At 42.9% G+C, this 260,643-nt stretch overlaps 3 protein-coding genes and 3 long non-coding RNA genes across 17 annotated transcripts; 2 read left to right on the top strand and 4 right to left on the bottom strand.

Annotated features, from left to right (window-relative positions):
• Positions 1-23,667: 23,667 nt before the first annotated feature.
• Positions 23,668-143,071, bottom strand: LOC102944150 (interferon regulatory factor 4). 6 transcript variants are annotated; one of them, XM_043540182.1, is made up of 15 exons: positions 142,514-142,936; positions 135,040-135,073; positions 123,303-123,385; positions 107,112-107,161; positions 93,992-94,066; positions 92,179-92,350; positions 65,225-65,287; positions 42,631-42,867; positions 41,730-41,916; positions 40,657-40,745; positions 39,908-40,049; positions 37,336-37,443; positions 35,524-35,877; positions 30,049-30,161; positions 23,668-27,530 (listed from the first exon to the last, which is right to left on the bottom strand). In XM_043540182.1, exons 1-15 carry the CDS (start codon positions 142,532-142,534, stop codon positions 27,387-27,389), a joined length of 1,872 nt encoding a protein of 623 aa, XP_043396117.1. In that variant the 5' UTR covers positions 142,535-142,936; the 3' UTR covers positions 23,668-27,386. The 6 variants fall into 6 exon arrangements, with proteins under 6 accessions (XP_043396117.1, XP_037749160.1, XP_037749168.1 ...); XM_037893232.2 differs by lacking the exon at positions 65,225-65,287 and having other exon boundaries at positions 142,514-142,934; XM_037893240.2 differs by lacking the exons at positions 65,225-65,287; positions 92,179-92,350; positions 93,992-94,066; ... (2 more) ...; positions 135,040-135,073; positions 142,514-142,936 and adding an exon at positions 83,747-83,769.
• Positions 103,000-104,681, bottom strand: LOC122464563. Its single transcript, XR_006288727.1, has 2 exons — positions 104,552-104,681; positions 103,000-103,103 (listed from the first exon to the last, which is right to left on the bottom strand). It is a non-coding gene; the product is annotated as an uncharacterized LOC122464563 (long non-coding RNA).
• Positions 143,036-212,374, top strand: NQO2 (N-ribosyldihydronicotinamide:quinone reductase 2). 6 transcript variants are annotated; one of them, XM_037893225.2, is made up of 8 exons: positions 143,061-143,095; positions 147,013-147,080; positions 156,927-157,054; positions 200,134-200,298; positions 203,141-203,271; positions 204,582-204,695; positions 208,404-208,505; positions 209,527-212,374. In XM_037893225.2, the coding sequence occupies exons 3-8, from the start codon at positions 156,934-156,936 to the stop codon at positions 209,698-209,700; spliced, it is 807 nt and encodes a 268-aa protein (XP_037749153.1). In that variant the 5' UTR covers positions 143,061-143,095; positions 147,013-147,080; positions 156,927-156,933; the 3' UTR covers positions 209,701-212,374. The 6 variants fall into 6 exon arrangements, with proteins under 6 accessions (XP_037749155.1, XP_037749153.1, XP_037749154.1 ...); XM_037893226.2 differs by having other exon boundaries at positions 143,077-143,095; positions 147,016-147,080; XM_037893227.2 differs by lacking the exon at positions 147,013-147,080 and having other exon boundaries at positions 143,036-143,095.
• On the bottom strand, positions 147,989-156,969 carry LOC122464562. The gene is made up of 3 exons (XR_006288726.1): positions 156,869-156,969; positions 153,767-153,877; positions 147,989-152,986 (listed from the first exon to the last, which is right to left on the bottom strand). It is a non-coding gene; the product is annotated as an uncharacterized LOC122464562 (long non-coding RNA).
• A 5,174-nt stretch (positions 212,375-217,548) lies between the features above and the next one.
• Positions 217,549-254,141, top strand: RIPK1 (receptor interacting serine/threonine kinase 1). Its single transcript, XM_037893224.2, has 12 exons — positions 217,549-217,932; positions 226,156-226,358; positions 229,786-229,939; positions 231,080-231,217; positions 233,650-233,890; positions 236,410-236,559; positions 237,823-237,899; positions 240,678-240,774; positions 245,479-246,087; positions 249,029-249,106; positions 251,119-251,271; positions 253,146-254,141. The coding sequence occupies exons 2-12, from the start codon at positions 226,207-226,209 to the stop codon at positions 253,430-253,432; spliced, it is 2,136 nt and encodes a 711-aa protein (XP_037749152.1). The 5' UTR covers positions 217,549-217,932; positions 226,156-226,206; the 3' UTR covers positions 253,433-254,141.
• LOC122464561 lies at positions 231,214-242,614 on the bottom strand. 2 transcript variants are annotated; one of them, XR_006288725.1, is made up of 4 exons: positions 242,433-242,614; positions 241,461-241,728; positions 232,999-234,998; positions 231,214-232,680 (listed from the first exon to the last, which is right to left on the bottom strand). It is a non-coding gene; the product is annotated as an uncharacterized LOC122464561 (long non-coding RNA). The 2 variants fall into 2 exon arrangements; XR_006288724.1 differs by lacking the exons at positions 231,214-232,680; positions 232,999-234,998 and adding an exon at positions 236,553-238,386 and having other exon boundaries at positions 238,794-241,728.
• Positions 254,142-260,643: the final 6,502 nt, after the last annotated feature.

Below are 260,643 nucleotides of genomic sequence, written 5' to 3'. Positions count from 1 at the left end.
GGGAGAGTGAGGCAGTTCAACTACAGTCCCGAACTAACTGAACTTCCTTGCTGTTAAACGTTAGACTGGTTGGAATACCAACCTTCAGGTCTCGTTTCCTGGCTTCTTTCAGCGTTGAGGTTTGCTTTGGTTTTCTTTTAATAAGCTTGCACCTTTCTCAAGCCGTGAGTCTGATTTGGGTTTTTTGGCCATGCCAGTGTTTTTTATCAAACCCTTTAATGCGCTAATCACTGATACAAGATTTCAACCTCGACTCCAGCTTCACAAAGGTTTTGTTCATTTTGTCACAGCCTGGAAAGGTAACATGGTGTAAAAGAATAGGGCAGAAAGGGGAAAGTCACTTTATGTTTGGGAGCCAAATTGTGCCATTTGGACCCCAGCCTGGGTTGGGGTAAAGTTCGGCTTGCCCCACCACAGTCAAGGCTCAGGGAAGCATTGCCCCTCCAGGAAGCACAATTGCATGCAAGCTCTACTGTCCTTGAAAGAGGTGCAGCCTGCTCCTGCCCTGCAACCAGTCCACTCCAAGGATAATGGGGGAGCGCAGGACCATGGTCCCACCTGCTCCTCACAGCATTTGAGGCGATGTGCATCCCCAGGACTGCATTGTGGTAGTTTCTGTGTTGTGCTGGAGCAGAGAAAGCACGCAAGTGCCCACACCCTGTATGGGGCAGGAGGAGAGAGTGTTGGATGAATAATTTTATAGATAGTAGTTGGTGATTGGCTTGTGCCCTGAAGCATGCGGGTTTACATTAGTTGCCCATTTTTATCCGATCTAACTGTGGATATTCTCATTATCCATATAAATGTCTAGACCATTTTTATTCTACTAAACTGTTGGCCTCAATAATACCTTGTGGCATTGAGTTGCACAGGTTAATATAAACAACTGTTTCCTTTTAGCATTGTCTTCCTTTATGTATGTATACCATATAGCCTGTTTTGAGTACTACCACAAGATCCATGAAGAATAACCATAATTATTATTAATAATTTATCATTAATAAACATGTTGTGTACTTTGAGGCAGAGTCCTGATGGTCCATAGATGATCTAGGCAGCACTAGATAATCTAATTTCTCTTTTCCAATTTAGGCCAAATCCTCAGGTGGTGTAAATCAGCTAGACTGATTTAAAGCAATTGAGGATCTGGCCCAAAGTCTCCAATGAGTGCCTGGAATGCTTCTAAGTGACTGTGACCTCCAGGTACCCGTTTGACTTGTGGATCTTATAAAATGGGAAGTATTTTTGAACGCTCCTGTGCTGTCTGTTCCAATGGGAAAAAAATCTCTGTAGCTTTTCCCTACTATTCTCTAGACATCTCACCTCTGCCACAGGCAACAGAGGAAGAGAACGAAAACAGAGGCTTGGCCACAGAGAGATGTCATCAAAGGAGAGAGAGCGAGAAGACCCAGAGAGAAGAGCAAGCATGCAGCTTCTGGGAGTGTGCTGCTGGGGAGAGAAATCCTACAAGTAGGAAAGAAAATTAATGACAAAGAGCATCAGCAATAAGCAATCCTGGGAGATCGTCTCAGCCAAGGGGTTGTAAGGCTTGTGATGTGATAGTCATTTACACCCAGATCCTCAAAGGTATTTAGGTGCTGGACTCTGGTCCATAGGCCCTGATCTAACCACATGGAGCTTGTGTGGACTGGTGTGCCCATTCAGAGTCGCACTGAAACTGGTGCCCCCTGTGACTGCAGTGGGTCTCCCTACTTATTGCAGAATGCGGGCTTTACGCCTTTTAAAATTTTATTTTCGTTAAGCAGCCAATGAAAAGTACAAAAAGACAAATGACAGCTTGTGCCTGTTTCCAAATAATGCACGCTTCACAGAATGGCTGCAGAATTATGGAATTAAGCAGTTTTACAACTTGACAAAGCTACTCAAAGAATGCCAGACCTCCATACCACCTAACCCCGCCTCTTTTTCCTTCTCCCACCCCTCCTCTCCCTATTCATGCATGTCTTTTCTTGTTTTATTACTGTTACCTCCCACCTTAAGTCTATCTAGCATGATCTGGGTTTGTATTGTCTGGTCTTGCAGTTTTGACGCTTCTTTTAGATCCACAAAATGTCCCATACAGGGATTGCTGTTAATTTGGAGAGAGGAAAGAAATGCTGGGGAAGAGGGGAGCCATTCAAATGTTTTCAGTTGTTTCCTTATAACCACCTAGAACTTCTTGACAAGTTTTAGAAAGTACTTGAAACTCAGATCTTTTTGCTACTAAACCCAAAGACCAATGACTCACTTGCCAAGCTGATTTGGACAGTCTCTTGTTCCTCCATAACAATCTCAGTGATAAGAGTAAGACGTTCTCATGCACATTTCATGGAAGCCAGCTCAGAATAAAAGCCGGCTCTTCATTTCAGGAAACCTCATTGTTCATTTGTAAAATGGAGCAGTAGACACTTCCATTCAGTCAAAAAAAAGTTTGGTTTTTATTTTTTGTTGTTTTTTTTTTAAGAAAGAGGGTTAGTTCTTCACTGTCATGGCAAATAAACTGCAGACAGTAGCTTTCATGCTTTGAAAATGTAAAGACTGTATTATAGCCAGAGCTGATTGCAATGCCTATTATTCTGATTGCACTACCTATTATTAAGGTTGCCTGACACTTCCCATTATAAGACCCTGTTTTCAGTTGATTATAACTTGCTAGAAATTAATTGTTAGGCCTGAAATTTTCCATCCTGATTGTCTGTCTCACGCTGATTTTTTTTTTTTCCCTTCAAGATATCGGCCAAAATCATTCAGCTGCTGTCAAGAATGTAGCGAAGAAAAAATACTTGTTTGCATGTTAAAAAGTTCTGGTGACCGTCCCTTGGCATCAGTAACTTGAAATTTGATGGGGGAGAAGGGGTGATCTTTGGGTCAGGGATGTGTGTGTGTGTGTTTATTGCAGTGAAAATCTGCCCAAATTTGTCCAAATTATAAGCCTTTGAAAAATCAGGGTTCCACATGCTCAGTGGAGATTAGCTAGAGCTTAACAACTGAAGTTTTCAAAGATTCTGTCATCACTGGCCATGCTCTGTCTCCCCTCACAGCTCTTGCGTGCGGCCAGGCTGTGCATACACCATCCCCCCAGAGCAACTGTGCAGGTGGCACCCAGCTGAAGCCTGCAGGTGTAAAGCTGGATTTTCCCTGTAATAGCTGCTGTCAGCTGTTCCAGGCTGGGGTGAGACCAGGCACTGGAACTAAGAGTGGGAAGCCTGTCCCTGCAGTGCTCTGCGTGTGCGCACGCACACACACACCCCCTCCCTCCCAGGCTCTCACACCCACATACGCATACCACTGCCACCCAAGCAGTGTGGAGGAGGAAGCCGTCTGATCTGAATGCGTAAGGGACAAGAGCCTAACCAGGGAGAGGGACAGGAGTAAATCAGCTCAGAGTCTGGTTCGAGTGGGATTGGAAGGGAGAAGAGATGCTGACTGAGAATGGGGGGCAAGGAGACTGGGACTGTAAACCATGTGATGTGGAGACTGGGAGCTGGTGAGGGAAGCTGGGGATGTGGGCGGGGGACACTAAGATTAGACAAGGTGCTGGGGAGAAATAGGAAGAGGGGGAGTGGCTGGACAATGAGACTGGAGACAGAAGGGAGGGCAAGGATCCAGGGAGGGGGTGGGAAGGACTGAGATTATCTGAGGAGCCGAGGGAGGGAGATCACAACTGGGAGCTAGACGTGGGAGAGGGGAGAAACTGATTGGATAAGGGGCTGGGGAGGGGGAACTGGGATTAGCTGGGCAAGGAGACTCAAACTCAATGGGAGAAGGGGGAGATTGGGACTCGGACAGTGAGCACAGAGAACTGGCTGGGCATGGAGCCTGAGACTGGGGTGAGGATCCTGATGATTGGAGTGGCAGGGATCCAGGCATGGAAAGGAGACAAGACAGGTTGGAGAAGACATCACGATTGTGGGAGAATGGGCAGAAGAATCTGTGCCCACTAGAGCACTCTTCTCTCCCGAGCCTGGAATGGAACTCAAGATGCCTGACTCTCATCATTCCTCTGCTGTCAGCAAATAGTGTTGAAACAAATTGGGGTCTCATCCCCAGCAAATGCTGGATAATATAGGGGATGACAACCCGCTACTGCTACCAGTCACTCTGTTAGCTCAAGTGACGGAGGTCTGTGCAGTGGATCTAAAGGTTCCATCCCTGCTGCTGATCAATGTGTGTGTCAATATGATGCTACCTGAGGGAATTTCAGATTTTTTAGATTGCTTTTTTAAAAAAACTAGGAAATTATGGACATGCACGCACAATGAGGCAACTTTAATTCTGGCATTTCCTAACTTCTGAGCAATTGAATTTGCAACCTTCATATTGCTCTTTAAATATCATTTTCATGTGTAATACCATGTATAAAGTAAGAGGGGAAAAAAGCAAATAAGAGATCTGAAACTTGTGTGATTAGAGACTTCCTATGAGAGTTCAAGTTATTGCACTAACTTTTCAGCAACAAAGTAGGTTTGTAAATAAGGGTTGGTTTGTTTATCAGAAGGACTGAACACCCATGTGTTCAATCAATTGCTGGTACAGGTGCTCAGTGCCTCTGAAAATCAGGCCCTAATTCTCTGGGTAACATCTGAAACCTCTTGCTCACTGGTATCGCATCCCTGCCACTCGTTCCTAATTAAGCACGGCAGAGTTTCATGCACTTGTGCCTGAATTTCTCCTCACCCCCTCCCCTCAGCTGCATCTGTTGATTTAATCTGTCTCTTTAGTATTTCTTAGACCAGGGCTTCCCACACTTTTGGGGCGACTGTGCTCATTCTTCAGGCTAAGGTTCTGATGCTGCACTAGTTTTAAGCAAGTAGGCTTCTCCACCTGTGCAGATTCCTGACTGCAGTCAATGAGGTTCCCTGTGTCTGCCTGGCGCTTACTGTAAGAAGCTTGGCATAGATCCTTAAAGGTAGACAGATGCCTAACTCCCATGTTAGGTACCTAAATACCTTGGAAGATCTGGGCCCTATCTTAAGGCACTGGATTGGGATTCAGGAAACGGGGGCTTTATTTACAGCTCTGCTCCAGGTTCCCTGTATGGCCTTTGGCTAGTCACATGGGGCTAAATCCCCAAAGGAGCTTAAGCGTTGCATTGCCTAACCCCCTCAAGGCCAGGTTGATAGGGGGTACTTAAGATGAGCATTGCAGTAGCTAACTGCTAGGCAGCCTGCCCTCAGGTGGAAATCACAGCTCCGACTTAGGCGCCCAGGCCCCCTATACAATGGGAAGAGATAGGTACCCACAAAAGGAAGAATCAGAAGCCAGCAAGCTAAGCTAACCAACAGGAAATGCTGAGGAGAGGAGTGTGGCCTAAGCCCCCACCTCTCGAAGGAAGATAAACACCAAGGCCTGGCTCCACTTTTAGGCACATGGAAAAATCTTTGAAATCCACAAAGCCTGAGTAGGCACCTGGTTTCCCAGCACAATGCACAGGGAGAAGTGGGCATGGGATCCACAAAAGCTAGCATGCTTGGTGGGGAGCTGCCTAAGCTAGCCAATGAGAGATGTGTAGCTTCAGCCCCACCCTTAAGTCCAGGTTGGAGGGAGATACCTCTCTCTGCCAGCACTCTACAGCTGAGAATAGTCTCCTGGAGTCAGCCAGCTTAGGGGCCTAAGCTGTTCTTGCAAGAGAACAGAGGACATGATGCTTCCTCCCTGCTCACTTTGATCCTATTTAGGGCACTCAGCTCGGCTGCGGGAGAGCCAGGTTCAAGTTCCCATTATCCGCCTGACGGGGAGAAAGGCGTTGAATAGGGGCCCTATTCTCAGAAGAGTGCTGTAACTACAGAACTATGGGGTATGTTGGTGGGGGGTCACCTCATCCTCTCCTATTGAGGCTGTTCCACTTTGTGTTAATAATGACAGAGGGATTGGAGCAGGATGACCGGACCCTGGGGCTCCCACCTGCATCCTCTCACCACTGGACTAGAATCATTTTTTGTCCTCACCAATGGCTATTTGTCCAAAGTGGAACAGCTTCAGTAGGAGAGAGTGAGGGACCCCTACCTCAGACTAGCCCATGGCTCAGTGATTAGTGCACTGTCCTAAGAGATGGTCAATCCCTATTCAAATCCTTTTCCCCATCAAGCAGAGAAGGGATTCGTTGGTTGCCGTTATATCTGCTTTGTACCATTGTGACAGGCAGACAGGTGGCTTCACCAGACCAGGAAGCCCCCGGGAGCATTTGCAAGCTCAAGTTGTGCAGCATTGGTCTGGCCATCTCTAACTCAAGCCGCAATGAGGCATGTCAGGAAAAGGGGTGTGGCTGGAATACTGCAACAGAGTGGAGTTGGTGGCAGATAAGATCACCTTAGCTGCTCTAAATTTGCCCCCCCTCCAAGTCAAGGGGTATAAGCCTGTCTGCGAGCCATCATTGCCCTGCCCCTGCTTACACCTGCAACTGTGTAAAGCTTGCCTAGCAGTGAGGACTGGGCCCAATGATGTCATCATAAAATGGTGATGGTGTACTCCTAGCCCTGTGACAAAAGCCTGGCATCAAACAGCTCAGAACCTCAGGACAGGCCGGACTTCAGTTTTTGCAGCTTGAGTGCGTCGCTGAAAAGCAGGAAGGCACACAATAATGAAAATGATAGCGCTACGGTCCCTGAGAGAATGGAGCTGTTGAAACCAAGCTAATTTCAATGGTTTAATGGGTGCAGGTTAGTCTTTGAACTGTAACCACTGAAAAAGGGACCTCCCCAAGCATCACCACCCCACTGCCATTAGCGTCATTTTACCAAATGAACACACATTCATCCCCCCGCTCTTGGCTTCAATTCATACAGTAACTACATAAGTAAAATAAGTACACCTCAGGGACTAAAGGGGCTGGAGCAAATGGAAGTGTCTCCTCCTGGTCCATATCAGACTCAGTGTTCAGTTTTTAGAATAATGGGGACATGCATAAAAACACTTACCTGTATCTAGACCCTCCTCGTGCTACTTTCCACAAGCCTTTCAGAACCAGCAAAGGTGGAGGGGAGGTGGGGGGCCTGCAGCATGTGATTTTTTTGTTTTTTTTCCCCCTGCCCCAGACATTGTACAGATGGCAGAATTGTTCACGTGCTCCACGCTATTACAGTTGATCTACTGAACAGTTAAAACCGAACTCTTCCTGAATAATGTAACATAAACATTGGGGCCCAACAGCCGCACTCAGAGGTGCACAGTTCAAGTCAAACATAGAGCAGAGCCCCTTGCGCTGAGTAATACGGGTATTCACAAAGGGTTTTACACCTGCTCGGAGAATAGAAATGCACTAACAGTGCGCTGTGCCCGAACACTGTACTAGAACTGGAAGAGGGGCTACAAGTCAAGCCCATGTTGCATCAGCAAACCCATGAACCCTCTTGCTGGTGGAGGGGGACAGCCATGCCATTTGCTGGGGACAGGTCTGTGTGCTTTAGTAGCACTTCATGCTTTCATTTGTGCCTCAGTCTCAACCTGGTCCACTCTGTCTGCTCATCTGCCCACAGCTCATTGTCCCTCCTTAGCAGCATAGGGGTGAATTGCTTTGGCCTGGCCCATGCCTGGTGCTCAGCTTACTCTGCCCACACTAGCTATCCATGCTGAGCTAAGTGTCCTGCCACCAATGTTGGCTTGGCTGTGGAGTCCGTCCATCCCCCCTCTCAGTGCAGCTAGTGCCTCTGCCTGTTACATGGCACCTGCACAGAGAACGGCGATGAATGACAGCCCATCACCACACGATTGGGTGAACAATAGCGCCCAGGGACAGCAGGCTGGAAGAGTGGGGCTCCCTTGGGAGCTAAGCCAGAAGAGGTGCAGCCAGACCCATGACGGCAATGGAAAAAGCTGTCCCTCCCACAACATCCAGTAAGGACTGGATGCACCCAGATTCCCATGATGCTGCTGTTGAAGATGAAAACAGGCTGAGACCACAGGTTGTAAGCGTCGGACTCATCCCACCTATTTGTAATTTAAGAACCCAGCTGAACAAACCACAGACAAGTCGCTGACGGGCAACTGTGGGTGGTGCTGAGTTTCAAAACCTTCCCCCCCCACCCCACCCCCCCCCCAAAAAAAAATCTGGCACGTACAACACAAATATTAGGCTTGAAAGTTTTGTTTCACTTGCTAATGCCCACTGAGTAGAGCAGTGATTGTCCTTACAGTGCCTGCTGTTACCATGTCAGCAACCCGCAATTCAGAGCAAAAGGGTGGAAAAAGCTGTAACAGGCAATTAACAGTATTTTTTTTTCTTTATCCGCCCCCTTTATGACCTAGGAAACAGGCACTAGAATGCAGTGGTCTCATGCTGGCTTGGCGCTCGGTGTCGTAGTTCTGTGCAGCCGAATGTAAATGTCACACTCTGGATCAGTCACTGCAGCACCATCCCACTCAGCAACTTGGCTAGCAGCCCTAGGCAGGAGCTTTTCCGAGGCTGGGGTACGAAACCTAACTGTACGTGTTGGTGCAGCGCTAAGGCTTTTCAGCATTGGTGGCTAGCCTTTCTACTCCAGCAAAAGAGGTGCCGCTGTGACTGGCTCTGGGGCAGAGCCTTTAGCTGGACTGACACCTTGCTTTCCCCCAACCCCCCTATTTAATAGACTACTCTGGGGGCTTTTCGCAGCATCCCAATAGCTTATGCAGCTGCAACAAACACTCCAGTGCGAGCCCAGATCCTCAAAGGGTTTTAGGCTCCTAACGCCCACTGAAATGAATGGCAGTTAGACACTTAAAGCCCAGAGCAGGCTGCTATCATGCTGCATATAGGAAGGGCCTGGATCTCCCCCACCTCGCACCTTGTGCAGTCATTTACGCCCCCACACACATTCCACCAGATCAGAATCCTAGCATTGTACACCCACTTTGCTCAGGTGTAAATGTGAAGTGGCGACTCAAGCCAGACGTGGTTGGTGAATACCTGGAAAGTTTTGCTTGTCAGTGGCCCACTTTGGGGAGAAGGCTGGTTTATCAGTGCCAGTTCCTGACAGCTGAAAGCATGAGATGACATCCTTAAGCACATCTTTGCACCGATTTTTTTCCTCTCACTTACAGTGCTGTAAAGCAGGAGCAATTCCTTTGCTGTCAATGGAGTTACATTACCATAAGCTCAGATCAGAACCATGCCCATGATCTTCTGCAGCTCAGACCATGTGTTTAATGCCATTTTTAACTATCTACCTTGGGCAAGTACTATTAATCCCATTTCATAGATGAGGCACAGTGAGCCTATGGGTGACAGGACACGAGGGTGACAGCTACATTTGAGCTGAGAGGTGTGATGCCCAGCTTCTGCAGCTGTACCCACGCTTGCGCTGCTTAAGCTACCAGCTAAAATAGTAATGCAGCCAGAGTACCATGTGTGCCAGCTCTGGCTAGCTAGCGCAGTACAAGCCGCCCCAGCCCCTCCCTGGGTGCATCCTACCCATGCTATACTGCTATTTTTAGGCACCAGCTGGAGCAAAGCTAGCCCAGGTATGGCTTCACGAACTGGGAATCACACCCGCAGCGTAAGTGTAGCCAGGCCCTGGGGGTGACTTTCAGTGAGACTAGGGCTATGTCTGCACCTGGAATGGGGGGTGGTGGCGGAGGGAGTCCTGGCTTAACCCAACAAACTCGCGCTAGTTCTAATTGAGCTAGAGTGCTAAAAATAGAATGTAGCGCGAGTAATGGACACAACTAGCCCCCCCAACTACTTACCTAGTGTCCCTGATGGGCATGAACCCAGGCTGGCTGGCCCTTCATGCCGCTTTTGCTCCCATGGCTACACTCTTTTTTTTGGTGCACTAGCTCAATGAGAGCTGGCTTACGTCTGTCGCCTGAAGCTGGAAACCAGCTCAGCGAGGAGACATATCCTAAGGGACGGGATTGTAGCCAGCGTAGACATACCCGCGCTAGCTTTACTGTACTAGCAGTGAAAGCTTGGCAGCATGGGCTTCGGAGAGGATTAGCCATCTAAATAATTACCCAGGGTCCCAGACAGGCTCGTACAGCCCACTCAGAAGCCCCTTCTGCAGCTTCACTGCTCTGGTAGCTGGATTACCGCTAGCTTGGGTCAAGGGCAGCAGAGCCTTCCCAAAAGTTGGGGGGGCAGGGGCCCCCACCCCTTCCTCTTCCCCATGAGGCCCCTGCCAAGCCAGAAGCCAGAGCCCACCCTTCCCCAGCCCAGGGGCCAAAAGCAGCTCCCTGCCCATGTCCCCACCCCACAGATCCCCCCTCTCCTCTCGAGCAGGTGGAGGGACCCAGGCTCCCCATAGCTGCTCACGCAGCACAGCTCTTGCCCCGACCCAGCTCTGGCCGGGGGGGGCAGGGCCTCAGAGCCGCAGCCCGGCCACAGTAAGAGCCGTGTGGGCAGCTGTGGGAAGTAGGGTCGCCAAGCCTCCAGTGGGTAGCTGTGGCCCATAGCTCAGTGGATAGGTACTCACCTGGGATGTAGGAGGCAAATTTTCCTCTGCCTGAATTGGGCCAGGGACTTGAACCCAGGTGGCTGCCCTAACCACTGGTTTTTCAGGAGAAAGGGCTGCCCTGGCTTAGGTGCCTAACTCCAGGAGACAGTTTAGGGTTGGGAATCACTAGCTGAGGGAGGTGCCTGCCTCTGGCCTGGAGCTAGGTGCTTAACTACCTGTGAGGGGTAAGACCTAATCCCCACCCTTGTTCTCAGCATTTCCTAATGGCTGCCGTGAATCCCTTTCTTAGGCTCCTAACACTCCCTATACAATGCATGGGGTGTCTTGCTCAGGGCTGTGAATTCCACCGTGTGGCAGGCAGGGCTGCCCAGAGGATTCAGGGGTCCTGGGGTCTTTGGCGGCGGGGGTCCTTCCACTCTGGGTCTTTGGGGCACTTCACCAGAGACATGGAGTGGAAGGACGCCCCGCCGCCGAATTGTCGCGGCGGGTCTTCGGGTCTTCAGTGGCAGGGCCTTCAATCCGGATGTGTTCAGCGGCACTGAAGGACCCGCTCCCCAAAGTGCCGCCGAAAACTCTCGTGGGGGCCCCTTCGGGACCGGGGCCTTGGGCAAATTGCCCCACTTGCCCCCCCCTTGGCGGCCCTGGTGACAGGGTGCCAAAAAGTTTGGCATTGCAATACTTAAGTCCCCTCGTGACTGTAGCCCTTACGCACATTTGAAAATGGTTCCCTCACTGTTGTCTAAGGTCACCCAGAACAGGGATTTGAGCACCAGGTGCCTTGAGTTCCAGGATTGTGAGTCGTGGACCATCTCCCTCCCTAGCTGAAAGGAAGGCTCTCTTTCCAGGGCCATAAGAGCACTGTTTAAAGTTACAGGGGAAATGTAAAAACATCCTCTATTTTCCCTTTCCTCTTAAAAGTCAACCATCACCTACCCAGCTAAGCTAATGACACTGCAAATATGCAACTAATGCAAACCATCTAACTCCCCTCAGCAAACATTTTTGCATATCAAAGAGCCAAAACAGTAAGTGGAGGAGAAGCGAGGGTGAGGAAGCTAGTTAATTCAAACACAATAAAACAGAAAATCACTAGCGTGGAGTTCCTGATGCCAACCGCAGGAGAAAAGGCACTCGTGTTTACATAAGTAAATGTGGTCAAGCATGGTGCTGTTTTTCTGTGTAATAGAGAAATGCATGACATTTTTACCTTGAGTACAAAGTATAAAGTAATCCTTTCTGATCGTATTACAAAGCATTCACGGATGCCGCATTCCACAGACTGCATGTCCCAGATACACAGAGAACATCGTTATAAAGAAATCAATGACTTGATATGAAACCAGTAGTAGTAGCAGCATCTAACAAAACCAGTAACAGTTGTTCATTGTCTGTGGTTTTACAGACAGGCTGAGTGCAACGATTTGTATTAAATAAAGATTGACCTGAAGCTTACCCTACAGCTTCACACCAACAAACCCTTGCTTGAAAAGGTTTGGCTCACTTCTTTTGCTGTTCAGTTTTGCTTGCAAATGCACCAGAGCTGAGATTTTGAAAGCTGCCAAAGGGATTTAGATGTCCAATTAATTTTAATGGGAATAGGGCACCCAAATCACCTCGGTAACTTTGAAAACTCTCAGCCCACCTGTTTTCTGAAATGTCCTTTTGGACCAAAGAATGAGCAGGTTACTTTGGGAAGCTTCAGTGAGATGTAGCTTTCAGGAGAGTAATAGGACAATGGGGATGGTGCTTTCAATATACTCTGGTGCTTTTGTGATAGATGGTTTCCAGCCGATCACTCTGTAAGCGTGTTTCCTTTCTGAATGTGTTTGTTATACATGCCCTGCCTTCTCCATTTACTGTTATTATTCTTTGACTGTACTATGGTAACCCAGTCAGGATCAGAGCCCCATGGTGGTAGGTACAGCACAAACACATATGCCTCAAAGAGTTTACAAAATTTGAAATGTGACTTAACAAGCAAGTGTAACAAACCCTAGAAGACAGGGTGGGGAGAGAGGCAAGACAGGAATAACCACAATAAGATTCTGTGCTTATGCAAATTAATGGTTCCCTTGATGGTTCCAAATAATCTGAAAGGTTCTGTTAGAATTAACTAATCAAAGAAATAAAATAATGTCTCTCCAACTACTGCTTAGCCTAAGTAGCGCCAATGGACTGATTCCTTGTTGGCATAACAGCCAAAGTGGTTCTTGAGGGAGGAAATGATAGTAGCCTTGATTGTAAATGCAGCTGCAAAAAATGCTCTTTGGCCCTCTTAAAACCAGTGCAGTTTTTCAGATTTACAATGCTGCAATTGGCCTATATTTGGCTGATTGGGTACAATGGGAACACTGAGATAAATTCAAGACTTCTGACCTCTGATGACATTTCCAGAATAATATTTCTAGGGATTCTGTGCTGTCAGTTTATTCCTACTGTTATGAATACAGAATGTCTTGGACTCCCAAGGATTGACACTCTTTGATGGCCTGTGTTCAAACAAGCAGTGATGGTTTTAGGACTGTGCTAAGGGCCACAGTTGGCTACTTAAGAAGTCACATATGAGGAGGAGCTACTGTGCTACTATTAGATCCATTCTGGTTACTCAGCAACAGGCTATTCACCGTTGAGGCCAATCCAGTTCTTCTCTGATAGGAAGTTTCTGGCCAAATAATCCACTCTAAAGAGATGTCCTTGATTCTCCTCAGTTGTGTGTAGCAGGCACCTTTGGGCCTCAGATATGTCCCAGATTCCTTTGCTCTGTTTTCCACAGCATCTCTCTTTAAACCCCACAGCAGGTGGTACAGAGGATTCTGGCATACGTTTATTTAACTTCAGACTCATACATCATGACTCACAATAGCTCTCCACACGCAGAATTTAAAACACAAGCAATAATCTAACTGAGATTGTGACAAAAGGAAATTAAAAGGAATCTACCTAAAAGGAGCCCTCAATTTTAAAACAAATAACTGTCTTCTCTATAGCCCCATCAACCCTGAAAGAAACTAGAAAAACATAAATATTGCAGCATTCCCAAAAGGTCACCAAATACATCTTCCAGCAGATCAAGATGAGCTGGGATGAAACACGCATCGTTAAGAATGCTCTGCCACTTGCCCCTCCACCTTTTAAAACAGTGGGACTGTAAGCCTGAGCAGCTCTGTCGATTACAACTGCAGTGGTATCAGACGGGAATTGATACAGCTCTTCAAGCAGCTAGGCCCCAAAGCTTTTGGGAAAGAAAACTTCTCCATAATGCACACCTGAGGAAGGACAGGGACTGACTTCCTTGGGGACTACAGAGTGGATGAGCTGGGTGGGTTTGTAGGATGAAGTGATCCGGGAGTGACTGAAGTGAAGAGAGGAATGTGATAATTTTTAGATGACCCCTCCTCTCTTGCCCAAGTAAACTATGACAGGAGCCCTTAGTCTTACAGCAAATCCATCAACTCTCCTTCCAATACAGTGCCTAATTCCCCCCCACCTCCACAGTAGCTCATTAATCCCTCATCACGGACCCTCAAAGTAATTGCATCAATCTCCTAATAAAGTCCCTCAGGGAACACATATACAACCATCCCCACTCCACCCACTTCTAGCTCTCCCCAGCTCCTAAGAGGGGAGATGCCAAACTCCTCACTCACCTATGATGATAATGCACCTGTGGGCACCTCTGATGATGTGGCAGACAGTTCTCTTAAAGTTGCTAGTTATAGCAGTCATTGTCATTCTCAGTCTTTCACCAGACACTGACTGAAAAAGATTAACTCACTGAAAATACTGAAATTAGGTGTCTACAGCCAACTTTCTTTTAAAGTTCATTGTTTTAGTGTCCTTTGGGCAGAGTCATCCATTGACTTGGCAATGTGGTCAGAAGGAGAACTAGGGAATTAACACCCTCCACGCCCTGCAATCAGCTCACAATTACCATAAGGAGGAATGGTCTCTAGACACAAGGCAAAAATTATATAGGCGTACATGCAGGATTATAAACTGTTGGGTTATGTGTCGAATAAGCATTCACATAGCGAGTAATGGGACTGATTCACCTCTGGTTTACTTCAGTTTTATGCCAGGATAGTGCTATGGAAATCAGTGGAGTTACACTAGTGTGAAACTTGTGGGGAATCTGCCCCATTGCTTGTCATTCTGCTTTTAGCTATAACCACAGAGCAGTTCGCTAGTGTACTATGGCTCACAGACCTTCAGTATTCCCGACAGATGCATTAGCATCACCAGTACCCTGTGTATTTGAGCATTTTGTCTTTTTTCTTTCTGTTTCACCCACAAGCACCTACAACACAAACACATTTGGACTGGCTGTCAACAAGAGCAAGGCACTCAGAATAGTTCCAGTGGAGGCTGCTTGGCTTTTCTTGTAAAAGGAGAGATTCAAGTAAGTTCTGACGCTTACATTCCCACCTTTGCTTGACAAACAGAATAGGGAAATGCCATCAACACGCAAGCTGTTCCTCAAACCACCTTGTTTTTAACTAGTCGTACTTCGCTGCCAGTCACAATGGAAACACACCACTTCCTCCCACATGCTCTGAAGTGCCTAGACTGTTGCTCTTCTCTTCAATTAAACCAATCAATTGCTTGTCTGTTATCCTAACCAAGTGCTTATGTCCTAGTGACTGCAAATACCCTGCTGCAGTGACTAAATCAGACAGTGAGATAATTATTTCCATGGCAAAAAAACCCCTGATCCTGCAAATACTTTCACTTTACTCCCATTGACTTCAATGGGAGCACTCACTCTAATAAAGTGAAACACAGATGTAACTTGTTTGCAGGATTGGGGCCATATGTGATATTATGTTGCTCCACAGACAATTATGTCTTCCCAACCTGTCCTGGGCACATCTTAAAATCCCATTTACTCTTGCTTATAAACACTAGCTTGAAGTAGCTAATGAATATTTCATTTGGACAAATTTATAAAACGACTTGATTCAAATCTATTTAGAATCATGATTAAATCAACAGCCCTGTACCTAGCTAGCACAGAGCAATGTGAGTTGAGGAAGGATGGTCTTGTGGTTAACATGCTGGATTGGGATGCCTGAAATTAGGAAATCTGGGTTTCATTCCTGGGTCTGCCACAGACTTTCTGTGTGACCCTGGGAAAATCTCTCCATCTCTCTGCGTCTTAGTTTCTCTCCCATCTTGTGTAGCTAGACTGTAAGCTCTTATTACATGCTTAGAGTGCCCAGCAACGTAGGGCCCTGCTCTCAGCCAGTGTTTCTAGGTGATACTGGCATTCTACTAACAAGTCATTCACGTTTTAAAGTACTGTGTAGAATTCCACCACCACTGGGATTTTTTCTGTCTGCCAACTTTAGCAAATCACAGGGCAACCTGTGAAGCAGCTGGAAGGAGACAAGGCAAAAGAGGCAGCTGCTCAGCATACAGGTCGAGTCACTACATATGAAAAGGGAAGGAGCAAGGATACTGGAAATGGCTGATTCAAAACAATACTGTACATTCTGGGCTCAGTCATGCACTTCCTTTGCTCGCAAAACCGGCTTTGACTTCAGCAAAGTAAATTAGTCTTTTTTGCTAGTTAAATGGGTTGCGACTTTTACACTTGTGTAGCTTCCCAGCAAAATCATTGCAGGACCAAATATAATTTGAAATAAAATCAGGCATGGCGCAAGGGGCCAGAGGGGACAAAGAGCAGGAATTCCACTAGAGGAGACCGGGCCACATCCCTAACTGGCTTATACTGCCAGAGTTCCACTGAAGTCAGCAGAGCTACATCAGTTTAAAGCAGCTGGGGATCAGACCCAGGAGCTTTAGTTTTCACTAGTCACTGAGATTCCTGCTGGTGGAGGGAGCGGGAGGGATGTTCTCTCCTCTGCCCAAACCAGGATCTATATCCCTGGCCACCGGGGGGGCGGGGGCAGCGCTGGCTCCCTGAAGAATCTCTTTGTCAGAAGAAGTTGCAGTCTCTTTCAGCCACGGCAACATACCCCATCCCCTCCGGGACCTGAGGGGAATTTAACCCAGTGTTCCTCTTGATCTGAAACCTCTTTTAAAAATATTTCTGACACAGAAGTTGCTTCACAGGCATTTTCTTTCTCCTGAATTGTTGCAATCAATTGACAAACTTGTATTTTTGGGACATGAGCCTGATTTCACTCATTCTGATGTCAGCAATTTTACATCTAGACAGTTAAAGTCCCTTCTGATTCGAAGTAGAACCCAAAGGGTATTTGGTAAAAATTGCTGCCATAAATTAAAAAGACATTCAGATGTCGTAGATGCAGATGGCTGTGTCTGCATAGTGTGTATGAATGTGAGTGTGGTTGTGAGCCATTCTTACATGAAGCCCAGGGAAGCTTTGCTCAGCTTTGGTGAGGAACTGAGGAATTATTCAACATCCCAGTTTCACTAGGGCTTCACCACATGAAGACCACTTGGTAACTTTCACTCTCCTTTAAAAAGTTCTCAGTCTAAACGTTGCTTCTTATCTGATCTCTGGTATCTCAGTTCCCTCTCTCTCACCATCTTCTCATCTCCCTTCACACCACCCTTATGCCTCTCCACCCGGCCCTTTCATGACCTCTGTATCTTCATTGTCCATGATTTCTCTTCTGTTCTCTCTACCGGACTCTGCTATTGAATTCATTCACTCCATTCGCTCTTCCAATTTTGGCTGTCTTTCTGCTGTCTCAGGCACAACGTCCACCTCCCTAAACTGAATCCTGGTGCAACCCCAACATCGGATTCCTCCACTCCTCCCCAATGCCTTCTGGCAAAAGTCCTGAGTACACAGAGACTTTCTCTGGCAGTAATTAATTCTCTCTCCTTGTTTACTTCTGTCATATTCCTTGCCACCCACATTATTGTCCCTCCTTTATTAATTCCCATGCATGTAACCCCATTGCTCATTTATGACCATCAACTCCCACCTAAAACCTCTCTTCTGACCTGAGGCATCCTTTTCTTCACAGGACCTGCCATTGCAACCTCATCACTTCCTGCCTCCTGTCTCTCCTTGTCCCAACATTTCCCCCTCCCACGCCTCCTCCTTATTCTCTCACTCTCCTCTAGCTCTTTCCCCTCACAGTAGAAGTATGGCCCAGTCTGTCATCTTCAAAAAGCTCTCCTTGGACTTCCACTTACCTCTTCATCTAGCATCCCATTGCCCTTCACCGCTACATTCATAGGCTGTGCCATTGATAACCATTGTCTCCCAGTTCTCTCCTGCATCTCCATCTTGGATCACCTTTCATTTCGCTTCTTCCCCCTTCACTCCACATCACTTGCTCACCAAGGGACCAAATGTTCCGGAGCCAGTCTCAGGACCTCTACTCCAGTCTACTCAGGACCTACTGTAATTAGGCTGCAAGCTCTTTGGGGAAGGGGCTATTTCTCCTGCAAACATGCTGAGTGTAATTTTGGACATTGTAATAATGAATAAAATAAAAATAATGAAACTAACTTTTTCTTCTTGTGATAAGGATTCTTGCAAAGTTCAAAATCAGCAGAACAGAACTCAGCACAAAGAGAGCTCCCCGGGCAGTCAACTGGAAGGAGCATTGGCACCACCAATCCTATGTGCACACATGTCCACCTTCATGAATGAACCCAGTCCTCTGGATTTGTTGCCAGCCTGTGAGCTGTGGATCTTACCAATCTGATTTTAGAGGCTGAGTAAACTATGTCTTCCAGAAGGTGAACTTTGCAATGAGAATACAGCTAAAAACCAGAGATCCTTGCTGAATGTCACCATTGGCCAGGGGAAAGAAGGCATTCATCACTGATGAGATCCCTGAACAGAGATAAATTCCAGATGATTCATTGCAGTGGTCTGTGAGTCAGGGGTTGTCATTGATTATGCGCTTAATGAACCTAGCATAATGAGGCCCACCCTGGTTGTGGGGTTGAGGGACTACTGCCATAGAAATGTGAAATAATCATAACAATAGCATTTGTGGTGTCACAGTGGGAGGGATCAGGCACAGGGGTGGGGGGAATAAATATTTTAACATTTGCAAGGGTTGTTACACTTTTCTTTGCTCATTGTTCCCACATTAGATGTATTCATCACTAAAAGGGTGCAAATTGGCATGCTCTCAGGTTGGCTAGGATAATGTTCCTTTAACAAGAGTCAACCAATCAAAGTTTTGGGGTGGTCTTTTCAAAGTTCTGAGGTCATCACTACTTAAGCTTCCCTTTTGTGGTTCATGTCACCTGAGCAACTTGATATATTCATTTCCTTGTAATTTACAGATAGAGATCAATGTATTCTAAATTTAAACCCTGCGGATAAGGTATTTGGGTAAGCCTTTCTTGTAGTGTAATGGCTGTAAACAAGGCAAAAATTCAGCCAAACCACTGAGACTATCACTCTCCTGTGTAGTGGCTATTAAACGATACCCACTTCCATCTCAGACAAACTTTAAATAAATAACCAGCTTAATTATTGCATACAAACCTCCTAATGGCAAAGGGCCAGCTCAGGGTTTCTGCTGCAGAGAGTTCAAACAGAAAATAATTCAAGGAAGTCCTATGGCCTGCATGCTGGTGGTCAGACTAGATCAGTGACGCTCAGACCTCAGTGGTTCAGGAGCCAAATTAGTGACCAACATTACCCAAAAAAGCTACAATAGTGGGAATTCATTGTTTCATATATATATATAATTCTTACAGCAAAATGACTGACCAAGTATTATTTTTATCAACTACAATTGATTAATAACATAGTAAAATCATCCTGATTGGTTAATAACTTTGGTTAATAATTATAATCACACAGGTTTTTAATATCATGTGCTACAAAGAGCCACAGGAGTCACATTATAGAGCCCCTTGCGGCTCGCGAGCCTCGCTGAGTATCACTGGACTAGATGATCACAGTGGTCTTTCCTGACCTTACAATGTAGGAAAGCACCTCTCTCAGCTTTGCTCCACGGAACTGTGGGACTGATTTGCCTCTCTCTTATACTGGTGTAAATCAGGAATAATGCTATTGCTAAACTGGTATGAGGTGAGAAACAGGATCTTAGATGCCATCCCCCCTTTCAGATGGGCTTAAGCCCAAATGCACAAGACGGGAATGGAAACATGCACAGCCTGGCTTAGCACGTCCACTGCCTGCTCCTCCTACTTGTGAGCTCACAGAAATTCCTCTGCAGGGCTACCGCAATGTTGGGGAGCTGCAGCTGGATGATTAGGAGGGGAGCAGCCACCTTACACATGTTTCCTTGGGACACAGCGAACCTCTGTGACAGAGCTCGTCAAAAACATTCAGTCAGAACAGGCCCTCATTTGGAAAGTATTTGGTGGGTTTTGTTTTTTTAAGCTAACAAACAAAAAGAAAACCTGTAAAAATCTGTCTTTTCTTTTACAGTTTTTCCACAGCCAGCTCAATTCTGGCAACAAGCTATTGAGCTTTGTGTTTCTCGTGCAACCATTACTGTCCCCATACAACCACCACCACCGTAGTGATTCCTCACAGTGGGGTAGCCAAGGAGCCATCTGGAGGGGAAGCCTTTGGCAGAGAACGTCAACAATTCTGCAGGTTTGGTTGAAATTCTCAGGGTTTCACAAAGTAGCCGTGACCTTTCACAGATCTAGAAGGCTACCATCCCCGCGTTGAACAGGGGATGATGCAACAGCCATGCTGCATTTAGAAATGCACCATATTTTTGAAGTCTCTCTCTCTAGCTCACTCTCTATCCCTCCCATGGGTTTTTCCATGAGAGGGGACAATCATGGAGAGTGATGAAGCTCTTGGTCATGCATGAAAAGAAGAAATGAAAATGACTTATTGGAGGTGCAGCTAGTCCTGACCCAAAACTTTGGTTTCTGAAGATACAAAGCCCTGAGCTGTAAGAAAAGCTGAAACTAAAGTAAAGTGAGGGAGACAGAGAAATTTGATCTTATCTCATTCTATCTACACTATCATTAGAAACTGGAAATGCTCATCCTCCACTTGTGGAGGAAAGAATTGATTCAGTTATCTCATTGAGAAAAAACAATCAGTGTGTTAGAGAAGCCTGAAATACGTGGCATATTTGGTTTCTGTGGCAATTCCAAGCATGGATGGTTTGGAAGGCCCTGCTGAGCATTTTTATGGGTTAGAAAATGAGAATTATAACCAGCAGGCCCCAAGAAATTATTAATAATAATTATTGGTATTCTGGTAGTACCTAGAGGCCCCTATCAAAATCTGTGCCCTACTGCGCTAAGCCTGTACAATTACATAGTAAAAAACAACCTCTACCCTGGAAAGCTTACAATCTAAATAGACAACACAGAAATTGGATGGGAGACGAACACACAGAGAGGTGACATGGCTTGCCCAGTTTCACACAGCAGGTCAGTGGCTAAGTTAAGACTAGAATGCAGGTCTCCTGAGTCACTCACCACTGCCTTAACTGCTGGAACACTCTGCCTCTTCTTGCAGATCCTGAATGGAGGAATAGTGCTAGGCCATCTGATGGGAGATGGAGGGCATAAATACCAGAAGGAACTGAGATCTAGAGTAAAGGTTGGCTTCTGCTTAGATGACTTGAGATGCCAGGGGACATTTTCAAAAACAGGAGCAGAGGACGGAGCAATACACAAAACTGCCCAGTCCCCATTAATATGGGTAGGAGTTGAGCATGGAGACTAAAGATAGCATATAACCCAAGTTCCAACCTGGGTTCCTAAACAAGTGGCCTGCATTCAGAAGCACAGAGCACCCACAATTCTAGTAGAAGTTAATGGAAGATGTTGAAGTTTGGCATCTCTGACATTCAGGCCTTTCCTTTAGCTGTTTCATTTTAGGCACCCAGATTTGAAAAGTTGGCCACAATTAATAAAGTGCAAAGGAGCAATGTTTTGTGAGCAGTGATGTTTTCCGTCATTGCTTATGGTAAAGACAGCCATGAAATACATGTGTGAACAATGTAAGTGTTGCATATGAAAGTCTCCATAGAAAGGGTTAAACAGAGGGAGTTTTACCCAAAGGACTCCCCTAAGGATTTGCTGCAGCAATCACACCTGGACTGTCAGGGGACTGCAGAACAGAGACACCAATGGTCAGAAAGGAAGTTGTTTCCCAGCTACAGGATGGGACACAGATGTAAAATCTGGGGTTTCTGCAAATGAAATTGTCTTGGTATTTTTGTCATCTCTGCTCAAGGGACAGGATTTGTGCAGATTTTGTGAATAAAGATAGAAGAAGAAATGATACTGTGAGTTGTGAAACTAACTTCAGCTAACCTACTGCAAAGCTCCAAATTCTGCTATCACTTGGCAAACAGACAACATCATAAAAGAGCCGGCAGGAGTTTTCTCTTGACATGACTAGGCACATAGGCTAGTCATGTTGTGCAATCAATGATAGAGAATAAAAATGTATTTGCAAAAAGATGCTCTGTGTTTCATCACAATTCTGTCCAGCTACATAATCTAAGCATATAAACCACCAGAGTAAGTGACAAGGACTCAGACCCTCAGCTGTGGCTGAAGTGTGCACAGCACATGGGATTTGCGCAAAGTTGGCTTTTTTACTCCTCCAATCCCAAGCCATCTGTGTGTTGGGCTGATCCCCTACCCTATCTCAGAGCAACCTGAAAGCTGCTCTCAGTTACACCAGCTTCCAATTGGCTTACGGGGCCTACATAGTAGCCAGTAACAGTAGGGTTCATAAGATCCAGGGACATAAGGAAAACCTGGCCAAGTCTCTTTTCACCTGGCCAAACCCCATATGCTCTATGGCACTGGAAGATTCCTCCAGCACTGGGGTGATCCTCCCATGATTGCCTACAGGGGTGCTGGAACGAAGTGGCTTGAAGTGGTTTCCATCATATACAAGGTTTACAGTTTGGTTCAATGGCTCTCAGCAGCCCCACTATGCAAATTGTTCCAACACTCCTGGAACCTACACCAGCTTTACGATCACAAACTGCCAGAAGTGAAGTGAAAAGCAGTGGCACCACAAACAGGATCAGAGCCCAGATTTCTTACCTGTTTCTGGACTCATATATGATCTGTCTACTTGATTATCAAAAACAGGTGCCAATTCACCATGTAATCATTTAAATCCTACACCAGAGTGTTTTTCAGATTTTCAGATGTTTAGCCCAGGGGGCACATCAAGGAATTGCTATTTTAAGATACTATGTTACTTCCTTCTTGAATGTCACTTCAGAAAACCTAAGCCTCCAGTTTTCTGTATTTGCACACTTGGGGCCAATTTCTACCCTTTCTTACATGCATGTGTAAATGATATATTCATCCCTTTGTAATTTAAAGGTATTTTAACCTTCAGTCTGAACCCCTTTAAAATCTAAATCTCTTTTAGCTTGTTACTATGCTGCCTGATAATTCCCCAACAGCCAGCATATAAAAAAGGGTATTTAAACTAATTTTTTCTTGGATCCAATCTATCTAAATGCCACTGACCACAACAGCATCTAAAATTAAACAAACAACCTCTTTTAGAAGTTAGTCCTTAATAAACATGAAATGGAAATCTGCTATAAATTTAATAAGAAGGAGATAAGATATTTAATTCTTCTGAAAATACCATAGTGATCACAAATCCCACGCCAAGCCCAGGTAAAATTGACACAAATGGCACACAATTGTTTCTGAGAAAGGACAAATCAATTTAAAAGAAAAAAAAAAGGTTATTCTTATTAAAAAGGAACCACATTATTTATGGTATCTCTAGGGTCTAGAAGGAGACAATGATCTACAGCAGCATGACTGAATGCTTTACTTTTTCCTCAAAGCTCTCTGATCAGAATGGTGTTTCCCCACCTCCACTTTGCTGACAAATGCTGATGTAAACAGCATACGTACAAAGCATGGGGGTTTTCACGTGAATCCTGTGTTTTTTCCACAAAGCCTCTTACGCTGTACTTCGCTTAAATATATCTTCTCATTTCTGGTTAACCTACATCCCCGCAAGTGTTAATGAGCTTTTAACAGTAGACTGAACCACTTAAAGTGAGACAAAGCCAATTTTTCAAGAAAGCAAATAGTTTCTGGGATTTGGATATGAAGCTCTTACAAAAGATCAAAGACAGTTGTAGCAACGTTTATATATTAAAATGAGATTACAATATTGACAAATTACAATGGACTCCATTTAAAACACGGATCAATCTTTGTCATCAGTCTTGCTAGAAGTAAAACATTTGAGATATAATACCACTGAAATCCTACCAGGAAGGAAGTAGACTTCAGAAGCTATAAACAGAATTTAACAGAAGTAGGAAGTAATTCAAATGCTTTCACATTAGTGACGGGGTAAAAACATTTAAATCAGAGAAAATGTTTTGGGTGTTTTTTCCCCACTTTATTTATCCATTGGTTATTTGGAACAATAGCATGTTGTCACATAAGTCAAACACAGTCTTTAAAAATCAATTTACAATGTAATTCACGGTACCATTCTAGATATTCATTGCTCTTTTTCAAAAATAGATGTTTCTGGCTTTTTGTTTGTGTTAAATACATTTTCACCTGGAGGCTTTCCTACACTACAAATAGGGTACTCATAATTAGTTCAGAATTTACAGACAGTCCTACTGGATATCACATGCAACTTCTTATTGGATGCTTTTCTTTCTTTTTTTTTTTTTTTAAATCCCTTCTTCTTCTTCAACAGCTGCTAACTTTACTGTACTGTGCTCCTGAGGGGAGTATAGTTAAAAGCTCCTTCCAAAGCCAAGCTTAATGTACCTCTGACTTTGGATGGCAGAAGATGCAACACAAACAGATGGATAGTTTCCCCTTCCTAAAAGACTTCATAGATCTCTTGCACAGTTTGCAGACTCTCCTCTTGCTTTGGGTTACTGAGTACAATGGCATATGCTGTTGCTACTCCACTAGGACAGTTCCTATTGTTTAATTTGATCACCTCCCTTTGGTCCTATCACAACTCCTCTCCTCTCTCTCAAACACACACCCCAGTACCTCAATCTTTAGGCCCCAATTCAGGAAAGCACTAGAATTCGGCATGCACGTACATGCTTTGCTGAGTAGGAATGGACTTAAGCACATGCTCAAACTAAGAGCTTACGTGCTTAGCTGAATCGGGGCAGTACCATAACAGCAATGCTAGGTTGTCTACAGCGAACCTGTGAAATTCTGGCCATCATTATCAAGGCATTGATAAAATCAGTGTAAGTTTGGAAAGTTCTTCTCTCCAGGGCTATAATGGGTAAAACCTGGAACACATTTTGAGAAGCTGCCTCATTCTACACTTGCAATTCGCTGCTTTCCTGGAAGGTACCACATTCAAACAACAAGTAGTTCAATACAATCAGCTTTTAGACTTACATGACACTAACCTATCCTAAAATATCTACCAGCAAAAAATAAATGTAATTTGTAAATGAATCTACAAACGTTCAGTGTTTCTGTAGCCTTTATTCTAAAACATAGAAGCTTATGAAGCTGTGATCTTTATACCCTTGATGGAACAATCTGAAACTCCCCTCACATTCCAGAAGGATTAAAACTGATCACTTAACAGTAAGTGCCATTCTTTGCTCCCATAAGGCATCATCTGGTTCTCACTAAAGGTCAATGGGACTTTCACTATTGATTTCCATGGGAGCGGGGTCAAAGGCCAACATAACTAACTTACAACCTCTTGTATTTTCCCGAAGGAATTTAGTAATATCATCCTGAAAATAGCATATTCCAAGTCAAACTTGATGAATTGGACAAATAGTTCAATATTTCCAATGTGCAGTGATACTGAAAACAGATACCACTATGCCTCAACTTTAAGAATCAGGATTTCACATAAGCCATAGAAGACATCAAGGTCCAAATTCTGAAGTTGATGGGAGCTCCAGGCATCCAATAGCAGAATCTGGCCCTCAGTGATTTTTATTCCCTGCAACGTCTACAATTCAGCAAAGGAAAAAATACATCTTTTTCAAAGTGAACTAACACTGAATGTTTTCATATTTCAGACTTCCTTTCTTGTGGTCTGTTCCTGCAATCTTTACATAAACAAACCTCCCACTGACTTAACTGAGTCTCTTGCCGGAGATGGCAATGCAGGATTAGGCCCTTAAGAACTAACCCCACCTCAGAAAACAACACATCTGATCTACAAAGCTGAACTGGTGGGGTCCAGGACTAGATTCTGAGATGTGTGCGGAGACGCTCAACAAGAGAAGCAATGACTATTAGGAAAAGTTAAAACCACATCCAATACTGTATATCAGTTCATTTCTTCAGTCCTGCACATAAAAGTCCCATTGATTTCAACTGAAGTTCTGCATGCTTCACTGGACTAAAATATACATAGAAATGTGCAAATTAAAAAGGGTTGGAGGCTGACTAATGCAGAGATTTGAATGTCTGTGAGATAGAGTATTCCCCTAAGAACACGTAAGTCAGGAAAGATATTTCAAGTAAGGAAGAACATTGAAACATAATGAACTGATAAACTGGCCTTATGGGAGGGGAGAAAAGGGGGGATATTATATCCCAAAATAGTATGCATCTTTAAGATGTATAAAGTTCCCTAGAATGTGAGTCTGCTGTCAGACCATATACAATTTTGTTCTAGCTAGAAATTCAAACAAAGTATATTTCTAACCGTGGAGAGGATCTTTCTGGCATGAGAAATATAAATTCACAGATTTTTAAGGCCAGAACAGACCATTATGACCATCTAGTCTGACCTCCTGCATAACATAGACTGTAGAATTTCACACACACATCCCAGTATTGACAGATCTCTCTCTCTCTCTGTCATACAAAGGAGTTCCAAGTTCATTTGCATATGCAAGCAAATAATCAACACCCCAGCATTAAGAGTTGTAAATTTCCTGAAATTATACTTTTTTTTTTTTTTTTTTTTTTTACTTTTTAAAACAAAAAGTTAGGATAGATATTCCCAGCTCTACTAATACTATGGGCCAAAGTCTGCTCTTCTTTGGACACTTGGCTCCCACTGACTTCCATACACAAGGAAGGGAGCTGTAGGTGCACAGCCAAAAGCAGAACTTGACCTTGTGTAAGTCAATGACTCTTTTTGTGAATATTTACCATATCTATACAAATGTACCTTGGAAATCTATTTCATGTTACATATATGTGCCAGTGAGAATGACCACCAAAATATAATCATATATGAAAGAATAATTATCAAAGATTACAGTCATTTTCTCAAAAACCTGTTTTATTCTATGGTCTAGAATTCAAATCAATGATCCCACCTGCCACACAGACAGCAAAAACTCCCAGATCTAGAGATTGTTAGAGAGAAGCATCAGTTGCTTGCTGACTCTCCAACATTAAATGGCCACCCTTCACAATGTGCCACCCCAAATACGCCATCTAGACAACTCTTCTAAGTGCTTTTATGGGTATCAATCTACTAACAGCAGTGATAATAACAAAATTCACTGTGAAGAGAAATGTCAGGCATAAAAATATATCTCTCATTAGGATTGGATTTTTTAAAAAAAATACACACTGAAACTTTCATAGAAGAATATAGGCATAAAAAGTTTACCACGCTTAACAATCTAAATTCTTAACCACTTACATATGTAGCTATTCACAACAAAACATTTATGGATGCCTAGGCCACTTGTGTGCCATCTTTCCCACAGTAGCTACAGCTTCATGCTGGGAATACTGCCAATATATTTCCCCGCCCTGAGATTTGTAATCACAAATAAATAGCTCTGCAAATATCATAACATTGTAAACTCTGAATTTAAGTCTTCAGCAAGAAGTCATCCTCAAACCATGGAGAATGTTTAAACAATGTAAACATATCAAACATTTTGTCAGTTTTCACAGTTATCCCCAGCAACCGCGGAATCTATGTGAGATGTACCATCCAAATCTTGAAGCCCCATAGTTTCTATTGTACGATATTGTTGTTCTGGTTCATTTTCCAATCTCTGAGACTTTGTTTTCCTGAATAAATCCAGCTGTGATTTGGATCCCCAAGATGTGATCCAGCTCTGTTCTTCCAATATGCATCATCTTTACAAAGCCTTAAACACACTCCTTCTGAGGAGATTATTCTTGAATGGAGGAATGGCGAATAGATCTGTGGTAATCCTCTGGACTAGTGACATGTTCTGGTAAATCATAGCCTCTCAGAAAATGTCCACTGTTTTGTTGAGCAAAGTAATACAGCTGCCTTGCAAACATTGGCTCAACCTTAACAACAGATAAAAATGTTATTGAAGCGTGATAGCATGATTCCATATTGTTCGTATTAGCTATTTACTCAACAATAAAAAGATGTTTAAAACAAGCCAAAATAAAACAGTTCCACATACCAAAATGGAAAGAAAATGCACTCTGTTCTCATTGAGCTCTGCCTTTACTTCAACTCCAGATTCTTAGAGCTAGCTGCAGTTTTTGCTGACAAATACCCATTGCATAAAGCATGCGTTTGCAAATGTCCCCTGTCAGCTAGTCCATATGTACATGCGACGCCTGATTTGTGTGTGCCCATATTTCTATGGCTAAATTAGGCACGGCCAAATGCGGGCCCAGTTTCACATGCTTAACTTTAAAAATCAGTCCCTTATTCTGAGTCCAAGTCTAACGTTTCTAAATTTAAATGTTATTGTATGTGCATTCATCCCTAACTGTATCTGTTCAGCACTGCACTGGTCTAATAGGGCCAAGCTTTTGTGAAGTGTTTGAGCGGCTCTACTCATTTTGCTTGTCTCACTAGCCCCAAGAGGCCCCAGCTTTGCACAGTGCCTTAGTTAAATACTTAACTTTGACTCCTAGGATATAAAAACTTGAGACTTATAAATGGGGAACAAATATTTTCTGAGAAAAGATCCGAGATCCTCTAAACATTTAGACGCAGCCCTGCATGGACATCACTTTATGGAGGAAAGGTGTGTGGGTGGCAGGGGGAAGAACATGTCCTCCCTAGCTTTCAGCCGACATCAGCAGTGGAGGAAGGGACAGGAGTTTGAGGCTGATGCTTACTGTAGCAATTCAGCAATCTCTCGCCACTTCCCCTCATCAGCTGTTGGACTGGTCAGCTGGACAGGAAGGAAGCAACTGCAGGTGTAACCGCCTGCTGCGAGGGGCTGTTCTGGGCCTCTGCTGGGCAGGCATGCAACTGAATGCTCTATGAAGCCTGCTCAGTTCCCGCCCTCCCCATCCCCCATCAGTTCCAAGTGCAGAACAGGGGGACCCAAGGCAGGGGCTGAGCCAATTCCAGAGAAGAGATTAAGCTGCCAGCCAGCATAACCAGGGTCAGATATGAGGCAGAGCGCTGGAGGAGAGACCAAACTCACTGAGTTATGGGGGCGGGAAGGTGGGGGGGGGCAGTGGGCACAGGCTCAGAGGAGAGTCTTTGTGGGCGGAGGGAGAGAATATGTTTGAGAAGAGGAGGGCTGTGGGGAAAGGGTACTTTGAAGGGGGGCCAGAAATTTGGAAAGCAGATGGGAGGAGAGAGGGAGTGGCTGGGAAGTGGGAGGTGTTATGGATGGTGGAGATGTAGGAGAGAATTTGTACTGTTGGGGGCCTAAGCAGGGAATGAGGAGGCTTGAGGTCCAATGATATCTCTGATCTTTGCTCAAATAATTACGCCATTGTATTCCTGGCTCGATACTCCCCAGCAATCTAAAGATGCAGGACTGATGTCTGGGTTGGGGGGGCATGTGTTAGAGTTAGAGGATCTCTGAAAGGAAGAAAAAGCTAACCTGACCATGGGAACATTCATTCCAACAGAGGATGTCTGGGGAGGACAGCAAACTGAACTTGGAAGCTGTAATCCTCTACCCAGGGGAACCACAGGGCAATGCGTTGCAGGCAGATAGTGGTAAGGAAGTTACATAATTTGTAAAGGGAAGGTAATTATTTTATTACAAAAATCTCTGGCCCATCACCTTAGCATCTGGATGACTTATAAAATTAAACACCAATATTCTCCCACTTCGAAGAGAATGGCAATAAACTAAACCCTGCCTCTAGCGTGGACAGGGAGACCATGGGTACATCTCCTTTGTGGAGCTCGGGTTTTGGAAAGCAGCTGATCCCAGCCTCCACTATTGCTTACACTGGTGCAGCTGCACTGCTGCAGGGAAATGAATGTAAAAGTATGCAGTATAGTCAAGGCCCAGGGTTACGAAGATAGCCGCCAAGAGGTGAAGCAAGAATAACCCAAGCAATAAAGCCTGCCTCAGTCTGCTATGGCATTTTGCGGTGCAGACACCTGAGGCTAGGAGGGGCGAAAGGGGAGGGGGTATCTCTGAGAAAGCTTAGATGCTGCAGCATACTTATGTGGCAATTTTAAAAGAATCCACAGTTATGCGCCAGCTTTGGCAGTCATGCAATAATATTCTAGGCAAGGCCCTGCTTACTAGTGTCACATGGCTGACACTAGTCAAACTGTTCCATTTAGCTAATAGTCGTAATCGCGCCTCTCAAGTGCTTTCATCAGTAGATCGCAAAGCGCTTTACAAAGGAGGTCAGTCTTCTTATCTCCATTTTTTACAGATGGGGAAACTAAGGCACAGGGCGGGATATGACTTGCCAGCGGGCTAATGGCAGAGCAGGGAACTGAACCTAGGTCTCCCAGTCCAGTGCCCTAGCCACTAGACTATACTGCCTCCCTCACAGCTTACTGATGAGAGGAAGAGAAGGCTGCCTGTCAGATTCACATACTCTTCATTTTAAACTAAGAAATGAAATAAATCATACTTACGTGGGCTGTAATTAGCTTCCTCTGCCTTTGTGGGTCTGGAAATTCCTCTCCAAAACACAGAGCAACCTGGAATCTAGGCAATGGACGTCCATGGTGGGCAAAAGCTTGCAATTCTGAAGACAGAAAAGATATGTTCAGAAAATCCTCACCATCAATGGCTGAGTTCCAGAGTTAGCAGTGAAGCAGAACAGAGCAGACTACAGGAGCAGAACAGCAGACTACAGGAGCAATGAAGAGGTTCTATTGGACAACTGGCAAAAGTGATGACAGGGTCTAGCAAAGGGAAAGCGAGTCTGGGAGAAAGGAGAGATACCAGCATCAAGGATCTTGGAGATTTTGCCACAGATCAGGGAGAGAACACAGATAAATACCAGCAAGGGACAAATAGCTGAAAACTTTGTCTCCCTCCAAGAGCTAAGAGACTCCAATTATTCTATTTGTATTGCATTTTGAGTAATTTCATATAAACAGCAATTGGGATTTCCTCAGATTCATGCTTGTGTCTGGCTCAACAACAGAAACTTCTGAAACATTCTTCAGGACTTTTGAACTTTGCCGGTTTAAGTTTCTCCCATCCACATATACATTTCAGAAGGATCATGCTATGTAAGTCACATTGCACGACTTCTTTCAAAAACAATGGTGCTGAGATGTTGCAGGAAAGCCTGTCACCCTTAAGAGTAGAACTGAGAGCAATTTAAGTAACAAAAGTGTTTACACTGACTTCAGACTATACTTCTGTGCCCACTGCTTGTGATGACTGAACCTCAGAGGATGGATTGTTCATTAGAAAGTAGATGGCAAATCTCAGGACTAGCTTGCAATGCAGCTAGTACACCTTTGTAAGGGCCTGATCTTACTCCCACTTAAGACAATGGCTTCAGTGGGAGCAGGAGCAGGCCCAGACAGAACCATGTTAGTGTCTGTATACTGTCCATCCCGCCCCCCGCCAGGTCATGAATCCACAGGAATGTAATTAGTTCAGATCACATATTTTCTGGATGGTTTGCTTTTCGCTTCTACTACAGGAGCCAGGGTCCCAGAGATCTCATGTGAGCTCTCTCTATAGGTATGTCTACACAGCAATCAGAGGTGTGATTACAGCGCAGGTAGACATATTCGCACTAGCAGAGCTAAAAATAGCAGTCTGAATGAGGCCGCATGGACTCGCAATGCACATAAGTCCCCAGGGTCCCCAGCATGCTTGTATAATCCACACTGGAGCCCACGTTACCACATCAACGTTGTTATTTTTAGGCATTTTAGCATAGGGAAAGCCAGTGTGGGTCTGACTACCCAAGCTGCAATCACATCTCAGATTGCAGTGTGGACAGACCCTTTGAAAAGGGCCAGGCTCAAACACAGTGACATCTGTGGCCTTTCATTGCCCCCCTCATCCTCCTTTCCCCTCTCTGCTGCTGTCACTTGTTGGGTCATGTCTATTTTTATACTGCAAACTCTGTAGAGGAGGCACTTTGGGTGAAATCCTGGCCCCACTGAAGTCAGTGAGAGTCTTACCATTGTCTTCAATAGGGCCAGGATTCCATCCCTGCTATTGCTCTGTAAAGCACTGAGATTTCTTTAGGCACAACAAAACATCATCAAAAATGTTAGTTTATAATACAATACCACGAAAATCTCAAAAGGCTGCAATTTGCAAAGTGCAAATTTGGTTATAGTCATCCTTTGATTCTAATAAACAATAACAACACCATATAGGTCTTATACAGCACATTTAACCCGCAGAGCTCCAAGCGCTTTACCAAGGACATCAGCATCATTAGCCCCATTTCACAGATGGGGATACTGAGGCACAGAGAGGGGAAGTAACCTGTACAAAGTCACTCAGCAGGACAGTGGCACAGTCAGGAAAAGAACCCAGGTCTCCTGAATTCCAGTCCAGTGCTCTAGTCACTAGGCAATACTGCCTCTCAAATATATAAATATTTATATTATTTATATTAATAGGCAATGTGTGGGGGAGATGTTTACAAGAGGGCTCCACTTGGGTTAAAATACATTGGCCACTGGCATCGTAAAATTAACAGTATTTAATTGAATTTAAAAAAAAGAAAACCACATCTTTATTTCAACATCCGTAGGACCTTTTGCTTTACATGAGGTCTTTTTTATGTCATTGACTTATAAAGAGCTAATAATGCTCTGTAATGTGGTTCATGTCTTTTGGGAAACCTTGCAAAAGGAAATCAATCATAAAATATTTTAAAATTAACACAATATTGGGATGGGGGACAGCACCTTGCAGAGAGAAAGCCTGGGCTTGTGATTAAGGTATTATACTGGGATTCAAGAGATGTGGGCTCAGTTCCCGTGAAACCTTGGACAAGTCACAAAATCTCTCCATGACGGACTTCCCCCATCCGTAAAATGGGCATAACAACACTTCCTTTCTTCCACAATTTGCCTGTCTTCTCTATTCCGATTGAATGCTCTTTGGGGCAGGGACTGTTTCTTACTCTGTGTAAGTGCAGTGCCCAGCACAACGGGGCTCTAGTCTCAGTTGAGGCCTCTACGTTCAACTGAATAATAAATTATAATGATGAATAATAAATTAATAATTAATGACAAATAGAGTACAGTTCTCTTTGAACAAAAAAGTAGGTAATGTTCTCTCTCTATTTCCAACAAGCCCTAAAAATGCTCACAACCTGCTAGGAGCAGAGGGGTAGATTTTCAGTTCTTTGGTATGATCATCCAACGCTGCACTCACTTAGGTGTCATAAGAGGGGGCAAGGAGGAGTCTGGGGTCGGTGCAATTCCCGATTAATAAGTCCCAGTGTTACTACTGGGGAAAGAACCCCATCCCTACCTCTCCTCTCTCACAGAATTTTACTCAGGCCTTGTCTACGCTACAGGGGGAGATCGATCTAAGTTACGCAACTTCAGCTATGTGAATAATGTAGCTGAAGTCGACGTACTTAGATCTACTTATCGCGGGGTCCACACAAGGCGATGTTGACGGGAGACGCTCTCCCATCGACTCCCCTTGCGTTTCTCATTCAGATGGAGTACAGGAGTCAATGGGAGCACAATCTGCGGTCAATTTAGCAGGTCTTCACTAGACCCGCTAAATCGACCACCGACGCATCGTGCTTCAATTCCCCAGTAAGTGTAGACAAGCCCTCAGCCTCAGTGATTCTCAAAGTATTGCAGCATAATAGCCCTGGGAAAGGATGGGATAGAGAAGGGAGTTGGCCCATGAAGAGTTTCAGAAATGATCTTCAATATGAAAGAGAATCAGAGAATCCCAGCTGTTCCAAATGCATGAAAGCATGTACTTGAGGTCCTCTCACTGCTCTGAGCATGTCACTTTGCTCTTCAAACAGCTCCACTGGCTCCCTCTCATCTCCTGGGTCAAATTCAGACTTCAACTGCCAGGTTTTCACATGCCTCCGCAAATCAGGTCTCATTTCCTTCTATTCTAGCTCCAGCTGCCTACTTTCCACTCATGCAAGCCTCCTTAACGCCCCTTGATACCCTTCTCCAATTCCAGTCTTTGAGCCTTCTCCAAATTCTCTCTCTCTCCTGGTTTGCTAAAGTCATCACTCAGATCTCTCCATAAATAACCCAGATGTTAGAATGTGGTCACCCCTGTACTATAGGCCAGAATCACAAAGCCCAATCTTTCAGTGAGTCCCGTATGGACATATCCCCGCACCAATACACAGCCGTATCAATTAAAGGCCACAGCCCAGGCTCTGCATCTTCCTTCTGTGAATTCTTTGGGACATGCATCTCTTACTAGAAGTCTGGAGTGTTTCCATCCCCTAAGGGTCTGATTTTCTGACTGTCCGCACCCAAATGTACACTTGATTTGGGAGCTCACTAACCAAATTTAATGTGTAGCTATGGTATGTGCATGGCAAAATAGTCACTTAAGAAGTTACCTGGCTAGCTGCACGTTACACCCCAATTTGCACACACTGTTGTGATAACTGCACACAAATTAAGCATGCAATCGTCCACGTGTTTGCACACGCATTTGCAAACACATAACTTAGAAAACTGTGCTTAAGTTAACCTTTGGGAATAGGCTTCTAAACAGATACTGCCACATATCCTGTGAATGGTTTGGAAGAGCCAGATTTAATTTAAAGTGGCATCTGAAAAAGGAAAAGGGACTTCCAGGCACATGATTGCAGGCATAACGATACATCTTACAATTAGCATACAATAGAAGTTGTAACCCCATAAATTCAGCTCAAATTCCCCTTTTTAACTGTCAATTTTCATATCCTCTTCAGATGTATATTTAAATGTATATGATGCTTGATAATTCTGCTAGGATGACACATCAAAGTCTGGAAAATGAAATATTATAAAGGCAGCGGCTCATTTGGGGTATTTTTTTAAAGCATTGCATTATTTTTCTACGAAACTGTAACTTATACCAATATATAGGTCTGAAAGGCAGTAAGGTGTTCTGCACAGGAGGAGAGACTCTAAAACTGCCACTCTAAAACTTAACAGCTCAACTGTAGCTCTGCCACAAGCCCTAGTAAGGGGCAGCATATAATTGTGCCGCCCTGTTTCTCCCCTTACTCTAGGGGAGGGGAAGTAATCTGCGTCCACCCCTTTCCCTGGAGCAGGTTGCTCATCTCTCTGTGCTAGCTCAGAAGTGCTGGTCAGCATCTTGGAAATTGCAGCCAAGACTCCATCCACTCCCTTCCCAGAGCAGGAGTATGCCTGTGGGGCTGTTTTCCCCTCCATTCTGCTACCCACAATCCAAATAACCAGTGCAGAGGGTTGAGGGCGTGTCTTCAAAACATCTTACTCACTTTTGCAGGTGTGTTGGGCAAGTTACAATCTTGCCCTATGCCATTAGTTAATAGGATGATTGTTGAAAATCAGAGTCTATAAATTCACCCCACAAATATTTTCCAGAATATTTGTTTAAATATAGACACACGCACACACCAAAACACAGATTTAAAAAATATCTGTTGGGATTAATACTTGCTCATGTTTAAATACTCTGGGTCAGATTTCAGACTCACACCAGCATAAGTCTGGAGTAAATCAACTGAAGACAATGGAGTTACTCAAGATTTACACCAGTGGATCCAAAATCAGAATGTGGTCCCATCTACTATCCAATCTTACGAAGGACTATTTTGTTGGGCTCCTCCCACTCAGTATAAAGTGACACAGGCCTTCCCTTGTCCTCAGCTGAGCATGAGTGGTTCCTATCACTTTCAATGGGAGCCACATAAGTGCATCAAAAGCAGAACTAACCATGGTAATATACAAATAAAACAGTATTCCTAAGCTGTGCTCTTCTAACACCTACATATACGGCCACATCCAGAGAGCAGCTGAGCATCTGCGTCTCCCAACCACTTCGGTGGGAGTAATTTAGTACAAAGAGCGCTTTAATAGTGCCCATCTGGAACCACAATGACAATGATTTGGTGACATTTATATAGACAACATGTAACCTAAATTGAAAATTACCTGCTAAAAATTGCTGAGTATCAAAAAGTTTGCAGGTCTGCTCCCTTTCCAGTTTATTTGGCCTGTCACTGCATAAAGCCAGAGGTCCATCCCAGTAGATCCTGCTTTGACAAAGTCTCTTAGCATAAAGCCCATCAGGTGCCATCCAGAGTATTACTCCTCGTTCCAAGTGGCTCAGTAATTTTTCTATGTTTTTCCTCTGGCCATTATCTTCTGGATACGGGAAGATAACTTGATCCAAGCTGCTGACCTCATAATTTTGGGCATGAGATATTCTACAGCCTTCAGGACTTGAAGTCGTCATCTCTTTCACCAGTATTTCACGGTAATATAGACAGATGTGTAGTCGACAGTCTGTAAGTATATTTTGGAAAAAAATTACTGCTGTTCAATATTGTGAGTATTTTACATTACATCACAGTACTATTAAGGCCAATGGGCCAGATCTTGCAAGGTGCTATGCACCTATCATTTCTAATACTCAGCATCTCTCAGAATTTAGCCCTGATTTAGGGAAAAACATAGATTGAATTGAAATAATGAAATACGGAAGCACAGACTCCAACACCATCTTCTACCAATAGAGGCCCCTTGAGTGGGAATTGCATAGCCTGTGATGCAGAGAGCAGAAAATATGCTAGACATTAATGCCTGGCAAGCTGCATATTTTCATTAATGGGGAAAAAAGTGTTTGTACTTCACAGGTTTAATTGGAATTAATGCTCAGTCTCAGGATGTTCTCCTAGATAAATCAGAAAATAGCTATGCTTCTCTCAAGATGTCGTATAGAACCATGTTAAGCAACTACCCACAAGACTTGCAAAAATGCAATCAGTTGCCTAGTAGAAGTGGTCTTTGGCTGGAACACAGACAAAATTATATTTGAAATCTTAGGCAGAGTTTTAAAGTGGTCACTCGACACAGGAGAGTGATTGTTAAGGGATTGATCCTGCACAGCACTGGTGCAGGGCTGTGCAAATAGACCCCTTCGGGACAGCAGCCCTGCTCAGGAAGGGCACTTAGGCATGTGTTTAACTCTGCCTGCCATTTGCCAGCCAAGTCTCTCTCCTTAACATTGCATTGTCAGTTTCTCCAGATAATTTCCATTGTTAGTTTAAAAACCAAACTAGCTCCTACATTTTCACATAAGGAATAAAATAAAAAAGCCATCCTTGAGTCTGAACAACTGCAAACTGGCTGAACAGATTTATTTTCAGAGAGTGAAAGTGTCATTACCAATGTACCAAGAGGTTTTATTTTATCAAGAATAAATAAATGATGCAAATCCTGATGCAGTCAATAGAGAAGACAGAAAAAAGTATCCATAGGACAAAATGTTGAACAAACAAATAGAATTTTTCAGAAAGGATACAGTCCAGGTTAAAAAAAAAAAACAAACCACTAGACCTCTGAATCCAAAAGCAATATGGCTGTGTGGTGAGCTAAAGAAGAATCTGCTTCACCTGTCAGCAGTTGTCCTATCTGATGACTCACTGAGGAGCACCCAAGAATTTGCTTGAAAGAGCAAAGTATTTAAGCGTGTGTAACTTTAAGCACATGAATGGTCCCATTGATCTCAACCTGAGTTACAGATTTCAGTGAGGACTACTCAAGTGCTTAAAGTTCCACATGTGCTTAAAAATCTTGCTGAATTGAGGCCTAAGTGTATATGCACAGAAGTCATTTGGAAAGGAAATGTCACTTGCACTCACAAAAGAAGTCCCTATAAACAGTGAGAAAACATTTACTTGGAAAGTTATAAGGAAAGCCTCCTGGATGGTTCACCATGAAAGCCTGGTGTTATAGACTTACCTGATAGTGCAAGAGCTTCACCAGACCTTATGCTTGGCTCTATTGGGATCCCAGGAGTCTGTGACTCAGATGGTGCACAAGCATAAAAGGTTCCAGTCACCTGACAACCTGTTTTCACAAAAAAAAGTCAAATGATATCTAGCTATCTAAAATCCAAGAGCAAAGTTAGAGTTCACAGCTATGCATGTGAGAGTTTCTGAGCTTCAGCTCTATAAAAAAAAAACTTCCCCTTGACCGAAATATTTTATCCACTCAAGATGTTATCTAGATTTTTCTTATTTGGATCTTTTAAGTGTTGTTCTTTTACCTAACAATATCAGTGCATATTATTCTCCCATAGAAATAATCTGCATTTTAACTAGATAATGGTGTTCTTGAAGGCTGATGAAAAATAATCCATTCATTCTCACAGGTCTTAAGGAGTTTTATCAAAGGCAACTCAAATATTCAGTCACTGTGTCTTTAATGGTGTTAAAGAGAGAAGACAATTGTAGGGAAAAGAGATTCTCCTGCAGTAGAGTATTAGAGTTTTAATATTACAGCCAACATTAGTCCTTTCCCGAGCTATCCCTTCCTGTGAGTGAGATAATATTGAGGCAAACTGAAATGTGATAACACCTGTCCAAAGTCCCTTGAAGTCAACAGGAATCTTAGCATTGATTTCAAAGGGCTTTATATCATAAACACAATATTTATGATGCAGGTAAGCTACACTACTCTTTCCCAGAGACAGATTTGACTCTTTGCAAAGCTAGTTCACTTTTTAACCTGTGCCAAGGGCATACCTGAGTGACTGTTGACAAACAATACAATCCAGTGAGTAAACCACTATTTCCCAATTCTCTGATACAAGCTTAATGCAGCACTTAGACCCTGAGACAGGAAAACACTTGACAATTTGTTTACATCCATCCCTATACAAGAAAACACTTAAGCATGTGTTTAAGCATATGTTGACATCCCATTGGCCCATTAAGCATGGGTTTAAATGCTTTGCTGCATTGGGGATTGACTCATTTTCTTTTAAGCCACAAAGATAGAAGGCCCTATATTTCTTGTGTCTTCAGAATGCCCGCTGACCCGGGATACAATGCGGGGAAAATGATGCTTTGGAGCAGTGACTTTTAAAGAACAGCTGTAATGATAAGCATAAGACTGGGGGATGAAGGAATGAAATTGAAACCAGGAAAAGCAATATTATTACTAAAGCTTGACATAATGTTCATGGTTACTAACAAAAAAAAAAATCACTGATATTTTTGCTTTTGTTTTAAATTTGTATATGCTAAGATTCTATCAGGTAATCAACAGATAAATTTTCCAGAGAAAAATTATAGTTATGGTCTTCTTTCTAGTATTAGAAAATGCCGTGTTTCTTTTATTCTCTATCTTAGCATTTTCTAGAGCAGTCTTTACCATAGTATCTAAGAGTTTATGACACTGTTCACTTCAAAATTAGTGTTTCTATTCAGCATAGGTTCAATAGATCATAAGGACCAAACCCTACATTCACTACCCCATTGAAGTAACTGTTGCATGGGGTGTAAATCAGGGCAGAATTTTATAAAATTTCAACTAAATAGCTCACTTGTCTAAATGTAGAGTGTTCAGCTGACAATAGACAAATGTAAACAGAAGTTTATTTCATTGCACTTGAACCATTAAAGGACTATATTTTGTAGTTCTAATACCCTGTGCGCTTTAAGTATTCCTTCCTTATCTCATCTTGGACTAAGGATTTCTACTTTTTGCAAGATTATTCTCATATGGATATGTGGGGAGCTGTACTTATGGAGCAAATCCCTGCATACTGAAATGAGCATATATCCCTTGAGAGTCTGAGCCTGCAGCCATACACGGCACAATGGATGGTCATGTGAATAAGGCATTAGACTGCAACACAGGAAATCCAGGCTCAATTTCCAGCTCTTCTACAGACCTCCTGTGTCACCATGGAACAAGTCACTTAATCTCTGTGTACCTCAGTTCCCCACATAAGGTAAAGACTTCCCTACTTTGCAGGTTTTTCAGGTGCTCAGATTCGGTGCTGCCAACTCTATCAATACTTAGTACAGTTCACAAAGCCTCAGATCCTGGAATGCTATGACTATGTGAGAATATCAGCTTTCATTTAAGAGGGGGAAAGTACGTTTCTAACCTATGTGATGATGAAGAAAAACGTGAAAAATGTGAACCATAAAGACTCAAAAATCAGAAGACAAATAAAAAAATTATCTATACATATTCATTTATAAATCATTTGTGGGGGGGTGACTCAATTTTTGAACGCTTGGGGTTGGCAATATGAGATACTATGGTGATGACTAAGGCTCCTAAGCACTACAGTAAAACAAATTAAAGAATAAAATAAAATAAGTGTCAATATAGATGACCGGTGCTGATCACCTGCAGCTGTCATTGAAGGATGCTCAGAACTTCTGAAAATCAAGCCATCCATACCAATGCCACTGAAGCCATGAATAATAAATATGAAATCTGTAGTCCTTCTATGGTGGTCACATATTGTCTCTTTAGATTAGCGAGCAATTGACATCCAGGGAGATGTTCTTACCGTTTTCACAAGCAGGACCTTGCCAATGGTGACTGCGAGCTGCAAAAGGAACACTTTGGCATTGGTAGGGGATGTCAGGGTGTGGCTGCTCTGGGGCAAAATCTCTCCAGTTACGTTCATGAGGTACCATGTAGTTTGACACCTGTTCAATTTAATGAGACATTATTTTATTTGGCTGTAATCAGAATTGATGCCGCCTTTCACATAATCTCCCATATTAGAAAGTTTCCTTAGTTCTGCAGGAGACCTTTTGTTATTTGTTCTCCCATATCTCTTGTAGATCAAAGCATCACACAGACCACCTGGATGATATTTTGCCAAAAGGAGAAGGCTTTCAAATGAGCTGCATGTCACCATTAGTGTAAACTATAAACATGACAAAATTATAATAGGCAACTGGAGCATGTTGCAAAACATTACTGTAGAATAACTGTTTCATCATATGTTTAATTTCTGGCACCAGAAGTACTAGGGCAATACATCCATTTTTACAAAAAAAAATCTAACAAAACAGAGCTGTAATTCACATTTTAAAAAATCCCAGATGGATCAGCTGCCCTGTGGTTTCACGTGATAAAAACATTGCTTCCAGATTTCTCAGTTTCTTATAAAAAAAAGTCTTTTTCCAAGCAGAACTAAATGGTGGTAGACCAGAATAGAAAGACTTGTAGTATAATATGGTCTTGCAAAAATTAGCTCAATCGACACCCAACAAACAAGCTAAAAAATAACACATGACTGATCTGTACCTGAGCCTGTAGTGAAGTGTAAGGAGAAGTCATTGTGTATGGATGGTTCATCATTATCTGTTGATCTTCTAGGCTGAGTTGTTTTGCTCCTACATACATGATAAGGATTAAAACAAAGTTACTAAATAAACCTGAAATAATCTTAAATAAACCTGAAAATGATCTACTGCAGAGAAACCTGTACAAAAGACCATCCTTAATAAGCAATCTCCTCTCTTAAGAGACCATCCTACACCACCCCCAAACACGGGGCTTGATTGTGCTTCATAGATACTGGCCTACAGAGGGAGTGGAGCAGAGGGACCTTTGGGAGGAATTCTGTCTCCCAGAGCTTCCCAGTGCATGAAGGAAGAGCACCTGCTGCTCACATCCCTTCAAGGGGTGCAGCATAGTTCCTTTATGTGCCCATCCAGCTCTGATGGCCAGTGCATAGGAGGGACGACTGCCTGCTGTGTGCCCTTTTTGGGGTATCTTGAGGGTCTGGGGCTTCTAGGAAAATAGGAGCACAGGGGAGTGCCAGGACTGTGACCGTACTTGACTGCTATGCAGACGCAAAGAGGGCTAGGGAGGATAATGCACTCCGCTAACCTTGCTCACCCCTGAAGTAGTCCGGCACAATCTGGCTCTTAATGAGTTCAGGTCTGCTCCACCTTTATTTGAAGTCCATTAAGCAAACGTATTTTTGCCTGTCTCTTGAGTGGTTGCTTAAGACAGGCATCACTTTATTTAAAACTGAAATAGAGGCTGTACAGCCAAGATTAATCCCTCCAGTAATCTACATACTGCATGCCTGTACCTCCAACAAAGGGGTATTTTTTCAAATGCTACGATTCAGACTCCCACCGTTCTTTTTCAGGCAAAACCTCCAATGTAAGTCAAAGGGAAATTTATCCAAATAAGACGTCCTTGAGTACTGCACATCTTGTTTATTGTATTGATTGCTACCAAGTCTGACATGAGTGACTGTATGATTATACATCACATGAGTGACTTACAGCACATTGGCCATCTCTTCAGTTTTTGCACACTGGAAAATGAGACTTTAAATGGATATAAAACCTAAGATGGCCTACCTTTTTTAGCTCCTTCTGGAACTATTCGGTACACTTTATATGGATCAGAAATATCCAGCTGGCTTCTCTCAACCAGTTCTTCAAAGTCATTGCTCTTGTTCAAAGCACACCGCAGCCTTGTCTTCCAAGTTGGGGGATCTGGTTTATCAATGCCCTCTCTGAACTTTCCTTTAAAAAGAGCCCAAGCCTGAAAACATTTCAAATGTTCAAAAAGAAAGAGAGAAAAAAATCAAGCTATAGGTAGACAATCACAAAAGCTGAAATTGCAATCGAGTGGGGAATTTATTCCCTATGGGTTTATGCTAAAGTATATGCGAGGTGGTTTCTTGATAAGGTAATAAAAACAGTATCAAAGGCAAGATAAACTAGTAAGAGAAAGAAGAAAAGTGACTGGGTGAATGCAGAAATAACTGTTCTCCAACCATACAAAGGTTTATGATTACAGCTGGAGAAGGAAGGAGGGGGGAAGTGTTCCATATGGACGCGGGCAACCCTCTCGTTAAAATAAAACAAAACCAAAACCGAGAGGGCTTGCTGAGGAAAGCAATTAACTGCATTAATTCTGGGAGAAACTGCACAGCCTCGCTCCGGGCAACAACCAGCAACCAACGCGCTTGAAAAAGACAGACCTGCGCCTGCTGAAGTCAAGGGCAAAACTCCCATTGGCTTCAACGGTGCGGGATGGGGCCTCGGTGGGTCCTGGCTGGCTGGAGAGCAGGACCCCCAGCGGCTCGGCTCGGGTTGTTGTTCAGGGCCTCGTCCTGCCAAGGGGAGATCCTGCCCCCCCACCCCTTGCTAAGGACTCGATCCCTCCTGTCTCCCGCCGCCCAGGGGGTCGGGGCTGCAGGACGGCAAGAGACACGCCCAGAGGGCGGGTGAGTGGCCCTTGGCCGCCCCCTACCTTGAAGAGGGCGGCATCCTCCTCGCGGTTGTAGTCCTGCTTGCCGGCGTGCTTCCAGGGGATGCGGAAGATGCTCTTCTCGTCGTTCTCCCACACCAGGCCCGGGTACTTGCCGCTGTCGATCTGGTCAATCAGCCACTGGCGGAGCTTCCCGTTGCCGCAGCTCACCGAGCTCATCCCGCACTCGCTGCTCTCCAGGTTCATGCCACGCACTCGCTGCACACGCCCGGGCACCAGCTTACGGAGGGGAAGGGGGCCGGGGGCAGAGGAGAGGAGAGGAGAGAGACGCCCGCTATTAAACGCCACCCCGCTAGCTGCAGCCTCAGGCGTGGGCCGGCCCGGGCTGCTTAACTTTGCGACGGGGCCCGAGCCTGGGAGGGGAACGGGAGAAAGTTCCTCTGCCCGATGCACAGCAGCAAGGGGGCCCAGCGAGAGCCTCTTCCCGGCGGGGTGAGTCGGCCAGGCCCTGGCCCTGAGAGCTACTGCGCCCTGGCTGCATGGATGGGCTGCTCCTGGGCACGGGGAGAGACAGCGACTCCACGTGCCTCGACAGACACTGTATTTATCTCTACCTGCTCCTCCCGCGCCTGTGTGTGTGTGTGTTTATGAAACAGATACTGAGAGTATAGCTGGGCATGTGTTCGTGTATACACCTGTGTTCGTATGTAAATACTAACCCCCCCCCCGCACTGCTTTGAAAACCTCAACCACAAACAGTTATAAATAGCGCCTATGATCTCTAAGAGTGCGTGTGTGTATACATATATTGTCCTCATAAATACACGCACACGGTGTGTGCATACATATGATGCTAATTCATGAGTCCGCACAAGAAGGTACGTTTCAAAACCATACATGGAGGACGTAATATATTCGACATGCCTGTATCTATAATATTCACAAGCAATACAAGACTATACCTATACCTAAAAGTTGGTACAGACCGAGCAGGCACTAAGCTTATCCCTCATACAAGTAAGCTGCTGTACTTTAAGGGTGTGTAATAATCTGCATAGACACAAATGCAAGACGCCTGTACACAGACGCATGTACCGAACAGATCTAGAACTGGATATCGACTGGAAAGATCCTAAATGAAGGAAATTCACACAAGCTCTGAGTCGACCGGGAAAATGTAGGTGTGATGCATTTTGACACACAAAGACGCACACAGACACCATGTGTAGCTGTAAGTGTGTGTGGCGCTCCCTAGCTTTGCAGTTTCCCTTCTGACTTCTTCGCGGTGGCCGAGTGTTTGGTAATTGCACCCACCCACTAGCGCACGGCTGCTGCCGAGCCTGGGACTTTTCCATCACTAAATTGTTCTAGTGAACATCATTTCCACGCAGCTGGTGGGGGTGGGTCTGACCGACCCACCCTGGGACAGAGAGCGGAAAAGGTCAGCCTGATCTCAGCGCTAGAGCCTATTTCAGCCCTCGGAGAGATCGCCGAGCAGAGCACGGACCGGTTCCACCTGCGCTTCCCCGTTGGTGACCCAGCAGTAAAAGCCTTATAGTAACATTTACGAAAAGAGAGCGAATTGGGTTCCGTCCGGAGCCCGGGGTTAAGGGACAGGAATCATGCCCTCCCCCCCCCCCCCCCACCCCCACCTCCGGCTCCCACTGAAGCCAGCCAGGCCCTGCAATGCCAGCAGGCTCCCGGCACAGCCTGGGACTCCCAGTAGCAGTGAGGACAGGTGTGTTACAGAGTCTGAAAGGCAGCAGCACGCTCACCAGCCTCCTATTAGACCACGGCGTGAGGCCAGGCGCGTGTTTTAACCCAGAGCTGCCCAGCTGGCGTGGTTTAGACATTAACTAAAAATAATTTTTAAAAGCCAGGAAGGGAAAGAGAATGACAGGGAAAAAATGTAACTTAATAGAATCCTCCCCACACTTTTATTTTTCCTCCCTTTCCAAAATAATAGCACAGTCAGAAAAATCTGTGTCTTGCAAGGCTCGAGGGCTGCTGCTGGAAAGCAGACAAGGAGGGTAGGGGCCGGAGATCGAAATGTGTGATCTCCTACCAGGTTCTAGCCAGGGCCAGGGTTACGTTAATTTAAGGATTGAAAAATATTATTTTTACTACACACACACACACTTTTTTCAATAGAGAGAGAGAGAAACAAATGAATATGTAAATTTGCTTAATTACAAGTGCTGGAGTAACCCTTGTTCTCCTATAATCACAGAAATTAGAGAAGGAGGGAGGGGGGAGGACAAGGCTAGTCTATCTCCCACCCCACCCCCAAAGAGCAAATGTAGGATCATTCACTCCAGCCAGGCTTTTAGAATGTATCATTTTAAAAACAAGAAATTCTGTAACTTTGTTTTCAACAGCAAGCCCCCCGCCCGCCCCGCATCCGACCTGTTGCAACTGAATTCATTTTATGCAACATTCTCACTAAATGCCCATGATCAACTGTAATGCTAGCTTAATACATCCTCTGGCAGGCACTCTATCCTGTCTGAGGGACAGCTCTACTAAGTTATGTCCATTTCTAACTTCTGAGATCCCAGACAGCAATCGCTCTGGGGCTAAAGGGGTGAGCATATGGGTTGAAGAGTTTTCTCTTGAGAAAGCTACCGTGTAAAGCAAAGTGAGGGGGAGAATTTGGCAGATAATGCTCATTCAATGGGCTACACTCCCAGAACAGGATCAGATCACTACCAGCTTAAATAAGCAAAGAAATGCCCAGGTCCCCCGCCCAATTATCATTGGGGATGATCGGTCTCTTACCTCTTTCACCCAGCCGCTCAGTGCAGGAGGCAGCCTGTTTTCTCAAATGGTTAAAAAAGATATGAAACAACCAAACTGAGCGAAAGCAGGAACTTATAGGACTGAAGAGCTGTCAGATGGGGCGGGGGGGGGCGGAGTCTTACAGAGGTTGGAGGGACTGAGGGATACAGACGAGCGCGGGGGCTGCATTGAAGCGGCGCGGGCCACTGGGGGTTTACCTAGACACAGTGACACGTGGGAAAAAGTACAGCGCCGAATCGTTTTTATATACAGATATACATATAAATAGAACGGGAAATCCCTGCCTGATCACCTGCTTTACAGCCAGCTTTATTTTACTGTAAACGACCCGTAGATCACACCTTATGGTGGTGGAAGGCTTACAGTTTGTGGCAAAAAAGTCCTTGCCCGAGAGCACTGTTTGTCCGTGCCCTCGGGGCAGCAGATTTAACCGAGGGCCAGGAAGAGAATGGGGTTAGGAGAAGGGTAGGCGCTGCTGTACACATGGGCTGACATTCCAGAGTCATAAGCGGTCACACGTGGGCTACACAGGACTAGCTCCCCTTCCCCAACGCATGACCAGACTCACACGCCACTCCCCCCCTGTCACTTGGGCTTTTTAAAAAAGTGTATTCAAAGCCAAACGGTATATAAGGTGAATAAACTGCAGCAGCCCCAAAAGTCATTTGTACCAGACCTGGGGGGGGGGGGGGGGGAGAGAGGGAGGGAGGAGGGATCAGATTCCGCTTGTTACAATTCAAGTCTGCGGTAATTTATTTCTAATCAAACCACCCCTCTAAAGCCATACAGATTTTAGAACCGTGCTAATCTGTATATTATTGGGTGACTCTTCCGACTTTCCTTTCTCCCATCGATGGATTACACGTCAGTGAATTGGATTCTGAAACGGATACATTTGTAATGCTAAAAGAACAGACGGTATGGGACAGCCGATGCGTTCATACACAGATCATGCACATACCATTCATAGCGTCAGAACAACATGTATGCAAACAGGAACGATCAAACTACAGCGAAAATTTTCTACGGAGCAAATCAAATCTCTCCCAGGAAGGCCCCTTTTAAACCGTGCAGCGACTGAACTCATGATATGCAAAGAGAGCACTGGTTGTAAATGACTTGTTAATATCTTTGTTTAAAAACAAACAAACAAACAATCAACTGAGAGACAGAGTAACTGTTCACCAGACTCTCCTAAACTAAGCGCGGGGAGGAAGCTCGAGGTTTGGACTAGCAAAAAGTCGTTTAGTACCTTTCAGGTTTCACACACGTTTCATGTAGCAGCGCCCCCTCTCCCCCCCCCCACCCGCACCCGTTTTTAACATTGTTAACATTCACATCCTCTGTTCTTAAATACCACATTCAAAACAGTCATCGCACATTGATTTTTTTGGCTGTCTATGTATAGGATTCATACAGTGTTTAGAATATTAATTGCTAATCTTCAACGCCATCTTCTGAAATTTAAATGTAATTAAAGTCAAGGGTTTTTTTTAAGCACTTTTAGGTTTTAGTTTATAATACAACTCAAAGCCATGTCTAAAATAAAATTTTAGTGCGAATCGAAGGCACTCACATTCCAAGAACTCCGTAATAATCAACAATTAAATATACTGTTCACATCTGCAGCTATCACAGTCATAGACGCCTAAAACATCAAAGCAAGATAAGTTCACAGCTTTAGCCATGGTTAAACATAGCCATCTAAAGTATCACTAATATTTCCCAGAAAAGGCCTGATTTGGATATTGTTCATTAGAAGCAAGGATGATAACGATGGTACAAAGAACTAAGGCAGAAGTTTCATTGGATATATAAAAGTGTTGCATATTGATTTAGTTTAATTATAAATGGCAACTTTCCCCAGTCGGAAAGAAAGAGCGCCGTCTCAACGTGAAAAAAGTCAGAACAAAAGCCCTTCAGGATAGAACTAGATCCTTTCCCCAATTTGGAGTAATGTTGTTGGTTTTTTATCTTACTTTTCAGCTGAAGTTAAAATAATTATTAGAAAAAGCCTTAACCGGTAAGAGAAAAAAACAGCAGAACTTGCAAAAAAAATATTTTATGAAGACAGTACAGATGACCAACAATGTTTGGTTGTCTTTTATCAACTTTGCCAAAAGCATTCAATGGGGGATTAGCCCCAGCTGCCAGAAAGTTCAGACCTGGATGCCTAAAACTAGACTCCTAAAGGCATATTTAGTAGAAGTGCCCTGATTTTCAGATGCACTGAGCATCTGCAGTTCATATCAATAGGAATGTGAGTTGCCAAGGGTTTCAGAAAATGAAGCCATTTAGGTGGATAATCAAAAGTTTAGGGGACTAATTTTAGGCATCCAGGTTGGAAAACTGTGTCCAATAATTAAACTATGTTATTTTAATTAACTATTGCAGACTGGTGACCTATATAATGTGCATATTGTATAGGCTGGAAATCCTAATCATCCACTGGCCTTTATTATGTTTTGAACAATACAGGAACCTTGCAGCATAATCTCCCTTTCTAGTGATCTAAATATTAATAAAATGTCCAGCAGACCTGACACAAAACTCAGATTTAGCTTCAATGGAATTTTCCTGTACGAATACAAAGTTTGCAGGCCTGCTGTCAGAAAGCTTGTATTGCTTTATAACCCCTATATTAACCACACTTCTAAGGTCACTGACTAAACTATCTAAATGTTTGCCAGGAAAAGTGGCTGTTTCTTCTAAACAGTCATTCACAAGTATTTCATGCACAGGGGGCTGATTCAGCTTTCACATGCACACATGAAGTCCCTGCTGACTTCAGAGGGAATTGCACCCTTGTATCCATGGAAAAAAATTAGGCCCATAATGTTTAAACATGGATGTGTGAAATGGTGCATTAGTCAGGGTCTAATAAGGTTGAGAGGATACTTGCATTAGAAAGTCCTGTTTTCAGAGGTTTCTAACTCATCCAAAAAAATTCCTTCCAAACTCCTTGGGCCCCATGTTTCCCTAGGCAAGTTATTTCCACGTAAGTCAGTGTAAAGTCACATTTCAACTGGCAGAGTTTCCCTGGAATTCTTCTAGTATAAGGGTGAGGTTTGTCTCCTGGAGAAGCAGCTGTGAGCTCTAGCGCCTAAATCAGAAAGTTATAGGGGAAATGTGCCAGCAGCAAAGCTTTAGTCTTACTGAGGTCCCTTGGCTCCACTGTTGCCAGAGGCCCCTGTACAGTGCCATTCATTCAGGTGTTCCCCCAACTGTGACTACCCTGAAATCCCCTTAGGGGGTGGTTAGAGGAGAAGGGGAGTTCCAAGCTGCATCAGGGGAACCTGTGTAAATTACTGCAGACTATCGGCCATGCTCACTAATACATTACTCCAGTTTACACCAGTGTAACACCATTGGTTTCAATGGAGATGCACCAACATAAAATGGGAGTTATTACTATTAATCATGTTTATTGCAGTAGTGCCTAGGGACCAGTCAAGATCAGGGCCCCATTGTGTTAGACACTGTAACAGAGGGCAGTAGCTAGTCCCTGTCCAAAGACCTTACAATCTAAACAAGTAAGTAGGTAAGGATGAATGCAATGGTGATTCAGGCTCTGTGTAGGCATTAAAGGCCCAATCCTGTACCATTTGAGTCAATACAAGTTTAGCCATTGACTTCAGCTTGAGTAGGATCAGGCCCCTAACTTCTCCCCTTCCTGTGAGTAGGTGTGGATCCCTTAAGAGGTGACGTTGATTTGTTCCTTCCCTCCACCAAATCCCATGGTGCAGAGGGAAGGGAACAGGAGGCTCAGATCTGGTTTATATGAGCTTTGCCTAGTACTGAATAGCTCTGCCAAATTTGAAAGAAAATTAAACTGGTGCAGCCATTTTTGATTTATAGCAACAAAAACACTACCACTTACGTCTAGGGCCCTACCAAATTCATGGCCATGAAAATTTACACGTCACGGACCATGACATCTGCCTCTCACCTTGAAATCTGGTCTTTTGAGTGCTTTTACCCAATACTATGCAGATTTCATGGGGGAGACCAGCATTTCCCAAATTGGTGGTCCTGAACCAAAAGGGAGATCGCAAGGTTATTTTAGGGGGAGGCGGTATTGCCACCCTTACTTCTGCACTGCTGCCTTCTGAACTGGGTGGCCAGAGAGCGCTGGCTGCTGACTAAGGACCCAGCTCTGCAGGCAGCAGCACAGAAGTAAGGGTGGCCATACCCTACCATGCCATCCTTACTTCCGCACTGCTGCTGATGGCGGCTCTGCCTTCAGCACTGGGCTCCTGGCCAGCAGCCACCGCTCTCCAGCTGCCCAGCTCTGAACGCAGCACCGCCGCCAACAGCAGTGCGGAAGTAAGGGCAGCAGTACCGCAACCCCACCCACTAGCCTTGCGACCCTCCCCCCCCCCCCACAATGCCTTTTTAGCTCAGGACCCCCACAATTACAACCCCATGAAATTTCAGATTTAAATAGCTGAAATAATTAAATTTATAATTTTTAAAATCCTATGACCCTGAAATTGACCAAAATGGACCGTGAATTTGGTAAGGCGGCACTTATGTCACCACAGTTGGAGCTTCAGTGTCAGTGTTCTTTAAGAATTCAGTTAGCTATGTTTCAAAACACCAACTATTTGGTAAATGATTTAGAGTACATTTTTAAAACTGCCCAAGTGACTTAGGAGCCTACATGCCATTTTCAAAAGTGACTTAAGCACATAAAAGGATAAATCCCACTGACTTTCAATGCTTTTGAAAATGTTATCCTTAGGGCTTATCTGCATGAACATTTAGTCCGAGGCAAGCTGAAGCGTGAATCTGCTCTCACGAGTCTGCCTCACTCTGTAGGTTCTTGTGGACCCTGCTGACATGCATTAAGTTTGTTAGTAGACTTTGATCTACCCTGCTTTGAAACAAGAGTAGATTAAAGCACACTAGCAAACTGTTAGTGAGAGTCAGCAGGATCCACCAAAACAGTTAGTATGCAGCAGGCTAGTGGGGGTTAGATTCACACCCTAGCTTGCCACAAACTAAATGTTCATATAGACAAGCCCTTAGTCCTTAATGCACACAAATTCCCAGGACCAATCACAGGCTATAACTATTTTAAAATAAACTTTGAATAGTTTGTCCTAGGGCAATAATCCATTTTAACAATTTTTGAAAGGTCTTGTTGAAAGAAACCGTATAAAGTTATTATGGAGGGCTACTTTTATCTGCAAGCATAAAGAACTTCCAAAATTTATATAAGATCTTTCTACATTTCTAGGAGTGTCTAAGTTTGATTGATTACAAATTAAAAAGAACAAAATATGTCACCACACCATGCTAGCTACATTTCTAACCAATAGTACAATCCTTGGGTGCAATTCTGCAAACACGTCAGCAACGAAGCAACTTGGTGTCATAGTTCCAGGGCTGCTGCACCTGTATTCCCGGTCCACGGTTTCTCGCAGGCATCCACTCTAGGCTCAGGCTCTTGAGCCATCACTTATCTTGGGCAGAGACCCATGTCTCTCCCTGCTGACAGGGTTTTTTCCAGATTGCACAGTTCCCTGCTTATACAGTGATATCCCCAGCAAGTCAGACTGCCTAAACAGGCCAGAATTTGATTTTTGCTTTCTCTTCAAAGGCTCTGAACAGCTGTACTTTCCAGCAGTTACAAGTTATCATGCAACCCTTTATAAGCAAGCACATTTATTCTTAAGGCCAAAGCATTACAAAGAAAATATATACAATCAATAAAAGAACCTGCACTCATGCTAAAAGCTTACCAGACTTACAGGCTCTTAAAAGGTCAACTCCTTCCATAAGTATGCAGCAGGATTGGGCCCTGCCTTGGCTTGAACAGAAGGTTCTGTCTGTTTGCTGGATTAAAGAGAAGGCCCTGAGTCAACAAACTCAGGCTATTTATCCAAAGGTCCTTTTTTTGTCGGTCTTTGGAGAATCCAGTTTGAACTAGTATATGAGGGCCTCCCTAAGAGACAGTACCTCTATGGGGAGATTACAACCTGGGTGATTTGTCTTCACCACCACCCATTGTTTTTAGTTCCTGGAGGATCTGTGGCAGCCCTCCCTTCTGGAGGGAAACACAGCCATACATATACCATTCATGTAAAACAATGGACTCCAAGGGGTTGCAATCTTTGTCCCATCTTCCCCATGAAGAAGTTATATACAATTAGAGCCCACAATAATACATATACTTAATACCATAGGGTCTTTCAAAGATATCACAAGAAATTGCCATATCTGTCACACTTGGGGTCAGATTTTCAAAGATAATTAGGCATCTAGTGGGATTTTCAAAAGTTCCTATACGAGTTAGATATCCATCTCGCAGTGAAAGTCAATGCCAATGAAACTCCCCTATGGCACGTCTAAAAATTCAACTAGGCACCTATTGACATCTTTAGACACATAAATATGTTTATAAATCTGGCTCTTGTTGCCTAAGGCTAGAATTTTCCAGAGGCTTAAGAGTAGTTTCATTAGCCTTGACTTTCATTGAGAGCTGGGAGCCTAACTCTCTGTGGTCTCTTCAAAAATCCCAGCCTATGTGTTTGCAAGATGAAGTCCTGTAGGCTAAAACAAGGTTCAGCCATAAAAACATATTTACATAGCAAGATGGACTCTCACTTTAACTATGTTCAAGACTGTGGTACTGAAACCACGTCACAAGTCCTAGTTGTTTTTACAATGTAGAAAGACCCTAAAAGTTGTCAACACAATTCAAGAGTTTAGAGCAAGAACCTCACAAACTCAGTTTCACACCAGAGCAGAATCTGGTGGCGTTTTGATGAACTAACTTCCACAGTAAAGAACATCTGGATCCTAAACATTCTCCATTTTTTTTTTTTTTTTTTTTTTTTTTTTTGCCATGAGCACTGGTGATGTCTTATTTAGACATAGCTTCTACAGCTGCTCTTCCTGATTTTGTGACCTACTGTGCTCGCCTTTCATAAAATCCCCATATCATATTACTAATTATGTAATCATTTAAAAGCAAAATACCACAGAAGTAAATGTAACTAAATATCTGCATGACTAAGTAGAAAAAACCACGCGCAATTTTATATTTTCTTACAACTACTTTTGTCCAAATTTGTTTACATTCTTTCCTTTTATTTCCCTTTTGCTTTGTAATCTAATGATCTAGAATGTTTCTCAAGACTTCATATTCCCCTAAATTAATGCGTGTTCTAAAAAGAGTTCTCTCAGATGTAGTTACATCTGAAAGAGTAGTTGTAACCTTTCTTTAAAAAGAAAAGTTAAGTAGATTTTCTTCCGAGGGTTGTTACTCTTTGCCACATAGGGTGAAGTCCTCTCCTAAACTTCAGAAATGGTACATCACTGGCTGTGGAAGTTTCACTGTACTGTTGAACTAACATATCTCCCTCCTCAACTCACAAGGGGAAAAAAGGACAGTTCGTCCTCCATGTCTATAGAATCCGGCAGTGAAATCTGTTGAGAGTCAAAGGGTGGATATTAGTTCCAGTTGGAATGGTGCTATTTTATAATATGGATACCTGTCCACCAGGAATTGGACTGAGACCATAACCCTTTTCACATATGGTAGGATACCAAATGGCCATCCTCAGCTGGTAACAAGGAGAGTTGGATGAACTAAGTACATATTGTATTTTAGTTATCAAATACAGCTCTTTCTGCTGCTTGTGAATTGTCTGCAGACAGATCACATTTTCCATAAATATATTCATTGCTCAAAATTATTCAAAGATTGTACTATGCAAATATTTCAGCCTGTGCAATGCTTGCAAACTGTTCACTTTGCACATTGCTTTCAGTATTTGATATTTGAAATTGGGAATTTGAGCTGTTTTAACCAAACACGCAGATTACATGGTACATTTTGTTCCCCTGATGAATGAGTTTAACTCTTGGAATAAGATTTCTGGCATGAATACTCAGGATTATAAGTAAAAAATTCACTTTCTATATTTTGTAATGTTTGCGTACATTTTGCTGGTTAGTAAATATTCATGTTGGTAAATTTGTTCTTAGAACATTTGTAAAAAGTTCACAAAAGGGGTGTGAACACAGGTGAAGCAAGCTCCTTGAAAAATGGGAATGCTTACAAATAATCCTGCATTGTGTGCCCAGCTCTAATAATTACATTTGGCTACTACCAAACTATATCTGATTATTTGAACCAATCCCATAGAGGTAAAAAGCTGCATATTCATAACCCTTTTCCACTGATGGACTATCATGAATTCCAGTGTGAGTAGATTTTCAAAACCTCTCCGGTCCCATTTAGGCATCTTGTCTACACTAGAATTTTCTTCGGTATAATTTATGTTGCTCAGGAGTCTGAATAACCCACACACCTGATGACGTAAATTACACAGACTAAAGGACTGGTGTAGACAGCGCTATGTCAGCTGGAGAGCTTCTCCCACCAACATAGCTACTGCTTCTCATGGGAGATGGAGTAATTAAGCCCACAGGAGAGCTCTCTCCTGCCAGCTTAATGCAGCTGCGCCGCTGCAGCACTTCTAGTGCAGATGCAACTTAAATGAAATGGCCACATTGAGAAACGTGGTCAGCACCCAGGGACTTACACTGAAAAGAGCTGAGAACAATGGAAGTTGCTGAGGCTGAGCATTTTTGGAAATCTTGCCATATAATTTTGCTACTGAGAAAGCCAATAAAATCAATTAGTCAATTTTAGCTGTTTGTTTCTCAACATTGACGTACCTTTTATGAAAGTTATACTAGCTACAAAAGTATCTCACATCCCACCTCTATTTTCTAGTTATTTAGTTTATACTTTCTTCAACATTTTAAACATTGCTGGTCACTATATCAGTTCCCCATCTGAAAAAATTGGGATAAGCGCTATTCTACACCATAGGGAAGTTGTGGTGATAAATATCTTAAAGATTGTAGAACATTTTGAGATCTACTGATGAAAAGCACAATGTACAAGCTAGACATTATTATATGGTTATAAAATCTTCCCCCATTTCCACATCATGAAGATGGTCCTGTTCTCAAACTGCTGTCTGGAGCAGCATACTGTAAGGCAGCCAACGATGAAAAGCATCTATAGCTGGATATGAATTCTTTCTGGGGAATTGGGGTGGATGAATATATTGGCAATGATTGGAAATATTGCCAGAATTCTGACTTGTTTAGTCTACAGCTTGTAGTTAATTGTCCAAATGTAGAACTGGGAATTTTTTGGCTTTTTTTTTTTTTTATTTTATTTTTTTTTAGGATGAGGAGGGCAGGGGCAGGATCAGTGACACCATAATGAATTTTCAAAATATTTTAGTTTCATCAAATTGTTTCAGTAAAAATTAAAAAAAACAAAAATGAAATGAAACATTTCAATTTTTTTGGTTCATAATTTTTCATTCCAAAAATTCCTTTGATTTAAAAGTTTAAGATAGTCAAAAATCAAAACAAAATGGTTCACTTTTGTCAAACCAAATAGTTTGTTTGATCCAAAGTGAAATTCTCTTTGCGTTTTTGATTCACAAAAAAAAATTTTTTTTTTAATTTAAAAATTGGTTTTGGTTCAACCTGAAAGTTATTTTATTGTTCAAAATTGCCTGCAAACCATAGCTCCTTTCAAATTTGCTACCAAAGTGTATGAGTCCTTTAGAATGTATATATGTTATATATGTTTCCCAGTGTATTGCCTTGCTTCCTATCAAAGCATATCTGTCCATAACAGCAAATCTAAAAAGCAAATTCAGCCTGACTGGAATGCAATTTGGGATAATGGTTTTCATCAGGCCTGAATTTAGCTCTAAAGTGTTTAGACTTACAGTAAATTTAGATTCAAGCCAGCAGGAGTCTTTCTACTGACTTTAAGGAGAGTTGGATCTGGGATGTATTTTGTATAAATTATATATGCCTAACCATATTTACCATATACAGTGTCTTATTGGATTCATATTTTTATTTTGCCTATGTACTTTTACAAGGTAATTATCTAATTTGCTGTAGGTATCTCCATGTCTAGTTCTATTGAAGGAATACCCACTAATTATCACTGGGAACATCTGCAATACAGCTACTATCCTGCCACTATTCCAGATGAGATTAATGTATGTATTATGTCAAGGGGAAAAAAATCTGTTGTGGGATAGCTCATGTGCTGTGCTGAGTAATGTGTATCTCAACCTGAGCATGACATATATGCCACATATCTCAGACCCCCCTTTCTCATGATTATATTTCTAAGAATCTAATTATTTTTGTTTTGAGAATATTATTGTTTTTGACTTGTGCAAAACATTGTCTTGTCTTCAGGCTGACTTGTATCTAGACATTTTTCCATTTAGGAGTTTGTTCTATCCTCATCCCTGCAGTAATCTGCAATTGCAGATTACTATTAAAGAATTATCCTTCATTAAAAAAAAGAAAAGGAACTATATGAAAAAAATTACCTGTATTTGGAGCACAGATATTAGCTTACATTTTCCTTTCACAATCAGTTTAGCTCTCTAACGTTAGGCTCTGACTTCTGCACATGTAATTTATCTCACATGAGTAGTTCTACTGAAGTCAATGGGACTATTTAGGTAGGTGGAGTGAAATGTGTACATAAGGCTATGTCTACATGTGCTATGTCTGTCTACATGCGCTCTGCCATCAGCATAATTAAATCACCCACACAGAGCAGCAGTAGTTATGTCGGCAGGAGAGCTGTCCACACTGGCACTTCTGTCGGAGAAACTTATGTCAGTTAAATGGGTGGTTTTTAGATATAGTGTAGATATAGCCTAGTGTAGACACAGCAGAGTGTTTTCAGGATCTGGGCCTGTGTAAACTCCCAACTACTTGAATTCTCATATGAAACAGCGCACTAATTCCTTTTGACACTCCTTTTCCCATGTCAAGGTACTTAATATGTATCATTTGCACGCGTCACCTGCATATCCACGCTCATCTTAAAAAATTAATGTCTTTTTTCTTAATATGATTCTTGTGAAAAAAGAAAAGCAGGATTTTTGTATATCAGGTTATTCTATATTTTTTCCTATACGTTCAATTCACTGACATGCCCCATGAGTGCTATTACATTTTTTTTCCCACTCTCAGGAATATTTTACTGGTGTTTCGTCTGCTCGTCACATTTAATGCAACTGTTATCATGGCATGTTATCAAAGTAGTAAACAGAGCTGGTGGAACCTGTCATTATGAACAACATTCTTTTGTTCTGATTTTTGACTATCTTAAACTGTTTTAAATCAAATTAAAGGAATTTTTGGACTGAGAAGTTATGAGCTAAAAAAAATTATTTTTTTGGATAGCAACTTGTTCACAAATCTATCCTGATTTCCATGAATATATTCATTATGAATAAGTATTTGCCAAATCATTTTCAAGTTATAGCTAGTTTGTGAACTCTTCATTTTCATTGATATTACAGACCAAAACAACTACTATAATAATCTATTCTTGCGGTCTGCATAATACATCCTATAGAATTCCTTCTGACTATTCTTGTAGCGGACAGAATTCTTCCCTAGTACATCAATAAATATTATTGAGCCAATCACTGTGGCTGAACTAAAGCCTATCTTTTAGAAAGACATTTTGATAAAAAGACTCCAAGTGATGTGCTAAAAATTCATGGACGCTTCATGGATTAACATTCTTGAACACTCATACGTCATGTGACTGCTCATTAGTAACTAATAATAGGGCCCAAGCCAGCCGTAAACTAAACTAAAAGATTTTATTCACGAACATGTTTGCAAATCATGTTTGTCTTATGAAAATAGAGAGAGAGAGGAAAAGTATCACCAGGAATGGTTTCTTCTTTCAGTAATGGCCCTCATGACTGCAAGTTGTATTCATAACAAACATAATCCTCCTGTTTTGTGATCTGGGTCGCATGACAGATTACAATTTTGCACAATTCAAGATTTCATTTATTTAAAACATTATGGTTAGGAAGAAAATGTCTCCACACTGAACTTCTCAGAGCTCTTACAATCTGTCTGCAGGCTCACACTGCAGAAGGGGGATCTGCCCCCTTCATTGCAACAGGTTATTAACCCTAATCATACCAATTTGTGTATCAACATGGTCAGCCATTTTCAGCTAATCATTTTATCAGAAATACCCAGCTAATATGATGATCGTTATTGTCCACAATATCCACTCTTGTTGCACGCAATGACAGATACCTTATGAGGGGCAGGAAAATGCACAAGTCTGAGCAACAAGTAATCCTATTGTGCATCTTATCAATTTCCAAACGCCATCTCATATTCTAAGCACACCATGTGAACAAACCCTTCCTCAACAGCGAAGGAGAAAAATAAGTTACCTCTTGTTGAGTTTCTCCAGCCCCTACCAACACAGGACACCAGACAATTGAAACAATACACTTCTGGTAGGCTTTTTTGCTCCCTACTCATGGGCTGTATTCTACGCTCACTCTCTCGGTAAATCTCACTGATACCTACCCTCTTCACAGAATAGCTTTAACACACATGCTCTAGTACTTTTTGTCCTCATAGAAGTGCTGCAAAGCGGCTGCCAAGTAGGAGATGATAGGCAGGCTTTAAGAGGGAGTGTTCACGCTGGATGTGTGACTGATGTTCTTGGTGGGGTGGGGCTTTCTTTTCAGTGCAGTTGGAGGGTGGGGTTTGACACATTTGTTAGGGTTGTTGTTCATACAAGGGGATTTTGGTACCACTGGGCTGTGGCGTTACTCTGCCACTATTACAATCAAAATTGGGCCTTCAGTGAGAAATTCTGAGGCTATGTCTACACTAGAGACCTTAAAGTGGCACAGCCATGGGTGGCAAGTGAAGCTTCCCCATGGGGAGGCCAGCCCCATGCCCACCTCCTCCGGCTGAGGCCCCACCCCCACTCACTGCTCTCAGCCCCTCCCATGGCTCCGGCCGGGCGGGGGAGGGGGTGGCTGAAAGCTTGGTTGGGGCCACGGCGGGGGTGGGGGGGCTGAGATCTTGGCCCCGGCTGGGACTGCGGCAGAGCTCTCACCCCGGCCTGGAGCGCCAAGTTCAGAGCCCCTCCCCCGTTCCGCCCGCAGCCCCACCCATCGCCCCATTCTCCCATACAATCATGATGGGCAGGCAGGACAATGGGATGGCAAGATTGCAACTGGGTCAGTGTTGACAGGGCTCACCTAGCACAGTGGCTGTTATTTTAGCAGCATAACCATTATTTTGGAGAGCTGATTAAAAAAAAAACCACAATAAAACAAATCGGGACTCAAGTAATTTAACATACATAATGTGTTTAATATAGGTCAGTTGTTAAGGTGGGAATGTGTAAATCAGGTTAGAGAGACTCAGGCCATGTCTACACTACCACTTATGCCCACGTAACTTATGTCACTTAGTGGTGTGTTTTTTCATGATGGTACATATAAGTGGAAATAGTCACATTCAAGGTGCAGAGGGTCAGCTAAACCTTTGGTATGTATCCATATTTTGTCTTCATTCTAATAAGAAACAGGCAATTGCATTCTCCACACAAGATGATTACTTTTTTCATCTTTCTCCTTGTAATTTTCCATTTGTGTATAATCATAAATGTTTAAAAAGAGTAAATATACAAATATCACAAGTTATAAAAATATAGCCTAACTCTGGAATATGAAGAGACAGGAGAACAATGTGCTCTCATTTTGAGACAACCCTTTGGATATGTAAGTGAGCTGCACAGTGGTTAAGGTGGTAGTTTCCATTCTCAGAACGTGGCTCCACGTTCTAGAAAAAACAGTGAACTCCTGCAGGCAAACAGTATTTTGTTCTTTCTTTCTGGGTTGACATAATCTATTTCACTTTATATTTGGGCCTTAAACAGAGGAACACACATGGAAAGCAGGCAGCTGCATGCTTATCTACTACAACTTGCCTACAGTGGGCTGCACTAAAAGTGGAGTTGGTATCTCTGAGGTATGAGAGGAGAGATTGTAGCTGAAGTATTTTTATCGATAATTCTAAAATGGATACATAATATTACATGATAGTGGAAGAAGCAATAGTCTTAATTTTCTTCTAACACCACACATAATTTTTCAGTGAACAGAAGCTTTGCACCATGACTGAAATGATAAAATTGTGACCTGATTGAGTCATTTTATCATTCAGATGCTGACTGTGAGAGGTTCCGAAACCATCAGTTCCTACTGACCCCCATAAGAGTTGAAGGTGCCCATGCCCTGACAACACTGTTGATCTTACTTGCATGAAGATCATGGGGGGAATCCTCGGATGGTGTAAACTGTTAGCCCCATTGAAATCAATAGAGCTATATGACAATTTACATCAACTGAGGATCAGTCTCCATGTTTGAGCATCATGAGCATTCATGAACATCTCATGGGTAGTTCTTTGAATGGCTTCTGTATATCACTGTATGCTGATCTGCTTGCTAGAAGTGCTGAGTAGAGCTAGGCAATTTTTTTTTTTTTGGCAAATAGTAAACTTGCCAAAAAATGCAGTTTGGGGGGCCACCAAAACTATTCATAAATTTGGGTCAAATTCAGTGAATGATTTTGACTGTTTGGTTTTAAAAAAAAGAAAAAAAAATCAAACCTTTCAGCATTTTCAAATCAACATTTCATTCAGAAAAAGTCATTTCAAATCAACATCTGAAATTTTTCATTTGAACCACATGATTTTTTTTTTTCTTCAGTTTTTTGTTTTGGTGCGGGGGGGGTCATTTTTTTGTGGAGGGAGGTGTTGATTTTTCAGTTCAGCCACTCACCTGAAAAATCAATTATTGGCTGAGCTCTAGTAATGAGTCTCCACTGTTCCTCTCATTGATTCTAATGGGAGCCGTGGATGCTCAGCATCCCTGAAAGTCAGGTGACCCCTATTCCAACAAACCATTTGTGCATATCCCCTGTAATCCTTACTGAGTGTATAAAAAAATGTCAGGAATTTCTCCTGGGGATGGGGGTGGGGGGCGGGGAAATAAGGAAGGGTGGTCGTCTGGATGAAATATTTCATGTACCAGTTCCAGGCGACTTTGGCCATTTTCTGAGAGTTTCAATGAGGAATGTTTTTGCTTAGGGTTTTTCAGAGATCATACAAACATTTTTAAAGGAATATGGTATAGCTTGAATATATAATGGTTGACAGTGGACTTCTATGTTTATCCAGACTGCTGGTGGGCATGGTGGGGCATGGTTTTATGACGCCTTTATCCTAAAGAGTGGATTGTTAGGCTACAGTAATTCACCCCCATTCCCACCATTTATTTTGTTTGGTTTTTGTTAACTGCACAGGATGTTCTTGTGCGCGGAAATTTCAAAGAGATTATTACACACTGACTTACTGTTGGTTTCTCACAACCCAGAAAGTAACATCAAACATTAGATCTACTGCCTTAGCTAGTAAACGAATGCACTATGTTTTTTCAAAACCTTTAAAATCAATGTATGGGGTATTATGGTTCATTCAGCATAATATTTTATAGTTATGTAACAGCTGAGGATCCCAAAGCACTTTAGGAACACTCAGATACAACTTCACAACACCTCTCTGTAATAACATTCATTTTTAGAGTTGGGCTAATAATTGACAAATAATTCATACAACAAATGTAGCGTGTCTTTTATTTTGTGATTTGTGCATGAACAGACTAGTTTGCTTGCATTTGTTATTAAAAATTTGCCAGATAAGGGCATGTATACACGGGGAAACTGACCAGAATAGCTAATGCAGAATAAAATATTCTGGAGTAGCTCATTGTGTAGACACTCTTATTCCGGAATAGCTTTTAAATTCATACCCTACCTGGATTAACTTGGTCATGCAGACGAGCCCTAATTCTTGGACTAGGTCATTTACAAACAGTTCACTGTATTTTCATTCATAAAGTGAGGTGTTTTGATTAGACACACAAGTCACACACTATATTTCTGTTCATTCATTTTTGAGTGTAAATTCATTAGATTCAGGGTTTTGGTGCAAATACAGTTTCAATTTTGATATTTGTTTTCTGCAAAAATTCTGTAATATTCATAGTTGAAAATCTAAATGAAAATTAGTAGATTATTTTTGCAATATTCACCCCATCCTAATCATATGATTGATATACGTAAACAGTGATGCAGAGAAGGCTAATGACTTACCCATGGGTACACAGAGAGTCTTCGAAAAGGCCTTCCCACTATAAAAATGATGCTGGCAATACTGACACTCTCTTCTACACACAAACACAAAATCAACCTCTCCATCCCCCCCAAAATTAAATTAATAAAACAAAAATCAGAAACAAAACCCACACACCAAAGTTCTTACCCTCAAAAGGGGGATGAGCCAGAGACTCCATAAAATCCACAAGGGACTTTGCTACTGCTATTGATTTTATGTGGTAGGCGCTAGATAGTACAGTGATAGGCGCCAGCATAAAACCTTAACATAGTCAGTATGAACCTGGACTAGATCCCTGGTATTCCAACTCCCATTTCTTTTCACTACACCAGTAGGAAACACTTTCTCCTTTTCAAAAGCTGAAATATTTTACCTATTTATCTATTATTCAGCAACTGATTTTTCCTTTATTAAAAACAATGGGGGAGGGAGGGAAATCTCACCAAAAGGAAAATTTTCTTCAAAAAATGATCATTCTGGTCAAAAACCATCTTTGTCAAAACATCTTTCAATGCACAAATTTCAACCAACAGAACACCTGATAATCAAAGAGGAGATGCATTACTGCTGACCCAATTACAGGAAAAAACTGGAGACTGGCAAAAAGATTTTAAAAGTCTGATATTTTACTAACCACAAATTAAAGTGCATACTACAATTTTAAAACAGGGAAAACACTTGTGCTAAAGCATCATATGACAATACATTTATAAATGCAATTAACACGGTCCCATCCTCATTGAAGAAAGCTTTTAGAAACACAGTAACATCAAAGCAATCTCTCTTTATGTCTCAGATATAAATAAACTAAAAGAAGTCATGCATGAAATGTGACTAGCCTGAGGAACACAGGGGCAAGAAAAAAAAAAATCACAAAAATAGCAAGCTGCCAAACAAAGTATAATTTCTAATTAGTAAAAGTCAAGATAAAAAAATAAACATTTTTCTTTTTTGTACTGGTAACAGTAAATATTTCCTTCTACTAATTTTTACACATAAGAGTGGTATAGTATTGTTATCTATTACATTAGGGGGATCTTACGCTGTGATTTGGGACCTTCTGGGATCTGAACAATCTCCCAGGAGCAAACCTGGATTAACCAATGTGCACTCTGTACATTTGCAGAGGGACCCTGATCTCTGCGGGTCCCACAACCATGTTTAGGCCTAGGTTTAGGGCCTGGCTGGTTTTTAGCTGGCCTGGCCAGCTTTTCTCCAGCATTGCCAGTTGCAATATGCCTGGGTTTTTTTTCCCCCCACTTGTAACTAGGAAGGGGCCCCTAGGTGGGGAGGCTTCTTGGGCTGAGGCTCCTGAGAGGGGGTGGGTATAGACGCTCACGGGTCAGGAGAGTTGGAGGGTGATGATAGGGATGCCTGGGAAAGGAAGAGAAGGATCAAGCTGGTGGTAGTGCATGGGAAGGGAAGAAGAGGGTCAGGCTGGTGGGTGCGGCATCTGGGAAGGAAAGAGTGGCTCATTTTTCTGCCTCTCAGAGATGGCAGCCCTATTTGGGCCCTGACCAGGTTTGGCCCAGCTGCCTCCTCCTGGGTCATGACTCCAATGGGGCAGGGGGAGGCAGGCCAAACTTCAGAGAGTGGTGTAATCCGGCCCAGGTATGGTGAACCAGCACCATTCAGGTATGGTACTGTAGGCAGCTGGGTCTCTTCTCTGTCTAGTTTAAGGAAGATGATGCGGGGGGGGGGGGGGATTTTCCCTAGTTCACAAGGCCCCAAAATTCTTTAATCTGGCACTGCCCTGGGGGACTGCAGCACTATAGCTGCCCAATTTCTCCTCAGTGAAGGAAAAAACAAATCCCAAAATGTTCCCCACTGGGATTTCCTCCCCCCACCCCACACACAAAGGGAGGAGGTGTGTAAAGGAGGCAGGAATCTCTCTGCCCCCTTCAGCGTGGGGCAAGGGGAGGATTGAGGGAGTCAGGCTGTGCCAGAGCAAACTGTCACTGGGAATTAGGAAATAAGCCTAGGTCAGAAGGCTGCTGCTTTTTGACACATTGGACTTATTCTCCCTCTTTGTTAGGGCCCTGAGGCTTGTGTCCTGGGAGAAAGGTGAGTCAGAGCCCCCATCTCCTTCCACTATTAGCAGACTGAGGCAGCTCGGTTCAGGCAAAAATGCCAGAAAGCGAACATTGAGAACATTATGCTCAGCAGGGATTTAATTTTAGTAAACAACACTGCTGAGATTCTGAAGACCAAGCGCATAGTCTCAGAGAGGTGCCGGTTCGACGTACGGGCATGTACTGGCTATTTGTGAGCCCTGTCTGTTGGTGTAATGAGCACACCCATTTTTGAGAACCCGCTCTATCTTAGTCCTCCTGTTTGCTGCCACTGCTGGGCACCCTGGCTCACTCCCATGGAAGGTGACAGAGAGGGGAAGTTGGGGGGGAGCAAAGTGATAGCCAGAGATAGCCTAGAGCAGCTTGACGGGGCGGGCTGGTTGTCAGGTGTGTGGGTAGGTGGTGCCAATTCAGATAGTTCTTGCAGGTGGGCAAATTCTCATCCTCCCCCTCCCTAGCAGGGGGGTCCCTGCTCATTCCCCTTCCCTCACGGACCCCAGGTCTCCCTTGGCAGGGGACTGTGGGTCAAATTTCATTGGTGCTGCAACCACGCAGTCAGAGGGATGCTCCAGACCTCTCTGGCAGCAGCCGTACTGCTTTAATATGGGACTACTGCTTAAAAGTGGCCAGGGAAGGGGCCCCCCGGTCCATGGAACTTCCAGCAAGTGCAAAAACCTAGACGGCAGCAGCAGTGTTCCCCTCCCCCGCCTCACTCCTCCTAATTGGCACTACTGGGTAGCATGTAGTGGGAGGTGGTTGATGAAGAGGGGTTAGGAGTTTCCTTGTAGACACCTTCTTCAGCCCCTGTCCTCTTCGGTACCTAGGGTTGCCAGCACTGCATTTTAAAAATAAGGGTCTGTTTTCTTAGCACTCCCACCCACCTCCCCTCCTGATATCATCATTATTATTCATAATAATTAAGCAGCAGTACTCACCTACATTCGTCAGGGGTATTTCTTGCTGCTTTTTGCAGCATTCAGCAACTCCTGATCTTGTGGTACAGAGATGAAAAACATAAGGGATTGTCCATTGTAATCAGGGACTGTTGGCAACCCAAGATTTGTATCCCCCCTTCAGCCCAGGCCCTATTCTGCTCTGATCCTGTCCCACTCCTTTAAATCCCTGTCATCTATCACATGCACCATTCTCTCCCCTGCCTTTCTGGCCTCTTTATCTTCCTTACTGCTGTGGGGAGGTTAGGAGAGGGAAGAGTTGGAGTAGAGGAGAGCTTTGTTCGCTCTCTGCTCCCTGGGTTGGGTGAGCAGCACTCCCATACAGCTCCACCTCCTTTGTTGGTGTGGTTAGAGCTTTCCTCTGTTTCAGACTTCACTGGGACAGCCAGGCACAACTCCTTTTCCCAGTTCCTTCATTTTGATTTGGATCCAGCAGGGGGAGCAGTAAGAGAGGAAAGCTTTGGCTGCCTTAAATTCCTCTCCAAGAGCTCAAAGAGAAGCTTTGGAGAAGGGATTCACCAAGGGTGCAGGCCTAAGATTCCAAAAGGGGCAGTGGAGAGGTATAACAACTATATGAACATCACACCAGATGCCTGAAACTTGGCAGCCACCTCTGTGTTCCCAGGATTAAGCTCAGAGAAGTTCCAGAAGCCTCTTATTATGACCACCTGCTTGTTACAGGGAGGGGGAAAGAGGCCAGTTACCAGCACTTACATGCTGCCTTGCTCCACACTGGGAAGTGCTCTCCGGATCCCAATTCTTCCTCCTTCCTTTCCACTAGAAGGCAAGAAAAAGGGGAGGTGGGACTTAACCTATAGTAATTTTCCAAGACTAGGAGCTGGCAGCCATGGTTATAGACTTCCTATGCAACAATGAACTCTAGGAGCACTCCTTGTTTCTTTGAGGAAGCCAGGTCTAGTGGCCTGGACTGCTACAGGCCAGAGGTTGGAGGATACCATATCTGATGTGGATCTGTGGACTTTAATGGGAATTATTAGTGCTCAGTATCTCAGAAAATCAGGCCGGTTATCTGGGTGCTTAACTTTAGGAATCCAGGTTTGAATATTCTTACCCTAACCAATTTGTGCCTCCATTCACCCAGGTATAAAATGGGCATAATACTTAGATGGATGAACTAATTGTGCCTAATTTCAAACCCTCACAGACATTATGGGTTCAGAAGATCAGTTACATTTTGAAAGCTTCTGGGTAAGCGCTACCTTTCAGAGAGACTCAAAGTAAAGAGTAGAGAAAAACAAAAATTAACTGGGAGCAAGAGAGAGAGAGATTAGAGTTATATATATATAGGGTTTTTTTCTTTTTACGCCACACCCCTTAGACTCTCTCTCACACTTTATTTTTATTTTATATATATAAATAAATTTAAAAAGTGAGGGGGAAAAACCAATCCCAAAACATTCCCCATTGGGATTTCCTCCTTCCACCCCACACATAAAGGGAGGAGATTTGCAAAGGAGGCAGGTCTCTATCTCCCTGCCGCTTTCAGCAGGGCAAGGAGCTAGATCCTAAGGTACTTGCGGTTGTTTAGCTTTTGTGGGTGTTAGGGAATGGTCTTCTACCCTTATACATAGCACAAGCAGCTCTTAACTAGAAAATAAAGCATCTGGGGTTTTTTGTCCTTCTGTTTTTGTTTTTAATCAAGACATCCTTGGGGTTTACATTACAGAAAAAAGGTTCATGAATGCAAATTTGTTTTGCAATCCCTAAGTACAGCTGGAAGGTTCACAACATCCCAAATGTCATGAAGTTCCCCAGCCCTGATGATAATACTTATTTGCCTCAGGGAAGTTGTGAAGCATAATACGTGTTCATAAAGTACGTGGAGATCCACAGATATATGGCGTGCATCTGAACATTCTATCATTACAAAGTGACTGCATGATCAGAGGTTTTAGAAAGTGAAAAATCATAGTGAAGGCACTATGTGCCTCATACAATTCAAGATATTAGTGTATTGTTTTGTCCTAACTGGATTGATGAGGCGCAAAGCCTCAACCCTGGGCCTGTTCAGCAACTGTTACTAGTGTGGTCAAGTGCTCCCTCTCCCAAAGCTTGTAAAACCTTCTGAAAAGAAGAACTGCACCACCCAGAAAGAAAGACTGACCACTGAAGTACACAATCAGGGACAAAATCTAAATTCTTCAAAGGAAAATCCCAGTGATTCATTATAATGCTTTAGGCAGCCGAATAAATACATCTTTTTCTGTAGAACATTGGTCTGATTCTGTCTTCAGTTACATCACTACAACATGGTAGTAAAGTAAAGTGAGAGAGAGATCTATATGAATGTACACTGGCAAGTGCATTTCACTTTGAAAAAAGTCGGTGCAGCCCCAAAAGATGTGCAGAAGAATGATTTAAACAGAAATATCTGTAGCCAAGGACTTAATGGGGCTGCATGGTGTCTAAGTCCAGTCAGAATTTGTCCCACTGTCAGCGATCAGTCTGCTCAATATAGAAGCCAGAAAATATTTCCATCTCATTCTCAAAAATAGATAACTCCCTCGCCCCTTGATACATGATGCAATCATACTTCAACTTACATCAAATATCCAAATGTTTTTTAAAGAAACATTTGTTTCACTTCTATAACATGTGGACCTGATCAAGCTGCATTGTGATTTGACAAGTGGGTAAATGCTGCTAGAAACAAAAGTGCAGGCAGTAGGTTGATTTTCTAAATGCCCTGTATCACTGGTTCCCAACCTTTCCCATACTGCCTCCCCCACCCATTGCAGCTAGCAGGGACATAGCTGGGATTCTTCCTCCCTTTTAGCAATATGGGATGGGCAGGGTAGTCACAACTTCCTGATACCGGTCTGCAGCCCCCTAGATTGAGAACCCCATCTGATCGGATAGTTACCTAGATTCTGAATATTATTGAACATGATGGAATTACAAGGTTGGCTGCGAACTCTATAGGGTTGACACCATATCTTGTTCTGGACAGTGCTGATCACATTCTTGTGACTCAACAAATAGTGCTAAATTGTGCCTTTAAGGCATGGTGCACATTAAGGGGCACTGTAGAGATGCCCCACCCAAAGGGAAGCTCCTTGAGGCATTGTATCTCAGCCAATGAACCTCCTGAACCACAGTGAGACTGCGGTATTCCTTAGTGGGATAAAGTGCATGCTTATCCTGCCTAGGACAAGTTCCAGGGCGTGGAGGGGGACTCTTCCCCGCCCTATATATTCTGGGAAGTCTATTAATGCTAGATTCCTGGGGCCTAATTTTCAGAGGTTCCAAGAACCTGCTGCTTCCCCTGACTTCAATGGTTGTGTGGGTGCTCAGCATCTCTGAAGATCAGGGTCATTGCATGCAGGAGGATACACAGCTACAGGTGATAAACTGAGCTGAGTCCTTGCTCTGAGATAAGGGGCTGTGTGACATCTTAAAATGCCATGGGCAGGGGGTGTGGGGGGGAAGGAGAATTATTTAAAAAGGAATCACGAAGACGTTCAGTTAGAATCACAGCAGTTTGATGTCTCTGTGCTGGAGGGATGCACTCTTTACAATAGTGAAGATGAAGTTTAACAGAAAAAAAAATGGGGGGTGGGGGTGGTGGTAGCAAAGCCTATTATTAAGTTTGCCCAACACATCCCATTATAAGATCCTATTTTCAGTTGCTTATAACTTTGCCAAACTTTAACCATTTGGCCTAAAATTTTCCACGTCAGGGGTTTGCCTCAGGCTATGTGTTTTGGTAACATTTCAGCTGCAACAGTTGGGCCATTTCTGAAAACAAGAGTAGGGGAAGCAACAGTGTTTTTCAATGTTAAATACATTTTGGTAACCTTGTTTTTGAAAGCCCTCATACTTTGAAGATGGGACTTGAAATATTGCAGATGGTGGACTGTCAGATGTGCCATTGATCTTCCCTTTGAAAATCTGTGCAAATCTGACCAAGTTTTAAGCCTCTGAAAAATTGTAGTTCACACATGCTCAGTAGAGACTTACTACAGCTTGGCAGCTAAAATCCTTAAAAGTTCCATCCTCAGAGAGCTTCTTACAGTTTCTAGAGTTCTGACCAGACCGTGCATGTGTCTTCCCCATGGAGCAACTCAACATATTCTAGCTCCAGGCTACAGGGAGAAAGTTGGATTCTCCCTATAATGCCTGCTCCAGGCTGGGGTGGGACTGAGCACTAGGACTGACAACAGGTAACCTATCTTCAGCTCTGGGAAAGGTAATCAGAGTGTCCCAGCTAAATACAAGATCGATACAGATAAGTAATTAGCACATATTCTAGGATCATTCAAGGGAAAGTGACCCCATAACAGTCCCTTAGTTTAGCGTAAGTAGTTAGCATATATGTTATCTTCTCAATCTTATATTTATCTGGGACACTCTGAGTACCTTTCCCAGACTCGAAAAGCAACTCTGAGTAGCTTGAAAGCTTGTGTCTCACCAACAGAAGTTGGTCCAATAAAATATATTACCTCACCCGCCTTGTCTCTCTAATATCCTGGGACTGACACAGCTACAACACCATTGCATACAGCAGGGAACCCTCTCTCCTTTGCTATCAGCGACCCTCCTGCTGGCCTCCAGGCGGTGTGGAGGAGGAAACCATCTGATTCAAGTGAAGAAAGGACAAGAGAGTGAGACCTACGGTGTTATGGGAGAAAGCTGGATAAGTAGATTTGGACAAGGACTCCTGGGGTATGGAGACTGGTACTTGAGGCTAGTAGTGGGGCACAGACTAACTTGGCAAGGAAACTATGCCTGGGAGCTGAGGAGCAAAAGCAGTGGGGAAAGAGACTGGGAGTCAGTGAGTGAGGGAAATTGGGTCAGCAAGGCAAGGAGACTGGGGACAAGAAGCGTGAAGTAGAGTGCGGGAGGGGACGGGGACTAAGGGTTAGGGCAAGATTGGGATGGGTTGTCTGGAGGGGTGTGACGTTTGTGGCACAACCTTAATTTGGCCCCTTTGTGCTTATGCATTATGATACAGTCTTTAATTACATGACCACATTTTTTCTGCAGTACCCCTGCCTCTAAGTTCACAGAATGGACAGTGCTCACTTAATGAACAAGCTATTCGATATTTCATTTTCTCCTTGTTGTTCAATGTGTGGCCCCAGGCCTTAAGTACTACATGCTGTTCCAACCCTGCTTTGAAGATAGAATTAATAATTCCCTCAAGAGATTTTATATGATGGCTATGACTAATATCTGAGTGCTTCACAAACATTACTGAACATATTTTCAGCCTGGCTGTGAGAGAAGAGGATATCATCATCCCCATTTTACAGGTCGAGAACTGATGAAGAGAGAGGTCAAAATACCCATTAATTTTGGGTGCTCAACTTACGATGACCTGATTTTTCAGAGTCCTTCACTTCATATGTTCAAAATACAGCTCCCATTGACTTCAGTTGCAGCAGTGGGTGCCCAGCACTTGTGCATATCAGACACCCAGGTCTCAAGTAAAGCACCCAAAAAATGAGAGAAACACAATTAGTGACCACCTATGAAAAGCTGGGTGTAAGTGACTTGCCCAGCAACACATAGGAACAATGGCAGGAATAGAATCTAATTCCCCAGGGCAGCAATTAATTATCTTAACTGTGAAACTGTCTTGTCTCTTCCTGCTATTCCCTGCCTCATTCATTACAGCTCTTCCAGCTTCTGAAAATAAATGAAACAGGGGTCCTAAAGACAGTCTCCTTCACTACACAACCCTGATTCATTCCAAGAGCTGGTCCATCCAGTGCACTGAATGAGGTAGGGGGCCAGTGGAAAAAATATAATTTGATCATGTACCAAAGATTGTACCATAATGCCTACACACAAGAGGGCTGTATTAAAGTTGCACCTGGTGTTGGCCACTGTTGACAGACAGGATACTGGACTGGATGGGCCATTGGTCTGACCCCGTATGGCCGTTCTTATGTTCTTAACTGTTGCACAGACCACCTTAATTCTGGCACTTCCTAACTTTTGAGGGTTTCACTTTGCAATCGCGTTAATATTCTTTTTACACAGATTACACATGCACACGTGGACATAAAACCTCTCAAGATAGCTGGTGCCTTATTGTGCAATTTTAAAAACCTGTTGAATAGGCAGAACACAGAAGACATGTCTGTATTAATGTATGGGGAGGAAGGTTTCATGTACATAATGTGTGTTTTTAGAACTACTTACCCCACAGTAGCTGGTTGAAGCAAGGTACTTTGGACAGTAAAAGGGAGATTTTCAAAGGCAAAAAGAGGAAATCAACTTTCAGTGGCAGTTGGATGCCTAACTTTTTTTGCGCCTTCAAAAAATCTCCCACTTAGCCATTTAGAAACAAATGAGTTCTCCACCTTGATATTTCTATTTAACTTAAGGATATACAGGAGTTCTGTGATTTTCATCTGACAGTTGATGTTGGCCCACAATATTTTTGACAAACAGCCAGCTGCAGTGACTGTTGACAGCTGATCTAATCGGGATGGTCTATTTCATGAGCTCTGGCAACTTCTGTTCTTTTCTTCTGGTGGAAAAAAAAAAAAGTCTCTGCCTGCATGGTTACTCTTGGTTAACACGAGCAGGAAGGACGTGCTGAAGGGGGAGTTCTTAGCATGGGCAAATGCTTCTCTTCTGAAGCAAAATAAATCTTTGCACATTACTAATGAGGCAAATTTAGCCATGCACGATATGTTTAAGTAAAGCAGGATAGAAAACACCAAGAATTTCCCTCACCCACTCAATAGTACTCTGTTTATTGCATAACTGTTTGTTTTTTGGGCGGGTGGGGTGGGGGTCTGGATTAGATTTAAAAATCACCTCTGTTCAAATAAATTCTAGCTCCTGTTTTTCATTTATGGTAAATGTGATTATACACATCACATAAAGGGAGGTAGCATCGTCTAGTGGTTAAAACAATGATCTAGATGTCAGGCAACCTGCCACTGCTTTGTTGGGACACAATGGGCAAGTCACATGACACTCCATACCTCAGTTTGCCCAACTGTAACTTGAGGATGCTCATACCTAGCAGTCTTCACAGAGCGCTTTGAGATCCTCATCAGGCGTTATGTAAGTGACAGATGTTTTTATACTCCATGTACAGTAATAACTGCTAAAGTTGGTTTAAAGACTGCTTATTTTATAGTAAAAATCTATTAAGTTTTAAGATCTTTATAACACCAATTTGCTTTCAGAGGCATGTATTCCTTTACTCCAACACACAAGAACTGTTTTTGCTGTGACGGGGTCTGGTATGTAGAGGAAGAAACTGACTTGTTTAAAAAATTATATTTATACACACACACCACAGAATTCTTACAATATAAAGATTATTATAAATTCTTTTAATGGTATATTAGTGTTTACTGACAGCTCTCACTCTGTTCTCTTTTCTATAACACTGCTAGTGAGAGTGTTGAAAGAAAGAACTAAATGACCACATACAGCGAGTGTCCTTAACAAGCTTTGGGCCTGGGAAACTTAAAGATCGGTCGTGTTCTCATTGTGGTCAATAGGAGTTTAGCCATTGATTTCAATGAGAACAGGATCCTGGTTTCTTGTCAGTTACAGAAGTTGTGGACTGCAAGAGAGGAAGATGGTGCACTGAACAGATTGTTTCTGATCTACCTAGGTCCTAATACGTCTTCCATCAACACGGAATCTGAGAGTCAAATACATGGGAGAGATTTCCACGCCAACTGCGGGCAACTAGTTTTTTTAAGTATCTAGCAAAAAGATGGGAAGTGATACTTAAAAGGACACACAAGAAAAATCCTCACCAGTATAACTGTTCTCAGGTAAAAGTAAATGTCCTGTGAAAAACTGGAGCAACAAGTTGGGTGAGGGAATCATCTCTCTAATATCCTGAGAGCAACACAGCTACAACAGTGCCCACTGTGAAAAATTGTTCACTTATACATTTGTTACCCTGTGTTTGACTGAACTGAGAAATTAATTTGGATTAAGGGTGTGAATTTAAAGCAGACTATCTATTCCTGATTAACTCCCTGCATGGATGCTCTTATTACAGAAGAGAAGAGCCTTATTCCAAATGAGCTCAATCCAAGTGGATGGGTGAGATACCGCAGCTATATCTCATGCACTAAAACAGCACCAACAAGGGAGCTCAAGTTTACCTTTAAAAAAAAAAAAAACTCCAAGAACTACTCTCCCAGTCTACCCACAACTCACTGTGCACTTCAGCCAAGCTTCTCTGAGCACAAGATGCTGCAGAATCCCAATCTCCTATGCAATGGGAGGATGGAAATTCCACTGCATTTGGGGTCTTTTGTGGCCCCTCTGCATGCAGGCAGAACTTTTCCTCTAACATATGAAATATTAGCATGAAGAGTCAAAGTTAGGGCTAGCATGAGGATGCCTATTAAAATGTCAAGATCAGCACCTGCACAGTAGGCTTTTCAGTCTTATATTTGCTTAACTAATCAGTTTTCTCAGTCTACATGATTATGGCCCTCTTTTGGCCAATTTAAAAAAAATCACTGTCTGCCTGGTGCTTGTTCCTGAAGAAATGCCTTCTTCATTTTGGTTTGCCTCTTTCCATCTGATAGCTGTAAAAACCCTGTTGTTGGTCCTCTTTCAAGAAACACATATTGCTCCTAAAAGCTGCCCTGGATCTCATATCTCCAGTTGCCACCATCCCCTATTTGTTTGATTATAAAGCCCCCACAGTTTGATAAAGCCACAGGAGCCTAATAAGCCAAAAATCAGAGCCCAGCCTAGCTCACATTTGAATGTGTTCCTATGTTTTCTTACCTTTAGTGACCAAATGCGCCAGTCCACTGTGACACTGGTTTAGTTCTCATTATCCATTATGATTTTCAGCCATCACACAATCTAAGCAGCTGTCCACTGCAGGGCAACACCACCAACTGTGATAGAAGCTGAGAGGTGGCTCATTGCTGTCATCCCTTGGGAGGGAGAATGAGTGTGGGGAATTTCATTATAGGACTGAAATAGATGATGACTCTGTGATCTTTCTTTTTCCATCATGTTCGGTAAATTACTTTCAAAGATGACAATCATTATCATCTGCATATCTCAAATGAAAGACTGTCCTGACTCCCATTCGAGTCATCAAGTGCTATGATGCTTTAAGACACACCACCTTACTGGAAATCCCTTCAAAATCTCAAACCAGCCTATATTCCATTTGCAATCTTGTAAAGATTACATGAAACCCATCTGAGATAAAAAGTCTGCATGAAATGTTACTACACACCAATGTCTGATAGGGAGGCCTTGCTGCCAAATGAAAGAGGGCTGTTGTGATTTCACACCCTCTGATGGATTTCACACACTCTCCGGGTGCTGCTAAACTAACCTCTGCCAGGGATAGCTTTTATCCTTAGGGCTCACAAATATGCATCTGGAGAACAAGGCCCACATTTTCCAAAGTGACCAATGATTTCAAGTGCCTCGACTTTTGAGTGCCCAACTTGAGACACCAGGACTGGGCCTGATTTTCAGAAAGCATTCAGCACCCATCCTCTTCAAAGGGGGCTAATTTTCAGCTTCTCAGACTGAGCACCCAAAATAAATTTGTTAGATGTTAGATGAAAAAATGCTCAGATAAATTTGTTAGTCTCTAAGGTGCCACAAGTCCTTCTTTTCTTTTTGCGAATACAGACTAACATGGCTGTTACTCTGAAACCAAAATCACTAGTCACTTCGGAAAAGTCTTTTTCTTTGGAATGCTCCAAATGCCTGCAACTCCTGCTGAAGATTTGCATTCCATTCTCCTCCATGATCTGCTGCTTTCAATTCACAAATAGGAAACCTCCTACAATATCAATATACTCAGTATGTCTTTCAGGAAGCAGCCAGTGCGTGCACTTAATATAAACTTATTTGCCAAGTGGTGAAGCCTCCTTCGAGTACAATTTTGAGTTTCTATTTAAATGGGAAAACAAATGATTAGATTTCTCCAGTCCCTTGCCCAAGCTCACATACCCCATGCTTTATCTCCATTAAAGGATTTTTTTTTTTTTAAATTGTAGCCCCTTATTAAAAGATTGGAAGCACATCACTGTCCCCATATATATTTGTGTAGCTCACAGGTTTTAAAAACTTAATGGAACATTACTATCTAAACCATACTGTATTCTAGTCAATAACTAATTGTTTTCCTTTGTGGCTCATAGTGTTCCTGGTTTGAACAAAAGCCATGAAGAGATATTTTTAAATGAACAGAGCGGACTGATTCATGGATTGCTGCCTCCTCCCCTAAAACTTTCCCATAGTAATTGGGCAAATTAAAAAGAACCTGTTCCCTTGCCCCACAGTTGAACTGTTTTCAAAACCCAAGTCCCCATATTATTTGGGGGGTGTATGTACATAATGTGCGTATCAGTATCCAAACAGTCTATTGTACACAATTAAAATAATCAGTTAAAGCATCATATTGATTCAAGTTATTTAATGAACTCAGAGTTGAGTTGCCTTCCTCCTTCAACCCTGGAGTAAAAGGGGTCATTTGGCACCAGATTGTGAGTCTGAATCATAATCTGTTTTCTTAGCTGCTCCTGGGCCAGTATAACTATGCACTGCCCCTTGCTCAATGCCTGTAGCAAAGCCCCAATTCAGACCTAAGGACCAAATAAAAGCAAGGCTTTCTTGATCAGTACCAATATAAAGAATTCCAGCTCTTTGGCTGCAAGCTAGTACTTGCGCATGGGTGTTATATGCTCTGTCCGAGAAAAACTGCTCAGAAGAGGGGCAGCCACATTCGGCAATGGCTGAAGTTGCCAAATATTTTTTGGGGAAAAAAGGCGTTGCTACTTTAAATCAAATCCAGGCTCGACAGCAGCCCAGAAGCACCACCACTAGGACAATGGTCTGGCCCAATCAGCACTATTTTATGACCTGGTGAGTCACTTTGCCATACATTGTAACAGATTTCATTAAAATGTACTAGCTAGCCACATGTTTTTCCCTATAATGAGCCCATCTTTAACCACGGAGACTGGGGGCATCACTTCTTTTTAGTATTCTATTCATATGTCCAAAATACTGGCGGGACGGAGATTCTCTCTCATTTCTATAGCGAATGAATTCTCGATCGTCTGGAATACCCTTTGGCATGTCTTACAGTGCTCACAATATTTTGGTCAATGCTAATTTCTGATACCTTTGTATTCTCGGTATGCCATTTTACTTCTGTGGTTTCACTGCTCTGAATAATACTATGGAGGGGTGTTGTTGCATGACAATTACGGCTCACTAGATCCTGTATATGGAAAGCATGTTCAGTGCTTTCCTTAGTTTAAGGCAAAATGCAGCAATTTGTAGCCAAGGTTTACCACCATGATTTGCCTCCACTAGGGTCAAAACTCGGCAAGCAAGCATGCTCGGTACGCAGCTACCAGAATGCACTCCACCTACCAATGGGAGTATTGATTTGCATATTCTCTTGCACCGAGGATTAACAAAATTCAAAAAGGAAATGTAATAAATTTTCTCCTATAGATGCTCAGAATTTAATAATAAATACTTAACTCTTATGTAGTGCATTTCACCAACATATCTCAAAGTGCTTTACCAAGGAAGTTAGCATCATTTATCCCCATTTTACAGATTAGAAACTGAAGTAGAGAAGTGAAGTGACTTGCCCAAAGTTTCACAACAGATCAGCAGCAGAGGTGGGAACAAAATCCAAACCTCCAGACTCTGTCTAGTGCCTTGTACACTTGTATGCTGCCTCCCTGATGGCTGATGGAAATAAATTGTGCCAATCATTCAACGTTTCCTTTAAAGTTGAATCTTGACCTTTTGTTGACCTCTGCAAAGGACAGTGGACAATTTAGGATCAAATCTCAGTCTTACTTACAGCATTTAAACTGTTCACCTGACATTTTGAACCAGTCTTGAAATTTGGTGCACTTTTAATGGACCGCTAATTAGAGGGGAGCACAAGTTTGACATTTTTAACGTAGATAATCAAAAGATCTGTTAAACAATTTGCAAAAATTGAATTATTTTCCCCCTATCATGGTCATGTTTGGTATGAAGCATCCAATCTGGGGAAATTAAGGTCAGCTCTATTTACTGAATTTTAACCAAGAAAATTATTGAAGGTGAGTGCACTGCAGATGCTGAAAGTGATAGCAGTCTGTCCCTTGTGTGGACTCGGCTGCAACTAATATATTAATAGAATTATTACTGATTGTGGCTGAGTCATTGTGAAACAGCCAAAAAACATATTACTAATGATACAAATAACAAATGACACTGATAGGGGCTGAGAAAGGCCCAGGAAATCCTTGTGTGATCCCTAAGGTTTCTAGAATTACAAACATTATTCAGTATTTTTCCACCCAAAAGAGCATCTTATTTCCAGAGCAGAAGGCAGCATTACTTCTTAAGGAACTTAAAATGTAGGGCTGCCAATCAATCACATTTAACTCACGCGATTAACTCAAAAAAATTAATCACGATTAATCGCAGTTTTAATCGCACTGTTAAACAATAGAATACCAATTGAAATTTAATATTTTTCATGTTTTCTATATTTTATATATATTTTAATCTGTTATAATTGAAATCAAAGTGTATATTTTTATTACAAATATTTACATTGTAAAAATGATAAACAAAAAATAGGATTTTTCAATTCACCTCATACAAGTACTATAGTGGAATCTTTGTTGTGAAAGTGCAACTTACAAACGTAGATTTTTTTGTGACAACTTCACTCAAAAACAAAATGTAAAACTTTAGAGCCTACAAGTCCACTCAGTCCTACTTCTTGTTCAGCGAGTCACTAAGACAAACAAGTTTGTTTACATTTACAGGAGATAATGCTGCCCTCTTCTTATTTAAAATGTCACCAGAAATCGAGAACAGGCGTTTGCATGGCACTTTTGTAGCCAGCATTGCAAGGTATTTACATGCCAGATATGCTAAACATTCGTATGCCCCTTCACCCTTCGGCCACCATTCCAGAGGACATGCTTCCATGCTGATGACGCTCGTTAAAAAAATAATGCATTAATTAAATTTGTGACTGAAGTCCTTAGGGGAGAATTGTATGTCCCCTGCTGTTTTACCCGCATTCTGCCATATATTTCATGTTATAGCAGTTTTGGATGATGACCCAGCACATGTTGATTTTAAGAACACTTTCACTGCAGATTTCACAAAACGCAAAGAAGGTACCAATGTTAGATTTCTAAAGATAGCTACAGCACTTGACTCAAGGTTTAAGAATCTGAAGTGCCTTCCAAAATCTGAGAGGGACGAGGTGTGGAGCATGCTTTCAGAAGTCTTAAAAAGAGCAACACTCCGATGTGGAGACTACATAACCGGAACCACCAAAAAAGAAAATCAACCTTTTGCTGGTGGTATCTGACTCAGATAATGAAAATGAATAGGCATCGGTCTGCACTGCTTTGGATCGTTATCGAGCAGAACCCATCATCAGGATGGACGCATGTCCCCTATAATGGTGGTTGAAGCGTGAAGGGACATGTGAATCTTTAATGCATCTGGTACATAAATACCTTGCAACACTGGCTATAACAGTGCCATGTGAACGCCTGTTCTCACTTTCAGGTAACATTATAAACAAGAAGCAGGCAGCAGTATCTCCTGCAAATGTAAACAAACTTGTTTGTCTGAGTGATTGGCTGAACAAGAAGTAGGACTGAGTGGACTTGCAGGCTCTAAAATTTTATATTCTTTTATTTTTGAATGCAGTTATTTTTGTATATCATTGTATATTTGTAAGTTCAACTTTCATGATGAAGACATTACACTACACTACTTGTATTAGGTGATTTGAAAAAATATTTCTTTTGTTTTTTTACAGTGCAAATAGTTGTAACCAAAAATATAAAGTTAGCACTGTACACTTTGTATTCTGTGTTGTAATTGAAATCTATGTATATTTGAAAAAAGTAGAAAACATCCAAAAATATTTAAATAAATGATATTCTATTATTGTTTAACAGTGTGATTGCACAATTTTTTTTAATCGCTTGACAGCCCTATTAAAATGGAAAGTCGACATGCCCAAGGCTTTAGCTCAGTGGTACAACATTGCTCCAAACATGGTTAGGACCCGTAAACATTAGAAATTGCAGCCATATTGTAAATGGGTCAGCCAGGTCCCGTGAGTTGGTGACCTTTGTAAAGAGGGTGGGACTTTAGACAGGAGGCAACAGCTGGCCAACCACTGCATGAGACAGAAGATGTCCCCAAATGTGGGGGCGGGGGCCTAATCCAATGCCCACTGAATTCAATTGAAGCCTTTCTATTGATTTTAATGGGTATTAAATCAGGCCCATGGGAAAGATACTACTAAAACTGAACTAAATAATCATCATTAAAGGGTCAAATTAAAGAGCCACTGCAATAGATCAAAGGCTTTACGGCAACAGACAAAGTTGGTCTCACATCTTTTTGAGGACACACAGGGATTGCAGAAGGGCTGTTACTTATTTATGAATGGTGAAAGGAGGCACCCTCTGTGACGATACATGTTCCACAGGCAAAAGAATGGCTATATCAAGGTAATCTCTGCATTTGCTCAGAATATGGTGCACCACTCTGTATTGGTCACAAGCAGGATGCAAAACAGAAAGAATTAGGTAAGTTCATGGAGGACAGATCCATCAATGGCTATTAGCCAAGATGGTCAGGGACGGAACCCCATGCTCCAGGGGTCCCTGAACCCCCAACTGGCAGAAGCTGGGACTAGAAGACAGGGAATGGATCACTCAATAATTGCCCTGTTCTGTTCATTCCCTCTGAAGCATCTGGCACTGACCCTTGTCAGAAGACAGGATTACTGGGCTAGAAGGACCACTGGTCTGACCCGGTATGGTCATTCTTGTGTTCTTAAGCTGGGTCTATGAGAGCGCCACTGCATAACTCTCTATAGCATATATGGACAATCAATAAGCTGATCACAACAGAGTGAAATGCTATTTAAAATCATTATGTAATCTAGAACCAACTTTTGGGTGGGTCATTCAAACAAAATCTCTCCGACATCTCAGGGAGAAGTTCAGGATCCTATGGCTCTTTTTCAAAACAGGTCAGGGACAACCTCAGCAATGTTGTGGGTCAACATGCCCTCTTAAGAACAAACTAACATCCAGTGTTGTGAGAGCCATTACTGGGCACATGACTGTTGTAAATAAGGTCCACAGACGTCACAGGACTGTCTGTACACAGAGCAACAGCACACAAAGTTTGCAAGATGCTCCATGGCAAATGTATTCAGTTGTATTAAATGTTAGTGATACTGTAAAGGGAGCACTCACCTCTTGAGTGCTTCCTAGCGACTGGGTGTAGTACCTCCGTCCTTTTCTCACCCCTCATGCCCATTGCAGGCTGCCAGCCAACCTTGGTGAATCTTCCCTGGCTTGGTGTCACAGTCCAAATGAACCCCTTCTGGGGTAGTAAAGAGTTCAATAAATGAACAGTCCCGTTGCCCTTGTGAGTGTCTTCCACTCCAGCTCTAGGCCCTTTAAATTCACCCCTTTCTTTGGGCTCTCAAATAAGACCTGTGCCCTCTTGGGGTTTATGCCACTGTGGCTGGTAGACAGGCCCACCCACTGCTCCAGGTTCCAACCCAGGGACCCTATAAACAGCAGCTATGCCCTGCTTGACTTCAGTTTGTTGCTGCTGCTTCCCTGGGCCTCCTCCATACCTGGCCCCTTTTAGCTCCACCCTTACCTCAGGGTTAAGGTTCTTAAGTCCTCGCGCCCTGCAAACCCAGATCAAGCAAATGCAGCCAGAAAAACTTTCATTATCCATCAAGCTCCTTTGGCCAGAGAGGAGCACCCTTCCTTGCCCAGCCAGGAACTCACCTGCTAAGGCCCTGCAGCTCCGTTTATCTGAGCCTTCTGGGCTCCAACTGGCTGCATCCATGAGACCTCTAGGCAGGCCTTTGCTGCTCTTTTCCTGTCATTTTGGTGCTTCCTGGGGAAAGGTGTAGCAGAAGCAAGGGGGCTCCTGTAGGAAGCCGCAAAGGCCAGATATATCCCATCACAGACACAAATAAGAGATCTTGCAAAACTGTATAGTATGCTGGCATTTGCATTAGTTAACCTATCTCAGGGGTCCTGGGATAAACATCAGAATTTAAAAAAATATATATTTAAATTAACAAGGAAAAAGTTACTTAGAATTCACTTATTAAAAAGGTAGTCATAGCAAAGATCCTGTTCCTTGTGTCTGAATAGGCAAAACAAACATCACTGCCTTTTAATGCAACCTAGGCACAGATTTTCAAACAGGACCTCCAGTAAATGCATGTGCACAAAACTTAGGCTATATTTTTGCACCCTTGATTATCTGTTGGCCCAAGCAGCAGACATATTGAACTACATGTTTGAACCTGAAGCCAAGTAGTTCAGAGGTCAATCTCAAAATATTTTATCAGTTTACACCAAGCTCTTCTTCAGGTCTGGAAAACGTACTCAGAGCGTCGCAGCTAAATACAAGATGGAACAGATTATGCTAAACAATTCATCCCACCTTGTATTTAGCTGCGACACTGAGTAAGTCTTCCAGACCTGAAGAAGAGCTCTGTGTAAGCTCAAAACCTTGTCTCTCATCAACAGAAGTTGGTCCAATAAAAGATATTACCACATGTACCTTGTCTCTCTAATATCCTGTGACTAACAGCTACAAATACACTACAACATTTTATTCATAATTCGTTGGAGATGCAAACTGGAGGATACAATTTATGTATGAGAATTGCACCTGGAATAGAAGCTGGGATAAAACCATCTGAAAAAATCTATATTAGCAACCCAATTCTGCCTTAATTTGATGAAGTTGGACCGGGTTTATCTCAGGAAGACTTTGACCTTTCATTAGGATTATGAGCTCTGCTGTATTTCCATGGTAATAATGCACCTGCTTATACTGTTAGACGACAACTCCTAATAATTGTACTAGAAACTACACGAAAGCTACAGTATGTAATCTTGCAACTTGTGAGTGATTAACTCTTTGTAAACTGCAGTTTGCATAATTAGCTACAGCAAATGCAAACCTAAACTTGCAGATGTTCAGACAAGAATTTGCCCACTTGTCAAAGGATAAGAGAAAAATATTGGAGAGCTACAAAGTTTAGTCACAGATCGTTTAATTTAAATGAGCTCGGCCCATGTGGTAAAGCAAGAACCATATTTAAAGTTCTGCTGAGAATATAATTTATAAATAACTAACTTTGTAACAGTCGCATATTTACATCTCCAGGGGATTCTATAAAAATATCATCAATGCCTTGAGACATTGCCCTCAAAAGAATCACCCCACTGTCACATTTAGCCCCCTGTATGCTAAGACAGGACATGGGAAGTTTAGTGAGTACTGTCATGCAGTCCTAATATGAGCAATAAAGCAACACTGAGGCTCAGTGCTTTGATTTATTAAGATCTCAGTAACCTAGGACACATCATCTTAATCTTCCTAAGTGAGAAGAGGATGGTGGGGAGATGAAAACGGTTATTTTATAGTCAGTGATATAGAAGAGGATGCACCTCACACTCATACTGAATAACTATTAAAGAGTCATGGTCAAGTTAGCAGTTGGCATTGAATAGAGTCATGCAGCAGTCAGTTCTAGGTCTGATAAAGTCCAACATTTTTCATTAACACCATGGAAGATGGAATGGAAAGTACGCAAATCAAATTCACAGATAATACACATCTTAGAGGACTGCAAATTCATGGAAAGTATAGCATTACATTGGCAAAACAGATTAAGGCCCCCGATTCTCTCCTCATACTGGTGTCCCTTCATTTGATTTCTTATTGCCTACCATGGTGTAGATGAGAGAAAAATCAGGCCCTAAAACTCAGTGCTAGAACAGATTACGCTGAAAAAGCGGTGGTTCACAAAGGAATAAATAATAAAACGAATCAATATTATGGAATCATGCCAACTACCCAGCTGACTTGGGCTCTGGCTCAATTCAGCAAAGAACTTACAAATGAATTTTACTTTTAACATGTGAGCAGTCCCAGCAATGGGCTCTGGATCAGACCCGATATCTGAAAATCATTGAAATATATCAGATTTTGCATTAAATGTTTCAGAGCCTCAAAATTCTCTGGGACCAACATCTTGTTTATACGACAAATGCAACTCTTACATCAGCATAGCCGCATCTACACTGGAAGTTTTGGAAGCATAGCTATTCCGGTGAAGGGGTGTGGGTTTTTCCCCCCCATACCCAACCAACCTTTGTAGTGTAGATCTGGACCGAGGTTCATTTGTTTTAAACCATAAAGCCATGTCTTAGGCAATGGCTAAACTGGTCAGTAGTTTTGGTTTCCCAAAGACTACTGACCAGTTATGAGGCAATAATATCTTAGTGTCATAAAAACTATCTGAGTTAATTGGGCAGTTCTGGGAAGCTTAACTGTTTAACACATTTCATATATTGTAAATGGAATACACTTTGTGATGACTGTCCCATAAGGGTATGACTCATCAGCCTCCTAGATGGACCAGCCACTAGAGGGTGAACGAAGACCCACATTATGGTAATGTGGGTTATAACTAGCACAGTGAACTCCTAGGCTCTATGTTAGTAGAAGCAAGAAATACCACCACTGCCACACTTTAACACATGGTAAAATACAGTTAGTTGAATTAACCGCTAAAACAATGGCATACTAGGAAAAGAATACATGCCAAAGGGGAAAATGTCAACAAGTCACTGCATGTCTTGTTCTAGCTCTCAGCTGTCTGGGGAACTGCGTGCAACAGTTCTCATCTGCTACTGCAGTGATAACCAGTTCCCCCTTCATATAAGTAGCTTATCTGGAACATAGATATTAAGGTCAGAAGGGACCATCTAGTCTGACCTCCTGCTCAATGCAGGCCACAGAATCTCACCCACCCACTCCTGCAATAAACTTCTCACCTATGGCTGAGCTACTGAAGTCCTCAAATCGTGGTTTAAAGACTTCAAGGAACATGGGAATACACTAAGCAGAGCACAGGAGCTATTTAAATATATACATTAACACCGGGATTCCTGATTTTCAGTTTCAAATCAGTTTTCACACTGGTCTTTAATTGGCTGAACGCTGACAAGAATTCAGACTCCTACAGCCTGGGTACTGCAGACAGTGGCATTACAGTGACCAAGTTTAGCAAGGCTTCCATTGTTCAGAGTAAAAACATTTGCTAGTACTCCCTTTCCTCCCCTGCCCTTTTTTTTTTTTTTTTTAAACAGGTGGGGGGGAGGGAGAGGGACATTGACTCACCTGGCAGAGATCAATGAACCCATGGAAGGATTCAGGAGATCCTTCTTGGGCTGCAGAGATCTCTGTGATGCAAAGCGCAACTTCACTTGAACACCAGAGTGAATCAGTTCATGGTAGGCTCTGTTTGTAAACAGTAGGGATGCTAGCCAAGGACCAGGGATCTAGCAGAGAATATTAATTTAGGTCTTTCAAGAAAATACACAGATAGGCTATTAACATTTATTTTTATTTATAGAAAATTGTAGAACTTATTAAATACAAACCATCGAGAAAAGCAACCAAAGATGAGGCTTTATTAGAATACCAAAAGGAAGACAGAGAACCAAGCTTACTGGGCTTATAGTTCCTAACTGGCTGAAGTATTTACTGTAATCTTTCACTGACGTAGTAATATACAGTGATCATTATAAACAACATTTTGTTTTGTTTTTTTTAAAGTTAGAATTTGCCATAATATTTTTCCAATCACCCCAAAAAAATAATCAAAGCAACAACTGTTTCCAGGTTAAAATCAGGGTAATAAATACTTATGAAGTTACCTGTAGAATCATGCTAAAATGTTTGCTTGCAGTCACAAAAAAACATTAAGTTTACAAAATAGTATGTTATCTGTGTAAATCAGGATGCTCAATAAGTTGTTAAAAAGTTTCATGCATTTGATAGTGGAAGGCAAAATAAAGCAGAGGCTTAGAAATACAAATACAGAAAGTATGTGAAAAAACTGGACACAGTCTACACTGCTAAAGTCAATCACCTGAATGTTGACTGTCCTCTGGTGGATAATCATATATCCACATAGTCAATTAGCCCTTTAAGCTGTCACTGGAAGGCTGGTAAGAGAAGAGATTGTGTTATGTTTCTGGACAAGGTCTGTTTCGCTCCTTTCTTAAAGGAACGGAGGAAGGTTTAGCTGCGACTGCCATCCCTTCTGTGCCTTGATAACTTACTAATGCAGGGGATCCTACTGTCCCACTCCCCATATGGACAGGGCAGCCCAGGCTTCCCTATGCTGCTGTTGCCCTCTCTCTCCCTTAATTCTGTTCTACTCTCTTGAAGGAGAGGATGGTGCAATTGTGGCCTAGGTTTAGGAGGGTAATACACAACCATTGAAGATCAGGGAGATGAAGATCTACACTACCCCAGCTAAAAGTATCTACGCAGATACCTTCCTCTGGTCCATTAAAGGGAGTGTGTGCTGGGAACAAACACTCCAATTCTCACCTATGGATCTTCTTACTTTACTCTTGAGTCTGCTTTCCAGTTGCAGCTTCACAAGCGTGTGGGCTTTATGGCTATCGAGACTTGTCAACTATGCAGGCATCACATGTTGTTTCAGAGGTTGACACTTTGGAAGTCAACCAGCCAATTAAAACAAAAAAGCAAAGAACAAACCTGAACACAACACATTAGCAGATGTCTCCAACTGTTCTCAGCATAAAGGAACTTTAAATTTTTCAGCACCCACAGTGTTGCTGTGGAAAAAGAAGTGCAACACCACATTCTGGAACATGTGTCATATGCAGTTAACATTGGTATATACAACTGTATGTTGTGTACACACACACACAGACTTACTTCTGCTGTAAATACTTGGAATACTTTTGACAACTGTCTTTTTTTGGTACACGTGCCAAAAATGCTATATATCTTATTGTGAATACAGGTTTGAGTTCGTCATTCTCAATCTTGTGTGTAAGACTCTTTTACAAACAGGAAAGTCTCCAGTCTACAAAAATTAGTGACCGTGAATGGAAGCTTCCATCAGTCGGATACATAGAAGGTAGTATTGTCTTGGGCAATTACTAAACCTGTCTCCTATTGAAATTCATATAGTCTCCTGTTTGCCTGCTAGCCAAGTGTTATCTACGAACGATGGTGGTCTGCAAAGATTAAGTAACATGCACACATGGTATTCAGCAAGCTATTAGGTTAGAAACAAAAGTTAAGACTTTTCCACGTCTACAATATCCCAACATCTGCCACCAGCAGAGTAACAATTTGTTCCGACCATATGTAATATACTAGCACTGTGTGGTGCGATGAGGCCCACAACATAAAGTTCTGGTGCAGACTGAAATGGAATATAGTAGTAATGTAAATCCTAATTTTTGAATTAATGGATTTTTAATATCCATACTTTTCATTCCATTAAAATGGATAAGATGTCAAAAATATTTTGGGGCTTACTTTACCCCTACAGTCCGTCTCCAGTCCATCCCAGAGTTCATCATTGTGTGAAGACATTGGCAGCAAGCATCAAGGGGACCACGTTAAATGTTTGTAAGTTAGGGTATCATAGGACATGAAATAAAAAAAATTCTGGTTAAGTACAGTGTGCTGAATCTCTCTCTTACTGAATGTCCAAGTCATCCACGGTATACACTTGAAATGTCCTTGCAGGTTGGGAGAGCATCCTTCTCTGTTCTGGAATCTTTAAGCAATACGCCTGCATGCTCTGAATCAAAGACTAAAAGTAAGGATTCTCCTCACCATAACACCAGTGTAAAACTGGAACAACTTCAGTAACTTGCTTGGAGTTACACTGTTGTAAATCCAGAATAACTACAACTGAGCTATTCCAGATTTATACCAGGATAACCAGAAGCAGAATCTGGCCTCTAGTTTTTTACTTTGGTTTAAAATTTAGTTTACATGTGCACTCTGACAAACTTGACCACTGGTTTTAAATTGGCAAAATAGATGGAATTCACACATCTTAATTTTTAATTCAAACCAGTGACAACTACGAATAATTTAAATGAAAGCCAGAAACCTCTCAAATTTTTTTTATGACACAAATACTTTGCATTCATCAAGTGTAAAATTGAGATTATACGAGGCAATTTTCAAAGTTGCATTTACAACCTCCATGACAAGAACAGCATTTTTGAGGTAGCTAAGTTCAAACGGCAACCCGCAGCACAAGCAAAAAATGCATAAGTGCTCACACACTTTGGAAGCTCATTCTTTGGAGACAATGTTATCATGCGCATACGAGTCTCTTTTAGAGAGGCACATATTACGAAGGGGGTGGAGTTTGAGGGCAGTGAGAACCTGACATAAGGGGTGCCTCTCTGCAGAGAAGCTTACAGAGAGTGATGTTACATAAAACTGTAAAATTGTGTCTCACACACACACACACGCTGTATAGTATTTTCATCACGTTTTCCACAAGGGTACAGCTCGCATGACTTCTGTAGAGAGTGGAGGGGAAACTGGTGACATCTGTTTTTAAACAGGTCAAAGGAAAAAAGAAAGTGAATCCAGCCTGGAGTGATTAGGTCTCTGTTGTGTAGTTGTTGTAGGACAGGGAAGGCAGTGAGGAAAAGTTATTATTCCACTGTCTCCCACCAGGACTTGGTTGCGTCATAGCCTGCTCTTTATATTTACTCAGAAGAACTTTGGCTTCTTGCTCATCCTGCAAAGAATTTTCTCCATATTCTTCCTTCAGCCACTGCCTGAACTGGAGAAGTTAAACACATAGTAGATATGCTAGTTATTAACACAAACCGGATGAAGAAAGAATACTCCTCTTACACCACCATTTAATAGTAAATAACATCTTTTTCAAGAACATTAAAGTAGTCAAAATAATGTCCAAATCACATAGTTTAAACCTTTTACAGTCTAACCCTGATTGTCTAAAGAAGAGTGCCCCAAATACTGCACTTTATGGCTTTGAAACAGCAAAGCCCTTAAAAACGTGTGATGAAGCATAGTTGTCGGCCCATTGAAGTCGATGGGACCACTCATACGCTTAAAAAGTTACACACATGCATAAGTGCTTTGCTGAATTGGGCTCTAAATTTAGAATAAGGTACTCCCACAGCACGTGCTTGTCCACAAATACAAGCACACGTTGGGCGGAAGAACTGGCAAAGTAATGGCCATTTTTACCAATTTAAATGTCACAAAGGTAAATTATGGAACTATTCACAATCATGGTGTCCTTGTCCAAACAGAAGCATCAACAGAGGAGGTTTTAGAATAAATTAACAAATTAAACTGATAGTATTCACCCAAGAGTTCTGAAGGAACTCAGATATGAAATTGCAGAACTACTAACTGGGGTATAAAGAAAAGGAGGACTTGTGGCACCTTAGAGACTAACAAATTTATTTGAGCATAAGCTTTTTCTACTGAATGCATCCGATCAAGTGAGCTGTAGCTCATGAAAGTTTATGCTCAAATAAATTTGTTAGTCTCTAAGGTGCCACAAGTACTCCTTTTCTTTTTGCAGATACAGACTAACACGGCTGCTACTCTGATAACTGGGGCATGTAACCTACTGCTTAAATCAGCCTCTGTACCATATGACTGGAGGATAGCTAATGTAATGCTGATTTTCAAGAAAGGCTCCGGAGACTATCCTGGCAATTACAGGCAATTAACTTCATTACCAGACAATCTGCTTGAAACTATAGTAAATAACAGAATTAGTTTGGGGGGAGGGATAGCTCAGTGGTTTGAGCATTGGCCTGCTAAACCCAGGGTTGTGAGTTCAATCCTTGAGGGTGCCATTTAGGGATCTGGGGCAAAAATTGGGGATTGGTCCTGCTTTGAGCAGGGGGTTGGACTAGATGACCTCCTGTGGTCCCTTCCAACCCTGATATTCTATGATTCTATCAGACACAAACATGAACATAGTAAACTGGGGAAGAGTCAACATGGTTTTTGAAAAGAGAAATCATGCCTCACCAATCTAAGAATTCTTTGAGGCTGTCAACAAACATGCAGACAAGGATGAGCCAGTTAATACAGCGTACTTGGATTTTCAGAAAACTTTTGACAAGATCCCACACCAAAGGCTCTTAAGTAACGTAAGCAGTCATGGGATAGGAAAGAAGGTGCTATAAGATCAGTAACTGGTTAAAAGATAAGAAACCAAGGGTAGGAATAAGTGGTCAGTTTTCACAGTGGAGAGAGGCAAATAACAGAGTTCCCCAAGAATCTGTACTGGGATCAGTGCTGTTCAACATACTCATAAATGATCGAGAAAAAGGGCAAACAGCAAGGTGGCAAAGTTTGCAGATGATACAAAATTACTCAAGACAGTTAGGTCCAAAGCTGACTGCAAAGAGTTACGGAGAGATCTCACTAAACTGGGTGACTCGGCAACAAAATGGCAGATGAAATTCAATGCTGATAAATAAAAAATAATGCACATTGGAAAACATAATCACAACAATACATACAAAATTAGGGGGTCTAATCTAGCTGTTACCACTCAAGGAAGAGTCTGGAGTTTGTGTGGCTAGTTCTCAGAAAACACCTGCTCCATGTGCAGCAGCAGTCAAAAAAACTATGATGAAAAGTTAGAGTGTCGGGAACCCTTAGGGGAGAGGGATAGAAAAGAATACACAAACCATCACAATGTCACTTGATAAACCCATGGTGCACCCACACCTTGAATACTTCCTGCAGTTCTGGTCGCTTCATCTCAAAAAGGATGTATTAGAACTGGAAAAAGGACAGAGAAGGGCAACAAAAATGATCAGGGGGATGGGACAGCTTCCATAGGAGGAGAAATTAAAAAGACTGGGACTGCTCAGCTTGGAAAAGAGACGATTAAGGGGGGGGGGGGAGATAGGAGAGAGGTCTATACGATCATGACTGGCATGGAGGAAGTGAGTAGGGAAGTGCTATTTACCCCTTTATAACACAAGAACAAAGGGTCGCCTAAGGAAATGAATAGGCAGCAGGTTTAAAACAGATATAAAGAAGTACTTCTTTACACACACGATATACTCATTGTCAGGGGATGCTCTGAAGGCCAAAAGTATAACTGGTTAAAAAGAGAATTAGATAAGTCCATGGAGAATAGGTCCATCAATGACTATTAGTCAACCCCATACTCTGGGTGTCCCCAAACCTCTGACCTGCCAGAAGCTGGGAGTGGACGACAGGGGATGGATCACTTGATGATTGTTCTGTTCTGTTCATTCCTTCTGAGGCACCTGGCATTGGCCACCGTTGGCAGACCGGGCTAGATGGACCACTGGTCTGACCCAGCATGACCATTCTTATTTCAACACATCAATGCTGGGGCAGGGTGTAGTATATCGGGTGTTTAATACATACCTGGAAGTGCATTACTGTGCTTTTTAAATGGTTTAGTTGGATGTGGGGAGAAGGGAAGGAAAACTTAAATGTTTAACATTTTGTAAAATATGCATCTGCCAAAAAAAAAAAATCCATTGCAGAGTGTGTGAATGTGAGAGATACAACTTCAGCCTCAGATCCTGATCCTGCAAAGATTTATGCATGTGCTTAGTTTGATGTTGATGGGGCTACTCATGTGTGTCAAGTTAAGTATGTGCATAAGTCTTTGTGGGATCAGTGGCTAAATCAGGCGTTTTAAGCATTCAACGTTTTACATAAGGCCAGTTCCTCAGCGGGTATAAGTCAGCATAGCTCCAATGACTTCAATGGAGGCATGTCAATTTACAACCAGCTGGTGACCTGGCCTATATAATCTCTTGCTGTATCAAATAAGCACATTACAAATGCGTGCAAATTCTTTAACCTGCCTCTCCTTCTTCCTGCCTTGACTCTTCTCCCACTTACCTGGCAGTGAAGCCTCAATGCAGAAACAATTACAATTGCTCCTACTCTGCTCAGCTGTTGCGGGGAGGGGGAGGCCTCAAAGAATAAGTGGTTCCTGCTCTTTCTTCTTGCTTTTGTAGCTCCGCTGCTGTCTATCAGCTGGGCAAAGCAAGGCTGGCAGGCAGCACCTTCCCACTCTAAGCCCTGCTATCACTGATTAGCTATGAAGGCAAAACTATTTTAGGACACATGACTCTTTCCTAATCAACTGTGTAGTGTTTGGCAAGTTTAGGAAGAGTATGAAATATATTAGATTGGAGGTATCCATTCAGTTAGTAACTATATGGAGATCGATTCTGTAAGAAACTCAGCAATTGTGCCGTGACCCAGCAAAGCACTTAAACACAGACTCAGAAGCATGCAAATAGTCGTAAAAGTATTAATGGGACTGCTCACGTCTTAAAAGTTGAGCACATGCTTAAGTGCTTTGCTGGATCAGGACCATAGTGCTCAGCATCTTGCAGGATCAAACATACAGAATAAGCAAAATATATATATATTGCGGTCATATCAAAGATGAGAACTTAAGGCACATTTAAGGGAAATTTATGAAGGTTACACAACACAACACGTTAGGATCTTCAATGCCTAAAAGCCTAGAAGATCAAATCTAATGGATCAAATGTCCTGAAACCCCAATATACTTTGTACAGAGCTACCCTGGACAAGTGGTGCTGTAATTAAAAACTCAGGCCCAGATCCTCAACTGGTATAAATTGGCATAGCTCCATTGAAATGAATAGAGGTACACTGATTCACATCTGCTGAGGATCTGGTCCCAAAAGTTGTGGTTGAGAGATACAACCGTTTGTGACAAGTTATGTCCACAGGTGAGCATTTCTTTTTGTAGCCTAGTGCCTCCCTTTCAGTGAAGAAACTGCTGCACCCTTCCATTGTGACATTAAAAAAAAAAAAGACGTTACTCTCTTCTCAAGGTTATTTGCATATACAATGACAATTAGGGTTATTAGCTCAGTCCAATTAGATCTGAAATGACTGTAAACCTTCATATAAGGGAGGAAGGAGACCAGTCTGGAAAGTCCCTTTATATTGTATCTTAAAAAGTCAGTTACCCACCCATTAATATCAGTTCTGAATGATCCAGGAAATATTTAATTAAATATTTTCCAAAAACAAATATTTACAGTTGAAAACTGCATTACTGAAATGCCACAGTAATTTCTCAGCTCTCTGCTGCAAGAAATCCTGGAAGAAAAATGAAGCCACCTCCCTACCTCATTTACTTTCTTTTAAAAAAAGAGTGACTTGAGAAAGTAGAGAGGACAAATGTGCTGAGCAATGTAAAATGGAGTTATGGTCAGAAAAGTGATTATGTAAAAACAGTGCCTCCTTACTCAACAGACCTGTTCCCAGTGTGTGTTCAGCTGTACTGTTTATGTTATTGACAAAAACAGGTTATTACTATTTTTCTAAACTCCTGTTAGCCCTGCAGAACCAACCCAGCTCAAGGAGAAGGAGCTGGATTCCATTCTGGTTCATGCATCATCCCCACAATTGTTAGTTAAGTTCCAGTGATAAAAAATGTTGGTTACTGGTGATGATGCATAAGCCAGGAAGAGAACCCAGCTTGACTTTCAGATCTCAAGTTTTGTTTACAGCATTGTTAATTTGAAAAAACTATTTTTTCTTGCTTTAACATCCTAGGTAGATGTGAAAAAACAGTTTTTACATTAGCATCATTTGTACATTTGTATTATTGCTGCATTCTGGGCCATTTATCTTCTAATCTTTAACCTTCTAAAGTTATGAGAAAGTCCAAAACTTTATGGCTTAAGAAACCAAATTGGTCAACAAAAATCACCTACATGGTCAACATCATGTTTTTCAAACTCCTGTAGCTGCCTCTGGAAGCCCATGTTAGGATTGGCACAGGATCTCGATGCTCTTACAATAGACAATGCATCTTCCCAGCCAAAGTCTGTGATGGTCATGACGTAAGCGACTACCAAAGTTACGCTCCTGGAGACTCCAGCAAGACTGCAGCAGAAATGAAACAAAATAAATAGATACAAAATATAAAAAGTCTTAAAATAAATACGCTCATTGTCTCATATAGCATCATAAATTTACACAGCACTTTACCAGGTAAAATATATTACCTAAACTAAGGAGATTAAAGTAATGAGCACATTGTGGTGGCTGTTCCTATATAACTATTAAGATATCTTTAGGTCAATGTACTGGACTTTGAAATGTAGAGAAGTGAATCTACATGTAGTATGGGCACCCCAAGAGAGGAGCTGTACTGAAATTCAGTTCAGATGAGAGTTTTTTAAAACAAAGAACAAATACAAAGCCTCCATGAGAAAGCGTGAGAACAATTTTGTATTTGTTGTTTTTCTTAAAAACTAGATACGAGTCACCCAGACATAAAAAACAAAACACGCCCCCATAGAGAATAGGGTCATGAAATAAGAAGACAGATCTATATGTGCTGGAAAAGGCTCTCATTTTAATGAGATTGGGTTTAAATTCATTAAAAACTTTCAGACAGAGTTGAACATTTGAGCACAGGACTCAGAGTTCTCAGTTCTATTTCTGAGTCTGCCACTGACATGCTCTGTGACTTTATTTCTCAGTGCCTCAGTTTCACCATCTGTGACACTGGGAGAACGACAGAACCTACCACTGTCAAGTGGTTTGATAGCTCTGGATGAAAAGTGGTGTTATTACTATAGATAAAGAATACATTTGAGTGACAGTTGTAGATTTGCTCACTTAACACTTCACACTCTCAAAGAATATAAACAATAAAGCACAATATCAACCAACCGTCTCAGAACACCCTCATGAAGTAGGTCAATATCCCCATTTTACATATGAAGAGAGTGAGGTACAGAGAGGTTAATTGACTTGTTCAAAGCTACACAATGAGCCAATGGCAGAACAGGATTAGAATGCTGGAGTTCCTACCTCCAAGCCCAATGCTCAAACTACTGGACCTGACTCTAGATACAGGTTCTGAAATGCTAGTTAGACATTGCAGCAATGCACAGGGACCACAACTAATGACAGTAAGAAAAACCATGATGGGCTTTCCTTTTCTATATTCTAACTCTTTGAAGGCAGTTAATGTCTCAGGACTCCCTCTCTAATCAGTAATCTGCTCGCAACAGCTGTGATATTTGAATGCTTCAGTGAAGCTTAAAACACCAGTTTCTGTTGAGAGGAACATTTCCAGCAGCCCTAAAGCAGCAAAAATAGTTGCAACAGGAACTGATAAAATTATTAGGATCACAGGAACTGTCTGTGAGAGAAGAAAATGGTGACTAGCATGAATCAGACAAATAGATGATGCAACACCCCTGTGTTATATTTTAACAGTAAACAGATAGTCCCAAGGTCTGAGTGGGGGACCGAAGTCAGCAGCTCTGGATTTCACTCCTGGCTCTGCCACTGACACATTGTGTGCTCCGGCAGCCACTTAACTTCTCTGTGCCTCAATATCCAGAGTGGAGCGAGGCTTAACAAGCGTTTTTAATTTTGGCGGGGGATCCTCAGATGTGAGGTGCTGTATAAATGCAGAAGTATTATTGTTAAAAAAGAGCAGGGTGGGCAACACTAATTTATCACAGACTTAAAAAAATTAGAATATTCTTAAACAATTGACATACGTACCAGTGAACAAGACAGCTCTCACCTCTAAGCCGGCACTCATGGATAAACTTGATGCTCTCTTTGAAATGTCTTGTCCTGAAAACAGAAGCAAGAGGGAAACACAAAGGACTTGGCTTTAGTAAAGTCATGACTCAGAGAGGAAAAAAAAAAAAACTGAGAAAAAGATCTGAAAAGCCACTTCATATTGTTCCCAGAATACAGTACATTAAAAAGACAACCAACAGATACTACGCAGTTGCCTTAGATTATTCCCTATTTTAAATATGAATGGAAACTTTGGTATCTCAGGCACCATTCTTATAATCACCGTTGACAAATACTTTCTGTGGATGACTGGCAAATCTCCCTCCCTGCCGGCAAGCAACTATGTTAGTTTGTCTTTCTGACATTTCCTTGTGGAGGTCCTGCCATCAACTGAAATTTAGCACGGCCAAAACAGAGCTCCTGATTTTTTTCCGTAAAGACCTCCCTTCCCTCCTCTTTCTCTGTCACAGTAGACATCACAATGACTTGAGCTCATCCAGGCCACATCTAAAAAACTTGCCACTTCTTCCTGCACAATATCTCCAAGATCCACCTTTCCTCTCTGATCACACTGCCAAAAGTCTTGTTCAGCCCTTGATCACTTCGCACTTTGACTACTGCAGTCTCCTCTTCTCTGGCTTTGACGATTCCGAACTCCGTCCTCCCCCAACTCACATCCTTCCAAAATGCTGCTAAGATCATTCTTGGCTCATTACTCCACCTACAGCAATCCACTCAAAACTCTTCACTGGTTCCTTCTCTTCCACTGCATGAAATACAACACTTATTCTCCTTAATTTCAAAGCCCTCCACAGTGTAGCCCCACCACTACGAAGAACTTGTGCTCCTTCTATTACAATTTGTTTCCCTGTCTTTCCTCCTTCCGATCCCAGCCTACTTGTTTGGCTCATCCACTCATTAGGTGTCATCTTTTAGACTGGAAGTTCTTTAGTGTAGGTGGTCATTGTTATGTGTTTGTACTGCACCTAGCATAATGTGGCCCAACCGGGTTGTGGACATTAGGAGCTATTGCAATATAAATGTTTCATAACAAAAACCAGTTACTTACTGGTACAGTCACGGTTGTTCTTCGAGATGAGTTGTGCACATGTACATTCCACTGTAGGTGGGTGTGCACCAAACACACTCCAGCTGGAGACTTACCAGCCATACCAGCAGGCAGCACATGCGCCCCTGCTGTCTTCAGGCACCAAACCAAGGGTATAAAGGGGTGTGATCGCCATCTCCTTCTCCCTTTCTTTGCACTGCTGGTAAGCTAAACTCAAAGTAGTGGGGAAGGTGGGAGAGTCGCAGAATGTACATGTGCACAGCACATCTGGAAGAACAACAGTTACTGTACAGATACGTAACCATTTTTTCCTCCGTGGAGCGCACACACATTCCACTGCGGGTGATTCACCAGCAGTCTCCTTGCAGCTGGTGGATATCAGATAACTTGAAGAGAGATCGCAACACCAACTGGCTGAAGTTGGCATCCCCTCATGAACCTTGAGGTAACAGTATCTGGAGAAGGTATGTACAGATGACCACATTTCTGCTTTGCAAAATGTCTGCTATTGGAACGTTACTCAAGAAGGCTGACAAAATGGAAGGAACCCTAGTGGAGCGGGCTGCTTTCCTTTGCAGAGAGACGTTTGCCAGATCATAGCAAAGCTCAATACAATCTGAAATTCAGTGTGAAATATGCTGAGCTGTGACAGGTTGCCCTTTAACCCAGTAGCATAGGCAACAAAACCGTCTAGAAGAGGATCTGAAAGACTTTGTGCAGTGCAGGTAAAATGTCAGAGCCCTCCCAATCATCCTATCATTTTCACTGACAGCAGCAGCAGGGATGTTGTTGCCAAAGGTTCAAAGAGGGGTCTCATCAAATGGGACAGTATTAAAATTCAGGTCCCAGGAAGGTACTGGTTCAGACCCTGGAGGGTAGACATGGATAAGACCCCTTCAAAATATGGGTACCAGGGGATTGAAAACCTCTCCACTCATGGGCGTACTGCAGAAATTGATGCTCAATGGAGAGCTGAGAGACCAGAGGATTTCAGATGTAGTAACAGTCTGGCATACATATGTCTAATCTCTGTGTTATCAGGAGATAACTGATGCAATTCCACCCAAACTGAAAACCTTTTCCATTTTGCTTCCTACATGGCTCTGGTGTAATCCTTTCTGCTGTTCACCAGAACAGCTTGGACTTCTCAGGAGCAGACTTTCTCCTCATTGACCAACCAGAGATCATCAGGACTGTTAGGTGAAGAGATTGTAGGTAAGGGTGCAGTGACTTCCCTTGGTTTTGAGGCAAAAAATTCTCAAGCAGAGATAGAGGTGTGGGTGGCCAGATGGAGAGCTGCTGTACGTCCAAGCGCTAGTACTGCCTTGGCCAGGCAAGCGCTATGAGGATTAGGGTTCTTTGTCTTACTTTTCTTATCATCCTTGGAATCAGAGGAACTGGAGGAAACATGGGCAAAACATGGGAAAAAATAAAGACATTGATAATGGAACCTGGGCTGTGACCTGCCCTAGAACAGAACCTCCTGCAGTTATTGTTCAGGTTGGTTACAAAGAGGTCTATTATCGGATAACCCCACTAATGGGGTTCTACGCAGACCAGCCTCTTTATTGACCACTTGTGATGATCTATGGAGGTATCTGACGTGGGAATCTGCAATACAGAGTTCCTCGCTCCCAAGAGGTGAAAGGCATTTAGTGAGATATTGGTCTTTATACAGAAGTTCCACAAGCAGATCACTTCCTGGCATCTCCCTGCTTGTTCAGATAAAACATAGCGGTGATGTCATTGGTAAGAACTTGAACCACCTGATGATGGTAATGAACATCTCACAGTCCCAAAGAATAGCTCAAAGTTCCAGCATATTTATATGGAATGAAAATTCCTTAGATGTCCAAAGTGCTTGAGCCTGAAGTTGACCCAGATAGGCCCCTCAACCCCTGGTGGATGCATCTATTATAAAAGCCATAATTGGTTCTGGTGGAAGGAATGGAATCCCTCTGCCTACATTCTGAGGTGTTAACAGGGGCTGAAGCTCTTGGGCAGATACACAAAGCAGCAAATCCAGAAAATGTTTGCTGGATGCTATGCTAAGTGAAGCCAGGTCTACAGACATCTGAGGTAAAGTCTGGCATGCTGAGTCGACTTACGCGCTCAAGGCCATGTGACCCAACAATGCTAGACGTTAATTCACTGTGGTCCTCAGGTTGAAACTGAGGCCCTCTGACAAAGACCATGGACTGGAACTTGTTTGTCGGGTGGTAAACAATGGGAATTGTGGCATCAAGATCTACGCCTATGAAATTTACTTGCTGCATTGCTTGTAATGTTGATTCCTCTACATTCAGTTTTCAATCTGGACAAAAGAACACATGTCTGACGACAAGAATGCTTTTTTGATTGTGAGATCCTGACCTTCCCTGACCAAGCCTACTGTCCAGGTAGAGAAATATTTTAACTCCTAAATGGTGCAGGTGAGCTGCTGCTACCATCATACACTTGATAAATACCCTTAGGCCAAGGGTAGGCTGGCAGGCAGCACAGCGTATAGGCAGTGCATGTTGTTTCCCATGAATCAGAGATACTTCCTGTGGCCAAGATGTATTGCCATATGAAAATACGCATCCTGCAGGTCAAGGGCAGCATACTAATCTCTAAGAGAGGGGATAATAGATGTCAGGTTGACGGTCTTTTTGATAAAATGGTTTGGATTTCTTAAATCCAGAAAGGGCCAAAGGCCACCTCTCTTTTTAGGAATCAGAAAGTAGCATAAATAGAAATCTTTCCCTGTGTGTTGATAAGGAACTTCCTCTCTTGGCCCCAATTCCAATAGAAACTGTACTTCTTGATGTTAAACAACCTCATGGGATGGGTCCCTGAAAAGGGACAAGGAAGGCGGGTCAGGGAAAGGGAGGTACATGAACTGGAGAACCTATTCTTCTCTTACTGTGCTGAGCACCTATTGGTCCAATGTAATCTCCGTCCATGCACTATAGAAGAGAGATGACATTTCCAAAATGGAGGGTCTGGATGTAGGAGATGAAACACAGTCAGCACGCAGTCATCGATTGAGATATCAAAACGACTGCTTCAAAGTGAACAAAGTCTGATGAAAAGGGTCTGTGATCCTAATGGGGGACATCTAAGTGGCTTAGATCTCCTTCTAGAGGCACCCTGAGATCTCTGCTGGTAGTAAGATCTGTACTGTGTTCTGGGCCTCAAACTGCTTCCTCTTTTTGTTACTGGGATGTAAACACCCAGCAAACAAAACGATTGACAAGAATCTTTCAACATGAGCATTGCATCAGTTCTCTGAGAAAACAGTTTAGCACCTTCAAATGGTGGATCTTCTACTGCATTTTTAATTGTTTAGGAATGCCAGAGGCCTACAATCAAAAAGAGTGTCTCATTGAAATGGCTGTAGCCATCAGAAATGATGCAGGATCTGATGCACCAATAGCTGCCAGGACAGACATTCAAGCAGTGAGATGACCTTGGAGACTATGACCAAAAACTGATCCCTATATTCTTCAGGCAGTTTGCCAAAAAAAATTCTGAGCAGTTAATAAAGGTGCATTTGGCCAAAAATGCCTTGTAATTTCACACCCTCATCTGAAGCGTTATGGTAATGTAAGCCTTTTCGCTATATAGGTCCAGTCTCTTACACTCCCTATCCTTCAGGGTAGTCTGAGGGTGAGACTGCCTCAAATGTTCTTTTGTTGCTATTGCCACTAATGAGTCTGGGATGGGATAAGTGAAGAAATACACAAATTCTTGCTGAGGAACCTGATACCATCTGTCCATTCATTTGGCAGTGGATGGAATGGAGACCAGTGTCTGCTAAAGGATCTTTGCAGGTTCAAACAAGGCTTAATTAATGGGATGGGCAACCCTTCCCAGAATGGGAGTTTGTAAGATGTCCAGGAGTTTGTACAAATGTGGCCACCCTCCTAATGAGGTCTTGAAAACCTTTAAAGTCCTCAGGAGGTAGTCATGTTTCCTCTGGGGAAGAGGAAGAAATATGTGGGGGAAATATTCTGGGGTTCCTCTCTAGTTTCCAATTCCTCTCTGGGTTCCAAAAAAGGAGGGAGGTTGTAGATTAGGAGGAGGAGGAGGAGGAGGATCTTCTCTGGTTGCTATAGGTACTGGAGAAGTTGACTCTCTCTGGGACTCAGTGGCTGAGAGGGGGCATAGATGCTCTTGGACCAGTCCAAGAGGTCCCATAAGGCCAAGTTGAGCAGTCACTCCTCTGATATGGTACCCACCACCAAGAGCATCTTTATAATATTGTTCCTTGCTCTGGATATTCACAGCCCTGGCCGTGACTCTGTTCCTGGTCCCAGACCCAGACCCACCCCCACCTGTGGCCCCAGCCTCATCCTGCTTACCCCGTCTTCCCCCCCACCCGTCCCCCAAGCCATGGCCCTGGTTCCAGGAGGGCAGAGACATGGACAGCGGTAAGGGGGACTGAGCGTTTGGAGACTACTGGGTTAGATACTAGGAAACACTTTCTAACTATAAGGGTAGTTAAGTTCTGGAATAGGCTCACAAGGGAGGTTGTGGAATCCCCATCACTGGAGATTTTCAAGGACAGGATGGACAAACCATCTGTTAGGAATGGTCCAGGTTTACTTGGTCCTGTCTCAGCATGCTGGGAGGGATAGATCTGATGACCTCCCAAGGTCCCTTCCAACCCTACACGTATCTCTAGGATTCTATGAATGACTCTTTCAGAAGAGGATCTCCTGAGGAATTCTGCAATTCCAGACTTTAAAATGTGTGTCTATTCTAACATTTTGACTAGAACTGGTCAGGAAATGTTTTTTCCTTTGGATAAATTATTGACATTTTGTTGAAAAGATGAAAGCTGAAATATTCTAGTTTTCAGTTACTGAAAACCTGAAAAATGTAAGCTGAAAACTATGGTTTTCAGACATAAGTTTTTTGTCTGAAGACAGACAAAAGAAAGAAAGGTTGATACTTTGTGCAAACATTTTCATTCAGTCAAGAAAACTATTTTCCACTGAAAAAAGTTTCGACCAGCCCTAATTTTGACACCATATGGTGCTTGTGTTTGCTTGCAGGGATATAACCTGTAGGCAGCAGCTGAACCTAACAGACTTTATTAGCGGCATGCATAGCTTTTTAAAAGAACTGTATCACAGTTAAGCAGTATTTCTCCAAGATCTAACTGCTTAGGTCAGTTAAAAACTTGATGCTTTTATCTGGATTTCACTTGACCCCTTTTTGCCCCTAGATCTCTAGAAAAATGACACAGGTTGATGTATGCAGTATAGTTGTAGCCTTGTCGATCCCAGGATAGAGACACAGACAAGGTGGGAAGTTGGTCCAATAAAATATATTACCGCACCCACCATGTCTCTCTAATACGTTGGTGTGTTTTTCCACAGTAGCACCAAACATCAATACATCTTCTACAATGACCTAACAAGTTTTTCCCACTTTCTTATGGAACATGCTTTGGGATGAAAAAAAAAAGGTAAAAAGAAAAGGAGTACTTGTGGCACCTTAGAGACTAACCAATTTATTTGAGCATAAGCTTTTGTGAGCTACAGCTCACCTCATCGGATGCATACTGTGGAAACTGCAGAAGACATTATATACATAGAGACCATGAAACAATACCTCCTCCCACCCCACTCTCCTGCTGGTAATAGCCCATCCAAAGTGACCACTCTCTTTACAATGTGTATGATAATCAAGTTGGGCCATTTCCAGCACAAATCCAGGTTCTCTCACCCCCCCACCCCCATACACACACAAACTCACTCTCCTGCTGGCAATAGCTCATCCAAACTGACCACTCTCCTTACAATGTGTATGATAATCAAGGTGGGCCATTTCCAGCATAAATCCAAGTTTAACCAGAATGTCTGGGGGGCGGGGGGTGAGGAAAAAACAAGGGGAAATAGGCTACCTTGCATAATGACTTAGCCACTCCCAGTCTCTATTTAAGCCTAAATTAATAGTATCCAATTTGCAAATGAATTCCAATTCAGCAGTTTCTCGCTGGAGTCTGGATTTGAAGTTTTTTTGTTGTAAGATAGCGACTTTCGTGTCTGTAATTGCGTGACCAGAGAGATTGAAGTGTTCTCCGACTGGTTTATGAATGTTATAATTCTTGACATCTGATTTGTGTCCATTTATTCTTTTACGTAGAGACTGTCCAGTTTGCCCAATGTACCTGGCAGAGAGGCATTGCTGGCACATGATGGCATATATCACATTGGTGGATGTGCAGGTGAACGAGCCTCTGATAGTGTGGCTGATGTTATTAGGCCTTGTGATGGTGTCCCCTGAATAGATATGTGGGCACAGTTGGCAACGGGCTTTGTTGCAAGGATAGGTTCCTGGGTTAGTGGTTCTGTTGTGTGGTGTGTGGTTGTTGGTGAGTATTTGCTTCAGGTTGGGGGGCTGTCTATAGGCAAGGACTGGCCTGTCTCCCAAGATTTGTGAGAGTGTTGGGTCATCCTTCAGGATAGGTTGTAGATCCTTAATAATGCGTTGGAGGGGTTTTAGTTGGGGGATGAAGGTGACGGCTAGTGGCGTTCTGTTATTTTCTTTGTTAGGCCTGTCCTGTAGTAGGTAACTTCTGGGAACTCTTCTGGCTCTATCGATCTGTTTCTTCACTTCCGCAGGTGGATATTGTAGTTGTAAGAATGCTTGATAGAGATCTTATAGGTGTTTGTCTCTGTCTGAGGGGTTGGAGCAAATGCGGTTGTATCGCAGAGCTTGGCTGTAGACGATGGATCGTGTGGTGTGGTCAGGGTGAAAGCTGGAGGCATGTAGGTAGGAATAGCGGTCAGTAGGTTTCCGGTATAGGGTGGTGTTTATGTGACCATCGTTTATTAGCACTGTAGTGTCCAGGAAGTGGATCTCTTGTGTGGACTGGACCAGACTGAGGTTGATGGTGGGATGGAAATTGTTGAAATCCTGGTGGAATTCCTCAAGGGCTTCTTTTCCATGGGTCCAGATGATGAAGATGTCATCAATATAGCGCAAGTAGAGTAGGGGCGTTAGGGGACGAGAGCTGAGGAAGCGTGGTTCTAAATCAGCCATAAAAAATGTTGGCATACTGTGGGGCCATGCGGGTACCCATAGGAGTGCCGCTGCTCTGAAGGTATACATTGTCCCCAAATGTAAAATAGTTATGGGTAAGGACAAAGTCACAAAGTTCAGCCACCAGGTTAGCCGTGACATTATCGGGGATAGTGTTCTTGACGGCTGGGGGGGGGGGGGGTGAGAAAACCTGGATTTGTGCTGGAAATGGCCCAACTTGATTATCATACACATTGTAAAGAGAGTGGTCACTTTGGATGGGCTATTACCAGCAGCAGAGTGAGTTGGGGGGGGGGGGGGGCGGAGGGTGAGAAAACCTGGATTTGTGCTGGAAATGGCCCAACTTGATTGATTATCATACACATTGTAAGGAGAGTGATCACTTTAGATAAGCTATTACCAGCAGGAGAGTGGGGTGGGAGGAGGTATTGTTTCATGGTCTCTGTGTATATAATGTCTTCTGCAGTTTCCACAGTATGCATCCGATGAAGTGAGCTGTAGCTCACGAAAGCTTATGCTCAAATAAATTGGTTAGTCTCTAAGGTGCCACAAGTACTCCTTTTCTTTTTGCGAATACAGACTAACACGGCTGTTACTCTGAAACCTATCAAAGGTAAATGGGTGATGTCTTTCTCAGGGGGAGAGAGAGAGTAAGTAATTAAACATGGCTAATAGTGAACTTTTGGTCCAGTTTTATTAGTCATTTTCCAGATATGACATTTAGTATGCTGAGTCACTATGCAGCTAGTTTACTTCTTACAGCATCAAATTTAGACTTGTGGTAGTGTTCACCCGTGATTGTCTTGTTCAAGTTTCATAAAAGTTAGAAGGGAAATCCTAATGCAGTCACGCCTGTCGAATTCATTGCCAGTTCATGGAATCATGGAGCCCTGACTCTGATCAATGGGGCAGTTCACACCTCTTAGAGCTATTGTTTCAAGCAATCTGCCAACTCAACCCGGTACTGGTTTATGTTCACCCCTTGAATAGCAAATTATTCTATGTTAACAGTGAAATGGGAAATCAATATTTGCTACATAAAAGTAAAACAACTGTCCTGATTAACAATCTACGCACTGGACTGACAATTCAGTGTAAAGACAATGTATTTTACAACATCCAACTTTCACACTTCTCTTGCCAACTTAATATTATGAACTGCAGCTTCTTTATAATATCACTGGGCACATCCCACACAAAGTAAAGCAGTGAACGGGCTCTCCAATCATGTTTTAATAAAAAGCGTAATCTGATACAAATTAAATGAGGGATTTTACATGTCAGCTCTACACTTCAGTGTTTAATTGAGCTTTCAGAAATGCATTAGGGTTGAAAAAAGCATCAGTAGGGAAAGAAATGTAGTGGTATTGTCTCTTCAGCAATCCAACCTGGAATAATGAAGGACTAAGAACTACTTAGAACTTTTGTATGATTCTTTGGCATTTTGCTACTGTAGCACTATCAGACAGACTGGCTGTAATATTAAATCTAAGCCAAAAGGAAGAGTTCAAAAGGCAACCATGAAGCCCAATAGGCTCAGGATTACCATACATCCCATTTTGGCAAGGAGAGTCCCTTTTATTAGCCCTGATCAGTTGGCAAGAGCAAACAGGACAAATGCCCATTTTTTTTATTTTTATTTTTTTTAAATAAAAGTGGGGTGTGGTGAGGAGGAACATAAGCAGAGATGACAGCCCCGTGCAGGGGGGAGGCAGGGTTTGAGTGACTAATGATAGTCCTGTGGGAGGGGGGTGAGGGAGGGTGCCAGCAGCAGCCTCGGGCAAGTGGCTGTGGGGAGCTTAAGCCAGCACCCCATGGTGTCCTGTTTTCCCTTTGGGAAATATGGTCACCCTAAATAGGTTAGCATAACTGGGTATTAATTCCCTAGAAACACACAGTACAGAAATAAGATGGAGTGAGGAAGGGTATATTTAATTTCTACAGAATTAATTTTAGAGTAAAAGTTCCTTAGGAGAGGGCATTGTCAGGGAAATCAGTGACCAGCAGAAGTTAATGGCCTGAGGCCAAATTCCCACTGCAGAGGCCAAACTCACATTAAACTCCCAGGAAATGACCTAGGCCTCAATGATTGCTTAATTCAAATTCTAAGCAGGAGCAGAAAATGCTAGTAGAACTGAATCTTCACACAGTTTCAAAGAACGTGAGCATATTCTGTTTTCACTGTTGTATTTTATTGGGAATTGATTTCTCTCAGGAACAGGAGAGCCCTTAATATGCTTACTGTAAGTGCATCATGTATATTATACTTATTGAAAAAGAAATTTCCGTGAGGAAAACATAGCTAATGCGAACTTAAGTTAGCAACTCCACAGTCCCAAGATCCACTCTGATCATGCATTCAGCTGGTCCCCTTCGACAAATGCCAGCAGCTACAGAAAAGTAGTACCATCACCTCAGAAGAACTTTACCTGAAAAACCAGCTGCTGAGTAATACAGACAAGCATCTTATGTGATCCTAGTCAATTTCACTCGGCAGCAATCACTAGGTAAAAGCACTTTATATGCAATGCTATTGTTTTCCTCTGCAGCTGTCAGTCTCTCTCTGAGAGGGGAGAGACACAAAGAAATCAGAAAGGGACAGATCCCCTCTTTCCACAGGGCCCCCCCCCCCCCAAAACTGATAAACACCCTATACTTTTAAACAGTGTTTGGATAAGATCATATTACAATCTTATGACCTGAATAAAACAAGCTTCTTTTGACCTTATGGAGTTTTTATATTAAAAGCAAGTATCATCAGCATTTAGAGACACTGTGCATTATACTTGAAGTTTTCCATCGTATAAAGAAGAAAAGAAAAGTCAGTTACTCATCCAGTTTTCTTTTAAGTGATCAAATGTATCAATATCAGAAGTACCAAATTTGTTTGCAACCATCTGATACCGAAGCAAGAACCGTATATGCTTGCAGCATAACAGAAACAATACTCATGCAAATATCTTATCTTATTAATGCTTTAAGAGTCTTGGTACAGTGCCAGAAAGCTAATTACTTTTGAATGCTTTTCAATGTATTTCCTTGACATGCAATGACTAGGGCTGGTTGCATTACACGTGTAATTAACATTCGCTGGAAATTGCGTCCTCTTTCTATTCACAAAGTGGTCCAGATTTCTAACACAGACGGCAGATTTGCAAACATTTTCACAACTACCCAGTATAATGACAGGTTTCAGAGTAGCAGCCGTGTTAGTCTGTATTTGCAAAAAGAAAAGGAGTACTTGTGGCACCTTAGAGACTAATGAAGTGAGCTGTAGCTCACGAAAGCTTATGCTCAAATAAATTGGTTAGTCTCTAAGGTGCCACAAGTCCTCCTTTTCTTTTTACAACTACCCAGTGGATCTCCAACTACTGACAAACGATTAATGACGACCCAACAAATGCGAATGAGGCCTCTGTAGTTTCTTAAGTTGCTTCCTTCCTAAAGGAAATGAAATGAACCTCCACAATTTTTCCAACCCTCCCTCAAAACAATGCAAAAAATTGCTTCCATATCCACCGTCTTAGTTCTGAAAATCCTATTCTCTTCTCTAACCTGGATTCCCACTTAATAGCCTATGGGCTACTATTATTTTTAAGGGAGTAATACACTCAGGGTCTGATTTTGAGAAGCACTGAGAACATGCAGCTCATTGACTACAGTTGCCTTTGAGGGTGCTCAGTACCTCTGACAGGGAAAAACAGGCTCACGGGCTATGTTCTTACTACACAAAATTGTGTTAAATTGATTTTTATAACTGCAGAAATATGCCATTGAAAAGGGTGAAAAGAACAATTAAGAAACATCAAGTGTCATGTTGGAATCTCTTCAAAGTATGAGAAACAAAATACTCTAAAAATATCCACTGAAAGCATCAGCCGGAATATTGCTCTGATCTGAGAGAAAAAGCAGTGCTGCATTTCCTTCCGTAGGTACCAGGCCCTTTCAACTACTTCTGTTTCTCTACATAACTAGTTAGCAGGAAGTGGCTGAAACCCCCCCACCTCTCCTCAACATAAACAGTGAGCACTAGAAGACAGAGTTGGTCGCCATCCAAGTCTTCTTATGAAATATGTTTTGATTACTTCAAGATCATGGTTTCCTACATACCATCAATTCAAAGATTTGGAATGTTAAACCCAGGGTCAGCTCAACTAACTTTCAGGACAGTTACATGGACAGTGGATAGTTAAATAAAATAAAATTTAATTTAATTAAAAAAGCAGCAGCTTCACATAGATACATTCCTATTACAAGAAGCATAAGACCATAGGAATTGACATACTGAATCAGGCCTAACCCAGTATACTGTTTCAGCAGTGGCCAGGACCAGATGATTTGGAGGAAGGTGTAAGAACCCTACAGTAGGAAGACGTGCCATGATCTGCACCCCACATAGGTCTCCTCCGGGTCTCTAAAATGTAGAGATTGGCTATGGCTAAGGCTCTCTCTCTACCAGAAATGCTACAGTGACACAGCTGCAGAGCTGCAGCTGCACTGCTGTGGTGCTGTTTTTCCATCGTTGTATTAAAAGTGAACTCAGAGAGGTGGTTGCTAGGTCAACAGATCAATTTTTCCATCAACCTAGCAGAGTGTACGCCAGGGCTTAGGTTGGCTTAATTACATCACACAAGGTCTTAATTTTTTCATAGTCCTGGAGGAATCTAGTTAAACTGACCTAACTTTGCAACACAGACCAGCCCTGAAGCACAAGGTTTAATATCCCTTCCAAAAATTTTGCCTTAATAACAACAACTCTGGATATTGTTGGTAGCAAAGCAGACATACCAAGAAGGAAAGCACTTAAAAAAAAGGGGTGGGGGGGACGCTATTCTTCTGTCACCTCAATATAAACCAGGAGTAATTCCCCCTAAACCAACAGATTTAAACCTACACTGGTGTAAAATTGCTCAGAGATCAGAATCAGGTCCTCCAACATATTTCAAAACAAGCATTAGTACTGAATTAAAAAAAAAAAACCAAACTTACAAATTCTGCGAGGGTGAATCGGCAGCAGGAATGCACAGATATTTCACTCCCTGTATAAAGTAGTAAACAGGAATGAGAAGACGACATTAGGACAGAAGCATAATGGTCACAGATCAATGGGCAAATTCTGCTCTAGTAGTTGTGCAGCTCCATTGATTATGAAAGAGTTGTAGTATTGCAAGTAACTGCAGATTTTGCCTCATCTGCCCAGATTTTAAAAAAAAGACAAGGTGGGGGCGGTAATCTCTTTTGTTGGTCAGAGAGACAAGCTTACCCAGAGCTCTTCTTCAGCTCCGTGTAAGCTTCCCTATGGGCTGGGACGGTTCAGCTTGGAAAAAGAGACGACTAAGGGACAGATAGGAGAGAGGTCTATAAAATCATGACTGGTGTGGAGGAAGTGAATCAGGAAGTGTTATTTACCCCTTCACATAACACAAGAACCAGAGGGTCACCCAATGAAATTCCTAGGCAGCAGGTTTAAAAACAAAACACAAGAAAGTACTTCTTCACACTATGCACAGTCAACCTGTGGAACTCATTGCCAGGGATGCTGTGAAGGCCAAAAGTATAACTTGGTTCAAAAAAGAATGAGAGATGTTCAAGGAGGATAGCTCCATCAACGGCTATTAGCCAAGATGGTCAGGAAGGCAACCCCATGCTTGGGGGTCCCTAAGCCTCCGATTGCCAGATACTGGGACTGGAGGACAGGGGCTGAACCACTCGACAATTGCCTGTTCTGTTAATTTCCTTTGAAGCATCTGGCATTGGCCTCTGTCAGAAGACAGGATACTGGGCTAGATGGACCTTTGGTCTGACCTACTATGACCATTCTTATGTGATGAACCCACCCACCTTGTCTCTCTAATACGGGGGTTCTCAAACTGGGGGTTGGGACTCTCAGGGGATCGCAAGTTTATATGGGGGGGGTCGTGAGCTGTCAGCCTCCACCCTAAACGCCGCTTTGCCTCCAGCATTTATAATGGTGTTAAATAAATAACAAATGTTTTGTCGCTAAGAAACAGACAGCTTAGTCATGTTTACTCCAAAAGATCCTTAAGTGAATTTTTTAAATGGCAGCATTTTTATTAGAAAGGTGTAAAACTTGTTATATTCATCATCTTAAACTATTATTCTTGTTATGTTTCATTGGAAACTAGTCACATCTTATACCGTTCTGACTTGTCAAAATGAATGCTGAAAATGAAATTTGTGAAAAACTATTTCTCATGCAGAATGCCACATTCAGTTTTTCCCTTATGTATTTAGCAACACAAACAAAAAGGAGGGCATTTTGGAAGAGAAAATCGGTTATTTTTTGAAAGCGAGGACTTTAAAACTCAGGCGTATCTTCCAATAAGAAGTCCTCACTTTATTAGTCAGCTATTAGTGTAATGAATTATGTACTGAAATAAGGAACCGCAATATATATTCTTAGAAGAACTCTGATCTGAAAAGTCAAGTAGGCAATGCCTTTTCAGGAGTGTTTTACAAAGGGCCACAGAAACAAGTTTAAAAAATGAGCTTGGACAATAAAGTGACAAAGTAATAGATAAGTAACAAAAAGAGCGATGACAAAAGAAGTTAGTACTCCATACTAAACACACAAGTTTTAAATATATCTAGTTACTTCCCTCTTTAGGACAACTCCAGGATCTCAAATAGTGATCAGGCTCATTATGACCTCCTCAAATATAAACCTCTCCCCAGGCCATGATCTCCAACCCCACCTCTGGCTACTCCACACCTGAGCCAACAAACCTCTGATGGTGCAACCGTTATGTTCTCAATATGAAGAACCAGAGGTGGTATGTCAGAGCAAGCCAGTGCATTCTTCACAGCCACTCCATTACCGCTTTCCAACCTCTTCCTAGCCCTTTAATCCACCTGTGGATTGTCAACTTATTTCCACCTGAAGTGTGTCACAGACTATACTGGTGAACTGTCAATGGTTCACTGAATAAGTGGCACAGACAGAGCGTGGGGATTATTGGAAGTGTGGAAGGCATAGCTGGGGGAAATCATGGCTTAGGGAGAGGGGAACATTTGAAGAGGGGTTTACAGTGAAAGCGAGCATAATCTCAGCTAAGCTCCTGCAGAGTGGGAGCTGGTAATATTTCTGGAAGGTAATGTGGGGAGCGTTGTGTGGGCATGACAAAACATGGTTGGGGGTGGGGAAGAGAAGAGATTCAGCTGGTGAACAATGGAAGCTTGCCAGCTAAATGGCATCTCTGACATCTGTCAAAAAATGAAGACTGTCGAACATGGCAGCCACCCCCACTTGAATCAGGGCAAAGCAGCCCTAGTGTGGATACAAGGATAATAAACCTTACAGAGTCAAGATGGCTAGCAGAGATGCACTCAACTGGTGGTAGAACAATGTGCATATAAAACAATAGATTGCTAATATCATGGATTGATTTCTCTAGACTAGACAATGCTACAATATAGAGCTGGTATCATTACCTCCTTACACAGTGGTATTCACCATGAAGCTTTAGCTTTGAACTTAAGAGGACTGCTCAGATGAGTAAATTTTATAGCATTAGGCCCTACATTTGCTTGGCAATTTATGTTTTCAGGTCATATTAAATGCTCTTTTCTCCTTTGGACAATTCAGTACTAGGAGCCCAGTACTCATTAGCTACCCTTCAACAAGGCAGAACACGGGAATGAAAAGAAGGTGGGGGAGGGGAGAGAGAGAAAACACATTGAGGCCAGCATTGTATCATGCAATTAAAGGTCCCAATCCTGCATCCCATACTCATTGAAATAGTCCCACTGATTTCAACAGTTATCACACATGCTGAATGCTTCCAATAGCTGAACTAAGAGGGGCTTTCAGAAAATGTTCACTTTAAAAAGAAGAAGTACTGTCAGTTTTAGAGCACACAGTGTTCTTTTCTGTCACAGATGGCTGATTCCCATTCTGCGTGATGCCAAGAGTGACGTGAATTCACAGCTACCACAGAACCACACGCAAGCATGAAACTAGCCTACAAGAGACCACATATTGTGCTAAATAGCTCCTCCAAGGCCTGATCCTGGGAGGTACAACCCAATAAAGCCAACGGGAGTTACACTCAATGGGAGGTGCTCATCACCTCTCAGGGTCAGATTAACAGGGCCATTCAACACAAAGGTTCTAGAATTCTGTGCTTTACCAACGCATGCCACCTTGGAGCGTTTTGGAAGGCGGTGCTAATGAACTCCCCTCCCAGGAAATCCCCCCTCCTCCAACAGGAAAATGAAAATTATGGGTAGAATCTCAAAAATGCTCAGTGTTGGCCTCTCTGGCCCACTGAAATCAACAGTAAAACTCCCAATGACTTCAACTGGAGCACAGTTAGAACAGCACTGACCAACTTTTTAAAATCCCACCCCATAATCAGATTTTGATCCTAGATAGTTTTAAAAAAAAAAATCTTAGAATCAAAAGCATTAATTTTAATTGCATGAATTAAATAGAGGGACTATACTGGTTGATACTGGGCAGTTGTTTGTAAATGAAACACTTCGGGCACTGTCCAATAGAGATAATTTATGTGTTGCTGTTGATAACAAGACTTGCCATGCTGAATTCGCTTTTCTTCAGGCAATTTTGATATATTTACAAACTTAGTGCACTTTAAAAAAAAAAAAAAAAAAAAAAAAGGATATTGGTAACAGGAAGTTATTTAATTTCTGAGCCCTCTTGTCTACGTGATAATTAAAAAAAAACCACCCAACAACGTACTGTTCTTGTGCAGTTATGCCCCAGAGACATCACCGTCTTTCCTGTGCACGTACAATGCAGATAACATCTAAGAATTGTCCCAAAGGGACTCTAAGCAAAGCAGAACAGTTTGTGTCAACGTAACAAGTAAATACTGTAGACTAAGATTTTCAGATGCTCATAGCTTGTTCATTAGTGTGCAAAAATGCCATAGGCTTCACAATTTCAGTAGTTAGTAGCGTTTGCAATCTTAGAATTGTCAACAAAGACCAAGCCAAAGGAGGAAGCAAAAACATCACTGAGGTGTCTGCTTCCTTGCTTGGGTATGTGCTCATCATGACAACAAGGAGTCTGTGCCTGGTCATAAGATTGCTGAAGTCAATGGGAAGACTTCCAATGCCTCAATGGGCCTCAGATTTATTCAGGAAGCTATAATATTGCTAGAAAATGTCAAGAATAAACCCTACTATGTGATTTAAATTAATAATATTAACAAAGATGGGACAGGCAAACTAAACATTAAGTGTATGTGTATAACTCAGTATTTCTTTCAAAAGGAAACTTGCATTTTGTCATCTGGTAGAATAATAGATGGATTTTTCAGTGAAAAAACTGGATTTAGGTTCCAGCAGACGAGTTCCACTCATTAAATTTGTTGAGTTCATAGAATATTTGCCCTTCTCAAAAATGGAATTTTTTTTAGGTCAGAGATAAAACCTTATTACAAGAGCTGATGAAAAAGCAATTATTATAAATCCAACGTGAAGGAACGAATCCACATTACTTACTTACTGCTGCAGTTGGTATATTCACATTGAAATATTCCTTCAACCGGTATCTTGCATGCCAACATTTTTTCCTCTTTCTCCCTCCAAACAGACCCTTCCCTGGATTAAACCAAACCAGCTTTTTCATAAAAAAAATTAAATATTTTCTCAGAGTTATGAAAAATGACACATTGCTGTAAAGCAAACCGAATTCTATGCTCCAACTGAGGAAAAAAAAACAAACCCTCAGCAGTTCACCACACAAGTTCAAGTGTTCGTACAAACTTCCTAGATCTATACATAAGCTGAATAACCAACTACATCACAGTGCCTCTCTCATGACCACTTCTTAATTCAATGCTATCCTCCAACTGTTGCTTCTAAATCCTTATCACCCCACCCATACACCTACATTCATTTTTTAAGATGTTTTCTAAGGTTATTGATATTAGGTAGTTTTCGTATGATGCTAGAAGCAACTGAGGTGACGCACGTTTTTTCCAGTGCAGTTAATGATACGCGATAGACTGGAGAGCTAATATACTGAAAAGAAAATGATCTTTTAGTTTTCTATTTCAGCAGACAGAGTAACCACCAAAACTAGAATTTTGTCTCTTAGGCCCTGAAACTAAAGGCTACAGTTAAACCGATACAGTGAGAGCTAACAAAACCAGAACAAGTATTCTGATTTCAAGATCGTCAAAGCTGAAACAAGCGAGAGTTAAGTAAAATTTCTAAAATTCACTGTTATTTGTGAAACAATACCATGCTTGCACCATTTCGCCATACATCGTAAAATAAAGCCAAATCATTACACTATCTCTCTCAAGTTTTCAAAAATGAGAAACAAAATTTAAATATATTTTATATAGCCAGGGTTTACACTGAGAGCTAATAAAAACCTATCAACTGAACAGCAAATATGTTATAACTTCTAATTATTTTAGGTGTCATTACCTATTAAGTTCTGAACACTGCACACTTGTTTAATGTTTGGAATCTTCAATGAAACCATAACATTCCAAATGTGTGTGTGTGTGAGAGAGAGATTTTATTAGCTTTTTTTTTTTTTTTTTTAAATATAAAGTCTTACATTTTTGGATTATATTCAATACTTTATATAACACACAAGAAAAAAGTACAGGAAAAACAATGAGTATCTTTTATGACCTAGTTTAATTTTTTCCTATTCTACTTACCTGTGGCTAATTTGAAATGAAAAAAATAAAGTGGATGTTACTTTCCTAGCTTAATTTTATCAACCGAACTTAAACAATTTGAACTTTCCTATGCAGAACAAGACTTTGCAGCAGCAAAATGATGCAACCACATCTAGTGCACTTGAGACAGTAGGTTTGTATGTGAGAATGGGAAATCCAAACAGCACATTGCAGATTTCATCTTGACAAAAGCAATACCAAGAATCTCCAGCAAGAATAAGCGAATAGAAGCATGACAAAACATATACGTCTTGTTATTTCTTCAGGTTACAAACATAGGATAGTTTGTTATAATCAAAGACACATTCTGAATTCACCAAGAATGATGCCTGATTAACTTAAAACTATAAATAAGTAGTATTGTATGGTGTATTCAGAAGTATAAAAAAAATCTAATAAAGTATTTGGGTGTTTTTGCTTTAATGTTTTTGAGTAATCTAGCAACACTATGTGGGGGGAGGGAGAAGAGAGTTATAGAACTTAAAAAACAGACTCATAATGCAAAGTAACACTTAAGATAGAGTTTGACTTCAATGCTCTATCCCCTTTGAGAGTTCTCAGTTTTGTAACTTTAACATCTCCATTTCTAGTCAATCAGTGGTGGGGGGAAGAGGGTGGGGGGGGGGAAGGAGAAGAGAAATACGAACCCTGAGTTGTCCAAAACCACCACCACAATTTCTATTCTAAAATCATTATTTTTTAAAAGATAAATGTTACATTTTTGGCATTAAACTTCTCGGTATTTAAATTTATGTAAAGATACCATCAACGACTTCCAAGAAATTCTTTTTTTTTAAAAAAACAACCAAAACCCCTCAGCTTAAATTTGTGAACCCAGATGCAAATAGGAAACCTCTAGCACCTGGCAAGTTCTTTCAGGTTAGTCAAAAGCCATGTGTTAATCTGACTTGTCACATCAACAGATGAGGATGGGAGTACTTATTTTTGTTTAGGGGCATTTCAGCAAAAAAGCTAAAGTGGGAAACAGCCAGCAGATAAGGTTTCCTCAAGGCAAACCAGCAAGAGGTTACCAAGAGTTTTGTCCAGTACAGCTACAGAACCACCTAACTGAAAACCAGTCAACCGTTGTTTGTCCTTTCAGTTACTTTCTGGAGCAGTTACAAATGCTGTTGATTTTATTAATGACTCATAGAAAACACATTTATATTTCAGCAATAACCATTAATCGACCACATTGTAGAGTTATTTCATGTTTGCTTTTGAGGGCATCATAAATAAATGAAATAGACTTATGGGGAATCTGAACTACTGAAGCTGGGAAGGTCCTGTAATATTTATTTATTTTTAATAATACAGTAGCCTTTTTATATTCACAGCACTTGATTACATAAGGATCTCACAGCAATCTTATGAAGTATTTTCAGATTTTTAAAAAAAATCATTAAGATCAGAAACAGCTACATCTATTTTTAGAAATGAAAATTAACACACTTTCCACATCTTTTCCTAGATGGAAGTAGAAGGGCTCATTGTGTTCCAGTGAATGTGGTACGGGTCAATACTGACCCATACCAATCAATATCCAGTCAATGGGTCAATACTGACCCATTCTTTCAACAACCTAACCCCTAGTAGAGGTGCCTCAATAGTGGAAAGATTCTAGAACCACCCTTCCACCAGATGTTAGTGCTACCCAACAAAGGCTGGAGTTCTCCTGGAAGGTGGAATAACTAGGGAAACCAAAGAATGAACCGAGTCAGTATATCGCCACAGCAGTCTCCACCAGATATGACTAATGTTGAGTGTCTAACTTGAGACACTACAAGGAACCAACATCAAGAGGGTAAGCGCTCAGCACTTCCTGGAATTCAGGCCTCTTTCAGGTGTCTCATTGTGGACATACAAAATCACTAGTCACTTTTGAGAAATTAGGTCAGAGTTCCCAACTCCTCATGAACTCAGCCAAAGTCAGAAGAACTGTACTTTAAATAAAGGAGTCTTCTCGCACCACTACAGCTGAAAGAAAAATGGTAGCTATTTTGCTCAGCACAATCTTTTGAAACCTCTCGTGGGGAAATTCTTCTAATCATGAATAAGCAGTGAAATGTATATGAAAATTATATTTATTTAAAATGGGCACTTCTGAGCTTCCTCTTGATTGTGATAAGACTGTTGAAGAACAACAATTTGTAACACTGGTTGAGGTAGGAGCCTATTGGAAGAGACTCAAACAGAACAGTTTAAATCTGACTTTAAATTATTTAACAACTGGAAGAACTAATTTTCACTCTGGTAGCATGTTAATGACTTGGAAATTGCATTTTGTTGTATGCTATCTGGCCAGCAGAATGCACTCATTAAGAGTCCCCTAAGACTGGCCTACATACAAAAAGATTGCAGAGCCAGTGTACAGAATGTGCTACACAATCACTACTAAAGGATCCATTTCTTCTCCTCATCGGTTCCTCAAGAAGCAATTTTTATTTACAAATAGCTTCTTGCATCTCAAGAGCTGCTCCATGATATACAGTACAGAAGCTGTATTTTTTTAAAAGGTCTGGAGGTTTACACATAATGAGCAGCATCAGTCCAGATTTAGCCTGAACTCAAAAAATGCATGGATTGATAGGGGAACATTAGGAAACCAATTTAGCCATCATGTGTCAGAGCAATGATGCACTTCTAGTCCAAACCAAAGACTTATGGGCTGGTTTCTGAGTGTGGATATTCCCTTGAGATTACAGAGCTAACGAGAGAATACTGAAGGTTAGTTATCTTCTGCACCTGTAGTTCTACCAATTAGGGAGATGGAAATTGCTTCTTTCATCTTAACCCAGGGTTTTCCCCCAGAATTTTGGAAATCTCTTAAAGTGCATCAAAGAGAGGGGGGGGAAAGAGTCCATTTCAAAACTAAAGTTAAAGGTAGTGGAGGAAGCTTTCAGGTCACGGAACATGGTATTAGAAAACTGAAACATGGTGTGGCTATCACCATTTAATATTTCAGTGGAAACCCTATGCTGAGCATGCCCCAAATAATATTTAGGCACCAAGAGCTGATATCTTAGGCAGCAGCAGGAATATCAGCCAAAGACTGCGTTGAAGCAGCTGATCTGCTCTATGCCAAGAAACTAGCTAGTTCCTCTACTCATCTGGAACTTTTTTGAACCCAGAAGCTGCAAAATGTACAGCCCACTTTAAGTTTGATATCTGAAATGTTTGGCCATACACAGAAATTTAAGAAATTTCCACAAACAGCAAATCTAAGTGTAGGCCCATAAGGATATATTACGATTACCAGGTCTCTAATAAGTATCAAACTGACATCTCTCTTCCAGGATAATAGCTGATAGTAGAGAGATTGCATGGCTTTTGCTAGCAGATCAGCCACTTTTGTTAAGTTTCCTCAGAACTCTTAGATCTTCCATCCAGTCCAAGGAACTTGTTATTTATCAGCTTGTTCCAGCACATCCTCTTTTGACTTCTCCATCCCTAAGAGTGCCTGAAAAGAACAGGTATGTCCGCAATATCGTCTGTGGTGAAAAACTGACGCAAAGAAATAGTTTAGCTCCTCTGCAACATCCTCATTCTTTTACTTCCCCTCATTCTCTCACACTTACTGATTTGAATATAAAAACAAGATACTCTAAGTATATCTTTGCCTCTATACTCAACCATTCACTTGTTCCTCTTAAACTCACCTTATATTTTACCTGCCATGATTTGGGTTCCTTTCTATTAGCTTTAATTGGGCTGAATTTCCATTTTTTAAGAATCCCTTCAAAAAGTATGTGGGCTTTACTCTAAATCAGCTCTTAACTGCAGGCCTCAAAGAATTTGGCACACACTTTGTTGGAGAACTATTATTTTAATCCTGGAGTCCAAATTAACATGCTGTTGACCTCCTGCCACTAGATGAACTAGCATCATTTATGCTAGCAGAACTGAAAATAAGCCATGCATTGACTACTTCTGCAAACTCAAGGAGCTTGAAGGATTGTTTTCATGGCTCTCAGAAATATTCCTTCTTGCCACCCCCCCCCACCCCCCGCCCGTCAGTTTCTGAGTGACTGTATGGAAGATCAAATTTGGGATCTAAATTCTTTACAAGGGTCCCTTGAAACTTCAGTCTTAAAGCTACAGTTCATTCAAGATATGTGATGACAGGAGCACAAGAAAAGCTAATAAAATCGACCAAAATAGATAACTGCATCAAATTGTCTCGAGGTTTTTTGTTTTCCTTTCTACAGAGCATACAAGCCATAGCTTATTTTACATAGCTATTAGTATGGGGGAGGGGAGGTATACACAGCACTATTCTGGAAATATTGTGCACAAGATCTATCTTGGCATAGTGAATGGGATCTGAATTTTTTTTTTAAAAGAACAAATAACTCTGCTTCCTGCAGGTGCTCTGGTTAACTATAAAGAATGAAAAAAACCACACTACAAAAATTTACATTATAGAAGAGCTAGTGGAGGAAGATTATGATATTTCATTGGCATGCACCATAGAGAGTTTCCTAAGCAGCAATCACAGCTATTTTATGCTCTAAACAACTATATATAATACTTTCAAATCCCTATATTTGCCCTAGAAAGAAATTGATCATCAAACCACAGAAGTTCCAATGACAGGACTACCTTACTGATGGACCACTTATACAGACTTGTATCCCCACATAGGCTAGATATCTCTTATAGACCAAAGACTGCACCGGTGTGTGGATGGGCTATAGACATGTATTACAACTGCCTACAACGTAAAGGGAGCGGTGTGATCTTAAAAAACCCAAAAGCTTGTCCAGTTTGGTGGGATTTAAATATAACTCAACTACTTTAGCCTCACCTGGATGGTTTCAGATTAACAATTGCAACTATATATCCCTTTCTCTTCTAAGACCCATGAAAAAGAAAAATCAATTCTTTTAGAAACAGAAAGCAAGAAAAAAAAAAATCACACACGTGCACAAAGCACAAAACCTACACAAGGGCCAGCTTCAAATGTGACTCACTGTAAACGGAATGGTGAAGATCCAGGCGTTCTGTGACAGAAAACAGCACTACAGGCTACTTTAATGGGAACATTAAAATGCCTCTAAGGTCATGCTACTCTTCATTTTTTCAGAAGCATGAGTCTCAAAACAAAATGTCTTAATTACGTCATAGAATCATCAAATCATAGAAGATTAGGTTGGAAGAGACATCAGGAGATCTAGTCCAACCCCCTGCTCAAAGCAGGACCAACCCCAACTAAATCATCCCAGACAGGGCTTTGTCAAGCTAGGCCTTAAAAACCTCTAAGGATGAAGAGTCCACCACCTCCCTAGGTAATCCATTCCAGCTCTTCACCACCCTCCTAGTGGAATAGTTTTTCCTAATATCCAACCTAAATCTCCCCCACTGCAACTTGAGACCACTGCTCCTTGTTCTGTCATCTGCCACCGAGAACAGCCTAGCTCCACCCTCTTTGGAACCCCCCTTCAGGTAGTTGAAGGCTGTCATCAAATCCCCCATACAAATCTGCTATACAACAGTGTTGCATCACAGCAAGTTCTGTACTGAGGCCTAGAATATTGTAAATTAACCCCAGGAGACCAGATAACCCCAGGAGACCAGATAACCCCAGGAGACGGGGGAATAGGAATCATACACTTACTGTTTCAACTCTGGTCTAGCTTAACAGCAGTAATAATGTACTAGTAACTGACAAACATTTGTTGGATTCTATAAGAAGAGTTCATAGTGTCAATCCAGTTCTTGATGGACATATGGCTACTTCTCTTGCACACATCTTCTAGAGAAAATCCAGCCTTGACTTTACAATTGCCAGTAATGGAAAATCCACCACAAACCTTGATAAGTTGTTCCAATGGTCAATTACCCTGTCTGTGAAAAATATGCATCTTCTTTCTAGGTTTGAATTTGTATAGCTTCAACTTCCACACATTGGATCTTGTTATATACCTTTCTCGGATACACTGACGAGCCCTCTATCAAATTTCTGTTCCCCAGGCAAGTCCTTATAGACCGTGATCAAATCACTCTTTAAACCTTCTTTTTGTTAAGTTAAGCTAATGCTTGAAGACAGGCTAATAGTAACTTACTTAAGCCCTGCTCCAAAGCAGAGTTGGGTGACATTTGCTAAAATAGAAAGAACTCAAATGCACTCTCTCAGTATTTATGTTGTGCTCCTCACTGCAGGCTCTGAGCTCCTCAATGAATGCAACAAGAATACAATAAAATAAAAACTTCCACCATGAAACAATATGGGGAAAGCTCGTATTACTGCTGCCAGTGTTGTACCTGCCTTGGGACAGATTCAAAGCCCACAGAAGTCAATGAAGAGACTTCAGTGGGCTGTGTGTCGGGTCCTTTGTGATAACTTTATCTCCCGTCAGCCCACAGCAACAGAAATGAAACCTGTAAAAATCAGCTTTAAGGATCATGTGTTGGCATTGCTGAGAGCCCTTGTAGATTCTTGTCTTCAGAGTGCATGTGAACAACAACTCTAATGGCTTGGATATTCCTGGAAGCCATGGACTTTCTGGGTTTTCCACTGCAAAAAGCAGGGCTGATTACATGCTTGTTCTCACCTCTGGGTTTTGTCTGAAGATCAGATATTTTGATCACACCCCTGGGTCAGGTCTGCCCATCAACCTGTGCATGTTGATGCTTGGTCTATTCCAAACCTGTGTCACCACCAGAGCCTATTCCTTGTTGCATCAGAGGTGCTGATGCTAAGGCATAGCTGACATTCCCTTCTTGCCATGAAATCCATCAGATCACTGACCGATAGTATCTTTTAGAGGAGGCTCCCAGCTCACCGATTCCTTGTTATTTCTCATGCCCAGAGAGCACTGGAGTTTATATCTGGAATTTGAAGCATCCAAGCAGCAAATTGGTGAGGTGATGGCCTGGAATCTGAGCATCTTCTATGCTAGGATTTTATGTGACATACAGATCTATGAACAATCATCTGTGGCCATGCAAGTTCAGCCTCTGCTCTGGAAGAATGCTTGGATTATACTGAGGAACTAACACGTCAGAGATACCTACTCCTTGCCCAGGCAAAAACAGAAATGATGCTGGTAGATAGAGAATGGTGGCCCATGTGTCCCTGTTTATTGAGTGCACTCATTTGAAGTAGTTCATGATCATATTTTGTAGTCCCTAGTGTGTTGGACCCACCACAATCACTTCATCCGTTTTTTCCTGACAAACTTTTAGGCATGTCTTTTTAAATTACAAATGGCTGTATGCATTGTTAGGATATCCGTATGAAGACTGTGTTCAGCATTTAGATCGCTTCAATGTTGGGGCTTCATAAACAAATTAATTACAGGCTCTATTTTTAAAAAGATAGCGCTAGTTTACATTAAAATAGTGTTACATAGAGAGCAAAAGAACTAAGCACACAGTGACAGATTGCTCAATTCATGTTCTGTTATTTTTTTTCCAATTTAAGTCATGTCAAGCTTCACCACATACCTATAATATGCCATACCCTTCCCTACAAAAAGTAAAAACAATCCTTTAAAAAGCTGTTTTCAGCCTTTATTGTACCACAAGTAGAATACAAGACTTTATTTACTTTAAAAACATTTTGTCTGCAGATATTCCATTCTGAAAGCAAGCAATAGCTTCCTGAGCCTAATCTTTGTTAATTAGCTAACTATAAATAGCAAACTCAGAGGATTTATAGAGTTGAACTTTACCAGAAAGGGCTTCTGAAAGCAAAACCCACTGAAAAGTTATTGGTTTCTCAATTACTTCTCCTGAAAAAACTTAAAGCATTTTTATATGAACCCCAACCGGGCAATCATTTTCTCCTGATGTGGCAAGCTGGGGGGGCAACAGACGTTTCATACTTCCTAATAGTGCAGAAAACAAGGAACAGAACAGGAAAAAAGTAAGTTAAGAAGGTATTTGGTTCAAATACACAATCACTCTCAGGTCAAAAATAATTTTTAAAATGTCCTCATCGGCATCAACAGATTTTTAAAATTAGATTTTAGAATATACACCAAATATACTATTTATGATGGCTGTTTGCTTTTTATTCTTGACTCAACATGGACAATGAAATTAGACTGATCAATTCCATTTTCTGGTTCTCATGTATAGCAAGATGCTACCGTGTTGCATATTCAAATTGAACAGAAGAATTATTAGTGCATCAAAACAAAAAACTATTATTGAAATTACAAAAAAAAAAAATTACACCTGGTGGTAGTAGGTTTTGCAAGAATTTTTGAGAGCTAACCTATGTGACAGTGACCCTTTAAGCATGATTCACTAGAATGAACACAATTTCTCTGGTCAATAAAAAGAACTTAACGCATTATGTGAAAATGAATGTGACTTCATAGTACTGATCATCAGCTAACTGAATACAGCCATCACTTTAATGTACTAGGTTTACCACTTTAAAACACAAAACAAAAAGTTCTTCCCACAGTTTATTTAAGTTTAGTGAAATAGCTGCAATATTTCTTAAACTTAGGATAGGAAATTAAAAAAACCAAAACAAACAAAAGAAACCCCACACACTTTGGCAAATGTTCAATTCAACTACCATCTTGATTTTTAGGGGTGACTACAATATCTACGTAAACAGGAAAGTTTACTAAGGGTCTGATTTTAGTGTCATTCCCTGTATTAATCTCAAAATGATTTCAGCGGAATTTCCACTGACAGAGCAGCTACAGAACTGGGTACCTAACGCTGTGCCACTGAAGTCAATAGGAGCTTTGCCGTTGACTTCAGTGGGCAAGAGAAAAAGCCAAAGCTACTAATTTATACAAAGCCTAAACCCTAAACATTATTTTTCAATGCTCCAAGAGCAAGACAACCTGCAAAGTACCAACACATTGTTTTCCACATATCTTAATTACAACCTGACAAGTAATCATACCTAAATGGAACTAATGAAGTGCTGTAACAAGATTTTCTAAACCTTCGTTCATCAGTAACTACTTAGTTGCAAGTGAATACCGGATTAAAACCATGAATTAGAATGTAATTAATAATAATTTCGCTGAAAAACAAAAGGAACTTGCAATCTTCCTTCTACTTAAAGAACTGTGGACAAATTGTAACATTGGTTTTCCACATGAGAGGAGGTTGTAGACTGAATACTGTGACTGCACCTGGATTCTGCAGCGAGTAGTTCCCATACCTTGACTAGAAAATCATGACACAAGACAGATGCAAGCTTCTGTTTATTTTAGAGGACAACACCCCAGAGGAAACACATGCAGCACAGACATAAAAGTGTGATTACATCTTCCTTAGTGAGTGCATCTGTATATCACTCCAGTTAACAGCAGTCTTGAAATTCAATGTGTTTTTAGACCATACAGTAGGCACACCTTAATAAGTCAAACACACACTCAACAAAAAGTGAGCAGGTTTAGCTTTGCTGATCCACAGTACTGAGCCCAAAGACAATCTTCAAATTCCAGTTCACCTTTAACTGTCTTTCCCTTAGGGGTGCCAGCCCTCCAGGATTGTCCTGGAGTCTCCAGGAATTAAAGATTAATTTTTAATTAAAAGATTATGTCATGTGATGAAACCTCCAGGAATACATCCACCAAAATTGGCAACCCTACTTTCCCCAGGTAGGGATTTTTTTTTTTTTTTTTTTTTTTAAATACACCCAACCTATTCACCGGCTTGCCAGGTCAAATGGAAATTTTACAGGAGTGGCTAAATCCATTGCTTTTTTTTTTTTTTTTTTTTTTTTTTTTTTAACTGGAGTGGAAATGGCACTAGAAGCAGAAGCCCTCTGATTGGTGGAGGCATTAGGAAACAAAAAACCATATAGGCTCAGAAGGAGAGCAGTAGCGGCAGCGGCACCAGCAGTCATCTTCTATGTTGTGAACGCGTTCACAATATGTAGAAGTAAAATAAAATGGGGGAAGGAATGGATTAATTTGCAGAGGGGGCAAATATCTGCCCACGTAAATTGAATGAGTGGTTTTTTGGGGTGTAGCAGCACAGGTGTATTCCCTCCAGGCTACTAGGCTATGGCATTTTTTTTGTCAAGCCTGGATAATTACATTTTAGATAGAAAAGGATTTGAAGCCTCCTGCACAAATAATTTGCCATGCAGTGTTAGCAAGGGGCATGTTATGGTAAAGGGATATTTTTAAATGGGTTTTAACATCCTAGAAATCAACACAGAATGTTTAGTAATCTCTGCTACTGGGCTAAGAACATGCACTCGCACCAACAGAAGTTGGTCCAATGAAAGATACTACCTCCCCCACCTTGTCTCTCTGATAAAACAGAACGTCAATCAATAAAACACCATAACTGAATCCTCCTTTGACAGCTGGGATTGCCTGTTTGTAACAATACCAGTGATGAAAACTGTGACTGAGTCACAAAACTGTGACTGCCAAATGTTTCCAAGAGAAAATACGGAAAATTGTGTCAAACAATTGTAATAAGGATCAAATTAAATGAAGGTTGACAGGCCATTATTTCATGTTCAGGTTAACGAGAGGTATGATGGATACCCCCTTACCTCAAGCATAGGCCTAGCACCGTCATGGATTGACAGAATGTGTGTAACATTATTCTTGCTCAGTTGTTCCGCATCTCGAGCATCTGTAGTGGGGGGAAAAAAGATTATTTTTTTAAGTTTTTCTTAAAAAGCTTTGTTCCTAGTTCTCTCACACATGTTGAAAATCATGATCATCTGTGAAGTTCTTCTAAAAACACCACAATCAAAAAGACAAGAACTCCAAACCAAACGATATACTATATAAAGAACAATCTTAAGAAAACATCCCTAAATTATTAAGTCGTCAGTTTCACATATTTTGCATCTGAAAATTGAGTGTCTGTGTCACACACACACACCACGTGCGCAGATAACAGACATATGATAAATTTTAGAGCCATGTGATAAATGCAAGTTATCATACACCTTTGACAGTCTCACCTATTCTCTGCCCACTAATACTAATCCATCTGCACTTGGATTTATGCTTACATTTCAAACCCTGTAGCACTAAGCAGCTTCAAAACTGCCATCGTTGTTTAAGATCAATTTACTACACAAGTGTTCCTACTAACGTCCAAATAGAGAGTCCCACCTTCATGTCCCCTTCCACCACCCCAACACACAAGTTACACTGGCCAAAGCAGGCAATATTCAGTCATTAAAGGTTTATGGCCTGATATCTCACAATTCTGCAGAGCTAGAAACATGAGATTTCTTACACTGCACAGGAGAAATTCCCAGCTTCTCAAGAAAATGCACCCCAATTGCTTCTAACCCTGGAAGACCCTAAGTAATCACATTTTAAGTCTAAAAAAACAATGTTAAGTTTTTTTAGAGGGGGCTTACATTTATCATTTTCTCTTCCATCCAAGATTTGTACAGTTGGACTTTTGATTTTACCAACAAAGGGATACAAGAAACAGTGTATGTGTATATATACACACACAAAAATTGAGGAATATGCAATACATACACTATATACATAGTGTATGTGAAAATGTGGTATTACGATTTTATAGATATTTGTTTGAGATGACCTGCAAAACTCACTAGGAAAGTTGGTGGGGAAAAGTTTAGGATTTTTGTTTTGTTTTTAATCTCCCCCGCCCAAATATTCAACATTTCATCAAAACTCACAAGATTTCTATTAGCTCTATAGGAAGCAGAGCAACACGGGGAAAAGGGAAATTTATAACAATTTAATCAACTTTTGAATTTTGAAATTTCTCATTACTTCAACCAGCTCCACTCATGGCTAAAGTAGCCACCCCAACAAAGCCTTTACATCATAGTATCCCGTCATGTATTCACTATGCATTATGCACAAAACACACACAGGGTTACCCTCACAAACAAAAGTATAATAGAGTCCTTGCCTGAGATGTTTAAAACAAGATTAAAAGTTTAATAGTCATCAGTGAGGAGTGAATCTGTGGAAAAAAAGCAAAGGCCCCTACCACTTCAGCTTCTGGAAGTACCGTCAGCGTATAGCAATACTGGGTTCTTATTCTCTGTAGACTAGCTACTAGAGAGGGACATAGTAACTGTAACATACCATACCTGCTATACTCCTTTTAAGTTTGGCCAGTGCTTATAAAGAGATTTGATAAGTTTCAACATGGGAGAGGTACCAAACCACATCTTTAACTAAGTTACATAAAAAATAAGAAAACATTGTACTAAATAAATCAGATTTATTTAGTACAATTTAATACATTTTATTAAGTAACTTTGAGGAAGAAATTTTCCCAAGGTGACTTTTAATCTTGAGCCCTTCATTATAGGTACATGAGTATTCAGAATTACCATTAGGTGCTCAGAATTGGAATGTAGGTTAAGGCCTGAAAATTTGATGCTAGACATTTTAAAGAAGTTTAGTTGGATTATGTCTACATGAACGGAGTTAAAAACAGCAGCTCTGGAGACTGAAATCTTCTGTAGCCACAGTGCAACTTCCCTACACTGGCCCATCAACAAGACCAGGAGGGAAGACCCATGGGGGTCAAAGTTCAGTTTGTCTCTAATCTTTATCTCTTGACTGAGAAAGGCTGCCATACGTGTCAATTATAACAGTGTTCTTTGTTATGTGGACACCTGTCTTAAAACCAGCCTATACAATTAGTTTGTGTTAGCCTGGTTAAATAGATTTGAAACCTTTGTGGTCTGTGCTTTTTTAAATCGGCTCTTCCTTGGTACAAAAATAACAATAATATCACCTGTATGTTCTTTATGTACGTGCAAAAGATCAATCAGCATCTCTTAATTCGAGTCATTACTCTCTACTATGAAGTTTCAATACCCTTTTTAAATCAGAAAGCAGAAGGTGGCATTTAATCACATTGTCCAACAGACAAAATGCTGAGGATCTGAACACAATAGAAGAGAGTTAACAAGTCCATACCCGATTATGAAAAATACTCTATCTTAAAGGTCTTAGCAGCTCTTAAAATCAGAGAAAAATCAAAACTGTCTAGTTTCACCTACTCTGAAGGTCCAATATGTATGACGAGAGCATAGGTGTTTATTCATTTGGATTCCTGTGTCACCATTTCAGACAGAATTCAGCACCAAATAATTCAAATTCTTTAAGGTCTCTTCATAACAAGAATGAGCACTTCCAAGGATAACTATGAGACTTGCTGACACTGTAACCTTCTAGAGCTTCAGAGGAACAGAGTTGTTAATAATATTAAGTGCATCCTTGATTGAGGTCTCAGAAACCACCTGTAAAGTGATGGCTTTGGAAAACTACAGAAGCCAGCCCAGTTGGGCTTTTAAGTCTGTACTGTGCACCCTCCAAACATAGTTGCATACTTCAGGGCCAGCTAGCTGGAACCTAAATTTTAGTTTTAGGGAGGTAGCATTTCCCATTGGATACGACACTGGATGGGACACAAGGGATGTGGTTTGGCCACTGACCTAAATGTAGCCTTGAGCAAGTCACTTCATCTCTATGTGCCTTCGTTTCCCCCTCGCAGCCTTTAGCTCTCTTGTCAATTTAATAAGCTTTTCAAGACAGGATCATCTCTTATTATGCGTTTGTACAGTGCCTAGCACAGTTGGGCTCTGATCACAATTAGTGCTAGTGTAAGACAAATAAATTATAATTTAAGAGAATGCTAATGGCTCAGGAGAAACCGTGCCCCAGGTTCCCAAAGCCCTGTCAAGGCAAGCAGCTTTGCAGCTCAGCCAGCTTTACAATACAAATGGTTCCCTTTAAAAGTTGACTGGCTAGCAGTGTCATTAAGACCACACAGTACTACCCTTGCAACATTTTAGTCCTTCAGTTAACTGGAGTTCAATAAAATCAACGCTGTATAGTAAGACAGTGGTTTTGGGATATTCATAGAAGAGGACAGGAGAACCACACATTGATCCTGAAACTGTGTACCGAGATCAATGAGGTGGGTGAGGTAATATCTTTTCCCTTACCCACCTTGTCTCTCAAATACCCTGGGACCAACACAGCTAGAACAACACTACAAACAATGTCAAGATAAATTGCAGTTCACAGTATACATAATTCAAACAGAAAATATACAGAGGAGGAAAAAAATACAGTCCCTGGCTGGTATGTTATCCAAGTCTCTAGACCCATGGAATATATAAATTTAAAGAAGGGAAATTCCCTTGCTTCTCCCCAATGCAAATCACTGATATAAACAGACAAGATTGAGAAGCTGTCCTCAGTAGCTATACAGATTAGATACCCTGTTCCTCACAATATTTCTGCATAACAGAGATGTTCAATTTCACATCTAAAATGGTTATGTTAAGGGATCAAAAAGCAAGAACATTCAGTGCTAGAACTGTAATTCTGATTCATTATTTAACATATCACTATAGTACTGCACCATACAAAGCAGGGTGATGTTTCAAGGTCAGTGTTAGATACACTCTCTAGAAATCAGAGCTAAAAGAAATCTATTAGGTCACATCTAACCTATCTGTTTAGGTCCTGCACAAGATTCTTTCCTACAGCAGGCTGTCTAATATAATTTATCCAATATAATTTAAAACCTCTCAACTCATGGGGGCATCAAACAGTTTCCTTGGGAGAGTCCTTCCTCACATATCTTGATATATTTCCCCCTTTCTCCTCTTCCCCCCACATTCAGCCTAGGTTTCTTTTGCTTCATTTTTTTCCACGCTCCTAGCTCTAGCTCCTCGTACTAGTATGGACAGGGTCACAGCCATATAGCCAAGGAGGAAGATTAATTTTGTAGTTAAGGCACTGGAACAGGATTGGTAGAATCTGGATTGAGTCTCCACTGTACCACACACTTCCTGTGCCTTATTTCCCCATGTGTAAAATGGAGATAGTACTTCCCCTACCCCACAGGTTCCTCTGAGAATATATTCATTAATGATTGGGAGGATCTTCAATACTGACATGATGGAGCCAAGTAAGTAGACAGGCAGACCCAACTCATCATTAATAATCCCTTCAAGAGATGGGTGGTGAAAACAATTATTTCCCTTTCATTCGAATGACATGAGAAGAATTTCCCTAAGATTTTGTCACCTCCCCTTCCTTCAAAATTCCTAGAGTTTTCCCCATCTCTTCTTATCCAGTAAAAACCAAAACCATTCTGGTGGAAAAAGCCAATTACACTGATGCAGGTCCATGTCTGTGGCATCAGACTGTGAGGAATCTCGCAGCTAAAATAATCAGATCAATGAGATTAGCTCAAACTAGATTTGTATTTCTTGGGGTTTGGGGGAGGGGGGGAGAGAAGTGGTGAGTTATTATCTTTCTCACCATACAATGTCCTCTAGTTCAGGGGTGCTCAAACTGGGGGTTGGGAGGTTATTACATGGGTGGTCATGAGCAGTCAGCTTCCACCTCAAGCTCCGCTTTGCCTCCAGCATTTATAATGGTGTTACTTATATATAAACTTATAAACTATACATAAAGTTTTTAATTTATAAGGGGGGGGGGGGTCACACTCAGAGACTTGCTATGTGAAAGGGGTCACCGGTATAAAAGTTTGAGAACCACTGCTCTAGTTTGTATGCAGCCTCTCCCTCCTCCAAAACACACAACCCTGCAGCCTTGCCTTCACTAGGGAATAAAAGCTGTGCTCTTATGTGTTAAACTAACACATAACTAATGAGGTAAAACCCTAGTGAAGACAAGCCAGCTATAGTTTTATCACGTTAGCAGCTTGAGGCAAACTCTCAGCTTCCTGCTAACATTTACCTCAACCTGTGAATACATTTGAAAACTACCTTGCCTTCACTAGGCTTTTAAAGAACACATCTTTTCTCCTAGTGGATACACCCTGAAGATATTTTTGAGAAGAACTGGCTGGAGGCCTAGGCCAAAACTTTAAAATTTTGGTACCTTAGTTAGGCACACCTACATAATAGGTTTCCCAGGTGTTCGTTTTCAACTGGAACATCTGGTCGAAAAGGAAAACTGGCAGTGTCCGGTCAACACAGCTGACCAGCCACTAAAAGTCCTGTTATCTGCAGGTTTCAGAGTAACAGCCGTGTTAGTCTGTATTCGCAAAAAGAAAAGGAGGACTTGTGGCACCTTAGAGACTAACCAATTTATTTGAGCATAAGTTATCTGCAGTAACCAGCCTCCACCACTGGGGGTGGGAAGAGCAGCAGCAGCAGCTGGAGCGGCCTTGCTTAGCAGCTGCTACTCTTCCTACCACTCCGCAGCCTGACTCCCAGACCAAACTCCAAAGTATATACTGGTGCCGTCGGGGGGGGGGGGGCGGGGAGACCTGTCTGCCCCTCCCTCCACCCCGCTGTGCCCTGATTTCCCCACCCCCTCGGTCTGGGGACTGACCTCTGCTGGGCCTGCATCAGCTCCTCCCAGCCCAGCTCTACAGGCAGCAGGGGAGGAGGCCCAGGGGATGGGGGGGGAGTGAGCGAGCAATGGGGGGAGGGAGGGTGGACAGGTGGGGCAGGGGGCAGAGCCTCGGGGGAAGGGGCAGGGCAGGGGTGTTTGGTTTTCAGGTATTAGAAAGTTGGCATCCCTACTACATAAACTGCCTAGTTTTCAGAGATACTGAGCACCCACAGCTCCCACTGAGGATTGTTTCCCACCTCCCCTCACTCCCCATGGTTCCCAAGGACACGCTTAGTTCCATCCATAATATGCAATTTGTTCTGTGACATCACTGGGTGCCTAGGCAAAACTTCCACCCTTCCTGTTCCCGAAACTTTAATTCCTGTAAATAAACTTGTTCAAAATTTTAAGTAGTTGCATTGTAAGGGGGTGGGGGGGGGGGGAGGGAAGAGAGAAAGGAAGGAGGTCTAATTAGTTGGCTAACACAGTGCCCCTGAATTAGAGCCCTGCAGCAGGGCTGCGATCCCAAGGATCCTGCAGGACTCGCGCCCATAATAGCAGGTAAAATGTACTTTGCTGCAGGCAGGGGGGGAAGAGGGGGGGAAACCAGACTGCAGTAATTTGTGGGAAAACACTAAATCTCCGTTTGTCAAATAGAATTTCAGCAATTTTTTAAATAAAGGTTTTAATATGTAAATTTAAGCAAGGGATAGAAAGAGTTGATGTCTATTACAGCAGGAGTTAATGTATTTTTTTACATGGTTTAAGCAAGATTTATTTTATTCTTTTAGTGGTAAAAATTGTGTCTGAATTCCATTTTTATTTATAAAATACATTAACAGACTTTTTTTTTTTTTTTTTTAAAGTAGCATGGAGGAATCGGTCTCTCTCGTGGGCTTTGTGGGATCTAAGGTTTTTGTGGGTCAGACCAGGATAAAAATGCAAGAAACAACATGGGAGCAGGTGGGAGTGGGAATTGCAGGGCAGGACAGGAGCGGGATTAAAACAATAGTCCCACAGAGGGCTCTACCCTGTACCTTCTTCCCCTCCTAGGGCAATCCACATTTGAAGCTTTCGCTGTATTGGCCTGTAAATCTAGATTATCTGTGAATTCCAGGAGGGCAATCCTGAAAGATATTAACCCCCTCTTCTTTCTTGAAGGCTGAACCCCAAATGGGCCCCCACAAAGGGAACTTTTCCTGAAAGAACCTCGAACAAGCTTATTCAGAGGAATTCAATGGCACTGTGAACACGGCAGAATCATTTGCTGTGCACTGCGTCTTATGTTGAGGAACAGGAAGAGTGGAAACTTCAGCTAAGCTGTCCACTTCATCCATAGTGCCACTGGACTCTTTGGGGGAAATTAAGCCTCACATTGCGGCTTTCCCCTCAGAATCAAAAATCCCCCAAATATTCCATTGGAAAAACTCAAATCTTCCAGACATGTTTGCAAGCAGAAAGGACATGTATTACTTTGTATTCAAGCTTGAAGAACTGCATGGCCTTTAACTCTTATTACAGTTTATTGAGCCCTGGTTTTTGGAATCAATTGTACTTGAAAGACCCAGCTGGCACTCATGTAGATGAAAAATATTTCCCTACTGCTGCATGGGAAAAGAGGCAAAACCCTTGTACTGTCCCACCAGGGTATTAGAAAAAACAAGAAATTTCTTCAGATGGGAATACAGAAAAAGCTGTCAGCTGCTGCACAGCAGACACCAGCTTTCTAGTGGGAATAAAGGCATACGGGGGCTTTCAGACCAAAGCTGTCAGTCAACAGCTATGGCACTTCATCAAGGGAGATTACACTAGCTTGTGAGTGGACTGCAGGACTTTGATTTCCATTTGACAGACCAGAATTCTTTCAAATCAGAAGGGGGGGGGGGGGCGGTGCAAGGATTTATTTTGAAGAGGGCTTCTTTCAACCTTCAACCCCTCCATCCCCACATCTCTTACCAAGCTACCAGTCCCATGGAGTTTTGTTCAGGAGCAAGGCCTTGCTCCTGAACAAAAGGAAACCCAGAAGATAATCAATCTGAAGATTAATGGTCTCCTGGGTTTTAAAGGTGAACTCTTCCTCAATATTTTGTAAGAAAGGCAGCAGTTCTGCTTGAACTGCCCAGTTCTCTGGATGCACATTCTCCTAAACACTTTGTACCTTAGGAATGTAATTCAGTTTTAATTTTTAGCTGAGGTCTCAATTCAAGAAAGCTCTTAAGTTCCTAAATCCATCTCTCTTCAGAAAAGTATTGTGAGCACATGCTTAGAGTCCTATGGACTTCAATGGTTTCCTGAATCAGTACTCTACAAAGCTTTCCATTCCCAAGGATCCCAAGACGCTATCAAGGCACTCTCACTCTGCCTGAAGCAGTCTTTTCGAAAGATTAGAGCAGTAGCCTGCAAGTCAGGAGTACGGAGTTCTATCCTCATCCATACCACTGACTCACTCTGCAACCATTTCATAAACTATGCTTCGGTTTATCCATAGGTTAAACGTGTCTGAATCTCTTTACCTTACATAGACAATTTGAGGCTTAACTTCAGAACAGCAATTCAGGAGCCCTGAAAGACAGGTTCTACGTAGCTACAAAAGTAGGACTGCTAGTCTGGTAAAAAAATTCCATGGTCAGAACATCCACTGTCCCTTCCAAACAATGGAACTTCCAGAAGCACAGCACCCTCTAACATCATGCTGGGGTATTACATCAATTTTGATGAGAATGCAGGGAACCACCTGCTTGAATCACTCATACCACTTCCCATAGCATCTCAGTTTCCTTAGAGGTTTCCCATGCAATTACTAACCTAGAACAGCACTAGTCAGCTTGTGAAGATCTGTGATTTTTAACCACTTAAGGGGACGTGTGTATCACCACACATTTTTAATACTCAAAAAAAATCACTTGCAAAAAAAATCACTTGCAAAACCCAAGCTTTCTTGGCATGAGACACCATAGAAGACCTGATTGTCAAAAAGCACTGAGCACCAACTCTCTGACTATGGGTGTCTCAAGTCCAGCACCCAAATCACTACTCACTATTTGAAGTCTTGTCCTGTCTTTCGTACATTGCATGTGATGTAAATCAGATCACTTGCAAAAGAACTCAGTAATCAAATTCCTCTAGGCAAACTTATATTTGCCTTGTTTCAGCAGCACTGTATTACTTCGCAATGTTAGCACTCTGTCACTGTTGCTATTAGCATTATTAGACTGTTAAGAAATTTTTTTAGAAATTCAAAGATTAACTTTATTAAAGTGTTGTATCTGTGCACAAAGTAGATGAGGTAATGTCTTTTATTGGACCAACTTCTGTTAGTGAAAGAGAGAAGCTTTTGAGCATACATAGAGCTTTTCTATAGGTCTGGCAAAGGTACAGTGTCTGAAGAACTCTGTGTGGCTTGAAAACTTGTCTCTTTCACCAACAAAAGTTGGTCCAATAAAAGATATTCCTTTCCCACCTTGTTTCTCTAATTAACAAAGTGCTTTAACAGCATCTGATGCTTTAATGCATCCGATGAAGTGAGCTGTAACTCAAGAAAGCTTATGCTCAAATAAATTGGTTAGTCTCTAAGGTGCCACAAGTACTCCTTTTCTTTTTGCGAATACAGACTAACACGGCTGCTACTCTGAAACTTAACAGCTGTTGTCACTCTTCTGCTCCAGAGATGTGACTAACTCGGAGATCAATTACCTACTGACATGACCTCACAATGGTGGAGAGTATTGATTAAATACTATGTGAGCAAAGGCCATTTAAAAAAACCCCACCTTTATTTTTATTAAACAAACAAACAGCGACAGTCACTCAAGCAGACATTCATATTGACACCAGCCCTTCCCCCGGATAAGAAATAGCTGACGCACTTCAGCTTCATTTATTTTTACCTGGATCCCAATACTACACACTCACCCCACCTTCATTAACACCATGTTTTTATCATGCTAAAAGTTATTTGACATACCATTTATAGACCATTTTCAAGGCACATAGCTGAATGGTTACAGCAAGACAAGCCAGAAGGGTTCTAGGATCTAATCTGGGCTGAGGTGCTGACTCACTCTGCAACCTTGGCCTACTCCCCTTCATCTTGCCTTGCCTCAGTCACTCAGTGGGTGAAAACAGTACCACACTGAGAAACAGATGCTGGGTCTGAGTTTCACTCTCTTGGGAGTATTATCAAAAGTTTTGCCACCACGGCTGGCATGACGACAGGGCCAGTTTCAGAGTCAAACACCATGCACTGTGGGCCCGTCCCCCCCCCCCCTCCAGGGCCCCTCCCCCCCTCACTGCACTTAGAAAAACTGAAGCAATCTGACATCAAATGCGAGATATCATCCATCCCTCTCCAGTCCTCTCCCACTTTGTCTCATCCAGCAGCAAGGCCAAGATTAGCTCTGTCACAAGCAGAAAGTACTGCCTCAACTCAGAAGATACACCGTCTCTGGATTTTCTCCCTCTCTCCCTCCTTATTTTCTCCTCCCAGCCCCCCCACGCGCCCTTTCTGATTTCTGTATGTTCTTTGTTTCCAGACCCTATATCCCATCACAAACGTGTCATTGCCTCCACTCTCGTTTCCTTCCCCTCCATCCATCACCTACACAGCTGACACAACCAACTTCCCTCCACCCCACGCAGCCCAGCACCATCCTCATGTTTGCCACCTTGCATGGGAGTGCCCCTCAAACTTGTCCTGCACCTCTGGGCGCGTTCCAAAGATGCTCCACACAGAAAGGGGAGCAAAATAACTATCAGGATGGACCCTGCAATTCCGTCCCCCTGGCAACAAGGGATGGCAGGATCAGATACAGACAAGACAAATAGTGCCAGTATCCTGTTGCAGGTTTATGCTACCAAATACTTCACAGGAGGAGGGGTGGAGAGGAATGTTGGTGCAGCACCACCTAAATATGAAATGAAAGGAACAGACCTTGTCCAGTCACGTGAGCAGACCAAATATATGGAGGCATGTGCAGTCTCCACTCAGCACACTGCTGCTGCTCACAACTAAGCGTAGCTCTAGGTAGATGTTACCAGTTATTTATTGGCGGTATTGCAATAGCACCTAGAGACCCCAAGCTGGGATCAGAGTAGCAGCCGTGTTAGTCTGTATTTGTAAAAAGAAAAGGAGGACTTGTGGCACCTTAGAGACTAACAAATTTATTTGAGCATAAGCTTTCGTGAGCTACAGCTCACTTCATCAGATGCATGCAGTGGAAAATACAGTGGGGAGATTTTATATACACTGAGAACATGAAACAGCCCCTCTGTGCTAGGTGCTGTACACGTATGTAATGAGCAGATGGTCCCTGTCCCAAATACTTAACAATAAGTAATTACAGTGGGAGCTGCTGGGTGCCAGGAACTTTTCTCAGCCTTAGCCTTCTTAAAGATAAGGCTCTACAAGTACTAGGTTAAAAATCAAATGGAAAGAAAAACCACACACAGAGAGGGAGAGGGAGAACAGGTCTGAGTCTACAATATGAACACTACATACTGCTGCTCAAACATCAAACTCTGTATTTCTCAGTTTCACAAGCATTTATAATAGGGCTCCTGAACAGTTCTGATCTATAAACCACAATAATGAGAGCAATGAACTGGAGGCAAATTAAGCCACTAATAATGAGGAGGGCTTGCAAAAAAATGGCCTGGCTCACAGGCCAGTCTGAAAAGTGCAGAACCAATTTACAACAGAGGCCAACATTTGGGAATTCTAGGTGAAGCATGCTCCCAGGAGAGTGTGTGCATTTTTAACCAGTTGTGCAGTGCATGTACAGGTGACAGAGAAAACATTCTCTTCTTAGTGCTAGCAGGTAGATTCAGAAATTAAGCAAAATGGGGATAAAGAACTTGCACAGATTTTAGCAAATATTGTAGGGCTGTGTATGACCCAACACTTTCAGACTTTTAAGTAATCCTAAATTGTAACCATAAAACTAATCTTACCTTTAAAGTTGCCAAGGAACAAGCCAGGCAGAATCTGTGAGAAAGAAATATAGTATCAAATACAGAGGTCTTGTGGTAGCACAGTTTGACAATGTTTGATTTGCATACAGGATGGAACATATTTCTGTCGCAGACTATTGTCTAATGGAATCTAAAGGTGCTGGCAGCATTATATATTTCTCCTTGTAACTTTCCCATTCTATAATGCTTCAGGCATGCTGCACTTTGAAATGTTTCCAACATAACTAAGGGTTGATGGTGTATAACTGTCAAATATTACTATCTTCCACCCAAGGATCTCAAAAATAGGCCTTGTAAAACCCTTGTTGTAATGTATTATTCTGATTGAATCAATGGGGAATCAAACACAAAAAAGGTTAAGTGACTTGCCTAAGGACACAGAACAAGTCAGTGAAGGGACTGGAAAATAAAATCCAACAGATCTTGTAGTGCTTGAAGCGGAGGAAGGCAAGTCAGACCACTGTCACCCTACATTTCAGTAAGGTACTCTTAAATATAAGAAATCACTGCAAACAGCACTTATGAACAGAGTGAGAATCAATGAAAGTCACTCAGTTGCGCTTCCGCGCCCCTCTCCCCCAAACTATGTGCTCCTCAGCAGTGCTCCCATATGCTTTTGCTATTCTCAGTTACATTAACTTGGGAGTTTCAAGGTCTTCTTCAGGGTCAGCTCTGTGCAGCCTGAGTACATGTGGTCAACAGTGCGATGTTACCCATTCCCACCCTTTCATAAACCTCCTCTGAACTGAAGCCAACACACAAAAGAGCATGTATGGAAAAAAAAAAGAAAAGAAAAGGGCACACACCACAACTCAAAAGTAAAACCTTTGTTCTCTCCCACTACATGACAGACACCTGGACATCTATGACCAACATCTAATTCCCCTGAAGAAGCAAAAACAAGGTAGCTAAAACATGATCCAAATTCCTTAACACGCATGTAAAGCATACCACCATCAATGACATGTCAGCACCAACTTCCTACTGCCTTAGCAACGCCCTAATGTCATCACAACTGCATCAACAATCTCCCTAGCACTGCTATTTAAAGGAAAAACTCCCCCCACTTTGCTCAGTCCAGCAATTCGGAAGTTCTAAAAGGTATGAAGTACTTTCGCCAGGGATTGGCATTTGAGACCTTTCTTCACAACAACCATCTTGTTGAAAAGGGACATGATTTGTGTCATGGAGCGTAGCAGCCCAGCATATGGGACTGTAAATTAGTTTCCAGGGTGTTTTACCATATAGATTGCACAAACAAAAACAATCTTTAATACTTATTATGCCATTATCAATCAGGTAAGAAAACAGAAGAGCCACACTTTCAGGCCAACATTATCTTGCATGAACCTCCCTCCCCTACATCTTTAACTTACATTCCCTCTTCATGTCAGGTCACATCATGTCTAACCCTCAGGTTCAATCCTGTCAACAGCTCTAGAAGGCCATGTTGCCTAGACCCAATGGACCTTTGCAATTCCCTTAACTATGTACAGGGCTGAACGACGCTCATCCATTTCATTTTTATTTTTGCTTTTGCCATACTGGGATCTGAAGGAATGTGAAACTTAAAGCGAAAGTCAAGGGCTGCAAAACCACATAAACAAAAACCTATGCAAACAGAGACCTGCAAGTTTAACACAGCTAATGCGTGCTCATGATTTACCCCTGTAGCGGGACGAGATTCACCGGTGCGGCGACTCCTGCTGGTAGTCCAGGGAATTAGCTCTTCACCAGCACTGGAGCGCCCTCTATACTCTGGTGTCTCACCTGTCACTGGCCCCATGTCCCTCCCAGACCCCGGTTCCTTTTTCCCTGGGGTTCTGCCCCAGCAGGATCCCCACTCTGGGTCTCCCCTCCCAGGGAACCCCCAACCCTCTAGACCCACCTTGCCTCAGTGGCTACTGCCAGTCATCAGCTAGCCCCCGTTCACTGGGGCAGACTGCAATGTAAGCCACTCATCATTGGTAAGAGGGTAGGACCTACTGCCTTTGCCTATCCTCAGGCTGCCCCTCTGCAGCCCCAGTGCCTCACCAAGGCCTGCACCCTCGGGGTTTATCAGGCTGGAACTCCCCAGCTCCCCTTGCCCTATCCCCAGTGCTACTCTGCTCTGGCACTGTTTCCAGGCAGCTAGCCCTTCCCACTACAGTGGGACTCTTTGCTTCTAGCCCCCAGCCTTCTTATAAGGGCCAGCTGGGCCCTGATTGAGCTGGCCACAGCTGTGGTCAGCTACTCCCTCAGCTTCCCCAGCTGTTCTTAATCCCTGTTACCCAGCTGCAGCCCTCTCCCGGACTGCTTTTAACCCCTTCAGGGCAGGAGCAGGGTGACCACCCCACTACAACCCCCCTTTTGAGTTTTACTAATTAACATCCTTTATAAAAAGAGAGCAAAGTCTGACCCATCTAGAAAGTCTTTACTTCAAGAGTGCATGTAATTTGGTCTCCTTAGTATGGACCACTGTGGGGACCCATCCCTGAAACTTTTCACTCTCTCTCAAACGTGCTTGAAAAAAAACACACACACACACACACCTCATGGTACTCTGGTTTGTTTTTTTTTTTTTTTAAAAGATGTGGTTGTGTCTCTGACTCAGCTTCAGTCTCTCCTAGTTGAATAGGTGTGGGCCATTGCCTCTGTTCACATTAGCAGCTCCTCCCAGGAGTATTGTACCTGTGACATAAGTGAAGAGCCAGCAACTGCTGGCATAATATGCTCCCAAACAGATCACAATGGCACAAAATTCAACAACCCGACCCAGCCAACTACCTCAGTCTGAGTTTAAATTTCCAAATACAAATGCAATATTCTGTATGTGTAGGTATGCTATAGTATTTCAGACTGGACTGCAGCATTTATCTAACAAGCATATATTCCCAAGAGAGGATTAGAGCTTACATTCTAGTCATTACCACTAGGGTTAGAAACCATAAAGAGAAAATGCCCAGACTGGGTAGACGGACAGACTGGAGGAGGGATAAAAAGGAAGATGCTCTTTAAATAGGATGTCCTTAGTGAAGGTGGAAAAAAACAGAAGTGTGTATTTGTGCATTACGAAACCAATAAAGGAAATTAGGATGTCTTGCAAGGAAGAGGCTGCCTTAGGAGTCATTCTAAAAGAATGAAACCTTACCAAGGAGGAAAGCTACCTGGAAAAAGGTGACTCTTCCTATAGTGCTTACTAATATTTTGGCACTATGCTATGGTTGGGAACTTTCAGCTGTGTCATCTCACCCTGACTTCAGCAAATGCAATTTCAGACTATGGAGAAGGGGGGATTAGAACCAAATGAAGAGTGATGGATGGGTGTTTACATGTGAGGGGAGAGGGAGGAGAAGGGTAGCCATATCATGAACTTTTCAACCACTGCTTTGTGAATAAAACAAGAGCTCTTCATATGAGCTGAAACAAATATGAAGCAAATGCTATTTAGTAAATACGACCATGGACAAGATCTCTACTTTGCCACCAATCACCAAGGCCATCTAAGTCAGTCATCAGTTCCTAATTGCATTAATGGGAAAGTCAGAATAAATATTGTGATGGCACAGCCCTTTTAAGAGAGAGCTACTGATACTTATCAACCTCCTAGTAATTCTTCAGATACATAAAGCTTTTAAGTGGATGTCTGAATGCCCCATTATTTTCTAAATAGACACATACTCTCAGACTACATTAACATAACTTATTGCATAAAGTTGTTTTGACTAATATCTATTAAGCAATCCATGGAAATTCACTGCAGTTTAATGGGTTTTGTGCAGAGATTATGAGAAGAATGTGATGCAGGGCAAGAACAAGAGGATTAGCCTATTTCACTAAGCCTCACAGGAAAGTCACATAAGTCGATGGGCCAGATCCGCACCTGATGTAAACTGACATAGGTCTATTGATTTCCAAGGAACTATTTACATCAGCTGTAACTATCTAGATTAACTTAGAAAAAATGTAAATCAATCTCTTTATTAAATACTATTTACCCACACAATTTATATAGGGCACTTATTACAAGATCACTAAGCACATGATATATAACACACCTACACGAATAAATCCCAGATGCCATTTTAACAGTGCCACTAAAAGAATCTTCCCCTATGAAATACTGAGTCTTCCACCATCCCTTCAAGAAAGCCTGAGTGAATAAAAAGAATTGATCTTCAGAGTATCAGACCAAGAAGGGAGTGAATCCCAGTGGAAGGCTCTTCACTGAGAATGCCTTTCACTAAGAATGCCTTGCTTACAGATAAACAAATCTAAATTATATCAGTTTGAGCATTATCTCCCATCTGATCTCAGCTGCCAAACTACAGAATGAAGAAGAGGGGGTTCTAAGGTCATGCATGATTTTGAAACACAGAAATCAACATGAATCTTGAACTAAAACCCAGGTCAGAGATAAAGCATGAGCAGTTAGATTAAGAAAAGGAAAATGTAGACTATTAAGAAAAACTCTCTAGCAATCAGATCAGTTGGACTGCAGAATAGTCTTTCCATGGAAGTGGTGGAAAGCCCATCACTGGAACCATTTCTGACTGGACTAGAAAGATCTCTAGAAACTACTGTGATAGACGATGGGCTAAGTAAAGAAAAAGATCTGCAGGAGTTCAGCCCTCAACTGAAGAGGTTAAAGACAGAGAGAAGGTTAAAAGAAAAGGAGGACTGTGGCACCTTAGAGACTAACCAATTTATTTGAGCATAAGCTTTTGTGAGCTACAGCTCACGTCATCGGATGCTCACGAAAGCTTATGCTCAAATAAATTGGTTAGTCTCTAAGGTGCCACAAGTCCTCCTTTTCTTTTTGTGCATACAGACTAACACGGCTGCTACTCTGAGAGAAGGCACTGAAAATTAATTGCAGTTAAGTGATGAATTTGCAGTTTGAGAGGACTTGCTAGCCAGCCATTTTCCCATAGTTGTGTTGCATGGGAATAACATTACAATATAATAATATTACAAACAACTTACTTTGGAAGAACCCGGAGGATGACTAGGTGCCAGGCTTGAGAACAAGCAGCACAGCTGTTTTTGCTAAGATGTGACAGACAAAAAGTGCCTCAGTCCTCTGCAAGCCTTTCTATAAGCTGCAAAACCCATATAAAAATCAGGTACACTTACTCCTATGAAATACATGTATACCACATTTCTAACTAAATGCAAAACATAGGAACCCCACTGCACTCGTGACTAGAAAACACAACAGTGACAAGGGCTCAAGAACCAACAGATGCTGTAACAGTCTCTGGAGCTTTTCCATTCCTGAACCATTAGGGGCAACAATTAATCTTCTCTTGGCTTCAGTACAAAGAGATGCTCTTAATTGAAATAATCCACCATCTGATGAGCTGCTCAAATCATGTCCCTCTGTAGTCTCCATCATATATGGCTATACTGCAAGAAGCACTCAAATTACCAACTAACGTCACTGATACTGAGAGGCATTGATGACTCAGGGGGCCACATGTATCCAACAATCAGCTTTGATGATTCCAAGCCTCTCTTAATCCCTTGTGTTATTGCTGGCTCACAACACTGACAGAAAAGGCAATATGCTTGGTGCCACGTTCTAACAATTCCAAGAATAAAACCAGCAACCAAGATCTTCAGAAATGACTCCGGATTTTGAGGACCTCAATTTTTGGGTATCCAATTTGAGATACATTAAAAGGAGCCTGCTTTTCAAGAAGTGTTGACCACCTACCATCTGTGAAAACAAAGTAATTAGAAGGTTATGTCCTAAATAGCCCAAATAAAGCAGAGGGAGATCTATAATTGATTTTCAATTGACCACACGTCCCCAAAGTCACATATAAGGCAGGTATGTGTTACTATTCCTGTTTTGCAGATGGGAAAACAAATAGGGAGAGGTTAAAGATCTGATCCTGCATCCATTAACTTCAGTGGATCCAGGATCAGGCCCTCAGTGATTTACCCAAGGCCTCACAGCAAGTCAGTGTCAGAGCCAGGAAATCCTGGCTCCCACCTCATGTTCGGTCTACTAATCACATGGCCTTCAAGTGCTAGACAGATACATAAGAAGTGGGATCCTTGACACCCCCAATAGTAAGTGTGAGGCAAAAGAACCACCAGGAGTGTGTTAAACCTTCTGCCTATAGTAATCAATAAACAATCAGCCTCCATATGTTAGTTTGAAAAATCTAATTAACTTGCATTAAACAAGCATCTGAACACAAAAAGAGCTGATGCTGGAAGAGAAAAGAAAGACATCCAGATTCCTCTGTACTGAATGGCATCAGCTAGGAAAATCCAGATAGTTATAGGTTTCAGAGTAGCAGCCGTGTTAGTCTGTATTCGCAAAAAGGAAAGGAGGACTTGTGGCACCTTAGAGACTAACCAATTTATTTGAGCATAAGCTTTTGTGAGCTACAGTAGCTCTGATGAAGTAAGCTGTAGCTCACGAAAGCTTATGCTCAAATAAATTTGTTAGTCTCTAAGGTGCTACAAGTACTCCTTTTCTTTTTGCAGATAGTTATAGAAATTCAAACATTTCTTCTAGGACACACCCAAAAACCCACTTAAGAAAACAAATAATACAACAAAAGAGCCAAGAACCACAACAATCACGATAAAGGTTTTTTGACTTGGCTTCTTCAAGGCATGTGGTATAACACAACATGTCCTGAGACTGACTCATGGGGGGGAGGGGGGGGGAGGTAACTGTGGAACTGTTAGATGCCTAGGAGATTGCGAAACATAAAGAACGCCATTTATTTTCCTCCAGCAGCTTCACTAGATACCCACGCAGTCAACAAGTCTGGCATCTTGATCTTTCTACCCCTCTGCGTGATGGATGGTTTTAAAGGGGGTGCACAGAATACTCCTTGAACATCTAGGTAGCTGTAAGGACTCTGGCTGCCTGAAGCATTTCCGTCTTCTCGTGCAAAACCGAGAAACACACACACACACAACAAGGAAATGACAACCGAGAAATATACATATACGCCCTGAGTACTAGTCATGTGGACAGCAGGTTTATAAAGGCGCGTGAGGGATCAGGAGTAGAATTGTCTAGCACTCCCACTTTGCTAAACTAGTCTACAGCAAATGTATTTTGCAGGGAGAGGAAGGAAGACAGACCTACTTAGTACCAGCTGAAACCAAATCATCGTGTATGCATGGCAGCTGCAGATTGCTAACCAGGAAACGCGCCCCCAGGGGGAATTTCAGCCATCGTCTCCTTCCCTTTCCAAAAAGCCAAAATCGAAGTTAGGCAGAAAAACCTCATTTGACCTTAGCTGGCCATAAACGCCTATAGCAACGGCTCGTTACCCCTCATTGTATAAGGATGTTTACTGCAAAACAAAGCAGGGAGGGGGAGGAGACGATGTGGGGAGGCGGTGGATTGATCTTTACAGCAACCTTTCGATCCTGGGGAGCCCCGCACACCCCGACGCACACGCACACAAAGAATAACAAGAAGAAGCAGCAGCATTACCTTGTTCATCCCATTCCCCATGGCTCTAAGCGGACTGAACTTTAGTACTGCGGGAGAACTCTTGGCTGCAGGCTAAGCTTGCTTGCACGCTGCAGGTCAACGTGCATGGGAAAGTGTTTGCCCTGTGATGAGAGTGTGTATGGGGTGAGGGGGTTACTGTCAATTCTTAGCTGGAGCGCGCAGGATCATCTCTGCCCCCAGCGTGGCCAGGCTTTTCTCCTAGATGCCTTGTGATCAGAGGAGGGTTTCCGCTTGGCTGCCCCTGGACCTCGCTGCACGGGAGAACAGCTGAACTAGTCACCAGGGCGTCATTGCCAGGAACCACCTCTCGGCTCTCGCCCTTCTGTTTGCAGGGCTCGCCACCCCCACGTGTGATTAGAGCCCAAACGCCTAGGAAGCGTCCTCCCCCACCCCCCGCCGGCTGCCCTGGGGCTTGTAGTTCCGCCGCTGCCGGCTCCCCCGCCGAGACCCGCCTGAGAAAACTACACGTCCCGCCGTGCAAAGCGACCCCGGCCCGCCCCCGCCTGTAGCACACGCGGAGAGAGATGAGGGTGAGTCCGGCCCACCCTCATTCCTGGAAGGGTGAGTAAGCGGCGGCGGCGGCAGCGGCGGCTGCTGCGGGTGTGTGGGATGAAGCGGGAGGTTGTTTAGTTTCCTAGCAGTCAGGGCCAAAATAACACAAGTTGCCACACTGAAATAATCAAACCTATTTCTTGCCGTTTATGCAAATCAGGCTTGGTTTTAAAAAAGAAAAACAGGAAAAAAAAAAAAACACCTTCTGTTCAGGGCCTTGCGCCAGGAAACCGCTGCTGGGCTTTAGGCTGATCTGTACAGTGGTTTCCAAGGGTCTCTGTAAAACCCCCGGTACCCCAGCTTTTTTCCAGGGTCAGCCTGTGTTCCCAGTAGGGCTGTAGTGTAGACGCTACCGCGATGGAAGCGGTTCTTCTGTTGTGGTCGTAAATCCACCTCTCTGAGAGGTGGTGGCTAGGTTGCGGGAAGCTTGGGGCTGCTTAGGTGTCACACAGGGTGTGAAATTGTTCACCTGAGCCGTGCTGTGAGGTCGACCTATTTTTGTAGTGTAGACTAGGCCTTAGGACATGTCTACATTGCAAAGTTCAGTTGACTGAAGTTACGTCAGAAGCCACTTTAATTACATCCACTGTGCACACCCACACAACGTTCCTCGTGTCGGCGGAGCGTGTCCACAGCTGGTGCTCTTGCATCGACAGAGCATTGCATTGTGGGTAGCTAGCCTCCTGTGGAACTCGCCACCCTCTGCCGCTGGGAGCTCTGGGAACAGATCGCAGTGCATCCTGGGGGTGCGTTCTCCGTCCCAAGATGCAGTTCTTTCCCTCCCATCATTCCATGGGCTTCAGACTTCATTTTGCACCGTTTTTGAATACCCCCTGTAAACCCGTCATCTCTCCCTAAAGCCTGGATCCTGAACTGCTGACAACAAGCTCCCTAGTTGTTTGATATGTGCACAATTAAATGGGAGATGAGAATTAAATGGAGGTAATGGCAGGTACAGCCAAGGTCTCAGAGTTTCATCCTGCTCCTGTTGAAGTCAAAACCAGAAGTTCCATTGACTTCATTGGTAACAGAATTAAGCCCTTAATTTGATAAACTGGCAGTTATGTGGAAAGTTTGAGAATCACTGCTTTAATATAGTCATGACAAGGCCATAGCTGTCTAAATGCCCTACAGTGTCATTCCTTATGTCGTTTTCTGATGACAGCAGTTCTGTTGAAGGAGGAGAACATAAATTGGTCCGTGTGCAGTAGTTAGTGCCTTCCTCCTCCGCTCCCTTGTGCCTAACCAATGGAGAATAGGAACAGTCTTTAATATTTCATTGGCAATGCTCCCCCAAATGTATTTTATTACAGTATTTTTGTGAAATGTAGGCTAAAAAGAAATTAATTGCAGTTTGCCATAATATTACTTCTGCTAGAATTCTGCACCACTGTGCAATGGAGAATTTGCATAGAATTAATGTTCCTCGCAGAATTTTATATTTTCACACAGAATTTGTGATTTCCACCAAAATGTTTTTTTTCTGGTTTTGCGAATCAAATGTATTAGTTATGTATACACATAATGTCTTTGCACACACATGAGCACTACTGCTGTGTGAGCAGCAAGTCTCAGCGTAAAAACCTTATGTATTCCCTGCCATCCTGAACCGATCCCCCTCCGCTCCAGCCCGAGGGCGTTCATACCACCTCCAGAGATGAATGGGTGTTGGCTGGCAAACCATGTACACGACCCAACCCACACACACAGAGTTTACCCTGGGTCTCCTTTCCCCATGCTAACCACTGGCTATCCTACAATTAAACTACCACAACTCACCAACCCCCCCCCACCCATTACAGTGGCATGACCCAAAAACCTTACAATACACATAGAAGCTTGAACTTGGACAAGACATGACAGACACAAAACAGTCCTTAAGGCTGCTATCCTCCTTTTAGGCCAGGTCGTTACAATACTTTTGTATAACATACTTTTGTATAATGATTTTGTTTAAATGAAACATTTAGTTTCACTGAACCAGAAGATAGTTGTCAGCAAAGATACATCAAGTTCGGTATTAATATGCCTACTAAGGAATCTATTTGTCAAAAAACATTTTCTGAATCTTTTTCGTTGTCTATATTGTTACAGACATACTTGCTGACAGGTATTTTGAAATAAATTACCAAAATAATTGAAACTGACATGATTATATTGTGCTATTTTGACAAACAAAATATGTAGAATTTTGCAGAATTTTAAAATATGTGCAGAATTTTTAATTTTTTTAGTGCAGAATTTCACCAGGAGTATAATATAGAAATGTAGAACTGGAAAGGACCTCGGTAGGTCATCTGTTCCAGCTCCCTGCATTCTGTACCATCCCTGACACGTGTTTGTCTAACCAGTTCTTAAAAACCTCCAATGATGGAGATTCCAGAACTCCCTAGGTAATTTGTTCCAGTGCTTAATTACCGATACAGTTAGAAAGTTATTCCTAATGTCTAACCTAAATCTCCCTTGCTGCAGTTTAAGCCCATTACTTCTTGTCCTGTCCTCAGTGAATAAGGAAAACAATTTATCATCCTCCCCTTTATAACAACCTTTTACATACTTGAAGACTTATGTCCCTCCTCTGTCTTCTCTTCTCCAGACTAAACAAACCCAGTTTTTTCCATTTTTCTTCATAGGACGTGTTTTCTAGACCTTTAAACAATTTTGTTGCTCTCCTTTGGACTTTCTCCAATTTGTTCACATCTTTCCTGAAGTGAGGTGCCCAGAACTGGCCATCCACACAGTATTCCAGTTGAAGCCTTATCAGTGCTGAGTAGAGAGGATGAATTACTTCTTGTGTCTTGCTTACAACACTCCTGCTAATGCTGTTCACTTTTTTTTTTTTTTACAACAGTATTACACTGTTGACAAATATTTAGTTTGTGATCCACTATACTCCCAGATTCTTTTCCTACACAGTCATTTCCCATTTTGTATTTGTGTAATTGGTTATTCCATCTTAAATCTAGTACTTTACATTTGTCCTTATTGAATTTCATCCTATTTATTTCAGACCATTTCTTCCGTTTGTCAAGATCATTTTTGTCAAGATCATAATCCCCTCCCAGCTTGGTATCACCCACAAACTTTATAAGTGTACTCTCTATGCCATTATCTCTTGCACTACCAGGTTATTCTTAGTACTTATTTTCTTATTTTGTTGTTGTATAATAAACTATTTTATATTGCACACATGTCCAGATCCTCAGCAGATATGATCAGTTAAAGTGAATGGAGTATACACTGATTTACACCTGCTGAGGATCTGATCCATCATGTTAAATATATGCATTGTTTTCAAGCCTTTAAAGCCAAAATAAATTATAGAAATATAGGGCTAGTAGGGACCTCAAGAGGCCATCTAGTCCATCCCCCATGGCTAACGCAGGATTAATTACATCTACACCCTCCCCGACAAGAGTTTGTCTAACCTATTCTTAAAATCCTGCATTGAGAGGAATTCCACAGTCTCCTTAAATAATGTGTTCCGGTGCTTAACTATTCTTATAGTTAGACAGTTTTTTCTAATATCTAACCTGAATCTCCCTTTCAGCAAACCAAGCCAATTACTTCTTGTCCTACCCCCGGTGGACACAGAGAACAATTAATTACTGTCCTCTTTATGACAACCTTGTACATAACTGTCTTCAACTATGTCCCTCCTCTGCCTTCTTTTCTCTAAACTAAACAAACCCAGTACTTTCAACCTTTCCTCATAGGTCATGTTTTCTAAACTTTGGATCATTTTTGTTGCTCCCCTCTGGATTCTCCAATTTGTACACATCTTTATTATGTGGCATCCAGAATTGGACACAGTTCTCCCCCTGAGGTGTCACCAGTGTGGAGTAGAAAGGAACAATTATCTCTCATGTCTGACATACAACACTCTTGTTAATACATCTCAGAAAAACATTTGTCTTTTTTTGCAGCAGCATCATATCGTATTCAGTCTGTGATCGACTACAACCTTGACTGGCAAGAGCAATCTATAACCAAGGTGATCACATTGAATAAACGCACACTCTAGCTGGGTATAAAAGCACTTGCTGGGTCTGATAGCTTTCAGCATTCCTGAGAAGTGGCATTATTTTAGCATAGCATATAACCACAAAAATCGTATTTTTTTGTATTGCCAGGTAACATGTGAAGCATATGCAGAGCAATAGCCACTTTTTGACATTGCATACGAGAGTTCAGTGATGCTAAGTTCCCTGATGGCTGCATCTGTCTTTGAGGCAATTGTCTGGGTAAAAATCAGAGCCAAACTGATGGCGAAACTGACCATTTTTTAAAAAATCTAGTCATCTGCTTTAACTGCAGGTTAAGTTTGACACCCTTAAAAGAAAAATAAATAAATAACCCATGCCTGTTATCTTCTGATCCCTCGGTAAATACAATGGGCTGCTGTGTTTACACTCTACAACAGGCAGAAAGCAACCTCATCCTTCCTTTATCTGGCAGAAACTGATTCAGAGTGGGGCTGGCTTCCGATGAAAGGGATTCATGACTAATTTTGCAGGGCTGGCAAGGAAGAAGATTTAAAAAAAAAAATCAAAAAGTTTCCAGTGGAACAGTTTTCAACTGGAAAATGCTGATTCTATGACATCGAAAAGTTTTGTGGGAAATAAATTGAGCTTAAAACCAAATTAATAAACAACAAGGGGTTAGGTAGTGATTGGATTGGGGGAGTGGTCAGTAAAGGAGAGAGAGCTGGATGCAGGGCAGTCTCACCGAATTCTGGGATTCCTGCTGGATAACTGTAATATATATAGTTACATAAAACTACTCTAGCCCATACTACATTAGTAATGCACTGCAGAAGACATAGCACTTTGAATATGAGTGATAAGCATTATCGTTTATTATAATGATGGTTTCCACTGAGCTGAATTCAGACACAATTTTATTAATTCAAGGCCTTAAGGGCAAATTTTGCTCTCATTTATGCTTGTTTAAATCTAGAGCAACTCCACTAAAGTCAACTGAGTTGCTCTTATTCAAATCGCCATGTAACTGATGAGAGCAAATTCTGACCTTTAAATTTTATAGCGAACCGACTTAGGGCTGCACCTGCTAGCCAGAATAGCTGGATCACAGTCCTTCCCTAATCGCACCCCTGATCCGCCCCTCCAATCCTCTCCACCAGTGGGTGGCCTGGAGGACATTCCAGGATGTATGGGGTGAATCCACAACTGAGGACGTAAGGCAGAAATGGCACAAAGGAGCCTTACAAGAGGTCAAGGACCTGGCCAAAAAAGTAATGGACAATTCAGACAGAAGGAGCAAACCAAGCAGTCTATCAAAATGCTGTCGGAGGAATGTAAATGTAAAAAAATAGCTCAGACTTGTAATGCTTTTTGGAGAAATGTACAAGATAATCTAGATGTAGGTTAGCTGCCATAGCAACCGTTGATCAAATAACTGCATTTTCATATCTGTAAAGCTATCATTCAGCAACCTTTGTTTACATGTACCTAAAGCAATTAAAAATTAATCTAGCTGAAAACTCAACAGGAATGGCTGATGGGTTGCAGCTACTTGGTTTATTTGACTGTTACGAATTTCTTGGTTAAAATATGTGGAAAAAGAGTACTTAAAAGGCCTTAACAATTCTGATTTTACTCCATTTTTGAAAGGCCTTTTTGGGGAGGTGGGACAAGTGGAAAGAACATGTTAAAAATAGATCATTGCTATAACTTTTAGAGCAGTGAACTCTAACCAGTGACTCATACTGCCTTGACTTTACCATATCCACTTACCTGATCTGTCTTCCACCTTCACTTTTGCTGCATATGTAAGAAAGTAAATGGTCCGGTCAGCAATTCGGTTTATCTTTCATAATTAGATAGCAAAGTGTTACAAAAATAGTAACACATTTTCCATCAATTAAGAATCTTCTTCAAATATAATAAAATACTGGATTCTGGAACTCTACGTTTTGCAAAACATTAAACATTTTCAATGGAGACAAGAACATTAAAAAGCATATTGCATATATGATTAGTTACTATAAATAACCCGTTGTGAGTGGGAGTGAAATACCAAAATTTACTCCTGCTCATAAGCTAAACATTTATTTGTTTCTGTTGCTGTTCATTGTATACAAGGACTCTAGAGGAAAAATATTGTTTTAATAGGCCATTTTCTGCTCTCAGTTTACACCTGTGCAATCTCACTAAAGTTAATCTTCACAACTCTTCTGTGCAGCAGGTAAGTAAATAGCAATATGTGGAAGAGAGATCCCTAAGAGGCGACAAGAACTTTTTGGAGTGGGCAGAGCTCAATTTCTTGAAATTACCATTTAAAAAATTACTTTGAAGCTTGGTGAGGAGCAGGGGTCTCATCAACACAGAACCATCAGGAACATGAGCTGACGTTTATTGAATCCAGTAGGAGTCTTTGAATCAGGCTTTAAAAGAAGCTGTGACTATGCCCATGAGGTTAGCCTACCACATTGTTTTCAGCAGACATGCACCATAGATGTTTTTCTGGAAGACACTGCAAACTGCTGGGTAGCAAGACACAGGAGACAGTCTCCCCACCCGTTCCTTTCAATTGCTTGGCTTTCTTCACCTCACTGCATACTAGCATGTGAAAATACTTTGCATGGTGGGCTCTGAAGAGGAGAGCACTCTAAAAAGATCCGATCATTCTGCTTTCATACTGTAAATATATCTGGTTGTCCTTTTCTCCATCCCTGCTTATTTGTTTAGATTTTAGAAATGCTGATGCAATCTACAAGGTTTGTACGACTAAGGGAAAGTTACAGTCAGTCAGATGTGGTCTGCTTCCATTCAGTATAGCCAAATGGTGAACCGAGAAATGGCTAAAATAAGTTAGACCAGCAAGTACGTCCTCCTCAATTCTTGGAAACTTGACTGAAACTAAACGCCTTGGAATGTCTTGACTGAATTTGTGTTTTGAAAGTCCAGATGAGCTGTGTGGTGCACCAGAGAAGACACAGCACAGCATTGCTCTTAAAATGCCACTAAGCCTTTCCCTGAGACAAATGTGCAAACTGTTGGGTCAGATTCCCAGCTGGTATGAATCATCAGTGTAGCTCCACTGAAGTCAACAGTGCTACATGGATTTACACTAGCTGAGGATCTGGCCCTCTTATGTTTAGCAAGTTTTGTTTTGTGTGATTTCAGTAGGAACAGGATGGGGCCCACGAAGAACAATCGTAGCAAAAGAATCACTTGACCTTAGCTTTCTGTAAATAAAGAAAGCAGACGTGAGGAAATTTCACAATATCCTTTTTTCTTCTTCTTCTTATTTCACCTGCTTTGATGGTTACTTTATTTGTCACTGGCAGAAAATGAAACTCATCTTATTCTCTTTTAATATCTGAATAGCACCATAATACATACAGATGGATTTATATTTAGGAGTGGTGCCAGCACTGAGTAATTTTACTATTTAATATAGTTGATAATATCTGACCAAATATTCTAGAATAAGTCACTATAGAAATGAAGGTAGGTTTCCTGTGTGGCTTGCAATATCATGCTAAAATACAAAAGAAACCTGACTTGGTTTCAGTTATGAAATAATAGATACTGAGCCATTTTCAAAAGTTCCTTTGTATTTTCTTCATTGTTTAAACAGGTGTGTTTCTCAGACTTCGAAAAACAAAAGCTCAGCTGAAAGCAAGTTGACGTTAGGAAGCAAAACCAGAGCTGAGTGATAGTGCTTCAAAATTGAGAGACAAGAGTGGGTTTAAACAAGAACTGAAAAGTTGCATCAGTGCTTTTAAAGCGTCATCTCTTATATTTTAAAACAATGTACTAAATGTACGACTGTATTCTACAGTTATGTTCCAAAACACTACAGCTTATAGTAGTGTTACTGCAATGTTTTGGATTACAACTGTAGAATATTACAGTCCTTTATTTTTAATACAAGGGATGTTACATTTTCATGCCAGTCCGATGCCCTGTAGATTAGGAGTCAGTGTTCAAGGTCATAAATGTTCAAAGCTTATTTTTTCAGAACATTTGCTTTGTGTATGCGGAAGACGGGCAACAGTCTTTTAAAAAACACTCTTGCCTTCCCACTGCCAGTTTACCAGAAATAGAGAAACCCATATATAGTGAGCACAATTTCAAGTTATATACAGGGTATTCCACTCCAGTGACAGCTACAAGAAGACAGATTTTCAAAAGAACTCAGTTCCTATTTAGGTACCAAAGTAAGTGTCAAGATTTTAAACAGAGAGCTTTAAAAGTACCAGTTCACAAAACCACTGTATACTGACCTACTTCAGCCTGAGCAATATGACAGGTCATCTCTCTGAAGCAGGATGAGACCTGACAGCAGTACAAATAGCTGTCTCTGAACCAAATTCTGTCTGTAGGTGCATGCGCTCTCTTCCAGTGAAGTCAAAGTTTGGACTCTGACAGATTGGGAAATTTGTCTGGGTAAAACTTAGGAATTCTGGTTCATTTTATGAAATTGCTATATCATGGAATACCTCCGTGTAGATTGAATCAGCCATTTACTAACAGGGGCCTTGTCTTCAATGTTAAAAAAAGGTGCATTTTTTAACACAGGGTAACTAATAATATGCATGAGCTATCCTAAGGTAATGACACAGTGAAGACCAGACACCACGTAAGGTAAAGAGCCCTATACCTCTTCCAGGGGTTAACCTCAGTACATTTACCTCACGGTAAAACTAATGTGCCTGGTCTTCCTGAGAAAAACTGAAAATTTTCCAGGAAAACAGTTTTTGTTTGGTTTTATCCAAATTTTCCATGGGAGGAGAGGGAGAAACCATTTTCCAGTCAACTCTACTCACCAATGCTTTCCTTTCAAACACCATGGCTAAATTCAGGAGGGCTAAGCTTTGAGAATTAATTCCAGGTACATCTCACTTGCACCCCCTTGGCCCAAAAGAAATATCTTTTCATACATAAAACCTACTCCATTCGTGTGTTCCCCTAGGGCAGTGTTAGACTTTAGAGATTAGATAAGATTCAGCATTTAAAGTGCAGCTCTATTCTGAAAAATGATTCAATACCAATGGCAGTGAGATATCATGTTTGCTATCTCACAGTGGTTTGCATAATAAATGTGTTCAGCTTCCAAATACGATGTTTTTATAACTGCCAGTGATATAAACTCAGCCAGGCGTTTAAGAGTCAAGATAGAATCTTTCCTTCTTGCACATCCTCATCTGTAATAGAGGGTCTGCAAACCAAATTATGTCCTCTGCTGATGCCTTTAGCCTTCCCTGGGCACCTTGATGTGGTGGGAAGGCTTTTGTGTTCCAAGGACTCCGAGAGGTATACCAGCGGGAGCTTTAACTCCGGGTAGGGCTGCACAAGCCAGACAGGTCAAAGGGTAGGGTCCAGACAAAAACCAGGCCACTGGGCCTCCAGGTTGAGGGAGGGCAGTAGGCCAACAAACTATCCTTGTTAAAAACAAAAAAAATTAAATGCTAGAAACAGATCAAGGTAGCCATTCCAGGAAACAGCATGGTAAACAGGGGTGTTTGTGCCCTAAAAGTGATGTCTGACAGCACAGGAAGGATTCAGATTCAGTTTGATGCCTATATAGTCTCATTGTCTTCAATGAGTTTGAGCATGTAAAATGGAGAGGAATTTAGCCAACTGCTCTGCTGCTGATGCACCAGATGGAATGGAATCCAGTTCATTTTCCCTTAGCTGTACGTGGCTCCAGAGGACTCACAGGAGTAAAAACCAGGAAAAAAACTTACTTTGGGCACCAAAGTGAGCAGCCAACTCTAACTGCATGCAGGGACTGCTTCTATAGAGTAAGAAGGTGCCGGTCTTCCATAGTGGCTTTTCAGAGTAGAGCCACACTTTAACCAGCTTGTGGTTCTCCTTATGCATGCATACGACTCTCTTCTCAGGGTGGACTGAAGCATCAGGTGCTGACCTACCATGGAATTAATTTGATGGTTGGGAAGAGAGAAAATTGTTACTTCAAATAAAAACACAAATGGAGACAGACATATGGGTGTCAGCAAAGTCAACAGAATCAGACTTCTGAAAAATGATGGTCAACCAGATCTCTCCCTAGGTCAAAGTGCTCATATTGTAACCATTATTAGTAGTTTAATGAATATTTCAGGTGTTACTCGGCAATAAACTTGTTACATACTGTTGTTGGTATTCTGAATATTGTTTCAATCGTTTGCGGCTTTTCAGAATTTCGTTTAATGATGTGGTGGCTTTTCGCCTGGTAAAGGCTGAGTGCTGCTACTCTGTTGTATAGGAGTCATTGCAGGAGTGGTATGCGTGTAAAAAAGGTTGAGCTGGTCTGGCACCTACACCGAAAACACATTTCTAGACTGTAAAATGTAACCCCTAATCTTAGATTATATTAATTTTAGACATTTTTCCATCTCAGCTAATATTCTGAGCAGTGTCATTAATCATCTATGAGTGGGATTTTCAAAACCACACTGTATGGGCCTAATTCGGCCTGTATTACAGTCACTTGTCATTTTACCATTATCTTCAATAGGAGAAGTTGTTGAAGGTCAATGCTGAGCACATCTGAAAATTCTGCCCTGTATTTTTTAAACCTGAGACCATCCACAAAACCGAATGTTGAGGAGAGCCTCTATCAAAATATACTCAGGGCTAAATTACAAATGTCTAAATTTCACTCTTAAAAACAATCCTAATTTCTAATTGTGGTTCTGTACTTTACCAGCAAGTTTCTGTCATCCTGATGTGGATCTGATCCCCAACATTCCACATGTTCAGAGTCAGGAATCCAGGTAAGAGAAAGGGGCAGTTTAGCTATAGGAATAGGTGACATCTATGAGAGAAGTAGCTATTTACATAAACAAAACCTAAATAGGGCTAATTCATTTCCCCCATTTCTAGAACACACAGGTGCTGCTTTTTCAAAATCTCAACATTTTCTATGCCAAATTTCAGGGCCTGCACAAACTTCTCTACTTGTTGGCTGACTGATACTACTGACCATATTCTTCTTGAAATCTTGTCCTTCCTCAGCTTTTGACACCCCACTTTCACCTAGTTCTCTAATCATTCCTGCAGAGATTTTGTTTGGGGGATCATCATGCTTTTTCACATTTGTTGGGGTCCCACCAAGCTTCACCCTTGACCTTTCTTTAATCTTTCTATATATTATCACTAAGGCTAAGATTTAGTCATGGGTATTTTTGGTAAAAGTCATGGACAGGTCACAGGCAATAAACAAAAATTCACGACCCCTGACCTGTCCATGATTATTACTATAAATACCCATAATGACTAAATCTCTGCTCCTAGAGCCTGCTGCTTTGGGGGCCCCCTGCTCCAGGGGTGGGGGCTGACCACCCAGCAGCCACTGCTCCAAGGCCCCTAGGGACCACTCTCCTGATGGCCTCCAGGGCCACCAATGCTCAGGTGCTCCCCAGGGCCAGCTGCCCAGGGCCACCCAAGCAGCAGCCAGTGCGGCTGGCCTCAGGGTCACTCCAGCAATGGCCAGTGTGGCTGGCAGGCGGCCCTGGGGTCAGCCACACCAGCCACTGCAGCTGTGGAAGTCAGAGGTCACAGAAAGTCAGAATCTGTGACCTCCGTGACAGAATCGCAACCTTACTTATAACTGGGTGATTTTGTTTGAAAACAGTTTCAGATATCATGTCTACACTGACCACTCAAAGATCTGACTCTAGTCTGGATCTTTCTCTTTCCATCCAAACTAAAATTGTGACCAGTCTTTCTGGTTGTCCAGCCAACAACTTAAGGTCAACACAACTAAAACTAAGCTCTTTATCTTTCTCCCTCCTGTCTTCCCCACTATCTCATGTACCATGGCTGTCACCATTATCTTCCACTGGGACTCATAATCTAGGTGTCATCCTTCACTTATTCATCTCTCTAGACTTACATTTCCAAGCCATGTCTAATTCTTACACAACATTTCTAAGACCCATCCTTCCTTTCCTCTCAGTCTATAGAGCTAAAACTCTCATCCAAGTTTGAGATCCAGAGATACAAGGTTTTCATTTGGGACCATCTCTGCTACTTATGCATCTTCACTCTCTCTGATCTTTTGGAAGACCCTTGATACTCTATACTAGTGGTTCTCAAACTTTTGTACTGGTGACCTCTTTCACCCAGAGCCTCTGAGTGTGCCCCCCCCTTATAAATTAAAAACACTTTTTTATATATTTAGCACCATTATAAATGCTGGAGGCGAAGCGGGGCTCAGGGCGGAGGCTGACAGCTCATGACCCCCCCCCATGTAAGAACCTCGTGACCCCCTGAGGGGTCCTGACCCCCAGTTTGAGAACCCCTGTTCTATATTATCATTAATTCTCTACTTTCCATTGTAAAAAGGTATATTATCTACTACATATTCTTTTACATCCTCCTAAAACAACTGACACTTCAAGTTAGTTGAAAATATTAAATTAAAAAAATATCTTTAATCTAGGTAGGCTACAAATGAAGATGGCTCCCTTGATCTTAGTACCTTTTCTATCAATCTGTATTTTTGTATATTTCTTTTCTTTTCTTTTTTAAATGAGAGAAGGATGGTCTTGTGGTTAAGCCACTGGATCTGGGATTCAGGAGATCTGAGTTTAATTCACACCTTTGTCACAGACTCTGTGACCTGGGAGAAGTCATGTAATCTCTCTGGGCCTCAGTTTCCCATCTATAAAATGGGAATAATACTACTTTCTTTCCTCCTCACTTTGTCTGTCTGTGTAGATTGTAAAATCTTTGGAGCTGGGAGCGGCTTTTAGTATGTGTTTGGAAAGAACAATGGGGCCTCAGTCTTGGTTGGCGCCTCTAAGCATCATCTCTCTCCACCGCCTGGTCTACACTACACAGTTAGGTCGACATAAGGCAGTTTGCATCGACCTAATTATATCAGTGTCTACACTGCAGCCTTGTTGTGCTGATATACGTGTCCTACCACACTGACATAACTACACCTCCACAAGAGGCATAGTGCTTATGCTGATGTAGTTAGGGCGACAAAGTGTCTGTGTAGACACTGCATTACTTACATTTGCTGTTGGCTGTCTTGCTCCTGGCTCTACACTCCCAGCTGGGCTGCTGCCTGGAGGCTCCCTGCTCAGGGAACTGAGATGCTCGGGTCGCTGGCCCCTTCTCTCCCCCGCATCCCCAGCTGGGAGTGGGGAGCCAAGAGCCCTGGTAGGCAGCTGGGCTCTGGGCGGGGAGCAGCCCAGAGCTGAGAGCCTCTCAGCCCCTGAATCTGCTCTCTTTCAGTCGGTGGAAGCACTCCCCGTGAGGATGTGCGCCACCAACAGAAGGAGGGTAGTATGCTGTAAATTGGCCTAACATAGGGTGACTTAGGGCTGTACTGCAGACATGCCCCACCACTCACTTTCAATCAGCACAACATGAAGCCCAGTGACATCACAACATGGAAAAGAAACTACCCTGGTAAATAAAAAGCACTTCTGCAGACCAGCTGGAATGAGAGATCCTCTTGCACAGAAATATTATAAAGGCAGTAAGGAAGCTGCTCTTGCTGTGTGTTTAATTCCCTTCAGTCAGGTCAATTTCAACTCTGTTGCTGATGGTAGAAGATTGCATCATTGTAATACAAATAACAACAATAAAATACAAACAAACCTGTGTACACTAAAACTAAAGTGCTTTTCTCCCCTGATGCTGCTTGAGTAATTTCTCTGAGTATGATAGCTACCGTGGTGCAATTGAAAGCAGAATTTTGCACCTCATCCATTTTTTTAAATAAGAACATAAATGAAAGCAAGTTTTGTGTGCAATTTTTAAAATGTACCAACAGACTTTACTAACTGACCTTTTAAAAAGATACTCAATGTGGTCTTGTGCGATATGCATTTCCTGTTTCATTGCAGCCTCCAGATGAGATTCCCAGTTCCTGAAAGAACGACTGAGATTAGCTTTTGTGATTCACTTTTGATCCTGCAAGTAAGGATAAGAAATACAGCTGAAACTAAAGTCTTCCTTCTACGTTCTTTCTTCTGTGAGTACTTTTGAATATCAGGTGTTAAATGAGTGGGTGGGGGAAATTCAAGTTTGGGTTGAACCAAACCTCAGAAAAAATGGTTTTGGTGGAACTTCCCAAACCTTTTCTCACCCTCTGGTCCATTCTGAAAGATTTTGCTGATTTTTGCGTGATTTCCATATTCAACTTGTTTTGGGTCATTTACACTTGCAACATTTCAAGTGCCTCCAAATTTAGTTTTGTAAATCTGATCCCTCTATTTACTTTTCAATCCTAATATTAGTTCTATAGGATTGGATGATACAGTCCTTATTCAGACAAAGCTCTCACTGACTTTAATGAGAGCTGTACCTAAATAAGGAGTATAAGATCAGGACCTCAATTGTCCTCTATCAGCAATGGAGTTGAAATTGACCAGACTGAAGGGAATTACGCACACAGCAAGAGCAACTTCCTGATTTTGTATTAACAAGATAAAATGAAAGATGCCTTTCAATATTTCTGTGTAAGAGGAGTGTTCATTCCAATTAGTCTACAGAAGTGCTTTTTATGTAATAGGGTAGTTTCTTTTCCATGTTGTGATGTCACTGGGATCCTTGGAGTGCTGACTGAAAATGAGAGGTGGAGAGAAAGCAAACTACACATGGCGGACTATTTTAATATTTCTTGCATGAAACTATTAAGCTTTAACCACCAAAACATGACATTATAGAAGTGAAATGAAATTTTAAGCTTTGAAGCTGAAACTGAGATACATTCTCATCTCATTCTCACCTGAGGTCAACGACAAGTAAAGAAGATAAGATGTTGGGAGGTAGGGTCTGAAATCAGTTGGGCTTTTGCCTTGGACATCACTAGAAGCAGGTTCAAGTCCATTTTCTATCAAAATATTATTTTCATTAATTTTGGTGCATTTTGAGGAGCGGTACCTATGGAAATGAATAATCTGATGGAATGTGAACACATCAAAAGATGAAGTGACTGCACACATAACACCAAATACAAAACTAGCTCAACTTTAGGCTGTAAGTTCTTTGGGGCAGAGATTGTCATTTACTTTATATTTATACAGTACCTAGTACAATGGGGCTTCAACCTGTCAGGGTGGTGGCCGACAGTCCATCTCAATGGTTAGAACTGGGCTCAGGGGGGCCGGAAGTCGAGCTGGGAACTAAGGATCAGAGCTGAAGTTGGAAATCAGAAACCAGAGCCAAAGGTCAGGAAGCAGAGCCAGTGTCAAGAACCGGACCAGAGGTTTGACCCTGAGCCAGGAACCAGAGCTGGAGTCAGGTGCCGGAGCAGGAACCAGGAAGGAACATGGGACTAGAGAAGGACAGGAACAAGACAGGTCAAGAGCAGAAATGCTGAGCAGAAACGTTGAGCAGCCGGCAACTAGCTGCTGCTACTGATCTTAAAATCAGGGCTGTCTGACTGCCTTCAGCCAATCCTACCACAACCCAGCTTGCGTGACCAGATAGCAAGTGTGAAAAATCGGGACACTTTTTTTTTTTTTTTTTTCCAGGGGCAGAGGGATAGTTGCCTATATAAGACAAAGCCCCTAATACCAGGACGTCTGGTCACCATAAACCCAGCTGAGCTCATTAATCTGCCTGGAGGCTGGCCTGGTTAGTCCTCAGGCTCATCTGGAAGTGCTCAATCCTGACAGCCTGGCTGAGGCTTCTAGGCACTGCCGCATAATGAATGATAAATAATAATAGATCTTGCCAATTTCTCCCAAAATAAAATTGATAAAATACAATGACCTTCCCCTCAGCTTGCCTTCTCTTCCCCTTTCCCCTCCTAGAACTCTCTCCTCGTCCCCTTTCACAGACACAAGAATTTCTCATCCACTTTCCTCCTCTAACCTATCCACTTGACACAGTTGGCCATGGTCTTCTTGAAATCTTGCTCTCCCTTGTCTTCTATGACTCTGTCCTCTCCTCTTACCTCTTTAATTGCTCCTTCAGCATGTCCTTCGAAGAATACTCTTCATTCTTCCTTCAACTTTCTGGGGGGTTCCACAGGGCTCTGGGCTCTGTCCTTTGTCCCCTTCCCTTCTCCCTCTACACCTTACCTTTGGGTACTCTCGTCCACAAACACAAATTCAGCCACCATCTCCAAGCTGATCACTGTCAGAGCTATCTGTTTCCTTCTGTCCAAACTACAGTTTCACCTGCCTTAAAGCTGGTTGGAATTTTTTTGTTGAAACTGGGTTTTTGACGGAAAATGCCAATTTTAAAATCAGAACATTCAGAAAAATGGATCTCTTTAAATGACATTTTGTTTAGAACCCCCCGCCCTGAAGTGAAGCATTTTGAAAATGTTAACATGTCCCCTGACAACATTTTCAGAACAAAGCGTTTTGATTGTTTATTTTTGAAATGACTATTCAAAAGAAAATTTGTTTTTATATAAACCACATTGTTGAAGGTTGAAATCAAAATGGAATGCTTCAGTTTTATCTAAACAAGACATTGAAATTGACCCCAAACTAGTATTTTTGTGGAAGTTTGTTTTGTGGGAAATTTTCAATTTGTATTTGTTTTTTTCTTTTTGTTCCATTTCAGAATGGAAAAAAATTCAATATAATGGATTTTCCCATGAAATGGAATATCTGGTTCCTACCCAGTTCTAGCCTGTCTCTCTGATGTCTCCTCATCAGTTTAAGTTCAACATGGCTAAAACACAGATCTTAATTATTCCCCCCCAAACCTTTCCTGCTACCTTCTTTCTCAATCACCATGGACAAGAAAGTGTAACTAAGGTCCACAACCTGGGTGTTATCTTTGGCTCAGATTTCTCTCTAGGTCCTCACACCCAGGCTGCATCTAGATCTTGCAGATTCTTTCAGTAGAACATCTCTGCAATTTGGCTTTTCCTATCCGTCCTCACAGCTAACATGCTCACCCCAGCTCTCAGCATCTCATGATTCAATTACGGCAACATCCTTATTTCTGGCCTTGACCAATGCAATCTTGCCCCACTCATATCTATTCAGAATGCTGCTGCAAAGATCATTTCCTAGCCTGCTGCTCTGTCCAAATCACCCATCTCATGAAAAATAAGCCACTTGTCTTCACTTTCAAGGTCCTTCACTGCCTGTCCCCTTCCTCCCCCCCTCCACCTACTTGTCATTTCTCATTCACTATTGAAATGTCACCAACCCCCACCTCTGATCAGTCCGTGACACCAGCTTCCATCTCCCACTGGTTAAATTTTCAGACAAGCAACTTTGTTTTCTCCCAGGCTGCCCCTCACAAATGGGAGGAGCCCCTCATAAATATCTGCAAAACTTGTGCACGAGCCTCCTTCAGATCCCTCCTTAAAACTCTCCTTTGCCATAATTCCTATAAAAACTTGACAAGGATTAGGCTTCCAGTATGCTGAAATCACGGCCTATCATGCTGACCAATAGCGTCTCTGTGTTTCCTTGTGCTTCCCCATCTGTCTGTATTCATTTGTTGTCTCTTGCCTTATACTTGCATTGTAAGGTCTGTCAGGCATGAGCTTTCTTTTTGCTGTATAATTGTACAGCACCACGCACAATGGGGTCCAGGACTATATTGGGGCTCCTAAGTGCTATATTATTACAAATAATTATTAATAGCACTAATAGAATTATATATTGCACAGCTAGCAGTGCTAGTAACTTTCTTTGAGATGTGGTCTACGCTTAAAAATCAGATCGACCTAGCTACTTTGCTCAGGGCTGTGAAAAATCTCATGCCCTGAGACCCTAGTGTAGATGTGGCTAAGTCAACAGAAGAATTCTTCTGTCAACCTAGCTACCGCCTCTTGGAGAGGTGGATTAACCACAGTGAAGAGAAAAAACGCTTCCATCAATGTAGCTCTAGCGTAGACTCAGGAGATAGGAGAATCACACATTTAAAAAAAAAAAAAAGAGTTGGTTTTCTCACACAGCGTGAAACGTCCATGTAGAAGACTAGTAATATTTGGAGAGTATAAAGGTATCCATATTACTCTAAGCAACCACACCACCACCACATCATATAGTTTGGGCCTCATTCTCATTCACAGTAATACCTCTGTACAAACTCTGGCAACAAAGCGTCCATAACGTGGATACAAATGTAATGGATGTCCACTGCAAGTCTCCTTTACACTGGCAAAGCATTGTAAAAGGCCTCAGCGCAAACGAGAACCAGGGCCATTCTGTTTTCCAGGCACAAAGTGTAAATCGTATCCTTTCAGTCTGGATGACTTATTGTAGACTGAGGAAGCCAGCAGGCAAACAAAGAGCAAAGACAGAATTCCCAGAACAGAAGACAGCGTGTGCAACTCACTCGGTAAGATCCTCTCCATGCTGAGTGCCCGGACAGCTGTGCCCCTTAGCAGACAGAAGTGGGAATGCCTTACATTTAAATATGCAGGACACAGAAAAGAGTGAGGGCTACCCTACATCCCACTGCAATACTGTATTACTTCTGGGTGATGCAGGCATGTTGGTGGATGACTGAAAAATCTGTTGTGTAGCTATTCCTTTAGCCAGTTAGGATGTGCCAGGGTTGAGTACCTTCAGCTGAGCCTGTTGACTAACCAGGCCAGCCTCCAGGCTGATGAATGAGCTCAGCTGACTTGTGGTTGGAGCCAGCCCACCCGATTGACTGAAGGGCCAGCAGGCCTGCTTTCAAGCTCAGCAGCAGCTCAGCATTGGCCACCGTGCTCCATGTTTCTGCTTGCAGCTCCAGTCGTTCTTATCCTGCCATACTCTTGTCTTGCTGCAGCCCAGCTCTGCCCTTCCTGACTCCAGCTCTGACCCCTAGCTCTGGTTGCTAGCACCCTCAGCCTGGTTCTAACCATTAAGCTGCACTGCCAGCACCCACCCCTGACGGGATGCTTGAGATGTATTTGTTTTCAGTCTAGTCAAAGGAAGCAGCCCTGTGGCCGCAAGTTCTATGGTTATTAGAAAACAAAAGTATTGACCAGCAACTGATTAATATCTTATAAATATACCTTGTGCCCATTTGTTATACAGAGACATGGATAAAAATCCCCTCCAAAAGATCCTGAGATTGCTTACTCAGGCAAAATTTCCATTGGTTTCCATGAGCCAGATTGTTCTTCCTGTGGGGGAAAGAAAACTCTGAGTTTTCCCATTGGGGACAGTTTGCCCTGCTACAGAACAGGCAACAGGATCAGCTCCCAAGTCTGCAGATCCTTGAGATCCAGGCAAATGTGGGGGGATCCCATAGACGTCATTTGTACAGAGGCCATTGTTCTTCTGCAGCAGCTTCAGGGTCCCCTATTCCCTCTTTCCCTCCAGCTCCAAACGCCAGGGACTCCCCCACCTGTGGCTGAACCTGGATTTCCCCCTAAAGGGGGAGTTCCCCATAGTAGAGGGGACTCACAGAGAATAAATGCAGCCTCTGGCTGTTAACCTCTCAGCAGATTCCCCAAGGGACTGGTGGAGGGACTATGAATCTCCTCCCCTAATCCACCCTCTCACTGTACCTGGTTCTCACACAGTTCCTGAACCCTTCAAAAACTCCATGGACGGGGTTATGGTGTCAACGGAAAATGCCAATGAAGAAGTGGGAGGATAGGGGTAAAGGGGGGCTGACATCCAAGTACTGATCTTGGGGAGATGGTCCAGGTCAATCGTTTTATCTGAGTAAAACCTGAGAACCAAATTCTGCTTTGCTACACTGCTGTAAATTCATAGGAACTCCACTAAAGTGGAATACAGAAAACAGAAAATATGCGATTTGTGAAGGCAGAACACAGGGGAGATGGCAGGAGAACAGGGGAAGTTTACAGCCTTACACAATGGTAGAGTTACTCCCAGATAGCTGTCAGAGCAGAATTTGGTCCTGAGTAAGGACTTCAAGATTTGGCCCATGATATGTTGTGATAAGGTGACTCAGCACTGAAGGGAAGAGTATGACATTTGAAATGACTATAGAAGTGGGGTTAAACACACAATATAGATATAGCTTTCTAAAGATGCTCAGAATTTAAGAGGAAAGCACTGATCCTGAGCACAAAATACAGATCCGAGCCGATCCAACCCCATAGGAGTGAATGGGAGTTCTGACTGACATCAAAGAGAACATGAGGATTAGGCCTCACATTGTGCCAGAGGTTTTTAAATCATTTCCCCAACTGTTTTTTTCCCTTCGATGTCTAGCGCTGTGTACACTTGTAAACTTCCCCTGTTGTCTTGCCACCTCCCCTGCGTTCTGTCTTCACAATTCACATACTTTCTATTCTCTGCATTCTTCTTCTTTCATGTCGGTGTAGTGATTCACTCTGCATCTTCTTTAGGGTCAACCGTGGTGGTTTCACATTCCAGACTGAGTATTAAGTGTGGGGGCATTTACAGGAACTTGGAAGCATTACTATAACACTTGAAAGAAACCAAGGAGCTTACAAGTAAGGTTTAGGGTTTTTCACACATAAGCATCTTCAGTGATTTCCCATTGTATAAACAAAGAAAGTAAAAATAATCATTAATGTATCATGATGACATATCAGTGTGAACAGTTTCAGTGTGATGGTTTATTAAATCAATCTGTCTTTTTTTCTGTGTCTGACAGTGACATCTTTTGTTTACCCTGAATTAGTGCAATTCTTGGTTTTATTTTATTTCTATGATGGGGGAATATTGCAGCTAGAATTTGATGGATACAGTTTACCATGCCATTAAGCATGTTCACCTCATTATTCCTGCTGGAACTCTCTTTTGTTCTTTATTAGAGATGAGCCCAAACAAAAACTTCAGACCCAACCCCCCCACCACCAAACTCTGTAATTCGTATCCAGACCTGTCACTGGATCAGGTTCTGAACTTTGTGGCTTGGAGCCCATCTTTCTGCCTTATCTCTACACTACATCTTGGGGCAAAATTCTTTTCTTAGATCCATATGGCCACAAACACTAAGCCAGGCTGATCAAATGTGTGCTCCACCCCACACACTTTTAAGGAGGGCAGAGTATGAAACTGCCAAAGAAAAAAATTCGAAGTTAATAGCTTCCTCTTCCCCGCAGTGTATCTTGTCTTGTCTGTGTTGTCTTTTAAGCCTGGGGGCAGCCTTTATTTACATCTTTTCTATCAGCAGTGCTCACCAAATAATAACAATGGCACATCTCAATGCCAATATTCTTTTCTCTCACTCAGATCTAGTAATGGGAGTGCCATAGGGAGAGTGGAGCTCATATCAGCCAGGTGGACTGAAAACAGAACAGGAAAAGAAGTCTTGGCCTTAGGTATTGTTCAGGACTAAACTGTTTTATTTCCCACATTGGAAACTAGCATCTTAGTCAGCAGAACAGCAAATATTTCAGCCTGATGAAGCAAAATTTAGATTCCTTCTATTCTAAGGGGAAAAGCCAAAAAGAAAGCAATAAAATGAGTCTCAGTTAGGGCTTGTCTTCACATACAGTGCTGCAGCACTTTAGTGAAGACGCTACTATGCTGACTGGAGAGCTGCTCCCATTGGCATACTTAATCTACCTGCCCAGGAGGCGATAGCTATGTCGATGAGAGAAGCCCTCCTGCCAACATAGCGCTGTCTACACAGGGGTTAGGTGGGTATAACTACGTTGCTCAGAGGTGTGGCTTTTTCACACCCCTGAGAGGAGACGTAGTTATACCAATATATGTTTGTAGTGTAGACCTGGCCTTGGAGAGGGAACTAAACCAAACTCCCAAGGCCAAACCCATCTACACTTTGGGAAAAGTGGGATTCAGATCTGAGCTTTTCAGCTCGTACCCATCTCTCCTTGGTTTAATAAAGCCCAGAAGTAAAGAGTAAAAGAAAATAAGGTATTCAAATTGATGGAGTAAGTGTTCTGTGGTGAAAATGGCAGAGAACTTTATCTTTCATGCAACATTTGGCAATTTCCATATACAGGGACTTGTGCCAAACCATTTCAGTTGTCATCTGTTCATTTCCCATGAGTTTTACTCCACTTCAAATTTGAATGAACCCAAAACCTCAAAAAAAATTTCTCTGCTGAAACCATCAGGTTCAACTCTAGGCTGAAACCAAGGGAAATGGCCACGTTGTGTGCAGGTCACCCAAGAAAATATAATCCTGCCCCAGTTCACCAAAAGAATCCCAAACAACAATAAATCTTTTGACAAATCTGGGCCCAGGTTTGTAACTCAAGTTTTGGCACAGCTACAGTCCACTGTCCGTTTACCACTGTTTAGTGGATAACACTGCAAAATGCTGGGCAGCATCCCAGCATTCGGGATGCAGTTGTAACAGTAAATACTGCAGCTAGTTCTCATGGATAGTTTGGAGGTCAAATGGCTAACCAGGGTCATATCATGACTTCAAATAATTTCTATCAAAGTGGGCAACAGTCACAGGCAATGGCTGTGGGTAAAACACGAGTGAAAGCTGCAGGTTCTCTATGTCTGATACCACTATCGCAAAAAACCCTGACAGTTTGACTCTTCCCTTCTACCTTTTCTCTCTTCATGCCCGTTCACCTCACACAGCATGTCATTAATCTGTGCTGTAAGGCCACATGCTTAGAGGCTAGAATCCCTTTGGTTTCAGAGAATTTTCATCAGCAGGAATAAGCAAACCGTGAGGCACAATCAAGATTTTCTTCAGCATTAGACAGATGAATATTCTCTTGACCCACTTCTAGGTTTTAGCCCTGTAAGGAAATGTTGATTATGGCAATTGTAAAGGGTCACTCAATATTTCTGGTATTTTAACAGGAGTGCGAAAGTTAGGGACCTGAGCCAAAACCATACATCCAAGCTCCTCTGAGGGTTGTGACTGTGTGATAGAATCTATCAGGTGACCAACAAGACAGTCCTCCAGAGGCCTAGAAAGGTCAGGAGAAAATACAGATCAATCAGGAACTAATAGGCCATTTAAGAAGGCTTGCTGCCTTTTGCTCAGGAGCAGAGCTGGGTGAGACTGGGACAGAGGAAGAGCTCCTCAAGGCTAACGCAGAACCCAGGCCAGTGCCTTGCCCTAAGTGTTGCAGTCAAGCACTTGCATTTAGAAGGTTTTTTTCCCCTCTTTGTTTAAAGGTGCAGACAGCTGAATCCTGAGTTGCTATTTTGTTACTTGGTTGTTTAGAGACTGGTGCCAGCTTATAGGACAGAATACCCTGCCCCAAGCAGGTGGCCAAACCTTTCAGACTAAGGCAGGGATCTCGTGCAGTCCCACATGTGGCCCTGAGGCTGGCTGGCTGGCCCCCATGAAGGCATACACTCTCTCCACTCTCCCATGCACCTGCACAGTCATAATCCATCCCATGAGAGGGGCTGTCAAAGCAACAAAACCTAAACCATAGTAAATCTGCTGCGTGTCAACGTTCATTAAGAAAAAGAATCTCTTAGAATAATGTTTTCAACTCTGGTCATCCTGAAAACCCTTCACCAGACAGAGGGGGCACAATAGGCTTGCTTGCTGCCTTGCTCCTCAAAAGAGCTAGGTGGGAATCAGAGGAGAGGCTATCATGGAGACCATGAGCCACAGAAGAAAACTTTCCAAGAAGGGGAACTCCCAGGACTCATCGGTGGGAGGAGAGTCCATGAAGAAGTTGATTTAGGCAAGTTTCATTTCACAGTGAAACTGACAAACCTTTCCCATATTTGCTGGGGATGCTTTAGATTTCACTGAATTGTCATTTGCACATGAACCCAAAACATGAAGTGGAGTGTGAGGGTAACAGAGCTATGTGAAGCTAATGCATGGGTTTCATTTTGCCAAAATTGAGTGTGTTGTGTCTTTTGCTCATTACACAACAAATGTAATCTGGAAGAAATACACAATGGGGTCCAAATAATCATGTGTACTAGCAATGTACAACATGCAAGGCTTAGCTACATACAGACACTGCTGCTCTGGCCTGGTTCTGCTAGCTTCTAAAACAGACAAACCAGTGAAGCTACTAAAGGGTTCAAACTATTTATAGGGTTATGATGACCCACTTCTTCTACACTACACTGTACAAACAGGAACAGGCATATTTTGCATAGCTTTACTGGCTGATGAGGCAAAAAGTGAGGATACCGTGGCACATCCATTTCCATTTTATCTGGTGGTGAGTGGCCATCATACTGGACTCTCCCCTTGCTACCTTCTTTGATTCTGCTCTTGAAAAAATGCTAACTTTTAAATGATCCTTGAAACCCCCATGCCTACAACTCTGAGTTCTTCTATGCTTCCTTTGGCCCCACACAGAATCCCAGGGCATAAGGCAGTACAGCAGGGATGCTCCTGTGGATAGGGCAGTAGAGATTCAGAAGATATAGGTTCAGTTCCCTGCTCTGATACTGACTTCCTGTGTGACCGTTGGAAAGTCTTTTTGTACCTCAGTTCCCCATCTGTAAAATGGGGATAATAACACTTCTCTATCTTACAGGAGAGCTGTGGAGCTAAAGGTATTAAAGATTGTGAGGTGTTAAGGCAATGGGGGCCATATAAGCACCATGGATAGAGGCAGCACCTTGTTCTAAGCCTGTATTTGTTGCTGAGAGAAGTGATTTCCCTTGGCTGGAGATCAATTAGTAGCATTCATTGACCTTTCAATCGCTATTTACCTTATCTAGACCTATGAGATCCCCAGAGTGTGCAGGGCCCCTTTTATCATCACCATCACCTCTCACCACTCACTGGCACACACTGCAAAGGATATGGCTGATGCAAGCTGTCAGAAAATGCTTCCTCTTTACTTAAGGAAATGGTACAATGTGTTCTACTGACAGTTAAAACTAATTGTTTGCTAAGTGTCTTGAGCCTCACCAGTATATGGATGGGAGATCTCCAGGAAAAAAGCCAGGATGCTGAAAGGATGCGGCAACTGGGATTGAGTAGGTAGCACTCTTCCCTCTGAGACAGCACACTGGAAACACTGTGCTCTTTGTATTTGGATAAAGCATATTAAAGGTTCTAGGTATTAAGGATCTCTTGACACTTTTGGGAAATACAGGTTGTTAACCTCAGTATCCTGGTCAAATTCTAACTTATCGCTTATATATATCTCCCCTGCAGTTTCATTTGGATGCAATAGTTAGTTTGTTTTTAACTTTCTGCCCTAACCTGTGGAACACTATTGCTATGCATTATTACATATATTTTTGAACCCATGGGGATAAAAGGCACTATATGTAAGACAGTATTAGCAGAAGTGACCCCATTTTTCAAATTTGGCAGGTAAATCCAAAATTTACCCATCTCAGTACACACACTGATTTTTCAGAAGTTGGCGGTATCCCTTGAGATCACTGGGAATTTGATTATTGAGTTTCCCACAGTAGTTTCTATAACAGATTTAGTACATTTATTTTATTCACTTTTCTAATTGGGGAAACAAATCTCTGAAGCCAAATTGTGCGATTGTCAGTATTAAAAACCGCAATAAAGACACTAAGCCTAACCTCCCCTATCTAGATTTTTAAATTTTGAATTCCTCAGAAGATTCTAAACCAGATTTTAATCTCAGTTACAATTGATTTCAATGAAGTTTCTTCAGATTTCTACTAGTGTAACTGAGAGCAGAATCTGATTCTGTGATTTCACTTGTCTTTGAAAGCATTGAGCAAACTACTCGTATTTAACAATAACCTTTTTTTCTGTTGTTTTCTCAGTGGAGGGTAGAGGAGATCTTTATTATAGAATTTTTTAGACTAAAATATACACCTCACTGCTCTTGTACTAGTTATAATAATTTATGTAAACCTTCAGGACCAAATCCTGCAGTACCTACTAAGGCAAAATTCGGAATCTTTGCTTGAGTAAAGGCCTTAGATTTTGGCCCTTAATATTATTCTTTCTGTATACATGCTTGTTACACACTTTTTTTTTTTATTTGAAATTTAAAACCAAGGTGGATTAATGTCACTGGAAATGTCCAATTTAAATAAAACTCAACGATCTGATGGTTGTGGGTTTGGATTTTAGGGCATCAGATTCTTGGATCTGGTCCAGTTATGCTCAGCATGGCACTCAAGTAGGCAGGTGAGCCAAGGAGGTTTTCTGCCATCATTGCTCCCTTACTCATGGAGATAAGCAGTCGGTGGCTTGTGGCAGTGTGTAACAATTCTCTAAGGGCCATTATGACAGAGAGCAGCAAGCTCTGCCCATGCCCCCTGCACAGATGTGGGTTTTTGAAAGGGGTAGCTCAGCACCAACTGGGGATTCCCCTTGCTGGGGAATTCCCCAGCTGTCCCACTTTACAGCCAACACAGAGAGGGGCTAGAGCAGGGCTGATGATCTGGCGCTCGACATTTTGTAGACTGAAAATTTACAATTACATAAAGTGATGTGCGCTGAAAAACAATGAAAAGTTCCCGTGCATAACACAATGCATGTAACAAAGCTACATGTAAACAACTGGCCATCAGCACATTCACTGCTCAACTTCTCATGGGGTTGTGAAGGCCCAAACTCAATTACTTATGGTGGGGAAGGAAATGTTTAGCAGAAGAGTAATTTATCAGTCACTGATAGATTATAATGTTATGTAGACCTCCTTGAGCAGCTCTCACTGGCCTCAGGTAAGTAGTTGTAACCCACAAAGGAAGCACAGAAGTGAAAGGGAAATTTAAAAAAACCAAAAACTAAGGACAATGAGAAAAGTAATATAAAGGGTGGGCTCATGATGAAATGAAACATGGATGAGCTGGTTTCTCACTATGGAATTTTCTAAGGTTATTCAGTAAAACAGGTCAACAAACTCTGGCTCAGTTCACATTATTGCAATTATATATCATAGTTTTATGTTCACCCCATCCATTATCCTCCTATGTAGTTCTACTGTGACCTCTAACCTATGAACTCCCTTAAGGAGCAAACCCCAATGTCTTTTTTTCCTAATCCATCCCCCAGGAACCCTAAAACAGAAGCACTGGTGTAGTTCCACTTTGCATGGAAGATGGCAGCATGTTGGGAAGGCATGCAGGAGAGGTCTACCTCCCCCATATAAAATAGAAATGGACTCTGCAGGGCCTTATCCACAACAGTGCAAGGAGGTGGCCAGCAGATCTGTGACAAACTCCTCTTCCTTCACCTCCTGCCCCTGCCCCCAGCACTGCCCCTGCAGCTCCCATTGGCCGGGAACCGGCCAATGGGAGCTGCAGGGGCAGCACTTGAGGGCACGGGCAGCGCATGGAGACACACTGTGCCCCTTCCCCCAGGGGTGGGCAGAGATGTGCCAGCAGCCAGCCACTCCCGGGAACAGTGTGGGGCCACGGCATGCAGGCAGGCAGCCTGCCTGAGCCCAGCTGCGCCGCTGGCCAGGAGCTGCCTGTTGTATACGCCTCCCAGCCGAAGCCTACACCTGCACCCCAACTCCCTGCCTCAGGTCAGAATCCCCTCCTGCACCAAACTCCCTCCCAGAGCCCACACCCCTCACCCTCTCCTGCACCCTAGCACTCTGCTCCAGCCTGGAGCCCCCTCCTGCACTCAAACTCCCTCCCAGAAAGAAACTAGTATAACAGCTGTTCTAAAGTAAGAAGTAGGCTATTTTGAATTAACTTAACTATATTCTACATGTTTTAAGACTGAAATGTAACCACAGGACAGGTTTATGTTAATTAAAAGGTAAGTTTAATATAGCGTTAATAGCCTCAGTGCCATAGTTGTGATAATTTTGTTTTAAATTAGGAAAAAACTTGTATACAGGGGCCCCACAAAATCTAATAGCCCTGGGCCCACAGGAGAGTTAATCCAGCTCTGGTATGGATCAGCTGTGAGCTGCATTCAACATTCCTGTGTGTAGCCTATATACTTGGGCTGTGCTGAGGGACTGAGGTTTGGCCGTACAGGAGGCCAATCCAGCGCACTCTAGCAACTTGTATTTTTACTCTTTGCCTGCTCATAAAGGTTCAGCTGTAACCTTTTTATAACTATTCAATATAGACACACGTAACTGTGACTTATATAATAAATGATGTTATGTAAGGACAAAACTGCTCTGCCTACCCCTTGAGAGTTCAGGGGTATTGGTAAGGGATTTGGGAGTTTAGTCTGACAACTAAAGTATTGCTTCAGTGACACAACATTATAACCACCGTGATATTGCTCACATGTGCTGTATTTTCAGCCATAAACCCATCATTTGGAGATGTTTTCTGAACAGTTAGGAAAATTACTTCAGGCCCTAATGAGAGTGTACATCTATATTACATAATTTGCAATTTCTTTATTAAAAATAAACTAAAAATGAAATACCCAGATTTCAGACAGAAAAGGATACCTGCACCATAGATGGTACTTTCATTATTCATAGCATGGTTTCATTATGCATGTGGTCCCCTTCGCTTTCTCTCATCACTGAGATGCTTCCTTTTTCAAGATGGGTGAACTACGCATGGCTGAGATATCATGCTCTGGGGGCACCCTGCACATCACTGTCAGACCCTTAAGGATGTCCCCATTCTCCTACTTCATGCACCACATTTTAGCCACGCTCTTTGTAAATGAACTGGAGGAATTTTCTCTTCTGTGTTTCTCAACACCACTCTCTAACTGATTTACAGAGTCACTGTTGAGCAGTGTTGGGCAAATGTAAAGGGGATGAGGGCTTAGCTATAAGGTTGAGCAAACCCAAAACAGACAAGGTGAGATAGCTACTGAGATTCCAGCCCAGCAGAGCCAACACTTCATGGATGGAGTACAGGGGGCAGGAAATTTAAGCAGTTTATTCTTTCTCCCAGACTTTAAGTGAGAGGGCTCTTTAGGCTGATGACATCATCAGGGTGCATTCTGATACATAGATTCATAGATTTTTAAGGCCAGAAGGGACCACAGTGATCATCTAGTCTGGCCTCCTGCACAGCACAGGCCACAGAACTTCTCCAAAATAATTCCTAGAGCAGATCTCTTAGGAAAACATCCAATCGTGATTTAAAAATTGGCAGTGATGGAGAATCCACCACGAACCTTGGTGAATTGTGGCATGATGTGATGACTTTGCAAAGTGTGAGTCCTTCAGACTCACGGTGTTCAACATCAGTTTGAAGGAACTTGAACAGAGCTAGTTTGAATGTGCTTTTATTTTGTTCTAACATTACATAGTGTACATAAAGTAACAGTGTACTATTCACTATGAGTGAAGTACTTCTGCAGGACTCCCAGCAGAAAAATACACACACACACAAAAGTGGCTGACAGAGACAGGGAAATGCCACAGTCTTTTGTTTTGCAACGGGGCTTACCCTACCAGTAGACCAATTATTATTCTTTATCATTTGCATTGTGGTAGCACCTAGAAGCCCCAGGAATGGATGAGAATCCTATTGTGCTAGGTGATATACAACAGAGATCAAAAAGATGATCCCTACCAAATCATGCGTGTTAGAGTCCCTGGAACCATAGGTTCAAATCCTGGCAAGATCAACTCAGCCCTCCATCCTTCCAAATTAGAAATATTGAGTACTATTCCAATAATTACATATGCAAGATTCTTTTGAATGAGACCTTAGCTTCCAAGAAAGGAAGTTGGAATGTAAATATACAGGTGCAACTTTAATAGAAATTACTCTGGGCTAAAATCTTTTGGCCTGGATTGTGACTAATTTAAGGAAAATATCTATCCATGTTTTCACTTATACTTGTGAGAGACTCTCTATGTTAAGATATCCTGACCACTAATTACCCGCACTGTCACATGGCTGCTTTAGTTAATGGCAATCCAGGATTTCTTAAACCCATCGGATGACTTTCAGTACCAAATAGGCTTTTACCTGAAGTCAGTGATTTAGCAACAAAATGAATGATTATGAGGGTATCTGTGTCACCCACATTGTCTTAATAAGCATAGATCACTGTGTAATAAAGAGTGACATTCCATTAGCTCAGTCTCTTGGGGTCTACTCCTTGTAAGGTACGTGTGCCCTCCACTCCCACTGGCATCAACAGGAACTGAAGGTACCTTCCAGGAGGCACTCAGGCCCTTGCAGGATCAGGGCCTTTGGCTGGCATTCCCACTTCGCTTGTGGATCAACAGCTATGAACTACACCTACATCTCACTCTCTGGTTTCCTTCATATTATTTGGTTTGGTTCTGGGTCTTGCTGAAAATCCTTCCTTGGTTTTCGTGATTCCAGCTCTTTCCCTGTGGTAAGGCTCTTTTATTATTGCTGATGGCAGAGACTGAGATTGTTCTAGTCATCAAACACATCAGGGACAGGAGACACTGTTTCCTTCTTTGTCAGACAAATCACCTCCCTCAAACACAACCATTCTTCTTCCTCTCTCCCCTAGTCTTGATTTAAAAACTATTAATATATTGAGTATGTTTAGTTGTGGGGGCAGCGGGAGGAGGGAGATGTGGGGACAAACCAAGGCACAGCCCAGGCTGTAGAGCCCACCCACAAACCCTGCGCAGCCCCTTGGCACTGCATGGGTCCCAGGAAATGAAAGGGAGGCCAGGGCCATCCTCACAAAAGCAACATCCTCATGTGCTGTCAAGATTTCTATAAGCAGCAGCTGGCCTTGGGGCCCTCCACCCCTGTAAAGGGGAATCCCATTGTAGAAAGGGTCGGCACAGTGTGTCATACACAGTGTGTCTACACAGTGTGTAGATTTACAGCCCGGCTTGCCATGCGCTCTCTGATCATGTAGACAAGCCCTGTGTCTTTTGTGCTTTGAAAAGTTCCTAATATACTCTACATTCCATAGAAATAAATTGTAACAATACCACTGAAATAACTTAACAGAAATGAAAAGGGAACTGTGGGCTTGATTGTGTCCCTAAGACATGCCAGGACCTCCTTTGCACACAACTCTCCCTCTTCCATGTGGGAAAAGAGTCAGTTGCATCCATAGCAACATCCTTTCTCTGGAGGCCGCAGAGAGTTCTCCTTAGGTCTGGGATACCTGTGTGATGGGAGGGGACTGACAGTGGTCCAGCCAGATGACAAACATGCAACAGGGCAGAGAAGTAATTCAGCCTGGGGCATAATCCAGGTCATGGCTGCCTTGTGTTGGGTGCTGTGTAAAGACATATAAAGACATGGTCCTGCTCCAAAGGCAATTAGGCAGATCATAACAAGTGCTAACAAAGTAAAGGTTGGGAGAACAAGAGTTAAATGAGACACGTCAACATCCTCATTGTGTACACACCTTGCAGGCTACCCCAAGGTTGAGTGAATGACCTCTGCAGAGAGTTGATCCAGGATGGCAGTCAAATAAGGGGGTGAGTGAGGGGAACTGAGGGCCAGTGGGGTCATCAAGATGGACATTGCTGTCCATAAGGAAGAGAGAGACTGGGAGAATACGTCCTTTGATAATAAATGTAATACTCCTTCCTTGAGAATACTACTTTCCAAAAGCAACGTTGTGAAAAGAAGAAGCTGGTGCTAGCAGGCCAAATAACATCTCAGACCAGAAACCCCAAGAAGCAACTTTAGGACTGTTGCTTTCCCTGGTATTTGTGGAAGCCATGTGCATGTATTGAAAGCACTTAGTCATCATCAAAGCATGATATTTAGTAAACACTGATGGACGGCACAAGTTATTCACACAGCACTCACTAACCTTCAGAAGTCCTTCCCCCGCATGCAATGAGCTCAGTGTAAAAACTGGGAAAGATTCTCTGAGTTTAGCTTCATCTTCAGTTATTTAAATCCTGGTTGGGAAGTTGAAGAGGGTGTCCACAGCCCATTACAGACTCTGCAAAAGAGTCACTCTTGCCTTACTCGGTCAGTTAGCACTGGTTTCACCACTGGATTTTTTTCAAACAGGGGTTGGAGGATTTAGTCACCCACATTTAAATATATATATATATCTACACACACACTTTTCACAAACTTATGCTAAAAAAAAAAGAAGTCAGATGTTAGGTTGAGCTCAGCTTTCCAAAGCCAAAAACTCCACTGTGTCGTCCCTCCGCACCCCCCCCCCGACTTTGATCCAGACTTAGCAATCAATATGTGGCTTGAGGGTGAAAATTGCCACCCACAGGTACATTCTCAAGACACCAGCAGAGAGAGGAAAGCACATGTGAAGCAGAAAGCAGTGAACACAATGGTGATGGGTGAGAAAGTTTCCAGCAATAGTGGAAATAATGCTTCTCTGTGGCTTGTACTGATTATTAGAATGATTGGACCAAATTCATCTCTAGTGTAACCATTGGTATCAATAGAGTTTCACCAAGGATTCATTATTTGGCCTGTTATTGGCTACTATTTATTATTTCAGAGTAGCAGCCGTGTTAGTCTGTATCTGCAAAAAGAAAAGGAGTACTTGTGGCACCTTAGTAATTTATTTGAGCATAAGCTTTCGTGGGCTACAGCCCACTTCATCGGATGCATAGAATGGAACATATAGTAAGAAGATATATATATATACACATACAGAGAACATGAAAAGGTGGAGTAAGAGGCTAATTAATTAAGATGAGCTATTATCAGTAGGATGTTCTTAAAGACAGAATTCCATGTGTTTTCACAGTGAAGAACACGACAGTGCTGTTAAGGAAATGATGAGTGGAGTGGCAATGGAAAGAAAGATCTGTCTCCACTAGAACAGGTGTGACATTTTCCAGCAGTGACAAAAAAGAAAGTCATTTATTGTACCCACCTCATGTGTAAGGTACTGAAAGTACATTTCATTAAAAATACCTCCCAGAATGTATTGGTCTTGAAAGGTCCTGATTCCAAACCCGGGAAGCCACAGTTATGGCATAAACAGCAACAAGTGCCATCTTTCCCAAATTCCTCTGCTAAAGTGCCTCAATCTTCCTGAGCCAGGGATAAAAGGAACATCTCGTCATGACTAAACCCTGAGCCTAACCCTCAGGAGTGGCTGTTTTCGGGTGGTGTTTTTTGTGATGTGGATGCCCACTGGCAACTGGATCAAGGCCACTAGACTTGTGTCATGTGGACCACTGAAGAACTAGGAAAGAATAATTTCTGATCACTGTTAATCTGGGGTGGATTGGAACATGTAAATTGGTGGTGCAGCTCTTTATCTTATTCTGCATCAAATTTCTGTAAGAATGTAAGCCATCTCAGATACGACCATTCCTAGCGGCTGGAGCTGAAAGGCCCCCATTGTCATCTCCAGCACCCCCTGACAATGTAGGATTGTTTCCCACAGTAAAAGCTACTAAAGATTGACCCAGAGAATGTAAGTGTCCCAAACAATGGGGCTTTGCCACTTCCTTGTGGAGATTCCACATTCTACTAGGACAGGGGTGGGCAAACTATGGCCCGCAGGCTGGATCCGGCCCCTCAGGGCTTTGGATCCGGCCCTCAGGATTGCCACCCCCGTGGCGCCGCAAGCCCCACACCTCTCCCAGAAGCGGCCGGCACCACGTCCCTGCAGCCCCTTGGGGAGGGGAGCAGAGAGCTCCGCGCACTGCCCTTGCCTGTGAGTACCTCCCCCAAAGCTCCCCTTGGCTGCGGTTCCCCATTCCTGGCAATGGGAGCTTTGGGGGAGGTACCCACAGGCAAGGGCAGTGCACAGAGCCTTCTGCCCCCTCTCCCGCAGGGGTCGCAGGGACATGGTGCCATTCGCTTCCCGGAGCGGCGCAGGGCCAGGGCAGGCAGGCAGGGATGGAGCCTGCCCTGGCCCTCCTGCATGCCACTGCAACCCCGGAGTCACTCCAGGTAAGCGGCACCAGGCCGGAGCCCGCACCCCAAACCCCTCCTGCACCCCGCCCCCCTGCCCTGAGCCCTCTCCCACACCCCTCCTGAACCCCATCCTCCTGCCCTGAGCCCCCTTGTACACCCCGCATCCCTCCTGCACCCTGCGCCCCAACCCCCTGCCACACTCCACACCCCCTCCTGCACCCCAACCCTGTCCCGAGCCCCCTGCCGCACCCCACACCCCTCCTGCACTCCAACCCCCTGCCCTGAGCCGCCTGCTGCACCTCGCACCCCTCCTGCACCCCAACCCCCTGCCCTGAGCCCCCTTGTATACCCCGCACCCCTCCTCTGCCCCAACCCCTTGCCCTGAGCCCCTTCCTGCACACCACACCCCCTCCCACACCCCGCATTCCCTCCAGCACCCCAACCCCCTGCCCCAGCCCTACATTCATGGTCCTGCATGCAATTTCCCCACCCCGATGTGGCCTTTGGGCCAAAAGGTTTGCCCACCCCTGTACTAGGAGGTCCTCAAACTAGAGGAAGTTTTTTCTAATACTGAGCCTAAATTTTTCCTTTGCTAATATCATCCCTTTACTTTCATTTGTATCTACTTATATCATCTTCAAATAATTCCTCTGAAATCTCTGGTGTTTACAGCTGTCAAATACCTGTACAAAGTTTTTACATTCTTCTCTTGCTTCCAGGATTCTGTCCTTTCCTTGTTCTTCTGTGACCTCTTTAATTGCTCCTTCTTAGCCAAACTATACACATTTAGCTCTAATCTTTCCTGATAAATCCTCCCCTTAAACCACCTGAAACTTGTTGCTCTTTTCTTAGTTCTTTTTAGTCCATCTAAAAGACTGGGAAAACCAAGAAGTCAGCTGCTTGCCAGAAGCTAGGATTCACGCTGTGACGGAGAGACTGCCGCGACTCATCAAGCCCTCGGATCGCTACCCCTTCCTGCTTCTCCATGTGGGCACCAGTGATACTGCCAAGAATGACCTTGAGTGGATCACTGCAGACTACGTGGCTCTGGGAAGAAGGATAAAGGAGTTTGAGGCGCAAGTGGTGTTCTCGTCCATCCTCCCCATGGAAGGAAAAGGCCTGGGTAGAGACCGTCGAATTGTGGAAGTCAACGAATGGCTACGCAGGTGGTGTCGTACAGAAGGCTTTGGATTCTTTGACCATGGGATGGTGTTCCAAGAAGGAGGAGTTCTAGGCAGAGATGGGCTCCACCTAACGGAGAGAGGGAAGAGCATCTTCGCAAGCAGGCTGGCTAACCTAGTGAGGAGGGCTTTAAACTAGGTTCACCGGAGGAAGGAGACCAAAGCCCTGAGGTAAGTGTGGACGTGGGATACCGGGAGGAAGCATGAGCAGGAGAACACGAGAGAGGAGGGCTCCTGCCTCATACTGAGAAAGAGGGATGATCAGCGAGTTGTCTCAAGTGCCTGTACACAAATGCAAGAAGCGTGGGAAACAAGCAGAGAGAACTGGAAGTCCTGGCACAGTCAAGGAATTATGATGTGATTGGAATAACACAGACTTGGTGCGATAACTCACATGACTGGAGTACTGTCATGGATGGATATAAACTGTTCAGGAAGGACAGGCAGGGCAGAAAAGGTGGGGGAGTTCCATTGTATGTAAGAGAGCAGTATGACTACTCAGAGCTCTGGTATGAAACTGCAGAAAAACGTAAGAGTCTCTGGATTAAGTTTAGAAGTGTGAGCAACAAGGGTGATGTCATGGTGGGAATCTGCTGTAGACCACCGGACCAGGGGGATGAGGTTGACGAGGCTTTCTTCCAGCAACTAACGGAAGTTACTAGATCACTTGCCCTGATTCTCATGGGAGACTTCAATCACCCTGATATCTGCTGGGAGAGCAATACAGCGGTGCACAGACAATCCAGGAAGTTTTTGGAAAGTGTAAGGGACAATTTCCTGGTGCAAGTGCTGGAGGAACCAACTAGGGGCAGAGCTCTTCTTGACCTGCTGCTCACAAACCGGGAAGAATTAGTAGGGGAAGCAAAAGTGGATGGGAACCTGGGAGGCAGTGACCATGAGATGGTCGAGTTCAGGATCCTGACACAGGGAAGAAAGGAGAGCAGCAGAAGACAGACCCTGGTCTTCAGAAAAGCAGACTTTGACAACCTCAGGGAACTGATGGGCAGGATCCCCTGGGAGAATAACATGAGGGGGAAAGGAGTCCAGAAGAGCTGGCTATATTTTAAAGAATCCTTATTGAGGTTACAGGGACAAACCATCCCGATGTGTAGAAAGAATAGTAAATATGGCAGGCGACCAGCTTGGCTTAACAGTGAAATCCTTGCTGATCTTAAACACAAAAAAGAAGCTCACAAGAAGTGGAAGCTTGGACAAATGACCATGGAAGAGTATAAAAATATTGCTCAGGCATGCAGGAGTGAAATCAGGAAGGCCAAATCACACCTGGAGTCGCAGCTAGCAAGAGACGTTAGAAGTAACAAGAAGGGTTTCTTCAGGTATGTTAGCAACAAGAAGAAAGTCAAGGAAAGTGTGGGCCTCTTACTGAATGAGGGAAGCAACCTAGTGACAGAGGTTGTGGAAAAAGCTAATGTACTCAATGCTTTTTTTGCCTCTGTCTTCACAAACAAGGTCAGCTCCCAGACTACTGCAGTGGGCAGCACAGCATGGGGAGGAGGTGACCAGCCCTCTGTGGAGAAAGAAGTGGTTCGGGACTATTTAGAAAAGCTGGACGAGCACAAGTCCATGGGGCCGGATGCGCTGTATCTGAGAGTGCTAAAGGAGTTGGCGGATGTGATTGCTGAGCCATTGGTCATTATCTTTGAAAACTAATGGCGATCGGGGGAGGACCCGGATGCCTGGAAAAAGGCTAATGTAATGCCCATCTTTAAAAAAGGGAAGAAGAAGGATCCTGGGAACTACAGGCCAGTCAGCCTCACCACAGTCCCTGGAAAAATCATGGAGCAGGTCCTCAAGGAATCAATTCTGAAGCACTTAAGAGGAGAGGAAAGTGATCAGGAACAGTCAGCATGGATTCATCAAAGGCAAGTCATGCCTGACTAACCTAATTGCCTTCTATGACAAGATAACTGGCTCTGTGGATGAGGGAAAGCAGTGGACGTGTTGTTCCTTGACTTTAGCAAAGCTTTTGACACAGTCTCCCACAGTATTCTTGCCAGCAAGTTAAAGAAGTATGTGCTGGATGAATAGACTATAAGGTGGATAGAAAGCTGGCTAGATCATCGGGCTCAAAAGGTAGTGAGCAATGACTCCATGTCTAGTTGGCAGCCGGTATCAAGTGGAGTGCCCCAAGGGTCGGTCCTGGGGCCGGTTTTGTTCAATATCTTCATTAATGATCTGGAAGATGGCGTGGACTGCACCCTCAGCAAGTTTGCAGATGACACTAAACTGGGAGGAGAGGTAGATACGCTGGAGGGTAGGGATAGGATACAGAGGGACCTAGAGAAATTAGAGGATTGGGCCAAAAGAAATCTGATGAGGTTCAGCAAGGACAAGTGCAGAGTCCTTCACTTAGGATGGAAGAATCCCATGCACTGCTACAGACTAGGGACTGAATGGCTAGGCAGCAGTTCTGCAGAAAAGGACCTAGGGGTTACTGTGGACGAGAAGCTGGATATGAGTCAACAGTGTGGCGTTGTTGCCAAGAAGACCAATGGCATTTTGGGATGTATAAGTAGGGGCATTGCCAGCAGATCGAGGGACATAATCGTTCCCCTCTATTTGACATTGGTGAGGCCTCATCTGGAGTACTGTGTCCAGTTTTGGGCCCCACACTACAAGAAGGATGTGAAAAAATTGGAAAACATCCAACGGAGGGCAACAAAAATGATTAGGGGACTGGAACACATGACTTATGAGGAGAGGCTGAGGGAACTGGGATTGTTTAGTCTGCAGAAGAGAAGAATGAGGGGAGATTTGATAGCTGCTTTCAACTGCTGAAAGGGGGTTCCAAAGAGGATGGATCTAGACTCTTCTCAGTGGTAGCAGATGACAGAACAAGGAGTAATGGTCTCAAGTTGCAGTGGGGGAGGTTTAGGTTGGATATTAGGAAAAACTTTTTCACTAGGAGGGTGGTGAAGCACTGGAATGCGTTACCTAGGGAGGTTCCCTAGAAGTTTTTAAGGTCAGGCTTGACAAAGCCCTGACTAGGATGATTTAGTTGGGGATTGGTCCTGCTTTGAGCAGGGGGTTGGCATAGATGACCTCCTGAGGTCCCTTCCAACCCTGATAGTCTATGATTCTATGATTCATCTACAATTAAACTGTCAAAAGGTAAGGTACAGAGGGTATAGCCTTTTTTTCAAATCCCAAAATTGTGCAAATTGTGAGTTAGTTGTAAAGCTGGCATTCTTTTATCATCTCATCCAGTGTTCCAGGAATAAATACTGCCCAGGTACAGACAGGAAGGACATAAAAAATGGATTAGAGCATTAGATGCATCCATACTCACAACTGAAAGGGAAAATGTTGCACAAGATCATTACTACAATCATTACTAATGCACAAATGTATGGTTTGAAATCTTGGTACCTAATGTGCTGGGATGGTAAGAGTGAGAGACTTTTCAATTTCATTCTCAGTCACTTCAGTTTAGTCTGACTGAAAGTATAGAAAATAATGACATGTTAGCAAAAGAAGTGGTTCAGTTGTTTACTGTACGTGTGTGCTAGTTACAGTGATCTGAATGGCAGAAGAGACCATAAGCACTTTGTCAATTCATAACAGTGGATTGTGAACAGCCTTACAACTCTGCCTGTCCTGCAGGGGATTTCACCTGCTGCTGAGTGAATTCCTTTAATTAACACGGTGTTCCTGTAAACATAAATACTCTTCTCTCACAACAGGAGACAGTAGACGGTGCATTATTTCATTTCCAGATACAAGCTTGTTTGTACCAAGGACATGATCCACTGGAAAGTCTCACTGTTGGAGTTCACCCAGCCTTCTCCTAAGCAGGGCCACTGAGAGGAAAAAAAGGAAGAGCAGAGTAGAGGTACTTTGGCCAATATTTTTGATAGACAAAGCAAAAGAAAGAAATGTTGGTTACTATCATTCTCAGGCCAAAGGAGACTGCTCAGCTCCTGTTACGCTCCCAAGAAAGAAAGCCTAGCTGATGAAGTAGATGGTCAGCATGGGCTTCCGTTATCTGATAATGAATTAACTTCTAAACTTTGGCTCACTCCCATCTAGTTGTGCACATTGCTGGCCTACACAAATGCCTGTTCTTATTACCATTTCTCTCATCCTTCCAGTGATGTTTGTTCCATCCATTTGTTGCATCTTGTCTTAGATTGTAAGATCTTTGGGGCAGAGGCGTCCTTTTACAATGTGTTTGAGTTGCACCTAGCATACTGAGGCCCTGATCCTCAATGAGGTTTACAGGTGCTACTGTAATATAAGTAGTAATAAAAAAAAGCAAAGCTACTCAGACAGTCACCGGCCATATACATGAAGTGATTCTTCCCCCTAATCACAGGCCCATCATACTGCATTTCAAGGAGAGTGCAAACACTAATGAAAACACATTTTCATACCACAAGTGCAGTACAGTTTGCTATTGCTTAAGCAGGACAAGAGGAGGAACTCAGCAACATAACAGGCTGGGCTGACTAATTATCCATTCTGTCTTCTTTAACACGAATACAAACATTTATTGGTTGAGTAAAATTCTCATTTCCATGACAGCAATCACCTAGTGGGACAGCAACTAAACAAACTGAAACCTGACTTCCTACCTCAGTTTCCCTCCAGCTTCGAAGGAGCCAATATTGCTAGTATTGAGAGATTTATATTATGTGGTGTGGAGATTCAGGTTCACAGCCTTTACTACCAAAACAGGAGACTGTGGATCATCTTTCTGTAATCAGAAATACACCCAGGATTCTTTTGACCTCAGATTTGCAATTTATATAGAAGGTGGTGGGTGGGGGTGGAAGTCGTTCTCTTTCACCTTTCCATCCTGGGTTTGTTCATCATCCTTGACTGCTGCACAGTAGGATGTTTCCTATCTTGATGCCCAGCATTTCAGGTTGAGATTTATAAACCACAGCAATTAATCACAGTACAAATTACTGTAGCTTGCATGATTGAGTGAGACAAGAAGCTACGTGGGGATAGGTCAATGAAAAGGTCAAAAAAGACAAGTCGGGGGAAAAGGCCTCCGCAGGGTGAGTGCTGACAGAGGTGTGCTAGATAATGACGTAGATGAAAAGGGGCTTAGGAGATTTCTCAACGCTGCTCACATGCTTTGGGGGTTTGCAGTACTGTGGGCAGCACAAAGGAAATGTGGCGGGGGGGAGAAGAACCACGCAGATGTACATTAAGGAAGTAATTCTAAAATGTGCGAGTTCTGTTTAAAGCGGTGGTGGATCTGGAAGACTAGTTAGAGTGTTTCAGGGAAGTTGGTCTTCTGTGTGGGAGGGATGTGTACGGGGGGGATACCCCCACACTGGTGTAACAAAAAAATGAAAATGTGTGTGGCAGTATGTGATAAATGCAAAGAGCCTGTTCCACCTTTCATTTTGCTGTGAGGCTGGGAGTACCTGTCCCAGATCTGAAGATGAGCTGTGTGTGGCTCAAAAGCTTGTCTCTCTCACCAACAGAAGTTGGTCCAATAAAAAAGATATTACCTCACCCATCTTGTCTCTCAAATATCGTGGGACCAACACAGCTACAATTATGCTGCACACAACTTATCACATGGGCCATGCCTCTTTGACTGCCTCACTTAAGCTTTGCCAACTAACTAATTCACACAGACATGTGGCAGGGTACTCACTCTAAAGCAGCAGATAACATTGACCAGACACAGTTTCGGTTCATTTTACATTGACAATGCTTCATCAGATAAGGGATACATTTCTTAAAACCAGAACTCTCAAGAGATGCACAAAACACGGTGCCCACACAATAATTCAGCCCACAATGACCTGCATCTGTGCCATATCTGATTTTAAATCAACACAGTGTGGCCATATTCAGCCACGTGCCAAAATCTAACTATAGTCCTAGATTTAGAAGGTTGTAATACTCTAATTTAGTTTCACCAGTAGTCATCCTAGGCTGTGTATTTAGAATGCAGTAATAAGTTATACCTGTCAAGAAGAAAACATCCCTCTGTAGGAGTGCTTTCTGGTGGCGGGCAGTTGGAATATTTCTGTTAAATCTACTCTTGAGAAGGCCCTGACTGCTCTTTTGTAGGGGGTTGATGAGCATATGGCAGATCAAGCTAAAGCCCCAATCCTGCAAAAGATTTACACACATGCTTAATGTTAGGCACTGTGAATAGACTTCAAATGAGACACTCAGGGTGTACAATTAAGTATATGTGTTTAACTTTTGCAGGATGATGGCCTAAATCTCTGTGTCTCATTTTCCCCACCTCTAAAATGGAGATAATCATACTTCCCTACCTCACAGGGTGTTTTGAGGATAAATCCATAAATAATAGGGAAGTGATCAGATATTAGGGTAATGTTGGCTGTGTAAGTATATAAATAATAGTTTATCTATATAGGTATTTCTGTGCTCAGCACCACAGTAGCTGAGTGCTTTTCATACATTAGTGGATTTACCCATAGTGCAAACTATCCATATTACAGATAATAGTAGCTTTGTCCTTCAAGAAAGGACCACTGAAGTAACTGCAGTTAGAGCAGGGTGACATTTTTTTTCCAAAACTTGGGGGTGGGGATGGGAAATGTTTTGTAAATTTGTATCAGTTTTGCCAAACTGTATACCTTCGGGGGGGAGTGAGGGGGGAACCTGAAAAAGTCAAAAAGTTACAACATTTCCTAAAGGAAATGTTTCCATTTTGTAGGTCTAAGTGATTTTGCATTTCAGAATTACCTTCTGTAATTCTGCAGAAAATGCAAAAACATGTTTAAAAGCTAGAAATTGAAATGAGACATGTTGTTCAACCCAGAACGATTTTTCTTTTTTAATTTTTTGGATGTGACGCGGAATTGAAAACTCCATTATTCGCCCCAGGGGAAGCAGGGAATGAAAGCACTAAAATGAGCCATATAATACATTTGAAAAGGTTCATGGGAAGATTTATAAGGGGTCAGGCTAACACAAGAAAAGCTTTGGATAATTGTTTATTTATCCAGTTACTGCTGTAGGAGAAAATAAGTGAGAATTTATTGGTATGTGGACCCATTGTTGTATAACTACCCATTTTTTTAATGGTGTTCTTAGCTCTCTTCCTCCCTCTAGTGGATTTTCCTCAAGTAAGCAGAGCACTGTTCTCACTAGAACAAGAGTACTTTTATTTCAGTTGTTCAGAGCGGGGGCAAGTGTTGAAGACATAGATGTTTGTTTGTCCCTACTAAAGTCTTGAAGACTCTCTACTGCAGTAATTCAGAGACTTCTCTGAAATTGTCCGTGTTACCATTTATTCCATAGGAGAATACAAAGGGTTTTGTGTCTGTCTTGAAACTATCTGAACTTCATAGCTGCCTGCTGTCTCAGATGCCAGGTTTTAACCTATATGGTATAAGGGAAAGATTGTGCTCCAAGTCACTTGTAACTATGGCCAGCCTTATGGGTGGGTGACATGGGTGACCGCCCAGGGCACAGTGGTCAGGGGGATGCCATCCGAGTGCCACGAGCTGGTGGGCCTGGGCTGCCAGAGCAGAGGTGAGTGCAGGTGAGCCCAGGTCTGGAGCCCCTGGCCAGCCAGGTGGGGGGTAGGAAATGCCACCCAGAGCTGCCAGCCTGACGGGGAGGTGCAGGCAGCAGGGCTCACCCCTGTGAAGCCAGCACGTCAGCCCCTTCCCATGGGCAGGGGCCACGCACCCGCTCTCCTCCTGCTAGGTGATCAGGGGGTATATGGCTAGAGGACCCCTGGGCTCAGAAACTCCTCCCTGTGCAGCCTGACCAGGATCTGGGGCCAGGAGCTGGTCCTCACTCCCTAAGGCCCACATTGCTGTTCTCAAACTCAAAGAAAGGGCACCACAATATAAGTTTGACCAGTGCATCATTTTCCCTAAATCATGGAACACTATTCTAATGAGGGCTCTCTTGGTTTTTGGTTCCTCCCCAGCTGGCTTGCAGCTGGACAGATGTAGTATGAGCAGATGTTGCTCACCAACTAGTAGTAAACTGTTCAGTCCCCTAACCCCTTTCAACACAAAACCCACCACAACACAATAGAGAATCAGAACCCCCCTATAAACTACTGTGTAAGAGGAACCCGTGAAAAGCAATCTGGAAAGAATAACTAAAATTAGTTGTTTCTTAAGCACTTTCTGTCACACATGATTGACTCAGCAGGGGCAGCACCTTATGCACCTGGTGAGGTTTGCTTAGAGTTCATTATTTTAGATAATGAAATTATAGTCTCCCTCAGCCTAATAGTTACTAGAGCTCCCTCTTAAAGCTTTATTTTCCCTTCATATGTGTATTTATTTGCCTAGAAAGTCAAAGTCCCAACTTGACCCATAATTTTTACCCCTCACCAGACAGATGAGAACCGGACATCTATGGCAGTGAGTAACTATGAAGTCCAGTAGCTTAAAAACAGACATCCCATACCCCCCCCAAAGCCCTTTATTTTGTTCAAAGGTATGTGGAAAAAATCAACGCTCCTTAATACTAAAATCCATCACAGGGCTAGGGTTTAAAACTAAATTGGCAAAGCCCTGGAAGTTATACAGGTGAAAAAAATCATTCTGAAAACAACCGCTCAGTCAGATACACATAGATTTTTTTCAAATGTCATAAGGCTAACTTCTTGCATTCTGGGATTTAAAACTCATACACAGTGGTTGCCATTAAAGTCAGTTTTGCAGCCATCACCACAATTTTTACATGAAGACACCTGTGGTCAGTAGGTGGCAATGGCATAATCTGTTGACTTGTCAAGGATTCCTGCTGTAGGAGAATTCTTAATTGGGGAGAAAGGAACCAGACTAGCTTTAAAAAGAAAAGGAGGACTTGTGGCACCTTAGAGACTAACAAATTTATTTGAGCATAAGCTTTCGTGAGCTACAGCTCACTTCATCAGATGCATCCGATGAAGTGAGCTGTAGCTCACGAAAGCTTATGCTCAAATAAGTTTGTTAGTCTCTAAGGTGCCACAAGTCCTCCTTTTCTTTTTGCGGATACAGACTAACACGGCTGCTACTCTGAAACCTGTCATTAGACTAGCTTTAGGATCTTGTTGTCTTTTAGGATCTGGTTGTCTTTTTTTTTTTTTTTTGTAATGAAAAGTGTTTTTACACTGAAATGGATATGTCAATGTAAAATCCTTATGAAGACAAGGCACTGTAATTTTTCCCTTGATGTAACTGGTTGAAGTAAACCCCAAATGGGAGTATAGGGTTCACTTCAATTTAGGGCTTGTCTACATGGGAAGTTAAACCAAATGCACTAAAGGTGTGTATTTAAGGTGCACTGAACCCTTGTATGGGTGCTCTCATTCAGAAGAAAGGTGACCAGATAGCAAGTATGAAAAAATCGGGACACTTCTGTTTTTCGGACAGGGCGGGGCATCCTTGCTTATACAAGACAAAGCCCCTAATATCATGACAGTCCCGATATTATCAGGACATCTGGTTACTCTATTCAGAAGCAAAGACCATGTCTACAGGATGGGGACTAGAGTGGCATAACTATGATGCCATAGCTATGATAACATAACCCTGTAGTGTAGTTGCAGCCCACACTGATGTAAGGGGGATTTTCGACTGATGTAGGAACACCTCCTCCCCAAGTGATAATAGTTACGGCGATGGAATCATTCTTCCATTGACCTAGCCGCATCTACACTGAAGGTGGTGTTCCCACACCATGGAAAAAATGCTTCTGTCCCCTGCCTATACACTGCAGGATTATTCACAGCCTGAGTGCTATAACTATGCAGAACTAAGTTTTAAGTGTAGACCAGGCCTTAGGGCTTGGCTACACTTGCGAGTTACAGCGCAATAAAGGAGGCTCGGGCGCACTAGCTCACTACCCGTCCACACTGGCAAGGCAAGTAGAGGGCTCTGACTCCGCGGCTACAGTGCTGCTGGTACTCCACCTCGGCGAGTGGAATAACATTTGCTGTGCCCCTGCTGGAGCGCTGCGGCACCAGTGTGAACGAGGTGTTGCATTACTGTGCTCTGATTGATCTCCGGAAACATCCCATAATCCCCTTAAGTCAAGTGGCCACTCTTGTCATTGTTTTGAACTCGCTGTAGGAATGTGGATATGCCCTTTCAGAGCTCCGTTTCTGACAGCTGGCTTCTTATCTGCTCCAAGACAAAGGAACCATTACTGAGGAATGCTGCTTGCTTTGAGTGAGTGAGAGAGAGGCAGGGGGAGGAGGAGGAGGGAGGTCTGCTGCTGTCTGAACTTACAAGACAGCATGCTGACATGCTCTCAGCCCCCCAAAAACCCACTCTCTCTCCCTCAACATACACACAACACACTCCCTGTCACACTCCACCCCACTCCCCCGCATTTGAAAAGCACGTTGCAGCCACTTACATGCTGGAATAGCTATCACGACGCACTGCTCTTTGTGGCATTGCAAGAGCTGCTAATGTGGCCACGCCAGCGCGCTTCCAGTTGAGAGTGTAAATACTTGGCAGCGTTGTTCCTGCTGCGCTCTCCGAAGGCTGATTTAACTCCCAGCGGTCTACAACTGCAAGTGTAGCCATGCCCTTAGTATCCCTTCAAAGGGAATTAAGCTAAAGTGAACTAAGGCCACTTTACCTCTGAATGACCATCCACACAGGATGCACTTTCAATCCACACCTTTAGTTGATTCGTCTTAACTTTCCTGAGTGTCCACAAGAGATATGCCCTAACTCCATAGAGGTGAAAACTACCTGCTGTGCCTGCGGGTCCACTAAGATTTTATGTTGGGATAGCTAATCCAATGTAAAAACATACCTTTTTGTAGTGAAACCAAAGCCTGCATCTTCACAAGTAAAAGGGTCTGTCTTCTACAATGAGCCAGCTACGTCACTGTAAAATCTTAGTGAAGATAAGGAAAGTGGTAGTTTTACGTCAGTGCAGCTGGTGTAGGCAAACCCCAGCCCTCTGCCCTCCGACTGCTTCCAATTACCTCGACTAGCTGCATCAAGATAAAACTAACAGTACCTCAAGGTTGCCTTTTCTACACTAGGATTTTACAACAAGGTAGCTAACTCTCTCTCTTAAAACACACCCCTTTATTGTAGTGAAGACACACTCTCAGTTGTGTCTGGTTTAACTTGACCCATGAAACTAACAACTAGGTAACATGGATGTTCTTGGAGATATCACATCTTTATATGGATGAAGATGCCTGCTGTTCCTATGTTGCTCCTCTCGCCCCACTCCTCTCCCGCGGTTGGATCAGTTATATATTTAGGGTATAGTAGAATAGCTAAAACTCTCACAAAATTCTTAATTCATGGAAATTCATCCACTTTGTTATTCCCTGGGATATAATTACTGCCTTGCTGCTGAGGATTTCTTACTCTTACTGAAAAAGTTAGTGGCCAATCCCCTCACTTCTTGGTAAAGATTTAGCAGCAGAGGCTGTGAGAAATTTCATATTATTAAGGCTTTTTAAAATGTGTAAAGAAATATACTACATCATATTTACTAGTCTGCTACAAAATATGACTGTAACAACTCAGTAGTTAAATAGGCGATAGTGTGTTCCAAGATGCATTATCCTTGCAAATATTGTGTTTTACTTAGAGCTAGCGTGAAGATTTCTCAACTTTAGTTGTTGCCATTGTTGTTCCTATTACTCGCTACTGACCTCAGAGACAGAGGGGGAAAAAGCCACATGTAAGTAGCTCTCTCAGTTACACACTCTTCCTGCTTCCTTTTCCTGTGTTACCCAGCCCTGCTGTCACCTCTGCTGCTCTAAAGATTGGTATCACTGAATGACTATGCCTCATCACTGCTACCTGAGAGGAAAATGTCAGGTACTGCCCAACATACCCTGTGGTGATACCAAAAGCGTCTCCTGTAGTGTCCTGATCCTCAGTTGCTCCTGCAAGCCCCGCTAGCCCAGCATGAGAGAATTCACTAGAATAGTCACAGAAAAGAAACATGGGAGGGGAATAGACAGAGTGAAATTGTTCCACTCCCCTCAGGATTCACTCAACTCTAATGAATAGGATTTGCCTTATCTGTTCTTGTGGTGATGGGAATTCTCTTTGTTGAAATGTGTCCTGCCAGGGCCCATTGGCTACTTAAAACGTTTTCTTATATATTTACTTTGGGTCAGGATGTTTGTTCTGTTAAAAATGTAAACCCCACAATCCTGTCACGTAGGACTTTGCAGCTTATATTATCAGGACATTCCCTCGCAGTAGCCACTAGGTGGCACTACATGGACATGCTGAATAGATTTCAGAGTAACAGCCGTGTTAGTCTGTATTCGCAAAAAGAAAAGGAGGACTTGTGGCACCTTAGAGACTAACCAATTTATTTGAGCATAAGCTTTCGTGAGCTACAGCTCATATGCAGTTTTGCAAGCCCAAAAGATTTCAGCCCGGAGAGTGAACAATGGTTACAAAGACAGTTGGTCTTGTATTGCTGGTTAAAGTGACACAGGTAAGAGAAAGAGCTGCTTTTGAGGGATATGAGAGAATCGAGATGGGTTTCTCTTTGGCAGAAGCTTGCTATCCCAATGCTGTAGACTCAAACATAACTTCAAACAAAAAGAATCTGCTGCATAATAATCCTATCCCGAATGGGACGGAGATGGTGTTTACCACTTACTGGTGACCATAGGTCTGATCCAAAGCCTGTTGAAGCCAATGGGAATTACTCCCAAAAGACTCCAGCATGTGTAATAGGAGAATCAGGTTCACTGTATTGATGGTGGTTAGGCTGTGTCTACACTAGCCTCTCCCCCCCCCCCCCCCCCCCAAAAAAAAAAAATCTTCCACCAATAGAAGCTTGGAAGGAGTAATCATAGAGCCAAGCTGACAGGAGTCTTCAGTTTTTAACCATTGTGTTGTCTAAGCCTGGGGCTAGACAACATGGTTGTTCAAATCCCAACTTGCCTTACTCTGGGGTACAAACCTAGATCCAAGAGGGAGGTATTCTTTTTTCATAGTTACAGTTTTCATTCAGAGATCTCAAAGCACTGCATAGAGGAAACCAGATGGGGAAGCTGAGTTAAAGAGGGGAAGTAACGTATTCAGGGTCACACAGCAGGCCTGTGATATTGGACTCCAGGAAGATTTTGTTACTAGCTACTTATATTCCGAATTGATCATTAGTTTGTATCACACATGGGGTGGGAGCAATGATTAGACCACCTGGATCCCAGACAATTTTCTGGGTCAACTTCACATACCAGCTTGGCCTTATTTTGTAGTATTCACAGGAACGGACATAGTGCCCTTGGGAGCAAGCATCAGCCCAAAGGTAAAAGGAGCCAAACTGCCTCAGACCCACCCTGTTCAGCAAACAGGCTAGATGCACTAAATAGGGCATACCTGTGGAGTCTCTAGGCCCACTGAAGGAGGGATAAACACAATCTGGTCCCTGGTGTCATCAAACTTGCACCAATATTACATCTTTAAAGTGGATTCCTCTCTGTCTCTCAGCTCCTTATGCAGTCACACAATTCTAGCTGTTCCGCCGGTGATCAAGGGCAAGTTTTACAAACTCCGGCAGTTCAATCCACTAAGAGTACATCCAGTGGAGAGTTTTCTCAGGTCTCTCAAACCAGTGCACTCCAGCTTCTGCCTGGATTAGAAAAACCATTTGGGACTGGGCTTTTATCATTAATCTCAACCCTGTCTCACTCAAGAAAAAAAGCCAGAGCTAAAGTTCAAATTTATTAATAAAGTCAGTGGAAGAGATTCTTGGTAGGAAGAGAGAGGATCTTCAAAAGGACCTTGAACAAAACAGAGCTTTGTTTAGATACTGTGGGGAATGCTGTTGAGTGGCTTAAAATCAATAAATGCTCATGAGACCAGACTGGAAGCCGTATAGGAGGTTCTTAACACACACATTAAGGAGGACATCCTTTGTGAAGATGCATGGAATTCTTGGGAATAATCCAACCATGCCCTCTTGGGATACCACTGGACACCCCGAGTTGAGCAGTGACTCATTTGCCAGTCTTGTCTATAAGCTATTGGAGGAAGAGCAGGGAGAGATTCCACAGAGTCCTCTCAAACCAAGGATTTGCCCAACCAGAGGATCAGAGTAATTCCTGTTGAAGTCAGTGGAAGTTATTTCTAACCTGGGAAAAAGAATCAGGCCAAGGCTTATACGAAAGACTGTCTCCCTCATGCATTACATGGGTCTTGGCATTTTGCATACAGCTTATTTTTGACAGTGGGTAGCCAAACTTTCTTCCTCACTTTACACTGCTTATTCTTTCCTTGTCCAGTTGGGGTTTGTTCTAGCCTCCTTCTTGCCCTGTCAGACTCTGCAAGTTTCTGTCTCCTGGTCACACTATATCCCAAGTCGTCTTTTCAAAAGACAACAGTAGTTTAGGGACTGGAATCGGTTTGCCTTTATTTCTCTAGATCAGATGCTACATTCTAGGCAAGATGGACAATTCTTTGTCCCCTCTGTAGAAGTATGGGGCCAGCGGAACAGCTGTAACATTTCCAGTGTTCTCCATTTGCCCATGCAGCCAACTAGAGGAATTCGGTGAGCTACTGTTGTGATGGGATCCCCGGGGTGCAACCTGGGACTGTGGGACCACAGTGCCCCCTGAACTCTCTCCAGACTGGGCTGTCTCTCACAATGCCTTGCTAGTGACCAGCGGCAAACCCCTCCAGGAGCTGTGATCACTCAGCACAACCACAGGTGGAGACCCTCCACCCAGCTAGATTGCATGAATGCTCCCAGAGCCACTCATGAATCACACAGAGAAAGGCACCAGAGCCAAATCCCCCCAGCTCCAAGCACTGTACCTCAGGGATATACCATCTTGCAATGCTGAAGACGAGCAGTGCAAATTTATTAATTGGTTCACCACTTCATCAATGGAAAGTGGATATATACCTGATCAGATTTACCACACACTTCAGGCAAACTCACTAGTAACAATAAACAGTTAAACAAATTTATTGACTACCAAAGATAGATTGTAAGTGATTATAGTGGTAGGCAAAAAGTCAGAGTTAGTTACCAAAATAAAATAAAATATAAGCATGCAGTCTAAACTCTCAACTCTATTAGACGGGGCAACATCTAGATTAAGCAGTTTTTCTCACCCCACTGGATATTGTAGTTCATAGTATGCAGATTTCACCCTTGAAACCTGGGCCAGTCTCCTCTCTTGGAGTCTTAAGTCTCCTCGGTGTCCTCGGTACTTGCAGCATAGTGGGGGTAGGAGAAAGGCCAAGCATGGGGCCCAAGTGTTTTGTTTTATACCCTCAGTCGCATGTGCCTGGAGAGCACAAGTCCAGGCATGTCTGGTGGGCACTGCTGAGTCCCCAGGCAAGGTTAAGCAATTCCCTTGGAGTGGCCTCATCCAGGTGAGTCATTGCATTGTAGCTCCCTTGCTGGACAATGGCTGGTGGTCTCTGTTCAATTGCACCTACCCAAGTGTTGTTACCTCCCTTGCCATTGTCTCTGTATAGCTACTATCTGGGTGCCTCCCAAATCCACAGCATATTTTAGTGAAAACCATACAACACAATTCTTATAATCTCATATGCATTGGTGATACACCTATTTAGATAGAACAATGTCTTTCAGCAGATCATAACCTTTCCCCTGATACCTCATAAGGCATGCTTTATATGCAAGATCACAATGATATAAAAATGAAGAATATGGGGGTTACAGGACGCTCCCCCAAGGTATAGAATGTCACAACCGTCCTTCAGGATGTCTTGCCTGAAATGTTTCAGTATAACAGTCATCCCTCTCTTTTGTCCATCCATAAATGCCCCATTTTACCTATTCCTTAATCTTAATTTGAAGGTCTCCCACATACATGCTCTAACCACCAAGCAGCAGAGTCATTCTCATTCTCTCTCGGTCTCTGGCCCAGTGACTCTTTAATTATTTATCCACAGTGGATCAGCTCCAACAGGAGGCTTGAGAGAGCCCTACCACAAAATATCCCACCAGGATTACACATACTGCTTCCACTCATGCTGATTTGCTGTGAGTCCTTAGAGCAGCACAGTTGGGTTATTGGGGTGATTGTGAGGAAATAGCTAACAGCCAGTCTGTGTCCCAAGTGGAAGAGAACAACTGCTACTGTCACCCCAATGCAGGGGAAACCCTAAACCGATAATCCTCCCTTTACACAAGTATGGCTCCACTGAGTTCAGTCCTCCTAATTTACAGTGGGATGAGAGGAGAATCTCCACCCAGCTCTGAGCTGCAACTATTCTGCATCACTCAGCAATTAACTCCTTAGGCAGAGCAATAAATAATGGAAAGAGAATGTCCTTTCTGCTCTGAGCGAGGGTTGGAGAGATGAATGTTGTTGAGAGAAAAGAGGATGAAGAAGACAGCCAGCTAATTACCTTATTGGCCCTGAATACACAAATTCTCAGTGCAGCGAAGGGGAAATGCCCGGGGAGGTGGGAGGGGAGGTCCATTCAAGAGATGCACATTCAGGGATCCTTTAACATAAAAAATAGGGAGGCGAGCAAGCAACTCTATTCTCTACCATACAGTTACATAAAAGGGGAGGAATAAATCAGTTCCTAAAACTGATTAGGCCGCTCTGTCCCAGAGTTCTGTTGAGAGCCTTGAAGAAGTGTTGATAGCTCTACCCAGAAATACATAGATGTTTCTGCTTAAAAAAAAAAACTGAAATGGTGAAATGATTAATAATGCTGACATTTAACTCTTCACAGTTAATAGCCCAGAGAGCTGAATGGGGGCAGTTAATTATCTGAAAGGGCCCAGTCCTGCAAACATTTATGCACGTGCTTAATTTTACACGCATGACTAGTTCCATGGAGTTCAATGGGAATACGCACATGTGTAAAGTTAAACACACACTTATTGACTTATATATTTGCAAGATTGGGGCCTTGCGCTCTTCTTTTGATGTCTGTTTGCAAAATTGAAAAGTGAGCACTGCAAGGGATGGAAGAAGTTAGTAAATACGTATTTAGCTGTCTTACCTTGCCTTCCTCATGAGGATTAATTATGTAATGCTTGTAATGGTTTTGTAGTAGAAATTCTTATTCTTGGTATTATTTACATAGCTCTAACTGTGCTGCGTGTGCTAGGAACAAATATAAAGACAAAGGCCCAGATGTTCGAAGGCACTTAGGGAGCACTCTGCCCAGCGTACCAACACCTAATCTCTAAGGGTACGTTTATACTGCAAATATATATCTATAGAAAATAAAACTGCAGCAGCAAGTCTCAGAATGTGGGTGTGTAGATTCAGGCTCATGCTACAAAGCTAAAAACAGTAGTGTAGATGTTCCTGTTCGGGCTGGAGCTTGAGCTCTGACTGAAACCCAGCAAGCAGGGGGAGGGGTGTCTCAGAGACCGAGCTCCAACCTGAGTGGGAACATCTGTACTGTTATTTTTACCACCCATTATGATAATGATGCCAGAATGCATGGGAAGAATTAGGTGCCTAAGAAAGGGATCCTCAGAAACCAGCAAGCTGCATAGGGAACTGCTAAAGCTAGCCAGAAGTGAAATGCCAAGCAGAAGGGAAGGGAGAAGAGAGGGTCTTAGGCACCTAAGCAGCTGACCTAATGCACCTGGCTGGTGGAACAGAGATAGGCACCTCTCACCACTCAGGATCTTCAGCCAGGCACTCTCTCCTGGAGTTGGGCACTTAAGCCAGGTCAGCTGCTGAAGTAGCCCTGCCAGTGTCTGCAGAAAGCAGTTCATTATGGAGCCTGAATAGTAAATAGCACACATGCAGTTCAGCCTCTCCCTAAGGCCCCCTTTGTCTGTGGAATTGGGAGCATGGTGTAATCTAGCCCTAATGAAAAGTTGTGTGGGGGGCCCTCCCAGTATCCTAGGGGTCCTTTCAGGGGGTGTGAGATCAGACAAAAATGTGGAAATTCACATCCTTGCCTTGAAAGTTGTGTCACGGCTGCTGAAGATCATGCATCAGTACAGGAGGCTGTCTACAAAGTGAATCAACAGCATTCCCAAGGCCATAACAAGAGGGTGGGGAGGGCCTCCTCTGGCGAACTGCCACAGGGCAGAGAGAAACAAGGTAGCAGTCAGCAGAATCATTAGAGAACCAATCATGTGGGTCCTTGGCACTCTTGAAGGTAGGGAGAGTGCTTCCAACAGTCTCCTATTGGTCTGACTCTGCAGCTGTAACAATGAAAGGAGGGAGGAGGTGGAGGGTGTCCACTAGGTGGGAGTTTCATTTGTTGGTGGAGCTAGTTACACTCCTCTCTCTCCACCCCCTCACACTGTCCTTTCCAACCCTGTAAAGAGCAGCAGCTTCCCTTTCATCCAGGAACAGGACTCTTCCCTTCTGACCCAGACAACAGGTAAAAAGGGCCCAGTCTGCAAAACACTGGGGGCATATCTACACTGCTGACCTACGTTAGGCCGACTTACAACCACTGCAGTAGTTACTGTGGTGGCTGATGTCCACACTGCCCTCCTGTCGGTGGTGTGCGTCCTCACTAGGAACGCTTCCATCAACTGAAGAGCGGCAATGTGGGGGGCTGGAAGCCAGGGCTCTCAGCTCCTCGCAGATCCCTGCTGGGAGCCCAGCTGCCCCCAGAGCTTTTTGCCTCCCTGAGTGGGCAGCTGGCTGTAGGGGAGCCAGGGCAGCGGCCCAGCTGGGAGTGGGGAGCTAGAATGGGGGGCAGCTAGGCTCTCGCTGGAACCCACCACCGGCCCAGGCATGGAGCCAGGGGCAGCGCATGACACCTGTATTGGGGGAGGCTGGTCCTGAGTGCCAGATGCTCCTTAGAAGGGGGGGCCGTCCGTGCCTGGACCATGACCCTGCCCCCCCGCTCCATCCCAAAGCCCACCCCCGCTCGGCCTCCTCCCCAAACCCACCCGCATTCCACCCCCACTCTGTCCCGAGGCTCCTGCTCCACCTGTGGCTCGGGCCTCTCTCTGTCCCCTCCTCTGAGGCCCCCCCACCTGCCGCCAGCTCCTCTCTGCCTCTTGGGGGGTGAAGAGGTGCGAGCGTTGGGTGGGGGGGGCGTGGAGGAAAGTGGCAGAGTGAGGGCGGGAAGAGGAGGAGCGTGGGCAGAGCCATGGGGGAAGAGCGGGATGCGGGAGCAGGGTCTCAGGGCAGAGCGCGGGCGCCCTTTTGGCAGCAGCGCTCCTCCAAAAGGAGGTGTACCTCATCCTGTTTGGGGAGGCTTAGCCTCCCCTGGCCTATGATACCCATTGTCCATGCATGGGGCCATGAAATTGACAAGTATGACAGCCATCAGCTGATGTGAATAACATAGTGTCTATATAGACACTGCATTGCCCTAACTAGACTGACCGAAGCCCTATGCCTCTCCTGGAGGCGGCACTATTATGGCGGGGTAGTGGGGCACGTACATCGGCAGCAGCAAGGCTGTAGTGTAGGCACTGACATAACAACATCGATGTAAACTGCCTTACGTCGACCTAATTCTGTAGTGTGTAGACCAAGCCCGAGATGCATGCAGCTTTCCTTGTGATGTGCTGCATATTGTAAAGACAGCTAGAGCCTACATCTTCACTGCAAAATCTTGTGATTTCGACACTGAGACTAGGGTTGCTAACCCTCCAGGAATTTAATATTAATCTTTAATTAGAGATGGTTATGTGATGAAATCTCCAGGAATACATCCAACCAAAGTTGACAACCCTGACACCCCACCTTGGTGTAAAAGTACACAGTTTTTTTGCAGCGAAGACATAGTCTTTATGCCCGTGCAATAGGTTGTCTGGAAGTGGTGTTGATGGGTTTGAACTTTACACAGACGCTAAAGCAGCCAGGCAGCAGGGGACTTGCAAAGGTTCCACAACTATAGAAGTTGTAGGAGGATGGTTTGAAAAACTCAGCAAAGACTCGGCGGTGCTAGGAAACAGATGTATTAGACTTATACTAAGTGTAGGGTGACCAGATGTCCCATTTTTAAAGGGACAGTCTCATTTTTTGGGATTTTTTCTTATATAGGCGCCTATTACCCCCCACTCCCTGTCCTGTTTTTTCCACAGTTGCTATCTGGTAACCCTAGCTAAGTGGCAAACCTCGCACACATATGCATGCCATGCCTCTTATTGTAACATTTTAATGGGGAAGAAAAGCAGAGTGAGCAGATGTCAGAGCCCCATCTGCTTTCATGGAGATTAATTTAAAATGTTTTATTGCGGGCAATGAAGACACTGGTAGCGTATACAAATTAGGACTCTCTGGGCCAGTCTAACTGTTACGCCTATTGAAAAGTACTTTACTCCGCCGCTAGTCCCATGGACTTCAGTAAGGCTACCTGCAATATAAGGCATCCTTCACCATAAATAGCATGCATTTAGCCTATGATTTTAATGAGAGGCAAACACAAAGGGGCATTTGGTGAAGCTCTTAACACACCTGGGGGAGCAGTTACAGCTATGAGTACGGGTGTGAGAAAATGCTCACCAGTGTGAGTAAGGGGTCACACTGTGACCCAAAGACTCCGTAACCAAAAGCACTAAGCTGCCTTCAGGCTGGGTTTGAGTGTTTTGAAGGCAGCTGTTTGAGGCTGAAATGCAGGTTTCAATGTTTGCCTGTGATAAACACAACTCAATGAGTATTTAATATAAATCTTTATAATGTATGCTGAGGCATGGAGAGTTGTGGATAGAGATGATGTTGAAGTGTTTTTTTGAGAAGCTATGAGAGGAATTAGCACCTTCCAAATTAGTAAAATTTGCTGTAGACATTGATGAAAGCAGCTGTAAATCCAGTTTAACCAGATAGTTAAAGTGAGTTTACAGATGTTTTGCTGGAGCAGTGTAAAGTAGCCAGAGCATACCAATGATTCTGGCCCAATATGTGTCTATACTTGTGTGAGATGATGTACATAACTTATGTGTCACTTCACCACTAGTGACTAAAGCAGCCATCCAAAATTTACATTGATAAAACCTTCATACCACAGTACACCATCATATGCTCCTTTTAGTTATAGTGCAATCTGTATGGCTACACCACCTCTTGTTTCTTTAATTATTCTTTTGCAACCTGTCTCCTGTTTCAGACTCAGTGTGCACTTTCAGCCAAGTGGTACTGAAAGGGAAAGCGTGTCCTTTTCACTGTTATGGTGTTTCTCCAATGAGCACATCTCTCTTTTGGGAGTCTGTTATAGGCAATAGTGGATTTTCTAGAGAGGAAGACTATTAAAAAATGGCAGGTAAGAAGAGATCATTTTCCTTCGGTAGCTATAGAATGTTACTCATTTCGGAGCTGTGCACGCTGGAATCAGAAATGTCCTAGCTCCATCAGTGCTTGGATGGGGCTGTGAGGTAAAATTTGCAAAAGCACCTAAGTCACTTACTTTCTTAAATCCCAGTGGACTTAGGTGCTTTTGCAAATTTTACCCCAAACCTACAGTGCTGAGTGTCTTCAGCTTGATGGGAATTGATGCTACTCAGCACTTTGCAGACTATTCAGCACGTAGTGTTTGCAGGAACAGGCTCTTAAGCAGCAAATGTGTGACTGTCCTTCCTTTACTTTCTTGAATAAGTTACTGAGTGAGATCATAGTTGTTTCAAATGGATTTATATTCTTATTACATCAACCATATGAACACAATGCTTGAGGATTGTAATGACCTCTTGGCAGGGATGCTTTATTACTTTTATGTGATGCTAGAATCAGCAACACGCTTGGTTAATAGATCAACATCTGCTCTTTACAGTATTCTTTATATTGACTGATGATAAAGCAGAAAAGTGGTTGTTCAAGCCCTTAACTGAGATACTCCTGGCTATATTTGAAACTGCCAACTTAATCATCAGGCTGATGGAGACCTGGCATATCCATCCCTTGCTTCTACCACCGAAATTTAGTTAATTAGATAACCAAGCCTTTTTCTGTGTTGGCTCTTCAGAGATGCAGCTTTTCCTCCCTGCAGGTCTACCTCACCTCCGTTTTAAGCCATGTGTGAAAGTTTCTCTCACTGCAGTTTTTATAAATAAACCACTGTCTTCATGTATGTAGGAACATCACCCACCCTCCCTCCCCCCTTTGTGCTCAGTGAATCAAAAATACTGCTATGGTTCTATTAAAAAATTATATTGTATTATGGATGTTAACTATTTGTTTAGTTCCTTGAGTATACTGCCAGGAGACAGTGGGGCCATGCATAAAATAAGCAGAAGATTTTAACTTGTAACTCCAGGCACTTTTGGTTTTTTCTTTCCCCTCAGTCCACTGAGTTCCAGTTAGGGAAGCTCACTTCAGCAAAGATTAACTCAGTGGGCCAGATTCACCATTGCCCAGCACTTAACATAGTCTCTTACCAATGGTAGGTGGATATAAAATGCTACCATTATGACCGAGTAGTGTTTTCCTCACTTTGCACTGGTCCGAAAGTAAACAAGGTGCTGAACAATGGAGAACGAGGCCCTGTCTCTGCATACTATTTTAGATGTATCCATCACCATGGTATCTGGAGATTTTATTTTCTTTTTAACTCCAGGGAGAAAAGTACTAATAATTTATACACATCAAGAGCCCAAATCTCTAAATGGATCCTTAAAGAATCTTGCAGTAGAAGAATTGAGCAAACAGGGCTGCAACGTCACCACATCTGATCTGTACGCAATGCAATTTGAGCCACGAGCAACAAGAAATGATATCATTGGTGAGACTAGTTGAAGTACATTTTTAAAATCTCTCTCTTTGGGATTGTAAACACAGTTTTACCAATTTGACACACCAGAGCTGCATTGTTTGATGTAAGGGTCAGGTGCTCTATAGAGAAAAAACAGGGAGACTTTGGTGTAAAGCAATAGCTAATTAGTAAGACTGCTTTTTCTTCCTGTGGGCATTTACTAGAGCAGTAGTTTTCAATCATTTTTCATTTGCAGACCCTTAAAAATTTTCAAAAAGAGAGGTGTGGACCCCTTTGGAAATTCAACATGTGGTCCGTGGACGCCTACTATAGAATCATAGAATATCAGGGTTGGAAGGGACCTCAGGAGGTCATCTAGTCCAAGCCCCTGCTCAAAGCAGGACCAGTCCCCAATTTTTGCCCCAGATCCCTAAATGGCCCCCTCAAGGATTGAACTCACTACCCTGGGTTTAGCAGGCCAATGCTCAAACCACTGAGCTATATAGAAGTCTTAGACTGAAAACTGGCTGAACAGAATTCAACTATAAATGTTGCATGTGCTTGGCCTGGCATTTGATGCAGCGTGAGAAGGGGTGTTAGACATATCTATTCAGGGGACACCATCATAGGGCCTAATCACATCAGCCACAATATCAGAGGCTCGTTCACCTGCACATCTACCAATATGATATGTGCCAGCATTCCCCTCTGCCATGTACATTGGCCAAACTGGACAGTCTCTGTGTAAAAGAATAAATAGACACAAATCAGACGCCAAGAATTATAACATTCAAAAACCAGTTGGAGAACACTTCAGTCTCTCTGGTCATTCGATTACAGACCTAAAAGTGGCAATACTTCAACAAAAAAACTTCAAAAACAGACTCCAACGAGAGACTGCTGAATTGGAATTAATTTGCAAACTGGATACAATTAACTTAGGCTTGAATAGAGACTGGGAGTGGATGGGTCATTACACAAAGTAAAACTATTTCCCCATGCTTATCCACCCCTCCCACCCTCCACTGTTCCTCAGACGTTCTTGTCAACTGCTGGAAATGGCCCACCTTGATTATCACTACAAAACTACTATCACTACGCACCCCCCCACCCCCTGCTCTCCTGCTGGTAATAGCTCACCTTAAGTGATCACTCTGGTTACAGTGTGTATGGTAACACCCATTGTTTCATGTTCTCTATGTATATAAATCTCCCCACTGTATTTTCCACTAATGCATCTGATGAAGTGAGCTGTAGCTCACGAAAGCTTATGCCCAAATAAATTGGTTAATCTCTAAGGTGCCACAAGTCCTCCTTTTCTTTTTGTGAATACAGACTAACACGGCTGCTACTCTGAAACCTATGGTAACAACAACACTTCCAGGTTTTGACCTGTAGATGGGGGTATTCGCATGCTTTTGATTGATCATAAAGACAGAATGCCTTTTCTTGGCTCTGAAACTTTATTTTCATAGTTACCTTTTGCAGATCCCTTAGACATAGGGCAAGTCTACACTACAGTGCTACATCAGAGCAGCTGCACTGATGCAGCTACGTCGCTGTAGCGCATCTGGTGAAAACACGCTATGCCGACAGGAGACAGCTCTCCCGTCAGCATAATTACTCCACCTGGACGAGAAGCAGAAACTATGTTGGTGAGAGAGTGGCCCCTGCTGACTTAGTGCTGGTGTGGACAGCGTGAAACTTGCATCACTTGCGGGGGGGGGGAAGGGAGGAGGAGTTTTTTCACACCCCTGAGCAAGATAAGTTAGATCAACGTAATCGGTAGCATAGACCTGCCCATAGTCTGCAGAGCCTCCAAGGGTTCAAGGACCACTGGTTGAAAACCACAGTACTAGAGGATATCACTTTAGGAATCCATCCTACATCCTTGAGTTTGACAGTTTTGCCATTGACTACAACAGTAGCAGGATTTGGCCCTTAAAAAACCTCCAGTGTTATTCGTAATAGCCCTGTGCCTTTGGGCCCAAATGTTTGTGTATTATAACTTACAAGTGTTTGTGTGTCTTCTTAAAGAGGCATCATTACAAAACACCTCCTCCCAAGGAGCAGTCTGGTTACAGATGCTTTCTGCAAATAATTCCCAAGTGTTCATTCGTGTATGTTTGGGGTTTGTGTCATCTATTAAGTATGATTCACATTGATGGAATATGGTAATGCCATTGTCCATTTATTAGTTTAGTAAAAACTTGAGAGAAACCCAGTGGAGATCATATTAAATTTAAAACTGGTTTCCAAGTGTTTATCATAGTTAAGAAAGCCATTCACCAAGAGGTAGGTTTTTAATCCTGATGCTGTCCTAATTTAGGAAGTGAAAGCGCAAAGCCATTACACAATTTGGCAGAGCTGTCAGTGTCTGTTAAAGGAAAACATAGAACTGAAAGACTGATGTTACAAGAGCACTGGCAGAAGTGGGCAAGGAAGGTTGCAGACTGTCTGATTCAAACCTATGCTCCGCGTCAGGTCTTTGAAAGTCCTCACCCACTCTGGTCGCATGGACTTCAGGAAGAGGTGAAGCTCCTTAGCAGATGCTCAGGATCAGTCCCTAAACTCTGATGGCCTGATTTTCATTTACATTAAGGCCCTTTTACACCACTCTGGTAGCATAAAGGGGGACAGAGGGGCCTTAATGTAAACGAGTACTGATACTTTTGCAAGTACTAGATTCATCTACACTTTAAAAAAAAAATCAGCAGTTCATCTATCACTCCTTACAATATGGTGCGGCTCACAATAAATCAATGGGATGAAATATTCCAATCTAGGACAGCAGATTGTGACTTGTATTGAATTATCTTATGTGGATTTAATGCTAGAAGTGGGATAAACAATGTCCATGTTTCTTCCACAGGTTGTCTGCACAACTCAGAACACTTTGATTATGGAGTGGAATCATGGGAAGCTTACAAGAGAAGATGCTTGGCTAGTGATTTGATTGAGGAACAGAGGAAGGTTCAAGCTGCTGATTTAGTGATTTTTCAGGTCATGATTTTTTTTATTAATAATCTTATGGTCTTAATATGGCGTTAAAACAAATACAGTAATAAAGAAACTATAAAAAGCTGGAAAGTTTAGACACCTAATTCCCACTGTCATTTACTTTCAATGCACTGCTCATGCTGATAATGCAGATAAGGCTTGGGCTGTGATCTTACAAGGTCTAGCCCAGGGGTGGGCAAACATTTTGGCTCAAGGGCCACATCAGGGTTTTGAAACTGTATGGAGGGCCGGGTAGGGAAGGCTGTGCTTCCCCAAACAGCCTGGTCTCTGCCCCCTCCCACTTCCTTCCCTTGACTGCCCCCCTCAGAACCACTGACCCATCCAACTTCTCCCCCCACTCCTTGTCCCCTGACTGCCCCCTCCTGGGACCCCCCAGCCCCTAACTGCCTCTCCCCAGGACCTCCCCCCAGAACCTCCGCCCCATCTACCCCCCCTGCTCCCTGTCCCCTGACTGCCCCTCCTGGGACCACCCGCCCCTGACTATCTCTCCCGGGACTCCACTCCCTATCCAACCCCCCTGCTCCCTGTCCCCTGACTGCCCCAATCCCTAGCCACACCCTCACCCCCTGACAGGCCCCCCGGGACTCCCACGCCCATCCAGCCCACCCTGTTTCTTGTCCCCTGACCGCCCCACCCCCCAGAACCTCCGCCCCATCCAACCGCCCCCTGTCCCCTGACTGCCCCCCAGGGACCCATTGCCCCTCATCCAGCCCTCTCCCCCACCCCCTAACCATGCCACTCAGAGCAGCAGAACTGGCTTATTGGAAAGCCTGGGAGGTGGGTGGTCGCAAGCCGCACTGCCCGCGTAACTACAGGGGAGGGGGGACAGCAGGGGAGGGGCCAGGGGCTAGCCTCTCCGGCCGGGAGCTCAAGGGCCAGGCAGGATGGTCCCGCGGGCCATAGTTTGCTCACCTCTGGTTTAGTCAATAGCAGAAATGAAAAAAGCCAGGTGCTACAGAAAATTATTGACAGCCCTTCTGCCCCATGAATCCAGTGTCTGTCAGAAGGCTCATCTTTTGGTTGAGGTGTAAGAGATTCTGAAAACTCACGGACATTTGGAGATCTCATGGCATTTTTCAAAAGAATATTACAAAAAAAACCCCCACAACCATAAGCAAATATAGTTCCTCCATTCTCTGAATGATAGGCTTTATTTACAGTGGTTGATCTGTGAATGGCTTGACTGATTAAGGTGATAAGATGTTCTTAGCATAGAAACAAGGCCAAAGGAAATGGTGTACCTCTGCCAATTACATCTCACTATTAACAGGAGCCTTTGCTTTGCGTTTCAGTTTCCCTTGTATTGGTTCAGCATGCCTGCCATTATGAAGGGCTGGATAGACAGAGTCTTGGTCCAAGGATTTGCTCACAATTTCCCACAGTGTTATGATGATGGCTTACTCAAGGTATGTTCCCTGGACTGTTACATTAGGCTAAACAATATTTTTTTTTGTATAATTCTTGTCTGTTCCTATGCTGTAATTTTATTTTTAATCTAAGTGGATAAATGAGATTTAGGCTTTTTAGTGGCACTCAGTGATCATTCAAAATCCTTCCTAAAAACTTATTTCTTCTCTGTACCTTAGAGTTTTATACTGCCCTCTAGTATACGAGGGCCAACATCATGGAGTCTCGGGCACTTCTGCCTTTTCAGAATAAAAACTCTGCGTAGGGAAGGGGGTGTTTAATTTTGAGTAGGAGTGGGAGGCTGGCAGTGGTTTGGGAATAGAAAGGGGTGTCTGTATAGCGAAAGGCTTTGCACCATTTCATATAGATGGTCAGACTCTCTACCCACCGAATATCCTCTGGCAGATCCTTCCATCTTGCCTACGACAAGTGTGCATGGGGGAAAGATGATGCAAATAGGACTATCAAGATGCGTGCAAGCCTCAGCCATATGCTATTATCTCCCTTCTCCTCCTCCTGCCTTGGCTGGGACCCTCACGTTAGGTTTTTCTGAAAGTGGATTGCAGAATCTGCAGGGGAGGGATGATGTATTTGTTTTCTGGAGTGTGTAGTACATTCTTGGGCATGCAATTTATTTAAAATAACTAAAAATCCTCCTGTACTAGGCTTTAGGTGCCCTAACACACACACACACATTAAGAAGCAGTTCAAAATTTCAGCAGCATTACATAATCACTCCAGCAAGAACTTAGCCAGCCTGCCACCGACAAAAACTCCTTTCCACCGCTCCATCGTCTAGGAAACACACCTTTGCCTTCTCCAAAAACACAAACGTGTCTTTTGCAGTATGCTTGAATGATCATCAAACGCTGCCAATATCAGAGCAAGAAGGATGGTGGGAGCAAGTTCCAGAGACTTCATCTTGTGGAGAATGCTTTGCGAGCTGCCCCTTTCTTTTACAATAATAGGATCCAACTTGAGCCCTCCTGCTAAGCACAGTTGTGGCAGTATGGCATAGAGAGAGAGGCTGTGCCTTAGGTAGGCTGCCCCCAGCCCATTCTATAAAACCCTGGTGCTTTATTGGTCATAACTAACATCTTAATCTCCACCTAGAGACCAATAGGCAGCCAGCGCAGATCCTGCAGGAGCCCTCTATGCTTAGTAAGCTATCTGGAAGATACAATAAGCAGCTATAGCAGTCTCTGCCTTTTAAAATAGATATATTTTAGAGCATTAGAAAGTTCTGGTGTAACAGGAAGAAATGCTTGACATAGTTACTGGTGACAGACTATTCATTTTAATCAGCTGTTGCGTATTAAGCACAGAGGTAAAGCACTACCACTTGTCAGCCCTAATACATGTGTCTTTTCTTTTACCTTTCCCTGCTATTCTATGAAAATAAATTGTTTAATGGGCAAGAGAGTAAGAAATACAAAAGAATAAAGAGTACAATAATTAGTTACAGGCAAGAAAAAACCCTGTACCCATTGCAAACCTAAAAAAAACAGTTTTTCATGGTAGAAAATACTTTTTAGGGTTTTTTTTTTTAATCCAGTAATGTGCACACATAGCTGAAGGAAGGTAGGGTGAGGAAATGAACAAGGATCTAGCATTTCAAGAAGACTAGTACAGTGGGACATGGGGCCAGATTGTATGGTCAGTCTGTAGTAAGTGGATCATTTCTGGGTCCCACCTGGTCCAAACCAGTTGGATCTAGGTCATAACTAGTCACTGTTTCTAGCTCTGGGTCCCAAGCACACACTCCCAGGCTCAGACTTCTTGTCTGATGCCCTTCCTTGGAATATAGGATGCTGCCATCCCAATCCCTCCAGTCAGTTTACAAATGCTTCCCCAGAGCCTCCCCTGGGCTGTGAGCACTCTGGGCTTCTAGTTTAACCTCTCTAGGAACCATGTGACAGGCAAGCAAGAAGCACAGGCTGAGCAAAGGAATTTCTTAACCACAATCACTTTTCTCTTAAAAACATTAGAGAGTTACTGATCTTTGAAAAGGAAGCAAGTCCTGAGACACAGCCTCCCCATGTCTGATCTCAGCCCTTCTGTGAGTCCAAAGTACCTCACTGTTCAGGCTGGGCAGAGTCCTTCCTGCCCTCTGCCCTGCAACAAAGCCTCCTTCTATGTGGTGATGGTCATCCCCCCCCCCCCCCATCCAGATCAGTATCCGACGCCAAATAGACTTCTGTCTCTCTATTATATGCTCCATTGGGGTGCTCCAAACCTTCCTCCAGTCATACTTGCCCCAGCTGCATAGAGAGCTCATTGCTCTATAGGAGTAGGCAAGTAGTTGAGTGACAAAGCTGATGGCCGTAAATTGTAGTCTTTGAGGATTCAGTAAGCTTCCCTACCTGGGAAAGGTGTCTGGAATGCAGTACAATAGGCTCCCCTCTGCGTTCAACTTAGACATGTGTTCAACACCTAATAAAAAACGAGTTCATAATTTGATGCAAACATATCCCACTCTGTCAAGGTCTGCCGAATTTGTGATCAGTTTAAGTTGGTCCATAGCCCTAAATTGTTCAAACTGTGCCACCTTACTATGGCATGAAGACTGAGATAATCTATAACAAATAGCGGTGAATTGGGTAGAAAGATTTCTGCTCCATGATTAATGCCAGAGGTTGGGCTCAGGCTATAAAATCTCATTTGGAGTCTTATAAATGGAGTGCTCAGTATTATTTGTGGTTCGTGTGTGTGGATTTTTGTGACCTCCTGTCTTAGCCATTCACTTTTGCCCTTTTCAGCTCTCTACCCTATAATCAAGCAAGATCGGCATGTCCAGACACCAATTCATAACTTTTGAGCTGTTCTTGGCATTGTGAATAGCAGAGCTAGTCATTAGCTGAAGATTTGAAGATGCTTATTTCTCACATCCAATATCCCACAATGATGGATATATAGATTACTTGACTATTTAATTTGCTGATCATTTTAACAATGCCAACATTTAAGTTTTCATTATTAGATTTCAGAAATAGTCCAGTGAGACAAACACAGGCGATTCAGACCCTTTAAAAGCTGTCATTTTGGCCTGTTTGCAAATTTGGGACGAGGCTGCTGCATCCGTTGTGTTCAGTTCACATTTGAAAGGTTCCCTTGGCAGCCATAAATAAGAGTTAGATGCTGGGGTACAAATCTGTGTCAGATCCCATGGTTATAGAATCTGAGGAAACATGGGTCTGGTAAAATACTTAGTGCAAGGAATACACCTAAAGAACATAACAAATACCCAACTAATCTATTCTCAGGCAATTGAGAAGCTTTAAATGAAGACTATTATGTATACAGGATGCAGTTTCCATCTGGGGGAGAGGGAGGAGCATAAACACACTTAGCACTCAATTTTTCCAACCATAGATCTCAAAGCATTTTACAAGGAAGGGCAAGCATCTTCCCCATTTTACAGATGGCAAAAGGTAAGGGCCCAAGTAACATGCATTTTTATGTATGTTTTCCCACAGAGCTATTTTCACACACTTTACTACTCCATATATCAACATGCTGTGTACCAGAGATGCAGTAAGTGGTACTGTGTAAAAAGGCCAGGGTATGAGGAGGACAGAAAAGGGGGTCAGCTTCCTCATCCATCTCTGTTCTGCCAAGTTAATCTAGTGTTTCTGAAGTGTCCTTTTTAGCTACCGGGTCACTTGTTCTTAAACAAATGTGCCTAAGTCTTATTTTCTTCATTCCAGAATAAACTAGCCCTACTTTCATTTACCACTGGAGGAGATGAAGAAATGTTTTCAAAAGGAGGGGTCAGTGGTAACATTCGCTATCTCCTGTGGCCCATCCAGGTACAATATATGAATATTTGCTCAATAACTGTGTACCTTCATAGTACTGCCAACTCCAAGCATTCAAAGTCAAGAGACAGGCCCCACAGAAATCATGATTCCTTTTAAAAAAAATCCATCCAATTTTGAAAGAGCAATGTTAGGTCTTTATTTTCCTTCTGATTTGAGACGTAGGTTTCATGTTTTCCAGTTTCTCTGCCGCTATTAGGGCAAAAAAAATTAAAGAAGAGATTTGCATATAATAGCATGACTAGGGAAGAGCCAGCTTGTTGGGAAATCTTTGTGTGGCCGGCATGGTGTGCTGTGACATCTACCTGCTGACATAAACTAGTTGAATCACTTGGCCTAGATCTTCCAGAAACACTTCCATCTTCTAACAAACTCTTCTGCAGTTTCTAGCTAGGCAGACTCATTAACATTACTAAGCCCATTTGGCTGCATCATTTAAAAGGCAACTAATGGAGAGGTGCTAATCGTAAATATATCCAGAAGTTCGGAAAAGAGGAAGGTTAGTGAATTTAGCTCACTCAGAGGGCATTAAAACTCATTCAGAACTGTGTGAATCAGAATTGCATGACTCAGCTAGATTCAGAAGTGCCTAAAACAAATATAGAAGTACAGGGATGAAACATGAATTTCATTCAGGAACAATCCAAGAAGAGTCAATAGTATCCTAAATGTTCAGCCATCAAACGTGGAAGTGTATGACAGTTGAAAGGGAAAGTTATATAGCTTCAGTAGCATTTCAAAACTGTTCCAGGAACTGGGGAACAACGTACACTAATCAAACTCAGAAGCATCATAGGCTAGCCTTCAACACTTGTCCACAAGTGTGGTTGCAAAGGTACATTCCCGCATCCTTTTGTCCTTCCACATGGATAGTATAAAGCAATGCTGTTTTATCAAAGAAAACATGCCCTACATGGGATAGGAGAAATATTTTAAAATCTGAATTCTTTAACTGTAGCAAAAATGGAGTTGAACCATTTTCTGACATGTGTCTCTTGTCCTTTGAATCTAGCATGGTATAATGCACTTCTGTGGTTTCAAAGTCCTTGCTCCTCAGATCTGCTTTGCTCCCAAGTATGTGACAGAAGAGAAAAGAAAGGAGATGCTGACCTCCTGGGCACAGCGACTGAAGACTATCTGGGAGGAAAAGCCTATAAACTGCACTCCTGAGTTGTATTTTAAGTAATGTTCAGGCACAACACTAGAGAGATATGGGGGTGGGGAAGTTGCAGGAATTGTCTCAGTTGTATCTTTTCTCTTTCCTTCATGCTGTACCTTACCATATATTGGGGGGGTGGGGGGAGAGTCACAATGCATAATGTCAGTCTCATAAACTTGCTGGATTGTATTACACCCAAAGACAGCCAATTGGTAATAGCTCAGTTAGCAATGTGGCCTCGATCTTCCTGTCTTCTTAGGAGTACAGTGTAATGATGAGTGGTGCAGCTCCTTGCTGTGTGGGACATGGCCCCCTAACTAGTAAATATTAGTGCCTAGTATACAACCAAGTTGGTTTGTTTGTTTGTTTGTTTGTTTTAGAGTAGTGCCTGTTCATACAAGGATAGGATTGAATCACAGATAATGGCTATTGCCCTAAGACGCAGGTGACCTGCAAAACACCTGAAAGATATTGCCAGATTTACTTCAACACTTTTGTGCACCAGCTGCCATTTTTGTTAAATTGACCTGGAAATATCCTGTGATAAATAAGATTTGTCACAGCCAGTTATCAGTCAACTCTGCTCTCTTAAGCAAGTTTTGTCTGCATTTGAATTATTGTACAGTTTGAGTATATAGGATATGCAGTAATTTAGGTTACATGAGAACTATAGCCAGCCTTAACCTTCAATACCAAAACAGATCTATGTGTCAGTTCCTAAATTCCTAAGATTTGCAACTGAACTATAGTAAAGCAGCTTTAAGACAGTTTCAGATGCCAATAAAGGAAGCAAATTCAAAGTGAAGTATGAATATACAACACTGGTGCCTTCACCATTGCATTGTTCTGTGTGTACACAAGGAAGGGTACGTGAAGCCCCCTGCCACTTTTGCCTCCTCATACATTTTAATGGATACTTTTTTCTGAGTTCAAGGACTGGTCCCCACTTACACTGCCACTAGCTACCCCATTAGGAAGAGGGAGGAATCAAGGGCAATTGCTGTGGCCCCTCACACTAATCAGCAGAGCTATTCAGCCCTGGAGTTGAATGCCTGATGTACCTCCCCCTAAATACAAATGTAGCAGCAAATGTGCTTCCCCGGGGGACTCTGGCACTGTGGCTGACTTGGTGAGGCACATTGCCCGCTACACCTGCCGTGGCCACTGTCCCAGTGTGGGTCAATGCCTAATAGGATACACCAGTAGGTGTGGGTTGGCTCTTAATGTTTGGGAATTTTGCCATGGACTTCAGTGGGATAATTTGGCTCTGTGAAGTAACTGATGAATTTTTTGTGGTAGGATTTATGGTATGTTTCATGCTTAATTGTGTATTTCCTGGCTCTGATCAGTTGCTGTCACAACCTTAACATACTGTTAAACATACTATTATGCTTCTTTGTGAATGTTTACCTGTTGTGTGCAAGATGTAGATACCAGATTACAATGTTTCCAGTCACCTAAATTCATTTTCAGACTGAAGAAGGTAGACATAGTAAGATACAAATGCAGTTGCTGTCCATGCATATTTACTTTTTCAGAATAAAAATCCTCAGTTTGTTTGCAGACTGATCAAAGGTGTTAGTCAGAAGACAAATGCGTATTCTGCTCACAAAAAATTAAGAGGATGTATACAGAGAAGTCTCGCTCCTATAATCACTAAAGTCAACAGAAATTGATAGACTGCAGTCAGGGTAAAATTAGGCACATCTCTTAAATTCTATAACAGCACAATGCAGATGCTTGGAAATTCTAGCTAAGAGTATTTGTGAGGAAGTCACATGGGATTAATTCCACAAAACTGCTAATCAATCTCCTATGATGCTTATTGTCAGGCTGCACATACACTTTAAAAAAAAAAATGTCATGATGCCAGGCATAAGGGGGTCTTGAAGGTTCTAGAAGGAACTGTGCCGGGAAGAGAGAGCAATACAGAGCCGTATCAGCAACTGGGGAGAGATTATCAGGAGAGCTCAGCTCCACACTAGGTACCAAAATTAAGTGGCGAGATATTTTTTTTTAAAACTCAACATGTTAGGTACTGAGCTCTTCTGAAAGGCTCTCCCCAGTGATGGTGGTTGAACTCTTCTGAAAATTCTGGCTTTAAGGGATACTATTTTTACTTATTTGACTAAAGTTTCTGGTTCAGTTGCATTAAATAAAATTCCTGAGCCTTTGCCACAGTTGTATGACACTTATGATTTCACATGCAGGGAATACATTTGCCACTTCTTTTTTTAATAACTTATTACCTGCATCCAAAGCTGTTATGTCCTCTCCAGAGGGAAACCCCATTGACTCCAAACATACTAGTGTGGAACATTAAAGAGCATACAACTTTGTTGCTCTGCTTTTCCCCCATGAAGGTGAGTCATGCAAGTGGATTCCTCCCCATCAGCTGAGTTTTCAGCTGAATGCATGTGGCAGGAGGGGGAATAAAACCCCTAAACAGAAGGAAGTGAGGATCTCTATGCTACTTAGACTATGGGAGGGCAAGGTTTTCTAGGTATAAACAAGAGGTCCCCAGCTGTTTAGCCTGGGTTAGCCCAAAGAGCCATATAGAGCTTGCTTGCTTGCTTATAGAAGCTTCTGTTACCTTTTGTAACAAATTGTCATTCATTTGTGTATCCATGTTTACCTGCTTATACCTTATAAATAACTGTTTCCTTTTTCCTATTAATAAATCTGTATATAGTTTATTGTAGGATTGGCTATAAGCATTGTCTCCGGTGTGACATCGAAGGTGCGATTGACCTGGGGTAAGTGATTGGTCCTTTGGGACTAGGAGTAACCTGAATATAGCTGTGATACTTGGTATAAGGGACCACCTATCACAAAGGCAAGCTTACCTGGGTGGTGAGTCAGATCTGAGTATCCAAGGAGACTGACTGATAGTTAGTTGGTGAAATCTAAATTTAGAGCTCACAGCCAATTAGGGGTTTGTGTCTTGGTTCTTAACAGTCACGCTCTTGAGTCAGTGGAGTCAGCTTGACAGTCCTCTTTACTGATATGTTGTTAGTAATTTCTCTCTTGGTTGTCTAACATATCTTGTATCCCTTAATCCAATTACCTCTCTAAATATTTCTGATAAAAGATTGACAATGAATTGACTGTGAAATGTGGTCTTCAAGACATGGAGTAAAATAGAAATGGACGTTGTCTGATCATTAATCCAAGGACCACTGACGTGGGAGGGGGAAGCATATAATATCCTCTACAGTATATTCCTTTCTTGATTTTTTTTTACATTACTGATTTCTCAGGACAGCCCATAAGGACATTGAAGTGATAGGGCAATTTCTGCTAAAAAATAGTAACTATTCATTTTATCTTTATTGGTTCAGCTCAGTAAGTTTAAATTTCTGTATTAGATGAAAAAATCATCCATGATTCTGGTCCTTCTCATTCCTATTTTAAAGATTAAACACATTACCCTTCCTACACCCAGCTTCACGCTAATGTTTATATTTGGTAGCCAGTGTGTGTGTTGTGCATAATATGTATTATATGCACAACATTAATATGTACACCTTATCAGGTATAAATCCATGGTAGGCCTACACCTTGAATGCTGTGTGCAGATGTGGTTGCCCCATCTCAAAAAAAAAAAAAAAAAAAAAAAAAAGGAATTGGAAAAGGTTCAGAAAAGGGCAACAAAAACAATAAGGGGGTATGGAACCACTTCCATATGAGGAGAGATTAATAAGACTGGGACTTTTCAGCTTGGAAAAGAGACAACTAAGGGGGGATATGATAGAGGTCTATAAAATCGTGACTGGTATAGAGAAAATAAAAAAGGAAGTGCTATTTACTCCTCCTCATAACACAAGAACTAGGGGTCACCAAATAAAATTAATGAGCAGCAGGTTTAAAACAAACAAAAGGAAGTATTTTTTCCACACAACGCACAGTCAACCTGTGGAACTCTTTGTCAGAGGATGTTGTGAAGGCCAAGACTGTAACAGGGTTCAAAAAAGAACCAGATAAATTCATGGAGGATAGGTCCATCAATGAATATGGGCAAGGATGGTGTCCCTAGCCTGTGTGTGCCAGAAACTGGGAATGGGTGACAGAGGATGGATCGCTTGTTGATTACCTGTTCTGTTCCTTCCCTCTGGGGCACTTGGCATTGGCCTCTGTTGGAAGACAAGATACTGGACTACATGGACCTTAGGTCTGACCCAGTATGGCCATTCTTATGTATGATTGCTGGGTAGTTATGCTAAGTTGCACACCTGTACTCTGTATTATGCTTTTCCCAGAATGCTGTTCACACTTGTTCACTCACACTAAGGTGTAGCCCATAACACTTTGCACAGCTGAATTCTGCTTGTGGCTCAAACAAATACATAACCTGACAGAAACAAGATGTATGACTAATAAGTCCTGGTACAATTAAGAGGTGCCTGGAAGGAGGTATCCAAGACAAAGATAAGAAAAATACAGTACAGTGTAGAAAAATCAGTATATAACTGCTAGAGACAAGTGGGGTTATGTATGGAGTGCCTTTAGCTTGTAAACAGCCACAATATAAATACAGATAGTCTTGAGTGCATACTTTGAAGGCAGACCTATGTAAGGTGAATGCTATGAGATTACTTCTCTGAAAGGGTGGTATGTATGTCTCCTTTTTATGTTGCACTGCTTTCCCCTTGACTAATAAGCTGACTATGCGCAGCTATTTGCACTCAAATATTTTTGAACCGCAAATGTAGTCAAGTAATTGGCTATAGCTAGTCAAATTGCAAAAGGGTGTAGAATTAGATCAATTATGTACTTTTTGGACATAGATAATCTAGCTATAATAATAAAGGTGCAGACACCCTTTTTTATATAAACAGATTAGAGTACATGCACTGATATATTTTATTACCCTGCATTATTTTGAAAGCTGTTCGATTGGAGAGAACTCCAGACTAAACCTTTTCCTGGTTATATACAGGATAGATCGATAGAAAAGAAATTATTAGTTAGGAGATTGAAATTCTCTTCCCCCCCCCACTCCCCATGATGTCAGCCTTTCCCTTCACATTGCTATGTAAAGTAGCAAATATGGATGAATTCCTGGCCTATTGAGGTCTAGGATTTTTGCCACTGAAATCAGTGGAGTGAGGATTTCATCCAACCTTTTTAAAAACTTTTTAAAAGCAATCTTAACCAAGCGACTGTACTCTGAATCAGAATTTGGTAACTATATCCATGATGTCTCACAATTTGCTAAAATGGCTATCAATAATTAGCTTGTATTAATAATGGCCTATTCCATCTGAGGATGCCTAGACCCACCAATCAGTTGAACTGCAAAAGTCAGCTCTAGAAATTATTTTGGGGATATTTGATGGTCTGTTATACAGGAGATCAGGCTAGATGATCACAATGGTCCCTTCTAGTCTTGGAATCTATGAAAAGAAGACTTGTATTAACTCTACAGATTAGAGAGAATCAAATTTCAGTTTGACAGTGCAGTTCTCTCAAAATATTGTTAAAATACAATGCCAGTTATCTCTTTAAGAAAAGGAGTTCAAAACTGTCAGCTTTTGGGGGGGTGGGGGGGGAGGGAAGAGAGCAGGTGTCTACTTGTAAGTTAAGTCAGCCACAACAAACAGTGGCAGAGAGCCGTTCAATTCCCCTGTGCCAAATCCTGGCCAGGCAAGCAAAGTATAAAAGTTTTGCCTACAGATATTTCAAGGGCATTGGGGGAACCAGAACCCTTGTATTCATCCTAGAGAAAACCCAGGGCAGCTGTGCAGCCTTGTCATTCCCAGGTCTGGGAATTTCCTCTTTAAGATGGTGACGATGTTTCTTAAGTCATGAGAATGGGTATCTAGTGTGTACTATAGTTTAATACAACACCACCTGAAGATGGAAATTCAGATGCTTCAGTGCATATTCTTTGGTACTTAATATTTTTGTTGTTCAGAGAAACAGTTAACACCTCACTATAGAATTTCTGTGTCAAAGTATTCTTTAGAGATTCTGATGCATACATAGCTATTTTACACGTACTGGGTGAACTGTAAATTTCCTTGAACAGGAGCTATTTAGTTCCTGGAATTGAGTAGCTCTGCTTTCATCATGAAAACTGTGTCAACTTTTATTTCTTGCCAACTATTTCCCCTCCAAGGAACTGATAAACTCCACCAGATTTGCCAGCAGAACTTTGAAGCTTCTTAAAGTACAGCTATACTAGGTTGTCCACAGACCTTCTCATCTCCTTGACCCCCACGCTACTTACCTGGTCCCAATTGCCATAGCATTGGAATGCCTCACAAACTTGAGTGACTTTATCCTCGTAGGCATCCCTGTGATGCAGTGTTCCCTCTTATTTTTTCCACGCATGTGCAGAATGAATTTTGTTATGTCACACATCACCTCCATATTGGTGCACATAACAAAATTAATGTGGTGGAGGTGGGGCCGAGGGGTTCGGAGAGGGTTCCAGCTGGGGGTGCAGGCTCTGGGGTGGGGCCAGGGATGAGGGGTTTGGGGTGCAGGCTGCTACAGGACTCCCCGCAGCAGCCCCAGGGCTGAGGGTGGTGGTGGAAGAGGCGCCTCTCCCCCGGCCGCGGCAGGTCCATGCTGGGGGAGAGGTGCCTCTCCCCCAGCTGCGGAACTGAGCCCCTGTGTGGTGCTTAATAGGCAGCTGCACAGCCACGTAGTTTAGAGGGAACTTAATCTGTGAGGTAGGAAAGTATTCTGTGCACATGGAGATTGAGCCACAGAGATTAACTGACTTGCCCAAGGTCAGCACCATAGGTTGCAACAGGTACCTCACCACAGCAGGTGCCTCACTACAAGACGAAGCTCTCTACTTCACAATGTGCAAAATCTAAGGCTTTGTCTTCACTGGAGATTTAATCTGGGTTCAACCATGATTTTTCCTCTTAACGTGTTCTGTGTTCACACAGCAATGCGCCTCTATTCCTGCTGCACAGTGAGGGGGCCACTGCACTCTGATCTACAGGGTAGACCCCCAGTTAATTTATCTTGTGTATTGCTAACATAAGGTTAACTGCAATGCAAACAAGGGCCATAGCAAATCAACAAACCTCTGCAAATCCTTTTAAAAAAAAAAATCTCATGGCAGGTGGAGACAAGGTGGGTGAGGTAATATCTTTTATTAGACTAACTTCTGGTGAGGAAAGAGACAAGCTTTTGAGCTACCCACAGCTCTTCTTCAGGTCTGGGACAGGCAGTCTTATCATAGAATTATCATAGAATATCAAGGTTGGAAGGGACCTCAGGAGGTCATCTAGTCCAACCCCCTGCTTAAAGCAGGGCCAATCTCCAATTTCTGCCCCAGATCCCTATATGGCCCTCTCAAGGATTGAACTCACAACCACGGGTTTAGCAGGCTAAGGCTCAAACCCCTTAAGATTTTTGATCTTTTGGGGCTGTCCTATTGGGATCCAGGAAGTGGGCGGGCAAAGCTCGCCCACCGCTAAAGGATTCCCCCCCAGCCTAAGGGGGAGATCCACAGGACCTGGAGGCCAAAAAATTACGGGGGACAACTAATGAAAAACAGGGACGGGAGTGCGGTCAAAGGGTCAAAAGAAGGAAACCGGACGGGGACACCGAGCAGAGAACCCCAGACAGCGCCCACCGCTCCTCAAAGGCGTCAAGGGAGTCGGTGGACGCCGCCCAGAGGAACTCTGCCTGGAGGCGTGAACGGACGGAGGATCGGAAATAGGCCCCGCAGCCGCAGGAGACTCCATCGGCCAACCTCCTCACCCTGGTTTTATAGATGGCCACTTTAGCCAGGGCCAGGAGGAGGTTGACCAGGAGGTCCCGCGACTTAGTGGGGCCACGGACAGGGAGTGCGTAGATAAGAAGGTGAGGAGAAAAGTGCAACCAAAACTTTAATAAAATATAGGTGAGAAGCTGGAATAGGGGCTGCAACCTGGCGCACTCCAGATAGACGTGCGCCAGGGTTCTTTTGGGGCTGTCAGTACACCATTTTACGCGCTGACCTCAATGTGGCTTCGCAGTCTGTAAATCAGGGCAGAACTTAATCTTTGAAACTAGAGAGTCCTATAAGAATGGTACAGTTTTTCATTCGCTTGTCCAGGGGCTTCCCTCTCTTCCCCAGCCTGCTAGCATGTACGCAGCTGGGGATCCGGTTTTGTTGATGTGGTTTCACATGACTCCTCCCACTGCAAGGCGGGCGTCAGCGAGAAGGAATCAATCCAGGCTTGGTAAAAGAGCTGAAGCCAGACAGCAGTGGCTCGATCTTCTTGGAGTTAGTGCTCCGCGCACAGGCAGGTAAGAGAGCACTTTCACTCTGTGTGTCTTTAACCGGAGACTAGATGTTTGTTGGTTTGTTTGTACAGGTTCGTTGAGTTACACGTAGGTCTGCCTGGAACCCGCTTCCCTTTTATTTTCCGGGACGTTTGGGTGTACATACTGCATGTGTTAGGGTGTAATAATATTAATATCAAGGACTTTTGGGGTGATGAAAAATGGGAGAGGAGGGGAAATATGTGATTCTTCGATTGTCTTTCTTCAGCAGACTTCCTTTGCTATTGCCGCAAAGGGAGAGTTAGTTTCAATTTCTCAACCCCATGTTGTGGAGGCCGATTTTTTGCAATCTCTTACCAAATGCTAATGGTGGAACAAGCCTTCTATATCCCCTCCCCCTGCTCCAGCTCCCAGCGCAGGTCAGCCTCCTAGACTATGGTGAATATCTTGTATAATACTTAGAAAAACTTTCGTTCTTACAAACGCATCCGCTCCTGTCACAGGAGGTTTTCAGACGCGATTGTTGTGTCCTGATCCCTCGATTGACTTGCTTTTTCTGGTGTGCTGCCAGGGCTTGAAAAACCGGCCCACCAACCCCCAGCCAAAGGAGGAAAGCGGATCCCCCCCCGTCAGAGGGGCCTTAGCCCCAGACAGCTGCCTGTCCTTCCCTGGGACTCCTTTAAAGCGGCTGGGTTCAGTGGGGAGGCGGGTCGGCAGGAGAGGAGACGGTCTCTTTAACAGCCGCCTCGCTCGGGAGTGGCTCCGAACTGTGCGGCTCTGCTGTGCGGAACTGAAGGGGAGCGTGCGCACGGGGGAGCCCCCCAGTTTGTACCTTGGTCCCGGACCAGACCTGGGGCTGTCTGTGCCAATGACGGTGTGATGCGAGGCAGGAGTTCTCGGCGCCTTGCCGGGGGTTGTTTGCCCGGACAGCGACGGGCATATGTCATAAATCTCATCCACTGGGCTGCCTCCGCCACTGCTTCCTTTCGGTGACGGTCTCGGTCTGCACAAGGCAGTAGTAGAGGAAGAGGATTTTTGATCTCCTTTCGTCCCACCCCCGGCCTGAGGTGGGGAGCCCCCCGCCTGCTGCCAGCGCAGGGATCTGCCTGCTCATCCTCCCTGGCTGGGAGAGCAGTGGGGATTTCCATACCCCATTCCCACGCCCAGGGTGGAAGGGGGAAGTAGTGACAATTTTCACCCCTGCCCCCGCTTTCCTAGCACTTGCTATGTGTACACCCTACCTCGGTTTTGGTAAAAAGGGCCCTCATTTATAGGGCTGCCAGCTGTCTGGTTTTCGATCACACCGCCTGGTCGAAAAGGAACCCTGGCATCTCTGGTTAGGCCGTTAAAAGTCCGGTCAGCAGCGCAGGCAGGCTCCCTACCCGGTTCCATGCAACTCCCAGGAAGCTGCCAGCATCTCCCTCTGGCTCCTAGGCAGAGGGAAGGCCACAGGCTCTGTGCGCTGCCCCTGCTCCCAGCACCAGCTCCGCTGCTCCCATTGGCCAGGAACCACGGCCAGTGGGAGGTAAGGGGGCGGTGCCTGCAGGCACGGTCAGCACAGAGAGCTATGTGCTCACGCCTCTGTTAAGGAGCTGGAGGGAGATGCCGGCAGCTTCCCTGGAGCCGCCTGAAGTAAGCACCACCCAGAGTCCACACCCCCTCCTGCACCCCAAACTGTTCATCCCTGGCTCCACCCCAGAGCCCACACCCACAGCTGGAGCCCTTACCCCCTCCTGCACCCCAAACCCCACCCTAGCCCAGAGCCCTCTCCTGCACCCCAAACCCCTCATCTCTGGCCCCACGTCCAGAGCCCGTATCTGCAGCCGGAGCCTTCACTGCCACTCCCCCGGCCACACCCCAGCCCCCTGCCCAGTGAAAATGAACGATGAGGGTGGGGGAGAGTGAACAACTGAGGGAGGGGGATGGAGTGAGCAGGGGCGAGGCCTCGGAAAAGGGGCAGGACAGGGGAGTTTGGTTTTCTGCCAATAGAAAGTTGGCAACCACACTTATTCAACATTTCAAGAAATGGGTGCAGGACACTAATGAAGCATAAAACATGGTTAATCCCCTGAAGGGTTGGGGCAGAACTCAGTGACGGGTGAAGATACTCAAATACTCAATACTCAAGATACTCAAAGGGAGGTGTAACAGGCACTGATTTGTGGGTGAAATTATGGCCACATGAAGGTACCGCCACCATTCCACCCACATGACCCAAGCAAGACTGGAGGACCTTCAATTTATGAAATAGGGAAGTCACTAGTGATCCCCAAGAAACAGAGAATTACTATTTTTCTTTTAGTGTTGAATAAGCTAAGTGGTTATTCACTTCTGGTGATTTCACTAGAAAGTAGAATAATTGACATATGCCAAGAAACCACCAGAAGTCCTTCAACATAATGTGCTCTAATCTACATCTAGTACATCCTTTATGAGGTTTCAAATTAGTTATATGAAAACTGTCATTTAAAAAAAAAATCAGAACTGAAGCTTAAGTAATGACTTGAACACCCAAATAATTGCTTTGATGACAAGAAATTTTAGCTTTGGATCTTACGTTTTAACAGGCTCAGTATACTGTTGTCCTAACAGAAAATAGATCACTTACCACTGGCCATAGCACCAGTGAGAATCCCTATGAGGAGGACATTGTGCACGTCATCTCAGGGGGGAGGAGATAAGAAGTAGAGTTCAGACTGAGAGGAGGACAACTATACTGAGTTGTAAAACAAGGAACTGGGCTTACAGAAAAATAATCTTACAGTTATGCAGCATTACTCCTTGTGCAGCGACACCTAAATGTATAACTTGCATGTCCACCTTATGAAGTATTGTAGCATTGCGGTTTTTAATGTAACTCATTTATTTCTCCTGGAATTTTGCTTCCTTGGGCTGAAATTAATTCACATCTAGATGCTGGCAAAAGAGGCAAAAGTCTAATTTAAATCCACATCCTCAAAAAGGTATTTAGGTGTCTAACTCCTATTGAAATCAATGGGAATTAGGTGTCCACATACGCACACACAATCAAATCCTAAAAGGTAATCCCAAAGGTGCTAAGTATCTCCCATGAGATACTGAGTACCCTGGACTCCCATTGCAAGAAGTCCTCAGCACTTTGCAGAATTTGGACCCTAGTTAGTGTTGGCCCTCAATCAAGATGTATTTCACGCTTACAATTTCATACGAGTCCTGTTTCAACATTTAGGATTGTTAATATTCAAAAATATATGCCCAGTGTTCTATTTTATCAACGTGACTATTTGCTGACCTGCAATTACTTACATTCATAAGTGATTTGGGACAGGATCAGGGCCTTAGATTGTAAGCTATTTGGGGCAAAAACTGTCTTCACTCAGGAAGTTTTACAGTACTTAATATAACAGTAATTCCAAATTTCAACAGAATTGGTGTAGTTTTAAAGGCCTGATATTCAAAAATGTACATGCAGTTCTTGCATGTGCATACTGGCTATGTGGGTGAGAAATGACTAGTTAGTTATGTACTTGACCAATTGCATGTGCAAATGTCTGATTTAGAGAGGCAAGTTATAGTAGGTGTGCAGTTGTGTACATGCATTTTGAAAGTCGGGCTATGAAATAGCATAGGGAACTGCATTCCCTGCATCACGTTAAGTATTAATTGTTCTGTTGTAGAAGAAAAAAAGACGACCCTGAGGGCATGAATTCATTTCTTGGTAATATAAGACCATGAATAGTGTTTGTGTGTGTAGAACTGTGTTTTTAGGTCTACTCATATATTGTCACTGAGTTAGGATCTTAATGTTATGGGTTTATAGATTTTAAAATGCATTTAGTCCCATGTTTACATTACATGGGATTTCTTTCATTTCAATTAAAGGATTCCAGTTTTCTCAGGGTGTTGGGTTTTTTTAAGCTACACACTTTGCTGTTTTCCTCCCATTGCATTCTTTGAAGTAAAACTTTAAAATGATATTACATCTGACTTCAAAAAGTTTAGCCTTCCAACACCTGTATGTGGTAGGGCAGCATCTTCACTCCATTTCATACATGGGGAACTGAGGCAAAGACGCAATATTGCCAACCTTAAATGTTCAAAAGGCGTGAGTCAGGGCTAGCTTCCCGCTCCCTGCCCTCCCAAAAGATATGATTTTAAAAAGATTCCAAAATTAACTTTCTATTTGCCTTCTTGTTTGAGTCTTTATGGGTCACATTTTCAAGCTTTTCTCTGCAACCATCAGGGCTAGGAACTATTTTTATTTTTAAAATGAAAGCTGAGATTTTCATGTAATCCCATTAGCCCACGATCTGTCATTCTTATTTCTTGCTTACTTTCTCATTTTTACCACACCTTAAGAAAGGACACTAAAAGTGTCACAAGACTTGCAATAAAATCAAGTGTTAGCAACACTGCTGTTGGCACTTGCCCAAGGTCTAGGGCAGAGCTTGGAAGAGAACTCAGATCTTGACTTTCAGTCCCATGAGATTATCTTCACAAGTGTGAAAATCCAGACTGAGGAAGATTTAGGGTAAGGTAAGAGCAGCTAGAGTATGATAGATAGATTTAGGTGTCAGAAATGTACAATACAAATACTTTGTCTTCATATAGCAGGACCTTTTATTTAAGGATCTTAAAGTGTTTTTACAAGTTTAGTTAAGCCTCACAGCTCCCTTATGAGATCAATGACATAGCCTAGCCCATGTACCAAAACTGATAGCCATGTATGGTAGGGGCTTACCTTCTGTCCATCTGAATGCAGCCATTGCCCGAGTTTCCTTGCTTGTAGGATAGCTCTCCAACTATCTGAAACTATATCCTTTCAAAGTAATGACAAGTGATAAGAGAAGAATCTGGTGTAGATATGTTCTAGCTTCTCTTCTTGGGCCATGGGCTCTCCCTCAGGATTCCATGTCAATCCAGCAGCACCCTGCTGGTGGGCCCTCAGGGAATGATGAGCTCAAGCATGGGTCCTTTGACAGAAGAGCAGGCACTAGATGCAGCCACACACTCTCCCTTCTTCTCCTTCCCCAAGTTTACACCCTTTACCCTCCCTTAGTTTCCAGTTCAAGATGGCAGGTTTCAGAGTAGCAGCCGTGTTAGTCTGTATTCGCAAAAAGAAAAGGAGTACTAACCTCTCTAAGGTGCCACAAGTACTCAGGTTCAAGATAGATTTTTCTAGCTCTGCAGTCAAAACAGTTCCTCCTCCAGGTTCCCTATTCAAAGGCAGGCCGGTTGCTATGGAACCTTGGTGTGCTAATCAGTCAAGTAAAAGTTAAGCTCCGTTACTGATTCTGCCCTTCCCCTGCTTGAGGTGGAGAAAAAGGCCAGACAACCACAGGCCAGCATTGTCAGTATTCACAGTTTGTTTAGCCACGTTCTAGACACCCACTCACTTCTCCCACTCCTTAATGCAGTTATGTTTCCTGCTGCCTTAAAGGGCTAATCTGCTGCAGCTGCTAGCAGCCAACCCTTGACAACAATACCCTGTTCCCAGGTCTGTGTACTTGGGCTACTATAATCATCCAAACCTATTAATTAAGCCCCTGGCCAGAATTTGAGGGAGAAGAAAGCAACCTAGCACAAACCCAGGTAGCCTCTTAAATCTTGTCTTCATTACAAAAAAGAAAAATAGGTGTGTTCCTAACTCATTAGTTAAACGCAAGGTAAAATCCTAGTGAAGACAAGGCAGTTTGTAGTTTTCACACAAGTTAGCAGGTTGAGTTAAAGTTTAATGTGAAAATTCTAAACTGCCTAGTCTTCACTAGGATTTTACCTCTTCTTAGTTAACTCAAGTTAGCTAGCACAAATAAGAGCGCACCCCTTTTTTCCCCATAGTGAAGACAAGGTCATAAGGTATACTTTTACTCAGCTGTCTTTTCAGGCCTTTTCGTCAGCTCTTACCTGGCTTTTTCCAAAGCCTCTCCCAGGCTGAAGAGACTAAGAACTCTGTGACTTTCTTTATGGTGTATGCAGGGATCCTCACAAGAATTCTTGCTCCTTTTGTACTCTCCCTTTGTTCTCAGGGAAAGGGGCTACTTATATTCCCTGGCACCCTCTGACAGCCTCTAACTCTTATCAACCTAAGGCTACATTTTTCAGAATTCCAGCCATTCTGGATTGAAACTGGGGTAGGGCTGTCTCTAAGCATGTCTTAGAGAGCCAGCACACTCTGTTATACTGTGAGAAGAGAAACTTTCTTCTGTCCTTAACAAACCACAATCTCTGTTGAGGGTTCACACTGTTTACAGAGTGTTAGTTCATAATTCGTGAGTGTGTTAAGGGAGGATCCTGAGGGACGTGAAGAAGCAATAAGAAACGGTGCAATTCTACCACCTTTACTCACACTGAGTAATACCTTATTCTACAAGTAGTCCCATTGATTAGGCGCTAGGCATTTTTGAAAATCCCACTGTGTCTATCTGTATCTCTAGGTGCCTAAATACGTTTGAAAATCTGGTCCTTAACTTCTCTGCCCTTCAATAGTCTCGTCTATAAATAAGGGTAATAATACTCAACTGCTGTACATTACAAGCTGAGAACTGATTCATCAATTTTTGTACAATGCATTGAGATCCTCCAGTAGAAAAACCAAGTACTATTATGATCTAAATGTTAGAGTGACAGTAAGTCACCATAAACCACGACTTGTGATTTTTGGACCTGATTTTATGAGATGCTGCTTAGTTGCCAACTTTCTAATCAGTCAAAACTGAACGCCCTTGCCCCGCTCCTTCTTCGAGGCCCCGCCCTCCTCACTCCATCCCCCCTCCCTCTGTCGCTTGCTCTGCCCCACTCTCACTCACTCGCTCAGTTTCACCAGGCTGGGGAGGGTCCCTTTTCGAGCGGATGTTCCAGTTGAAAACTGGACACCGCAACCTGAATCAGCTCTGAGTTGGGCCCACTTACCTATCATTTTGTGATGCTGGTAAATAAACAAGATACTGTGTGCCTGTGATGGGGTTCCCGGGTGCAACCTTAACTGTGGGACTGCTGAGCCTTCTTGTCCCACCAACTTGGATTATCCCTCTCACACTGTGATGCTGTGACAAGCCACAGACTTATGGCAGGTACTATTCTTATACAGACAGCCACAGACAGGGACACACCCAACTGAGTTACATGTATGCTTCTCCCAGCCACTCATGAATAAAACAGTAGAGAGGCTCCAGCCAATTCCCCCCATCTCAGCACCCCAAAACTGTATTGTCTTGCCCTAGTCAGAAGCCTGACCAGTGTAAGTTCATTATCCAGTCCACCCCGCCCTTGATGTGGAGAGGACACAAACTAGCCTTTGTAAACTGAGCTGAGATTTCCCAACCACTTCAACCAAAACACACTGTTTTAGGTAAAATATAAAACTGATTTAACAACTACTGAAAGAGAGTTTTTAAGTGATTATAAGTAGTAAGTGTAGAGATCAAAGTTGCTTACCTAAGAAATAAAAGGAAATTCACAATCTGATTTCTATAAAGTAAACAGGATTTGATTCAAGCAGTGTCTCACCCTGATAGATGGTATAAACAGGTCACAGATCTTCAATACACAGGCTGGGACTCTCCTCCAGCCTGGGGCTCCCTCCCCATTTCAAAATCTTTGTCCTCCTGACATGTTTCCAGGTGTTGAGATGTATAGGGGTGAGACCGAGTCATGTCACTTCCCCTCTTTATACTTTCTTCCAGCTTGCTGGAAAGATCTATGCTTGTGACATGGGGATCTGCCTCCATTGGTCAAGCATTCTACATTGTCTAAGTGCTACCTCCGAGAAGTCTCCATTGAATACAGTTCCTGGGATAGTGGATTTTCTTTAATGGACCATCAGCCTGTCTGGCTACTCCATTGTTGTACCTGAAAGGCTGGTTGTGGGTGTTCCCAGCCTCACAACATATTTCAGTATCACACACATAGCAAAAATTCATAACTTCCCATACAATGATAGCACATACAATCCAACAGGATCTTAATGTCCAACAGATCAAGGCTTTTAAAATGATACCTCACCAGACATACTTTGTACAAAACATATCATAATTATATGACAGTGGTAAATACCGGGGTTCCAGGGTGTTTTGAGGTACACAGTGCCCCAGGGCCCAGATCCTCAAAGGTATTTAGGCACTTAAGTCCCATTTATTTCAGTGGAAGTTAGGCGTTGAAATGCTGTACCTGTGAGGATCTGGGCCTACCTGCATAATTAGATCTTCATTTACTGTGACAGATGAATGTTGGATGATGACACTTTCTTTGTCTTCTCTCTTCATGTTACAGATCCAGGAGTATTGTATTTTTGTAAACCGTAAGCTCTTGGAGGCTACAAACATGTCACTGGAAGATATTCACATGAACACGCAGGACTTGCTGCAGAAGGAAGAACTAGATGCTGGAGGATTTGGAATGGTTTCTTTATGTTATCATAAGAAACATGGGCTTGTGGTATTAAAAACAGTGTATACGGGACCCCAGCGCACAGAGTAAGTTGGAGAGAGAGGGCAATGAGAGAGATTCTCATTTATATTAAGACCCCTTTACATCACTCTGACAGTATACAGGGGCCTTACATTTACACCCATTTTGAGACCCCTTTACACTGCCAAAGTAGTGTAAAGAGATCTTAGAGTAAATGGCATTTCAGTGCAGAGAATATTTTCAGGATGGATATAACATGTGCAGCACATTGCTGTATAGTGAACTCGCCAAACTGAAGATGATGAAGAATGTGTTCTACGTTAGGACTAAGAGTGATTTATGGTTATTATGTGGGTGGAATCTTTTATTAGCAAATTGCATTTCATTAGTGAAATATTGCATGGACTGTATAGAGAATTCATCTTCACTAGCTGTCCTGAACTATTATGTACTATCTCTGTGTGCAGCATTGCTGTGTTGCACCCCAGTGGCAGTTGCTGTGATCCCTACATTGCACTTCTCTGCTTCATTGATTGGTCTGAAGCATATTTACTTTATTTTAAAGGGAGGCAGTGTTGCCTAGTAGATAGAGCACTGAACTCGGACTTGGATTTAAGTCCCTGCTTTGCCACAGCTATGCTGTGTGACTGTGGGTAAGTCATTTCCCCGCTCAGTGCCTCAGTTTCCCCATTTGTAAAATGGGGATGATGATACTGATCTCCTTTGTGAAGCAATTTGAGATCTGCAGATGAAGCGAGAGAGACTAAATACCATTTAAAATCTTTGGAAGAAAGGTGTTGTATAAGGATATTGCAGGCACCAGTAAGACTTTCCACTAAGATTTTTATTTTTTCTCCAAAGCTAACCTTTCTAAAGCATTGCCTCATCTTTATAATGAAGTTCTCCATTACCTGGGAATTTAACCATTTCCACATGGGGTCCTTAAAAGCAAATAAATTCTTGTGTACCTAAATGAGAGCAAAAACTCAACTGGATGGCACTTTTTTTAAGCATGTAAATGAAAAACACAGTCAGGCACTTAACTGGAAATGTCCAGTTAGGAGTAACAGGAAAACAATTTCTGTTATTTTAACTAATGCTGCCCAGGCCAACAGCCGGGTTTGAACCCCAGCACTACACCATGACGAGCAGGAGCCTCTGTCCCTTGAACTGAAGGACTAAGGGCTTGAGGTCAAGTCCACTGCATTTAATGCAGAGACTCCCATTAACTTTGGGTCAGGCTCTAAGTCCATTCGCTGGGAGCAGGAGTAGAGTCGTAAACCTCTTATGTGGACCAACCACTAGAAGGACACAAATACCCACATTCTTCTAGTTCAGTACAAAAACTGAACTGAGACTATGGAACGGTTCCCAATTTAGTTTTAAGAGCGGGAAGTGAATGAAGAGACTCTGATAGTCCACAGACTCCTGCCTGCAACGCTTTTCTCCCCTGCCTTCTGGCTGCCTTTATTGTTTTTCTCTCCTCCTCTATCTCAAATCCTTACGTTTATTTTTACTTAAAATGTTGATCAGAAGCCTTTAAAAAGCTCCTAATTGAGCCTAGAGCAGCTGAAAGCAGCCCAGCCTCTTCTGTACTGCTGTAGAATGATATTCAAGGCTGGGAGGGGGCAGTTTCCCTTTGAATCACAGCCTGGAAGAGTGCTAGCACACAACATACTACAGGGAAGCTGCTACTTCCTCTTGCAGTATGGCCACAATTCCTTTTCTTCTCACTAACTTTACTTTGCCCCATTTAACACAATGCTTACAGGGATTCCTTTTTTAACATTCCTGATGAGCTCCTAGCTGTGCACTCTTGAGTGATGGTGCAGATCACCAACAGGCCCAGCTGACCAAGCAGAATGTGGCATTGGACAATCAGTGTTGCAAGCCATTAATCCAGAATAACAAGGGTTATGAACATCCAGTATCCACAGCCAGCGCTTAATTTGTGCACCTCTTTCATGACAAATTAAACCCTGTCCACAGCCGTGGTTGGATGATCCCTCTGTAATAAATCCTGTCTGAAAGTAGCTTGTAAGTCAGTCCCGGAATACTAGCGCTTTTACTAAAGAGTCCTAGGCCTTGTCTCCACTTACAGCACTGCAGCGGCCCCAGTGGAGCTGCGCCGCTGTAGCACTTACGGAAGATGCTACCTACGCCAATGGGAGAGCTTCTCCCATCAGCATAGGTACTCCACCTCCCTGAGGCGCGGCAGCTAGGTTGACAGGAGAAGCCCTCCTGTTGGCATAGCGTGGGCTACACTGGGGGTTAGGTCGGTATAACTGTGTCACTCAGGGGTGTGGAGCAACAGTTATACTGACACAAATTGGTGACCAAGCCCTACATACCTCCATTCAAGTTCCTGCACTAACTGTCCAAAGCCCTTTCATTTCTCTTTCTCTGTGTCTCCCTCTTTCGCTGTGTGTTTTAGGCATCTCACTTATGGATCTTTCAACCAATAGGACAGTGTTTCACAAACTTTTGAAAACTGAGCCCCCTGTGGGAATATGAAACTAATTGTGCCTCCGTCAGCTCCACCGTCTATTGGTAAAGGCCTACCCCGATTTTTATAATGTTATGAAGTTGGATTGTATTTCTAACTGCCTCCTTAATTTTTTATAGTAAGCAGTGACTTACAAAGTATATTCATTGGCATCTGAGCTTGTGCCCACTGAGATGTTCATACCTTTCAGATCTATTGTTTCAGACTGTCTGCAAACTCCGGCAGATATAACTGCATCAGTTACACTTGGGTCATGGTTTGAAATTTCCTTCAAACCCGCAACAGCTAGAGGCTAACTTTTTTTAAAATGGAAGTAGAGATTCTATAGAACAATTATGAGGTCTGTCTGTGTCTCCCCTTCCCCTGGCTAGTTCTTCATCCCCACAGGAGAGTACGTAGAACACTTTGTAAAATGCAATTTTAAAAGATTAACTTGCTTTGAGATTCTAACTACATTATTATATTTTTAGCTATAGAGAAGGCAATGACAAATCTAAAGTAGTCCGTGTTTGGTATCTTACATGTCCGTAATAAATTAGGCCAAATAATAGCCATGTCCTCAAAGATTAATGTAAACCATTTTCCAAAACTCAAAAAAAAGTTATTGAGGGCCTAATTTTCAGCAAGTTTGTAAGCAGGCTAGCTACACACAAGTCAGGGATCTGCATACACAAATCCAGCACTGCATTCACAAAGCATGTATACCTGCACACTTACTGAAAATCAGGCCCTAAATTAAGAGTATGTGGACAGACTAAGTAGGGAACAGATATAAAAGTTACTAGGCCGGAGGCTCAGATGGTATAAACCGAATTCAGTGGATTTAAACCAACTGAAGATCTGGCCCACCTTACAGAGGTCATGAAGATGGACTTACTTTTCTGGCCATCACTTTCACTATGAATCAACAGGATATTTATGCCTTACTATGCTCTTACCAGTCTGATACCTGTACACAATGTAATCCTGTAGTTTCCATTTCACAGATATAATGCTTCCCTTCTTGAAGAAGGCAAGATTATGCGCAAACTAAGTCACGATCGGGTGGTAAAATTACTAGGCATCATTCTGGAAGATGGAAACTACTCTCTGGTGATGGAATATGTGCACAAGGGAAACTTGATGAAAGTACTAAAAACAGTGAGTAGTGAAGTAAATAATCTCTCATATGTGCATTCATCAGTTATTACTGTGGGAAGCTGATACTGCTGAATATCTTAAAAATCACTTAAAAGATGCAGGGCTTTTTAGAGATTTTACTCTCTGCTTTTATTTGGCAGAAAAAAAAATCAGTGATTTGCTCAGTGTAAGCTTTGGTTTAAGAAGGTTACAGGTGAAATGTTGTTTATAGCTTATTCATAAGGGGAAGTGAAAGCAAATTTCCAGTCAGAGTTGATAAGAAATTTGAAAAGGACAGGATGTGGCTTTTGTTGCCAAAGGAAATAACTATGCATAGAATCTTCAATTTCTGATCCCCTTTTCCCTGCTGTAGGGCCAAATGCAGCCTCGCCTCTACAGGTACAACAGATTCTAAAAGCAGCAGAACTGTTGTGGTTCTCACAGGGTGTGGGGGAAGGGATAGGCAATTGCCTGTGCACTCTAGGAAGTTTTTCTCCATGGCATGTGGAAGGGCTTGGAAAAGTGCCTGGGAATGGTTAATGAATCTGCCATTCTGTGGATCCAAAGGCCTACTATCCCTCTGGCTTATCCATATAGTGGTGCACAAAGTCCTAGAGAGGGCTAGAGTATTGGCAGCAGAGTACCCGAAATGTTGCTCTGGTACCATGCTGCTGGGTAAAATATTCTTTCCCACAACCACTCTGACCCCTGCTGTATATCCCCTTTAATTTACAGTGTGTGCAAGTAGGGCAGCATTTAACCCCTAGTGAGTTAGATCTTGGATCTAACATAGCAGTAGCCTTTGATAGACTCATTTGAGTCTTTTAATCATTGGGCCAAATTCTGCCCTCAGGTACATGCGTTCATTTCCCACTGAAATCTATGAGAGTTGTGTGGATGCATCACCGCTGAGGAGTAATCATAGAGGGCCGGTGTCTGATCTCAGTTCCACCAGTGTAAATATGGAGTTACTCCAGATTTACTCTGGTGCAACTGAGTGGAATCTAGTTCCAAGAAGGACTTCAGTGATTTTTAATTCCCACCTCGAGTAAAGGTACTGTGGGAGGCTGAGACGGGGAGCCTTTTAAAGGCCATTTGTTTCATTTTATGATGTACTATGCAATAGTTTTGATAATTTGTATTTCCTCTTCTTTATTTTAGTCCACTATTCCTTTGTCTGTGAAGGGGCGGTTCATCTTGGAGATCATTGAAGGAATGCTTTATTTAAATGAGCAGAGTTTGGTACACAAAGACCTGAAACCAGAAAACATCCTTGTAGACGACGACTTTCACATTAAGGTACTGTTAGAATTTAAACACAGAACACTTGTGATTTGGGCTGTAGGGTGTGGCTCTTGTTATATAGGCTGCAATTTATCAAGGATTAATAAACTAGTAGTTCAGTGGGCTGTCAAAAATCAAATTTTAGTAGCCCATCTTTAAAATGTGGTGGCTCACCGACAAGCTGATCCTGAAATGTTCATTATCTGTCTCTGCCAAAAGTACATGGGATGGAAAGTAGAGAGAAAATACTGGCTTTGCTCACTTGGTTATTTTATTCATTAATTTATTTACAAGTTTTTAATTTTAGACAAACACAACTTGAGAAAAAACAGAAATACCAGAACAGCACATGAAACTGCTTTATGGCAAATATCACACCTTTGTTCCTGTCTCATCTGTGTTTTCTCTTCCTGCCCTTTCCCTCTTCCTGCATTTTCCTTTTTTAACCTTTTTGTGTGTGTGTGCTTTTCTTTCCCTCTCTTCCTTACTTTTAGATATCAGCCAGCAGCTACAGAAGAAAAGCAGCGACACAGACCTTCACAGAAGTGTTTTGTGGGCCTGATCCAAAGCCCAGAGAAGTCAGCTGGAGTTTTTCTACTGACTTCAGGTGCTTTGAATCAAATCCCCTATGCACGGTGCCTGCTGCCGAGTAAAATCTGAGCAGGTTCTGCAGCAGCCCATGTCTTTTGTCCTGTGGACATATGTCCTGTGAAGATGAACTACTGAAACAGTCTCCTGTCATTACTTGCAGTTATTTAATGAGCCCCTTGTAAGGAAACTCTGTTGCTTCATATACGTCACTTGTACATTGTCAGTTCTTAACAGTTCCTGATCTGAGAGGGCATAGAAAAAGGCATCCGGGACAAAAACACGGAAAGCCATTTTGACCGTAAGTGGCAATACAGGTTACAATGTAATAAATAATGCCATAAGCCTCATGGACAGAGGTGCCAGTATATCAGCTTTCTAAGTAAGCGGTCTTCATTGATTGAAAATGGAGAACTCTAATGGCCCTCCTTAGCAAGTAATTACACAAACTCTCTAAATATCTGGCATACACAGGAGTCTTTTTAACAAGGAGGAACCAAGGTGACCTACTTGAAATAGAAATCACTACCAAATATATTTGCTTATTAATATCTTCTATTCTCGACCAGATTATGGATTTCACATTTGTAAACATAAATCTAATTATTTCCAATTCCGAGAAACCTAGAGAATGCAAATTTAAGTAAAAAAAAGTCCTACTGAACTGTTCTGCTAAGTCAAACCTTGACAAACGCTATGGGTGCATGCTATGAATGCAAAGTCAAATATTAATATTCCCATATTGCACTTTGGACAGAATAGAATTCATAACTGTCTCAGCTCTAAGAGCAGCAGGGGTATTATTTGGGAGACCAAGAATCTTCCTGAGAAATTTGTTCTGAATCACTTCCAGTCCCAGGGGCAGTGGGGATTATTCCATCCCCATATTTCTGTGCCATATAAAATCCAAGCGCCATACAAAATCCAAGACTCAAAATACTCTTAAGGGGTGGTGCAATTAAGTGACCCCTAGGAGTCCAGGAAAAATGTAACACAGCTTGCATTGAATTTGAGGCCCTCTTTTGTTACCAGAACACTTTTATCCCACAAACAATTTTGTGAGAATCAGATACCCAGGTAGGAGAAGGAGCTAACTTGTTCAATATACTGCCCATTGATCTTCCATTTATGAAACCTCTGTCTCTGACTAAAGACAGTTACTTTAGTTTTCAAATCTATCAGGAGGCCCTCCCATCGACAGTATAAACCAAATGAGTTTAAATAAACGCTTCAGTCCCAATGGTGTTTGAGATATTCTATACAGACAACATGGTTCTAACACAAAGTGATTCATATTGGGGGGGGGGGGGTCATGAATTCTGATGCCCTTTTAATGCTAAAACATTGATATAAAAGTTAAAAAGAAAAGGGGCTAGGAGACAGCTTTGTCGAAACCCCTTTGTAATTGGGATGGAATTGATTAATTCCCCATCTAGGCCTATCCTAATCTTAGCCACCGTTTATCTGTGTTGACCTCCTGCACTGGGATGAATTTCACCCTGAACTTCTGTTCTCTAACATGATTATAGCTCAGTTTGGTCTCAAACATATAAGCAAAGCCAAGTTGTGTTATAACATGGTTGGGCTATAACAGTGTCTCAACATGTTAAAATTCAATGTGTCTCAGTTGGCAGTATTTGATTCAGGCAACAAATTCACAGAGATCTTTAAAATATGATTTAATTGACCCTCTTTGGTTACACTTATTGAAGAGTTTGAGTTTCAGATAAGTCATTTCAATAAATATTCCCTCATATTTAACAAGCCTTGAGTAATATGTGAAAACAATTTGCTCCATCTCTCCCCTTTATTAGCCACATCCTCCATTTTCAGTAGCTCTGATTTGACCTGTTTTACAGATTGCAGATCTTGGCGTCGCCTGCTTTAAAAACTGGAGTAGATTGACCAAAGAAGAGACCAGCCGGCAGAGGAAAATCAAGAGCACTTCCAAGAGCGCGTCCAGGAGCGCCGCTGGCACTCTTTACTATATGGCCCCTGAGCACTTACTCTCAGTTAACACAAAACCTGTGGAGAAGTCAGATGTTTACAGTTTTGGCATAGTGCTCTGGGCAATTTTTGCCAACAAAGAGCCATATGAAAGTAAGTCACTTGGAGAGGCTTGTATTGCTAAATGAGTTTGCTTTAAGGAAGCTATAAAATTAAGACTTATAATACTTAGCACATAACATTTTCAAAACATCCTATAAGCATTAAATAAATTCTTGTCTCTACTCAAGAATAGCTCCTATTCAGCAATCGGTGACCATTAATTGGTACAGCTGCACCAGTACTGCCTTTTAAGGGTGGACAAGGACATGTAGAGGTTTGTATGGATGGAGCTAATTGAAGTTTATCCCTACTGGAAGCAGCAGTAAGCCCCAATTAGCTCAGTTGGTGCAAATCCTGGCTTGCCCCTGTCTATACTTAAGGATCAGCACTGATGCAGCTACAGCAATTGTTGGCCACTGATTGCTAAATTAGGGCTATTTCCAAGTGTAGACAAGGCCTAATTAATCCTCACAGTGCACCTATGTTGTTGTCATTATCCTTGGGGGAAACTAAGGCAGATGGGTTACGTACTTGCCGAGGCCATGGAAGGAGTTACTGTCCAAGGCCAGGATTAGAATTTAGAAATTCCTGACTCCCAGTCCTGTGCTTTGACCACTAGACCACTTCTCTTATCCGTCTTAAGATATATCAAAGATTTGGTGGAATCCCAATTTGTAACATCCATAACACACTTAAAATCAGTTCAGTTACAATATAGCAGACATAGGCACATCTTACTTTTCCATACTGTATTTGTTTCCTTTGATGAATTTCCTGTGAATGTTAGTGAGTGTTGGAAACTCAGAGCATTGCTTGGAGCCGATTACGATTGGCCATCAGAGTACAAGCTTCTCCACATAATTTACCCAGTGGCACTCATACCTGACCTGCATCATCCCTGCTATTGCAATTCTGGATCTCATCTGAGCAGAAACTGACATTTCTGCCAAACTGTGTGGTGGTTCTACATGTTGTGGACAAATAACCGCTAAGCTCATATTACTTGGAGGTTCAGTCACTCTTGAATTCAGGCTTCCAGAGCTGAAAGCAGTACCTCTCATTAGGAGTGCTTCTCCTAACTGACCACGCACGATAAAGCTGGTGTTAGTTTCTGAAATACCTCACTCCCAGGCATTGGTGGTGGTGCTCTGTCATCATCCTGAAATCCAAACAGACTGATTTCAAGTTTGGGAACCATTTCAATTTTAAACCCCTGTTGTTTTCCATTTTACTTAGGCCTTGCTAGATTAGTAAAACTCTAGACTCTGAATGAATGCCCTAGTTGGGGATGTTTACTAGTAAAATGACTGGTTTCTGTTGGATCCCCATGTGTCATAGATGCTACTAAATTTGTTAACTATTAATTCTTGTTCTATATAACTCCCTTCCCCACTCCACACCCAGTAACACCACCTTTGTTTTTCTCTCTCTCCTCCCCTTCTACATACTTCTGTTTTACCAATCACATTTCACCTGGGGGATTATAACCTTCTCTTGCCATACTACACTTCACTTGACTATGCTACGATACACACTGCATTAACTGCCTGTTACAAACCTATTTGTGCTGAAACCTATACCAGATACTAAAATACTAAATACTGACTGGGCCAGATTTTCAAAAGGCAGACAAGTTTTACCTGCAGCATTTGCACTTAGACCTGGTCTGCACTTACAAGCTAGGTCAACACAGCTACTTCAGTCAGGGGTGTGAAAACTCTATGCCCCTGACTGATGTAGTTATGCCAACCTAACCCCGGGTGTAGACACAGCTATGTCGAGGTAAGAATTCTTCCACTGATGTAGAGATTGTTGTTCAGGGAGTTGGTGTTCCTACAGCGACAGAGAAAACTTCTGTCAAGGTAGGCTGCACCTACACTATAGGGTTATGTCTGCATAGCTGCAGCAACATAGTTATGCCAGTATAGTCTCTGAAATGTAGACATAGAGTGTTATGTGCACTAATCTTGCGTTTGCTCACTGGTCACTTACTTCTTAGTTATGCTAAGTTCTGCCACTCTGGGCCTGAAAGGAGCCAGAGAAACCCCCAGGAGAATCCTTCCAGTGCAGTGGGCCTCCTTTGCTGGTGGAGAGCTGGCTTAAGGGATACATGCCAGACTTGCTCCCAGCCCCTGCCACAGAAGGGCTATGGGAAGCAGAGCAGAAGTTGGAGCAGGCTACGGGCTGCTCTCACTTATATTGGTTGCCAGCTAGGCCCCTGAACAGCCCTGGAATACAGGAACAGTAAAATGGCTTAAAGCTGCATTTGGGGCCACATCCCTGTTTTTACTCCAAGCACTAGAACAAAGCAACTGAGAATCAGGCCCTACGGGGTTCAGTTCCATAACCCTAACTCCTATTGAGAAGGAGTTACTCATGCAAGTAACTGAACTCACAGTAAGTACTACTCATCACGAGTGAGGGTTTCAGAGTCAGATCCATAGAGTAAGCATTTCATGTGCCAGCAGATTTATGGTTCTAAATGAGGCACTTTGCTGCTTCTAGAAGATGACCTTTCATGGTAGCAAAACCCTGTGATTAGGAGTCTGATCTGAGATTTTGTTTTTCAGATGCTATAAATGAAACACACATTTGCTTTGGCATCATGAAAGGGGACAGGCCAAATACAGAAGATATTAAAGACAGTTGTCCAAAGGAAATTATCGATCTAATGAAGCACTGTTGGCAACAAAAGCCAGAGAATCGTCCAACCTTCTCAGGTAAAATACTGCTTCAGGATTATTTTTGTTTGGACATATCCAGTGTTTTACAAAATATGGCAAATGAGCTTAATCCTTCCTTTCAGAAAGTCATGACTTTTGTTTGTCACAGGTTTGTGTGTCTCAGGTTTCTTTTCAAAATAAAAATTAATCTCCTCACACACACAAGTCAAGTCCATGATCTGAATTCTGAATAAACTCTGGACCACATATTTCTGTAGATATACATTGGTATAGTTTCATTGACTTCAGTGGAGCTTTGCCAGCTTAAAAGTTCACCACACAAACATGCACCCCCTGCATTTTTTTAAGCTCTTCAGTATCCTGTTAGGGGCCTGCTTGCTATCCCATTGTCAAACCTGCATATTCTGCTGCTAGTACATCAGGTCTATAGGAGTACTGTGCCTCAGTTTCTCCTCATCAGGAAACTGGAGACAATGATAATAAAATACTTCTCAGAGAAGGTAAGTAGTATTATAAAGCTGTTAATAGCAGACCCAGTCAATGGGACCACTCATGGAGCAAGGCACTCCATTTGGGATATAGTTTGTATATGAGGTGCTTTACAGATTTTGACTCCCCATGGCACAGGTGAGATGAGGGGGATGGATGAGGTAGAAGGCTTATTCCTCTTTTTGCATGCCCAGCAAAAGGGCCAGTCCCAAATTGCAGTCCTTGTGCTTGGGGGAGCACAGAAACCTGCTCCCTCCATGCACCCTAGCGGGGGTCTCTCAAAGAATAGGGTTCCATTACACAGCTGATAACATGAAAAGGGCATATGCTGTGGGTGACACCTGTTATCCAGAGCTCCCTGGCTCAGGCCAGTGATTATATAGCAGTTTGACCCTAAAGCTGGATAGAAGTGTTCCTTTGTCTTGCTAAGACACTACAGGAGCTTAGAACATAGGAAGCCAAGCCTAATGCTGTTGGAAGACCCTGGCTGTCCCTCACTATCTTTGTAGTCACCTGTCTTAAAGTCACAGCCTGTGCGGGCTTTGCAGTTGGGTAGGGAGGTGTTTATTAAATAGCCCAGTGCAACTGAGTGTATGCAATACTTAAAAGTGAACAAGAATTCAGTTCTTATTACATTCTTTTTTAAGACTAAATCAGCCCTGCTAACATTGCTTACATTTTTATGAGCCCACTCCTGTTTATAAACTTATGTAACTAACTGGTTAATGTTTTGGTGGAAGTGAGCTAAGCAGCACAGTCATTTATATTTGCTGTTTAAAACTACTTTCCTCAACTCTTCCTTTCCTGCAGAAATTAGTCAGAAATACAAGCCATTTTACTGTGAGCAACTAGAAAAAGATGTTGAAGATGACTTGAGAAAGATAAAGGTAAGTAGCATCCCAGATGCTTCCGAGCGTAAACTTGTAAGTAAAAAAACCCACACACATACATACATACAGGGCCAAATTCTAACACCCTTACTCACACTAAGTAATACTATATTCAATAAGCACTCCCACTTATTCCAATAGGTCTGCTTGTGGAGTAAAGGGCTACTTAGTGTGAGTATGGATGGCAGAATCCAGCCCCTGCTAAATGTAAAAAAAGCCCTGTTAGCTAGATTCTGATCGCCAGTGAGTAGAACTTTCCTCCATTAGAAATCCTCCTGAAATCACATTTACATTAGTTTTATACTGGTGTTACTGCATTAACGTTAATGGAAATTAAAAGAGGCTATTTGTTGAGCAAGCTACTATTCAACATGAGTTAAGGTGACAGAATCTGGTTCACAGCTTATGAAGTGCTATTGCTGAGTTTTTTGAATACATAGTTTACTATATGTTTATATAGTACCTAGCACAGAGAGGCCTGAACCTGGTTGACCGGGAGTGGCTAAGTCATTATGCAAGGTAACTATTTCCCCTTGTTTTTTCCTACCCCCCCACCCGACGTTCTTGTTAAACCCTGGATTTGTGCTGGAGATGGCCCACCTTGATTATCATACACATTGTAAGGAGAATGATCACTTTAGATAAGCTATTACCAGCAGGAGAGTGGGGTGGAGGGAGAGAAAACCTTTTGTAGTGGTAAACACCCATTTTTTTCATGGTTTGTGTGTATAAAAAGATCTTCTGTACTTTCCACAGTATGCATCCGATGAAGTGAGCTGTAGCTCACGAAAGCTTATGATCAAATAAATTGGTAGGCCTCTAAGGTGCCACAAGTACTCCTTTTCTTTTTGCGAATACAGACTAACACGGCTGTTACTCTGAAACCTGAACCTGGTTGAGACCTCTAAGCATTACTGTAATCTAAACAAGAAAAAAGTCAGGAAATTCAAAGTTTTGAGTCCTCTCTCAGCTGTAACTTGGTTCCCTGTTCCTCCCATTGGATGTAGCTTGCAAACTGTTGTGCAGAAGGATGCTTTCCTGATCTGAAATAATAATGAAAGGCAAGTTACTTCCTGGCAAATGCTTTGGGCCAGATTGTGGAGCCCTTAGTCACACTAGAAAACATTTACTTATTGGAGTAGTCCTACTGACATTAAGGGCCTGATGCTGTGGCTGAACCCTGAAATGAAAGTACCATTTATATGCAGGTGACAAGGATTGCATCCCCAATATTTTAAACTAATAAGTGAAAGTGTCCCCATGGTGCCGCCGTTCTGCTACACAGCCATATTTTGTCAGGTGCTTTCCCTCTCCCTGAAATTGCAGGATGGGGAATTTAAAACATTTCTGATTTGGGAAATCCATGCGGTGACTTTGAAGACGTGTCCAGTATTCTTTGGCAAGATAGCAAAACTTTGCAAAATAAAGTTGACAAAACAGACAATAAATATTCTACTGGAACTGATTCTAACACCCATACTAATTCTGAGTAGTAAATATTTTATATTATGGGGCTTTTGGGTGCTACCAATCAGGATTGTGCTGTGTTCTGCACAAGCACAAAAGAAACAATCGCTGCCCTCAATGGCTGAGAGTCTGAAGGCAGAAACAGACAACGGGTAGGAGATAAGGATACAACATAAAAGCAAATGAATATGGTCAAGTAACAAAGCTGTACCAATATGTTTTGAAGCTTTTTACTGTTTGATTTTTGAGTAGCACTTTTCTCTGAAAATAATCCCTTTTAAATAAGACAAGGGTGGAGTATGCTGCACTCTTTACCAATGGGACTTTTCCTGGAGCAGGGTAATACACAGTTACATAAGCAGGGTGTCAGAATCAGGCCCTAACAGAAGGCCAAAATGAAGTTTTTAACTTTGAAAACCTGGGATCAAGATACGTTTACAGGAAGAGATTGTTGTTGGTTTTTAATTTGTGAAAAGACTTCCTGGTAAGACAGTGACTAATGACCTTCTGAGAAGTGCAAGTAAGAACAAGAGGTCAAATCCAGAAGTCCTTAATCTGGTAAAACTGCATTTGACGTCAAGTTTTACTTGAGTAAGGACATCAAAAAGGCATGAATGGCTGGAACATCAAAATGCCAGGGTAAAGATGATTATTTCTTCGGCCTTGAGAAATAAAGACAAGGATTTGCAAAGGTGAAAGTGCAGTGAAACACTATGAAACATTCCTTCCAAGGATCTTCACCAAGCTCACTGTCCCCATATCCCACATATAAACAGTTGTCAGAACAAGGCCATAGCCGTGGATTTTTTTTTTTCCAGTTAAACTCTACATGTAAATACATAAAATAGGGCATGATTCTGCTACCCTTTAAGCAGCATCTTACTCTGCAAGCAATCCTGTAGATTGCATTGTGATAAGTCTATGACTTGTAGGTACAGCCCTGAGGTGGAAGCAGTGCAGAGAGTCACTGTCTAGTCCAATGGGATTAGCTCATGGACTAAGGTAGTAGTCAGTGTGAGTAAGGGCACAACTTGGCCAGATCAGAGCATCATGCCCTATATTTACATAGTAATCATTCCTGCCTTCCTTGAAAGTAGACACTGCTTGTCTGTAAACTTAACCTCACTAGTAAGCAAGCCCCACAAAGCAAGGATCATGGTCCACCAGCATTCCACCAAAGAACGTGAAATCTGTGCAAGCTGTTCACTTGGGCCACTCGCTGAGGGGATGCATTTGGTTTCTACAGTAAAGATACTTCCTTTGCTTAAACTTTCACCTGCTTCATGATATTTTTTTTCCTGTGTACAGAAAGTGTACCCTGGGCCAACTGAACTTGTGAAGAGGATGCAGTCCCTTCAGATAGATGCTGTCGCAGAATCTCCAAGTAACGGACATGCACAAACAGGTGATTACTACATCACTTCATAATACTTTATTTCATATTGCCTGCTTAGGGCAAAATTGGGGACAAATAAAATTGATTCCATTATTATTAAAAGCTGTAACGAACAGACCCAGTTGTTCAGAACTCGGGAGAGAATCTGGAGTACTGAATAAAAAGATCAGATTTATCTGCTGTTCTAAAATGCAAGTCACAAACACTATCTCTTGATCACTATTTCCAGGCGCTACAGTTTGAAAAACCAGGTTATTTTTAAACTCTTGTGCTTTTGTCTTTCCATGCAGAAAGTATTTTCTCTTTCCATCTGTACTTCATTTGTTCAATACTTGTTTTGTCCATTACATTATATGTTCACTTTGATAACATCCTTAGCCTGTCCTCTGATTCACACCAACAAACTTTTGCTTGGTCTTTAGGCTTCAGTACCATGCTATATCAATTTTTGGAATCATCTCCCCTTTCCAGTCCAACCTTATCAGTGTCCTGAGAACAACTAGAGTGAAAAAAACTAGAATGTGTCACTTGTTTTAAGATCTTGCTCCTTATTGATTCTGCCTTGGACACCATGGGACTGGTCGTGGGTTACTCCATTCATCTGTTCCATCCTTTGTCATATATCAGCTCAAATCCTGGTTTGTTTCACAGCTTTGAGGAAGTATATAATTGTAGATAATTATATGTGGCCATACCACTAGATCTGTAGTGGAAGGTGTGTCTCTGTACTTCTTTCACCCAAGTGCCCTGTTAGCAGGGGTTCAAATCTGTAGCACTGTGTAACAGGTCCACCATCCTAGAGTGCCCCTTATGGCCTTTCAGATGGTCTCTTGTGTTGGGACCTTGCCAGGTTCCCCTAGTGTCACCCTCCTTCCATGGTCACCACTGTCCTTAAAATCCCAAATAATCAACTCAAATGTCTTCTATTCCTCCTCGGGTCTTTCTACAGTCCTTGTCTCTCTGCTAAGCAGTGACAAACAAAAAGAATACCATTAAACCACTCCCAGCAATTTAGGGCATGTGATTATAAGCTCTCTGTCTAGTTCTCAGAATCCTTCATCCTGTTCTCAGGACACTGACTAGCAGAGCTAATCCTCCCTCTGCACTTTCCTGGTTTACCTCTCTTACTAGCGCTTGCCAGCCCTCTCCCACTCAGAGAGCACATTAGATGTCCTCTCTCCTGGGTCCTCCCAACTGCCCTGACCTCCTTCCTTCAAGGCCTCCTTGAGCTTGACTCACCCTTTCCAGGTGTACCCAGACAGTACTAATAGAGCTTTCAGGCTCCAGTTAATCCCTTTCCAGCTGTGGCAGTGTGACAGGGTGCTCTACTCTCCGCAAGTCTGGCACTGCCTCCTGGCTGTTCTGGGGAACAGTACACCGGGTCAACACCTTTCCCCAAGGCTGCAAACCATCCCTCCACCTGTGTGCAGCCGCTCTTTCGCTCTAGGAGTTGCTGTGGCCTCATTGTGACTCACCCCTCCAGCTAGGTCACTATTGTACTTTCCCCTTCTGAGGGGGGAGGGAAGATGTCTCTTCTGCCAGACAGACTCAGGCAGTCTTCCTATGCACTTCCCTAGTGGCTGGTTGGGAAACCTGGGCCCATTCTGTACTCCATGTTCTGGCTCAGGTACCCTATAATCAGCAGTCAAGTCTGTTCCATCCCATACCTTACTGCATTTCCCTGAGCTGTCCTAACCTTTGGCTCTCCCTTCCTTCTCTGGGTCTGCCAGCTTCACCACTCTCTTCTCCCAGTGAGCAACTACAGGCTACCCATCTCTGCTACCTCCAAACACTCCTCCCTCTTCCCAGTCAGTGACTGCAGATTTTCCCAGGAGCCCCCGTTTCCTGTATTTTATATACCCCCCGCCCCCATTCCTGCACAAGTGAGCAACTCTCCAGTTATCTGCCTCCAGCCCAAAAGCTCCAGTTTGCAGCCTAATTAACAGATTGGGCTTACCTGGCCTAATTCAGCTCTTGCAGGGCCAGTGCGCGGTGCACGCCCCATCACAGGCAGGTTTACACATTCCATCACACACGCACATATAAACGACGTTAGAAAATCCAGTAAAAACCTCCTGCAAAGTTTTCTTTTGCTCAGACCATTTTGAAGATAATCTAGTTCAGATAATACTATGTGATCAGTCTTGTCATCTGCCTGACAAACCTCACCCCCAAGACAGGTTAGCAGCAACTCACACCGTTCTTCAGGAGAGGTAATGGATTTTAATCGGGCAGCAGCAGGGCTACATGTTTAATGTGTAAGTTATGTTTTCTTAGGAAAAATATTAAAACGTAGCAGCACCATGTTACATACTCTCTCATCCTTTAAAAAAAAAAAACTTTGGTGTGAATGTGGTGTTTGTGAAAGGTGATCCACTGACAACCTTGTAGAGGACAATCAAAGTCCTCTCTTTATCCAGCAGATAGACACAGTGCAGCCCGTGATAGTGTAAGGGCATGTATATGCTTGTGTTTTTAAAACCCAGGTTCTGAGACTCCCTGCTACGGGTGTACAGACCCGGGTTCATGCTAGATCATTAAGAACAGTGTGGACATTGCAGCCTCCCTAGGCTTCAGAGGCCAGGCTCCAACCTGAGCCTCAGATTCGTTGCCCTGGGTTTTAAAACTCAGCCTCCGAGAATGTCTACACTATGTCTACACTAGAGATCTGACAGTGGCACAGCTGTACTGATGCAGCTGTGCCACTGTCAGATCTCTCATGTAGCTGCACTATGCCAATAGGAGAGAGCTCTCCTATCAACATAATTAAACCACCCCCAATGAGTGGCAGTAGCTTTGCACACTACCGCTTATGCTGGCATAATTTATGTCACTCAGAGGTGTGTTTTTTCACATCCCTGAGCGATGTAAGTGGTATTGTAGACATGGCCTAAGAGTCCTCAAGGATGCCCTGGAGGATCATTTGTAGAGACGGTCACAGTCCTTGACATTCAATCTAGCACCTGTCTGTTGAGTGCTGACAGTTGCCAACTATGGTGGGGTTGTTTTTTTCCTATTGCAGTGGTGATATTTATCCACTTGAAACCAGAGTAAGTCAACCAAGTCACATTTACCATGGAGCAGCCATCAGATAGTAACGGTTTTCATTCACCACCAACTTGGATTGGATTCAAACATGTATTCTAGAGATAGGAAGGTCAACATTCCATACATCATTACCAATCCCCTGACTATCTAGTCCCATATAAGCTTTGTTCTAATGCTACAATGGCCTTTTTGAGCCCCATTATTTTCAGTGATGCCCAGCATCTACAAGACCATTTCAAAGCTCCATGTTGATGCTGTAATCCTTTTAAATCTCAATAGGAGATCCTCTTCAGCCCCATACTACAAACATGATAAAAAAAGCAGGTTTTGACCTATTTGTTCAGTCTTGCGATGCTATAGAATGATTAGAATTCAAACAATCCAGTTCAGACCACAAGCAAACCTTTCATTGTCTCTAAGGGAAGCTATGTGTGCACAACCATCCAAGGACAGAATTTATCTGTAAGGTTTAGGTGAAAATCATGGGTTACTTCCCTCTTCGCCCATAGACATTAAATGGATCTTTATTAAAATATATTCTCTGAACTCTAGAAGAACAAGCTAGACAGATTAAAAGTCAAAGTTCATTAAAAATACAGAATGATGCATTCATGAAGGCTAATTTGAGATTTGCTGTGATAGGATCATTGAAAGAAACATGACTTTTAGTGCTGTTTAAAGTAGCACCTACAGTGAAATTCTGAGAGTCTGATTCTCCACTGTCTCTCTCCAATTTTGTGCAGTATAACTCCATTGGAGGTAAATTAGTGAACCAGGCCCTCTAAAGTCCAAGACCTTTCATTCTTCCCTTCTTGGCCTGATGTGTTGTGTTGTATTTCAGTGCATTTCAGTGGTGCTTGAAACATTTACTATCCCTATAGATACTGTCTATAGCAAAAAGAAAAGGAGTACTTGTGGCACCTTAGAGACTAACCAATTTATTTGAGCATAAGCTTTTGTGAGCTACAGCTCACTTCATTGGATAAATTGGTTAGTCTCTAAGGTGCCACAAGTACTCCTTTTTCTTTTTGTGAATACAGACTAACACGGCTGCTACTCTGAAACCTGTCTATAGCAGTAGTTCTCAAAGCCGGTCCACTGCTTGTTCAGGGAAGGCCGTTGGCGGGCCAGACCGGTTTGTTTACCTGCCGCATCCGCAGGTTTGGACCTGGCCAATGGGGGCTGCGGGAAGCGGTGCGGGCCAAGGTACCGTGCTGGCCGCACTTCCCGCAGCCCCAATTGGCCTGGAGCGGCAAACCGTGGTCAGTGGGAGCTGCGATAGGCCAAACCTGCGGACGCAGCAGGTAAACAAACCTGTCTGGCCCGCCAGGGGCTTTCCCTGAACAAGCGGCGGACCGGCTTTGAGAACCACTGGTCTATAGGATCCGGTCTTGTAGCATTGAAGTCACTGAGCTTTTGCCATGGATTTCAGTATGGTCAGACCCACAGTTTATAAAGATCATTTCTGATGAAAAGATCTTAAGTAAAATGTAAAATATATTATCTTTTCTGGAAGAGATTACCTTTAGTTATGAATTATTTAGCTGTTTTTAATATAAAAATGCTAGACTCTACCATGGTATTGTTGAGATGTAATTGAAAACGACAGGTATATCTTTGCATTATAGGCTAATTCAAGTATTAAATTTCCCTTCCCTGCTGCAGATCAGCCCAATTCCCTACATAGCTCTCAGGGTCTCATGACTGGCAATGTGGATGAAGCCATGTTTGCTCCCTTTCCGGCGAACCAGCCTGTCGAGAGCTGTGAGACTTCCTTTGAGGCCTCTGTGGGCCTAGAAAGAAAATTGCAGGATGAATTAAATTATCATAAGTATGGCAGCCGGATGGATAATTTTGAAAGCCAACCTCTGGTATACAGTGCTGAAAAGAGAGAGGAGGAAAGAAGACGAAGGGTGTCCTTTGATCCATTTGCAACTCCACCTGCTGCTCCACAGATGAATGAATCATATCTGAAAGCTGAAAGCACAGGATCAAAAGCCAGTTGCTATAGTAACGTGACCAGTTACAGTCATTTAAAACAACCACCACCACCAGCTGCAACAACTCCAATATGGGAAAATTTACCATACAATCCAAATATTATGTATGGGACAAGGCCTGTAGATCCAATAGCAGGATGTACAGAGGATCTCTATGGATCAAATTCAGCCAATACATTTAGTCTGAATAAACCTCCTGTGCCTGAATCTGGCCTAGACCAGCAGCCACAAGCATCCACACCTTGGATTCCAAAGAGCTTGAATACAGAGACAGGTAGGTGAGATATTGGTCTTACTACTTTTTTTGTCTAAAACACAAACAGTACTCCTTTTGTCGTCTTCCAGAAGTAAGATGGCCACTGACCAATTTGTAGCTCACATACCAACAAGCAGCTGATTTCATACTCTTCAGGCTGTGGTAGCAAAGGCTGGTCGCAAAAGCTTTCCTTTAGACATATTATGGTCCACTGCTCTTCGTTTTCCTGATACTTTTATATCACTTCAGTTCATTAAAATGCTGTGGGCTTGATTCTCCTCACGTGCTTGTTTTCATTGGTGTAACTCCATTGATGTCAGTTACTCCTGATTTACATCAGTGTAAGAGAGAAGAATCAAGCCACTGACTGCATGCTATTATCCAGTTGGTACTCCTGGGGGAGTTCTGTGCCACTGCACAATGCAGAATTTTGCAGAAATTAATGTTGTGCCTGCAGAATTTCCTTTCCCCCACAGAAATGGGCTGCAGTGCTGCTAGCCACCACTAGGGGCCACTGGACTCAGCAGAACCCAGCTTGCACATAGAAGACACTGCTGGGGGGAGGAGGAGGTTGCTAGAGGGTTCCTGGCAGCTGCAGTTCCCAGCATGCCCTGAGGGAAGGAGAGGGTGGTATGCAGGAAACTCCATGAAATTTTGGGACCAAGCATCAGGCTGTTTCTCCCTCTGGATCCCTGGGCTCTGGGGGAGTAGGGGAACAAGTGCCCGGGCAAGGGGGGGCCCCCACGGTGGAGCTCTGGAGAGGAGGGGGTTGAGGTATATTAGCAGGGGGGCCCCACAGCTGGGCTCTGCGGTGGGGGCGGGAGGGGTTCTGAGTGTCTGGACCCCCGGCTGGGCTCTGGGGTGGGCAGAGAAACAGGAACTGGGTTGTCATAGGAGTTTCTTTAACTCTCTACTCCTGGGGGAATTTTTGTGTGTGTCTGTATTGTTACAGACATACTTGCTGACAGGTATTTTGAAATAAATTACCAAAATAATTGAAACTGGCATGATTATGTAGTGTTATTTTAACAAATAAAATTTGAAGAATTTTAAAATATTGTGCCAAAAAATAAAAAATTCTGCGCACAAAATTCCCCAGGGAGTAAGTTGGGCAGCTAAATAACTAATGACCTCTCCCAGCCCATCTAGGGTGAAAGAACCATAAACAAGAACAATCACCAGATTGTGCTAGAAACAAATGGTAGTTGATTTTAGACTCACAAAGGTGTGTAAAATGAGTCAGAATCTTACTGCAGATCAGTTGCAGCACAGAAACAGTGTTAGAGTGAGGATATTTGGTACCTTTCAGAAAATGAATCTTTGCCAGCTCTGGTGGCTTGACTGGGTAAATGCTCTACCAGATGAAAGATCCATGTTCATAAGTGTCCCTAAATTCAAGCCAACAGGAAGCTGATACTCTTAGCTGCACAGAGAGCAGGTTATATCTAATGCTGCTATGGCAATGCCTCTTAGCAATTGCAGGTGAGGTATGTATCCTTAGGAACAGAAGGCTATAGAGGTCAAGAAGGGAGAGAATATTGAGAGTTTAGCAAAAAACAAACATAAACAAACAGGTCAGTAACCGTGTGTTCAGTGGAGGTTGTCCCATACCATTTAGGAAAAGGACAAGGTATTATACAGATTAATCATCTTACCCTAGATGCTGGATTTTCCTGGTATGGCATTCCTTTTCAGCACTTTACACTAAGGGTATGTCTACACTACCCGCCGGATAGCGATCGATCCAGCGGGGGATCGATTTATCATGTCTAGTCTAGACACGATAAATTGCCCCCCCAAGCGCTCTCCCGTCGACTCCTGTACTTCGCCGCCGCGAGAGGCGCAGGTGGAGTCGACTGGGGAGCGGCAGCAGTCGGTAAAGACACCACGATAAGTCAATCTAAGTATATTGACTTCAGCTACGTTAGTCACGTGGGCTAAGAAACCACAGGTGATACAGAGTTGACAGAATGCAAGATTTCATTGTCCAAAAAAACCCACCAAAAAACCGCTGTATGGAGAGTCTGCGATTGCTGTCTATATCAATATATTGATTGCGAGGAGTTTGTGAGAGCTGTGACTGTCACATCTGCAGGTGGAAACTGTAACTCTCAAAATCACTAATGTTCAAGTATTTGGATAGAAAGAAAAAAGAAATGCAGAAGAGATTACTGAGAAGCAGCATGATATAGTGGAGAAAGTACCAGACTACTAGCATGGCCACCCAGAGATTTGGTGCATGGTAAGCCAGGATGTGAATGTACAGCACAGTAGCCTGCTGTGCCCTAAGTTGCCCTATGGACGCTGCTGCCACGTGCTAAAAATTCCATACTTAGTGTTTCAAACAGCAGTAAGTCAAAGTGCACTATAGAAGTTAGTGCATGGCAGCAGGGTCCACAGGGTGACTTAGGGCATGGCATGCTAGTGTGCTGTATATTTATACCCTGGCTTGCTGCGCACTAAGGCTCCATATAGGCAAGCCCTGAGAATCAGATGACCTGCCAGCTCTTCTGTTAACTTGTTGTGTTACCTTAGGCTGGAATTTTCAAATTTGTGTACCTAAAATTAGGTACCTAAATCCATATCTACACTCTAATCCTGCACTGGAATCTGCTTGCAAAGGAACTCTTACATCTGTGTGGAATCTCACTGGTCACACTGGCACTTCGCAGACTCTGTATGGATGCAGGGTCTACGCTAGAGGATCTTGACACGGAGTCAGGTTGTTAGGCACTTCACTAAACTATGATTTGTTTAATTAAATATACTTTTATTGGATTTGTTAAAAAGCTTCTTAGCTTTTAGGGTAACAGCACCTTTTCCCCTTCCCCCCTCTGTATTAGGAGCATTAACTGTGTTCAAAACTGTTGTAATATTTATAATAGTATAAGAAGTACTTGTGCCTTTAGGTTTTTGATGACCAAATACTTTTGCATTTGTGTGTTTTGTAATTATTCAGGCAAAACGGAATCCAATCCTTTTAAGAAGGGGAATTTTGCATATACTCCTACTACACCTGTACAACACAAAATCACAGGTAAATGCTGTAGCATTGATATTTCCTAACGACTAACACTAAATGCATGCTAACATTATTTCAAAAATTTTGGACCAGCTTTACTAGAAAGTGAAACTGAAATCTCTACCTCTAAAAACCGTTAATGAGATACCCTGTAAAACAAAGAGGTATCATTAAGCACCATGTAGATGTGTTATAAAGTACAGAGATATGAAGTGTCATGGCTCTGAGAGACAAACTGCATGATTTTCCAGGGCTTTACAGAACTGTGAAATCATGACTTCATATCTGGATTCACTTCTTTGAGAAGTGAAACTATAAGCCAAATCTGAGTCTTCAAAAGCTTCATTTTTCACTTGTATTTAGGCTTTGTTCAAAAAAGCATTTTTGACTAAAAATGAAGCTGTTGAAGTAGTTAGCAATAAACACAACTGTGGTCGGTTAATAGGGATGTAAAAGGTTACCGGTTAACCGGTAAGAATTAGTCTTACCAGTTAACCCGCCTTAACCATTAACCCCTGGCCAGCCGGCCGATCCCAGCAGCCCCAGCTGCGTTGGCCGGAGCAGGTCCAGCCATTTAATCGGTTAACCATTTAAATGACATATTTTTAATCATTTAAATGGTTCACTTTTTAAACAGTATTTATATCCCTAATTGCTACATATTCACCAATGGCAGGGATGTTACTCTTTAATTTTATATTTATCACGGTTAGTTGTTACTGATACTGATTGAAAATCATGTCTAAGGAAATGTAAATGTATGTGACACTTTACAAACTGAATGACTGTTTTCAATAAAGTATGCAGATGTTACTCTGGATACACACACACACAGCAGATCTGAAAGGGCCATTTATGGCCATTTTTCAGAGCAGGAATACCATTTTATTGTCAATTCTGAACAACAGAAAATTGTTCAACCTTGCTTTGCAGTCTTCTCACTCAAAGACAATTTATAATACATCTACCTAAGTATCTTCCAGAAACTATTGTCATGATATAAAATGAACTAATATGGTTGTAATCTAAAATAGTTCTTTGCATTTAACTTGTATGTAAAATCAGTGCTACTAATTCAACATTGTGGTTCAGTTTTTACACCTATAAAAGATCTCAGAGATATTGTTTGTCTCCTCCTCATCTCTTATCTTGATTACCGTAAGCATATTAAGGGACTGTGCCATTTTGAACTTCCTGATCTTTATGCACTTAGAATCTCAGCCGTGCCTATTGAGAAATGTAGTAATCTATTGTGCCTCCAAGGTACAGCCCCTCAGAGGGGACAGTACAGAGACACACTAACCATGGGGGAGCACCCAGAAGTTTTCTGCCCAGGACTTCTCTAAAGTGCAAGGGTTGTACATCTGCAGATTCACGGAGCACAGCATGCTTCTCCCCGAGAGCCAGTCCTGCTGTAATGGCCAGTAGATAGCTGGAAGTGAAGCCATATAAAGATAAGGTTCTGTATATATTAAATCTGATACATGTAATATTAAATCCAGTAAATATTTCACAAAAGATCTGGGGCCTGATCCTCAACTGATGTAAATCAGTGTAGCACCATTGAAGTCACAAACTCAGAACTCCCCATCTCTCTTAATCTTCCTTCCCCTGCCCCCCAATCCTCTGCACACACACCTTTTTTTTTTTTTTAAAGGAACATTGCCACCACTTTGATATTTTGAGATCGACTTTCATCTTTCACCCAGTGAATTATGTCTCTGAACTGTATCACCTATTCAGTTCAGAATGTAAGATCCTAGGGGCAGGGATTGTGACTTCCTCTATTTGTACAACCCAAAGCACACCAAGAGCAGCCAGTACAGAAGTATCATAAATTAATAATGGCGAAGTTCCTGCAGTGGCCAAAGAAAGGCCGTTTCTAGTTTAAATACAAAATAATGATCATTGCTGTATTTGGTTTAAATACAAAATAAATCATTCTTCCTTGCCCTTGCCATCGTATCTCTTGAATTCTAAACTGCATGTACTTGATTATATATCAGTCTTAAACTGCCTTTACACAGATGACGCTGCAAAATACACCATATATAACAGTACCGGAATTCAAATTGGAGCCTACAATCACATGGCAATTGAAGACCAGAATCTGTATGTAAGCAGTGTTCCAGTCAACACGCAAAACTCTTATGCACATTATGAAAACATGGGTATATTTGGTAAGAGCAATCTCTCTCCGTTCTTTCATAATGTTCCTCTTTACAGTCAGCTCTTTGTTCCTTGTGCACCCCAGCCCTTAGTCCCTGCTCGCCTCACTCTTTCGGCACAATCTGAAGGCTGACAGTCTGTTTCTGAGAACCATCTTTAGGGAATGTACAGTGCATCTTGCTCCCTGTTGTATTCAGAAGTTAGCCATTTTGGGTCCTCCTTTATCACATAGCATTACAGTTAAGCAATACCTAAGGTTATCATCATGAGTGATGGTTTGTACTAACGTTGCTTTGTATTATTACACCATTCCCTCACCCACCCTGTTTCATCACCTCTTAGCTGATATTCTCCCGCAGCTGCCTCTACCAAACCTGAAGCTGACATTAAGCATGTCAACACAGTGCACTGTCTCATGAGTCACCAAGTCACAGCACCTGTGGATGTATACATAAAGACAGAGAAAAAAAAGCAGAGCAGTGGAAGCAAAACTAGGATCAGTGGACCTGACTGAGAATTCAAACATTTCAGTACAGGAGAGGCAGGACTATTTTAAAAGGTAATAGTTAGGGTGACCAGATAGCAAGCGTGAAAAATCGGGATGGGGATGGGGGGGTAATAGGTGCCTATGTAAGAAAAAGCCCCCAAAATCAGGACTGCCCCTATAAAATCGGGACATCTGGTCACCCTAGTCATAATATTCGTATATACTGGCTTAAACCACTACTGCATATTTTTAATGTGTTTAATTGAGAAGTCATAACAGTATCTTTCATCCAAGGATATCAAAGCATTTTATAAACATTAATTAAGCCTCATATCACCACTGTGAGGTAGTTTCTCAATTTTACATATGATTAAAGAAAGACACAAGGAAATTGTGACATGTCCCAGGTCAAAAAAGCAAAACAGTAGTAGATCTAGGAGTGTCATAGAATCATAAAATATCAGGGTTGGAAGGGACCTCAGGAGGTCATCTAGTCCAACCCCCTGCTCAAAGCAGGACCAATCCCCAACTAAATCATCCCAGCCAGGGCTTTGTCAAGCCTGACCTTAAAAACTTCAAAGGAAGGAGATTCCACCATTTCCCTAGGTAACCCATTCCAGTGCTTCACCACCCTCCTAGTGAAAAAGCTTTTCCTAATATCCAACCTAAACCTCCCCCACTGCAACTTGAGACCATTACTCCTTGTTCTGTCATCTGCTACCACTGAGAAGAGTCTAGAGCCATCCTCTTTGGAACCCCCTTTCAGGTAGTTGAAAGCAGCTATCAAATCCCCCCTCATTCTTCTCTTCCGCAGACTAAACAATCCCAGTTCCCTCAGCCTCTCCTCATAAGTCATGTGTTCCAGTCCCCTAATCATTTTTGTTGCCCTCCACTGGACGTTTTCCAGTTTTTCCACATCCTTCTTGTAGTGTGGGGCCCAAAACTGAACACAATACTCCAGATGAGGCCTCACCAATGTCGAATAGAGGAGAACGATCACGTCCCTCGATCTGCTGGCAATGCCCCTACTTATACTTCCCAAAATGCCATTGGCCTTCTTGGCAACAACAGCACACTGTTGACTCATATCCAGCTTCTCGTCCACTTTAACCCCTAGGTCCTTTTCTGCAGAACTGCTGCCTAGCCATTCAATCCCTAGTCTGTAGCGGTGCATGGGATTCTTCCATCCTAAGTGCAGGACTCTGCACTTGTCCTTGTTGAACCTCATCAGATTTCTGTCTGACATCCAGTCCTCTTCTTTAATCACTAGACCAATTGCTTACATGAAAGCCACCTATAATCTTATCATTACTAGTGACCATATTTTGGGGGGAGACATTCAAAGAGAAGGGGAGTTTAAACAATGCTGTCTTCTTACACTCGTCTTTCTTTTTGCAGATAGCACCTCTATCCTCTCTGAAAAACACCTGAATCTAGTGAGAGAGAACTTGGCTAAACAGTGGAAACACTGTGCTCGTAAACTGGGCTTTAGTGAGCCACAGATTGATGAAATTGACCATGACTACGAACGAGATGGACTCAAAGAAAAAGTTTACCAAATGCTGCAGAAATGGGTTATGAGTGAAGGCTACAAAGGACCTACAGTAGGAAAGCTGGCCAGAGCCCTCTATGACTGCAAGAGAATAGATCTCCTTAATGATTTGATAAAAATGAACCAGGAGTAGGCGAACTGGAAACTTAATGGAAATGGCTGTGATATTTTATCTGAAGATCCTCTTACTGAGAACATGAAACAATCTTGTAAAAGTGCTGCATGAAAGACGCCTGTCTAGAACATGCACATATTTCTGTCAAGCAGCATACAGTATCCTGTAGCTCAAAACATTTAATTTTTGAAGACAGGACAATTATGAAAAGCCTGTTCTGGGGGGGATAGCGGGGGGGAAGGAAGCTCTTCCTTTTACAGTGAAGATAATAGGTTTATCTAATAAACTTTGTCCAAGGACAAAAAAAGTTAAAACAAAATCAGAATTGTGTATGATATGAAAAATAACATGGAAGGGAAGGGATTGGCAAGGGGTGGTGGTGGGCATTTGGATCTAATTTTTTCACAGAACTTTTGGACTGCTACCTCAAAGCACGCACGTAGCTGTGTTTAAAGTGCCTTCATTACTGCCTAAAAGAAGCATGGCATTTACGCAAAACTCACATCAATGAGAGCATATCATGGATTTTGTCACACCATATTGAAGCCCTGGATTGAAAACAAAACCAAACGCCTCAACTCTTCTAAGCACAGCCAATATCCACAGGAGATCGTCATAACTCGGATTGCCTTATAGATTCATCACCTTATTTTTTTAAAGTGCCCTTTTTATAACTTTAATAAAAAAAATAAATGTTATAATAAAAATACAGAAGTATAAAAAGATACAAAGTATTGGTGTAAGAGCAATAATGATTATCAAGTATAGAAACCACTGTGTAAATTGACATTACAAGAACTGCCTTCTCACAGGATTATGATAATGTGTTTATTATTATTTAATTTTCATTCTGTGATGGGAGTAAATTCGGGAATATATGCTTTATGAAAAGGGAAAGGAAAACTAATATGTACCTGAGCCAAAGAAAAGGCCTTGAAACGTGGAAAGTTTGGAAAATCAGTCAGGCATTTCATTTCAGGCTAATTAACCAGAAATGGAGGCATGAACTTTCTAGTCACACTGGAGATAGAGCGTACAAATTACAGACTTTCTTGGAGTATGGAACCCACAAGGAAAAATTATTGGCCCACAAATTTGCATCCACTAAGAATAATTAGGTCAAACTACTCCTTCTTTGAAGGGCAGTGGCTGTGACCTCAACCAAAACCACAAATATATGAACTTCCATCCAACTTTTTGGATCAGATAATTCTCCTTTTGGCTTTTGAAAAGTGGCAAAAATAATTATCCATCGTGACAAAAAAGCTAATACGAATTCTAATAAATCTTAACAGGCTTTGAACCCCACTATCTTTCAAATAAGAAGTGCACATACTCTGCAATTGGAGGTGTGATTGCAGCATGGCTAGGCTTACCCAGGCTAGTTTTAAATCTAGCTAACCTAACTAAAAATAGCAGCGTAAATGTGGTGACACAGGCTTCAGTGCAGACTAGCGAGTATGTACCCAAGTTCCCTGGGATGCTTGTACAGCCCACGCATCTTCACTGCTGTTTTTAGTCATGTTAGCTAAATTAACTTGTGCTGCAATCACACCTGATTGCAGTGTAGACATGTCCTTCGCTACACAAACTTTGATTAGTAGCCCTGAAAATGTATTATGATAATTTATAGTTTTCAATTGGCAATGTGTTGACTGTTCCTATTTTTTCTAAATAGAGCTCCATTCTTGGGTAAAGGAGAATAAAACTCATAGGAAACTCAAGTTTCAGAGTGGTAGCCGTGTTAGTCTGTATCAGCAGAAAGAACGAGGAGTACTTGTGGCACCAACCCATGAAAGCTTATGCTCAAATAAATTTGTTGGTCTCTAAGGTGCCACAAGTACTCCTCGTTCTTTCTGAAGAAACTCAAGAATTTCAACTTGTGGCATTTCCTACCATCGTATTTGCTGGGTGTCGTTTGTCTAACTCCTATCCCTGCTAAAAAGGAGTAGTCTTCTATCCACTTAACCTTTAGCTTCCCTAGGGTCCACATGGATCTCCCTGGACTCTGTTCTGCTGTCCAACCCCACCCATGCTATCCGCCCTCCAACTTCCAGGAGCAGGATCCCTCCTAGGGACACAGGCAAGCCAAACCAACACAAGAGTGAATTTGTGCATTGTATCGAAACCAGGACAAAACTTTGGTTTCAGACAAATTATATAGGGCCCAAAGGCCGACACACAAAACAGGGACAACCCGGTAAAACCAGGATGTCCACTCAAGGAATCATTGGGGGAAATAAATAAAGACGATGGTACACTTCTACATTCTGCCCACAAACCAGACTCCTGTCACCCAAAGGAAAACCACAGCAGTAGTTGTGCATAACAAGATAATTCCTTCTTTCTTGCACACACTAACCAATGCCAAAATATTTCTCCATGTTTACATGTAAATGTCATTGTTAGGCTTCAGAGGTAACACCTTGCACTGAATGGGGCAGTTCACTCCTCTGAGAGTTATTGTTTCAGTATCTCAACAGGCTTGAGCCGATATCACTGCATTGGTTACACTTGTTTTCAATCTTTGACTTTGCAACCATAAAGGCTAGGGACCAAATTTTCAGGAGTGCTGAACATGAGATCTGGTTAAAAAAACCTGACTTCTTCATGAAAATTGTTCAAAGTTTTTTGTGGAAAAATTTAAGAGAAATTTTGAAAAAAAATAAATTAGCTCTTTGAGGCCCTGCTGCTTCTATTGAAGCCAGTAGGAGTCAGAGGGCGTGCAGCACCTCTGGAAATTTGGTCCTCCAGGCTTCATTCTGCATTGGAAGATAATGTGAGACTTAGGGCTTGTCTAAACACAGAAGTTGCAGATATAACTTAAATCAGTTTTAAAAAAATGGTTTCATTAACCCCAGGCAAGCACCTGTGCGGACACTCATAAGACTAGCTTGTGCCTGTAAATTTAGGGCTTTTCTACACAGAAAGCTGCACCATTTAATTAAAAGTGTAGGTCTTAAACTGATTTAGTTACACCAATGCAAAAGGCTATGTGGAAATGCTTATTTCAGTTGACCTCAACTTATTTTGGTTTATCTACAGCCTGGTCTGGACAGAGATTTTGTACCAGTATAACTATATCAACTAGGGGTGTGAGTTTTTACCAAAATAGTTATACCACTAGTGTGGATGCAGCTATACTGATATAACTTATTCCCCTTCCATATAAGGAATAAGCTATATCACTGAAAGCAGGGGTGGTGAGTTATATGGGCCTGTGGTGCCCATGCTCCAGCAATATTCAGTGCATGGGGGACCAGCTCCACCAATGTTCAGGACCCAGTCTCTCCTCCGGCCCCGCCTGCCATCCCCACACATCCCTGCCTGCACCCTTGGCAGCAGGCGGCTGTCCCCTGCACCTGCTTGCTACGCTCTGCTCTGCCAGCTCCCGGCACCAGCTGCCACCGCAGGGTCCTAGCATCCCCCACACTAGTGCCAGGGCAGGCTGAACCTGCCCTTCTCCCTCGGACGGACAGACCCTTCCCTTTTCTGGCAGGACCCTCCACCAGCACAGGGCCTTTCCGCAGTCACAACTCCTGCCCCATGCTAGGCAAGGGGCAGCCCCATCCCCCACCCCCAGTGAGGCTACAGTGAGGGGCAGCAGCAGGGGAGAAGGCGCACAATGGCAGCCCCCCTCCCCTGGCACCCACCACAGGGGAGGCGAGGGAGCTTCCTGGACCTGAGAGGGGCCCTAGGAGCACGTGCAGTGACAGTGGTGCAAGGCGAGTGTGCTGCCAGGGAGGAAGAGAGCTGGGGGGAGTCCTCTCTATATGTATCAGCTTACAAGGCAGGTGTGTCGGGGGTGGGATTTAGACCCATTCTGGACACCACCAAAAATTATACAAACCTGCAACCCCCGAGTAGAAGCACATTTATACCAGTGTAGCTGTGTCCTCACAATGGGGTACAACCCTCAAAACCTCCGCCCCCCAGACGTTCTTGTTAAACCCAGGATTTGTGCTGGAAATGGCCCACCTTGATTATCATACACATTGTAAGGAGAGTGGTCACTTTAGATAAGCTATTACCAGCAGGAGAGTGGGTTTGCGTGTGTGTGTGGGGTGGGGGGTGAGAAAACCTGGATTTGTGCTGGAAATGGCCCAACTTGATTATCATACACATTGTAAGGAGAGTGATCACTTTAGATAAGCTATTAGCAGCAGGAGAGTGGGATGGGAGGAGGTGTTTTTTCATGCTTTGTGCATATATAAAAAGATCTTCTACACTTTCCACAGTATGCATCCGATGAAGTGAGCTGTAGCTCACGAAAGCTTATGCTCAAATAAATTGGTTAGTCTCTAAGGTGCCACAAGTACTCCTTTTCTTTTTGCGAATACAGACTAACACGGCTGTTACTCTGAAACAAACTATACTGATACAGTTAAAGAGGTACAAACTTTTGTGGATAGACAAGGCCGAAGGACTTGTCTTTACGGGTGTGATACGGTCTTCTGGGGCCGGGCAGTCTAGTGGCTAGATTGCTGGTCTTTCAGTCTGTAAGGCCAGAGAGAGTGGTAGGGGGACCCAAACCCTACCTCTCTACCAAGTTCCACAGGGCCCTGTGTAAATCAGCCCCTGAACAGGGAAGATGGGCAGGGAGTCAAGACCTGCTTCCCTGGGCTACTTCCTACATGTCTCTTCAGTTTGGGGCATGACCCCACTAGTTCAGTTGCCCCAAGTGCTGGGGCTTATTTGCAGCCTCCCCTTGGCAGGGGAGGCCTTACTTACCTCAAGTGGCTGTGCTAGCTGGCAGGTTATTGCTCTGTCCCTTCCGGCAGACAGAGAACTCATACCTCATCACCAGTCAGCTCCCAATGAGTTAGGCTCCCTTCTTTTCTCTCCCCCCTAGACCTGGCACTGGCTCCAGGTATAGTGGGGCGGGGCTGGCTGAACCCAAAGGTTTTCTTTAACTCCCACTATGCTGGACCCAGGGAGAGGTGACTAGTGGGAGGGACACAAAGGGGGCACCAGCTAAAGGGGGCACATGACCTCCCCACGTGACTCCCCACATGACCCCCTCATGTGACTCATCCCCGCCCTGTTCCCCATGTGACCCCCCACATAACTCATCCCCACCCCACTCCTAGCTGGGGCGCCCCACGCTTTCCCCAGCCCCTCCCCATCCCATGTTACCTGGGGATGAGGCCTCTGCTCCAGTCCTCCTGGCATCTGTGGCAGTCCTGGGTTTACAATGGCTCCAGTGGCCCCATGGAGCCGGGCCCATGCTCAGAACGGGCCGCGGCCTGCTCCGCTTGCGCTGTGCCCTGAGACCCCTCTAGCTCCCCCCGCCCACCACTTGCTCCTCTTGGCCTGGCCACCTGCTGCCTCCTCGGCCCCACCCCCCCTGCTCCTCTCTGCCCCCTGGCCAGACCCCAGTGCACTTCCGGCTCCGGGCAGTCTCTGCTTCCAACCACCTGTGGGGCCCCACCTGTCTTCCTGGAGCTGAGTCACCTGGGACTGGTGCAGAAGCCTGGCACAGTATCTAGCCTGTCTGACTCATGAAAAACACCCCTCCTCCCCGCTTGAATCAAACCGACCAGAGAAAAGGCTTGCAGAGAGCAGTGAAGGGCGTTGGGAGACACACCTAGACCCCCTCCTGATAAGGGTGACAAGATTAAGACATCTCCATTAGCATACAGAATGGAAAACAGAGACAACTCCCCTAGCCTCATCTGCATGAAAGATGGGACAGGGGGACATCTCAGTTTGCATACAGAATGGAGAACAGAGAACCACACTGAACTCTGGGATCAGAAAAGCAGGGACGCACTGCATCATGGGAATCTCTGCTCCAGGTGTTAATGAACCTATGCCTGCACACACCCAGCTCAAGAATTATCAGACCAATTCTAGTAATAAATCCTTTATTGATATCCAAAATACTGAAGCAGCCTAGTTGCATTGTGAGCTCCCTGGAAGAAAACACCACCAAGAGCCAAGAGTGATCAGCTCCTATTGTCTCAACTAAAGAAAACCCTTGAGTCATCAGTTTACCTATAAACAAATCTAGTGTTCTCCCTTGAACCATTGTATTTTCTCTACAAAAATCCCTACTCACCCTCCAGTCAGTGTTCTGATGCTTAGATCCAAACTCTGCATCAGTTCCACTGGGACTCCATCTTCTCCTGACTGATCGTGCTGGGGGCTCTGCCTGTCTCCCGCCCTCAGGACCCTGAGCTACCACCATCACCTGGGAACCCTGACCAGTCCAAGCCTCCTGGAGTGGGTGAGATCCCCCTCTTTCTCTCTCTCTGTCTTCCTTTCTACTTCAGGTATTAACCTTTAATAATTTGTTATGTTAGTTTAGGCTCTCCTTGTGTAGTTATCACTATTATTCAATAAATAACTTTTATGGTTAAGCTGGTTGCTTCTCTCTCTCTCTCTGAACTCTACTCTTTTGTGTTTGTAGCTTCCCCATTTACTCTGCAGCAACGCTTCTTTTACGTAAGCTAAAGATTCCTGTAGTGCCCAAAAATACTGTGGGGTTTGCTCATCAAGTGGGTTACTATCAGTACAAGTGTAACGTGAAAGTGGGATAGGGACGTGTTAAACCTGTGGCACATAAGGGATGGGCAGCTGAAATTGCTGCTCAGCCCAGCCTGTTGAGCCCAAGGGCACATGAGGGTGACAGCTTGAAAGTGCTGCTTGACCCAGCTCATTGAGTACACTGATAGATAAGGGGATCAGCTTGAGAGTGCTGATTGACCCAGTCCGCTCAGACTTGCTCTGTTAGTGTGTGTGTGTATGTGTGTGTTCATCTAATTCTAGGGCTGGAGGGACCCAGTCCTGGGGAACCTAGGTCCTGCAGGATAGCTCCATTGGGAGGGAACTTGCAGAAGGAAGGAGTAGACCACACAAGTGACATAAGTAGTACATTAATAGAATTACAGAATCCCCCCCCCCCCCCGAAGAATAACCCTAATAAATGAGCATACCCCAAAGTAATGGGCATATTTGGTAACACCACCCCTGCTCCTCTCTGCCCCCTGGCCAGACCCCAGTGCACTTCTGGCTCCGGGCAGTCTCTGCTTCCCACCACCTGTGAGGCCCCACCTGTCTCCCCACCTGGGACTGCTGCAGAAGCTGCACCAGTCTCAGGTGGGGGGCGGGGACAATGCAGGGAGCTTGGCTGGGCCCCTCCAGGAGAAGTGTGTCTTGAGGGAGCCTGGCCAGGGCAGGTCCTGGCCTGGCTGATCACACCACTCCCGAGGGACTGGAGCGATTCC

This window comes from Chelonia mydas, chromosome 2 (genome assembly GCF_015237465.2).
Source record: "Chelonia mydas isolate rCheMyd1 chromosome 2, rCheMyd1.pri.v2, whole genome shotgun sequence".
Taxonomy (NCBI): Eukaryota; Metazoa; Chordata; order Testudines; family Cheloniidae; genus Chelonia; species Chelonia mydas.
Note: the sequence above shows the minus strand (reverse complement) of the source record. Positions and strands in the feature narration are given on the sequence as shown.

Bases quoted from the DNA above. Each gene is read 5' to 3' on its own strand.
- LOC102944150 (XM_043540182.1), bottom strand. From the start codon at position 142,534: ATGGGGAATGGGATGAACAAG. The intron at 65,288-92,178 runs GTAGGTGATTTT...CTTGCCTTCTAG, and splicing joins AAAAACATGATGTTGACCAT to TGGAAAGGAAGGAGGAAGAA. The intron at 41,917-42,630 runs GTAGGGGGCGGC...AAATGTTTTCAG, and splicing joins AGGATGCCGCCCTCTTCAAG to GCTTGGGCTCTTTTTAAAGG.
- NQO2 (XM_037893227.2), top strand. From the start codon at position 156,934: ATGAGATTCCCAGTTCCTGAAAGAACGACTGAGATTAGCTTTTGTGAT. The intron at 157,055-200,133 runs GTGAGTACTTTT...TTTTAACTCCAG, and splicing joins CCTTCTACGTTCTTTCTTCT to GGAGAAAAGTACTAATAATT. The intron at 204,696-208,403 runs GTATGTTCCCTG...TCTTCATTCCAG, and splicing joins ATGATGATGGCTTACTCAAG to AATAAACTAGCCCTACTTTC.
- RIPK1 (XM_037893224.2), top strand. From the start codon at position 226,207: ATGTCACTGGAAGATATTCACATGAACACGCAGGACTTGCTGCAGAAG. The intron at 233,891-236,409 runs GTAAGTCACTTG...TTTGTTTTTCAG, and splicing joins CAACAAAGAGCCATATGAAA to ATGCTATAAATGAAACACAC. The intron at 246,088-249,028 runs GTAGGTGAGATA...GTAATTATTCAG, and splicing joins GAGCTTGAATACAGAGACAG to GCAAAACGGAATCCAATCCT.